The sequence below is a fragment of the Bos indicus genome, chromosome 20, assembly GCF_029378745.1.
Source record: "Bos indicus isolate NIAB-ARS_2022 breed Sahiwal x Tharparkar chromosome 20, NIAB-ARS_B.indTharparkar_mat_pri_1.0, whole genome shotgun sequence".
Classification (NCBI taxonomy): domain Eukaryota; kingdom Metazoa; phylum Chordata; class Mammalia; order Artiodactyla; family Bovidae; genus Bos; species Bos indicus.
The window spans coordinates 17726797-18015154 of NC_091779.1; the positions used below are offsets into that span (position 1 = coordinate 17726797).

The 288358-nt window shown below is 40.1% G+C and overlaps 1 protein-coding gene across 1 annotated transcript; it reads right to left on the minus strand.

Moving 5' to 3' along the window:
* Nucleotides 1–8845: 8845 nt before the first annotated feature.
* Nucleotides 8846–220594, minus strand: ZSWIM6 (zinc finger SWIM-type containing 6). The gene is made up of 14 exons (XM_070774642.1): nt 219922–220594; nt 91727–92083; nt 74826–74974; nt 71118–71268; nt 35318–35497; nt 30347–30523; nt 29933–30079; nt 24663–24809; nt 23362–23622; nt 19394–19529; nt 15724–15881; nt 14970–15133; nt 13213–13294; nt 8846–11554 (listed from the first exon to the last, which is right to left on the minus strand). Exons 1-14 carry the CDS (start codon nt 220583–220585, stop codon nt 10692–10694), a joined length of 3636 nt encoding a protein of 1211 aa, XP_070630743.1. The 5' UTR covers nt 220586–220594; the 3' UTR covers nt 8846–10691.
* Between the last annotated feature and the right edge of the window lie 67764 nt (nt 220595–288358).

Sequence of the window (288358 nt, forward strand, 5' to 3'; positions counted from 1 at the left end):
AAAAAACATCTGAGAGCGTGTCTGGTTTCCTCTTTACTGCACTTGAGCAGGGTCAGGCAGGGACTCCTGAGTCACCAAGTCAGCGAGGCAGACGTCATGTGTGACCTGGCCTGAGAACAGCTGGTTGGAAACACCTTGCAAATAAAGGAAGCCACTTTCTCCGCAGACGTTCTTGTGCACAGCGTGACCAAGTCCCACCAGGAAGGCCTCAGAGGAGACAAACCGCTGCCTCAAAGACCCAGTTTTTATAAAGCGTGTGGTGGAACTTCAGAGCTGTCAGACCAGTGACTCAGAGAAAGAGACCCTTGAGAAGGTCATCAAGATAAAGAGAAACTCCCCTGCCCCCGCTTGAGCTCCACCTGAACCGCTGGCAGGACCGGCATGAAGACCCAGGGGACCTGAAGGGCCAGCAGACCTTGTGCATGAATTCTCTGCTCAGCCGTTTAGAGTTTTCACACAGCGTCATCGGTTCCAAGTCTTCCAAGTCTCCTGAAGTGACAGCAGTCAAAGTTGATTTGGTGAATTTCATCCACAAGTGCAATTGACTGGTTCCCAATATGAAAACTCAGTGGCTTTGTCTCATGGCCATGGAGGGGGTCTGAGGGTTTGAGGTATGACATGTAAAAGACAAAAAGCATCCGATCATCTGGCACAAGTGAATGTTTAAACGCAGACGCGGCTGCTCTTTCAGCTCTGGGAACCACAGTTGGCAGGACCCACGGAAACCGTTTGGGCCACTCAGGGTGATGTTAGGAAGGGCTCATGTCTGCCAGGTTTACTGCCTGATTTTCTTCAGGCTCACTTTTTCGTTTGTTTGTTTTTAAGTGCTGTACGTATGGGTTAATGTATTGATTGTCATAGGAAGCAGTATCCCTAATTTTGTCCAAGAGAGCCCTTTGGTTGAATGTTTTCTGTCTCTATTGGTTCTCACCCAGAGAGAGCTCACCCAGCCTCGAGCCCATAGGTATTCTCTAACTGCTGTGTGTCACATCTGTGTGTGACAGCTCTTCCCTGACTGTGATGAAAAAGGCATTTTTCCTGGTGCTACACGGGAATCACAGAGAAGTGATCCTGCAAAGAGAAAGAGGCAGGGTTCTGATGGCTGGGACATGTCCGGCTTAGCCGGCAGCCCATCCTCCAAACCTGCTCCCAGTCCATCTTGCTTCCTAATCAACCCTCCATGGAGACCTGAGAATGTAGGATGTGAAGGCAAAATAAAAATGATCTTTAAAACTGGGCTTCCTTATCCATATTCCTGTGTCCCCTCCCATGCTCAGTCCTGTCTGACTGTTTGTGATCCTGTGGACTGTAGCCTGCCAGGCTCCTCTGTCCATGGGATTCTCCAGGAAAGAATACTGGATAGGTAGCCACATCCTCCTCCAGGGGATCTTTCCAACCCAGGGACTGAACCTGGGTCTCTGGTGTTGCAGGCAGATTCTTTACTATCTGAGCCACCAGGGCCTCTACTGGTGAGATTTTTTCATTCTGCAGTTTTCTTGTTTCTAGTTGCGGCCTTTTCTCTTTTGCCTAGACAGGTTCCTTCTTATATGTAAAGCTAATTTGGTGGTGCTGGGTTCTTTTAGCTTTTGCTTGTCTGTAAAGCTTCTGAGTTCTCCATAAAATTTGAATCAGAGGCTGGCTGAGTAGATTATTCTTGGTTGTAGGTTTTCCCTTTTATGATTTTAAAGGTATCATGCCACTCCCTTCTGGCCGGAAGAAAATCTGCTGAAAAATCAGTTGCCAGCCTTGTGGGAATTCCCTTGTGTGTTACTTGTTGCTTTCCCCTTGCTGCTTTTAGTATTCTCTCTTTATCTTTAATTTTGGTCATTTTGATTACAATGTGTCTTGGTGTTTTCCTCTTTGAGTCAATCCTGTTTTGGACTCTGTGCTTTCTGGACTTGGACAACTCTTTTCTTTCCCAGGTTAGGGAAGTTTTCAGCTATTATCTCTTCAAATACTTTCTCTGTCTCTTCTCATTCTGGCACCCCTGACTTTGAATATTAGTATCCTTGATGTTGTCCCAGAGGTCTCTTAAACTGTTTTCATTCTTTGTTCTGTTTAGTGGCAGTGATTTCCACTATTCTTTCTTCCAGCTCACTGATCCAGTCTTCTGAATCATTTAGTTTCTAGTATTGATTCCTTCTTGGAGAAGGCAATGGCACCCCACTCCAGTACTCTTGCTTGGAAAATCCCATGGTCGGAGGAGCCTGGAAGGCTGCAATCCATGGCGTCGCTAGGAGTCGGACACGACTGAGCAACTTCACTTTCACTTTTCACTTTCATGCATCGGAGAAGGAAATGGCAACCCACTCCAGTGTTCTTGCCTGGAGAATCCCAGGGACGGGGGAGCCTGGTGGGCTGCCGTCTATGGGGTTGCACAGAGTCGGACACGACTGAAGTGACTTAGCATAGCATAGCATAGCATTGATTCCTTCTAGTGTATTTTTTATATGTTATTATATTTTTCATCTGATTGTTCTTCATGCTTTCTCTTTTTAAAAAATCTTGTAACTTCTTCTGTGCATCCATTCTCCTTCTGAGTTCTTTGAACATCTTTATTATCATTACTCTGAGCTCTTTCTTTGGTAGATTGGGTATCTTCATTTAGTTCTTCTTCTGGAAGAAGAACTTTATTTATTTATTTTTTTGGTTTCTTTTTCTGGAGCATGTTCCTCCGCCATCTCCTTTGTCTAAGTTGCTATTTCTATTTTTATGTATGTGGTAGGTTAGTTTTGTTTTTTGACCTTGGAGAACTGACCTTCCATAGGAGGCGTCCTGTGTGTCTCAACAGTGCACTCTCCTCTCATCGCCCAAGCTATATGCTGTAGGGGTTCCCCCTAAGAGTTCTGGGTGGGTCCTTCTGTTGCAGTGAGCTGACTATGTGGATAGGTGCTCTGGTAGATTGGTTGGCCCCTAGTCCAGTAGGTTGCCAGGTCCTGCCTTGTGCAGACGCTGCCAGCTGCTCTCTAGTGGGGTCTGATCATAAGGTGGCTGGTTGTGGACTCCTGGGGGACCCTGGGTCTAGTGCTGGCTTACTGGTGGGTGGAGCCAGGTCCTGAAGATTCTGGGCCCGTTGCTCACATGGTGGCCTGTGAAGCCAGATCCTGGCTGGATTACTCACAGGCAGAGCTGGCTCCTGGAATTGCGGCTTCAGGGCCCAGGAATCCAGAGCTTGTTGCAGATTGTCCGGATAAGGGGGTGGGGAGAGTGGTGATCTCTGGCACACTTTGGATGTTGGGTGTGGGGCCTGGGGTGCCCCAAAGTTTGCATTTTCCTCCTAGTTGTCTGTGGCTGGGGCCCAGCTGGCCCCAGGGTAGGGTCTGGCCTGCATTGTGGGGTCATGGTCTTCTTGTTTCTGGTGTCTGCTCCCTGGTGAGTGAGGCTTGTGCAGTTCTTCTGGTGGGAGGGTCCAGTTTCCATCCACTGCTGGGGGGGCGGGGAACAGGAGCTAGGTCTTGGCCCTCTGGTGGGCAAAGCTGCATCTAGCAGTGGCAGTGGGCTCTTTAGGCAGCGGATGGATGGGGCTGGGGCCCTTCTCGGTTAATTGGCTTGAGGCATCCCCACACTGACACTTACAAGCTGCTGGGTGGGGCTGGGCCTTGGTGCCAAAGAGCCAAGATGGCAGCCCTTGTGTTCACATGGTTGAACGCTGCCCAGTGTGTGCAACACCAGTGTCTGCGTCCCCCAGGTGAGCCACAGTCACCCCACACGTCTCCAGGAGACTCTCCAAGACCAACAGGTTGGTCTGACCCGGGATCCTGTCAAATTACTGCCTTTGCCCTGAGTTCCCACGTGCAGGAGACTGTGTGTGTGCCCTAAGAGTGAAGCCTGTATTGCCCCAGTCCTGTGGAGCTCCTACAACTAATAAGCTCTGCTGGCCTTCACAGCCAAGTGCTCTGGAGGTTCCTCTTCACTGTTCTGGACCCCTTGGCTGGAGAGCATGATGTGGGGCTCAGAACTGTAGCTCCTGTGGGAGAAGCCCTGCAGTATAACTAGCTTCTGGTTTGTGGGTATCCCACCCCAGGAGGGCATGGGATTTGAGTGTATATCGCAAGTCTGCACCTCCTACCCATCTTGTTGTGGTTCCTTTTTTGTGTTTTCAGTGTTTTCAGAAGATCTCTTCTGGTCACCATCATTACTGCAGTTACGGTGCTGGTAACCGAAACTATATAAGAGGACCAAAGTGTCTTTGCACTGTGTAATATGCACATTGCCCTATTCTAAAATGCAGTGTTCAAACCGTCCTGAAATATATTTCATCTTCTCTTACATTTTGTATTACTTAAAGGATCACATTTATAAGGCAGCAACCCTTTTACAACCATCCAAGGAAGAAAAACTAAATTCTTTAGTATATACTTATGTTAGAATGTTCCACATGCTTTAAATTAGGATTTATCAGTAGAGCTGGCGGAGAAGGCAATGGCACCCCACTCCAGTACTCTTGCCTGGAAAATCCCATGGACGGAGGAGCCTGGTACGCTGCAGTCCATGGGATCGCTAGGAGTCGGACACGACTGAGCGACTTCACTTTCACTTTTCACTTTCATGCATTGGAGAAGGAAATGGCAGCCCACTCCAGTGTTCTTGCCTGGAGAATCCCAGGGATGGGGGAGCCTGGTGGGCTGCTGTCTATGGGGTCGCACAGAGTCGGACACAACTGAAGTGACTTAGCAGCAGCAGCAGCAGCAGCAGAGCTGGAGGTGTATCCTAACTGTTCACACAGTTTGAAATTAGGCAGTTTGTTTTGAAAAGCAAATTTGTTTTCTTCTTCATATGTTTCCCTGCGTACAATAGGAAGCTGTTTCCAGTTTGGCTCTGATGTGAAGAGAAGAGGAACGAGGCTCTTTTCTTCCTTTTCTATTTAGAAATGGATTCCCTGCATGGGAGCAATTCATATCATACCATATCATGCTGAGTCACAAAATCTACAAACACAAAACATGCTTCAAGTTTTACAGCTCATGCGGACATTTAGGAAGTAACATTTTTCACTGTTCTTTCAACTTTTCTGTATGTTTGAGAATTTCAGAATAAAAAGTTGAGGGGGGGAAAAAAAAGGGGGAGGAATAGGGACCATAAATCCCTTATCTACTTTTAAGCAACTCAAGATTCTCTAAAATGTTGGAAGCATCATATTCTTACGAAGGACAGCACAGGGCAGGAGAAAGTCAAAATGTTCATAAGGCAGTCATACTCATACGGCTGCCCGTCAATGGGCTATCGTGGTTCCTAACATGTGCTTAGTCGCTCAGTCATGTCTGACTCTCTGCGACCCCATGAACTGCGGCCCACCAGGCTCCTCTGTCCACGGGATTCTCCAGACCAGAATACTGGACTGGAGTGCGTTGCCATGCTTTCCTCCAGGGAATCTTCCTGACCCAGGGATAGAACCCAGGTCTCCCTCATTGCAGGCAGATTCTTTACTATCTGAGCCACCAGGGAAGCCCAGTTCCTAACATAGAAAACACCAAAGTTAATGCTTACAGAGTTGAAAATAAATGTCCCTTCTGTGGAATCCCACACCCCAGTAAACAGGACCCCCTCCTTGGCCACATCTGTGCCTTTGAGCTTCCCCATTATGTCAGGGGCTGTGTCCTGAGGGGGTCCTCCTCAGGATTTTCCAGACTGGAACTAAGAGAAGACAGTCCTCCTCTAATGGAGAGCTGTGAGTTGTGAGAACCAGAAGCCCGTGTCCTAGCTGTGATGAAAGTATTTTAAGAGCATGAAATCAATATAGAGAACAAAAATAAGACATACTCAAAGGACTGAGGGCTAAAGAAAAGCCATCAGTTAGAGACCAGGAAGATAAGAAAGGCTGGGCAAAGGCCTGAGTCACAGTCACAATCAGAGAGATGAGCACTGTTAGGACTCTCTGTTTGGGGTCAAATTATCTTCATTTACTCCCCAATCTTTCTAGTGAACTAACTCCTACTTGAAAGCTCCACTTAGATGTCTTGAGTTCTGAGAAGCATCTTGAATTTAATGTGTTCAAAACTATACTCCTGGTCCTCCTCTCAAAAACTTGTTCCCTGGCATATTCTCCATTTGTTACTGGCAACTTCTTTCCAGTTACTCAAGTTCAAACATTTGAAGTCATTTTTGCTGCCTCTCTTTCTCACACGCCATATCAAGTGATGGCTGATCCCTGCCAGATGTGGAGACTCTAACCACTTGTCACCATGTCCACTGATGACACAGGGCCCAGGCTCCACTGTTTCTTGCCTGGATTTACTCGAGTAAGCATCCTGATTGGTCTCCTTGCTTCCCTCTTGCCCTCCTAACTACATGGCGTCTCATCTCACAAGTCAGGTCATAAGATTCCTCTACTTTGGATCCTTGAAACAGAGTAAAAATCTTCATGACGACCTGTAAGTCCTCATACCAATAAAAATGAAAAAAAAAATTCTTATTCAATCTAACTTAGTCTTTAGCCTTATCTCCTCTCTCTGCCTACCTCACAGTCTCCCCACCCCATTCTACCTCAGCCAAGGTCCCTTTTCTTTGCTGATCTCAGACACGGATTGGCACTTGCTGTTCCTTCTGCCTCAAACACACGTCTGCCAGATGTTAGCATGGTCAGCTCCCTCCCTCACTTCCTTCAGGTACGTCTCTGCATATTTCACCACACTGGAATCTCCTCTGATCACTCCACCTAAAGTACCCCTTCCTCTGCTTTTCCTTATAATACATATCACTAACACATTATGTACGTCTTCCTTCAACTTAGAATATATGCTCCACAAGAATGGACATTTTTTGGTCCATGACTTGTCTTAGCACCTGGAACCAAGCCTATCACATGGTAGGAACACAAAAGAGGCTTTCTGAGTGAACCATTCAGAATCCTTCTAATACATTTCCTATTTCAATCTCTTACCCCCGCTAGCTTGAATCCATCCTCATAGTGGTGTCTAACAGTTCATCTTAAATTTTACCTCACTCTTATTTCCTTCACTAAGATGTATCAGATTACATGATAGTTTTTCCCCTGTATCGTCCCATCTTGTTACTGACCATTCATTAAGTCCTGAAATAGCTGCCATCTACCAATTTTTTTCAGCAATTTGGAAAAAGCTTAGTTCTCCTTTGCTACTATATTGAAAAAATATTGTGACAATAATTTTTTATCCAACTTAGTATTTGAAAGTCATGAAACATTTATTTCCCCCTGAAACTGTAGCCTCTGTTCTTAAATGAAAGCAGAAATTGAGAGCAGTGAAATGCAGAATTCTACAGCCCAGACTTCAATTAGGAACACATTCTGCCACCTTTACATTGTCTAAGCTTGTCACTTCTTCCATTCTTCCTTCCTGCTATTCAAGTTTTAACAATACTAAAATTTTTTAAGATTTTTTTTCCAGCACTGGCCCACTGGAAGGTAGGAAAACACGTACATATGACATCAAGTTTGTCTGCTGGACCACAGTCCTCATCGAGGACTTGAACTCATGGCGGTTCAAGAATGTTGGCCAAGTCACCTTTACTACAAGTCACTTTTATTCTTCCTGATGCCACTCTCGACTTTAATTAGTCCACTTTATTATGAAATGTCCCAGTGTTTTAATAGACACATGAATTTACATTGACCCTTAGGCAAAATCAACTTTCAAAAAACTAAGAATAAACTTACAAAAAAGAACCAATCCTCATACCACTTTATAGTTTATATTTTTATTCCTACTTAGCACTAATGTGATTTATGTCATCATGGGCTTATCTAACTTCCACCTATTGACTTATTCACATTTAAGACTGGATGTCAAAGAGTCTCAAAGAGAAACTTAAAATCAAGGGATTGAATAATTGACTAATTGTAGCTTTAAAAAGCATATCTGTCAGTATAACTTCTGGGTATATATCCACAAGAATTGAAAGCAGAGTATCAGTGACATATTTGTACATCTGTGTTCACAGCAACACTATTCACAACAGCCTACAGGTGGAAGCAACACAAATGTCCACAGACAGATGAATAAACTGTGGTATATATACAGTGGAATACTCTACAGCTTTTGAAAGGAAGAAAATCCTCTCATATACGACAATATGCATGAACCTTGAGGACACCACACTAAGTGAAATACACAGCCAGTCATAAGAGGTCAAGTACTGTAATAATGCCATTTATGTCTCTAAGGCAATCAAATTCATAGAAGTGGAAAGCAGAATGGTAGTTACCAGTCGGGGGAAAGCTGTTCAATGAGTATTGAGTGGAGTTGGGGGGTGGGAAAGCCGTTGTTCAGTGGGTATAGAGTTTAGTTGTGTAAGATGGCTAAGTTCTGATCTGTTTCAAACAAATACACTCAACACTACTGAACTGTACACTTAAAAATGGTTAAGGAGGTACATTTTATGATGCAGTTTTACCACATACACACACACAAAATGCATTTTCACCATTTTACATATAGGTTTTTGATGGAGATGGGGCGGGGCAGGTGTTTATAATGTATATGTAGTACGTAACCTTTATGTTGTAATTTCCTTTAAACCACACATGCAAAAAAACCTCTCACAACTTAGCATTTATTAAATATATTAAGTACTGAGCATCTTAAATAATAGTTTATTAGGGAGAAATACCGAGTGTACAGACTGAAGAAAACTGACTAGTCTGTCTCTCTGTGATTATCTCATTTATGTCTGTCTTTTCCGCTAAGCAGAAAGTAAGCTCCAGTGTCTAGCTTTATTCACCATTGTATCTCCAGGGCCTAGAAAACAGTATACAAATATTTATTCAATGAGCAAATATGGTATTAAACACTTGAGAGATGTGGTAACACCCAGGTCCATAATCACGAAATTCAAGTGTAATTAGAGATATACCATAAAGGAGGCAGAATCAACTTTCAAAAAACTAATTTTAATCAAAACAAAAATTGTTGATCATTAACAAGTTTATAAAACAGTGATTTAGTTACATAAATAAATTGATATCAGTGTATCAAATCTTAATTACTTTCAACTTCATGAGCATGTTTACATGGGTGATGAAGTACAACCTTTTTTTTTTCTTTTTACCTATTATAATAAATAAAATGGAGCGCATGAAATAGTTCCTCTAAACAAAAATACCTACAAACATACCTCTAGCATGTTCTCTAATGAAGGGAACAAGAGACACTGGACAACTTTTGCACCAAAACATAAAAATTGCTTTAAAAAGCACAAGGTTACAGAACCATCAGCTAAAGTAAAGACACTATACTGTAACCAAAGTTGGTATTTAATAATATAATGAACAGTTTGGTAGTTAGATCTCCAGTTTGGTTATTTTAAAGCATTAAGACAAGGCAAGATAGAAGGCTGCTTTCGTTTTGAGTAATTCTAGAGAAAATAAAATATATTTAAAAAAAAAAGAAAGAAAACGGAAAAGTAGAACAGTCATACCTACACAACTTTCTGTCCTGCACAAAGTCAAAATACCTATGCAGAATAGATATATAATATATATAATGTTATTTGTGCACAAAGGTTAGCTTATTATTAGCTCACTGCAAAGGCGTAATGTATCATATGTCAATTGTTTTGGAAAACATTTTGCGTTTTGTGTCAAAAGGGTATTTCTTTTGAGTTTCCTAGGCTAGGAGGCACGAAGCCCAGTTCCGGCATACTGTATATTCTTAATGCTAAGGCTTGCTGCTCTGGCTGTGTATCTTGTCCCTCTTCGTTCTAGTGCCTGTTACAAGCATGTGTGGTGTAGTGGTTGGTGGTGTGTGTCTTGTGTCTGTGTGTATACATATATATATGTATACATAAGTTGTATAAATATATATACATATATAATTTCTCCCAGTAGATCTCAGTCCAACCATGCAATCCAAAAGGTGGCTCTGCACAGATGCCCAGCATGAAGCTCACCGCCTGAGCCAACCCTGAAGCAAGGCGCACTTTTAGTCCTTCTGATAGGTTTTCTCTCAGTTTTTTTTGTTGTTTTTGTTTAAAACCAAGCTACTGCAGCTTCAAGTATTTTGCATTACATAGAATATTTTTTATAAATTAGTTAATGTTATATTTTCAATATTCAGACATATACTATAATATATATACAGTACAATAAATGCTCTCATTCTTTTTTTAATTTTTTTTTGATAAATCCCTGAGAATGTATGTTGACAGTCGCTAAGTTTCCACATGCACAAGCATCGTGTGCCATGCTTCTGGACGAACAGCACTGCAAAGCCACGTGGGTCAGCCTTTTAACTATTAATATTTCGTTTTGTTGGTTTGTTTAAATATGCTGCAAATGTAAAGATGAGTTACAAAGGAGTAAAGCTGAATCCATTCGAGGTACTTATCACAGGATGGAGGTGTTCTGTTTGGTTTTAAAGCCATTTCAATTATTTTTTTTGAGGCTGTGAACGTATACAGAAAACAGGAGAGCTATGTGGACTTTGCCACTTGACAACATATACTCAGTGTAAACCCAACCTTTTCAACCTCTCTCTCATACAAAAAAAAGGAAGAGTTAAAAAAAAATAAAACAAAAGAGAAAGAAAAAGGGAAAAAAATTAAAAACACACGAACTTTCACAACATGACAATTTAGTCTGCAAACGCAATATAACTATACACATATAATACCGGTGTGGCTCTGTTCTTTAAGTTAAAAAGGGTACAAAGGCAGGCTCAAGTAAAAACAAACCATCCCTCCCAACCCCACCCCCACCCTCATTCATACAAGTTCTATCAACCAAACCTCTCCCGAACCAACATCATCAGTTTCTTTTTGCCTTTGTAGATTTGTTTCAGGTTGTCGATAAACTGTGTAAACTGAATGTGTCCATCATGCGCCATTAAGAAGGTCTCTCGGGCCTTGCTGAGGAACTCTATGAACTCACTATAGTGCCGAGGACTGATGTGTGTGAGCCGTGAGTGTGTTGTGTTGATGTAGGCCCCAATCGTGGCATCCAAGAGTTGCCTCAGGGGGGCTTTGTCCAGCGACATGAGCTTACCCGAGTTCCTCCTCCCGTGAAGCCCCACCACGCCAGGAGTGGTCAGAGTGCACCTGCGCAAAATGTCTGACAGTACCGTTGCACACTTGACACTCTTGACCACCAGAGGTATTATAGCTGCAAGCTCGTTTTTACCAAGGGAGTGGCTGAGCGCACAGGCCCACAAAACGTCGTTAATGGCAGGGTGCGTGTCCTGATTGTAGCTCAGGTTGAGATGGGTCATGGCCAGGGTGGCCAGCTTGTAGGCCCTCATGGGGTACCCGCGGTGCTCCATGTACCGTGCTATTGTGAAGAGCTGGGTGTAGCTCATGCCGGTTGTAGCAGCGTCAAGAACGATTTGGTACGCCGTCTCAAAAGCTATGTGATCCTTTTCACACAGGGTCAGCGCGGAGAGGGCACAGTTCTGAGGGTCCTTCATGGCGCACTGCAGTGCGAGTGTCCGGGCGCTGCTGGCCAGCTTTTCCTGCTGGTGGCAGTCCAGGTGGAGGCGGACGATGGTGCTGTTGGACATCACAGTGGTGGCAACAATACTTGTGGCTTCGGTGGGAGTAAAGAGTGTAAACCAGCTCTGCATGATGCTGTCCAGGGCATAAACACCTGCCAAGAACACAGAGAAGCCGCATTACTGACTGGCTGCCCAGGGGTCTTGCCGTACTTCCACTCTTTAATCAATGCTTACACTGTTAACTAGCACAGAACATGAGCCCGGCCAGAAAATCCTGCAAGGTAATGTGCCTGGGAGCAACCTTTTACAATAAGGTTATGATAGACTGTTATTCAGTGAAATGCCTAATGAACATGAACTTCCTGTAATAAAGAGCAAATCCTCTCGGTAGCTGGTATTTGCGCTGTGCTGCTGCCTGCCTGCCGTTTCAGACAACGGCTTCTTGCTAATGAGTTCCAGTTCACTGGGGCCTCCTGTCAGTTACCGACTGCAGAATGGGAGTCAGAAAAAGTACAACCCTCACCAGAATAGGGAGTCTTTATGTGATGTGTGTGTGTATGTGCCCAAGTTTAAAGTACACACAATACAAAATGATTAAACACACAAAGAAGCAAGGAAATGTGACCTGTAATCAGAGAGAAAAAAGTCAACAGAAGCAGACATACAGATGACTTGAATGTTTGAAATGGATGACAAGGTTTGACTGTCATTCTAAGTACACAGATCAATGTGCCTCAGCTGCAGGAAAATCCTAAACATGAGCCATTAAAAAGCAGGCACTAAATCGAAGAGAAATGAGGCCTCTGTCTTGGTGCAGGGTAGGGTAGTGGTGTGGCAGTTTTTGAACTGGTATTATCTTTGTATCGATGTACTAACGCATCACGTCGATAATATAACTTTTATATTGAGACCAATTTCCTGCTTTCCAAGATAACATACCATTGTAGATTAACAAAAGAAAAACAACAAGGAAAATGCTTTTACGGTATCTGCTGTGTCAGTCTTTAGATACACACTGAGGTGGCTGGTATTCTCAGCAAGAGGTGTGTATTCTTTTCTGATGCAAACGGAAAGAAATGGTGGCTGTTGAAGCACCGTTTATTTTAAACAGCCCTACTCGGTTTGTGTCGGCATTCTCACCAGGCGTGTCTGGGCTTTTGGTTCTGCCTCACTGCTGCAGAGGGGCGCTAGCTGGCTGAAGGGTTTCACAGACGGCGCCTGTATGTGCAGCCCAGGTCTTCTTGTGGCTACTAAAAATTCTCGTCCATCTGAAAGCTCACCTAAACTGCACCCAGTGGTCACTTCTCTGCTGGGTACCTTGAGAAATGCCCTCAGATAATGAAGGAAAAACTCAGAGCAACTAGATAACTGTATATTATTTTCATTAAAGTGCTATGAACCCCTAACCCACAGTCTGAAGGTATTTTCAGATGGTTTCCCTCCTACCAAAGTTTCATATTCATTCCACTTCTGGAATATGAAAACTGTAAATTTGATTATCACAAGAAGCTACTAAAGGCACCTTAAGTGTGACAGAACAACTGAATAAAAAGGGTTTACTCCCTAGCCTATTCCATTTTAGATAAGACACTGGGGCCCCACGAATGTGACAGGAACAATGCAAGTGGGCAGAACTGGAGGTGGAAGGTGAGGGTTGGGGGAAGGGAGCTCCCGTAGGTTGCTGGAAGGGGCAGGAGCCTTGGAGACGTCAAAGTAACAGAGTGAAAATGTTCTTGTGTGTATCTGGAAGTGACAAGTTGAACCTGACCACAAGGCACCTGGGGAAGCCCCCTGTCCTGACTCTACCTACCCACTTCAGTAGCGCACGTCACCAGCCACCTCACCATCTCCCGTCGCCGCCAGTTTAAGGTTGACAGTGTCATTCGCATAACCTGTAAAGACAGGAAAACAGAATGCTTTGGAAGGTTATACCAAGTCAGTGAAAAAGAAAACAGTGCACCCCAAGGTAGAACCTTATTTGGAACAAAACTCTGCAAATGAACTTGGGTTTGTCTACGGCTTCCCTCGCTGGTCTCGTCCCAGCCTGGGAGGCAGGAGGTCTGTGTTCTCCTCCTGGTGCACCGACTGGCTAGATGGAGCATCCTGGGCAAGCCACTCAACCCACCACTTTTCTCCTCTGCAGAACTCAAAGGCGGGACTGGCACATTAAACATGGCCGACGTGCTCTTCTCCTCCCCATCTTTAACATTCCCTGCTTTTAAATCTCTGAGCCACCTCTTGAATCAATTCTGACTGGGAACCCTCCATTTAAAAAAAATAATTGTTTTAGTTATTTCTTCAGCCTCTTTTGTCCCTTCCTGGTGATTAAGAAGATAAGCACAAGTCTACAGAAGGGAATCCTTTGGCACCATTGGCAATCTAATTTTGGTGTTTACTTTCTAATGGATTCCTAGATAAAATCAACCATACCTTCCTGCTTCCCTCATTTTTTAAGATTCAGAACCTCTAGGAACATAATACTCTCTTGGAAAGGTCTATGGGATTCCTTCCTGGGTCCCAGGAAGAATGAGGCAGGGAGCAAGCTCCTATTTACCATTTACCAAAATAATCTGCCAGAATTCCAAATAACCAGAAAACTCATGTTAATGGCTCTTTCTGCATCGTATCTCTGAGGCAAATGATAACAAAAGTAAGCCAAACGATATGAAGTTATTTTTAAAAAGAAACTTCTAAAATGTCATCATATAGCTTTAAGTATAATTTCCCATGCCCTCTACTTGTAGAGTACTATATATATGGCAAGGGCATTTTCCTGTCATCTAATTCTTTAACCTTATTAATCACTGTAAGGAGAAGCTATAACTAGAAAACTGTATGAATCATCTAACTGGGGCATTCTAATCCCCATACTTTAGAAAATTAGAAGGTGGCAATTTCTTTTACTGCTTTTCATGGAGGGAAAAACACAAATGTTAATAGGGATTCTCTGAGAAAAGTAGAAACATAAACTTTTGAGTTCCTGATTTATACAGTAATCTTTGCAGATACTCTTAAGGAAGCCACATCTACTTAAATAACTAACTTGTAGTGTCCTTGATAATATGTCTAAGCATGCGTGCTGAAGCTGAAACCAGACCCAATCCCTCTACCTTTACCTAATTTTCTCAGGGTTATAAAAGGAGACAGAACTGTCCATCTGTTATGAAAATGAAAAAACATCAATAAATATCTATACTTCCTCTAAAAATAGAACCCTAACAACTGAATCTTTATTACACATGAGAGCTTAAGTCATGCACAGGAATAACTCTTCTTCACTCATTAAAGGAGAAACGGTGAGGTTAAGGCTCTAATACAGAAGATGATTTTTTTGTCGAAAGACACCAACAGGGCTTCTGAGCGGCACAGTCCTACACGTGCAGCTGCAGAGCGGCGCAGCTGGGAAGGACTGCATCTGTGAAGCGCAGGGCTCTCCTGAGGTCTAGCAGACCTGTGCACCAAAGAGTCATGGGCCTGCACTGAAACACGCAAAGCAGCAGACACAGTCTGAGGATGATGCTTTTATTAGCAGCCCTTGGCACCCCGGTAAAAACCACAGTCACGTACCTGCAGGCCCAGCTCCAGAGACACTTTCAAGAGAGTGATGTCTGGCAAACTGTCCATGAGAGTTGCTATTTTAAATGCATCCTGGGCAAGCTTGAAGATGTGGGATGAGGAGTGAATGTTTTTCTGGATGGATTCTAATACTGTTTCCAGCCTCCGAACATCACCTGCAATGAACAGGGGGAAACAAAATCAAGGCAGAGCAAAACAAACAAAAAAACCATACACACACACCCAAAGGGAGTTTAAAAAGGAACAAAACACAAAGCACAAGTTAATTTACATGTAATGTTCACAGATGGCCCAACCAAGTGTCTCAAGGTTATTGCAATATCTGTGCATCCCAGCTTCAAAAAAAGGTAACACTGAGACACACCCTCAGTGACTAAAAGCATGTGAACCAGAACCAATAAGAGATAGCAAATAGTTCTCTCAGGTTCCTACTGATGTATTTCTGGTGAGTATTTCAGGGAGAAAAAAAATGGAACCCAACTTTTTAATCTGCTTCTGGAGCTCACCCACCATTTACATGGCATGGTGACTAAACCCGAACTCTGCCAGGAGCCAGTTTAACGATGCAGTTAAATGAGGAAAATGTTGCCTCAAGTGAGTAGCACCTGTTTTGCTTCCTAAGCTAACATCTAAAGAAAAGAATCCTTTACAACATAAGCTCCACCACTGAGAACATGATGGAAAACATGACCCTAAAAGAGTCAAATTCACGAAATAATCACAAGACCTCAGGACGACCCAGTACCTTTGGCTGCAGTTAGCATGGTGGACGCCAGCTCACACTGCTGGGATTCTATGTGGCTTAGAGTGAACCAGCGAGGGTATCGGTTGGGAACAACTGATGCAATGTGGTGTGGGCGGGTGAGGTCTCCCGTTGGAGCAGTAGATTCCAATACTAGCAACCTGTAATGATAAGACAAGGCAGGCAGTGCTCAGTGATCACCTGTCCATCACCTGGGCCACAGGGACTGGCAGAAGCCAGAGGAGAGGGGACACGCTGGGAGAGACTGCTCAGGACCTTGGTGAGGGGAGAGCTGGTACAGCTATGCTCTGCTGTCCGGATGCTAAAGTTACCTCATTAATGGCTCACTACCTAAACCTAAGAGTTTCCTTTCTTTAGCATCATTCAGAAAATGGCAATATTCAAGGAAATGAAGATATGTTACAATAGAGAGCTTTGAAACACAAGTCTTAGTGTTTACCTACTGTAAAATTTCTGAACCTTATAATTCACTAAAAAATAAAAATCGAAAGAAATTGATAGTGAAGTGGATATTTAAGACTGAGATGATAAAGAGTTAGGGATCACTGTATAGTTGAGACGAATAAGCTTAACTTACTAAAATGGGAGGGAAAGCAAAAGAAAAATGACTTCCTTTCCATATATTCACACTTTCTGCAGAATTAGTTCCTTATACTTCAGAAATTTGTAGTTTAAAAATGTTCTATCAGTCACATTACATACAGATGATGAGTGCAAATGATCTGAGTATTTGTCCCTTGACAGTCTTACACAAACTCAGCACCACTTCTTATTTTAATCAGTCTGTCTTTAAGAATGCTGACTTATAAAGAACAACCACTGAAACACAGCACATGCTCAGTGGTCTCTTCCAAATACAAGCACCAACGAGATTAGCAAAGTAGCTGTAACTGCAATAGTTTTTTTTTTACAACCATCAAAAATACTGACCTTCACTCAAGTACACCAGTTCAGGGACTGTGGAGTAAGAGCTGGGGGCCAGGAGAGGTCGGTGGGCTCAGGCTGCGATGCTGGGCTTAGGGCCTCGCCCAACAGCAGTTACTGCTCTGACAGGTCAAATGCCTCCCTCCCTTTTCCTTTTATGTAGGGACACAGAGATGTTAGCATTAGACGGTGGCAATTTAGTAGTAAGAATTTTGGTGAGGTTGCTAGTTAGCTTTTTAAAAATTCAGAATATCCTTATATTCACAGACAGATCTTTCCAGAGTTGCTGTAGAGGAAACTAGTCAACATTCCTGGAAAGATGGTTAAATGATTGTGAAAGCACCTTTCTTCAGGACTTCCCCTCTCTTTCTAGAAAGACTAAGAAGCAAGTAAGCCACATGTCTCTTTTCCTTCCTGTTCCCCTAGCTGTTCCCAGAGGCTGGAAACAGTATCAGAATCCATCGAGAAGAACATTCACTCCTAGCATACTGCTGCTAAGTCACTTCAGTCGTGTCCGACTCTGTGCGACCCCATAGACGGCAGCCCACCAGGCTCCCCTGTCCCTGGGATTCTCCAGGCGAGAACACTGGAGTGGGTTGCCATTTCCTTCTCTAATGCATGCAAGTGAAAAGTGAAAGTGAAGTCGCTCAGTCGTGTCTGACTCTTAGCGACCCCATGGACTGCAGCCTACCAGGCTCCTCCATCCACGGGATTTTCCAGGCAAGAGTACTGGAGTGGGGTGCCACTGCCTTCTCCGGCTAGCATACTAGAGATGCTCTAATAGTTCACACCACCTCCCTCCCATAGCAGCCCTTTGGCTGAGGGCATGTGGCAGGTGGAAAAGAGGTGGTAACAATTCCCCTGTGCCCTGCTGAAATTCCCCATGAACATTCTGCCTTGGCAGCCACCAAGGGCAGACATAGATGAGTTTCTGAATGTTAGAAAAGTAAGCCTTTCCCCTCCTGATAGATACCTTCACATAAGCCAGATACACAGAGAAACCTTAAGCTATTTTACCCTTAAACTTAACAGGATTTGAGGCAATAGCATCTGGTGGCATCACAGCATTAGCATCCTTCCCTTTGCACAGAAGCACAAATCTTAGTACAGAGCAGAGCGCCTGTCTTCATCTGACAACTTCCATTTCAGCTTCCAAAAATGGGAATAGGAACGTACTTATAAAATTGTTCTCTAAAATACAAACCAAGTGGTGTAAAGTAATTTGGTGGGGGACTTTTGCTCATGTTAGTTATTTTTTTTTTTGATATTTAAAAAATAGACGAGAGAACTTTTAAAGTTTTCCTGATATGTTAATGAGATTTCATGTTGCCAAGGAAAGCATGTCAAATTAAAAGATGTCAGCCTCCATACACAATGACACACAGGTACATATAAACACATACATGAATACACACTCTGCTGCTGCTACTAAGTCGCTTCAGTCGTGTCCGACTCTGTGTGACCCCATAGACGGCAGCCCACCAGGCTACCCCGTCCGTGGGATTCTCCAGGCAAGAACACTGGAGTGGGTTGCCATTTCCTCCTCCAATGCATGAAAGTGAAAAGTGAAAGTGAAGTTGCTCAGTCGTGTCTGCCTCTGAGCGACCCCATGGACTGCAGCCTACCAGGCTCCTCCATCCATGGGATTTTCCAGGCAAGAGTACTAGAGTGGGTTGCCATTGCCTTCTCCGGAATACACACTCTATTGCTGCATAAAAAAGAGGCCTCCTGTGATTTATGAGTTATACTCATACAGGAAAGGCATTGTTTTTGAATCCACTACACGGGCTAACTGTGGAATCAAACTATTTTCCAACATCTCAAGTTGGAGGTGTGTCTTTACATGGCAATAACAGGGTCTAATCTGCACTTTAACAAGTGTGTTGATTTAAAAAAAAAAAAAAAAAGACAAAAGGAAAAAGCTCACATTTTAAGAAAGTAGATTATTTCTTTCAGGTCCTTAAAGTTTAAAAGGCTATATATAAGATTGAAAAATGTAATCTTGAATGCATTAAAAAATATTCAGCTACCACAAATTCATGATGAAAATAATTCCTTTGTGAACTGACTTTATAAAGGAGGAGAAAACAGAAAAGTCAGCGGCAGAAGACAACGTGTTCCAATTATTATTACTGAAAGAGGGACTGAGGGTGGCGGGAGCAGAGCGGAGGCAGGAAAATCCTGGGCGACCCCTGGACCGCGATGCCGTCCACGCCGGACAGAGTCCCACCTTCTCTCACTCTCCAGTTGAGAGCAAACGTGCTTCCTCGCCAGGACGGCTCTCCTGCACTACTGACGGGGACGCGTAACTGCAGCAGGTGTGAAGGGCTCCCTCAATTATATTCAGCCAAGTGTATGTATTATTTACCACTGTTTCAAAATCTAATTTTTTCAAAATAATGAGTTATTTAGGAAGGTTTCAACTGTTGCTGCCTTGTGACTAAACCCAACCTGAAACTGTTCTCTAGTCTCAAATTCTAGCTTCAAGACAGAGTAGGATAAAGCCACCATGAACGTGAGTGTGACAGCCGACAAGAATACCCTCTTTCCCTTACTTTAAATAAAACAAAAGCCAAACGAGGCAACAAACTACCACCACCACAACTGCAGAAGCACGATAGCTTCTTCAGATTCCTGCTGCCTACAAGAAACACGGATGAGCGAGAAGTCAGTTACGTTTCCCCGGTGGGGATTTGGATCGCCACTGCGCACGGGGCGGAATACGTACCGCATTGCTCTCAGTGCAATTTTGTATGCCAGTTCAGCATCGTGAGGTAGGAGAGAGGTGAAGAGATACTTGGCAAATGTGTGCATTGGAACACTCTCCCGATGGATTATTTCGCCTAAACCACTATATGGGCCGGCTGTAGGAAGAGAGCATATACATTTTACATTCTTAAACAAGGAACTAAGACTTCTTGTAAAGTATAAATTTCTTATGTAAAGTTATAAACAGCGTTAATCTAGTGAAGAATGTAATCTAAGTGACATGATTGAAATGAATACAATTCTTAAGTCAGAAATGATGCGACAGGGTAGAGTAGACAACATCAAATTCACTTCAGGAACAACTCCCTGCAGCACAGCTGAAAGTGAATCACACAACTAGGGGGCGGAGCTTGTTCACACTACAACTGCTTCAGGAAACAAGGAAGCAGGAAACCTCACTCAGCTCAGGACAGGCCCTCTCTCAATGTGTGATATCTATGCGCCCAGATTTTCAAATACACAGATGACTCTCAGCTTCACTTTGGAACCTGCCCCAGACTCAGCTGGAGGGGCACACATAAGCCAGGCTTCCAGAAAAGAGTGCTCTGCTTCAGGGGGAGGGATGGAGATTCTGAACCACAAATTCCAATACAAAGACTTTTAAGTATTGCTGCTTTTAATAAGGAGAAAGAGATGTTAATTCTCAGAAAGTGATTAATAATAAAAAATAGAATAATACTCACCATACGCAAAAGAAAAAAAGTAACTGAGTCTGCCACCATTTGGGCTTCAAAAGATCAATTTCAAAAGCAAATTTATATTGAAGCTATCAAAATTCATTTCTCAGAAGTTATGATAGGCATCGTGGCAGAGCTGACTCCCCCTTTGTCTTCTCTAAATGCTACCTTACGAAGGGCAATACCAACTTTTAAAACAAATTTTGAAAGGAAACCACAGTGGTTAGTTCAACTACTTTCCGCTTAGGTACTTTGAGGTCTAGTTACTGTAAAGTGTTTTGTAAATTAGTTTCCATGTCACCTTTGGGTAACATTGGTTTCATGACTCTAGAATTATGAACCATCACATTACTGGTCAAAGGACATAATACACTTGATTTCCATGAGAAAACTAAGTCTGGTGAAGGGTTTAGAATGCAAGAAATGCAGTTTAGAGGAAACGGTGAGAGGAGTTATTGAACTGGGCACTCTGGTAAGAACATGATATATTTTAGATCATTTTAAACTAACAGAAGTTGTTTTTAAATGTCATTGTTTCATTCTTTGGTTAGCAGTTTTGAACTGTTCCTTATTTAAGTACTTTAAAAGTCATGTAGACTACTTTTTTACCAAGACAAACTGAAGATATTTTAAAATGTTTTAGTGATCTGGTATTAGTAAAAAGTTGATATAGCATTACAGTTTTTACCCTTAGTTCATATGAGGCCAAATTATTTGTTACTATGATAGACTGAATGCTTGCCCTCCTCTCAAATTCCTATGTTAAAGCCCTATCTCCCAACGTGAGTGTAGTTGAAGACAGGGCCTTTATGGAAGTAATTAAGGCTAAGTGAGGTCACAGGGGCCCTGACCTGGTCCAACAGAAGTAGCGTCCCGTAAGAAGAGACAAGAGTGAATGCTGTCTCTGCCTTGTGAGAACTCAGAGAAGGCAGCCCTGTGCGAGGCAGCAGGAGGGCCCTCACCAGAGAGTGAAATAGCGAGCGCCTCGGCCTTGGGCTTCTCGGCCTCCAGAACTGTGAGAAATAAACTTCTGTTGTTTAAGCATCTAACCTGTAGTATTTTTTTTATGGCAGCTTGAGCAGAGTAAGACATTAACTCTACTTTATTAAGGACTAATTATAGCAAACATCTATTTTTCTTCTGTATCTCTCCTCCATTTCCTTTCAGCATTTCCCTTAAACCATCAAGTTCCCTTTCTGTACTACGCAAGGAAAGCCAGGATACATAATCAATATAATAGCACTTCCCAACAAGCAAAACATTCAGTCAGGTATCATAGAATTATTTGTCAATGAATAATCAGTGTCCCAGAGCTCCAGTGTACTGAAAAGTGAAAAAATTAAATTTGGAATCTAAGTTCCCCAGAAGTGTTTTTCCAGTATGTCCACAGTATGTCTAGTATGATCCAATATGCCCACAGTATGTCCAGAAGTGACTAACACTCAGCAACAATACAGGGTTACTGCTTCCTCTTTTTCAGATACTTAGGTCAGCTAACTAATTTGCCCCTGAAATTCACAGAGTATAAATGCATGAAGAACTTGGTGCCCAGTGCAGTTGATTCTATCATGGAGCATTTATCTTTTGGAGTTTATAGAAATGGTCCCTTGGCTTCCCCTTGGACTTCTTCCTGTCCTGCACCACCCACTCTTTGTGGGCTGAGCAAGGCTGGGAAAGGAGCGGAGGCTGGGATAAGTCATCAGCACTCCTTATCGGGCATAGTTCTAATTAAAATGTTTAACAAGAAAGTATGGTCTAATCAAAGAGTAAAACAAAGTTTAAAAATATTCGTAAGTAATGAATATGAAGACATAAGATAAGTAAGTGATGAACAGGTATCAGACACTATCAACTTTGAAAAGCACGTATCCTCTTCTATTCCTTCAGAATAATAAAACTCAAAAGGCAGTTTACCAAGAGTTATTAAGAGCCAGTATAAAAATAACTGTACTTCTAAAATATATAAATGTAAAGTGCATTTAATGAAAAAAATTTTTTTCAACTAGATCTTTAGCTTTGGACATATAAGAGAGGTTTTGAAATGCTATTTTCTCTAAATCCCTTCCCTAAGTATAGTCATTCCAAATACAAGACAAAGAAACCATATTCTATGAGCTTATCAATCACAGAGAATCCCACAAAAATAACACACATGTACTTGAGAGATGGAAGCAATTAAAAAGTTCTGACATCTCCCAAATCTGTGTAAAAGACTGCTAATGCTAAGTTGCCTCAGTCTTGTCTGACTCTGTGTGACCCCATGGATTGTAGCCCACCAGGCTGCTCTGTCCGTGGGATTCTCCAGGCAAGAATACTGGAGTGGGTTGCCATTTCCTTCTCCAGTAAAAGAGTAGGCTACCACATTAAGTACACTTATTGTTGACAAGGAAAAAACATTTAAAAAAATATCAGTCAAAATTTGGGGATTTGTCTGTTTGGCTCAGATGGTAAAAAATCTGCTTGCAATGCAGGAGACTGGGGTTCAATCCCCAGTCAGGAAGATCCCAGGAGAAAGGAATGGCTACCCAGTCCAGTATTCTTGCCTGGAGAATTCCATGAACAGAGGAGCCTGGCGGGCTACAGTCCATGGGGTCACAGGAAGTTGGACATGATTGAGCAACTAACATTTTCACTTTTCTCTTGACCTTACAAGAAAGAAAGAAAAAAACTTGCTTTGCCTTATTCTATGAAACTTTTACCTTGATGAATCTACACCTAATGGATTTTCTGAAATAATTAGCACAGTGAAAATTCACTTCTACAGTTGTTGGTCCTTTATCAGGATATGCAAATGACAGGTTCAAAATCCAGAAGTCATGTGACAGCCAATAATTTGGAGGAATGCCAACCAATCTCCATTTTATTACTTAATAGATCCAAGGAATATGGCTACCAGTCATAAAGGAATATGGCTACCAGCAATAATTCACTAAATATAAAATTTACATTTATCTCAAGAACAACAGTTTAAAAATAAACAGTCCTTTTTAAAGCTTGTGACATTCAAATAGGGCTCATTTTTAGCAGCCTCATTGCTTACATGACCACCTAATAAATAGTAAACATCTAAACATCTGTACTTTTTTATTAAGTGATACTACTTTTTGGAAAATGAACATGCCTGTGACACTCAGCGACCATACCAATCAGGATAACTACTGTATTAAATGTACTCAAACAGTATTCCCAACATAAGAAAGCGGAATGCCTAAATAAAATGGGCTAAACAAGTGGAGAAGTTATCAGTTACCTTCTAACAGGAAGACTGCTTGCTTGCGAAAAATTTTCACCAGTGTGTCGTCCAATTCAATCTCCTGAAGCTTGGAGATGAGCTGTTCCTCGTTGCGGCAAACCTTCTCCTGGGTGTACAGCCCGTCAGGCATGACCCGCTGCTGTCCCAGCCCTATTAGGGCTACTTCCACGGCCAGCGTTAGGTAGGATTCCCCTTCTTCTAGGAATTTGTGTGCAGGTAGATGCTGGTATTCCAGAGACTTGCACTGTCCCATATTCTCTGTCACAGAAGAAATCAGAGTTCAGAAACTACTTTTGCAGATGTTCTGACAGGCACAATCTATTAATATTTTACCCGGAACTCTTATTAAACGAATTATTGACTTAGCTCCAAGAAAGCTGGAAAACCATGTTAAAGTATATAGTTTTCCAATATCTTTAAAAAAAATGACCATCAATTGACTAAATGTGTATGTTCTGGAGGAAAGCATAGAACAAATATTTTTCTCTCATTAAAAAGGAATCACCAAAGAAAACCATAAATCTAAGAAGAGATACTAAGAATACTTAACAGTAAACAAAATTTTAATTAACCAAGAGTAAAATTACATGATGACTGTAATAGTTACCAATTTTTTAAAGTCTAGAATTGAAAATTTTTCATACTTTTACCAGTGTTGTAATTTATAATAAAAACAGTAGAGAACACAACATATATGTAACTCAATTTCATGGTCCTTTTTGTTATCAGAGTCATCAGTTGTCAAAAGAGAATGATTCTCTGAACATCGTCTTATCACTGTTAAGGTGCTTCTATTTACAAATTCTTAACAAACTTCAACTGTCAAACTCCCAAGGAAAGTGGATTCAGAGTCATACCCTCACCCTCCTGATAAGAGTTTGGGTCACCAAAATCCATGAGGGCAACCACCACAGGCTAGATAATTAACTCTCCAAGCTAATCCAGTCATGGGAGCAGCAAAGGTACAAACCTTCTTCCCTGCCATATGATATATATCCTTATTTTATATCTTTATGCTGGAAAATAGTAAGAAACACAGATAAATTCTTAGATACACAATCACTGTTTTAGGTTCTTGATACATGCTGCCAACTGTCAACGCCAAGACTTTTCCCAGTTTGAGAAGCCTGCCTAAAAAGTGGGAGTACCATTTCCTGCTAACCGCTAGTCCTGTTAACTATATGGAATGGATTCATAGAAGGAACAGTGAAGAACCATGACCAGTGACGAACGCCATTCAGGGTTTAGGCGGGAAGCACACGAGACAAACGTCAACGTTTTTATTGTTTTATTTTTACCTGTAAAATCTGAGAACACAGGGAAGCCTTCGTCGTCAGTGCGGCAGGCTTCCATAAGGCTGCTGAAAAGTGTGCCCACGGGATCCAGGGGGTGTCCAACCCAGCCCTCCAGATTGGTTATTGAGGTTATGCTTTTATGGGGTAGCTCTGTGTAAGAAAAGAGAATTGAGATATGAAGAGAAGTAGAGGAAAGAAAGGCTTTACCATTTAATAGCAGCATCCTCACAAATTAATACTACATTCAATTCAAAATTCCTCTTTAATTAAAAAACAAGGTTTCGTAAAACCCGAACTTGTGAACTATTTTAAGTTCTAAAGGGTCATCTGTGAATCAATGTAAATGGTGTTAACTGCCCAAGAAAACTCTCAAACATCTATTTAATTCATGTGTCCAGAGTACTAGGTTGACATTATTGTTTACACTATTAAATTATAATGTATGAGGAAAAATGAATTCCAACTTTTCACCTGAGAAGCTAAGGACAACTCTGCTTACCTCCTAGGAGTGGCTTTAAAGAGAACTAAAAATTCTCCCTGGAATTATCATTGGCTAACTAACTACAACTTTATTAAGAAGATATTCTTCTCACTGAGTCACCTAAAATAGAGTCTAAAGAGCAGCTACACTCTGGGTCAGACCTGAACTCCCCTATCACCTTACAAGAGTCTTCCTTACATGGATATGTAAACCATTTAAGAGAGAAACTTTTCCACAAAGGGGAACTACAACAGAAGATAACATAATTTGGATGGCATGTATCCCTTTTCATTGTCTTCACGGAACGTTAGAACTTTAAAATTCTCAAGTTAGAGTGCTGAGAAAAAACTGCAAATACTTTAGGATATACTCCATTATTGTAAACAATGCAGTACTTTACATGTAAGTGTTTACTAAAATAATAAATAGTAGTAGTTCCTTCTTGAAGGAAAGTACAATAAAAACTACAAATAATATAAAATAAACAAGAAAAATATTGGCTTGTAAATAGCTAAAGAGCTATTCCACCAAGTTCAATGTTCCTTTAGAAGTCTTCTGTTTTGGACTACCAACTCTTAGTACATAGAAAGCATGGCCTGGCACAATGTACTACAATCTATGGAAACTGAGCGCTAGATTCCTTGGAAGGCTCTTTCCCTGCAATTTCTGTCAATGATTTTTAATATACACAACCAGGATAAAAACAGAAACATGAGTATTACTCTTAGCAACATGTCTGTCTGTCTGTCTCTCTATATATACATATATATATACACACACACGCATACATATATGTATGTGCATCAGATCAGATCAGATCAGTCGCTCAGTCGTGTCCGACTCCTTGCGACCCCATGAATCGCAGCACGCCAGGCCTCCCTGTCCATCACCAACTCCCGGAGTTCACCCAGACTCACGTCCATCGAGTCAGTGATGCCATCCAGCCATCTCATCCTCTGTCGTCCCCTTCGCCTCCTGCCCCCAATCCCTCCCAGCATCAGAGTCTTTTCCAATGAGTCAACTTTTCGCATGAGGTGCCCAAAGTACTGGAGTTTCAGCTTTAGCACCATTCCTTCCAAAGAAATCCCAGGGCTGATCTCCTTCAGAATGGACTGGTTGGATCTCCTTGCAGTCCAAGGGACTCTCAAGAGTCTTCTCCAACACCACAGTTCAAAAGCATCAATTCTTCAGCGCTCAGCCTTCTTCACAGTCCAACTCTCACATCCACACATGACCACAGGAAAAACCATAGCCTTGACTAGACGGACCTTTGTTGGCAAAGTAATGTCTCTGCTTTTGAATATGCTATCTAGGTAGGTCATAACTTTCCTTCCAAGGAGTAAGCGTCTTTTAATTTCATGGCTGCAGTCACCATCTGCAGTGATTTTGGAGCCCAGAAAAATAAAGTCTGACACTGTTTCCACTGTTTCCCCATCTATTTCCCATGAAGTGGTGGGACCGGATGCCATGATCTTCGTTTTCTGAACGTTGAGCTTTAAGCCAACTTTTTCACCCTCCTCTTTCACTGTCATCAAGAGGCTTTTGAATTCCTCTTCACTTTCTGCCATAAGGGTGGTGTCATCTGCATATCTGAGGTTGTTGATATTTCTCCCAGCAATCTTGATTCCAGCTTGTGTTTCTTCCAGTCCAGCGTTTCTCATGATGTACTCTGCATATAAGTTAAATAAACAGAGTGACAATATACAGCCTTGATGAACTCCTTTTCCTATTTGGAACCAGTCTGTTGTTCCATGTCCAGTTCTAACTGTTGCTTCCTGACCTGCATACAAATTTCTCAAGAGGCGGATCAGGTGGTCTGGTATTCCCATCTCTTTCAGAATCTTCCACAGTTTATTGTGATCCACACAGTCAAAGGCTTTGGCATAGTCAATAAAGCAGAAATAGATGTTTTTCTGGAACTCTCTTGCTTTTTCCATGATTCAGCGGATGTTGGCAATTTGATCTCTGGTTCCTCTGCCTTTTCTAAAACCAGCTTGAACATCAGGAAGTTCACGGTTCACATATTGCTGAAGCCTGGCTTGGAGAATTTTGAGCATTACTTTACTAGCGTGTGAGATGAGTGCACTTGTGCGGTAGTTTGAGCATTCTTTGGCATTGCCTTTCTTTGGGATTGGAATGAAAACTGACTTTTTGCAGTCCTGTGGCCACTGCTGAGTTTTCCAAATTTGCCGGCATATTGAGTGCAGCACTTTCACGGCATCGTCTTTCAGGATTTGGAATAGCTCAACTGGAATTCCATCACCTCCACTAGCTTTGATCGTAGTGATGCTTTCTAAGGCCCACTTGACTTCACATTCCAGGATGTCTGGCTCTAGGTCAGTGATCACTGACCTAGATTATCTGGGTCGTGAAGATCTTTTTTGTACAGTTCTTCTGTGTATTCTTGCCATCTCTTCTTAATATTTTCTGCTTCTGTTAGGTCCATACCATTTCTGTCCTTTATCGAGCTCATCTTTGCATGAAATGTTCCTTTGGTATCTCTGATTTGCTTGAAGAGATCCCTAGTCTTTCCCATTCTGTTGTTTTCCTCTATTTCTTTGTATGTGTGCGTGTGTGTGTATTAGACTTACTGTGGCAATCATTTAAAAACATATATAAATATGGGATCATTATGTTGTATACCTGAAACCAATGTTGTATGTCAATTATATCAATTTTTTTTAAAGTTGACATATGCCAAATATTTTATTTACTAATCTTGGCCCCATAAGAAATAACTGCTACAGCAATTTGGAATTGTAACAGTACAAAAACACCTATTATTTGAATATGGGCAAACAAAAATAAAGTAGGGAAAGATATACAGATATGATATGTAGTACTAGTAAAGAATAGTCTGAATTTAAAAATTTTATTATGTAAAGGCTAAAAGAGAACTGAGTCTGAGACCTCAAAGGCAGCTATTAATACCTTAACATGTTTCAACTTAATCTACATGAACTAACATTTTTACATTTTGTATTTCTTAGATATTGTAACATTTAAATTAAATTCATTTTAAAAACATTTTTTAGTAAAGAGCAATAAAGTAAAGTTTCAAAACTCCAATGATGATCAAGAACAAGCTGTCCTGTTGCAGTATAAAAAATACTTCATTCTCTCTTAGCCTATTTTCATCCTTTCTACTTTTCAGAAGTAAACGCCTCTTGGCCATATATTGTATGTGTTTAGGTGAAGGGAGAGACTTAAGAAAAATTTTGCTAAGGGCCAAACAACATATTCTGCAAATATATCTGGTAACCAGTGATGCTTTGATGAACATGAAGAAGTGGACAAAGTAATGACTTTCAGGGATATGACATTCCAGTCCTATCTGACCTCCCCCTTTTTTGGTTCATGTGGTCACTTTGGAACTTTCTTTCATCAAAACATGTTAGTTAACATTTTTAATACTTGTAATATAGAGGATATAAAATATTACAACAATCTAATAATCTCCAGCCCATTTTAACTTTCGATAATTTTCAGCTATACCCTAGATGTGTGTGTAACTGCCCAAGGAATAAAATAAAAATACAAGCCAAAAAAATCACAACTAAAACTACTTCTCTCTGAATAAGATATAAAATTCCAGAGTAAAAACAAAACAATCATACCAGAGAAAAATAAAAAAGATCTACATGTACAGAAGAAAAAGAAGCACATGGATTAATCAGAGAAAGCATCGTATTTCTTTCTTTTGATCAGGGCCTTATGCATGTAATACAACTCTGTTGCAATTATTATGGAGAAGGCAATGGCACCCCACTCCAGTACTCTTGCCTGGAAAATCCTATGGACAGAGGGGCCTGGTAGGTTGCAGTCCATGGGGTTGCTAAGAGTCGGACACGACTGAGCAACTTCACTTTCACTTTTCACTTTCCTGCATTGGAGAAGGAAATGGCAACCCACTCCGGTGTTCTTGCCTGGAGAATCCCAGGGACAGGGGAGCCTGGTGGGCTGCCGTCTATGGGATCGCACAGAGTCGGACACGACTGAAGCAACTTAGCAGCAGCAATGCTTATTTAAAATTTAAAAGATTAATAAACTGAGACAAAGAGGAGTTAAATATGTTCTGCCAGTTGACAGCTCATCAAAGGTTATTTACAGAATCTAAAAAATCCAGGAGTTCTCTTTGGTCACTTTAAATACACCATCATGTCCTGATATACAAGTTATTACAATTAAAATGTTTTACAGTGCTTCTATATTATGTGAGGCCTGCTTTCAGCACTTTATAGGAAATAACTAGTTTAATCTTTCAACTCCAGGAGACAAGTCCTCAGTTGAGCCCCAGTCCACAGATAAGGTCAAGTCAATGCCTAAGGTCTCCAGCCGGGACCTCTTGCCAGAATTCAAACATAGGCAGTCTACCACTGGAGCCCTTACTGTCACAATTAAAGTGTTTCTTCACAGAATGAAATATATCTGGTTAACTTGCATTTTAGGTAATTTAGATATACTACATAACTCAAACAGTTAAAAAAAAACAAACAAAACCCAAAAAACAACAACTGTCCCCTTAAAAAAAATTAACTTAGGAAACTAAGAAACATTAAAAAACAAACAAACAAAAAAACAACCTATGTTTCACAACATTCAACCAGAGAGGGAAAATGCCTAAAATTTGTCACAGATTAGCTAGCTATTAAACATTTCAAAAGAGTGGTGAGTGAAGCCATCTCCATGGCTCTAATTTTAAAAGCTCTCTCCCCGCCAAAGAACATGAAACCTAGTGACATTATCACCAAGAATCCCATTCCAATGGAAACAAACTCCTTCACACATTCACCTTTTTTCTGAGTTCGGAACATTTCCAACTGCTTCTGTTGCTGTCGTCTTAATGTGTTAACAATAGCTATTGCTAGTCTCAGTGCTTCTCTGGGGTACCCATGAGAACGTAATGCATCCACTCGTGCACAGGCTGTAGGAACATGTTCTAAAACACAAAGTGAAGGGAGGAAAGTTGCCATTATCAGATATATCTATAAAAACAGGATTTAATAGTAAGATGTTTCCCCCAAAATACTATTAAAAGACACAAGAAACCATTTCTGAACTTGGATTTGAATGAAAAACTCCTACTGCCAAGCATTCATCCATCTCCCATTGAATCCCTCAACTCTCCACCTCCCACTCCAGTAATGCTATAGAAACTAAACAAAGAAGTAAGTCATGGAAATGTCTTTCCGGTTTGGCCACTTACCATGCCAGAGGGGCCACCCGCGGGAGTCAAAGAGGGAGTTTTCAGTGTCGTCATGGTAACAGTAGTTGGTGTATAGGTCACTGCTGATAATGTGCTGCAAGTGGCTATCCTGCCAGTGGAGATCGCATGCCTCAATGGCTCGGGTGAACACTGTCCGATGTGGCCTGTTCGATGAATCTGTTTTTTCCACAATTCAGAAAGCTGTGTCAGCTATGATTCACACGTCAATAAATCAGTTTCATACCATAGCATTCTGTGGCCAGATGTTCATGAACACACCCACACAGACTGCCCTGCACCCCCTAAGCAGAAGGATGGAGGGTGAATAGTCTCATGTCCTAAGTACTAGGAGGCAAATCAGCCCAAAGAGCCACCATTCATTCTCTTGTTTTATCAAACACACACACTCTGCAGCCACCAAAGCTAAGGTTAAAGGCGTCCTGCAAAAAGAATTGTCACGTCTAGTTTCCATGCCAAATACACTCGGAGGAGGCACTCAGCACAAAAATCACAGGAAAACTCACTGCTCCCCATTTCTGAGGTGCTGTGGTGGGCTACCCTGATGGGATCAACAAACACTATGCAAGAGATGAGACACCAGCCATGGAACCTTTCAGGAAGATGCAATCAGCCTTTAAAAATATGCAGAAGGGTTGTGCTTTTGGTTGTATTTTTTAACTATATTGTGCGGTTTTGCACAATTAAAATTATTATGCTTCTTGGGATATAATGATGAAATGGTACTTTATATCCCAAAGGGCATAAATGCATATATTTAACATTTCACAAAGCCACACAACATAGCTACAAAACAAACCAGCGCACTTACCTTGCCCTACAGGCTGCCTCCTGACTCCCGTGCAGGTTCCATGACTGGTGTGATGTCCCCAGCATAGTGTATGCTGGGGCATCACAAAAGAGCAGAAGCACACACTCCGAAGAGGGTTCAAGTTTCAGGACCTGACGGAGAAAAGAAATGTTTGCGAAATAAAGGATATTCTTACCCCAACTTCTGGGATTATTCAGTTCTTCTGGAAAACATGGTTCGAATTCTACCTGCCCTCCCAGCCCTTGGGTCCCGAACTCCAGACTTACCTTCAACTATGGCACAAACCTTAGAAAGAGCCTCAACTGACAATTAGGGTAACAAACTATTTTTATTTATGGGTACTTTATTTAACTCAAGTATCACCCCTCACTGTTCTGAGACTTAACTAAATGAGAAGTAAAATCTGGAGCTTCCTTAGTTGGTAAAGTTTCATCTTCCTGTCCTTGGAGCTTTGGCTAAGCACAGACATAAAGGAAATCATAAAAATCAAAACACACCTGAATCAAGAAAAGCTCTGAAAACTTATCCAGACCAAACCCTCTATTCTGCTGATGGAACCGAAAATCGAGAGACGTAAAGTGACTTGCCAAGGTCACACACCCAGGCAATGGCAGTCAAGATCAAAACACAGATAACCTCACTCCAAATTCAGCTATGTCAGCTGTTCTGAAAGGCTTTTGAATGGTCTTTAACAGAAAGAGACATTACTTCAGCTTGGTCTCAGGTGGACTTAGACAGCTGTACTTGAATGGCAGACATATCAAAATGCATGGATGACAGACAATTTGAGAGGCATAAACATTGATGTATCTGTTCTGGCCCCTGCCCAGACTGCCTGTTAGGAGCAGACAGTGTACACTTTGCAGATGGGGAACGAGGACCTTGTATTTCATAGCCTTTGGAACCTACCAGGGCTTTTTTGCAGAGCAGAATAAATATAAAGAAACTGATTCCATGACTTCTTACAGTCAGTCAATCAAATAGTCCAAAATCCAAATCACACATAAGTGTTAAGTGGCTGTGCAATTTCATTTAACTCAAATCACAGAAACAGAATTTAAAATTAAAAGACTTTAAAAGAGCAACTTAGTATTATGCACGCACTAAGAGAATGAAAGTCCTATCTGTCTACTTAATCCACTGGGGTATCAATTTCATTAAAAAAATTAAAATCTTAACTTTTCATGTTTTTATGTGACTGTAAGATCATAGACATACATAGAAGACACACACCAGACTTTTTACAGTGGTTGGCTCTTAAGAGATCAATAATACCAATTGTAACAACAACAACAAAAAAAACCTAAATACTGTTTAAAAGAAAATATAAAATATAAAGCTTTGAATAGCACAGAAACAAAAAAAATGTACAGAGACAATGACTTAAAAAAGTTGACTTGATTAAGTATCAAAATTATGGTCAATTTTTTTTTTTTTTTTTTTGGCCACACAGCACGTGGGATCTTCGTTTCCCCAGCCAAGGATAGAAACTGCACCCTCTGCAGTGGGAATGTGGAGTCATAACCACTGGACCACCAGGGAAGTCCTGGTCAGTTTCTTTTTTTTTTCTTTTCTTCTGGTCAATTTTTATCTTAGATATCTTATGTTTAAAAATTTTTTGTAGTAGCACAGAAAATAGAGAAACATGATCTTAAATGGTTAGAATGATAAACACACAAATTTGTGGTAGCTCAGGTGGCAAAGTAGGAGAAGTAAAGGGCAACCCACTCTAGTATTCTTGCCTGGAAAATCCCATGGACAGAGGAGCCTGGCAAGCTACAGTCCATGGGGTCGCAAGAGTCGGAAACGACTTAGTGACGAAATCATCATCATCAGCTGGTAAAGAATCCACCTGCAATGCAGGAGACCCCAGTTCGATTCCTGGGTCAGGAAGTTCCCCTGGAGGCTACCCACTCTAGTATTCTCAGGCTTCCCTGGTGGCTCATAGGGTAAAGAATCCACCTGCAATGTGGGAGACCTGGGTTCAATCCCTGGGTTGGGAAGATCCCCTGGAGAAGAGAAAGGCTACCCACTCCAGTAATTCTGGCCTGGAGAATCCCATTGACAGAGGAGCCTGGTGGGTTACAGTCCATGGGGCTGCAAAGAGTTGGACACAACTAAGCAACTAAGCACACACACATATAAAATAATAGTTTTTTCAATCAAAAAAGATAAAAAAGGCTCTCATTCAGGTATATTTAAAAAATAAACACTACTCTAAGGGTACAGATTCTAATGTTGTCAATTAATTCTAACAAATAATCTCAGCAAAGACATGGCCTGACTTGTGCTTCACATTCATTCTGATGTGCAAACACATGCAATTCTGCCTGTGGTCTGACCATGTGTGCCCTTCACCCACCTGCATGGCTGCTAGGCTCTGTGGGCCACCAAAGGCTCTCCGCTAGCCAGTCTGCTCAGCCCTCCAGCAGAAGCACTGCAGGCTGAGCACCAGACCCCTCTGTAGGGTTGTCTCTTCTGCCAGCCCCTCTGGAGAATATGGATGTTCTAAAAGGAGGAGCCCCAGCAGCCATAAATACTGCCCTTAGAAACTAGTTCTGACTGCATATCCCTGGGTCAAACCATAAATGAAACTGTTTTATCTGGAGGTTGGACCACTTCCTAAGAAGTTTTCTAAAGCCTATGGAATAGTCAAGTTTAACCAAGGGGAAAGTAACCAAATGGAAAGTAAAAGTACACTGTAAAATGTTAGGACAGCAGCCACAAAGAAGCCTCTAAATATAATAAAGTCAAGAAGAGATCAATGATATATTGCCTATGTAGATGTAAGCATCCTTTTCCTAGCAATGGAAGACAATAAATGTTGAATTGTTAAACTTGAAAATTCTGAGCCTCTGCAAAAAAACTTGGGGTATAAGAGGAAGATTTATTTTCTTTGAAATTATTAAATAAAATCATCATGAGCAATAAAGATGTGACAGATTTCAAATACTGAATTCCCAAGGCAAATATCTCTAGACAAAGGAGAGCCAGACAATCATCCTTCCCAAGGCCTGAAACCTCTTTTTGATTGGACAAGTCCCTATGGAATAATACATATTATTTTCTCTCTCTGTAGAGACAGAAAACACTGTGCTAACATCACATTTCATACTCAGCACTGTCCAGCTCTTTCTAGGAGTACCAACTACAGATGGAACCCGCACACACTGAAAGACAGTCTTGATTCCTGAATCCTCCTGATGTCATTTAACTCCCATCTTGCATATATCATAAATTTAAAGTCTTTCACATTTTCTAAAAAAAGGGGGAGCAGCAGCACAAAATTACACAAAAACAGTGACAGTGAATGACATTTTTATTTGCAAGAATTAATTAAATATTGGATGTGAAAGGAGAAAAATCTGTCAGTGGCTAGCAGGACAATGAGGGCAAGACAGACTTTTTTTAAGATTAGAAAGACTTGTCCTGAATGGGTGGGTCCAACAGAGAAAGAGAAACTTAAAAAAAAACATACACACACACACGAAACAGTAGAGAAATGAGAGATAGAGGTACTTAAGAGGATATTTGGAAATGCCTGGGAGCATTAGCTGCCAAAGACTAGAGAGTACTATTGCCTACAGTAGGTGGGAGCAAGTATGCTAGACAGTCCTTTCACAATAAAGAATTTTCCTGGTCTGAATGCCAGCAGCACCCCACTCCCCTGTAGTCCCAGGAGTTAAATGTAAATACTACATTCTAAAACTAAGAATTTTTAACTGATTACATAGCATAGTATCCCAAATAAGAACTGACCAACACACAGAATAACAGTTCCTCAGGTCTCTCAATAATTTTGTTTTACACAGTAATTCACTACCACCCATAACATGAACTTTTTTAAAAATTCAAACTAAATAATTAGTATGCAATTTTAACACATACTAGTACATGTTAATTATTACATCCATCTGTATTCTGAGAATATGAAAAAAAAAATCACAGATCTTGATTAAAAATTAAAACACACACACACACACACACACACACACACTCACGTTAAAACATTAAGTCCATGAGTTATAGTAAGTTCTTAAGTGAGTAAAATAATGTTTCCAAATTTATTTTAAGTTACTGTTATAACCGCAGATGCACAATTAAGTAGGTACAAAATGAGCAGATTATCACTGTGGACTCACCTTGGTTGGCGTTTGCACCCTGAGGCAGAGCATTGGTTAAGTTGGGTAATTCACTGCCATGATTTCCATCTTCCCATGGACAGACATCAACACCATTCCACTTTTTTAGCTGTTTTAGCCAACTGGCCTTCTGCTCCAACTTGCAGTGGGGATTTAAAACTATACACATCCACAGAGCACCTAATTTAAAGGGAGAGAGGAAAGTAAATTTTTAAAAATTTACAAATGTCCAATCCTAATAGTTAATGATAAGTCATTTCAAAATGGACCCAAGTCTGTGTTTTTATAACGCAATTTTACCTTAGTCCAAGCAACATATCTCATAGAGAGGTCAATGTAAAGAGGACAACAGAGCCCAAATTTGAACCAAAGAAGCCAAATACTGTTACACATAAAGATGAGAGAGATTTCAAAGGTGATTTTAATCACCTTCCTACTTGTGTGACATTTTGGATGAAAGTCAATTCAGAATACAAACTTAAGGACCAATTTCTTACTTTCATTTACAAGCAGAGTTTATTCATGGGTGCTTTAATAAACTACTTTAAACGGTTCTTCTGTACAAGAAGTACATTTATTCCTAAGATTACCTTTTTACAATAAAATCATAAAGGTTTAACAATGGACACCAATAAACTATTTCCTAGTCTCCTTATAAGCATTTCCAGCTTTATTATGCCTGTTCATTAGTATGAATATCTATATATCAACAGATCTTTCAAAAATAAAATTTACTTAAATATACTTCCCTAAATGATTTAAGTAGTAACTAATCTTTATATAAATGAAATCACTAAATTTGTCTTTTTGTGAATGAAACCATTCAACATTTATCAAAAGTTCACTTGCTTTAAAATGAAAAGACAACCTATGGCCTCAGATAAAATATTTGCAAACAATGCGATGAAGGGCTTAATTTCCAAAATACATAAATTATCTCATAGAGCTCAATATTTTAAAAAATCTCAATCAAAAAATGGGCAAAAGACCTAAGTAAACATTTCCTCAAAGAGAACATACAGATGGCCAGCAGGCACGTGAAGAGATTCCAGCACTGCTAATCCTCGGAGAAATGCAAATCAGAGTTATAACGAAGCACCACTTCACATGGGTCAGCATGGCTGTCATCTAAAGGTCTACAAAAAAACACTTGCTAGAGAGGGTGTGGAGAAAAGGGAACCCTCCTACTCTGTTGGTGAGAATGTTCCCTGGAGGCTCAAGTAAAGCATCCACTTGCAGTGGAGGAGACCTGGGTTTGATTGCCGGGATGGGAAGATCTCCTGGAGAAGGGAATGGCTACTCACTCCAGTATTCCTGCCTGGAGAATTCCAGACAGAGGAGCCTGGTGGGCTACACTCCATGGGGTCACAAAGCATCAGACACGACTGAGTGACTAACTATGGAGAACAGTATGGAGGTTCCCTAAAATAGGGTTAACATATATGATCCAGCAATCCCATTCCTGGGCATATATCTGGAAAAGACAAAATTCCTAATTGAAAAAGATACAAAGAATAGACAAGACATGGAAGTAACCTAAGTAACCATCAACAGATGAGTGGATAAAGAGGATGTGATACACACACACACACACACACACACACGTATATATACATACTTACATAATACATACATACATGCACACAAAAGAATATTGAAAAACAATGAAATAATTGCTGTTGTTTGTAGCAACATGGATGGACCTAGAGTCTATCATACTAAGTGAAGTAAGTCAGACAAAGACAAGTGCTATATGGTAACACTTAAACGTGGGATCTAAAAAGTATTACAAAGAAACTTAACTTACAAAATAGAAACAGATTCACAGACATAGAAAACTTAATTACCAAACGGAAGAGGAGGGAGGGACAGATTAGGAGTATGGGACTAACACATTAGAGCAGAGCAGATCAGTCGCTCAGTCGTGTCCGACTCCTTGCGACCCCATGAATCGCAGCACACCAGGCCTCCCTGTCCATCACCAACTCCCGGAGTTCACCCAGACTCATGTCCATCAAGTCAGTGATGCCATCCAGCCATCTCATCCTCTGTCGTCCCCTTCGCCTCCTGCCCCCAATCCCTCTCAGCATCAGAGTCTTTTCCAATGAGTCAACTCTTTGCATGAGGTGCCCAAAGTACTGGAGTTTCAGCTTTAGCATCATTCCTTCCAAAGAAATCCCAGAGCTGATCTCCTTCAGAATGGACTGGTTGGATCTCCTTGCAGTCCAAGGGACTCTCAACAGTCTTCTCCAACACCACAGTTCAAAAGCATCAATTCTTCGGCGCTCAGCCTTCTTCACAGTCCAACTCTCACATCCATACATGACCACAGGAAAAACCATATAGCCTTGACTAGACGAACCTTTGTTGGCAAAGTAATGTGTCTGCTTTTGAATATGCTATGTAGGTTGGTCATAACTTTCCTTCCAAGGAGTGAGCGTCTTTTAATTTCATGGCTGCAGTCACCATCTGCAGTGATTTTAGAGCCCAGAAAAATAAAGTCTGACACTGTTTCCACTATTTCCCCATCTATTTCCCATGAAGTGATGGGACCAGATGCCATGATCTTTGTTTTCTGAATGTTGAGCTTTAAGCCAACTTTTTCACTCTCCACTTTCACTTTCATCAAAAGGCTTTTTAGTTCCTCTTCACTTTCTGCCATAAGGGTGGCATATCTGCATATCTGAGGTTATTGATATTTATACACTACCATATATAAAACAGATACACAATATGAATTTAACTGTATAGCACAGGGAACTACAGTCAAATATCTTATAAATACCTTAATGGAAAATAATGGAATATGAATATTTTTGATTACATATATAAATATATAAAACCAAATCACTTTGCTATACACCTGAAAGTAACACAATATTTTAAAGCAACTATATTTCAATAAAAATGTTCACTTGTTTTTCAAAGGAAAAGCCATAATGAATTTAGAAGGCATATCTCATAATTTGAATAAGTGATAAATTTGTCACTGCTTTCTACATTCTTCAAAAAGGTAGCTAATTCAAGCAAATATTTCAGTTTTAAAAGCTTTAAAAGTTTAAGTTTTGTGAATTCCCTGGTGGTCCAATGGTTAGGTCTCCACACTTCCAGTGCAGGGGGAAAGGGCAAGATCCTACAAGCCATACCGTGCAGCCAAAAAAAAAAACAAATTCAAATTTTACTTTATTAATTTCAAAACAAGACAGATACCAGTACTTCAATACCATTCATAACACTTTTTCTTTGAAAAAGTGAATCTGTGTTAATTTTAATCAGTTGTGTTAACCAAGTGAATGATAAAGGTAACAATGATCTGTTTGTTTTTTGCTTGTCCAAAAGAGATACTTTACATTCTTTCATACTTAAAAACTAGCAAGTTCTTCATTTAGAGAATCTGATATTTTAAGTATCAAATAATGTCTGATATTTATATCAAAATGTTTGATATTTATATCAGAAAATAAACATGGCTACAACCTAAGCCACAGGTGTTTACAGTTTACATTTCTATATTTTAAAATGCCAATCAGAAACAAAATGTGATAGGATCAAGATGAAGTAAAGCCCATTATGGCTTATCTCTTCCCATAATTACAACTAAAAACTGGATGAAGTTTAAAAAACAGTAATAAAAAAAGTACAAAAAGCTGAAAAATAAACAACAGCAAGTGGTTTATGGAAATAAAACTTGATTGCGAAAAGGGAAACCCCCCTGCCACTCAGAAACTAGACAGGGAGACCCTTGGATATCTGGTACAAAAATAGGCACAAGTATTCTCATACCTCATGTGCCTGAGACTGAACCAATGCAGCAGAACATCACCCCAAGAAGGTGAAACTCATGGTCTTAATATATCTAACTGATTGTATGCTTAAAAAAAAATTTCTCTGGAGGATTATAATAGGACCTTGACTCTTATAATATTTAAAATATTCAGGATCCAAAATTACTTGGTTTAAAAGAAAAAAGGGAAATGTGATCAATTCCAAAGGGAAAAACAATGAACCAGATGTTAGAATTATCAGAGACTTTATGCAACCATTATAATTATGCTCCATCAGATGAAAAGAAAGAAAGAAAGTGAAATGGCTCAGTCATGTCCGACTCTTTGCAACCCCATGGACTGCAGCCTGCCAGGCTCCTCCACCCATGGGATCTCCAGGCAAGAATACTGGAGTGGGTTGCCACTTCCTTCTCCAGGTGATCTTCCGGACCCAGGGATTGAACATGAGTCTCCAGAGCGGCAGGCAGACTTTACTATCTGAGCCACCAAGGAAGGTAAACACTATTGACAGAAGTGAATATGCCATCCAGCCATTTCATCCTCTGTCGTCCCCTTCTCCTCCTTCCCCCAATCCCTCCCAGCATCAGTATTTTCCAATGAGTCAACTCTTTGCATGAGGTGGCCAAAGTATTGGAGTTTCAGCTTCAGCATCAGTCCTTCCAATGAACACCCAGGACTGATCTCCTTTATAATGGACTGGTTGGATCTCTTTGCAGTCCAAGGGACTCTCAAGAGTCTTCTCCAACACCACCGTTCAAAAGCATTTGAATACATTTGTATTACTGGAGAGCCAAAGAAGATGAGACATAGATACAGAAAAACTTAAAAGAAATAATTACTGAAAATGTCCCAAAACTGAAGTTAGGAATTTACAGATCAAAGAAGCTGAGCTAACCAAAAAAATGCATAAACTCAAATCCATGCCCAGTGATAATTAAAATCACCGAAAACCAAAGATAAAACACTGAAAGCAGTCACAGAAAAATGAAATACTGTATAAAGCAGAATGACTCAAATAATTAGTGATTTCTCATTGGAAATTATACAGGACAGAAGACAGTGGAACAATATCTTTAAAGTGTTAAAAGAAATATAAATATCAACCCAGACTTGGCAAAATATCATTCATGTATGGTGGTGAAGTGAAGGCACTGTCAGATCAGGAAAAACTAACAACATATATTGTTTATGAGACTTGATGCTAACGCAAGTTCTTCAGGCTGAAGAGAAATAACACTAAAGGGAAACTTGGAACTATAGGAATAAAGGGATCACAACAGAAACATAAAACCTGAGTAAATAAATGGAGTATTTTTGCCTTTTTAAGTTCTTTAAGATAAGTAGGACTATTGAAAGCAAAAACATGAACATTATCTTGCAGTGTTTTAAATGTACGTAGATGTATGGTGGAGCTATGCATGGTAAAGAATCTGCCTGACAATGCAAGAGATACAAGAGATGCAGGGGTTTGATCCCTGAGTCAGGAAGATCCTCTGGAGTAGGAAGTGGCAACCCACTCTAGCATTTTTGCCTGGAAATTTCCATGAGCAGAGGAGCCTGGATGGCTACAGTTCACAGGGCCATAAAGAGTCGGACACCACTGAAGTGACTGAGCACAGACGTAAAATACATGAAACCTGTAACATGAAGGAGGCAAGCAAAGGGACCTATGTGAGTGTTAGATTCTACATTCTACTCTGAGTGGCAAAATAGAAACTCAAAATAAACAGTTTAAGGTTAGGTATTTTTCTTGTAATACTAAATAAATCATTTTAAAAAATACAAAGAAATAAAAAAAAAAGGTGATAGATAAATTTAAATGAAATAATAATAAAAAACTTTAAAAAATAATCCAAAGGAGAGAAGGAAGGAGAAAGGGAACAAAGGAACACACAGAGGCTACAGCAAATAAATGATTAAATGATAGACCTAAATTCAGCCACATAAATAATTATACTAAACGTAAATCATCTAAGCATACCAATTAAACAGATGATAAAATCATATTAAAAAAACAAGACCTAAAACAAACAAACAAAAAACATATAAGACCTAACTCTATGCTGTGTACTAGAAAACCCACTTCAAATAAAATGACATAGATAAATTAGATGGAAAAGGATGGGAAAAGATACACTATGTAAACACTTGCAAAATAAAGTTGGAGTGCCATATTATTATCAGACAAAGTAGACTCTGGAACAAGAAGTACTACACCAGATAAAGTGAAACACAGCATGATAGAAGGGTCAGTTCCCCTAAAACCATAACAATCCTAAATGAGGATGCTGCACCTAACATTAAGACTTCCAAGTATATGAAGCAAAAACCGACAGAGCTGAAAGGAGAAATAAATAAATCCACAAATGTATTTGGAGATCTCAATACTTCTTTCCCAATAACTAATAGAATTAGTAGACAGAAAATTAGCAAGAATAAAGAACACTTAAAATAACACTATCAACAACAATCTAATTGACATTTACAGACATGCCACTTAACATCAGTAGAGAAAAAACAAAACTAAATCCTATATTTTCTAAAATGCACAGAGAATATTTACAACATTTATGCACAGAACATTCATAGTCCATACTTTGGGCCATAAAACAAATGTTGACAAATATTCAAGAAATGAAACTATACAAAGTATAATTCAGTAACAGGAAGATATTCAGAAAAATCCCCAAGTATCTGGGAATTAACACACTTCTAAATAATTATTGAGTAAAAGAAATCACTGAAGAAAACAGAAAATACATTGTTCTGAATGAAAATGCAAACAAAATATTTCAAAATTTGTGATGTATGGCTATAAAGAGTTTAGAAAGACAATTACAGTATTAAATGCTTATATTGGAAAAGGAAAGAAGATTCAAACCAATAATCTAAATATCCAACTTAAGAAACTAGAAATAGAATAAGAAATCAAAGCCAAAGCAAGCAGAAGGAAGAAAACAGCAGATTAGAAATCAATAAATGGAAAACCACCCCCTAAATTTTGTTTAATGAAACCAAAAGCTAGTTCTTTAAAAAGATTAATGAAGTCAGACTGTAATCAGTCTGACTAAAAAACAGAGAAGACAAACTATGAGTATCAGGAATAAAAAAAGGGTACATCATTGAAGATCCTAGAGACCTTAAAAAGGTTCATAGAGGAATACTATGAACAACTTTATGACCATAAATTCTATTAGATGAAATGGACAAATTCCTTGAAAAATCACAAACTATCACAGTTCTCTCAAGAAAAATAATAATCACAATAGCTTTAAATTAAAAACTCCAACAATGCAGGTCTAGATGTTTCCCTGGAAAATTCTACCAAACAGTAAAGAAAGAAATAACACCAATTCTATAAAATATCTTCTAGAAAACAGAAGAAAGGGAATGGTTTTCAATTTATATTATGAGGCCAGCATTGCCCTGATATTACCAGGCCCCCCCCAAAAAAACACCAATATGATTACATAAATAAAATAAAACACTGCAACAAAATATTAGTAAATCTAATTAAGAAATACATGGAAAAGAAAATTGATCTATATGTTCAACATAACCCTACTCAAAACCCCAGCAGGCATCTGTGTACATACAAAAACAGATAGAGAATAACCAAACAATTTAAAGAATAAAAAATGTGGAGGTCTCCCCAGCACCTGATTCTGAGACCTTCTAAAAAATTAAGAGTAATCAAGAGAGTACATGACTGTGAAATAACAAGTACATATATCATTGTAAACATCAATTCAAGGTTCAAAGCCAATTCAATGAAGAAGAGATAATTCTTTTTATAACTAGTGCTACAACAAGTGGATATTCACATAAAATGTACTTAAATCTATAATGTGCAACTATGAGGTACCATTTCACGCCAGTCAGAATGGCTGCGATCCAAAAGTCTACAAGCAATAAATGCTGGAGAGGGTGTGGAGAAAAGGGAACTCTCTTACACTGTTGGTGGGAATGCAAACTAGTACAGCCACTATGGAGAACAGTGTGGAGATTCCTTAAAAAACTGGAAATAGAACTGCCTTATGATCCAGCAATCCCACTGCTGGGCATACACACTGAGGAAACCAGAAGGGAAAGAGACACGTGTACCCCAGTGTTCATCGCAGCACTGTTTATAATAGCCAGGATATGGAAGCAACCTAGATGCCCATCAGCAGATGAATGGATAAGAAAGCTGTGGTACATATACACAATGGAGTATTACTCAGCCATTAAAAAGAATACATTTGAATCAGTTCTAATGAGATGGATGAAACTGGAACCTATTATACAGAGTGAAGTAAGCCAGAAAGAAAAACACCAATAAGGTATACTAATACATATATATGGAATTTAGAAAGATGGTAACAATAATCCTGTGTACGAGACAGCAAAAGAGACACTGATGTATAGATCAGTCTTATGGTCTCTGTGGGAGAGGGAGAGAGTGGGGAGATTTGGGAGAATGGCATTGAAACATGTATAATATCATGTATGAAACGAGTCACCAGTTCAGGTTCGATGCATGATACTGGATGCTTGGGGCTGGTACACTGGGATGACCCAGAGGGAGGGTATGGGGAGGGAGGAGGGTTCAGGATGGGGAACACAGGTATACCTGTGGCGGATTCATTTCGATATTTGGCAAAACTAATACAATATTGTAAAGTTTAAAAATAAAATAAAAATTTAAAAAAAATCTATAATACACAGTTTGTTAAAAAATTAACTCAATTAACTTACTAAAAATTAACTCAAAATGGATCATGGACTGCAGTCCATCAGGCTTCTCTGTCCATGGAGTTTTCCAGGCAAGAATACTAGAGTGGGCTGCCATTTCCTATTCCAGGGGAATCTTCCTGACCAGGGATTGAACCTGCATCTTTTGTGTCTTCTGCACGGCAGGTGGATTCTTTACCCCTAGCACCACCTGGGAAGCACAACCATAAAACTTCTGGAAAACACTGTTGTGACCTTAGGACTAGGCAGAGATAATCTTACATAAATATCAAGCATACTTATGAAAGATAAAATTTATCAAGTGGATTTCAACAACATTAAAACTTTTTGTGTTACAAAAAAACAATACAAAGAGAATGAAAAGACAAGCCACAGATGGGGAGAAATATGTGCAAATCATATATCTGACAAAGAACTTATATCTAGAGTATGTAAAATCTGCTCAAAACTCATCAAGAAAATAAGTAATTCTAGTACAAATGGGCAAAAAAAATTGGAAAAAAACACTTCACTAAAGAAGATGTTTGAGGACTTCCCTGGTGGTCCAGTGGTTAGGAACCCACCTGCTAATGCAAGGGATATGGGTTCAATCCCTGGTCCAGGAAGATTCCACATGCTGTGGGGCAACTATGCCCGCGTGCCACAACTACTAAGCTTGCTCTGGAGCTCACATGCCACATCTACCGAAGCTCATGTGCCCTGGAGCCCCACTCTAGAACAGAAGTCACCACAATGAGAAACCCGCACACTGCAACTAGAGAGCAGTCTCTACTCGCTGCAACTAGAAAAAGCCCGCACGCAGCTATGAAGACCCAGCAAAAATACATATGTAAATTTTTTTTAAAGATACACAGATGGAAAACTGCTGATGAAAACATGCTAAACATCATTAATCATTATGAGAACGGAAACTGTTGCAGATGACAGGATACTATACATAAAAAATCCTAAGGATATCACCAGAAAACTACTAGAGCTCAACAATGAATTCAGAAAAGCTGCAGCATACAGAATTATTATACAGACCTGCTACATTTCTATACACTAGCAATGAACTATCAGAAAGAGAAATGAAGGAAGCAGTCTCATTTACTGTCACATCAAAAAGAATAAAATATCTAGGAATAAATCTACCTAAAGATGTAAAAAGGACTTCCCTCACGGCTCAGATGGTAAAGAATCAACATAACCCTACTCAAAACCCCAGCAGGCGTCTGTGTACATAACTGACAAAAACAGATAGAGAATAACCAAGCAATTTAAAGAAAAAAAAAATTGGAGGTCTCCCCAGCCCTGGGTCGAGAAGCTCCCCTGGAGAAGGGAATGGCTACCCACTTCAGTATTCTTGCTTGGAGAATTCCATGGACAGACGAGTCTAGCAGGCTATAGTCTGTGGGGCTGCAAAGAGCCGGACGAGATTGAGCGACTACCACTTTCACTAAAGAGGGAAAAGACATGTACTTGGAAAACTGTAAGAGACTAGTAAAAGTAACTGAAGATGATACAAACTGATGAAAAGACAGAACATGTTTTTGGATTGGAAGAATTAATATTGTTAAAATGACTATACTCCCAAAGGCAATCTACAGATTTAATGCAATCCCTATCACAATTCCAATGGCTTTAGTATAAAAACACAAAAGACCCCAAATAGCCAACATAATCCCTGACTTCAGACTATACTATGAAGCTACAGTAATCAAAACAGCATGGTACTGATATAAAAACCAGACACACAGATCAATGGTACAGAGTAGAGAGTCCAGAAATAAAACCTATGCACTTATGGGCAATCACTCTACAACAGAGGAGGCAAGAATATAAAACGTAGAGAAGACAGTCTCTTCAGTTACTGGTGCTTGGAAAACTAGACAGCTATATGTAAAAGAATGAAATCAGAACATTCTCTAACACCATATACAAAAATAAACTCAAAATGGATTAAAAACCTAAATGTAAGACTGGAAACCATGAAACTTCTAGAGGAAAATACAGGCAGAACATTCTTTGACATAAATCATAGCAGTATTTTTAGGGGGATCTTTCTCCTAAAGCAAAGGATATAAAAGCAAAAATAAACAAATGGGACCTAACTGAACTTCAAAGTTTTTGCACAGCAAAGGAAACCACTGACAAAACAAGAAGACAACCTACTGAATGCAACAGGATATTTACGAATGATAAGATCAATAAGGGGTTAATAGGTAGCATATATAAACAGCTCATACAACTCAACATAAATATAACAAACAACTTGATTAAAAAATGGGTAGAAGAACTGACTAGGTATTTCTCCAAAGAAGACATGCAGATGGCCAACAATGCTCATAATTGCTGCTGTGAGTGCAAAATGATATAGGTGTCCTGGAATATGGTTCAGTAGTTTCTCATTAAATTAAACATTTAGCATACGACCCAGCAATCCTACCTCTCAGGATTTGCCCAAGAGAAACGAAAACTTAGGTTCACATAAAAACTTTACAAGAATGTCTACAGCAGTTCTATTTGTAAATGCAAAAGACTGTCAACAACCTGAATGTCCTTCAACTGGTGAATGGAAGAACAAACTTGGTATATTCATATAACATAATACTACTTAGCAACAAGAAACAGACCATTGAAAAACACATAACAACTCAAATGCACTATACTAAATGAAGGAAGCCAGAATCAAAAGTGTATATAAGTGCACACACAAGTACACACACTTTATTATTCCATTTATATGACACTTTGGAGAAGGCAAAACTAAAGGAACAGAGTAGACTACCAATGCTAAGGACAGGGGGCAGGTGATGAATTGATTATAAAAAAAAATGGTGTGAGGGAATTTTGGGAGGCGATATAAGCATTCCACATCTTCACTGATCATATGACTCTATGCTTTTGTCTAAACTCAAAATTGCACACTAAAAATGTCAGGTGTAATACGTGCTCCAGTTAAAGCATCTATTTTACAATATAGTTAAGAATTTTACTGTATGTAACAAAAAATATTTTAAAATTGCTAATTAATATACAGATCAAACAATTTTATCTCTTGGTATGCAAAGTCCTAGTTATGAGTGTCCTCTCTGCAGGATTTCTCTACAAGTCAATGGACATCGGTATCTTATTAACTGTATGCATTTCCCGTGCTAAGAACCAGAAAAATCAGCTTCAAATGAAACATGACTACATAAAACATGACCACACACTGTCACAAAGCAAGGGACAAATCAAAATGGTATCTAAAGAACCTGTAAGTGACAGCTTTCCCTATGGCACCCCACTGGAAAATGAGATACAACTTTACCAGGCTTTAGATTTTGAACTGATGGACAACATAACAATACAAACACAAAAAGATACATGGTAATAATTAAATCTAATGAATGCTATATACTGGATCAAAACTTAGCATTTCTATCTCTAAAGCTATACTGAATTCATTTTCTAAATCATAAAATTTTCTTTAAAAATGAAATTAATGTTTCAGAATTAAGAACTTTTCATATCTTTCTGCCAAGATGTGTTTTAATATTATAATTCTACTACTCTTAAATGAACATCAGATAAAACTAAAATAAAAAAGTTGCTCTAAAATAGATAGCAGTGGGAAGTTGTTGTTTAACACAGGAAGCTCAACCTGGTGCTCCGTGACAACCTTGAGGGGTAGGACGGGGAGGGTGGGAAGGAGGTCCAAATGGGTGGGGACATAGGTATCCTTATGGCTGATTCACACTGTTGTATAGTGAAACCAACAGAACATTGTAAAGCAATTATCCTCCAATCAAAAAAAGAAGAAATTAAAGCAAACAAACAAAAAAAACTGCTCTGAAAGATGTGTTGTAAGACTAGAAATTTCATTATCAGGTTGTTAGTAAAGAATCAAGGTCATGTGTAAAAGGGCAACCAAGTAAATTAATACTGACAAATAACATGATGTAAATGTCTATCCAAAATGAGTTTATTTATTTTTAATGTGCCTATTTTGTAATTTTAGAATTCTGTATTTCTTTCCACCTGTGTGAACTGTAATTTATTTTGGAAATCGGCTTAAAAGCACCCACATGCCAAATAAAAGTAGAAGATAGAGTTAATTTTGAATTAAATCCAAAAGTTATATGTCTTAACATATATATGTATCTCAAATCTACTATTTTTCACACTCAATTTCTTTTTCTTTTTAAAGATATAAGTACAATACAAAGTTTTAAAAATAGAATCAAAAACCAAATTTATCCTAAGCACTGTGTGGTTTTTCTGAAGTAACGCAAAGATAAAATTAAGAAAGTACTAATCAATGTGTACAATGCTGAAGGACTGATTGACTTGCCTATGAACAATGTGACAAGGTGATAAGGATCCAATGAGCTTCACTTTCATTTGGTGAAAACTCAGAGTTTATAGAAGCTAGCACAATACTGACAAAGCATACAGTTCCGCTTTGAAAAAAGTTCCTTTGAGGCAATAAATGTAGGAATACCAATTACAACTTTAATTAAATAATCATCATTATCACTAATAGTCACCAATTCTTGGGTGCCTATCATGTGCTATAGGCCCTATATTAAGGGCTTTACAAATGTTTTTCATTAACTTACTACAATAATCCTTTATGATCAGAAATAATACACCTACATTAAAGATGAGAAAACTAAAATGCAAACGGACTACAAGATCTTAAAAACAAAATGTTAAATACTCTTGAAAACTTTCAACAATGATTTCTATGATTCGAGGAAAAGTTATAGCTATAAAACTAGATTTTCATGCTTACAGTTCTCTAATAAGAAAATTTCCATTGCAGAATGAGAAAAAAAATTTTAAAGCCAAGCCTTTATTAAATTGCCAGTTACATTCTTTTATTGTTCACTTCCCTAAAGAGAGGTTTCATCTTGAAAGAATGTTCTTAATGTTAGATTCAGGTTCAGAGCTATAATAGATATGGTCTTTTATCTAAACAGTCACCACTACAAAAGCTGTAATTAGCCTTAATAACCAAGTTAACCAAATTGAGTAAGTCATCCGCCAAATTTTATTAATTTAGGGTCCCACTTTGAGCATTTATCTCCTTCCCTTCCAACACACTCCTGAAACAGTTGTAGCTTTAAAAATAAAGCTCTTTGATGATTAAACACTTCATTCTGCTGTCCCTCAGAAATATAAAGCCTCTTTAAAGGACTCAACCAAAACAGGACAGAGTACTCAGCAAAACTTAGCATTTTCAGCACCTAGCAGACAACCCAGCATCTAGAAAGTATTGCTGGTTCTTTCACAAAGGACACTTAATTATTTGCTATGAATTACAATGAAAACAAATTCAATACTTTTAAATTGCCTTCCTAGCTTCAATGCCTCAAAGTATATAAAAGCAATTATCAAATCACTGGTGTGTGCATCATTCAGTTTCTGAATTATCCATGGCACATTTCAGCTCTAGTTCAGTATCTTCTCCACCACCCAGCATGCTTTTACTCTCCTTTCCACTACTCCACCTAATCTGCACTCAGTGATCTCAGCAAAAAGATGCACTGTAATCTACAAGCCAAAGTAAAGCACAGTGAGGAAAGGCAGCTCCCTTGAGATGAAGGAAAACAAAACCTTTTTTTTTGCACAAGGTGAATGGTTCCAAACCATTCGGTGGTCTTAAATCTGTTTACATCCTATACTGACCCAAACAGGCAAATAACAAAGACAGAAACACAGCGGCAGATGACAAATCCTCACAAAGGCCTTTTTAGTCGCTTTTGTATTTCATCAGTCACACTGTCAATGGACAAGCACACATGCTTCCAGCAAAAGAGGGTAACAAGAATTAATGAATTCTAAATGACCTGAAGGCCAGTTTTGTCTATCAAATTTTCGATGTACAACCATCATTTTGTCCCACATATCCAGTGTTTTACATTTCCAACCAGAAGAAATGTTTGATCAACAAACTTTGATCTGGAGAGGACAAGATATGGATTACCAGCCACCAGACCTTGGGCAAGACCACTCTGTCTCTCTGTGGTGGCAGTCCCTGATTAAACAACAGGGTAATAATTTCTACCTACTTGTAGAGCTATTTATACTAATATGTGCAGAAATGTTCTGAAAATGCAGAGCTCTACTCAGCACCAAAAGGTGCACTCCAGCAAACCTCAGTGTAGACGACTTTGATGTTGTGGAAATTGAGACTCAAAAGATGAAAACAGGATTGAAGGACTCCACTTGTGATTCTCTGAACACCCTTAAATATTTCTACATTTAGTAAAATAAAACAATTAAGAGCATATTAGACAAACAAGGTGCCAGTGACATTAAACATTTAGGCTAATCATAACAGGTTCTTGTGCAGAGTCACTTAGAGATCTGAGATGCTTTGGTAATTTTATCCTTGACTTCATGAACAGAGGAGGCCTTTTTTAAACCGATTCCCAACGCTACAGGGTTCTATAACATTTTCTCTGCCCGTGACAACATCATGCCAAAGGACGGGCATGGAGTGCAGTCTGGGCATTCTTCCCTCAGCCACCCTTCCCCTCCCCATCTTTCCTTAGCATCTTGGCCCATACTTGCAGCTCACCCTGCCTCCTTTACAGTGTCAGTGCTAGGGCTCCAGTCTTTTACGGGAACTCAAACGTTATCAGAACCCAGATTCTTATTTTTGGAGAGGGAAAACCTGGAAGCCAAACCAAGTGAAATTTGGTGTAAGAAGAACATGAAGGTGAGGGAAAAATACCTTAAAAGTATTAAAAATGGAGATGTACAATACTCTAGGATTGTTTCACACTATTTACTAGTAACACAGATTCAATTTTGACAAACACCTGACTTACTCCAACGCAAGGGATGAAGTTAACTGAAATAACAGAACTTTGTTTTTACACATTATTTTACTCTACACTGCTAGAGATATTTGGTATTTGGAGGATAACCAAAAGAAGCAGGGTGAAGTATCGTAAGATACAGAATCACGTTCTGGTTATCTAATACTATGTAAAAAAACTACCCTAAACTTAATGGCTTAATATAACAATGTATCATTATATCTCATGGTTCTGTAGGTCAGAAATCCTCTTACTTTTCCTGTGTCCCAACACTGCCTCTCTATGTGGACAGTGTGGGATTTCTCATAGCATGGCAGCCTCATGATAGCCAGATTTTTTTTTTTTAATTTTTATTATTATTATTATTTTTTACTTTACAATATTGTATTTGTTTCTCAGGGCTTTAGGATAGAACCTTTTAAGAGACAGTAAGTAGATACTGCCAGACACTTCAGGACTGGGCCCAGAAACCGCCCCAAACATCTAATGTCATATTTTGTTGATCAAACATCTACAAAAATGAGAAAACACAGAACCCATATCTCAATGAGAGAGTAGCAAAGCATCTGTGGCCACTGTAATCTATCACAATTACCAGGAAATAACTCTGCTAGATTACAAAATGGAAAAGTATTACCAGTGGGTATGAGAATGTTGTTAGTTACAATTATCAAATCCAAACAAACCACTCAACATAAGAAAAGAGCTGCGAATTAAGCAAAAACAAAAAAGTCACTATGCATAAAAGGTATCCCAACACACAATATTAAGTGCTGATTTGTATGTTAATTTCTATCCCTTCAAGAAAAATCCTAACAATATCATGTTACACGTGTTAAGTTTCTAAACAGAGTCTACATTTATTAATGTAAATGTATTTATTAATGTAAAACTACATTTAGTTTTACAATGTCTGTCTTTAGGGTACAAAGATCACTTCATCTAGTTCAGCTAACATATTTCTAAAAGTGAACGGCATCTTTACTGATCCACTTGCTGCTGCCATGTATTGAAAACACTTCACACGAACCCTGTGAGAACTATTTTACATACATTATCACATTTCACCCTCACAGAAAGACTCACTTTGCAAATAACTAAATGGAGGTTCAGAGACAAGTAGAAATGGAGTGCTACTATTAAAGACAGGAGCCAGGGTTTATAACTAGGGCCCACATGCCCCTAAAACTAACATTCTTAAATACTATGGTGTTTAGCCTTCTGCCCAGACACATGGTCAAAAAGCACCTCTGTAAGCGAGGCTTGCTATGTGCAATTAGCATATATGAATTCTAAGATTAATGATTTTAGTCTTTTGACAGAATCATTGATCCACTCCTAATATTTTAGCAGTATAATACAAATGGTATACCATTGTTGAAAGTTATGAGGTAGTCTTAAATGTACAACTAATAAACCCTGTACTTTATTTAACTATATTCTTACAAACTTACAACATGTTGCACATACAGAATCATACCCAATGAAAACTTACACAGGTCCGTCTAAAAAGGTCTAATTAAACAAATGAAAACTCTGCATTTTTCAGGACTGACAGGCATAGCAAATAAGTAATTTCACTGCAGATTAAAACAGCAGATAAACAATCAAGAGTTCAACTTACAATTCAAGATTGATTATTCAAGTCATATCTCTGAAAATATGATGATGTACTATTCGAGGCCTCTCAGAGTGGACTCACATCAGCATTTCTGGGAGAATGCACTTGTGACTTGAGTGTGCTCTTTGCCTGCTGGTGTATTGCTGGGTGGAGCACTATGATATGTGACTGAATAAGTCAGCTGGCCATTCTCTATCTCCTGCTATTTCCCACAGACAATAAAACTTGTTTTTAAAGTTCTACTTCATGAGTTTTTGTTAATATGCAAATCAAGTTAGTAATTAATGTGAAAGCTAGACATTTTCTATAAAAGACATTTTGGAATTCCAGATATTTTCCAGAAGATATTATGCATAATGGTATTAGAGAGAACACAGGGGCAGCAGCGGTAAGAAGCAGGGGACAAAGCGGCAGGGCAATCAACACCACTTCTCTAAAGATGAGAAGAAAGGCCAGGAAGGAAGATTCCCTTCTTCCTCTGTCTCAAAGGTGGAAAATGAAGACTTTCATATGGAAAATTTAATTTCTACTTTTTAATATGTTTATTCTTATGAAATACTAGTAGACAAAGTAAGACAATCACTTTTAGTATTTCCCAGGGTTCCATAGTTATAAAACAATTCATAATATTTATCATATTTATTTTTGTTCTCAAGGCTATTACAAGAGGATAGAATTTCATGCATGATCCAATTAACTAATTATACTTATTTAGGGGCCATGAAATGCCTAATTGCAGTCACAAATAGAAGATCACTGGCATAATTAGTTGTGCTAGCAAAACTGTAGTCACAAAATTTCTTTGGTCAGACCACACAAAAATTGTTGACCCTAATTATGGTATCGTTCTCAGTACACTTCAGGCTTAATATGTTAGTAACCCATGTTTGGAAAATAAATTTAACTGGTAAAAACATTCTCTTGAAATGCAGTATGCTAGTTCCCAACTCACTAAAATACTTCTGGGGAAATTTCAAAATAAAGCCTCAGAGACATTGTAAAGAGTTTTTGAGATTACTTAGGTCAAACAGCATAAGGGCATACAACTAGTTATCATTTAACCAGGCTCTGAGAAAAGACTGAAGTAGAATAACCACTTCTTCTGTGGTCAAGAAAGAACATAAAACACAGATATTTCAAATCAGCTAACTGGTATCCTGGATAAGGTTCCTGGATAACCCGGGGCCCTCATCTAATTACAATGTAGCATTCCCATTCCCTCTGACTTGTCAGCGCTCAGTTCAGTTCAGTCGCTCAGTCATGTCCGCCTCTTTGTGACCCAACAGACGGCAACACGCCAGGCTTCCCTGTCCATCACCAACTCCCAGAGTCCACCCAAACCCATGTCCTTTGAGTCGGTGATGCCATCCAACCATCTTATCCTCTGTCATTCCCTTCTCCTCTCACCTTCAATCTTTCCCAGCATCAGGGTCTTTTCATATGAGTCAGCTCTTCGCGTCAGGTGGCCAAAGTATTGGAGTTTCAGCTTCAACACTAGCCCTTCCAATGAACATTCAGGACTGATTTCCTTGAGGATGGATTGGTTGGATCTCCCTACCGTCCAAGGAACTCTCAAGAGTCTTCTCCAACACCACAGTTCAAAAGTATCAATTCTTCAGTGCTCAGCTTTCTTTATAGTCCAACTCTCATATCCATACATGACTAATGGAAAAACCATAGCCTTGACTAGACAGACCTTTGTTGGCAAAGTAATGTCTATGCTTTTTAATATGCTGTCTAGGTTGCTCCTAACTTTTCTTCCAAGGAGTAAGCGTCTTTTAATTTCATGTCTGCAGCCACCATCTGCAGTCATTCTGGAGCCCCTAAAAATAAAGTCAGCCACTGTTTCCACTGTTTCTCCATCTATTTGCTATGAAGGGATGGGACCAGATGCCATGATCATAGTTTTCTGAATGTTGAGCTTTAAGCCAATTTTTTCACTCTCCTCTTTCACTTTCATCAAGAGGCTCTTTAGTTCTTCACTTTCTGCCATAAGGGTGGAGTCATCTGCATATCTGAGGTGATTGATATTTCTCCCGGCAATCTTGATTCCAGCTTGTGCTTCTTCCTGCCCAGTGTTTCTCATGATGTACTCTGCATATAAGTTAAATAAGCAGGGTGACAATATACAGCCTTGACGTACGCCTTTTCCTATTTGGAACCAGTCTGTTGTTCCACGTCCAGTTCTAACTGTTGCTTCCTGACCTGCATATAGGTTTCTCAAGAGGCAGATCAGGTGGTCTGATATTCCCATCTCTTTCAGAATTTTCCAGTTTATTGTGATCCACACAGTCAAAGGATTCGGCATAGTCAACAAAGCAGAAGTAGATGTTTTCCTGGAATTCTCTTGCTTTTTTGATGATCCAGCAGATGTTGGCAATTTGATCTCTGCCTTTTCTAAAACCAGCTTGAACATCTGGAAGTTCATGGTACAAATACTGTTGAAGCTTGGCTTGGAGAATTTTGATCATTACTTTGCTAGCATGTGAGATGACTGCAAGTGTACAGTAGTTGGAGCATTCTTTGGCATTGCCTTTCTTTGGCATTGGAATGAAAAATGACCTTTTCCAGTCCTGTGGGCCACTGCTGAGTTTTCCAAATTTACTGGCATATTGAGTACAGCACTTTCACAGCATCATCTTTTAGGATGTGAAAAAGCTCAATTGGAATTCCATCACCTCCACTAACTTTGTTCATAGTGATGCTTCCTAAGGCCCACTTGACTTCACATTCCAGGACGTCTGGCTCTAGGTGAGTGATCACACCATCGTGATTATCTGGGTCGTGAAGATCTTTTTTGTACACTTCTTCTGTGTATTATGTGTCAGTGCTACTGGGCCAATATTCACAACTCGTCAAATACCATCTGACCTCAGTAGGACCTGGTTCTATAGGAAATGACCAGACCAGCTCCTCCACCACTCACCACCCTTCTCCTTTTTCAGGGAGAAAAGGAAAGCCAGAAAAAAATAGAAAGAAAAGGGCACAATGACAAATTATCTTAGTTTGATATGAAAGGGCAGTCAATAGTGAGGAGAAGGAATGTGAAGCGTGGGAACCTGCAAGAACATTTGACATGTGCTCTGCATTGGCTGCTTAACTGAACTGTCTTCATCAACAGTGGCATGGTTCGTTCAACAGCCATGCTTCCAAGTCTATACAAATCGAGTGCTGAAAATACTCTGTAGGTCTTCAGGATGCCTCTCTCCCAAGCTTCCCACTGGGCCCACTTTCTCAACATAGACAAAAGCCTTTTGGAATGAGAATGAAAGTGTTGTGTATTATCTAAACTATCTTATCTTAGGCTTCAAAAATCTGCATTATGCCATTTTACATAGAAGGAAACTGAGGTTCTATCTAAGATAAGGAACCTGTCCAGGACTACACAATTAATAAATACGAGGATCAGAATCCATACTTAAAGAGCATCTGGCTCCAAGAACCCTTTTCTTTATATTCTAGTTGTAGGCTCTAAAAATGGAAACAATCCTGATTGTAGACAGAAATCATCTCAATTTGCCCCTTTGAAAAAGCATGCCTTGTTAAATGTGGTGAAAATTTTACATTGAATTTTTATTGAACTTTTGAATATATATTACAAATTAATATGGATCATGACTTATATGAAATATATTACATCTAACCTCAAAATTTTCTGAAACACATCCTACATTATATAACCTCACTTCTGTTGTCTTACCTGGGCTCCTTTCTGTTTTTTACTTCCTCATTCTAACTAAGCTCCGACATGGCAGTGCCTACCACAGGAAACTATAAAAAGGAGGTTCACGTTGATCTGCCTGCTGTACCGGTAAGGCACTGTCTTACCAGTCCACCACATTTACCGACAAGTGCGTCCCTGAGCCACTGGTACAACAACCTTCCTTCCACTTACCGTGGAGAACCAATTTAGGACAAGGGATAATCAGAAGCCCTATCAAAAATAATCAATGGCTTTGATTATAGAATACTGATGATGGGTAAACACTTCAGCACTATAGCTGTGTAAAAACCCTAAGGAAATGAATTTATGGTATTGTATTCTGTCATACTGGAACTGCAATTTTACTTATAAAAACAAGTTTTTAATACACTGACTTTTCTATAGAGTTCAGAAAGAGTCTGTGATGTGTACTGAGTTTCTGGAAGAACAGAATGTTTCATTTTTCTCTAATTCATTCTATTACCGAATTACAGTTTGATGTATTGGTCTTGACAAGTGCTTCATGCTGATTGTATTGTGCATGATAGTATAATCACTTCCCATGCATTTCCCACTGGCTGGCTGATTAATGCAATAGATTACCTGTAGCACTGATGGCAAGGGGAAATCATTGCCCTTCTATACCCTAAACTGTGTTTATATTTCAGTGTGCATGCGTGTGTGTTCCTCAGTACACAGGTGCCCGGGAAGATTCCTCTGTATATGGGCAGGAAGGCAAGAAAAACCAGAAGGGCAGGAAAGGAAACCTGAGGGCACAGTGAAGATCAATGCCTTTCAGTCACTGTTTTCAGTACATCAGAAATGCTTACCTCTTACTGCTTCCAAACAGATGCCTAGCATTAAATTTAATTATTCATTTGCTTTTTATTCACAAATATTGACTGAGCACTAACTCTAGGTATATTTTTCTTCTCACTTTTACTGGGTAACAAAAAAAAGGAATCATTTTCAGTGTTCTATTACTAGACAAGAAGGAAAAACGTAGCATGACATTATTAAATGGATGCTAATACAAGGATTTACAAGGATGGCCATGAAATTAGTTTAAATGGCCCAAAATAAAAATAGCAACTGATCTTGGACTACTAATATTAAATATAGATGGTAGTTTAATAGCTTCAAAACAAACAAAATATCTCTCAGATTATTTGGTCTATACAGGATCCTAACATTTAGCAAAGAGCATTTTCTGTGTATGATCAACATGTATGGTTAATAGGTGGCTGGATATAGTAATCTCATCTTTAAATGTGTGCGTATTGGGAGCAGAGTAGGGAAGAAATGAAGTAAGACTTCTGTGCTCTTGGCATCATTTTGAAAGCATTCCTTGTAACAGAATTTTCTCTCAGTTTCAAGCTTATATTTGATTTAGGTGTCCTATTTACAACCCCCTCAGCCCTTGCTCTCCAAAAAGGAAGACTGCAGCTTCCTAAGCCTAAGTCATTTCAAGACTGTTTTTCATTGAAGTCTGATTCCTAATTTATGAATGATTCTCACACTCTCCTCCAGGTTTGCTGAAGCAAATTCTGAAATTTACTAAGTTATCCAAAATGGGGCTGGGGAGCACAACATGAGGACAACAAGGTCTAGCTGGTCATAGCTCTAAAACCACAGATATGTGGATTTCCATAGCAAAGGTTATCTTTGCTCACAGAGTTGAGTGAGTTAGCCACAATGTGCACAACCACTACTATCACTACTACTGGATATTCGTCTCTAGATCAGAGCCTGAGGAAATACCCTAAGATTTCAAGCAACTAAATGTCAGACGGCACCTGTACTTTAGAGTCCTATCTTTATTTCAATTTGGAATTTTTAACTTAAGCACTAAAAACAATGTTACAAAATTATCAGACAAGCTTACAGCAGCCTCACAAAAATTCACCTACTGCAAATCATTGGCCAGTCTGCCTTCCACCTAAATTATATAAGGGGAAGTTAATGGCAAACCATTCAACTCCACAATAATCCAAGTCTATGCCCCAACCACTAATGTTGAACAAGCTTAAGTTGAACGATTCTATGAATACCTACAAGACCTCCTAGAACTAACACCCAAAAAAGATGTCCTTTTCATCACAGGGGACTGGAATGCAAAAGTAGGAAGTCAAGAGATATCTGGAGTAACAGGCAAGTTTGGCCTTGGAGTACAAAATGAAGCAGGGCAAAGGCTAATGAGTTTTGCCAAGAGAAAGCACTGGTCATAACAAACACCCTCCTCCAACAACACAAGAGACAGCTCAACACATGGACATCACCAGATGGTCAATACCGAGATCACACTGATTATATTCTTTGCAGCCGAAGATGAAGAAGATCTATACAGTCAGCAAAAACAAAACCAGGAGCTGACTGTGGCTCAGATCATGAACTCCTTATTGCCAAATTCAGACTTAAATTGAAGAAAGTAGGCAAATCCACTAGACCATTCAGGTATGACTTAAGTCAAATCCCTTATGATTGTACAGTGGAAGTAACAAACAGATTCAAGGGATAAGATTTGATAGAGTGTCTGAAGAACTACGGACAGAGGTTCTAACGCTGCACAGAAGGTGGTGATCAAAACCATCAAGAAGAAGAAATGCAAAAAGGCAAAATGGTTGTCTGAGGAGGCCTTACAAACAGTTGAGAAAAGAAGAGAAGCAAAAGGCAAAGGAGAAAAGGAAAGATATATTCACCTGAATGCAGAGTTCCAAAGAATAGCAAGGAGAGATAAGAAAGCCTTCCTAAGTGAACAATGCAAAGAAATCAGTTCAGTGCAGTCACTCAGTCTTGTCCACCTCTTTGTGACCCCATGAACCACAGCACACCAGGCCTCCCTGTCCATTACCAACACCCAGAGTTCACCCAAACTCATGTCCATTGAGTCAGTGATGCCATCCAACCATCTTATCCTCTGTCGTCCCCTTCTTCTCCTGCCTTCAATCTTTCCCAGCATCAGGGTCTTTTCAAATGAGTCAGCACTTCGCAACCGGTGGCCAAAGTATTGGAGTTTCAGCTTCAACATCAGTCCTTCTGATGAACACCCAGGAGTAATCTCCTTTAGGATGGACCAGTCGGATCTCCTTGCAGTCCAAGGGACTCTCAAGTCTTCTCCAACACCATAGTTCAAAAGCATCAATTCTTTGGTGCTCAGCTTTCTTTACAGTCCAACTCTCACATCCATATATGACTACTGGAAAAACCATAGCCTTAACTAGATGGACCTCTGTTGACAAAGTAATGTCTCTGCTTTTGAATATGCCATCTAGGTTGGTCATAACTTTCCTTCCAAGGAGTAAGCATCTTTTAATCTCAAAGAAATTACTGCAAAGAAATAGAGGAAAACAATAGAATGGGAAAGACTAGGGATCTCTTCAAGAAAATTAGAGATACCAAGGGAATATTTCATGTTAAAGATGGGCACAATAAAGGACAGAAATGGTATGGACCTAACAGAAGGAGAAGATATTAAGAAGAGGTGGCAAGAGTACACAGAATTATATAAAACAGATCTTCATGAATCAGATAACCACGATGGTATAATCACTCACCTAGAACCAGAGGTACTGGAGTGTGACGTCAAGTGGGCCTCAGGAAGCATCACTACAAACAAAACCAGTGGAGGTGATGGAATTCCAGTTGAGCTATTTCAAATCCTGAAAGATGATGCTGTGAAAGTGCTGCACTCATTATGCCAGCAAATTTGGTAAACTCAACAGTGGCCTCAAGACTGCAAAAGGCCAGTTTTCATTCCAATCCCAAAGAAAGGCAATGCCAATGAATGTTCAAATTACCATACAACTGCACTCGTTTCACATGCCAGCAAGATTATGCTCAAAATCCTTCAAGCTAGGCTTCAGCAGTCCACGAACCAAGAACTTTCAGATGTACAAGCTGGATTTAGAAAAGGCAGAGGAATGAGAGATCAAATTGTCAACATTTGCTGGATCACAGAAAAAGTAAGGGAAACCCTCAAAAAATCTACTTCTGCTTCACTGACTACACTAAAGCCTTTGACTTTGTGGATCACAACAAACTGTGGAATATTCTTAATGAGATGGGAATACCAGACCACATTACTTGCCGCCTGAGAAACCTGCATGCAAGACAAGAAGCAACAGTTAGAACCAGACATAGAACAAATGACTGGTTCAAAATTGTGAAAGGAGTACGGCAAGGATGTATATTATCACCCTCCTTACTTAACTTATATGCAGAGTACCTCATGCAAAATGCCGGTCTGGATGAATCACAAGCTGGAATCAAGATTTCCGGGAGACATATCAACAACCTCAGATATGCAGATGATACCACTTTAATGGCAGAAAGTGAAGAGGAACTAAAGAGCCTCTTGATGAACTTAAAACTGTTGGCTTAAAACAGCTTAAAAAATTTCACTTAAATCTCAATATTCAAAAAATCATGGCATCTGGTCCCATCACTTCATGGCAAATAAATGGGGAAACAATGGAAACAGTGCAAGACTTTATTTTCTTGGGCTCCAAAATAAGAGGATGGTGAGTGCAACCATGAAATTAAAAGACACTCGCCTTTTGGAAGAAAACCTATGACAAACCTAGATAGCGTGTTAAAAAGCAGAGACAACATTTTGCAAGCAAAGGTCCGTCTAGTCAAAGCTATGGTTCTTTACAGGAGTCATGTACAAATGTGAGAGTTGGACCATAAAGAAGGCTGAGTTCTGAGAACTGACACTTTCCAACTATGGTGCTGAAGACTCTTGAGAGTCCCTTGGACAGCAAGGAGATCAAACCAGTCAATCCTAAAGGAACTTAACCCTGAATATTCATTGGAAGGACTGATGCTGAAGCTGAAGCTCCAATACTTTGGCCACCTGATGTGAACAGCCAAGTCACTGGAAAAGACCCTGACGCTGGCAAAGAGGGCAACAGAGGACGAGATGGTTGGGTGGCATCACTGGCTCAATGGACATGAGTTTGAGCAAATTCAGGGAGACAGTGAAGGACAGAGAAGCCTGGCGTGCTGCAGTTCATGGGGTCGCAAAGAGTCAGACATGACTTAGTGACCGAACAACAAAATTGATATAAATAAGTCATTCTTAGGTACACATCTAAAATGAGTGGCTATTTAAAAACCTATTGAAGATAATCACTAACAAGCATGTATTTTAAATCTGAGAATCCTCTGTTCTGGAGTAATCTTAGTGGAAAGGCTAGCGTATGGAGAGGTGAAAGTAACTGTATGGGGATTGAGAAGGACCTGCCTTCTCCCATCACACTCTTCTCCCTCCCATCTCACCCTGGGGGCTCTGTGAGGCAATGTCTGAAACATCTTTCTAAGGGACCACCTTTCCCTGGGTTCTCCCCAATCCCATTAGGCCATCTAAGTTTAAATGAACTATGAAAAGATTTGCAAAGCACCTTGCGAGGTGCCAGCAGACACAGAAAACAGCCTAAGTGTCGGATTCAGTCTTCCCTTGGCTTCCACTTCTTTCATTCTAGCTCCTGGCAGCATTGACTTCCCGTGAAGCCCCTGAGAATCACAGATGTCTTAATATAAGGCTCCTCAGACCTCATTAATTTTTGTATGCTGCCACTTCATGGTAAGAAATGTTGAAAGGAACTGATCCCCAGCCTGTTTCTCTTGGTTTTCACTCCCTCACTCCTCCTGTGTTCTATCGGATGGTACTCTCTAGAGATCCACATTCTAGCAAAGAGACTCCCCCAGTCAGATTTCCCTTTAGCGGCAGTTTCCTGAGGACAAACACAATACTAACTTTTAGGGAGTGACAAAACTAAGGAGAGAATTTTTCTGAAATTGTTGCTCTGACGTTCCTATTAGCCATGAATGAGAGAAAAAAATCTACTATCAATGGACTCCTGTTATAAACGGAAAGACAGCCTAAACGAATGTAACTGGAACTTATTCTTGGTCCCAACAATGCTACTAGCACACTACATGTACAACACAGAACACTAAAAGGTAAACAGAGACAGACTTCAGTTTCTTGGGCTCCAAATTCACTGTAGACAGTGACTGCAGCCATGAAATTAAAAGATGCCTTGCCTCCTGGAAGAAAAGCTAGGACAAACACAGACAGCATATTAAAAAGCACAGATATTTTGCCAACAAAGGTCTGTCTAGTCAAAGCTATGGTTTTTCCAGTAGTCATGTACGAGAGAGCTGAACCATGAAGAAGGCTGAGTGCCAGAGAACTGATGCTTTCTAATTGTGATGCTGGAGAAGCCTCTTGACAGTTCCTTGGACAGTAAGGAGATCAAACCAGTCAATCTTACAGGAAACTAACCCTGAATATTCATTGGAAGGACTACTGCTAAAGCTGAAGTTCCAATACTTTGGCCACCTGATGCGAAAAGCCAACTCACTGGAAGAGACCCCAGTGCTGGGAAAGATTAAGGGCAGGAGAAGAAGGGGGCGACAGAGGATGAGATAGTTGGGTGGCATCATCGACTCAGTGAACTTGAGTTTGAGCAAACTCTGGGAAACAGTGAAGGACAGGGGAGCCCGGTGTGCTGCAGTCCATGGGTTCACAAACAGACAAGACTGGGGACTGAACAACAAAAGCGTACTACACCTAACTCCGAATAAAAGCTCTGCAGTCTATATTTAGAAGAGTTTTACAAAAATACACAAGGGGGTGATCCCTAACAGTTGTTAAAACCATCCAACTGTACACCTAAATAATTTAGACAATGAATATCATTAATAGTCTCTAACTGGTTAAATAGAATCAAGTCATCTGTAAAGATCTCTTCTAATGCCGAGAATCTACTACTTTCTATTAGTATACACTTTTACATTTTTCTCTCTATTTGTACTCTTTCTCATACAGGGTACTGAATGGATAATTAAGCCCTAGCAGCTGCCATCAAGAGAAGGATGGTTGATAGTATTACACAGGAGCTACTTATCAGAGATTTGCCCACTGTATAGAAATATGCATTCTCTTTTTGGGTTAACTTCTGACCCAAACTAGAAATTACTCTGCCTACTTAAAGCAGAAAATAAACCCCTTTTCCTGTCCCCACAGCAGAAGAGAACCCAGAGGCCTCTGACCCGAAAACACAGAGGTCTCAGTTTTAAGGGACAGAAAGCAGGAGAACCACACAACGGAGAAAGAAACCAGGCCCCAGTAATGAGGACTCAGTAGCAGACAGACGTTCTGAGAACAGTGCTGGAGGGAAGCAAAGCCTCCTGAGCAATACAATGGACAAAGCCTCTGTATTTAGAGGGAGCTCTGAATAATGAGGGGAAAAACAGAGGCTGAGACAGGAGCACAAACCCCATTTCAGAGCAGGACAGCCCAGCCCATGGGCAGGAGGGTCTGCAGAGCCTGTGGACCACATGAGGTAAGGACAGGCCAAGACAGAGACAGTGACCTAAGGGTTTTCACCGGCTCCATAACAAGAGGGACTGGAAAAGAAGAGCAAAGGTTCCATTTATTCCATCTGCAGTAAGCAGTTTCTGTATGATTGCTGTTGTTGTTGTTCAGTCACTAAGTCATATTCAACTCCTTGCAACCCCATGGACTGCAGAACGCCAGGCCGCCCTGTCGATATGCTTATTATATACTACAGTTCTTAATCAACAGCATATATTTGGCTATTCTGCATTAATGGGTTGTTGTTGTTTTTTTTTTTTTCAGAGGTTGAACTTAGCCTCTGAGAACACAGGTGGGTAACTAGACTAGGTAAGATCTGCTAACAACTGCAAACAGGACTGTGGGGCCATGGGTGGGCAGACCAGGCCAGGCAGCTTTCAAAGTGTTTGCTGCCACCGAGGTAAGCTTCACTTTGCCCCTATTCTCTAAGCAGAAAGACTGCCAGGCAGAGAGGAATATTGGTCTTTTAAAATAAGCTGAGGATGGTGTGTAGTTTAGGGTTTAAGTCTTTGAAGTCACTGACACCTAGGATCAAATTCCTGTTCTGCTGTTGTGACGTTAGGCAAGTTATCTGGTCTTCTTATAGTTCAGTTTTCTTGGCTATAAAATTGGGGCTAATAACTGTCCCTGGGTTTCCCCAGTAGCTCAGCTGGTAAAGAATCCGCCTGCAATGCAGGAGACTCCGGTTCAATTACTGAGTCAGGAAGATCTGCTAGAGAAGGGATAGGTTACCCACTCCAGTATTCTTGGGCTTCCCTGGTGGCTCAGCTGGTAAAGAACCTGCCCGCAATGCAGGAGACCTGGTTTCGATCCCTGGGTCAGGAAGATCCCTGGAGGAGGGAATGGCCACCCACTCCAGTATTCTGGCCTGGAAAATTGCATGGACTGTATAGTCCATGGGGTCACAGAGAATGACTTTCATTTCCAGTAACTGTTCCTACCTCACAGGGTTGTTTTAAGAATTAAATAAAATAATGTATGCATTATGTGCTTAGCATAGAGCCCGATAAATAAGTGCTGACATCTGTGTTGAGTGTAGTAGCTGGACCACAATGGGGAGAAAAGCAAAAACTTGGATCCTGTAATGTCTACTCTCTCCTCCTCCCCCCCACCCCTTGAATTTAAGCAACAATGAAGATCAACAAAGCCTGGACTGAAAATCTTAAAAGACAGCATTTTGGATAATGAGATCCTCCATTGAGTTCTCCTTGTGTTTGCTCATGTTATTCCTTTTTTCTGTAGTACTCTCATTGAAAATTAAAGTGTTAGTCGCTCAGTCGTGCCCGACTCAGCAATCCCATGTACTATAGCCCACCAGGCTTCTCTGTCCATGGGATTGCAAGAATAATGGAGTTGGTTGCCATGTGGGTTGCCGTGCCCTCCTCCAGGGGATCTTCCAAACCCAGGGATCAAACCTGGGTCTCCTGCATTGCAGACAGATTCTTTACCATCTGTGCCACCAGGGAAGCATTGCTTCTTTCCTATAACTCTCCTTCATGAACATCCTGTAAAACCATGCTAAGTTCAGTCTATTTATTTACTAATATGTGAATAAATTACTCTATAAAAAGTGCTCTACAGTTCATTCAAGCCTATTCTAATTTCTCATGTCTCCCGGTGGTTGCATCTCTGCTGCTGCTGCTGCTAAGTCACTTCAGTTGTGTCCAACTCTGTGTGACCCCATAGACGGCAGCCCACCAGGCTCCACCATCCCTGGGATTCTCCAGGCAAGAACACTGGAGTGGGTTGCCATTTCCTTCTCCAATGCATGAAAGTGAAAAGTGAAAGTGAAGTCGCTCAGTCGTGTCCGACTCTTAGCAATCCCGTGGGCTGCAGCCTACCAGGCTCCTCCGTCCATAGGATTTTCCAGGCAAGAGTACTGGAGTGGGCTGCCACTGCCTTCTCCGGTTGCATCTCTACTCCCTCTATACTCCCAGTACCATCATCAGCAGTAAAATCAAATACTTAATACATCTATTCTTTCTGATCAGGAAACACAAAAGACTCTGAAAAGAAGGGTTAACAGGAAGGCATAGAAATGGTGTTAAGTGGTAAAATTATATTCTCCTGTGCCCAGGAAGACAAGCTGGCAGGTGATGAGCAATCCCTGATATGTGGTTCATTAGGATTACACACTACACTTAGAGCTACATGGAAGTTTCCAAGGCTGTACTGACATCTTTTTGCTGCACAGGGACTCTGGGAATTGCTGTTTTCTCCACGGCACTAGCAAAAGCATATCAACTTATATGATGGCAAGCTATACTGGAATGCTTTCCAGTTTTCAATGAGAACCCGTTACTCCTCAGCCTGTTTACTAGCCACTGCTTTCCTGGTGGCTCAGCTGATAAAGAATCCGCCTGCAATGCCGGAGACCTGGGTTCAATCCCTGGGTTGGGAAGAACCCCCAGAGAAGGGAAAGGCTACCCACTCCAGTATTCTGGCCTGGAGAATTCCATGAACTGTACAGTCCCATGGGACTGCAAAGAATCGGACACGACTCAGAGATTTTCACTTTCTTTTGATCAACTTTAAAATGTAGAAAGCCTGAGTCTGCCTTTACCATAAAAACTAAGTATTGAGCTCAAAACAGTGGGGGAATTACTAAGACTTTTGCTTCTGGAGACATAAGATAGCATAAAATTTCTCCACAATTACCTTCAAAGCTAAACCTTTAGAATCTTACTTCTGGCTCTGCACAAGGCCCTCCAGTTACTTAGAGCACTGTTCTGAATATGTGACTAAAGCATAAGTTTTCTTCTGTATTCAAGAATAATGTGGGTAGGTGCAGAAGAGGCTGACAGAAGTGACTATTTATATCTGGGATGATAGCTTGAACAGGGTTCTAGGTCCATGGAGTAGGTGCATGTGTGTATGCTAAGCTGCTTCAGTCATGTTTGACTCTTTGCGACCCTATGGACCGTAGGCCACCAGGCTCCTCTGTCCATGTGGTTCTCTAGGCAAGAATACTGGAGTGGGTTGCCATGCCCTCCTCCAAGGGATCTTCCTGACCCAGGGATCAAAGCCACATCTCTTACATATCCTGCAATGGCAGGTGGGTTCTTTACCACTAGCTTCACCTGGGAAGCCCCATGGAGTAGGTAATATTTAGTATTTTGCAATATATGTAGTCCCAATGGTTGGGCTAAGTTCTCTACTACTCAATGTAGATTTACCCTGATTTCAAAGTCCACTGAATCTTTATACCCACTCAATCTATCCAGCACCCTACCAAGGAATATTATTATAACTACTGCTCAATAACAGTATGGGGCTTCACAGGTGGCCCAGTAGTAAAGAATCTGCCTGCCAATGCAGGAGATACAAGAAATGTGGGTTTGATCCCTGGGTTGGGAAAATCCCCTGGAGTAGGAAATGGCAAGCCACTTCAGAATTCTTGCCTGGAAAATTCCATGGACAGAGAGGAGCTTGGTAGGCTATAGTCCTTGGGGTAGCAAAGAATCGGGCACAACTGAGCAACCGAGCACACACAAACACAATAACAGTATACAAGGAAATGCAAACTAAAAAATCTAACTATGGCTATTTCTACCCACACACAGTTAGGTGTCTCTATCAAAAGCTTTGGAGAAAACTCAGAGATACCACCTTGTTCTTATGAACCACATGAGCAAACTCAGAGCAGTAAGACCCTTGTGATGGCAGCCCAGCCTCTCCCAAAGAAACAAGGCTACATGCCAGAGAGCAAAACAGATGACTCAGCCCAGAGGAAAAGTGTTTAAAATCTGGAGGAAAAGTATTACATACAACATATTATGAAAATGAAAATTTAAGGATTTTTCCCTGTGATAAAACTGTAATTAAATCTTATTTAACTGTTTCCTCTAATGACATCCAGTTCAATTAAGTTTTAATAGACTGGCAGCCATAACCTATAGTTTTATGAAGCAAAGTAAACTTGTGGCCTAAGAAGACATTTAAGGCAAGAGACCCATCAACACAGACAAGAGGTTACAATATATTCCCTCATCCCTAAAGACCTCCACAATAATTAAGTGTGCTAAACAGTCAGCCATTAGGGCTAACAGTAGGTGTGCTCACCACCAATCCGCACTGGGCTGTTCCTTGAAAGCCAAGGGTTATTTCTGTGATCTGCTTTCCAGAAAATGTGCCTGGAGTAAAGAACACAACTGAAAAGGTATGTGTTCTATAGCTCTACCAGACATGTGTCATGTCTATCAAACATGCAGCTTCTCCCGCTGCACTGGGCTTTCTGTCTCCAAATTTTAATATATACATGTTCTCACAGCTGATCATGATACAACACTCATCTTGAGAAGACTGTCAGATGTGTAAGAAAACATCAAGTAGAGAAAAGTAAAATTAATATAGGAAAAACTGATTCACGGGATCTTAATAGTATGCATCTGAATCTATTTCATACTACATTATGAAAATCACAGCATAAATCAAAAAAATTAACTCAGACCAAATGAATATCATAGGCATTTATTTTAGACAAGAACTGAGCATAATCATCCCTTTGTTAGCCAGAGAATGGGGCAAAGAAATTGGGCCTATTGATACCTCAAATAAGATTGCATGCATTTATTTGAATGAAAGAAAGAACTAAATGAATAGGTTATTTTTTAAAACTAACTTTGAAACATCAGCACTTGCATTTTAATAAATCACATATACTCAAAAAAACTGTAAATCTTGGGGAGGGGGGTATCTGATCCTATGAAAGAAAAATAAAATTCTGTAATGTGGCTGACAATCTGATGCCTCTGAATCTCTCTGCCAAGAAGCAGTTACTTGGCTGAGATACTCTTACTTGTACACTTTCATCAGATTAAGGCTTTCATGCCAGGAATTTTTTTCCTCCTGGTGTATTGGCCATTGCCAGAAATGGACCCATCGAATCCACCGGTGCTAAGGAGTTAAGCATCTGAGATTTAATTTAACAGTTTCAGCTTTATTAAGCTGTCACAGAGCGGCCCTACTTTGATAACAGTAGCTGCTCCAATTATGGCTTGGTTTAGGGTTGACAAGTATAATGATTCATTCGTGGCACATGAGAAGCAATAAAAGGTTGTTTTGCATTACAGCTTTAAAAATGTGGGCACTTTTTTCATTTAATTTGTCACTTAGCTTTTGCTAAGAGGACATTTAAATTGCAGTAAAAGGCAAATGGGGCTTTTAGTTTAAATGTAATCCCCATATTTAAATGATCTGTAATGGTGCAGTGTTGGAGTGGGAACACTATTGTCTCACAGTGGGTCCTGATGGTGACATGTGACATTTGTATTCAGGTCCTGTATTATCCATGTGGCTAAAGGGCTTCCAATTTCATTTCACAGCCAGAAGCCTGCAGAAAACACCAATTAACTTGCAGATCCCATTTGCCGACAAAACTCAGCCTCTTCTCAATGTCTGGCATCTGGCAGTGCTCAGCATTTAATTCCAAAGCAGAGCCTTGAAGCAATGTGAGCCCTGTGCAGGGGCACAAAGTCAAATTCCCCCATTTTCTTAAGAAGCAAAATCCTTTTCTTTTGTAGTCCAGAAGCAACTTTTACTTAATTTTTTTGGTGAATGAATATTAAGATTTGAGAGCTACTGTTAGGCCCACGTGAGCTTCTTCACAGAACTTAGACTTCATTAAAATGGCAAGTGACCTCTGCTCACCATCACGGTATGCAGGAGAATTTACAGCAGTCTAGTAATGACTGGATGGCAGGACGGGGGGCATGATTTGTGAAAAAAGAAAACACAGGCCAAGAATATGTATTCTTCATCCTGGGCTGAAATCAAAGAACTTGGATAAAGCCTGGTCCATAATTAGAAATGTAGTCCATCAGAGAGTATAATAAGAATCAGCTAGTGAAAACTTCTGCCTAATGAGAATTAATACTTTTGATTGGGAGTTGAAGTACATAATTTTCAAGGCCAACTTGCAAAAGTGAAATACAACTAATGGATTAAATGTAAACACTGAAAATCTTATTTAACTGTATCACTTGTACTTTTTTTTGGTAACCAAAATATTTAGTTGATATTTTCTAATTAGTTATTTGTAATTTTAAGCTTCTTTAAGTACCAAAGCTCTTTAAATTTTATTCATCTGATATCAATCCAATAATTTTTCCTGAAATGATTCCCTTCATTATAGTTTTTTTTTAAATGTTATTCCTTTTTACTGCCATAAACCAACTAGTCAATTCAACACTTACTGTAGAGTTACAAAACTGAGGAGTCTTTACTTACAAACCACTCAGTATTCTATAAAAATTTTTGTTTAAACCACACATTACACTTGTGTTCTCCAACTACCACACTGAGCTCCCAAACATTTCCTGCCAGGACACCAAAAGGATCTACTACAGTTACAGACTGATTTAAATTCTGATTGAGGGGAAGGCCACTAACACTACTCCCGGTGACCCAAGGAAAGTACTAAGATTAAATTATTATAAGACACTGAATAAAAAATACTTTGGGAAAAGGTCAACAAGTATCTTAACGTTGGGGAATAGCAGACACATGTTAAAAAACAAACAGGAGCTGTCATCCACAAACCAGTTCCTGAACACACATCCTATTAATGGGAAAAAGGAAACTTTGATGTCCAACTGTTTACCATCTTGCTGTATAACCTTAAAGGGTCACACTATGTCATTTTGTGGAAGTTTCCTAACCTCCTCAGACTTTAGTTTCCTTATCTGTAAGCAGTTCATCTCAAAGGTCCCTTCCAAACATTATAACTGGTATCTTCACAGACAAGTCTTTCTTGGTCGAGGCATGGGATCAATAGCATGATGTGGTCCATCAATAGCCAAGAGGAAGACAGAAGGTGAAGGTATGAAGACTTCTACTATTCAACTTCACTGAAACTAGAAAGTGAAAGTGAAAGTGCTCAGTCATGTCTGACTCTTTGAGACTCCATGGACTATACAGTTCATGGAATTCTCCAGGCCAGAACACTGGAATGAGTAGCCTTTCCCTTCTCTAGGGAAAGTTCCCAACCCAGAGATCAAACCCAAGTCTCCTGCATTGCAGGCGGATTCTTTACCAGTTGAGCCACAAGGGAAGCCAAACCTTCTAATAAATATCCAGAACATAAAATTAAAACAGGCACTGACAAAATATTTGCCCAAAATTCCATTTGTCACATACAGATTTCTTAATAGACAACAAATTAATTATTAATTTCTCTAGCAATGAGTATTGAGTAACAAGAGTCATCTCTGCAAATTTCTCAGTAAACACAAGTAGTGCATTTCTCATTTTTTTCAACCACCTGCTGTATTTACATCTTTACCACCATGGATTTGGAAAGCAATAAAAATTATAGAGTTTGCTGTGACTTTTCCATTCTGACAATCAGTAGTTCATCTAAGTTGAGAATAATTTTTAAAAATGACGACTCAAGTTACTTTTAATAACTTTAATGTAGGTAAAAGGGGAAAATGGCCAAATTCCAGCTGAAGTGATTACAATATTAGTCTGGAAATGAATAATCAGTGCTATTGTACCGAATACCTATCTGGAAATACACATTCCCCACCCCCCCAAATACTTAAAAGCAGAGTCTGTGCTTACTTTCCTCGACATCAGACAATTCCCCCAAACGCTGCCAAGACTGATTCCTGCAAATGTTTCATTCTCCCTGTCCTAGCCAGGATACACTGGCGTCAAGTTCATGTAAGAGCAGCTCTCTCTTCTGCAATATTCTGACCATGCTTTTTCCACTTTCCATCCCAGGCTTCAGCCACACACAACTCACTGGCAATCCATCAGAAGATTCACACTTACCCAGCTCATCCCAGAGCTGCCTGTACTTGTCAGTCATTGCAGTGCCTTGTTGCCTCCAAAGTGACAGACGAGGGTCAGCCATGAACTGCTCTGTTATCAAAGTCAACATTCGGGCCCCATTTGAGTCCCTCATCTTCAACATCTCCCGCACCTAGTGGGGGGAAAAAAATACCTTCAGAAAAATGTTAAAAAATGAATAGTAATACAGAGACGGTACACCTTACTTCTCTGGGGAGGGAAGTTAGGGCGGTGGTGGTGGTGGATTCTTTTAACACCATCCTTTTTAAGCAAACAAAAGTTGTTAAAAATAAGCCTTTGTCCTCAATGGCAATTTAATCAAAGAATGACCAATAATTGTTTTAAAATTGTGTTTTTGAATCCACAAAAGAAAAAATAAATTGCCTAACTTCCTAACTCCCCCCTAAAAATGTTTCTGCCAGACTGCAAAGCAACACCAAAACAAACAAGACAAATCATTCGGTACCTTCTTAACTCCCTGACCGACTGCACTACCACCAGAGTAATGGAGTCTAAAGAAGTGTACCAAAAACTTTTTAGAGATCTTCTAAACTGATCTAATGATGTTTATAGTAATAGCATCTATCCTTCATTTTTTTAAAAACTTTATTCACATACATACAATTCACCAATTTAAACTGTACAATTCAGTGGTTTTTAGTATATTCAAGCACAAGCTGTACAAGTCCTTCGTTTTTGAGGTAAATTAGTAATTACACTAGATTCTTTCTCACCAAGGGTTTCAACATAAAGAGCAACACATACTTCTATTCATTCAGATGGGACTGTTTTTGCAATGGTAAGAGGAAATGTTCAGGGCTGTGTAAGTTCAAGAACTTTTTTGCTCCAAATAAGCAATCCTTATAGCAGAATCGTAAGTGACTTCATAAATTAACTCTGCTTCTCTGTTTTGGAACATCAAGCTCTGTCCATTATTCTTCTGTTAATAGTTCCCAGATAAATGAGAAAGCAAAGAAGGAAATATAAGGCTAAGTTGCTCTACAGGAAATCCTAATGAATCCATCCATTCCTAAAGCGTGAAATGTTATATGTTCAACAAGAGCAATCTAAGCTGAACGTCAGTTCTCTGAATAGGAAATTAGTAGACCAAGGTCATAAGTAGTAGTTGAGAGGGGAAGAGTCCTTTTATTCAAAATTCTTTCTATGTGAAAGCCAAATGGAGGAGGAAATAGTAGATCTTTAATAAAGCAGCCTAAAGCTCTAGGTCAATATATTCTGCCTCAGGCCTGTACCCTGAGAAGTAATGGAACCACCTCTCCACAGGCTTCAGAATTTGAGTCTTGTAGAGAACTCAAATGCACTTCTACACTGAATCACAAGAGTGTGCTTCCAGGAGGGCTGTTTCAATAATCTTAAGAAGTACTAAAAAACAGAAAGAAATGGAGTTGCTATTTGTTGGACATCTCACTAAAGAGTTTTACATTTATACTTCTCCTTTCAATCTTCACAACATCCATAATAAGTAGGGCAGATTATAACACTGATTTTACAAATTATAAAGCCATGCCTCAGAAGTGAAGTAACTTGTCCAAAGGACAAGAGGAACAACTGGAATCAGAATCCAGATCTGTCTTAACTCTGGAAATTATGCCATTTTTAAAATTAGATGTTGCTGTTACTTCATGTAACATATATAATGTGTACACCATATATACATAGATAAAAATAGCAATTGCAGGCCCATCTAATTCCTCTTTTACATTGCTTCCACTAGGCCGCAGTGTACTTTCTACTGATAGGAGAATCTAAGAAATACTTACTGTGTGTCTAAATACACCAAACCTTTAATATTACCTCTTCACGTTATAGATTTAATTTAGTATTTATTTCCCTGATGAATTTCTAACCTACTACTCAGTTAGCAACAGCAATGAAAATAAATGCTTTACTACTAAGCATATAAACCCAGAACTATTAACCAACACTCAAGTACATCTATATAGCCTAAAGGTAATTAATTTCAGACTGTTGACTCTGACGCATTATAAGAGTTTGAAGTGCTATGAATTACCAAAGATTCATTAAGTCATGTGAAATAATTTTAGAGTTAGACGTATTCTTGAAAGTGAAAAATGAAAGTCGCTCAGTCGTGTCTGACTCTTTGCCATCCTGTGGACTGTAGCCCACCAGCCTCCTCTGTCCATGGGATTCTCCAGGCAAGAGTACTGGAGTGAATAGCCACTTCCTTCTCTAGGGGATCTTCCTGACCCAGGAATTAAACTGGGTCTCTTGAATTGCAGGCAGATTCTTTACTGTTTGAGCCACTACTATAATTCTTGAAAAACTGGCAATCTATATATGGTATATGAGATAAAAGTTTTTTTAAAGGCTGCACTGCATGGCATGTGGGATCTTAGCTTCCTGACCAGGGATGGAACCTGTGCTCATCAAAGTGGGAGCTCGGAGTCTTAACCACTGGACTGCCAGGAAAATCCCGGGCTAAATCTTTATTCAAAGGGTTTTCATTAATCACATACACTAGTTTTTGGCCATAAGCAGTAACAGTTTACTTTAATTCTTCTGATAAATGGCAATCCACTCCAGTATTCTTGCCTACGAAATCCTATTGGACAGAGGAGCCTGGTGGGCTATAGTCCATGGAATTGCAAAGAGTCAGACATGACTGAGTGACTAAACTTACCCACAAAAGGTTTTAATTACTATGAATATGAGAGAAATTGTTTAACAAAAGTATCAATGAACATAGTTATCTGTTCCTTTAAAACCAATCTGAATTCATTATCTATAATGATGGCTGCACCCCCAATGAAAAGACATTGCCTTAACATTATTTAAAAAGCATTTTATCCAGTATTTAGAAATGTGTTCATGGTACTAAAGTTCTGTGTAAAGCAACAGACACAGCTTCTGTTCACAATGAACTTACACTGAAGATAACTTTGTCTCTTAGGTGATCAAATGTTTGTGATGAAAATTAACATTTACCAACACCCAACGACTGTTAAGACACAATTATCATATAACATCATAATCACAACAACTAGAAGGGATATGCTATTATTTACCTAAATTTATACATGAGGAAACTGACTTAAATAACTTGCAAAGATATACACACTCAAGATTTTAGAACTGAGATTTAAACCCAGGTTTCTATTTCTCCAAAGTTAACGTTCTTGAAACTAATTTTAAAATATTAACATTAAACTAATTATACAAAGCATATCTTAAGGACTATATTCAAATTTATGCTCTATTTGGGAAAATTAACCAGAAAAGTTTTTTAAAAACTGAAAAAAATGGCATTTCAATTAATATCAAGCTATTTTTAGTATTGAACAGTTTTTCAAAATTGTATAAGAACTAAAAAAAGACAAAAATGGCCCATATCTTACCTAAAGACATCTAAGTAAATTAATGCTTACATTACAACACAGAAGTCTCTAATGGTTGATTATAACTTTATTTTTTTTCCCTTGGGCCATGCCACTCAGCTGACAGGATCTTAGTCACCCATGACCAGGGACTGAACTGGAGCCCCAGCAATAAACATGTGGAGTCCTATACCACTGGACTGCCAGGTAATTCCCATTAAAAAAAAAAAAAAAAAATTTACAAAGAAGCCTTTATCTTTTTCTATACATGGTTGTATATACTTTCTATAAATGTATATATTTAGAATGTTTCTTTAAAAATAAAAAGTCATACCTTTGCAAAGAGCAAATTAAGCTGCTTCCCTGATCCGTGGTACCCGCCCTGGGAAAGGAACAGTTTAACCTGTTCTTGAACCTGCTCTTCATCTAAGTGCCAGCAGTTTTCATCATCTATACTAGCACCTGCTGTTGGATCAGGAGCACCTAGAAATAGAAAGAAAAAATAACACATATGCTAGATAAAAACTCTGTGCTAACAGGACTCTGACAATAAACTTGAAAAGAATTAAGATTCTATACTTTTTGCCTAAATACTTTTTAATCCAATCTCAATATACATACATATGTATGACCGAAAATAAGTGTGAAATTATTCTTTTATATGCAGAACTTTGCTGCTCTGTGCTAAGCTGAAAGGTAATGACTTAAGAGCTGAGACGTTTCCTTTTTTTAACATCAGAGACTGTACATGAGGAGATGAATTTACAGGTTCTCTAAAAAACAAAAAAATTCACAAAAAAGTCTCATTGTGAATATACTGTGTTTATAAAACTCTGCTGTGTAGACTTATTAGTAAAATGTTTTTCAAAGACACTAGAAAAATATGAAACCAAGTAAACTCAGCAGAGTATTTCTCTTTACTACGTTAATTCAAGAAGCTTTCACCATTATTTGCTGCTGTATAAACTGCATGCTGACATAAGTCTTTAGTTGCAGAAAACCAAAGATTAAAAAGGGAAATCAAGCCACTTGGGAACAGGCACTGCAGCTGTTGTACTAAACCAGGTTATAGTATCACCTTGCCAAACTGCGTAAATATTTTATTGCTGAAGTAAACACAAAAGATAACATCTATGTAACAGTCTGCAGACTACCTTAGAAATTAAAATTACCCAGATATTTAGGCAAGTGAAAACTGTTTTGTATTTATTAATAAAATAAAATGGTATTAAAGGCCTAAGATTCATTAAGTAATACAAAAACAAATCTAAAACCTCTCATTAACAGTGTTTCATCTGCTTATTAAGTCCTAAAAAAAATCTGTAGATATGGTTCCACACTTCTTTTCTTTTAATAATCTTACACAGACTCATTTGGCCAAGGAAATAATCACTAACATGTGCTTGGGACCAGGTTCCATTAGTCTCTAGGAGCATGAATTGGTCTGTGAACCTCCCTGAAAAAGTGTGCATTCATTCATTCAGAAAACATATTTACTGAGAGCCCTCTGCTAGACTCAGGGATGGAATGGGGTACAAAATAGAATTCCTGTCCTCACAGAATGTATTATCTAGTTCAATGGCTTTCAAACTTTTTTGACTAAGAGCCACAATAAGAAACATAATTAATACCATACCCAATACACCTGTGTATCTGGACACTTATATGAACACATCTATTTATTAATCTGAAGCAAAAGTAAGATCAAAAAATATCCTTTCTGTAAAAGTGAGAAAGTCTGATATTTTCTGTACTATTTCACTTTTTAAAGGCTCATCATAATTTTTAAGAACTGATTTCATAATGAATAATGGGTTGCAATCTACTATTATTGAAACACTGCTTTAAGTGTGTGAAACAAATACCAATGTAATCACCCATACAAATATATAAGAATAAATGAATTGTTCATAGAAAAGCACAAAGAGCCAGGAGACTGTATCAGAGAGCTCTGACCTGGCCTTGGATTGGCAGAATAAGCATATGGAGCTGAGATCTGCCTTAAGTAGATTAGAAGATAACTGAAGGCAGGAAAAGGAAGCACTGAATCTACATGTGAGACTAAGAGCTTAGGCAGAGGTCTCAAGCAGAAAGGAACATGGTATGTAGATGAAACAAAAGATACTGTCCACACAACTCAACAGTAGAGGATGAGGGCAAAGAGCAACACAAGACAACTCAAGAACAGAAGAAGGGCCAGAGAGCACTGACAAGGGAGGAACTTGTTTTTTCTCCCTAAAAGTAACAAATGGTAATTCACAACAAGGTCATGCAAAGTAGAAAAGAACACTCTAGAAAGTAAAAAATGTTCTGCTCTGATACACATCAATTTCAACAGTCCTACGGAGTCCCTTGGACTGCAAGGAGATCCAACCAGTCCATCCTGAAGGAGATCAGTCCTGGGATTTCTCTGGAAGGAATGATGCTAAAGATGAAACTCCAGTACTTTGGCCACCTCATGCAAAGAGTTGACTCATTGGAAAAGATTCTGATGCTGGGAGGAATTGGGGGCAAGAGCAGAAGGGGACGACAGAGGATGAGATGGCTGGATGGCATCACTGACTCGATGGACGTGAGTCTCAGTGAACTCCAGGAGTTGGTGATGGACAGGGAGGCCTGGCGTGCTGTGATTCATGGGGTCGCAAAGAGTCGGACACGACTGAGCGACTAATCTGATCTGACCATGGAGTATTAAGCAGCCATAAAAATGAATGTAAAGATTCTTTATGTACTGCAATGGAAAGATATACCTGAGATATGGGTGATCAGGGAACTGAGAGAGAGATGGTTTTCTGGATTATACAACTAGATAAAACACTGGACAACTCACTCCCTGATACACAGACCACCAGAGCAGGATCAGGTTTCGGGGAGGGGCAGTGTTTGCATCATGAATACGGAATTTATTATTATTATTTTTAGTATTTTGGCCATACCTCTCAGTATGCAGGATCTTAGTTCCCCGACCAGGTATAGAACTTACACCCCCTGCAGTAGAAGCTCTGAGTCTTAACCACCGGACCGCCAGGGAAAATCCATGAGTTCAGTTTTAGATGTGGTGAATTTGAAGTACCTCTGAGATACTCAGCCAAGAAGAGGGGAAAGGATTTAAAGTACAGAGCTAGATATACTATGGGATGCGGTACAGGGTAAAAAATTGTCTAGGATGGAACCATAGGGAAGGCCAACATTTAAAGGCTGGGCAAGAGCCACTATGAGCCAATCAAGTAGGGAGGGATGGGAGGAAAATAAGGAGGGAGAAAGATATAAATACATTCCACTCCTACCAAGGAAGGAAATCCTATCAAAAGCAAACTACTGCTCAAGTATCCTCACATGAATTAAATTTCATTTTCTTCTTACAATGTCCCCTGGAGGTGAGTATAGCTCATGATCCCCTTTCTATAGAAGGAGAAACACAGGTTCAGAGTGATTATGACCTGTCTGTCCACAGCACACACTGCCAAATGCAGTCTCCCAGTTCTCTCCCCTGCTGAAGAATATATTCCAGAACCTCGGAGCTCAAGTTGAACCCTGAAAGCATCAAGGCAGCAGTTGTCAACCATAAATCAAAAAAAAATTTAAGGAAGAATACCGGGATCTGTTATCATGTTTCTTCTTTACAGGAAAATTTAAGAATACACAATATTGTGAAGAGCTAATTAACTACTGGGGTTATATCTGTATCCCATTGGGATACACAACCCGTAATCCAGCTCACTTCTTTGATTCTAGAGTAAGATGACACAGACACACACCTGCACAAAGAGAGGCCTCTGTTTCCTCAGCCCTCATCTTCTATTATGTAGGAATAAAAAATTAAGTAATAAAAATTAGAAATTTTCCGTGACTATGCAGAAAACAATTCAGTCATAAGAATGCACACAAAGGTAATTAGTTGATAAATAAAACATAAATTTACTCTAAACACAACTCAACATTTTAGGAAAAAAGACACGTACACTTTACATTATATACCAGGAAATTCATGTTTACAACAACCCTCCCAAAAGAGGAAATTTATTTATTAAACTTTAATGCTAAAGTCTAAATGCTTAAATCCTAACATGTCATGATTATATGCATTAAAGTATTGCCTAAGCCTTGCATAAAATGTAGATGTGCAAGATTTATTTCTACTCGCTAATGGCTGTCTATAATCAAAGACAAACCTCTCAGAATTTAGCTTTGAGAAAGGCAGGCAAAGAGAAACATAATTCAAGCTTTTATACATTTGCTATTAGATATAACCCACATTGGGCAGGAACCAGAATCTAGGTATATAAATTAAATGGTCCTTTAAAGTGTTTTAAAACTATCATATTTTTTACCCTTATTTATATTTATAATTACAAACTCTGTAACTTTTACAACTGTGTAATTAATCTTTGTGAGCATTTTATGACTAAAGCTTAATTTTACAAAGTTTCAAGCCTTCAGGGAAAGTGAAATTATCTGTTGAACACAGTGCAACGGTTTTATTGGCTTTTGCTCCCAGCCAGAGTGTATGAATTTGATTCACTCTCCTACCTTGGTTACATAATGCCATTGGAGGAGAGCAAAGGAGAGTTCATGAACATGCAGGACTACTGTCCATCTCTGGCCTTCCCTGTCTGCTACTTGATTTGGTTCTGTTTTAGCTTTGATTTACTCCAGTATCAAAACTCTTACCCCAGCAGTTCTCAAGATCAGGAATGTATCAAGACTCCTGAGGCACACTGTGAAAAGTAGATGCTTAGGCACCACTTCAGACCTACTGAACCAGAATCCTTGCCACAGATAACAAGGCAGGGGCCGTGGAGATGGGAAGTACAGCTGGGAAACACAATTCTGTATTTGGAGGGAATCTCAAACATGGTGGCATATTCTGGATCTTCGGATTGAAAAGTATTCAGGGTCCAGTGTACTCACTAAAGTACACTAAATTTAAGACCTACTGACTAAGGTATCTGTCTCTTATCACAAAAACAGTCATTTCCAAGCACTGGACACTACCAAATCACACTGCAAATTTTAAACTGAGATATTAAGACATATTCAATAACTGGTTTATGCTATGTTTGGTATGTGGAATTATTCACAGCTTAGTATTCTAATGGAGAATTTAATTATTTCTCTTTTCTTAAAACTGCTGGAAAACAAATTCAAACAAAAAATGAAAGGCTTTATTTAGTTTACATCTTCATCTTAACTGTGACCTAACTGCCTCAATACCATGGTTGTCCAAATAAAGCTTTAAGCATTTATATTTAAGTAGCAGTGCTCTTTTTTGTTGTTGTTAAAATTAAATTGTCAAATTCAGTCTACAGAGGAAGAATGCAGGAAGCAGATGTTTACACTGCAGAGGTGATTAATTCAGCCTCTTTTGCAGGACCTATAAAGGAATGCCATCTCCTACAGTTTTAGTGCCTGCTATTAAAGATATGAAACATTAAGTCTGTGGCTTACAAAGACACTGGTACACCTGTCTTACAAGCTGAAGGCAAAAGTCCTGATATCAAACATTGGCACTGAGAGAGAAAAGGCAATGCAGCAAACTTCAGTGACACAGGTTCAGAAAAAAAAAAAAAAAATCTTTCTTTAGCAAGGATAAGAACTAGAAGACCACTGAAAAATAATGTAATAATGTGTACTGAATAAATACACACTTGAGAAAAGCTTTAAATTTTATTCTGACTGAAATCCTCATTTCAAGGCAGTTAACTAATGTCTTCATTTCCAAATACAATTTTGTGGTGGCTGAAACAGCCAGATCCTTCATCACCTGTTCTCAGTGGTCAGTCCATGTAATTCTACTGCCATGATGCAGTGTGGTGTCCTCTCTAAGAGCTGTTAGAGGACAATCTGTTTAGCCTGGAAGCTAATGACAAAGGGAGTCCTGGCATGCGCCAGCCTCTGCTCCCTCAACAAGCCACCTTCCCTTTAGCTAAATGCCAAAGAAATAAATAAGTAGCACTGTAATCAGGATATAGCTCAGGGAACTCAAATAGGCCTGTCAAGGTTTATAGCTCCTCTACTCTTTTCCTCTCACCTGACTTTATTACTCATCTCTTGTTATCTTTTAATTTACTTCAGAAGTTTCAGTGATATACTTATTCATGTACAGAAATAATCATGTATTTTATATGGATAAAGAGCAATAAAACACTTGTACATTCACTAATGCTCATTAAAAAATGAAGAATATAAGCATAGAGTGCTTAAGAGTTAGGTCATTTTCCATAACCTAACTAACAGATATATTAATATATTAGCAATTACTTGGTACACAAATAATTAAATGCAAAGTTCTCAGAAAGTCTCATTTTTACGTAACCTGACTCTTCTGATTTATTAAAAGAGATCTACTATGATTGCAAGGTTCAAGAATGATTTGCTCAGATTATTTTCAAAGATTTTTTTAAAAAACTTCACAATTATTTTCCTCAACGATACCACCGCCAGCTGAAGACTCAGGTCAACTGCCACATCACAATGATGGATAATCGCAACTTAACTTGACTCCTTTATACCTCTCCTGACCTTATGAAATAGGCACTCTTTACACACAATGTTTTACACGTAAGAAAACTAAGCCCTGAGGAGATTTAGTTCCTTCCCTCCACTAAAAGTGCTGGAAAGCAAGGGACTAGAATTCTTACGCAGGCTGTCGAACTTCTAAGCTCTTCAACACCCTGAGTACTCTTACAGCGCGAGGGGTGAAAAGCCTACAGTGAGGGACACGGGGACAAAAGCTCACAGAGCCAACATGGAGACTTGTTCTTGTCAGTCGCCAAGTGCTGTTGGACAACTTGCGACCCATGGACTACAGCACACCAGGCTTCCCTGTCCTTCACCATCTGCCGGAGGTGTCTCAAACTCATATCCACTGAGTTGGCAATGCCAGCCAACCAGCTCATCCTCTGTTGTTCCCTTCTCCTCCATTCAGGAGAGGGATGGTGAGCAAACTGACCACAGCTGGTAACAAGCCACTGACAATTATGAGAGTCGGGTAGTGTCAGAGATGACTGTAGGGTATGAGAGAAGGCACGACTTGGAGGTAAAAACAGAAAGGATAAAGGATATCGAGCTAAAAGTAACTTGGCTGCTTCTGTACTACCGTATCATGTATACCTGCTGGGTCAGAGACGTGATGCCTCCCAAAAGATTACTTCTCTTCTGCTAAAACGAGATGTTTTTCCATATGAAGATGATCATGTGTGCATGACTGTATATTTCAACAACTTTTTAGAAGAAATTTAAATCATATTATGAAAACACCAAGTTCTAATTAAAACTTAATGGTAAAACTGGTCATTTTTGAAGGGAGATTTGGCAGTAATTACAAAACTTAAAATGCCCATACCAATTGTTCTGGCATTTCTACTATTAACAAAGAATCTATTACTCAAAAGCACTTGCACAAATTCACACATACAAAAAGAATGGTCACAGTAGAATTGCACATAGAAAAAAATGAAAACAATTTTGAAATCATTTGGTATGTTAATGATTAAACAGACCCATAATATGTAATACTACACAGCACTTAACACAGTAACAGACCTTTTTGTACTAGTAAGATAAAGTATTCATGATGTATGGAAAAATAAAAAAAAAGAAACTACAAAAAAACTTTTAAAACTGTTTTTAAAAAACTACATACTTGTGTGTGCACCAAAAAACGGCCTCAAACACTATAAACCACACTATCAGCAGCGGCTGCCTTGGGGGAATAAGGGAGTTACTGGAGACCAAGAGAGCCAACGAGTACTTGGCTTTTTATCTTCATTTACTTCTATACGTTTTTCCACATGTATTCTTTTTTTTTTTTTACTTTTACGTTTCACATTACTGCACTTTGCGATAGCACATTTAAAGCAACTTTAATTCTCTCCTATAGATTTGCTAATTAAATTGACCACCACTAGTAGGTCATACCTTTGTTTCACCAACTGTCAATGCCAGAACATTCTACAATAGAAAGGATAATGCTTGTAATAACCAAATTATCTCCCTGGGATAACTGAAAAACTGGTTGCTAACGCAAGCCCAATTACATGAATATGACCATCCACAGGGAAACAAAATGAAGAGAGATGTGACATGAAGCCTCCGTCAAACGACTCCAACTGTCTGTCACTCATATTTGGAACATATGTACAAGAATACATCTCCAAATTCTAAGAAAATGGAATTTAAAAATGATATGGTTACTTTTTTTAAAGTATCATTGATTTACAACATTAGTTTTAGGGTTTCAGTATTTTTATAGACAACACTCCATCAAAAGTAACTACATGATAATGGTTATAATTCCCTATACTATACAATATATCCTTGTTGTTTATCTATTTTTTATTTTTAGGTTATGCATTTTGGTTTTTTTAATTAATTTTAATTGGAGGCTAATTACTTTACAATATTGTATTGGTTTTGTCATACATCAACAGGAATCCGCCACAGGTGTACACGTGTTTTTTTTAATATACAGTGCTTTGTATCTCTTAATCTCATAACCCTAATTTGACCCTCCTCCCTCTCCTCTCCTCTCTGGTAACACTTAATTTGTTTTCTATATCTTTAAGTCTCCTTCTACTTTGCTGTATACATTTGTTATTATTATATTTTAGATTCCACATATCATTGATATCATAGAGCATTTGTCTTTCCCTGTCTTGAATTATTTCGCTAAGCATAATGGCCTCTAGGTCCATCCTTGTTCCTACAAATGGCAAGCTTTCATTATTTTCCTATGACAGAGTAGTATTCCACTTGTATTCATACATCCCTTCTTCTTTATCCAATTATCTACTGATGGACACTTTAAAGTGAAAGTGAAAGTCGCTCAGTTGTGTCTGACTCTTTGCAATCCCACGGACTATGTAGTCTATGGAATTCTCCAAGCCAGAATACTGACGTGGGTAGCCATTCCCCTCCAGGGGATCTTTCCAACCCAGGGTTCGAACCTAGGTCTTCTGCATTGCAGGAGGATTCTTTAGCAGCTGAGCCACCAGGGAAGCTGGGTTGTTTCCAAATCTCAGCTATTCTAAATAAACAGTGCTGCTATGAGCACTGGGGTGCATGTACCTTCTCTAATTACTCTCTATTTTTTTTGCTGCATATATATCCAGGAGTGACTCCATTGTTAAATCTATTTGTAGTTTTTCATTTTTTTTTTAGGAACCTCTGTACTGTTTGTAATGTAATGCCTCTAATATAAGTGGCTGCACCAATTTACATTCCCACCAACAGAGTGTAAGTGTTCCCTTTTCTGCACATCCTCTCCAACATTTGTTATTTGTAAACTTTTTTAAAAAATTATGTATTTACTTATGGCTGTACTGGGTCTTTGTTGCTGCACAGGCTTTTCTCTAGCTGCAGTGAGCAGGGGCTACTCTCTAGTTGCGATGTGCAGACTTTTCACTGTGGTGGCTTCTTTTGTTGCAGAGCAGACTCTAGGGCTTGGGCTTCAGTACTTGTGGCATGTAGGCTCAGGAGTTGTGGCTCTTGAGCTCTAGAGCAGTCTCAGCAGTTGTGGCCACAGGCTTAGCTGCTCCACAGCATGTGGGATCTCCCCAGATCAAGGATCGAACCCATATCTCCTGCACTGGCAGGCAAACTCCTAACCACTAAGCTACCAGGGACCTGTTATTGCAGACTTTTTGATGATGGCCACCCTGATAGGTATGAGGTAATATCTTACTGCTATTTTAATTTGCATTTCTCTAACAATTAGTGGTGTTGATTATCTTTTCATGTGTCTGTTAGCCATCTATATTTCTCTTTTGGAAAAATGTCTATTCAGGTCTTCATCCATTTTTTTGAATGGGTTATTTTTTTTTTGATATTGAGTTATATGAACTATTTGTATATTTTAGATATTAATCCCATGTCAGTTATATCATTTGCAGGTATTTTCTCCCATTCTATAGGCTTATTGTTTTGCCAATGGTTTCCTTTACTGTGTAAAAGCTTTAAAGTTTAATTAGGTTCTATTTATTTTTGCTTTTTTTTTTTGCCTTGGGAGACAGATACAAAAAAATATTGCTACAATGTACATCATAAGTGTTCTGCCTATGTTCTCTTCTAGAAGTTTTATGGTTTCAGGTCTTACATTTAAGTCATTAATCCATTTTGATTTTTTTTTTAATGTTGGAAGAAAATGTTCTAATCTCTGTTTCACATGTAGCTGTGCAGCTTTGCAAGAACCACATGTTGAAGAGACTGCCTTCTCTTCATTGTATATTCTTGTTGTAGATTAATTGACCACAGGTGTGTGAATTTACTTCTGGGCTCTTTATTCTGTTCATTAATCTCTGTGTCTGGTTTCTGTACCAGTACCGTGCTGTTTTGATTACTGTAGCTTTGTAGCATAGTTTGATGAGTGGGAGGGTGACAGCTCCAACTTCGTTCTTTTCTCTCAAGATTGCTTTGGTAATTCTCTGTCTTTTGTGGTTGCGTATCAATTTTACGCTAAAGCCTCTGACTGTGTGGATCATAACAAACAGTGGAAAATTCTTAAAGAGAAGGGAATATCAGAATATCTTACCTTTCTCCTGAGAAATCTGTATGTGGGTCAAGAAGCAACAGCAGGAATCTTATATTGAACAAGTGACTGGTTCAAAATTGAAAAAGAAGTACAACAAGGCTGTTTACTGTCACCTTGTTTATTTAACTTATATGCAGAACACATCATGTGAAATGTCAGGCTGGATAAGTTACAGGCTAGAATCAAGACTGCCAGGAGAAATATCAACCACCTTAGATATGTAGATGATACCACTTTAATGGCAGAAAGTAAAGAGGAACTGAAGAGCCTCTTGATGCAGGTGATAGAGGAAAGTGAAAAAGCTGGCCTAAAACTCAATATTAAAAAAACTAAGATCATGGCATCCAGTCCCATCACTTCTTGGTAAACAGAAGGGGCAAAGGTGGAAGCAGTAACAGATTTCCTCTTCTTGGGCTCTAAGATTACTGTGGATGGTGACTGCAGCCATGAAAGTAGAAGAAAACTGCTTCTTGGCAGGAAAGCTACAACAAACCTAGACAGTGTATTAAAAAGCAAAGACATCACTTTGCCAACAAAGGTCCATATAGTCAAGACCATGGTCTTTCTAATAGTCATGTACGGATGTGAGGGTTGGACCATAAAGAAGGCAGAGCACCAAAGCATTCATGCTTCTGAACTGTGGTGCTGGAGAAGACTCTTGAGGGTCCCTTGGACAGCAAGGAGATCAAACCAGTCAATCCTAAAGGAAATCAGTCCTGAATATTCACTGGAAGGACTGATGCTGAAGTTGAAGCTCCAACACTTTGGCCACCTGATGTGAAGAGCCAACTCACTGGAAAAGATCCTGAAGCTGGGAAGGATTGAAGGCAGAAGAGGGCAACAGAGGATGGAATGATTGGAAGGCAGCATTAATTCAATAGACATAAACTTAAGCAAATTCCAGGACATGGTGAGGGACATGGAAGCCCCGCATACTGCAATCCATGGAGTTACACAGAGTCGGACATAACTTGGCAACTCAACAACAACAACAATAAATTTTAGGATTTTCTGTCCTAATTTTGTGGAAAATATCATTGTTATTTGATAGGGCTTATATCAAATCTGTAGGCTGTTTGGGGTAGTATATCCATTTTAACAATATTAATCACTCCAATTCAAGAGCATGAATATCTTTTCATTTCTGTGTATCATCTTCATTTTCCTTCATCAATGTTTTATTGTTTTCAAAGTACAGGCCTTTCACCTACTCAGTTAAATTTATTCCTATGTATTTTATTCTTTTCCATTTAATTTTTAATGACATTATTATTTTTAACTTTCTTTTTCTGATATTTCATTATTAGTGTACAGAAATGTAACGGATTTCTGTATATTAACCTGCAGCCTGCAACTTTGCTGAATTCATTTATTAGCTTTTGGGTGGAAATTTTAGGGTTTTCTATGTGAATAGTAACAATTTAACTTCTCTTTCAATTTGAATGGCTTTTACTTCTTTTTTCTGTCCGATTGCTGTGCTGAGATCTTCCAATGCTACGTTAAATAGAAGTGGTGGGAGTGGAAATCCTTGTCTTATTCCTGAATTTGGAGGAAAGGCTTTAGCTTTTCACCACCGAGTATGATTTTTAACTATGCATGGGTGTGTCATAAATGACCTTTATTACATAATAAAGGACACTGTTACTTAATTTTGAGTGTCCATTACTTCTTAAATACTGTCCTTAGGGAAGCTGCCAAAAGATACAGGTCATAGTTCTCGCCCTGATGGAGCTTACAATCAAGTAAAAATAAGCTACACAACAAACATGGGATGGCTGAATAGATTCGGTTGTTTGGTGATATCTGGGAGAGACTGAATGGATTGATATATATAACGGCTGGGACATGGAAGTATTTGAAGGCTAAATTTAGCAAGACAGGCAGGCATGAATGGAATTTATACTGCTAGTTTTATACAAAACCATGCTGAAACAAAACTAAATGTCTGATGGAAGAACAACACACAAATGCACACTAGAGTAGAAGAGGTACATTGGTCCTTCTGTGTGTGTCTGTATAAAAATACTACCACCAGTCACAGAATTAGGGGTGGAAAAGATCTTACATGTCATATGTCAACCCTTACCTGACATGTAAATAGAACTGACTCAAACAACTGAATTTGAATTGCACAGGTCCACTTGCAGAGGATTTTTTTTCAACAGTATTAATAAATATTAAATACTACACAATCCCCAGTTGAATCCACAGACACAGAACTGCAGATACAGAAGAACTGTGGATATGAGGAACCACGAGTGCAGAGGAACTGCAGGCACCCAAGACTAACTATGTAAGTTACGTGTGGATTTTCAACTGCACAGATGGTTGATGTCTCTAACACCCAAACTGTTCAAAGGTCAACTGTACACGCCTTCTACATTTGGCTGACTGAGATGGTACCTCTGGACACTCGACAGTGAAATGAGGGATCAATCTAGCCTACTTTGGGGACTGACTCAAGCACTGGGGGTAAAAGGGCCACAGAAATGACATCCTTTCCCTCTGGTCCAAGAAGAGACCAATGCCACAGGTGACACTCCATCTGTCCCTTTTTGTCGTAGTCTGCCTAGTACACACTATCCCATAGGGAAGTCCCCAAAAGGAAGAGCAAAAGAGGAAAAAGTAGAAGAGGAAATATATGCCAGAGAGTCAGAGGACAGCAAGCTGACCTCCAACTCTGTTATCATCCATCCCCCAACAGGTTTCTTTTCTCTTCTTTTTAACTATGACTACTTATGGGTACCCCAACATGACGTAAACTCTTATCTTTTCTTTAATATTTTACATATGTAAGTATGACCAAGATTTTTCCAATGCTGCTAGTGAAGATTATGAGCATTTTAAAGATGAGAGAAATGAGTCTTACCCAGGGTCAAACAGGTAATATACAGCAGAGATAATAATGTACTCTAGGTCTCCAGATTTCAATGTTCTGTCCAGATACCACAATTCACTAATTTATAATACATTAATAAGAAGCATAAAAGACCAAAAAACGGCTGGGATGAATTAACCAAGAGAGCAGGTTAGCATTTAGAAATCAGTAAATTTCTAAACACTGAGAAAAAACAATAGCTTTTCTTTTTTTGGAGGATATGGAAGCTAGAAAGTTTTATTATAATATAAAACCATGGTAAACAATTTTGCTTATCAATGCAAAACGGCAACTGCCAATCTCCCTGGAGGGCCATTAACATCAATTAACTAACTTACAGCCACTTTTTAGCACACAATAATTGATTTAATCTAATCAAAATTATGTGAAAAATTTTATGAAACCAAAATGAAATGTAAAAAACTGACAAGGACTGAACAATTACAATAACTAAGTCTGTATTTCAAGTACTTTTACTCAATCTGTGATCCTGGATAAGTCACTAACCCATTCTCCTTGGTTTCTTCATCTACAATCTATTACAATTATAAATTTGCAATATGTAGCTTACAAGGAAATTATCAGGAACAATATGCCTGGAATACACTTGAAAAAACTTTTAATTCCTTAGCATAAAGTTCTTTAAAAAATATTTCAAAATAGTAAGTAAAGCAACTAATAGAATTTTAAGAAGCTTTAGGACAAGTTCATAAGAAAAAGGAAAAACCTACTGTTAGCAGCATAGTTTGCATTTACTTAAAAATTGTATTATGGCTTTCTTTTAAAAAGTATTTAGATAAGATAAACCTCATTCTCTTTAAGATACCTATCAACAAAATCTAATCTAAATCCTATCCTAACTCTATTTATCTAGTTAGGTAAAAGTGATGCTTTTCCTTACAGAAAAATGAACTCTTCCTAATATTCATGTTCAAGACATTTTTCTCAAAGAAAAAAACACATTCTCAAAACCATGCAAGAAAATACTGCTTAAAAAATGAGTCAGAGGATGCTTAACATGCAGATGTCTGGAGGCAGGTGGGACCATGTAGTCAAATAACTGCAAAACATTTAAAAATCCCACCCCCTACTAAGTCATCAATCTAACAGTTAAAATAAGACCCTCCAGGGAGCAGATTTCCCATTTCATCACTTAAGGTCACGGCCTGCTTTCTAACTCTCTTCTTTTTTGCCACTTGTCACACTAGAATGGAAAGCAGGAAGGCAGCTTGTGTAATTGGCCCATTTCCAGGCTAGGAGCAAATGTGATGATAAATTAAGTGGAGAAAGCTGGCAGGAGAAACTGCTCAAGTTCACTGCTCTCGTGGAGCTGTTCTCATACAACGGTTATCTGAAAATCACATTCAGTCTAAAGCTAACCTGAATTCTGTCCTTGATATTTCCTTAGTTTTTTCTTCTAATTTTAGAAAATCTGAAAGAAATATAATGTCTTGTGAATACTTTCTTACATCCAACCTTAGATTGTTTCATTAGTCTCACTATTTTGACGCAGAAATGGATTTTAAAAGCTTTTAGATAAGAAATTTGGGGGTCTGCTATCCTTTAAAACAAGGAAGACAGACGCAGAACAAACAACTGACTTGGTATGGACCTCTGGTTAAACTAAAACTTTGAGAACTAAATGACCAAATGGATTATATGAATTTTAAAGAAAGGAAAAAAAGGGAGTGCATGAAAGTTTGAAGAAATGGTATATGCTATTCTTCTGCCTTCAGTCAATGTTTTAATAAGAAGCCACAAACAGGCTCCTGAGAAATCTCTGAGATGACTGTTAGCTGGCCTGAATTTTCACACAGTAACACAATGGAGACAGATGGTATGACAGAGCAGAAGCCTACTTAAACTTAAAGAGTCCTTGAGTGCATGTGCTTTTGGTGGGTCCAGGGTACTTCTGTGGCAGAGTTGTTTACCATCCTGTTACTCAACACTGGCAGATTCTACCAAGTAAAATGCTTTATACACCTTGTAATAGCTACTTTAATAAAGCTGAGACTGATATGCAGAGCGCTAGAAGAAATATGGTTATGTGGATTTTCCGCTGACATAAAAGACATATTAAAAGTATCATAAGACACCAGGAGACTTACAAAATAATGTTCACAGCTTTATTCAAAACAAGGTTCATCAACAGTGAAATGGACATATAAATCATGGTGTCCTCATACCCAGAATACTTTCTAGAGAGCTACTGTTCCAATAAGGTCGCTACTAACCATGTGGCTACTGAACACCTGCAATGTGGCTAGAGTTTGATCTGAGATGTGCTTGTGGTTAACTGTAAAACAGATTTTCAAAGAATAATGTGAATAAGAAGTGAAATATATAAATATTTTTGTTGAATTTATGAATGTTAGACTAATATGAATATGAACTGATTTTTCAAGTATATTGAGATAAACATTATTAAAATCAACTTTACTTGTTTCTTTTTGAATATTTTAAATTATACATGTGGTTCACACTGCACTTCTATTGGTATTTCTAGTGCTGCTTAAGAGCAATGAAAATGAATGAACTAAAAGGTACATGAAACAATGTAAATAAATCTCATAAACATGAGATAATGTTTATGATTATCCAAATCATTCATGATTTTGAATGAAAGAAGTCAGATAGGGGCTTCCCTCGTGGCTCAATGGTAAAGAATCTGCCTGCCAATGCAGGGAATATGGGTTCGATCCTCTGATCTGGGAAGATCCCACATGTTGCGGAGCAACTAAGCCCGTGCGCCACAACTACTGAGCCCTAGAGGCTGTGTTCCACAAGAGAAGACACTGCAATGAGAAGCCTGCATGCAGCAATGAAGACCCAGCACAGCCAAAAATTAATAAATAAATAAAATTCAAAAAAAAAAAAAAAGTCAGATACCTAAAGTTTAAAATCAGGTAAGACTAAACCAGTGTTTAGTGATGTTAACATTAAAACACAAAGCACCAAGGAAGTGATTACCGTAAAAACATCAGGCAATGGTTACCATGAGGAACAGAAAGGAGCTGGTGACTCAAAGTAAGGGGGCACACGTGGAACCCTCTCAAGTGCCAAATGTGGTCTATTTCGTGGCCTGGGTGTTGGTTCACTTTGTTAATATGCACATATATATTTTATGCACTTTTCTGTGTTACGTCTCACAATTTTAAAAGTTTTTAGGAAGTGAGCTCAAATTGCTTTCCTTAAACATTTACACTTTCTATGTCAAGGATTGAGTGAACTGGTCTCATATCTCAACTATATGTAGACAGCTGATACACATGCTAACAAATAAGTCAGATAAGTTCAGTGTATAAAATACTTAAAAGAAACTTTTTGAGATTTCTTATACACAATAATAGTCATATCCTAAACTCTGTCTAAACAAATTTTAGTATTTTTCTAAAAATAAATTATTTCTTAACATGCAGTATCATATTAGAAACTTAATGCCTTGGAAAATACACTTTTAAAAAAATGAAAAAAATTCTGAATACATGCAAGTCAGTTTACTGACAACACCTGACAAGGGTGAATTTGTGTTTACCATAGCCAATATCTAATATTTGATAAAACTGTATTAATATAAAACATAAATGTTTAAGAGCCAAGCTTTAACAAATGAGAGATCTTTCTGAGCATAAAAGGCTTGGTATCTCCAGAATGAACACTTCAGAAGAAATGTTTTAAGATGCAAAATTGAATTTAAACCCTCAGCTACCTAAGGGCAATGCTGATGATCTAATTCATATTTAACTTACTTTTATATAGAAGAATTAAACTTATAAATGAACAATAATCCCAAGAAGCAAGCTATAGAATGGCTGTCTATACTCACCATGTACTTGGTTGATTTCTGAATTCTGGGAAAGAATTTCATCTGCTAATTTTTGAGCAGTTGGCAAAACTTCTGTGTGGTGCACTGTGATCAAATACTGTACAAACTTTTGTAGTTGGTCTCTATTCATTTGAAAGAGAGTCTCTGAAATGGGAAGATGCAATTTGACCTGATCTGGCTTGCGGATGCGGTATAAAGACAGTGCCACAACATGCGCACAATAAAATATGTCCTTGTTTCCACAGCTGCAGGTCACTGAGGTAATCTTGCAACGATCAAAGCTGATGGCCACGTTGCAAACAGTTTCTGGCTCCGATTGTATTGCAGGTTCTGTCACTGTGCCACTCAAGTGGAAACCTATGTGAAAGAAAGGGAGGAGAGAGTTCAGCTTCTGCATTCAGATGCTACAAAATATTTTAATTCTTTGAAATGTGTAGTACTTGACAGCAGTAAGAAAAACATATGACAGCTTTTATTTTCAAGTAAAGACATTCAGGTCACTCAAACCTCCCTCCCCCAGCACCTTACAAGTTAAAAAAAAAAAAAAAAAAAAGCTATTTAACAGACATGCTCAAGTATTTTACCCAGCCATATGAAAACACTTACTGCAGTATACCACCATCACACCTATATATATGTATATACATATACCACATCAAAACTATACCTAGATCACAGCTTCAATAAGCCATCATTACACTATTTTAAATCTGTGGTATAGTGGCTCAGACGGTAAAGAATCTGCGTGCAATGCAGGAGATCCCGGTTCAATCCCTTAGTTAGGAAGAGCCTCTGGAGAAGGGGATGGCTACCCACTCCAATAGTTTTGCCTGGGAAATCCCATGGACAGAGGAGCCTGGAGGGCTACAGTCCATGGGGTTGTAAAGAGTCAGCCACGACTGAGTGACTAACACTTTCACTTTCCTACTTGACCAAAATCAAGTAGTTTTCTCCCTCACCATCCCACCGTTTTTTAAACAATTTTTAAAAATAGAGTAGGTCATTTCAGCTTTCTTCTCAACAAACTCCTCCCCTTCCTTCCACCTTTATTCCAGGCAGCCCCAATATAGCAGTGTCTCTGGGGAACGGCAAAGCCCACCAAAACCTGAAACCAACACCATCGCTGAAGTAGCTCACAATGATGGTTCTCTTTCCTATCACAGAGCAAGTGAAGGTGAAAGTCGCTCAGTTGTGTCCAACTCTTTGTGACCCCATGGACTATAGAGTCCATGGAATTCTCCAGCCAAGAATACCAGAGTGAGTAGCCTTTCCCTTCTCCAGGAGATCTTCCCAACCTAGGGATCAAACCCAGGTCTCCTGCATTGCAGGCAAATCCTTTACCAACTGAGCTATCAGGAAAGCTCATCACACAGAGTAAAGCTGGTACAAACATGCTCATTTGCACATACGGGTGCACAAAATCACAAAGCGGCAAGGGACCCACGCTGTATAGCTTCAACTTAGAACCACAAAGGAATTCTCTACAACCTCATGACCAACGGCTTCAGAGCACTGATTCGAAGGATCCAGCAATGAGACACTCAAGCCACACGAGCAGCAATTCCTCATGGATAGCTTTATCTGCAGCTCACAGCCAACTGGAAACTGTCTCCCGCTGCCACTGGCTGCAGTCAGTCAGTCCTGTCCTGTTTGGTTAGGGTATAAATTGCCCTCACTCCTTTCCCCTAAATATGGGGAGCTATCCTGAATTCCTTTTGGCACACCATTCAGTTCCATCTACCCTCTCTGAAAGTCACGATAAACTTTAAGGGGAATCCCTTTAGAAACACAGGCCACACATTTACCTCAGGATTAAGTACTTGACAGAAACCTGAATGTTACAAATGTAATGAAGCTTCTCTCAGCCTTCCACTATCTATGCTACTTGAATTAAACTTATCTAGCAGGCCACTATTTCTTCATTCTCTCCCAGTGGGAACTCTGGGAGGGGGGGCTGCATTTGGAGCTGCAGAGACGTGACAGGGCAATGACAGTCTGATGATGCCTAAAGTGCACATGTGGGGCATCTGAACCCTACTTATTATCACCTTCAAGGGAGGGCTTCCTTTAGGCCAGGGAGTTGGGAAAAACATTATTCAACTTATAAGAAATCTTTCAGAGTCGTATAACTTCATCTTGATAATTCATATTCAGCAACAAAGTGGAGAGAGAAAAGTGCTGTAATTTTTTTAACCAAATTGTCAATTTAAAAGGTGTATTTCCAAAAATCAAATCACTATCATTGCTTTGTAATAAGGAAATCTGATAACTGTAATATGGTAATCCTTGGTTTTCTTCCCACAAAGCTCATCCCTGTTTCCAAACGGATATTCCAGTTTCCTGTTATAACTCTTTTGGTCAAGAAGTTTTTGTGGGGGCTTCCCTGGTGGCTCAGTGGTAAAGAATCCGCCTGCCAATGCGGGAGACACAGGTTTGATCCCTGATCTGGGAAGATTCCACATACCTCGAAGAAAGCCCGAGAGCCCCAACTACTGAGCCCATGCTCTAGAGCCTGGGAGCCGTAACTACTGAGCCCACATGCCTAGTCTGTGCTCCGCAACGAGAAGCCATCACAACGAGAAGCCTGGGCACCATAATGGAAGAGTAACCCCTGCTTGCCGCAACCAGAGAAAGCCCGTGCAAAACAAAGGCCCTGCACAGGCAAAAAAAGATTTAAGTTTTTTTTGAAAACCACAAAGTAAAGCTACATAGCATATGTGATCATATTTTTAAAAAATTTTAATGTATTTTCCCATGAGAAAAAATAATCAACACAAAAAAGTAAACACCGAGGAAAATTTCAGAAATAATAATAAGAGCAGTCTTGCTTTTTTATGTTATCAGTGCACTAAGAATTTACAATAATTAGAAGATCATGCATGGCACAGGCATAGATTAAGACAAAATAGAAAAAAACCCAAAAACAACAGATTATAAGAGAGTCTAGAAAGTTTCCAAGTATATTCTGTATATCTAGTGCAAAGGATCTCTGTTTTCCACCTATCACATATATATGTGTACAAAAGAAACTAGTTGTCACTACAGAAAGATAGTTTTCATAAACTAACCATTTATAAAGTCAAACTCTCTCAGTTTGCTACTGCTGCTGCTAAGTTGCTTCAGTCATGTCCGACTCTGTGCAACCCCATAGACAGCAGCCCACCAAGCTCCCCCGTCCCAAGGATTCTCCAGGCAAGAACAATGGAGTGGGTTGCCAGTTCCTTCTCCAATGCAGGAAAGTGAAAAGTGAAAGTGAAGTCACTCAGTCGTGTCCGACTCTTAGCGAACCCATGGACTGCAGCCCAACAGGCTCCTCCGTCCTTGGGATTTTCCAGGCAAGAGTACTGGAGAAGGGTGCCATTGCCTTCTCCGCTCTCTCAGTTTAACACTCCTTTATTTCTCCTTATCCACCAAGTCAGCGCTTTAGTCCCTCTGCAAAAGTGATCCTGAAGAATTTCTCCTACCACAGGCAAAGCCAAGACAACTGAGGATCCAAATGAGTTATACTAGTTAGTATTTAAACAGTCTGAAAGGCTATAGTTTGACAGGTGCTTCAGAATAGATTAATTTAACTATCAAAGAAGAGGCCCTTAGCAAAACTGATGAAGCTCTCAAATAGTTTTGCAAAACCAACTTTTCTTTACTCATGTAGCTGTATAAGTCAGAGGTACAGCGAACCCTGATATTGTACAATTATGCTAGGAGAAAAACCCCACGTATTATCCAATTTCATTACGTCAAATATTTACTACTCTCATAAAATATTTTAAAAAGCAAACTATAAAATATTGCGACCTCCAAAACAATTCAAGAGATGTGTGAGGACACAAATAAACACATTCATGTCTTATAAAGTACACTTCATTAATGTAGTATCATCAGGATTGAGGTGCTTCATGAATGTTCACTTTCTAAGTAATTCTAGATTATCTTTCAAGTATCCAAACTCCTTTTCAAAATTCTAACCATTTTTTTTTTAAGTATTTCTACATGGTACAGGTTTTACCTTGCCACCCCAGTCAGCTGACCATTTGGGGTGTTACCACGTGAAAGGGACAGCACCGCCTGGACAGACAACTGCAGGTGGCAGGACTTTTAAGTGAGCTCTCATTTTTTCCTCTACTATCAGCTATCACAATGACTCCTCTCTCCTACAGCTATTCTCTTTCAAAGAAAATTCATTCCCCTCAGGTCAGCTGCACCTCTAATTTGACTTGCTTTGTGGCAATTATTTAATGCTCAGAGGCCTATTTGGGGTTTCCCCTCCTCACTTTGAGGCTGGGATGGATACATGAAAATTACACAGGGGACAGCAGGTATAATACTGAACCAATATGTAGGAGGTTCCATCAAGCCTTACTTCAGGGCTCGAGAAAACTTGGGAATTCTACCAACACACTTTCTCCAAGTGCTAAATCATACCAGAGCTCCCACAGGAGAAGCAAGGAGAATATTCCTCCCTCAGAGATTCTTAGAGATGTCCCTATAAGACATTCTCCCCCACCCTCTCCACCCCACCCCACAGTGGTCTTATCCATTAGGTACTGGGTAACTTGAAACAAAGCAATGTTCTTGAGAACGGATTTTGCCTTTCTGGAATTCTGACAATCCCAGATAACAAGCTGCCTCAAGACTGTAGATGTGAAAATCTCCTACTGGGATAGTCAGCTGTTCTATATGCCAGAACTGAGGATACAAAAGGGGGTAATCCTGTGCTCTATAGTAAACCATGGATAATTAACTTTTATTTTCAAATAACTATAACTGAAGAAATTATGCAAATCTTTTTTAATAAATATATTTGACTTTATAAAATATAATCTGTCAAAGACAGCTAATCCCATTAACAGCAAACCTCACAGGCAGCCAAACTGTCTGGTCATCATGCCACCACAGAGCCCAATCTAACTTTAGTATTCACATCCTCAATCTGCAGGAACTAAACCAAAGCGCAGTGCTGTGTGTGTGTGCGCTAAGTTGCTTCAGTCGTATCTGACTCTTTGTGACCCCAAGGACTGTAGCCCACCAAGCTCTTCTGTCCGTGGGAGTCTCCAGGCAAGAATATTGGAGTGGGTTGCGACGGCCTCCTTAAGGGAATCTTCCCAACCCAGGGATCGAACCTACACGTCTTATGTCTCCTGCATTGGCAGGTGGGTTCTTTACCACTAGCTCTACCTGGGAAGCCCACAGTGATGTACAGGCCTTGGTAAAACTCTGATTTGGATCAGGTTCTGTCCACTTAAAAGCTGTGTGATCTGAGCATGCTGTTTAACCTTTCTGAGACTTGCTCTATTTTGAACAAAATGTGGCTAGAAATACCTCCTAGGGTTGTTTGGGGGATTAAAATGAAACAACATATGTAAAGCACCTGGCACACAGTAAAAGTGCTCATTAAATTTTACTTCCCTTTCCTTCTCTTCCCAGCTGGAGAAAAAAAGGGGAGGGGTGCTGGATACATTCCCTTCATCCATAACACTTTTTTCCCTCCACAGCTACTGGAATCTTTGGGGAAGGTGGAGTCTCACTCTTGAAGTAACTTGGAAAATAAGCATGAAAGAGTCTTACTTTCATACACAGAGAACTAGAGAATTTTAGGGGAGAGACTTCTTTCAAGTAACCATAGATAGATACTTCAAAAATATTACAATGCAATGATTCTTAAAACACAGTCCAGGGATACCCACAAGTACCCGAGAGGCCTTCAGGGGAGTCCACTACGCCAAAACTTCATTTTTGCACTTGACCTTTCTGTAGGTCAATGGTTTATATGACAACATAAAAATCCTTAAGGGGCAAATTTCTCACATATGAACACACGAACTGCCTGCATTAATTTCACGTTAATGAGCATTAACATTTCTAGAAAGTAAATACTAAATTCTTCATTGATACTCTAAAAATATCCTTCCCTGAAAGCTGATTTTCTGTATCTAAGTCAATATTTTAGTTGCATTTTAAAAGGGACAAGGAGAGGCCCCTGATATCACAGACTGGAGAGACAACTGGTTTAAAATACAAAAATAATTTCTAAAGGTTGGCCATTTTGTGCATATATGTGTATGCTCTTGGTTAACTGAAAAATGGTTACAGACTGAAAGCATTAGAAAATATCTAAGCTAAAATAAACTGGTAGACATGAAATAAATATATACTAAAAACTGCTGCTTTCAGGGCACATTCTTTTCAGAAAAATATGCACTCTGTGCATGAGGTGCTCAAGTAACAAATTCTTTGTTGAAAAAGAATTTAACAGAAGCACTGGTGTAGTACTTACACAAATACATCTTTCACCCTTTTCCTAAATAAAAAGAACCCCTGGGGAAATTAAAGCCAGAAACCAAAGCAAGTTAATGTTATGGCTGAAAGGATGGCAAGGGTTGTACGAGGTTTCTTCTAAGTTTTTCAAGCTAAATCTAAAAATGCAAGTGTTAACATTTAACACTCCCATAACAAAGTATTCATTGGTTAACTAAAACCCAGTGCATTGGCTAAATGTATAGTAAATAATACCTGATTATGTGTCCCTAGTAAAATATATGAGTTAATCATTGCCCCCACAAAACCCAATTTTTACTTTCCTAACTCCGAGAAGTACTGCACACAATCCAACATGCCATGCTGCAGTTATCAATTTTAGAAACAAAAAGTTTCAATTCACATGAAGCATAATTTCCAGATCACAATATAGACACATTAAGGGCCCAAAACCAACTTGTCTAAAATATGATATCCTTTCTTAACTACATAATTTTCTCAAAGGGAAATCCTAAATTAAAGAGACTGCATCCTGTGAGCTGGCTAATTAAATCCTCTAGCCTTAATTTCTAATACTAAAGCTTAAACAGCTTATGGAAAGACATTAGGAGATTTTGCTGGCAATTGCTAATGAAGTGATTTCCGTCTTTCAGAAAAAAATATTTTTTAAAGGAAAAGCTTTATTTTGAAGTCCATCTTAAAAATGCCTATTTGGAATAGAATCGCTCCTACACTTCATTAATATTTGAGAAAGACAATGGCAAATTAATGCAAAGACCAGACTGTAAACCACAGCACACCATATAAACAACATAAAAATTTACGGAGCATGCACTAGATGGGCCCAATCAAGAGTTCCCAGAGGCATTCTGCTCAATATTGGTTTTGTTTTCTCGTTAACGTAGAGTCTTGCAACACTTCATACAAGGATCCATATGATCAGAATAACTGTATTAGATATGAATGGCATTACACAGTTATTTAATATTTTTCCTGAAAAAAAGACACTTATCCACTAATTTAGCCATCTGTCATGAGCACTCCGTGTCACCCCCAAACTTGAAGTACACAAAGGCCCCACATTACCATCAAGTGATAATTCTGTATTTTAACATGCATACTTGAGGGAACCAACCACTGCCCAGCCCCGCATTCTGGGTGGGCAACCAGGGGAGGGGGGTGATAAATGAATTAGGTAGAATGTGAGATATACATACAACTATAAAGCCACAAAGTACTTAGGAATTTAAATCATCTGCCCCAAGTTTTAAATTCTACTTTCTCTAATGCCTGTCTTCTCTAATACAAGCAAAGCAGCTCCAGACTTGCAGCTTTCTTCAAGGCCAGATCATTCAGGCCCCATCAGTACAGCCGCCAATGCTGCCCCTACAACTCAGTGCCCCCTGCCCTCTTCCTCCTCCTCCCATGGCCTCTCACGTGGGTCCCCCACCTCTAAAGTGCACATTAAGTTTGTAGAGTCCTTTGGTGTCCAAACACCTACTCCAAGCACTTTTACACAATTTTGTCTTACTTCCCCCTAAAGGGGGAAAGGGACAGAAGATCGTTTAACCTGTTTCCTGTTGTATTTTACAGCAAAACAACCTTTAGAAATGCTTGGCTACTTGGTTTAGGAGCTGAGGTGAAGTACAAACTCTGGAAATGAACTGTTTAACAGAGCCAAGAGTAAGGAGAAAAGTGTGCTCAGGCCCCAGAAGGGAGAATGCAGGCCTCTGTAGTCAATTCCTCTACCCACAACCTAGAACTCTGGCTTGACCCTTCGACTTTTAATGAAAGCCTGTTTCTAAGAGTTCACCTCTCTCTCATACTGAATTAAGCTGGAAGCAGAGTGACGTCATCTGAGGCAGCAGAGTTCTGCAGCACCCTTGTCACAGAGGACTGTCCTGGACAAAACACTCAAGAAGCATCTCTTAGGTGAAAGAAAGCACAAACTCTCTTACACTCTTGGTAGATGCAACATATTGTCTGGTGGGTCTCAAACTGGCATGTGCGTCAGAGTCACCTACAAGACTTGTTATAACACAGATGCTGGGCCCCACCCATCATCCTAGGTGGTGCTGAAGCTGCTCATCCAGGGATCACTGACCTAAGATGATTACAATTCAGCCTAAACAAGACTTTCTTAGTAAAAATATATTTAAGTAAACACAGTAAACATAATAGTAAGTAATATATAATTCGTGATTTAAAAATGTATACAATCTCTAGCCTATCATGTAACCTAAATGTTTCCAATTCCAAATGTGATTTATTAAACTGGCCTGAGCATTACCAAAATAAATAAATGAATAAATAATAAATGAAAAAAAAATTTTTTAATGTTATCAGTATCATAATTGTTAACATTTACAGTTACATCATCCTGTTTGAAGTAAAACCTTCATTAAAAATCTAAATAAAAATATAAAAATTTTAAAATGGTCAATCAGAGAGTATATACTTTTACAAAGAGATTGTTTTACAATGTCCCATGGGATTCCTCATAATTGAAGGGTCTTTGTGTATTCAAAACAATCCAATTAATGGGAAAAAAATTTTTGGCTATTTAAGTAACACATTTTTTGCCTAAGGCAAAATGTACCCAATGTGAGAAAGCCAGAGGCAATAGAATATGCAGGGTAACACAAGCAGAATTTTAGGGTTAGACCTTTCTAAAATAAGATGTTCTATTAAATAACCTTAGGCAAGTAACAGTCTTGATTTTCTCGTCTATGTTACTGCTTAGTTGCTTAGTCATGTCTGACTCCACAACCCCATGGACTGTAACAGCCCACCAAGCTCCTCTCTGTCCATGGTATTTCCCAGGCAAGAATAATGAAGTAGGTTGTCATTTCCTCCTCCAAGGGGATCTTCTTGACCCAGGGATCAAACCCATGTCTCCTGCACTGCAGGTGAATTCTTTACCCCTGAGCCACCAGGGAAGCCCTTTCTCACCTTTAAAAAGGGATTCACCTATCCTGCAGGACTGCTGACAATGTGTGTAAACTACCACAAGGATTTTTTCTACGGAATGCCTATTATCATTATTGTAATAGAAATGTCACATGCTCATGCATGCACCTGCTGTTGGAAATGTCAAGCTCTCAAGAGCATGCTAGCATTTCTATTACAATAATGGACAAGGGTTTGCTGTTGCTGCAGTGATTCTACTCATACATTCATACTTCCAAATTAATATAACTGCTATGACTTCTAAAATTTCTTGCTATTTTATATAACACAGTCTTAAAATGTGATTTGACGCCAAACGGAAGAAAAAAGCAGGGGACTGAAAAGACTTAATTTTGTCTCAAATAACTTCCAGTTACCCTAAGTAACAGTAACGTTTCTCTCCTCACTTCAACGAGCTCTCTACTAAAGCATTTTTTTAATCCCTAATATTTACCTTCCATGTCAAGGTAAGTAAATTATTTTTACAGCTCAAGTCCATCTTTTCACTTAGTTGGAGACTAAAAACTGGATGCAATAATAAGCAACTTGCAGTTCTTGTTGTGGAAGAAAAAGGGACCACAGCACAGCTTTTGGTCTTGGTAATTTATGGCCTGACAAGCAAAGTGAAGTCAGAGCTCCTGCTCTCCACAAAGAATCCCAAGGAACACTACTAGCCCTACCCGGGCGGTAAGTATTGTTATCTTCCTGTCCAGAGAGATTCAGCTGAAAAAAATCCTCTGTTCCATGTTTATGTCTTTAATAACAGTAAAACATATCCACACAGCTATATATAAAATAGGGGCTTCCCTGGTGGCTCAGATGGCAAAGAATCTGCTTGCAATGCAGGAGACCTGGGTTGGGAAGATCCTCTGGAAAAGGGAATGGCTACCCAATCCAGTATTCTTACCTGGAGAATTCCATGAACAGAGGGCTGTCCCTAGAGGGCTACAACCGTTGGGGTTGCAAAGAGTCAGAACTGAGTGACTAGGCCTGTGTGCACTCACACACACCCACAGCCAACAAGGACTTACTATATAACACAGGGAACTACATAGTTTGTAACAACCTATAAGGGAAAGAATCTGAAAAAGAACAGAGATATATATATGTGTGTATATATATATTCCTGAATCACTATGTTGTATACCTGAAACTAACACAATATTGTAAATCAACTACACTTCAATAAAAAAGTATTACCAAAAAATATAAACAAACAAACATGTCTTTAATAAGGAAAAAAGAGAATGGCAAGGTAGATGTACTCATAGAGATACATTTTTTTCTTAAATATACAGTGATAAAAGAGAAGCAGAGAGACTTTGGTTCAAAATGTGGGTGAAACATTAATCTTAAGACATTTCCACTCATGCCTCAGAGCACTGTGATTACAGATGATTTTTTTATTTAACTTGTTTTTGTTGACGTAGAGATAGTGTTTTTCTAAGATTTCTACAACAAACACAAATTACTTATAAGAAAAAAAAAGTGTTTTAGCTAAAATTGGAAAAGTGCTCAAAGTCCTCTTGAGTAAAGAATCTGCTACATAAATGATGTCCAGCACACATTCTGGGAGCCTGGCAATGACCACATACCAAGTTCAAACACTGAGGGTCATTAATGCCATCAGAGCAGCTCTGCCTACTGGCTGGCCCAGCCTACTTTCATAACAGGACACTCCCAGGCTCTCCTTAACCGGTGGATGCTTGGCTCCCTTTCAGGTCAGCCACACTTCAGAGAAGATGGATTATGCACTCAAATAAGATGAGGAGAAAGAGGCTGGGCTCCTGGTTCTACTTTCAGCCATTATCCAGTGTTAGCCTCATGCGCAAGTTACTTATCAACATCTACTTCTTGTCCCCTCTTCTTTCCTCATGTATTAAATAAAGGAAATAGATTACATTAGATGATTTTTAAGAATTGTGTATAGGTAGGCAGCAGTAATGGAGAGCTACCCAAGACAAGAGGAAGGATGGTAGTTACCAAAGTCACTCACACAAGACCTCTGACCTGCCTTGACTGCTATAGAATTGAAGCAGTGGTCACCTCAAAGGACTTGGAAGCTATGGCTCAGGGAAGGGGAGAGAAAAACGATAGACACTGCTATAGGTGCAGTCACAGACATGTCATTGGCATGTGGGGAGAATTTTTTTAAAGTTCTGAAATTCAATATAAAAGTAAATATTTAATTTTTATCTACATAATCTTCAGCCATCTGTCTATAACTGAGATGCTTACATATTTTCTGTTGTTTTTTTAATATCTGAATCTAAACCTATCTTTATAGTCTCAGACTGCATAAATATAGGTGAAGTTTTGTATAAATTACCAAAAAATATAAAACATAAAAGAAAGCTCATTAAAAATGAAATGAAAAGACTGGATCATATTATCGGGCCTGCCTTCACCACCTAAATATTAGCATTCTTTCCTTTAATATCCATTAAATATTATGAGATATTAAACATTATAAACAACCACTTTCATAATCTTTTAACTTGGTAACAGGTAATATACAAGTCTCTGTGGGAAGCATCCATGAATAACACAAGGATTTCAGTTCTGAGGAGTCACTGGATTACTGGGCAACTAACAGCTAGGAAGTCATATCAGAGGTGGGTTCCAGAAAGAGAACCAGTACAAACCTTTATTTCCCAAATTGTGTTCTATGCATTATATAAGTCTGGATTAAGTTGCATCCAGGGCCACCCATCTGGAAGTTCCAGATACGTATCAGAATGGTAACAGCTCTAAGAACTCATATAGTAAATAGACTTCTGTGGAACTTTATTTACTAAAACTTTGAAGAATAACAGTAGTAAACAGTCTAGAATACCTATAGGAAATGAAAAAGAAAACGTACTGTTCAAGATAAGCAGTAGGGTTGGTAAACAGAATGAAAAGCTCAACTGAGAGTTTAGAAATCATTAAGCAGAATGGATAAATTGATTAAGCTTGTTGGAACTTCTCTCCAGGAGTTTAAGCCCACCTGGACATGTATGACTTAAAAGCTGGAGATGTCTCATCATCACTATCCCCCATCTAACATTAAATAACCAATCATTTATTGCAAAATATATATTTGATAATCCAGAGTGCCATACATTCTTTACCCACAATAGTCAGGTAAAGTACTTACAATATTTTATCTTCAAATACTGAAAATATGAATGGCAAAGCTCACATCTCTCTTTAACAGAGGACTTGAGAGTGTCTAACATGCAAATCTTGCATTAGAGTTTATTTCATAGTACAAACAGAGAAACAGTACTTGATGTCCTATGAAAGAAGGACTGCTAAGATTCTGGTAATACTTATAAGTACCTAAGACAGTGCCTGGCATGTGACACATGCTCAATATTTACTGAGTGAATAAATGAATGAAAAAGTAAAAATTTTATGTAGTAGAGAGGTTGAATAAAATCTGAATACTCTACCAAACTGCTCTAGCATGAATTTGAAGCTACAAGATAGAAAAGTCTGAAAACAAATGATCTACATACCTGACCCAGGAAGCATATGTTTAAGAGAGCTTCCCAGGTGGTGCTAGTAGTAAAAAAAATCCACCTGCTAATGCAGGAGACCCAAGAGACATGGGTTAAATCCCTGAGTGGAGATCCCCTGGAGAAGAAAATGGCTACCCACGCCAGTATTTCTGCCTGGAAAACTGCATGGACAGAGGAGCCTGATGGGCTACAGTTCATGGAGTTGCAAAGAGTTGGACACAACTGAGCGCGCGCGCGCGCACACACACACACACACACACACACACACACAGGTTTAAGTAGTATTAATTAAATTTTTATTGTAGGTAACAACGTTAAGTGTGATATTTTCAAAATCTCACAAAAGTACCACTAATAATAGGTAAGTATATTTTATACACACACACACAATTACATACACTACCTTAAGTGGCAATTTGTTTCATTTCTTCAGAAAGCAAAGCAATATAAATGAACAGGCTTATTCTATTTTAGCTTAGGAGAGCATTTCTATTAGATGTAGTGATGTTAACATTACAGAAAGAATCAGAAAAATGCAGGTATTGGTCTACGACTCTAACCAAAATTTTCCTTTCAATATCAAGTTATTATTAAAGCTGTTTATGAACAATGATGATCTGATGTTACCAAACTTAAGGGTTTAAAAAAATATTTTGAATAAAATAGACAACTCCTATACGAATTTTGAGGCTATTGTTTATTTTAAACTAGAAATATAAACCCAAATGACTTCAAATATGAAAAAATGCTAATTAAGTAGCAATTACATATACAGTGGCTTAGCATGTGTTGCAGAATAATGTGGCCAAGGATTGTCAATATAATAGGATGAGAACTGACCTGGGAGAGAGACTTGTGTTTTAATCCTAGCTCTGCTACTAATTAACTGTTTGACCTTCAGCCTTGGGCTTCATTTTCATATCTGCAAAAGGAGGCTAAAGGACTAATCAGTACTCCCTTACCTTCTTTTTTTTTTTTTTTTAAGAGGAGGTAGGTAGGCATAGATCTCCTGATGACCTGAAAAAAAAAGGCAATAAAAGCTCCCCCCAAATACTCACAAAATTATGCAGAATATTTCACAGTTCAGCATCTGTTATCTATTCACTTATTTGGGTTAAGGGCATCCTTGTAGATCCCTCCACACTTGAAAACTTCAGATTCTAAACAAGTCAAAAGCAAGCAAAATATATACACTCACATTCAAATAAATGATGAAACCTAGAGTATTTTTTTCCTTCTGCTTATAATGAACTTTCAAGGGCTTTTCAGAAAAGAATACTTAATGTTTTAGGGGTCTTCCCTGGTGGTCCAGTGGTTAAGATTCCACACTTTCAATGTAGGGGGTGCAGGTTTAATCCCTGGTCAGGGAACTAAGATCCCTCATGCTGTGCAGCATGGGGGAAAAAAATTAAAATTTTTAAAAGGTATATTCACTTTACTTCTAAGATGCTTAAAGGCACCTGCAATGCCTATGCAAGTACTCACCTATTTGGTGGCAACATACTTATCTAAGTTCAAGAGACTTTATTATCCATTCTTAGAAACAGAGGACTTAAAGCCCACAGAATAACGAGCATGAAATGATAAAACAAGGATAATTCGACAACAAGTTTATAATGGCCATTAAAGGAAAATGGAATGATGATAAATAACTGGCATCATGTTGATGAGTCAATGACTGATTACTATATTTCATCATAAAACATATATATTAAACACAGATAAAAATATAATAATTCAATGACATATAAGACCAGTCAAAAGATATATAGTCAACTTCTTTAATCAATCAAAATCATTATGTTTATAAAAAGCTATTTTAGTTGCCTAAAACATAAAATATTACAGTCAAGGAAAATTTCACAGTTTAAAGTAAAAACAAAACACCTGAAAAACCAACTATGTGGCTAGTTTTCAGGCTTTGGAATTTTGAAGAAAAAAGCATATGGCCACACACAGTAAATCCAGTACATTAGCTTAACAAACATTTCATATTGTTCATACTAATTTCTCTGGCTGTGAAATTGAACCCTGCTACCTGAAAATGTAATAAATTTGCCTCTTCTCTTTTACTTAGAAGGATAGTCAAGAAATTGGAAATGGCCTCATTTCTAACAGAAAGTTGTTTCCCTGCTTCAGAAACCTATAAATGTTAGGACTGTAAAATACGGTAGAGAGAGAAGAGAAAAGACGAGATGAAGGACAGCTACCACGGTATCTTTTACCTGGTCTAACTGGTCCTTCTCTTTCATTTCTCGCCCTCCCTCTGCTCCTTCAAATTCCTTCCACACTTTCCACCTTGATTAAACAAACACATTTGTGTTAATACCTTGCCTCACTTTTCCTTATTTTTCACTCCTCTATCAAAATTACCTTTAAATACATATGCACAGCAGGAGAGAAAGACAAAGGAAATCTTTTTCTGTGGCAGCTATATTCTCCAGGAACTCCAAACTCTACCCTGACCATTTATTAACTAACTACTGGGGACATCTCAGCTATTCTGAGCCAAGAATAAAGTTTCTTCTTTTGGGGACAACTTAACAGGTCTACTAAAAACACATGTCTAAGTTTATAAGTTTAAAAAAAAATACCAAAGTTCAACATTTTATTAAACAAGAGGGTAAAAACATCTCAAGCCAAAGAAATAACAGCCTTAAAATAATTTCTAAAAAAGCTAAGGAATTCTACTTCATTCTCTCTGATGATTCTTCCTCAAACATTTGGGTTTTGTTTTTTCCTAAATAAATACAGGAAAATTACTGTTACACGTTCTTTTTGAGAAGGCCTCTGATACATCAAATCTTTCTGCAGAACTGAATTCTCCTGGTATAACAATGACAGCCATACTAATGATATAATTTTTAAGGGAGAAAATCAGAAGTGAAAGGTTGATACCCTAAGGGAACACTAAGCTGGTATAATCAGATTAAATGAGGATCTGATTTCATGATCATGACTTTACTAAAACAGTAGAGCTGTACGCTCAAAAAATTTGCCTCTTAATAATTCTTAAGAACAAAAGGTTCAGACTGAAAAACCGAGAGATTTATTCTTGGAAGGAGCATGTTCATTTTAACAGATTCATGAAAATCTTTCAAAAACATATCAACACTTTAACTTCCTAAACAGTATTCAAAAAACCTAATTTAACACTTGCTTGTGATGACTCAAGGTTATCATAATGAACACTTACTATATTACTATATTGTCCTTCCAGCAATGCTATCAACAGCATTACTCAGCCAGGTCTTTTAGCTGAAGAGCTCCTGCACTGCTCTCATGGTCAAGTATCAGTCTGTTATTTTTCCCTCTCCTTTCTTGCAGAAGTCAAATGCCTCCTTTTCAAGCTGACATTTTGCTTAATAATAGCTGGATCCCCTCTAGTTATTCTAAAATGTTGGCTTACATCTTTTAGGACTTTGGAAACTAGACAACCATCATTTTTAGAGCTGTATAAAAATAAGACTAAATGAGATCTAAGCACAGGTCTGAGGTTTTCCTTTACTGAGTTGGGGTAGATATTGGTGGATTTAGCTTGGCAGTTTCAGTGGTTCTTTTGACTTACTGTTCTCAATTACATCCTAAGCAGAAAGTAATAATTAGAGAAAAATAAACTTTTCAAGTTTTGTGGCCTGAACTTGAAAAGGTAAAGTCTAACTAGAAACATGTGATGTGGTAACATATTTGATTAATCACTACTGATTAGATAACCAATATTAACAAGAGTTAACTTTTCTACCTGTCACCATATGTATCTCCGTTTTCTTTCAGACATAAAAAAAAATACTTTTAGCATAAACACACCTAATGTAAGAAGTCTAACATAAGAAGGCTCTATGTTTTCTCAAGAAGAACATTATTTTAAAAAATAAGATGTGCCCAGGTCTTCCTTTCTAAATACCATTCTCCAATAAGAGAAACCAAAGCTTCTTGGAAAAATGGCTGATTCTAGGGCTGAGATGAAGAAAATACTGATGCCAGAAAGAAAGTGCTTTCAAAAAAAATAGAGGGAACTGTCCCATCCTGAAGAGTCCCCTTGGCCAGGATGCAACTATTTGAGCAGCAAAATAACATTAGTACTGGATTATAACTCAAGAATAAAATAAACATGTGAGTCCATATGGATACAAACTATTGAATGAATAAACAAATAAATGGAGAAGGGACACATTTTCCTTACAGAAGAATTTCAATTAAAAAATGTAGAGAGGATGAGAAAAATGAAAATCATTAGAACACCACAGTAATATCTGCTGCAGGCCAAGATACACTGATGAATGATAAAATTAGCAGGCAAAGCTTTAAAGAGAGACAGAATATTTGCACAGCCTCAAAGAATTTCCCCTCTAGATATGTAACGTAAAGTCTTTGATGCTCATCATTCCAGTAGATGGAGCTTAATTCTCCTCCCCTTGAGTGTGGACTGGACTTTAGCAACCCCTATCTAATGAAAAGTAAAAGTTTTATCGAAATCTGTCACTTAAGCAGGTGAACATGGTTAGCATAACCAATAGTAAGTCAAGTTGATATTAAGGTACCCTCTGAAGTGATGCAATGAGAATGTTGAACATTACTGCTTCTGTGATATTCGAGCAAAATAATGCACAACCTCAATCTAATCATGAGAAGTTCAGTTCAGTTGCTCAGTTGCGTCCGACTCTTTGCGATGCCATGAACCAGAGCATGCCAGGCCTCCCTGTCCATCACCAACTCCCAGAGTTTATCCAAACTCATGTCCATTGAGTTGGTGATGTTATCCAACCATCTCATCCTATATCATCCCCTTCTCCTCCTGTGAATTGTGAATCTCCACCACAATTCAAAAGCATCAATTCTTCCACGCTCAGCTTTCTTTATAGTCCAACTCTCACATCCATACATGACTGCTGGAAAAACCATAGCCTTGACTAGACAGACCTTGGTTGACAAAGTAATGTCTCTGCTTTTTAATATGATGTCTAGGTTGCTTATCGGAGAAGGCAATGGCAACCCACTCCAATACTCTTGCCTGGAAAATCCCATGGCCGGAGGAGCCTGGTTGGCTACAGTCCATGGGGTCGCAGAGGGGCAACCATGACTGAGCACCTAACACACACACACACTACAAAAATACCTGCCCAGTATTCTTCAAAAGTGTCAAGGTCATAAGAGATAAACACCACTACACTGTCACAAATTAGAAGAGCTAGGAAACATAATGACTAAATACAATAGAGTATCCTGGATTGGATGCTCAAAAAGGACAGTAGGAGACACTAGGGAAATCTGAATAAAGCCTGCAGCTAATAGTACTGCACCATTGGCTAATTTCTTTAGTTCTGATAAAAGTACCAAGGTTGTGTAACATGTTAACATTAGGGGAGGCTGTGTCAAGGGTTGATGAAAATTCCGTACATCTTTCAACTCTTCTGTAAATCTGAAATTATTTCAAAATAAAAAGTTGTTTAAAAAAGAATATGGTATGGTTACTTAGGGCTTCCCTGGTGGCTCAGATGATAAAGAATCCGCCTGCAATGCAGAAGACCTGGGTTCGATCCCTGGGTTGGGAAGACCGCCTGGAGGAGGGCATGGCAACCCAGTCCAGTGTTCTTGCCTGGAGAATCCCTTGGACAGAGGAGCCTGGCGGGCAGCAGTCCATGGGATCACAAAAAGTCAGACATGACTGAGCAACTAAGCACAGCACATGGTTACTTAGTATGGTTACTTAGATCTTAGCAAACAGATCATAAATACCTAAACCACAAAGATCCTTTCAGCTGCTTTAAGGTAAATTTCTAAAGTTCCAATTTAAAGATTAAGAGGGGGAGAGGGGTTGAGGATGGGGAACACAGGTACACCTGTGGCAGATTCATGTCAATGTATGGCAAAACCAATACAATATTGTAAAGTAATTAGCCTCCAATTAAAATAAATAAATTTATATTAAAAAATAAAATAAAAAATAAAGATTAAGAGGATATTTCATAGCAAAAGGAAGTACAGGAGGATTTTGGAGAAATACTTGCATGTACGTACCAGCAGACATAAAAAATAATTCAACTTCATAAGAATTCAGCAGCTTTGTAATATAAAACGGGTAACCCAAATATCTATCAGCAGCAGACGTTAAGTTGTGACATATTCATATGGTAAAACACTTAGAGCTGTGAAAATCCATCACATTTGGTTTCTTTTTCTTTTCTGATGTATAAGTGACACATAAAAGTGCATCGGTTTCAGTGTACAACGTGATTATTCCCTACTTGTACACACTGAGAAATGATCACCGCAAGTCTACTTCATAACATGTATCACCACACATAGTTCCAATTTTCTTTCTTGTGATGAGAAATCTTAACATCCACTCTCCCAGCAACTCTCAAATGTGCAATACAGCATTACTAACCACAGTTATCATGCTGTATACTACATCCCAATGACTAGTTTATTTTTAGAAGTTTGTAGTTTTTAATCACTATTTCAGCAAACACCAATCTGTTGTCTGTATCTATGAACTTGGTTTTTGGTTTATTTACCACATACAAGTGAGATCATATACTATTTGTCTTTCTCTGACTTACTTCACTTAGCATAAATGCCTTCAAGGTCCATCATGTTGGTGCAAATGAAAAGATTTCATTCGATTTTGTGGCTGAATAACATTCTGTTATATACCACGTTTTCTTAATCCATTCATCCATTGATGGACACTTAGGTCATTTCCATATCCTGACTGTTGTAGACAATGCTGCAAAGAACATAGGAGTATGCAAGTCTTTTAAAGTTAGTGTTTTCATTTTATTTGGATAAATATCCAGAAATGGACTTGCTGAACCATATGGCAGTTCTATTTTTAATTTTTTGATGAATCTCCACACTTTTTTCCATAGTTGCTGCAGCAATTCCCATCAACAATGCATAAAGGTCTCCATTTCTCCACATCCTTACAAACATTTGTTATTTCTTGTCTTTTTGATAACTACTATATGAGGTGTGAGGAGGCACTGTGGTTCTGATTTACATTTCCCTAATGACACTGAGCATCTTTTCATGTGCCTGTTGGTCATCTATATGTCTTATCTGAAAAAATTTCTATTCAGATTTTCTGCCTCCTTTTCATTCAACTTTTTATTTTATAATGAAGTACAGCCAATTAACAATGTAGTAGTTTCAGATGGACAGTAAAGTAACTCAGCCATACATGTTTCTGCTCATCGTTTTTAAATTGGTTTACTTGTTTGTTTGTTTTTTGCTATTGAGATGAATGAGTTCTTCCTATATTGTGCACACTAATCCCTATCAGCAATGTGATCTGCAAATATTCTCTCCCATTCAATAGCTTGCTTTTTCATTTTGCTGATAATTTCTTTGCTATGCAGCTTTTCAGTTAATGCTGTCTTACTTGTTTACTTTTGCTTTTCTTGCTGTTGCTTTTAGAGTCAGATCCAAAAAACAAACCATTGCCAAGACTGATGTCAAGGAACTAACGACATGAATGCATGAATGAATGGTCCAGTTTCATTCTTTCACATGCGGCTGTCCAGTTTTTCTAACACCAATTATTACAGAGACGTTCTTTCCTCATTACATATTCTTGATTCCTTTGTCATAAGTTAACTGACCATACATACATGGATTTATTTCTGGGCTCTCTATGCTGTTCCATTGATCTGTCTGTCTATTCTTGAGCCAGTATCATACTGCATTGATTACTATAGCTTTGTAATATAGTTAAAAACCAGGGACCATGATAGCTACAGTTTTTTATTTCTCAAGATTGCTTTGGCAATTTTTTTTTTCTTTTAATTTTTTACTGTGGTGGGTCTTTGTTTTGCTATGCCTAACCTTTCTCTAGTTGTGGCAAGCAGGGGCTACTCTGTAGTTGAGGTGCACAGGATTCTCGCTGCGGTGGCCTCTCTTATTGCACAGCATGGGCTCTAGGGCCTGCAGTCTTTGGCAGTTGTGGCACGTGGGCTTAACTGCCCCACAGCATGCGGAATCTTCCTGAACCAGGGACCAAACCCATGTCCCCTGTGGCAGGCAGATTCTTAACCACTGTACCACCAGGGAAGTCCTGGCTATTTGGTTTTTTGTGGTTCCACACAAATCTTGAAACTGTAATCACATCTGTTTTGGGGGGTTTTGTGTGGTTTTGTTTTTTTGTTTTGGCTATGCTGAACAGCATGTGGGATCTTAATTCCCTGACCAGGAGTCAAACTTGAGTCCTCTGCGTTAAAAGTGCAGAGTCTTAACCACTGGACCATCAAGGAAGTCCTATCACATCTGTTTTAATGAATCTCAAATACAACACTGAAAAAAGCAAGTTATACCTTGTATTTTTTGCTTTGCAACTCACAAATGTATGGTAAGTATTCTTTTATATCTACTATATACTTAATTTATAAAAAGTGTGAGGAGGAAGTTTACCTTTTAACAGATACCATGTCCTGCCAATTGAACACAATTTATTAGGTGCTGAAATCTTTTCAATTTCTATAAAATTCCAAACTTCGTATTTTTTTAATGTAAAAAACAGCCATTTTTAAAAACACTGAGAAAGTATGTCACTCTTTCAGGGACTACAATGTAAAATAAAGCAAGTTTAGCTAATGAAGTCCAATGTTACTCTGGGATGTCTACCTCCTTCCGTTTAAAAGGAAAGAACCTTCTTCTTCTGCCATCGTGGGATAAAGTATTTTCCTTTAACAAACAAGAAACCTTTGTATGCTGGGAAGATAACAAGGAGAAATCACTTGAACTGTTATTATATAACTCTCAACACTTGTCATCCTTAAGGCAAGATCTAAGTTAACTCAGTACTCTGATTAAAATGTCTTCAGATTTTGAAGTACTTTATGCATCTCATTTTTTAAAACCTACAAATTATTAAAGGCCTTCAAAATAAATTTGGAGTTAAATAATAAGTTTTTTTTTTTTAAAAGATTCCTAGACTGACGTAGATTAGTTATCACATTTGGGTATAAAATACAGTATAAAAAATCAAGATAAAGGTACTAGATTTAACTCTGTGAATCATATCTGTGGTACATAATAATAAAAACAGCAGGTCTATTCTAAATACAGAACACTAAAGTGGCCCTAAGCGCAATACCCCCATCTAAATATAGTGCTCTCAAGGGAGGAAATTGGCCAAAATCCATCATTATGACAAGACTGAGCTATAAGACATCAAAAGTATACTTATAAGGAGCTTACTTTGGTCGTTATTAATGGATTTTTTAAATGTAAGCTAATTCTAAGTTTACTATATCTTTATTCAATAAGAACTACTTGATTCCACATGAAAATAATCTTTTACCTAACACTACTTTCCAGTCAAGTTTTGATTTCAAAGACAGAAAACAAAAATTCCCAAACACCCAGATAGTATAAAAGTAACCAATGTAAAGCTGAAAAACTGCATTTCCTTTCATAGGAGGATTTTATTGCAATGTGAAATTTTGCTTTTGAAAAACTATAAAGTTGAAAAATTAAGATCACTGGAGAAATTAAAATAAAAACAAATTATAGGAAATTTCACTGCTTCCTACAGGTCTCCTGATATAGGAATAAAAAACTTTAAATAATGTATTTAATAGGATTATCACTCAAAGCACAATTTGAATTAAAAAAAAATAACAACCTAGTTACTCTGTCCATCTAAATTACTCTGACATTTGTACCTTGATTTCCTGAATCTAACTAAAACATTCCTGCCATGATGCCAGATTCCTAGTCAGGCTTTTTGAAAGGACTAAGGTAGCTTAAGTTTCCCCAGCTGAACAAAGGCCAAAACTCGAACTACTGCCTCTTCTGTGCAGTGGTAAGCAGTTAACACTCAGGATAAATCACTCCTGAATTAAAGCAGTCTTCATGGATCACAATGACAACAACCACACTAGCCAGTCAGTCAGTCTTCAGGAATCAGGACATACTTTTTAAGGTAACAGGAGCTTCAAACTATAGTCCCTGGAAACAGACTTCTTGGAACCACATTATCTTTAGATAAATAACCCTCAATTGAACAAAGTAAAACTACAGATAGCCCTAAAAAAGAAACTTGACTATTTAAGTGTTCCCAAAATGACCAATGGCAAATGTTCCTGAGGTTCCTCCTCACTGCTCTTCTTTATTTCTCCCTCAAGTGCAGGCTTTTTCCAAGCTCCAAGCTTCACCTTCATGAATCATTTGCTTAGTTCATGGGTAAAGGCAGTATTTTCTTTGTTTACTATTTACTACTTTGGAGTCCTGTAAGTATCTAGTAACAACAATAATAAACTGATCGTGCAGATCAAGCATTCATAGTTCACAGAAGTATAACCGTTTCGGCACCAAAAAGTGAAAAAAAAATCTTCAACAGTAACCTATATTTGTCAGAGGGATTTATTAACCCACTTAAAGGATATGTTAAAGCACAAGCTGGAATCAACATTGCCAGGAGAAATATCAATAACCTCAGATATGCAGATGACACCACCCTTATGGCAAAAAGTGAAGAGGAACTAAAGAGCCTCTTGATGAAAGTGAAAGAGGAGAGTGAAAAAGTTGGCTTAAAGCTCAACATTCAGAAAACTAAGATCATGGCATCCAGTCCCATCACTTGATGGCAAATAGATGGGGAAACAGTGGAAACACTGGCATAATTTTTATTTTTAGGGGCTCCATACTGCAGATGGTGACTGCAGCCATGAAATTAAAAGACGCTCACTCCTTGGAAGGAAAGTTATGACCAACCTAGACAGCATATTAAAAAGTAGAGACATTACTTTGCCAACAAAGGTCCACCTAGTCAAGGTTATGGTTTTTCCAGTGGTCATGAATGGATGTGAGAGTTAGACTATAAAGAAAGCTGAGCACCAAAGAACTGATGCTTTTGAACTGTGGTGTTGGAGAAGACTCTTGAGAGTCCCTTGGACTGCAAGGAGATCCAACCAGTCCATTCTAAACGAGAGCAGTACTGGGTGTTCATTGGAAGGACTGACGTTGAAGTTGAAACTCCACTACTTTGGACACCTGATGCGGAGAGCTGACTTATCTGAAAAGACCCTGATGCTGGGAAAGATTGAAGGTGGGAGGAGAAGGGACTGGATGGCATCACCGACTCAATGAACATGAGTTTGAGTAAACTCTGGGAGTTGGTGATGGGCAGGGAGGCCTGGCATGCTGCAGTCCAAGGGGTCACAAAGAGTCGGACACAACTGAGTGACTGAACTAAACCAAGCTGAAAGGATATGTGCTAATGTGGCAATTCAGTAGAGTGCATACTTTTTAGCGGCCCTTATTTAATTTGTCAATTATTTTTTTTAATCACACAAATGAGTCACTTAAAACAAGAGTATATGAGTCTTGGGGATATGTTTCCATTTTGTCCCACCTCATCCTCTTCCCAGAAGAATGGGTGGGCTGATGGATTAAAATCAAACTATAGCCATCCATTTTCACTGCTTTCAGCAATAACCATTTCACACTTGGGGCAAAGAAGAATTTGAACAAATCACAATTTCCCCCTCACCTTTCTGCTGCTACCAGATTGTCTGGAGGGAAAAGGTGAGTAAATAGAGAGGAGAGAAGCAGAAAGAAAGAAGGGAGAGAAAGAAGTGGTTAAGGATGTTAGAAGACAGGAGGCTTTTGAGTTGCTACTAGGTTCAGAATTTCTAGGAAGCAATAGGAGTTTATTAATTTGGAACACAAAATGTTTCTAAAAAATAAGCTGGTCTTTCATTTCATTGAAGCCCTTAGCAGAATTAGTCCAAACTGCTCGGCACCCCAGCCCAACTCTGGGCTGGTTAAGCTGGCAGTGAGGTGACTAATTATTTATATTTCCAGTCAACCTTCTTTTTTAGTTACTGCCTGAATCACACCTGGACATCAATCAGGGGACAGGCGTTTCACTGACTGCCTTCCCACCTGCTTCACAACTGTTACTGTCCTAAAACGTGCACACTGACAGAGAGAAGAGCATGAGAAGGATGGAGTGGGTCCCCCACAAGGTTTGTACAGCCCGCATCACCATCCATCCCAGCTATGTTGGGAATGAGACTCTTGGGGTTATGACAACACACTCTCATGAAAACTACTGCCACTGCTGTACTTCTATAAGCCAAACTGCTAAGGACTCTGGAGTGCGGACGGGCATAATTTAACGAGAGGAGGGTTATGGGATGGTATAAACGGACTTATTCAAACCTAGGCTGCTAAAAACAATCGAACAAGAAAGTAAATGTTAAACTTCTAGAGGATTAAAAATAAATTAAAAATCATCTTGGGTGAACCAAAATGAGAAACCAATGTGACTGAAACGCAACAGTGGGCCTAATACCAATATAGGTATTGGTGCTGTCCGTTTTCTAATTTAATGATCTACTATAATATTAGGATGGAGCTAAGACTTTATAAAACAACATTCTTAGATATAAATGCTAAAGAGAAATTTTACAGATTCAAAAGGGGAATAAAGATGTTCTGATTACAAAGACTACCCACCAGGCTCCTCTGTCCATGGAATTCTCCAGGCAAGAATACTGGAGGGGGTTGCCATTTCCTTCTCCACAAAGACTGCCAGGGTGACAGTGTTGCCATTTTATGAGGCTTCCCAACATATTCCCCTAGTAGGTGGCATTTCAAGTAAATAACCATGCCCTACTCCAGGGGATCTTCCTGACCCAGGGATCAAACCCACGACTCTCACCGTATCCAGGCTTGGCCAGCAGGAAGCCCCAAACTACACCTGTTACTCTCTGTTCCTCCTGGCACGGTGGTTTTCTCAGACTTCTTGAAAATATCGAGTCAAGGTCAGTCTCGGTCCACTTCCACTTCCAACTACATATGGCCTTATTCTTTCTCTATTTCCAAACACACTTATGTTTTACTTCCACACGACAGACCTGCTCACCACACTCTCATGCACTTCCTGGTTCAGTGTTGCTGTTCTGTTTACTGTCTCCAAGGGCATCAGATCGGAGCCAGGGGGACTCTGTGAGACACTCCATGAACACAATTTCACAGTGCCTACCAACACCTCTACCATCTCTCCTCCCCCAAACAGAAGCTTTTTGTTTTTTGTTTGTTCACATATACTATCTCATTTACTAGAGAATCATGGAATTTACTAAAATAAACGCTAAGTTCTGTAATCACTTTAATGAAGTCATATTACCATTAAACAAACTAGTTATGGAGCAGAGAATGAAACAGTGAATGAGGAAGAAAACTAATTTATTTTTTAACCTTTTATTGAAGCTAATTAATTTACAATGCTGTGTTAGTTTCAGGTGGACAGTAAAGTGATTCAGTTTTACCTAACTATATATTCTAAGGAAACTAATTTAACAGGCCTATGTTCATTTGTAAAGAACATGATACTATCATGTGGGTTTTCTACTGAAGTATAGTTGATTTACAATTTTATACAAGTATAGTCATCCATAGTTTGTACTTCTTAATCCTCAACCAGTCCATCCTAAAGATCAGTCCTGGGTGTTCACTGGAAGGACTGATGTTGAAGCTGAATATTTTGGCCACCTGATGCAAACAACTGACTCATTTGAAAAGACCCTGATGCTGGGAAAGATTGAAGATGGGAGGAGAGGGGGACGATAGAGGATGAGATGGTTGAATGGCATCACCAAACTCAATGAACATGAGTTTGTGTAGGTTCCAGGAGTTGGATGATGGACAGGGAGGCCTGGCGTGCTGCAGTCCATGGGGTCACAAAGAATTGGACACGACTGAGCAACTGAACTGAACTGAATCCCCAACCCCATCCTGCCCTTCCCCCTTCAGAATACTATACTTCGAAAAGTAATTTCTATGATCTTATATGATCACACACACACACAAACACTGGTAGCAATTAATAGCCAAGCACGATTAGAAACTTTTATATTTAAAAGTTTCACAACTCAGTAAAATACATATTATCTCTGCCCTTGTTATAGATAAAGAAAAGGAAACTAAGAGTTGATGTTGATGATACACACAAAGTTGATGTGCTAAGTGGCGATTCATCTGACTCTGCCATACCATGGTGCCTCCAATCTAGCTTAATCAGATAAACTTTTAAACCATACCCGCAGTAAATATGAGAAGACTGATGTGTGACATATATTCAAATCCTGGCAGACAGAAACTATGAAAAAGCCCGGGCCGAGGCAGTCAAGAGAACCTTATCCTAACGTATCCCAATGTCCTCACTGAGCCCCAGGATATGGACGGGCTGTGTTGTACATTCCCAGATGAGTCATTTACCCAATTAGGCCTTAGTTCCCCACATATAAAATGTGGGAGGAAAACTAGACAATTTTAAGGTTATGACCACCACTATTTTTATTCCTTTCTGAAAGGAATATTCATTGTATGGATTAATTTTTCTTTTTTACAAGTATATGAAACATATGGGGCAGGGTTGGAAATCACCACACTATAAAGCAAGGACTGAGTTTAAGCAAGGACTAAGCTTTTCTCTTTATTTGGGCTTTCCAGGTGGCTCAGTGGTAAATAATCAGCCTGCAATGCAGGAGACACGGGTTTGATTCCTGGGTCAGGAAGACCTCCTGCAGAAGGAAATGGCAACCCACTCCAGCATTCTTGCCTGGAAAATCCCAGGGACACAGGAGCCTGGTGGGCTACAGTCCATAGGGTCACAAAGAGTTGGACACGACTCAGCGACTGAGCACACCTATACTAGTTTTTCTTATATTCTCCTGAACACAGATGACTTGCATTTAAGCATTTAATAAGTAGCTCTGGACGATGAAAGATGAACTGACTAGTCTATCCATGAAACTATCTTACATCCAGGAAGTGTTTTCAAGGTAACTCTGCCTAATTACTAAAGTCTGACTGAAAGGAAAAAAATATTAGGAGTATGTCAATTTTAGTGATCAAAAAAACAAAACAGGAAAAGCAAACAATTTCAAATTTGGGATCACAGACTAAACTGCCACAAAATTTTAACTTTTATATATATAATATAATCTCATGTAGAGTACCCATAATCTAAATTAATGACATAAACCCTTTAGCTCACGTGATTTCCTCTGTGAAACATGCCTCTTCTCTCTCTAGAAATCCCAGTCACCTGTATGACCTATTTCAAATCCATTCATCCCCGCTGTGAAAGGCCACCACTACCTAGAACCTCACAGCTCATCGTACACGCACAGAAGTGTCTGTCATCGCTTCTGTGCACTAAAGCACTTTCTGCAGATTGTTATTAGAGCCCCTTATCACATGTAACACTAAGCTGGATTGTTTATATGCCCGTCTGTCTTTGTGGAGTGTAAGCTGCTTTATTCATCTTTGTGTCCTCAGTACCTACCAGGACCAGGCACATGGCTGGCATGCATTAGAGAGTCACTGAACTGAATACAACAGAAAATTTCCCATTCACTCAATGTAGCTTGGGGTCTGAACATCCCAATCACTCATGCTCCAACATGTTTTGCTGCACTAGATGGCAAAAGCAAGCTCTAAGCACTCTGTAAATTCGGTTCTCAGAGAAGCCTATGGGGAAAAGATATTTTAAAAAGCAGTTTTTAAAAAGCCTTCCTATTTCTTATGGATTTGGAGGCTAAGAAAAAGTAACCTGTATGTTCCCTATCTCTAAAGCAATGCTTTGCTAATTGTTCTAATATTCATGACATTCTTTCTCCTGTATGGGAAGATAAGAGAGATTGATTATGTGAAATATCCACTACTCCCGGTTATCTGCTCTCCTGCTAGGTCAAAAATTACTGCTTTCTCCCTACCCACATCCCTTGCCCCCACAACCAATGGCACCTAAAAAACTGCCATTTTCCTATTTCACACAAAATCTGAAAAGAAATCTGGGCCTCATGCCAAAGAATTGTCAATTTTTCAAAAATTACCCTACCAAATCAGTCATCTTTCTTCTTTCCCAAGAGAAGAGATTAAAATAGAATTACACTTTAAAATGTGAGCTCAAATTTTAAAGTCACTAAACTTCTCTTACCATTAATATATATCTAGCTTCCACCACCCCTTTTCTTCCTAGCATTAATCAAAACAGTGGCATGCTTTATAGTCTCTAAGATTTTCCCCATGTTCCCCAATTCATTCAAGACTTTTCCAGTTACCAGAGTAAATACTAAGTCATGATTTGGCATTTCAAGCATATTCCTGCAATTCAGGTTAGACTGAAAGGTCTTCTGAACTACATGTTAGCTACATATAACTATCCTCACCACATTTCCATGAGAAAACCAAATCCTGTAATATTTGACTTTTTAAAAATCAACAATGCCAAAAATCCTTCAAGTCTTTATACATTGGAGCAAATCATTTAGAAATAACAGTTTAGCCTTATCTAGTAAATCTGAAGCTACATATACTCTATGACCCAACAATTTCACTGTTAAGTTCAGTTCAGTTCACTCAGTCGTGTCCAACTCTTTGCGACCCCATGAACCGCAGCACGCCAGGCCTCCCTGTCCATCACCAACTCCCAGAGTTCACCTAAACCCATGTCCATTGTGTCGGTGATGTCATCCAACCATCTCATCCTCTGTCGTCCCCTTCTCTTCCTGCCCTCAATCTTTCCCAGCATCAGGGTCTTTTCAAATGAGTCAGCTCTTCTCATCAGGTGGCCAAAGTATTGGAGTTTCAGCTTCAACATCAGTCCCTCCAAATGAACACCCAGGACTAATCTCCTTTAGGATGGACTGGTTGGATCTCCTTGCAGTCCAAGGGACTCTCAAGAGTCTTCTCCAACACCACAGCTCAAAAGCATCAATTCTTCTGTGCTCAGCTTTCTTTATAGTTCAACTTTCACATCCATACATGACCACTGGAAAAACCATAGCCTTGACTAGACAGACCTTTGTTGGCAAAGTAATGTCTCTGCTTTTGAATATGCTATCTAGGTTGGTCGTAACGTTCCTTCCAAGGAGTAAGCGTCTTTTAATTTCATGGCTGCAATCACCATCTGCAGTGATTTTGGAGCCCAGAAAAATAAAGTCAGCCACTGTTTCCCCATCTATTTGCCATGAAGTGACGGAACCGGATGCCATGATCTTAGTTTTCTGAATGTTGAGCTTTAAGCCAACTTTTTCACTCTCTTCTTTCACTTTCATCAAGAGGCTCTTTAGTTCTTCTTCACTTTCTGCCATAAGGGTGGTGCCATTTGCATATCTGAGGTTATTGATATTTCTCCTGGCAATCTTGATTCTGGCTTGTGCTTCCTCCAGCCCAGAGTTTCTCATGATGTTCTCTGCATATAAGTTAAATAAGCAGGGTGACAATGTACAGCCTTGACCTATTTGGAACCAGTCTGTTGTTCACTGTTAGGCAAATATAAACTAAAGAAGTACATGAGCATATGTACCAAGATGCATAATCAAGAACACTCTTAATATTATTGTTAATAATATCCCCAAACCGGAAGCAATCCAAATGTCCACCAACAAAAGAAAGACTAAACAAAGTATGGTACAGATACAAAACAGTTTAGTACACAGCAGTGAGAACACTACAATCACACAAAGGAATTACATAATGTTGAATAAAAGAAGCAAGCACAAAGAATACATAAAGTAGAATTCCTTAACACTCTGTTCAACTGTAGGCATATGCTTTATACACTGTTCAATATGTATTTTATACTTCACAGTTTAAAAAAAGCAGACTTTTAGCTTCAAAACTCTAGCCTCCATATATAAAATCCTTATTCTTATTTTAGTTACAGCATTTATAAGTCTGTCTTTCCACCAGACTATAAACCGTTTGAGGGTAAAGACTGATTTTATTCATTTCGGGGCTCCCAGAACATCACGGTGCACAGCAGATGCTCAACAAATACTGACAGGATAGATGGATGGAAAAATTATGAACAGAAGAAAGTCTCAAATGACAAAGAAGTCTCCATAAGGCAGAGGAATAAAAGTCACTTCCCTTTTTCTGTATGCATGCAAAGACTAGCTTTAAAAGTCAGCTCCATATTTCAATGAGTTAAAATAAGTTCTTAAATGCCCATTTTATAATAAATGGCTCCACTGGACACAGTTTTATCAAAAGTGCAAGTTACTGTTGAGCTTAGTTCGTAGCCAGATTCTGGTTTTCCTCTTTTGCAGTACAGCTGCCAGACTCCTGGTTGCCTAACTATATTAATAATTCCTTAATTTAAACACAAAAACACATGCACAACCCTCTTTATGAATTTACTCCCAAGAGTTCTAAAATGTTTCTCCATTAAAAAGCACATCTCAGCACATCCTGCTGTTCTCAGAGCTGCAATGCTTTTCTCCTCCCAGTTCCCCAGTCAAGTCTCCTATGGACCATAGGACTGAAATTAGCTATTCATTACATGCGAAGGAGCGCTGGCTGGAGTGGAGCCCTGCAGAGACAGACTACTACTTAACATGTCAATTTCTGAACTAAAGCATCCGCTACCTTACTAATATGTATATTTAATGTCTCTGAATAATGTGTAGAATTATATGCTGTTCATTGCCTGTTTGTTCTGATATTAGATACTCTTCAATAGCATTATTCTAAATTATTCTCTGAAAAATGTGGGACTTTTTATTAGGTCTCTTCCCTACTGTTGTCTATAACACAGGGTGCAGATGAACAGCATACAGAATACTGACGACAAAAAACAAAACAAAAAAAAATCATGAATCAGAGTAAGGTAACAAAATATAAGTTTCTTGTCAAAAAAAAAAAAAGAAAATGAATCAGAGTAAGGTAACCAAATATGATAAGGCTGGCAATTACCAATAATTTACTTCATCTCCTAGGTGCTGACTCCTTGATGCAGTTTTATATGCAGGCTGTGAGGTTGGGGTGAGGGAGTGTTAAATTATTAACAGCTATTGGTAAACCTAGAATATTAGAATTGTTCTTTGGGACTATCTGTACACTTAGTTAAAAGTCGTATTTCTAGCATGTCTCTCTCTCATCAGCAATTAATTCTGTGTTAAAGACACAACTTTGTAGATTGTGGTGATGCATGTTACTGAATAAACCTCTGAATGGGGTTGGGGTGGGGGAAAACTTGAAGCTATACATTTCTCATACCATAAATTACAATTGCTTTTGTTCATTAACCTTCATACTCAGCAGGAAGCTTAGAATGTTTAATATTTAAGAACCACAGTGAATGACAGTATTATACTAATCAAACCTAAGTGTTGCTAGATGCACAATAATGAACTAATGCATGTGTCAGCAGAACTACAAGTATCACACTGGCACGATAATCTGGACTGCTTTACACCATTAGTACTGCTGTGATTAATGACTTGCTCAGACTAATAAAGACTTTCTAGCTTTATAAATCATTCACATTTGTTGGTGAATACTCCTTTTAGTAACCAAAGGTGACTAGTGGATTTCACTTTTATATGTAGTTGGATGCTAGATGTAAGCTTGCGAGTGTGATGTAGATACAGTGGCTGTGTGAGGTGCCCATAGTAAATGACAGGCATTATAATTTAGCCTTTACTCACAAGTCCAAATCATGAAACCTAAAAAGTGGTAATAAACTTTAAAGGATTATCTATTTTTCTCTCAGATGCATAAGTTTAGATTCCAATACTCCAAGAAAACAAACTTGCAGGTGTGTGTACGTGACTAGCCACCCCACACACTATCTTTTACCAGCTCTCAAGCATGCTCCAGAGAACCAGTGTTACCTATCTGTTCTAGCACAATGCCTAAAGCACAATGCCTAATACCTAAAGATGATGATTTAGCAAATATTTGTTGTGAATACAAGCACACATAAATGCTAGAAATAGTGGGAACTATCAAATACAAACCCACTGAAGTCGACAGAACCTATCACAAGACCAAAATAAAGTTGGCAGTGACCAGGCCTTCTGTGAACTAGTTAGCTCACAGTCTAATATCCGAATCTGAAATTACAGAAACTTTATATATTCAATAAATAGTATAACACCTACCTAGCAAAGATCTTAAGTAACCATAACAATACCATACATATATGTAGGAGAAAAAAAAACTAAAACTGGAGGAAATATTCTCCAATACTACCAACCTGTATATTTTAAGATAAAACAAGACTGCTACTACTACTTGTTTATGTAAAACACAGGTCAGCTGATGTTCAAATTGGCACTAACACCTTATTTGTTGATAAAGTGACTAAAATTTTTTAATATAATAATCAACTGCTCATCTTATATACACATGCCGAACTGCAGACCAGAAAAAAAATTTTAACTGATGATATCCCATCTTTAATCAGCATTTCAAAACACAAAATTAAGTTCTTTGTCACTGAAAATAACCACCAAACCAACAACCTTACAAAATATAATAAATCAGTTTATTTAATCAACAATGATTTTATAATGTAATCCTTAACAGTTGTTTAAAATTTGCATAACTAAGTTTGCAATAGTTATCCTGTTAAAGCAAAAGCACATCTGTTTATGAGTAAGTAAATATCGTCTGACAGCAATTTGGAACATCTATCAGAAGGAATCAACTATAAGCTTAATAAGCATTATTTGTATTCCACATAATACTCTATTTGTTCCTTCTAGCCACTTCAGTAATAAAACATACTTAAACTCATTTAGTGTGCACTAAATCCAATGTACCTAGGCAAAACACTTAAAATTCCAGTTGGATGGTTCCCAGCCGATATAGTCCAACTTTTTAAAGTATTACTACCATCTGGTTACTAGTCTGTGTTTACCAAAACAGTAGCTATGCACACATTTCTGTAGCAGCTGTGGTCAAAAACTTTAAATCAATCCATTTGGCTAAATGAAAACTCTTCAAGGAAAACAACAAATACAGTATTTTGAATATATATACTTAAACTTCATTACTGGTTTTAATAACATTCCCCAAGGACAAAAACAGTAAAAATGTAAATGGCATTTAAGACACTAAATTATTTATATTTCCAATCATTTATCATATGAAAAAAGGTCCATGGAAGTCAAGTGAAGCACCCAAGGTTAAACAAGTTGGGCTCTGTCTGGAACATAGGTATCCCTTGGTTTCCAATACAAGAATCTTTTCACAAAATTATTCCAACCAAATCCCAAGGCCCTAAAAACAGAATTTTATCAAGGGACTATACCATTTAATAAATTCAAGTTAAAATTATTTTAATCATTTTTTAAAAATATAACTGGTCATCATAAATTATGAAACTTGACATATTTGTTTCAGAACTGTGGTAAGAACTTAAAGCATCCTGTGAAATTTATAAGAATTTTAATTTTACAAACTCTTCCTTTTTTTTTTTTTCACATCCTCCTTCAACCTCTCCCATTAAAACCTATGTCTACAAACCAATCATATTACCCTGGTCAAGAGACTAAGCTATTACTTTATATCCAAGATAACATCTTAGCTCTCCTAATGTTCCCCTTTCTATTAAAATGTAACTATTAATATATGCCACACTGCATGCTTTCCTAAAAACAGAAAGCCTTTCCTAATTAGAACTATCAAACTTCCAAATGATCCTTTTCCCCCTAAGAAACAAACCTAATTCCCAATATAAATTAATATAGAAATCTCCTCTGCATTGCTTAGAGGAGGAAAAAAAGGCAATAAGCCAGTACTCTATATAAGTCTTTTGTTGTTATAGTACTAGCAATCTCTTTAAATAATACTTAAGACAAACAAATTTTCAGGACATAACAGTGACTATTTTAAGCTTATTTGGGTTAATGAGTCACTATCTTGCTTTGACAAAAATGAATTGTTTCCTTCTTTCTTCCTTTTTCATGACAGCTAAGAAGAAAAAATAAACTAACAATTCCCCAAAACAAAGCACATATTCTGCTCTTTTACATGAAATATTAAACTCTCAAGGGAAAAAAGTGGACATTAAATTATTTGGGGCTAAGGTTACAGAAGGAGTGACTTGTAGTATTTATAGGCAGACTTTGTGTTCCTGGCTTCCCAATTCCTGGTCATTTATTTTAGAACATAAAAACCCAACCCAAACTTAAAACTTTCATCTACTTCTTTACATCATATCCAGGAAAAGAAGAGCTGGTGTCAGAGGACAGTATCTAGAACAAATTGGCAATATTGACATCATCATTACTAAGACACACACAATAGGGTTTTTATACTCGTACATCCATCATTCATTGGTGCCTCTCAAACGTCCTCATATAGAGCTGGTAATGGAGTAGGACAAGCAATACTATTCCCATCTGACAAACTCATGGACACAGCAGGCAGGGCCCCTCCTGGGCAGGGCCCAAGGCTAGTAAGCGAGCTGTGAAGCGGTAAAGCTGTGAGAAAACCCAAATCCTTAGACGCCAAGACCAGCAATCATTCCAAAACACTGCCTCAGTTCACTTCACTAGTTTCAACTAATCTGCAACAAAAGTAATATGAAGCTCTCTGCACAACACCTCACCCAGCTCATCTACTTCTTGGTCTTCCTCCTTCTCTTTCCTCTAACACTCTATGAACTCACGGGATCAGCTCTGAGCCCCGATATGGGCCTGAAGAGCCAGGAGTGCACTACACACTCTTGACAACTCTACAAGCTTGAAGCCGACAGTTTATTTTGCACAGATGGTTGTGATTTCGCTTAACCACTTTTGTGTACACAATTCTTCCTAAATTCAAACCTAGCACAGGCTGACGTTTAATGTTTCAGAGAAGAGGGAAGCAAAATTGTTTTGAAATTCTCTGTGAAAAACAGCCTGTTGTATTAGAACAAACAGCAGCTTGTTCCTATCATTCCTTTGTTTGACAAGTCTGGGCTGGCTAGAAAGGTCATTTATGCCTCAAAGCATCAAATTAACATTTGAAGACATGAATTTTAAAAATGGCTATTATCTTCTGTTATGTGAATGGCTAATGTAGTTCAGAAAAACAGAAAGGAGAAAAAAAACCACTACAGTCTTAGCCTACTCCCCCTAAAAGACTAAAAAGCAATAACAAAAACAGAAACAGGAAACACAAAACTTTCCTTAAAAAAAGATAATTAATATTATGTCCACGTCAACACATGCAGACTATGTCTTAATGAAGCTTCATTCTTTAACAGAATTAAGAAGGTAGTTAAAACAGTCAAACTTTCAAATAATAAGAAAGAAAAATCACTAATTATCATAAGATGGCTTTTTGGAAAACCATAAGGTTCTTCCCTCTCATCCGTAACCTTCTGTCCAAATACTAGCAATGACTATATAGACTAAGTGAAAGGGAAAGTTGCTTAGTCGTGCCTGACTCTGTGACCTCATGAACTCTAAGTCTGCCAGGCTCCTCTGTCCATGGAATTCTTCAGGCAAGAATACTGGAGTGGGTAGCCATTCCCTTCTCCAGGAGATTGTCCCGAACGAGGGATCAAACCTGGTCCTCTGCATTGCAGGCAGATTCTTTATCATGTGAGCCACCAGGGAAGCCCATACAGACTAAAATGTGTTAGCAGCTCAGTTGTATTCGACTCTGAGACCCCATGGACTATAACCTGTTGGCTTCTCTGTCCATGGGATTCTCCAGGCAAGAACACTGGAATGGATTGCCATTTCCTTCTCCAGAGGATCTTCCCAACCCAGGGATCAAACCCAGGTCCCCTGCACTGCAGGCAGATTCTTTATCATTTGAGCTACTGGGTCAAAGGGTCATACAGACTAAACTCCCAATTTATTTACTATCTTGGTTCAAGCATAACATCTCTTTTCCTAGGTTCCTATATTATTTTCCCAAAGCAAGTCTCTGTTACTATACATTTGAAATACAAGCTTATCACTACTAACTACAATCTTCAACTATGTAAATATTCATTCAAGATCAGAAAATATACCAGATTCAGTGGAAAAACTGAGGGACGTGAAGCCTGAAATTCCCTGTACAGGCTTACAAGCGATTCATTTTCATCACAGCTTGTTTTCTACAGATGTATACTGGGAATACCACAAACCAGCTTCCATAATATTATGAGAAATATAATATTTAATATAACATTTAAAATTAGTATGCATTTAATAATGTTGTTGTTGCTTAGTTGCTCTGTCCTGTTAGACTCTTTGCAACCCCATGAACTGCAGCACACCAAGCTTCCCGGTCCTTCACCATCTCCTGGAGCTTGCTCACTCATGTCCATTGAGTCAGTCAATCTATCTAAATAATCATCTCATCCTCTATCACCCCCTTTCTCCCTTTGCCCTCAATCTTTCCCAGCATCAGGGCCTTTTCCAATGAGCTGGCTCTTTGCATCAGGTGGCCAAAGTATTGAAGCTTCAGCTTCAGCATCAGTCCTTCAATGAATACTTAGGGTTGATTTCCTTTAGTATTGACTAGTTTGATTTTCTTGCAGTCCAAGGACTCTCAAGAATCTTCTCCAGCATCGCAATTCGAACGCATCAATGCTTTGACGCTCAGCCTTCTTTATGGTCCAACTGTCACATCCGTACAGGACCACTGGAAAAACCATAGCTTTGACTATACGGACCTTTCTTGGCAAAGTGATGTCATCTGCTCTTCAATATGCTGTCTAGGTTTGTCACAGCTTTTCTTCCAAGGAGCAAGCGTCTTTTAATTTCATGGCTGCAGTCACTATCCATAGTAGTTTTGGAGCCCAAGAAAATAAAATCTGTCACTGTTTCCACTTTTTTCCCATCTATTTGCCATGAAGTGATGGAGCTGGATGCCATGATCTAAGTTTTTTGAATGTTGCATTTTAAGCCATCTTTTTCACTCTCTTGCCCTCATCAAGAGGCTCTTTAGTTCCTCTTCACTTTCTGCCATTAGAGTGGTATCATCAGCATATCTGAGGTTGCTGATATTTCTCCATCAAGATTCCAGCTTGTGATATGTCCAGCATGGCATGTGACATGATGTACTCTGCATGTAAGTTAAATAAGCAGGGTGACAATATACAGCCTTGACGTACTGCTTTCCCAATTCTGAACCAGTCCATTGGGTCCATGTCTGGTTCTAAATGCTGTTTCCTGACCTGCATACAGGTTTCTCAAGAGACAGGTAAGGTGGTCTGGTAGTCCCATCTCTAAGAATTTTCCAGTGTCTTGTGATCCACACAGTAAAGGGTTTAGCGTAGTCAATGAAGTAGCAGTAGGTGTTTTTCTGGAATTCCCATAGATCTCCGATCTAATGAACAATGGCAATCTGATCTCTGGTTCCTCTGCTTTTTCTAAATTCAGCCTGCACACCTGTAAGTTTTTGGTCCACATACTGCTGGAACCCAGCTTGAAGGACTTTGAGCATTACCCTGCTGGCATGTGAAATGAGCACAACTGTACAGTAGTTTGAACATTCCTTGGCGCTGACCTTCTTTGGGATCAGAATGAAAACTGACCTTGTTGAGTCTTTATGGCCACTGCTAAATTTTCCAAATTTGCTGGCACACTGAGTGCAGTCCTTTAACAGCATCATCTTTTAGGATATGAAATAGCTCGGCTGGAATTCCGTCACCTCTACTAGCTTTGTTCATAGTAAAGCTTCCTAAGGTCCATTTAACTTTACATTCCAGGATGTCTGGCTTTAGGTGAGTAACCACACCATCATGGTTATCTGGGTCATTAAGACCTTTTTTATACAGTTCTTCTGTGTATTTTTGCCACCTCTTCTTAATCTCTCCTGCTTTTGTTTGGTCCTTACCGTTTCTGTCCTTTATCATGCCCATCCTTGAATGAAATGTTCCCTTGATACCTCCAATTTTCTTGAAGAGATCTGTAGTCTCTCCACATCTTTATAGATCTCTGATGTATACTGTTAATTAATCATGTAATTGGAAATTACACATTTCCAATTAAAATTAGCTGATTAGTTGAACTGTTGATTTTTAGCTTTTGAAACCTAAAATGTTGAAATAACTTTCAATTAAAAGAGCAAGACAACTATGCCATTTGATCAAGACAAAAAGTACATCATTAATCTCTCTGTAACAAACCCTACCCCCTTGCATGAACAGAGCTTCATGTGAAGCAGGTATTCTTAAAGGTCTCAGAATCTGAACTTCAAACTGCAGCAACACTTGACTACCCCTCTCACTTACAAACAGGGGTTGTTTTTAACTGTTTCTAAGTTGTCTTAAAACATGAATGATAAAGATGTAACAAACTCAAGAAACAAAAGTAACTTTTTCTTTAAATTTGAGAATTAGTTTTATCATGGTAGCAAGGGGCCTGTTATTAAGTCATTCACAATCTTGCCTCTTCTCCTCATGACCAAGAGTAACACAGTCAGCCAAATGAGAAGCACAGGTCACAGTCTTTGAAAAGCACAAAGCTACCCAGAAAATAACTAGGTGAAGACCTTCACTAAGAGCAGATCAGAAAGAAAGATTTTTTTAAAAATCAGAAAACCTACAAGCCAGAGCAATGGAGGTTACAACAGTATGAAGACATCTAATGAAATTGAACAACGTTCTCCATCCCTTCAAACGTTAATATTTCTGGTATCTCTGTAATTTTGAAAAATAAAATAGGCTAATGCCTTTAAAAACTCAGGAAGATGACCAAAGTTCTAATTTCAGTTAGGAAAATCAAACCAGGCCAAGAGCTTTAGTTCACAGTAGCACTTGTGGTTGTCTTACTCTTTTTTTTTTTTTGCAAAAAAAAAGGTGTGACATTTTTAATACTTAACTCAGAACAAATGTCTTTTTTAAGTTCCTTGCCAGAAATTAGAAGTTCTAATTTTAAGGCTCCCGTAGATACTGCCCATTGAAGATGTAAAGACTTCCTGTGACATCCTCTCCACCAATATAATCTAACAGGCTCCTATTTAGCCTTCCAAGAGCACTGTCAATATACAAAGGAACTAATAAGGAAGTCATCTTCAGTAGCTGGAAAAGGAACTCTCAACATGGCTAGGTGGTGTGTGTGTTAGTCACCTAGTCGTGTCCGGCTCTTCGCAACCCCATGAACTATATAGCTCACCAGCCTCCCCAGTCTATGGGATTCTCCAGACAAGAACACTGGAGTGGGTTGCCATTCCCTTTTTCAGGGATCTTCCCAACCCAGGGATCAAACCTGGGTCTCCTGCGTTGCAAGCAGATTCCTTACCATCTGAGCCTTAGCTAGGTGGTATGAACAATAAAAAGTCATTTTTATGAACCAAGTCAGAAAGAGTCATTGAAATATTTTAACAATTTAATAATTTTATAAAAAGCTGTTTGCTTATTATTAGAAAAAAACATATACATTAGAATGCAAACATCAGACTTTAAAAAACAGTAAAAATATTTTGTAACCCTTCCAAGTAAAGATTAACTCAAGCATGTATCATCAATAGATGCCAAGTCTACTAGAATATTTTCATGGCCTTCAAGTGCCTCCCCAAAGATTGCTTACTAGTTTTTGGAGGAGAATTACTAATAAATATAATGAAGTAACTGGAGAACACTTTGACCAAGTCATGGTCAAAATTAAAATTACCAATGAGGGGCAGATAGGTAACTTCAGATGTGACATCTCTAGGACCCATTACTTGTGTAGTATTCTGGCAGGGACTATAACCTGAATATAATCAGGAGAAAACATAGGAAAAACACTAGAATAAGGTATATTCCATAAGAAAAGTGGGGGGCTGTAGTCTCTAAAACTGACAATTATCACAAAAGATAAAATCCTTGTAAACATTACAAATTAAAGGAGGTTCCAACCAGTCCATTCTAAAGGAGATTAGTCCTGGGTATTCTTTGGAAGGAATGATGCTAAAGCTGAAACTCCAGTACTTTGGCCACCTCATGCGAAGAGTTGACTCATTGGAAAAGACTCTGATGCTGGGAGGGATTGGAGGCAGGAGGAGAAGGGGACGACAGAGGATGAGATGGCTGGATGGCATCACTGACTCGATGGACATGAGTCTGAGTGAACTCCGGGAGTTGGTGATGGACAGGGAGGCCTGGCGTGCTGCAATTCATGGGGTCGCAAAGAGTCAGACACAACTGAGCGACTGAGCTCAACTGAAAGAGACAAGAGAATTAAATACAACACCTGAACTAGATGAATCGCATTACTAAGGGGGAAAAAATCCTGTAAAGAATATTATTGAATCAATTTACAAAACTGGAATATAGACAGTAAATTAAAGTTCTTATCTGCATTAAGGCTATAATGTCTCTACTGTGTGTGTTTTTTTCCCCAGAGAATATCCCCATGAAATCCACTCTCATATGGTTCAGAAAAAAAATACTGTGTGTTAGAGAGAGAGGAGGCAGGCAGTGGGAGAGACAGAGAATGGAATGGAAGAAGGGAAAGGGATGAAAGGAGAGAGAGAGAGAAAGCACTAAAATGATAAAGCAAGCTGGCTCAACTGTTAACAAATGAATAGAGGCAAAAGTTTACAGATATTCTTTGATTATCATTATTTGCACAATTTTTCTCTAAGTTTGAAACATAAAATTTTAAGAAAATTTTAATATGAAAAGTTTATATGCATCACTCCAGTATTCTGCCATTTAATTTGGTAAATGCAGTGTTTATATTAATATTTAAATAGCCATGTGAAACCAAGACTTCATGTTATCATCTAACAACTTTACAAATTACACAATGGCCTGAAGGGCCTCACTGTGTCAAAGAGAAGGGGTACCTGTGTCAAAAAAGGTTTTACCAGCAGCCTCCACATTTCCACAGCTAAATGTAAAAAAGCAAATCTATAAGGCCTAAATATATAAACAAACTAGAAAGAAAAGAAGCGCTATTCTGCTCACATCATCTCCCCGTTAAAAACCCCTGGTTATCTACCCATTTCCTACTGGACAGAACACCCCACCAAGCTCAACATACAAAACTCTTCAAAATCTGGGGAAGCTTACCTCTTCAGATTTACCATCTGCTGCCATCACACCCTCATACACACACCCCCTCAACATTCCAGTCCTGCTGACTGTCAGAAGCCCTGTGCCTTTGCACCTGCTGTTCCCTCTGCCTGCAAGTCCTTCTCTGATGGCCTTGTCTTTTCAGTGAGCCCTTCCTCACACTTTCTGATTAAGCTCAGATGCCACTGCCTCTGGAAACCCTTTCCTGACTCTCCCAACAAAAGTCAATCTTACTTTGCTCTCCCAAATTTGTGTCCCTACTCCTGCATTGTATGAGGATGTCTCTCTTTTCCCTGAGTTTCTCCACAACTAGAACATGAGGTCTCTCAGAGAAGGGACGGCAGTGTTATCCAAGCATGGTGCTCCATAAACGCTGACTAGATGACTAAATTAACTTCTCTAAACTAGGACAGGTTTAACATTAAACAAGAGCTAACACTCGGAATGCTTATTTACCAGATACTGTAAGAAAAAGTGCTTTACAAATATCAATTTACTCCTCACAACAATCCTAAGAGGAAGGCTGAACCTCTATGTAACTAGGATCTATCAATAATACAATGTATACTGTTAAATGGACAGTATATTCTTCTTTCTCAGTGGTAAAGCAATGGTGCATCTTATGATCAATGGTTTTAGTTTTGATAAAATATGGTACTATTCCCAGACATCCCCTCATACTTACAGATGAGGAAACTGAGGCACCAATGAGAATTTCATTAACTTGCTAAAAAGTTGCTCAGAACAGTCAAGATTCAATCCCAGGCAAATAACACCAGAATCTATACTCTTAATCCACTTCTCCCCAATCAGGGTGATTCTGTAGCATGGATGGGCTACTGGCATCAGGGCTAGGACAAATCTAAAAGTAAAGCTTGCTCTTTGAGGGTACCAGGATGCTGGAAAGTGGCTAGGATGAAGCTCAAGATTAGAGGCGGTGCATTAAAGTGGATCTTGAAGAGCCTGGGGAAAGAGCCAAGAATCCTTATCAGCATCTATTCTCTCTCAGGGAGGCCTGGGTCTAAGTCCAGTTCTTTCTCTATCCCCAGCGCAGCAGAAAGTCTCCACATCTTTATTTTCTCCCTGAAGTTCCCAATGAATATAATCACAATTCTCTCAGTAACTACCAAAATGACCTAATCAAGCCCTCTGCCTTATATCTTAATCCCTGTAACATCATCTCTGGTAAGTAGTTATCTAGCCTCAGCTCAAACACTTAAGCAGTTCCTTTTATTTTTAGAAAGATGGAAAAAGATACTCCTATAAACTTCATCTCCTAATTTCCACCCCCAGTCCTACATCTGCCCTCAGAACCTGCACTGCAAATTTTAACTCCTCTTCTTCATGACAGTTCTTGTCTTCATTTGAAAACTATAGTCTTGAGATTGCAATTCATAGGCACCCTGCCTGCTTCAAAAACTTGCCATCGCCGGAAGTAACGGAGGCAGAAACAGCTAGAACTCGTGGAAACACAAGCATAGCGCTAAGAAAACACAGAGAACGGCAGCTCCTTTGTGGAGGGCAGAGGATGGCAGAGAGGGAAGGCGTACAAGTCCACAGAGGAGGCAGCTTTTGAGGGGTAAAATGCTGTCAGCCAGTGTCAAAATTCAGTGTTACAGAGGGAAATTTTTTTATAAAAACAAAAAGCTGAACTTTTAAACATATGAAATGTTTCTGGTTTCTAACATTCTTGCTTTCATTTTATGATTCTGGGCAGAAGGCTCATTGGCTTGTACAATTTGCGCAGTGCCGAATGCATAGATAACCATCCTACTGACAGAGGAATGTAGGGTTGGAATAAACAAAGTGAAACATACCATCTGTGTGGTACCATCTGATTTGAAGCAGTATCTCTTGCTGAAGATTTTACATGTATTCTTCACTAACAATAGGTTGCCTCAAGTACTTCGTTTCTATTCACTAAGGTAAGAAATTAGTACAACTGCAATCTCTGTGGCTGCTTTTCAATCATCAGAGGCCAAGTTATTCTGCTCTAATACACATCTCCCCATACTACCCACCCCACTCCCCCAGCAGCCTCTTTTTCACTGCAACTTATTTGACCCACTATTAACAACATGGATAGTGCCTAATGCCACAACTCTTTGTAAGACCAGGAAAAAAAAAATTGTATTTTCATAAAGTAGAAGAAGCTGCCTTTTAAAGAATATTTAATAACTTATTTATAAGTGATCTTTCTTTCAATCTGATGTTACGTAAGTCACTTACTGGTCCAGGAATAAACAAAATGTCTATAACACTGTAGGAACTTTTAGATATACAGACTATTAGAAGCTGAGATACCAGTATAATTTTGTAGGTCTTTAGCATTGTTTTATAACTTAATCCTATATTGTCATTAGATAATCTGGAGATCTCTAGAACACATGTTGGCTTCCTTGTATGGACCAGTTCTCTCTCAGTCAGTTCTGTGTGATTCCTTCTGAGCAAGGATAACAGAACGATTACTATTATAAATTAACACTACCACTACATGTAGTTCCTACAGACCATAAAAATATTTATATAGACTTCACAATTACACAGTACTTTCCAATTCATTTGACACTCACAACAGTCTTGTGAGATACGATCTTCATTTCACAAATGAAGAAAGTAAAGTTCAAAGACATCAAATGAGTAGCCTGCAACTCTATAGCCAATAAGCAGAAGGGTCTGCTTGGGTCTCAACTCATATCCTCCGACTGCAATTTCTAGAATCTATTAATGAAACCGTGACTACCTGAGCTGCACACCTAACTCTAGCCCAGATTAACTCACTGTCTGTTCCATGTTCTCTTCTGTAATGAACCCAACCCGACAGCAGCGGCTATACATCAGAGGGGCTTTCAGACAGGCTTGTATAAGTGGACGCAGAATGATATCCTAGACCAGTGCTGAACCTTCTACAATAACAGAATGTTCTACATGTGAGCTGCTTAATACAGTAGCCACTAGCTACATGCAGTTAAAGAGCACTTGAAATGCATAACTGAGAAACTGAACTTTTAATGTAATTAATTTAAAAGCTATGTGTGGCTAATGGCAACCTTAAAGGGGAGCACAGTTTGATCCTGGCAACTGAGCTTACTGTTTAATGTTGTAGCCTTAAGCACAAATGGAAAAGAGTATCAACTAAATTGTGAGCCCAGAGGACAGCACTAGTTTATGGGAACTAGAATGGATCCGATACCATCAAAAGTAATACAACCAAAAGATAACCGTAGAATAATCTTTCAATCTGTGTAAACTCTCTGGTCAGTCAAATCTAATGAAAGACTAATATAAGTCCAGGCCTACCAACAGTATAAACTATGCACGGCAAAGAATTCAACATTATTCTATAGGTCACAATGGCTTTCCTGGGAAAAAAAGAGTCATGACTGTACATGAAAACTAATTCAACTAAATTATAAATAGGAGAAGATGGATATGAAAAGCAAGGCATCTGAGTACATCAGGCATTATTTCTCTAATTATAACACTTCATTCACTTACCGAAGAACTCAAAGGAACATGTCAAAGGCCATATCCTTGCCTCTGTCCCTACAGTAAAGTATCACATCCACACCACTTAGCTAGGCACTAGAAGACTTCATTTAAATAAAAGTGATAGACTTGTTTGGTATCATCAAATCCTTCTTTGTGTTAAAATTATCAAGACTTTCAAAACCCCTGCTGCTGCTAAGTCGCTTCAGCAGTGTCCGACTCTGTGCAACCCCAGAGACGGCAGCCCACCAGGCTCCTCTGTCCCTGGGATTCTCCAGGCAAGAACACTGGAGTGGGTTGCCATTTCCTTCTCCAGTGCATGAAAGTGAAAAGTGAAAGTGAAGTCGCTCAGTAGAGTCTGACTCTTCGCGACCCCATGGACTGCAGCCTACCAGACTCCTCCGCCCATGAGATTTTTCCAGGCAAGAGTACTGGACTGGGTTGCCATTGCCTTCTCCTAGATAGGTTTTATAAGTCCCATGAACAACAGCAACTGTCATTTCTTTTTCTTTTAGCTCTACCTTGCTGGGCTGATAAGAGAACTGAACCGCAAGTCAAGAGCCTAGGGTCTTGGTTCTGACTTTTTGACCAGTAGATGTTTAGCCCTACACAAACCACTTCATTTCTTACTGCCTCAGTTGCCTCACTTGTAAACTGATGGGATAATTAGATCAACCACTAAAGTAATTTCCAGCTGTAAAACTCCACCATTCTGCGATATCCTCAATGGTCTTCAGTTGGGTTCAAGGTCTTTCTTAGAGCCTATTATTACTGTGATATGTACAATCTACTTCAAAAATTCACAGATCAACAATTCATCCATTTCCAAAATTATAAGTATACCAATTCTTTACTTATAGAAAAAGATTCATTTCTAGTATTTCAAAACACAAACCATTCCTAACTGTGCAAACAAAAAAGTACACTCAAGAAGTAAAGATCTAATTAGTTCTACTATTAACAACCTGGAGCATTAGGAAAAAGCACATGCTAACATGGACCTTTTGGATTAATTTTTGATTTTCACTTATTTCTCTCCAACTGTACTCACTCAAACTGAAGTCACAATTCTCTCAGAGAGTCTTTCAGCTCGTGTTCTACAGTTCTGAACCTGTCTCCTCTAGCAGTACCTGGAAAAGATATTCATAAGAAAAGAACAAATTGCTTTTCTAACTATGTGAAGGCTTCATTGGGAATTGGATTTATTTATGCCCCAAAAGTTCACTTTGAAACTGAACTTCAGTAATCTTAGGTGGCATTTATTTGGCACAATTGAGTAATCTTAGTTTAATAATCTTCTAAACCTGTTCAATGTAGATAATTTGTACTAAGGCAGGACTCTCTAGCAGAGATAAGCAGTGAACTCCTTGTGAACTGAGTCCTGTTCATTTCTACAACTGTGTTCCAACATAATTTCACTTAATCCACAGGCTCATGCTAACAAAGGTAAGCACTATCTCTGTGGCTCCTCCTGCCCATCCTTGTCATTCATTCTCTTCACATGTATTCACTTCCCTCAGCTTCTGTTCTTTCACATGGGCTTTGTGTTCTTCTAGTCTCCGTAATTTATTTTTCACAATTCATCATTTCAATTCATTCTGTCTTATGATCTAAGAGTGGAAGCAGGCAAGGTAGCAGGCTAGTGCTCGAGGGCTATGTGAGGCCAAAGGAGGTCGCAAAGATAAACTAAATCACCCGCACAGAGACGGAAGTACAGGGATTCAGTCTCACTGGCATGAGGTCCTAACCACCTACCTAAAAGGCCTACCTGCTGGTCATTCAGCACTTCTGAGAGAATCAAGAAACAGGATGCTATCACACCTGTGAGAGGAATCAGAGGTATACAAGCTCTGACATATCTATCATCAGCCAGGAAGAAGATGAAAAGTGGCATGATAATCAGAGGTTGAGGCTCCAAAATAACTAAAATTCTTATTAAAATTTTCAAGAAGTCTCAGAATTTCTGGGCTGGGGGCTGAGGGAGTGGGGTGGGAGAGATGATGAGGCTACATGAAGAGAGGTTTCACTAGCAGGGAAATTTCAAGGGCAGCCAGGATTGGCTCATCTTAAGAAGGCCTCCACCAGACATCAACAGGTAGGACAGCAAGGCTGTGAGAATCAAGCCTGTCCGCTTCCTCCTCAGCATTTGGACTCACTGAGCAACACAGGAAGGCTTTTTGTTCTGCAAGCTCACGTGCAGACAGCTCACTTCTACCTGCCCTTTTTGTCCCCAATGATTCCTAGGATCTGCATTCTTCTCTACCCAGCCCACATGTAAGAAGGTTAGACATAGATTATGATCTGTGCTTTTGGTTTTACAGCAAAATCAGACTTCTGGTATTCCAAGCCCCGATAAGCTTATCTTGAATAACTTAAGCTTCTATTACCTGTCAACTGGTAAATTTTTTATGAAGGTTTTTGTCCTTAAAGTTCCCAGTTGTTCAAAACAAATCAAAACAAGGAAAGAAAAGAGAAAGAAAGGAAGAAAGAAAAAGAAAAAAGGAAAAGGAACAAAAATTCTAAAGAGGTAACTACTCCTTCTGAGGTAGAAAGCAGAATATACTGCTTTCTTCACACACACACACACACACACACACATATACAGACATATATATATACATATACACACACCTGCATATAAGCTTAATTGACTTGAGCTCATCCAGCAACATATACTGAAAGATGGCTTTTAGGTGAGTAGTGAAGCTGTCTTCTAACTGTGACCTTTGTGAGTTGTAGAGAAATGGGGCCCAGAACCTTTATGTTGCCAATTCTAGTTCTCACCTCATATCCAACCCAACACACAAACATACCCTTACCTGGGAAACAGTAAGTATTTCTATCTTAAGTATTCCTGTGCCGTTCATTAAAAAGAGAGCATGGGCTTTGGAGCCAGTCAAACCTGGGTTCAAGTCCCAGCTTTGGAATTTGTTAGCAGTTCTATATCCCTTAAGCAAGAAATGACCTGCCGACAACCCAGTTTTCTCATCTATAAAGTGAAGATTCATAAATCATCCACTTTACAACCTTCTATCTAACACATAAATGTGCTAAGACTGGAACAATGTCCTAATTTTTAACACTATTCCAGAAACAAACCTGTACACTATTTTTAATTTTCTTAAACTAGTCAGATGGCAAATCTCTACACTTTCTATTTTCTATTTCCATTTTATTATTCTGTTGTGCTATGTCATTTCCTTTGAATCACCCAAAATCCCTTAGTGAAAAATAATATAAAAATAAGCAAAAAATACTTTAAGACCAATTAAGCACAAGAGATACTGAGGGCTCACTCCTCTGAAACACTTGATTTACCTCCCAATCATATTTAATAAGCACAGCAGAGTTCCTTCATGCTGAGTGCTTCAGTTTGGGGCTCTGATGCATTTTGTAACTACCACAGGACATTTCCTTTTCCACAGAGGAAACAAACATGCAGTATGACTTAATCAGACATCCTACAAGTAGAAGTCAAAATCCTGTATCTTCATATTTGAAAAGCATACTAATTCTATAGCACAAAGAAAAAAAGGATTTCAACCACTCTGCCTATCTGACCTCTCTGTTTGAACAGTTCATCCAAATTTGATTCTTTCCCTCTCCTCACCCACCCCATCCAATCCCATCATTAAATGCTGCTCAAGTGTCCCCTGCTCTCCACCTCCACTGCCCCCACTAGTCCAAGCTAATAGTACCAGAGCTGCAGAAACTATGCACGTTCCTGGAAACCGTGCTTCCACTCTTGCCCTTACCAACCTATTCTCCACACAGCAACTGGTGGGTGGCCCGCCACTACACTCAGAATAAAAGCCAGTTCTAGAAACACCTTACAGGATCTTGCCCATTTCTCCTACTCCATCAGGCATCACTCTCCCCTCATGTTCCTCTAGGTTCATCACTCATGCCGGGCTCCTTTCAATTCCCTTCATCAATTCCCTTTACATATATTCAGGTCCTTCTGCCCTCAGGAACTTGCTTCAGCCGCACTTGACTATCTCCAATTTCCATTAGACTGCAAGCTGATGCTAATTTCCATTAGACTGTGAGAGAACTGTTTTTTCCAGCAATATGTACCCAGTACCTGAAATAAAGTTTGGGACACAGTATATGTTCACAGGATATCTGAGAAAAGAATAAATGAATGGGAACAGAAAATAAATTTTAATGTCAAACCCCTTCAATGAGAAGTCATATGAGAAGCCAGCGTCAGTAAGAAGAAATTCACAATAAACCATTTTAAATTTAATATTCAAGATGGACACTCCTAAGAAAACAGATTCTTCAGCAATGCTCTTAGAAACCAAAACAGAGACTAACAGAAGAGTTCTGAAAACTGAGCACAATGTGCCTCTTTTCTGGTTTTGACAATCTGTTTTCACTGCTGAACTTACTCTCTTCAATTCTATCTCAAAAGAAGCCAAGAAGTAGCCCATAAAAGGAATATGCAAATAGTTAAAACACTAACCACAGCTAAAAGACAAATGCACTGCCAACTACTCCAAATAACATAAACAATAAATGCCTTCACATTACTAATTCCTGATAGGCAAGGAAACAGGAGGGGAAAATTCTAAATTCAAGCTCTCAAACATCAGTTCAGTCACTCAGTTGTGTCTGCCTCTTTGTGATCCCATGGACTGCAGCACGCCAGGCTTCCCTCTCCATCACCAATGCCCAGGGCCTACTCAAACTCATGTCCATCGCATCAGTGATGCCATCCAACAATCTCATCCTCTGTCATCCCCTTCTCCTCCCGCCTTCAATCTTTCTCAGCATCAGGGCCTTTTCCAGTGAGTCGGTTCTTCCCATCAGGTGGCCAAAGTATTGAGTTTTAGCTTCAGCATCAGTCCTTCCAGTGAATATTCAGGACTGACTTCCTTTATAATGGACAGGCTGGATCTCCCTGCAGTCCAAGGGATTCTTCTAGCATCTTCTCCAACACCCAGTTCAAAAGCATCAATTCTTCAGCACTCAGCTTTCCTTATAGTCCAAGTCTCACATCCATACGTGACTGCTGGAAAAACCATGGCTTTGACTAGACGGACCTTTGCTGGTAATGTCTCTGCTTTTTAACATGCTGCCTAGGTTTGTCATAGTTTTTCTTCCAAGAAGCAAGCATCTTTTAATTTCATGTCTGCAGTCACCATCTGCAGTGATTTTGGAGCCCAAAAAATTAGTCTCTCACTGTTTCCATTTTTTCCCCATCTATTTGCCATGAAGTAATGAGACCGGATGCTATGATCTTAGCATGAATGTTGAGCTTTAAGGCAGCTTTTTCACTCTCCTCTTTCACTTTCATCAAAAGGCTCTTTAGTTTCTCACTTTCTGCCATAAGGGTGGTATCATCTGCATCTGAGGTTATTGATATTTCTCCCAGCAATCTTGATTCCAGCTTGTGCTTCATCCAGCCCAGCATTTTGCATGATGTACTCTGCAAATAAGTTAAATACTGAAACATACTGAAACCATTATATTCTGCCTGAGCCATCAGCACTCACAGGATCAACTCAAGGATGCTGCTTTTCCCCAGCTCCATTCCAAATAAAGATGCTAGATCTAATGTACGGCAGTTGAAATTCTGACTGCCCAGTAGCTCTATTCCTGCATACTGAGGTAGCTCAACTACCTCCTGTGAGGTCTTCTCCTTTTAATCATAAGGTTTCAAGTGGAGGAGCCCCAGTCTCAATCCATTTAAGACTCAATCCCCAGGCTCAATTCCAGTTCACTGGAAATGATAATAAAGTATCTACATGTTTTGCCCAAATTTTCAAACCATCTACTAGAAATTAAATGTTGACTAAGGGTATGCTACAAGGCTAATAAACATCCTTTTTTTTTTTTTTTTCCATGTGAGCTGGAATTAAATCAACTCGGTGTGGGTTATATTACTCTCAGTTTTCTGATATTCCCTGCTATAATGTATTTTACTTGAGTAACATAATGAGTACAAATTCAAGTGTATTTGTAGATAATACTTTTTAGAAAATAGGTTAACTAGACAAAAGTAATTTTAAAGAGTTCTTATTAAAGACAAGGTTGAAGCTTTCTGAAATATATCATAGTATTTGGGTAGCAAAAACATTGTTGTTTTGGGTAAACACTTCCAATTAAGAAGCTCCTTCTTCACTAACATCAAGATTGCTGGGCAAAAATTTTGCCATGTTCCCATTCTTTATAAGCTAAAATGTTCTCACCTCAGTTGAGATTAAAAGAGTTTAAAAAGCAGATGATTCATTAAGTCATACTTTCCTTCTACATAGTCCAAATATAGACTCAAATAACAAGACCTAAGCATTTACTACAGATGGTGACTGCAGCCATGAAATTAAAAGGCGCTTACTCCTTGGAAGGAAAGTTATGGCCAACCTAGATAGCATACTCAAAAGCAGAGACATTACTTTGCCAACAAAGGTTCATCTAGTCAAGGCTATGGTTTTTCCAGTGGTCATGTATGGATGTGAGAGTTGGACTGTGAAGGCTGAGCACCGAAGAATTGATGCTTTTGAACTGTGGTGTTGGAGAAGACTCTTGAGAGTCCCTTGGACTGCAAGGAGATCCAACTAGTCCATTCTGAAGGAGATCAGCCCTGGGATTTCTTTGGAAGGAATGATGCTAAAGCTGAAACTCCAGTACTTTGGCCACCTCATGCGAAGAATTGACTCATTGGAAAAGACTCTGATGCTGGGAGGGATTGGGGGCAAGAGGAGAAGGGGATGCCAGAGGATGAGATGGCTGGATGGCATCACTGACTTGATGGACTTGAGTCTGAGTGAACTCCGGGGGTTGGTGATGGACAGGGAGGCCTGGCGTGCTGCGATCCATGGGGTCGCAAAGAGTGGGACACGACTGAGCAACTGATCTGATCTGATCTGAAGCATTTACTCTGTATTTGAAGAGGTTTTATCTTATAAGAAAAGACAACTATTTTTGCAAAAACAAGGAAAGGAAACTCTAATTTTAAATCCATGCTCAAATCACTTATAGCTTTACTCCCAGAGCACAACGGAGAGCCCACGAGGACTTCACATCGGTGGTGCTGGGTTGCTCCACACAAGCAGGTAGGTGAAGAGACCAGTGAGTACACCAGGTGGTGTTTTCTTCGCCTGCATTACTCCCCCTAGGGAGCCCAATCACGCTGGATCATTACTCAGAATATTTTCATGTTTTGTGGGAGAACTAATTAAAAGCATTTCTCCCTGGAGAAACCAAGATACAGTGAGGTCAAAAGTGAGTGGACAGTCACATAATTGCTGACTAAGCTAAGCAGGAATTCATAACCTCTTTCCTAATTCAATGTTTAATATACTAAATACTTCTGTTGGATATTTCATATGTTAAATGAAATAACCTTAATATCTGGATCCAATATAACAGAATAACTCATAGTTCTTTATACTTTTATTACTATTCTGCATGAAATGTATTATCACCAGTTATCTAAGTAGAAAATTCAAGTTCTTAAAGTCTAGCCTAATGCTTTAAAAAGAAAATATATCAATTATGATGTTTTGTGTTAGTCTCTCAGTCATGTCTGACTCTGCGACCCCATGACTGTAGCCTGCCAGGCTCCTCTGTCCATAGGATTCTCCAGACAAGAATACTGGATTGGGCTGCCATTCCCTTACTATTTATAAACTTGGAACATTCTTAAATTCTATAGGATTGACAATTTAGGGCTGAATCTGTCATCTTTTGCCAAAGAACGCCCTTATTTTTTGTTGCTTTGTTTCTTCCTGTAGGTTAACTTCACCTTAGCTGGGCTGCTCCACATAGGTGTGATTTCAGTGACTGACTCCAGAAGGTGAGTGCTACCAATGTCTAAAAAAATGATCAAGACCAGGCAGAAACAATTTTTTAAGAAGATGGAAAAATAAGTAGAAGGCTTCCTTTCATGAAAGACTAAAACCTCCTCTATCAAAAGTCGTAATAGCATATTCTTATAAATTTGAGGTCCCTGAAACAGCTACTCAAATCCAGTCAATTAACTATAACAGATAACTTCAGTAGGCACACCAAATAGTCTTCCTTTACTGGCCTGGCCAAGTAAAAAAGTTTTCCAAGAAGCTTAACAGCTTTTTTTAGACGCTTGTTTATAAACTTGCATTGCACTCCATGTTCACTACCCACACCCCTCATGCCCCACAGACTCCCCCCACACACACACAAAAAGCTAATAAGCTTGCATTTCTGACTATGACTCACATCAACTAAGAACCAGAAGATTAACAAAACTCTTGGATATGACTAAGCAAAATGTTCTAATTAATAAATAGTTAAGAAAAACACAAATTTTAAAAAATAAAAGAAAACATATGAAAACAGGAGATTAGGGAGGGAAGGCAACTTTAAATCCTTGTAAGATGTCCCCAGGGAGGAGGGGGGAAAAAAAGCCCACATTTTTCTTTAAGGGCTGAAGAATCAGCAGCAATAACTCAAACCTATCATGCCCATAGGTGGTTTTAAGAGAGTTGTATTCAATACAACTGGCAGTTTTCCACATAATATTTCTTCTTTTTGATTTTCTGTTTTACAGAATTCCACTTGAGAGTTTTTACAATTTATTTCTCTTACCAAATCTGAAATAAACTAGGTTATGACAAATCAAGAACCTCATATTCAGCAAAAATCATCTCTCTGGCCCCTTCTCTACTAAAAATCACCATATTTTTTTTACTGTTTCTTTCCAAAACAAAAGCAAAGGCCCATGAAATTTGACAGTCTGATATGTTATAAATATTTAATTTCATGCTTATACTTACTATTTAAACTGAAGCAATACAGAACCCTGACGATGGGAAAAGGAAACTCTTTCGCCTTACAAGGAAAAATCTGTCACCAGAATTTAATAATATTCATTAAGGAACCGCACACTTTCATGCGGCCTCGGCTGTGTCAGTCACACACACGCCGCCCCGCCCCCTGCGCTGTCAGTCACGTGCAAGCCCCGCCCCCGGGCTGTCAGTCCCGGCGCTGGCCCGCGGCTGAACTGGCGGCGCTGACGTCAGCTGGCGACCGCGGCCGCATTCCTAAACAGTTCAGACAAACCCACTGGTGGGAAGCTTCGAAAGCCCTCAGCTGTAGTGAAGAAAGCAAAGGCTTGGCTGGCAGCCAGACTCCTGAGCTCAGCATTTTGTAATGCACTTCCTTTTTACTTAACAGCTTGCATAATGCCTTTAACCCTTCCTTTACCTGCTTCACACCTTTAACCCCTTCTCCTCCTGGTCGAAATTCAAAGCGAACTCGGAAACTTGCTCTTCCACTGGATTTTAATGTATTCTGTCCCAAATCACAACTGACTGATTTTTTATATTGCTGAAGAGGCAATTTAATTAAACATGCACTCTCTGAACAGTTCACTTTTCACCGCTTAGAGCAATGTTATTTTTCAAGCAAGGAAACAAAAACATTTTGTTAAAATAATATATTTAAATGTTCAATTTTTTTCAAGATCCTTCCTTCATAATTTGTCTCTTAGAATTTATTTTTTCAAGAGATGATACTTTCAAGAATCCAAACAAAATGAACAAACTGGTATTTGCAGTGACAAAACTCTCCCTCCAACCCTGTGACCCTCTGCCATCCAGGTCTCATAAAAACAAATGTGATTTATTACCCTGGTATTTTTACACAGGAGTAGTTTAGTTACATATAAGGAAATACAAATATATTCTATTTTTTCCCTTTTTAACTAAATGGTAAACCCAACAGCTTTCTCCATTGCTTCTTTTTTAGAACTGCAAGGAATTCCACCACAATTTACAGTATTTATCGATACCAGTACCCTGTATATAAGCATTTAGACAATTTACAATTTTTCTACTATTAGAAATACAGGTATACGTTTAGAAAAACAGTCTTGTGTCTATGATGAGTTTGAAGGAACTTTTATATATTAAGGAAATTAGCCATTTGTCTGTGATGAGTTGCAAAAATGTTTTTTTCCAGCTAGGTGAATTTGGTGGTTTGTCATACAGGAATTTAGGGATTTTATGTAGCGGAATGGCTATAAATCTATTCTTTCATGGCTCCTGGTTATTGTATCAGATATAGACTGTCATTCCCCCAAGTAGTTTATAAAAGAATTATCCTATGGTTTCTAATACTGTATGTTTTGTTTTACATTACAATATTTGGAGTTTGTACTTTGTTTTTTCCTAGATGGATATCCACTAGTCCCAACATTATCCACTGAATATCTATCTTTCCTCACTGTTTTGAAATGTTACCCTTATGCTTTTGAGCTGTGGTGTTGCGCTGCTGCTGCTGCTAAGTCACTTCAGTCATGTCTGACTCTGTGCGACCCCATAGACAGCAGCCCACCAGGCTCCCCCGTCCCTGGGATTCTCCAGGCAAGAACACTGCGGTGGGTTGCCATTTCCTTCTCCAATGCATGAAAGTGAAGTCGCTCAGTCGTGTCCAACTCTTTGCGATCCCATGGACTGCAGCCTACCAGGCTCCCCCATCCATGGGATTTTCCAGGCAAGAGTACTGGAGTGGGGTGCTATCGCCTTCCCTTGGACTGCAAGGAGACCCAACCAGTCCATCCTAAAGGAAATCAGTCCTGAATATTCATTGGAAGGACTGATGCTCAAGTTGAAATTCAAATACTTTGGCCACCTGATGCGAAGAACTGACTCACTGGAAAAGACCCTGATGCTGGGAAAGACTGAAGGCAGGAGGAGAGGGGGATGACAGATGGTTGGATGGCATGACGGACTCAATGGACATGAGTTTGAGTAAGCTCTGGGAGTTGGTGATGGACAAGGAAGCCTGGAGTGCTACAGTCCATGGGGTCCCAAAGAGTTGGACATGACTGAGTGGCTGAACTGACTGACCCTTATATATTAAATTTACTAAATTACTTTATGTCAGTTAGGTTCACAGTATTTTTATGCTGTCTTTATCATCAGTAATCATTTTTAAATCTAAAGAAGTAAGGTATGTTTTGTATAGACAACAAGATCCAGTTTCAATAAATACATTTCAGATTTGAGTTTTATTTATTTTTAAACCAAACTAAATCCTTTTCTGGGATTCTGGGGTAAATTAAAGCATAACATTATTAAGTTATATGTAAAGACTTATACTGAAATTCTATCTAATGTTATTTCAAGTAACTGACATTTTGAGAATAAATATCCATTCAGAAACATTACTCTTGACTAATTATGGCAAGTACTTTTACTCTTCATAAAGACATCAAATAATAACCAGAAAGATTCAAAACGTTGAAAACATTATTAAAACAAAATCCTGACACTGACTGTAGACAATCTTTTTTTAACTGTTCATGCAGTTGTTTTATTATTTCACTTTATTTTGACCTTGTGGCACAGCATGCAGGATCTTCCCCAACCAGGGATCGAACTCGTGCCCCCTGCAGTGGAAGCACAGAGTCTTAACCACTGAACCGCCAGGGAAGTCCAACTTTGAGTTTTAATGTTCCCTTTGAAGAACAATCCTTAAAGAAAAATGAGTAACAAATGAAGATGAACTAGTCCTTTGGTTTGTGCCCTTCTTTCCATATCTGTTAATGATTATTACACCATATATCTATGAAATTTCTATATTTTATATTTATATAATCATATTGATAAACAATTGCTTATTGCTTAGTAAACATATTATTAAGAACACACATGGTTTGAACTTTAAGGAGATGTTAAAAGACAGTAATATGCAATAATCATCAATTGCTGAAAATGCAGCAGAATCCACTATTTTGAAAAGAACCTCAACATGTTGGGCATGTGCTTCTCTAAAGGGACAGCAAGATGACAGATGATAGAGACCTGCAGACCTAAGGTTCAAAGTACCAGTACATTAATGGAGGAAGAGAGGGCAGGAGGCAGGGGGTAGTGAGGAGGCGGAAAATAAAGATCTGCCAAAGCAGGGAGAAGTCCCCCAGTTCTGAGACAATGATCCTAATGCAACTCAGGCTGTCCTCTATATAATGAGGCCATCATTTACTCTACAGTTGTCAGAGGTTCCAGTCCTCTCAGGACAGGTCTGCCACTGAGTCACTACATCACAAACCGTGTATCAAGAAAAAAAAATTTTTTTTTTCTAATTTTATTTTATTTTTAAACTTTACATAATTGTATTAGTTTTGCCAAATATCAAAATGAATCCGCCACAGGTATACATGTGTTCCCCATCCCGAACCCTCCTCCCTCCTCCCTCCCCATACCATCCCTCTGGGCCGTCCCAGTGCACCAGCCCCAAGCATCCAGCATCGTACATCGAACCTGGACTGGCAACTCGTTTCCTACATGATATTTTACATGTTTCATTGCCATTCTCCCAAATCTTCCCACCCTCTCCCTCTCCCACAGAGTCCATAAGACTGTTCTATACATCAGTGTCTCTTTTGCTGTCTCGTACACCGGGTTATTGTTACCATCTTTCTAAATTCCATATATATGCGTTAGTATACTGTATTTATGTTTTTCTCCCAGAATATTGGAAATAAAAGCAAAAATAAACAAATGGGACCTGATTAACCTTAAAAGCTTCTGCACATCAAAGGAAACTATTAGCAAGGTGAAAAGACAGCCTTCAGAATGGGAGAAAATAATAGCAAATGAAGCAACTGACAAACAACTAATCTCAAAAATATACAAGCAACTCCTACAGCTCAACTCCAGAAAAATAAACAACCCAATCAAAAAATGGGCCAAAGAACTAAATAGACATTTCTCCAAAGAAGACATCCAGATGGCTAACAAACACATGAAAAGATGCTCAACATCACTCATTATCAGAGAAATGCAAATCAAAACCACTATGAGGTACCATTTCACGCCAGTCAGAATGGCTGCGATCCAAAAATCTACAAATAATAAATGCTGGAGAGGGTGTGGAGAAAAGGGAACCCTCTTACACTGTTGGTGGGAATGCAAACTAGTACAGCCACTATGGAGAACAGTGTGGAGATTCCTTAAAAAACTGGAAATAGAACTGCCTTATGATCCAGCAACCCCACTGCTGGGCATACACACTGAGGAAACCAGAAGGGAAAGAGACACGTGTACCCCAATGTTCATCGCAGCACTGTTTATAATAGCCAAGACATGGAAGCAACCTAGATGTCCATCAGCAGACGAATGGATAAGAAAGCTGTGGTACATATATACAATGGAGTATTACTCAGCCATTAAAAAGAATACATTTGAATCAGTTCTAATGAGGTGGATGAAACTGGAGCCTATTATACAGAGTGAAGAAAAAATTTTTTAAAGGTATTTTCCCTGTGTGGTATAGACATACTGCTCATAATATATAGTTTTTAAAGTTCTGAAATCTAACTCAAGTAAAAGATTTTATATAGCCTTCTAAGATGTGGTGCTACAATTTTATTTATGAAGTTACTATTTTAAACTCTGAGCCCACTTCTCTCTAAAAAATGACACACAGAATAAAGTCCAAACAGAAATTACTTTAAAGCTCCTGACACTATGTCCCTAATCTACTCTTCCACTCACTTCTTTCAAGGAGCCTACCCTTTGGCCCCAAGCAAGCAGGGTCTACTGTTCCTCAAACACATCTACGGACTCTGCTCATATTTTCCTGTACCTGGAATATCCTTCCAACAAGTGAGAATGCCAGTAAGATGATAATGGTGATGAAGGATGTTAAAGATAAATATCATTAAAATACATGTTTACAATTCTCATATTAATATGAAGATGAAAGAAACTAAGGAAATACTATATTCCACTAAAAAGATGGACCATTAGGAAGAAAAACAGTGTGGATGCTTTTTATAAAAAATCTACTTAGATATATCATTTATATGTACAAAGTATATGTTTTTAATTAGTCTCATCTTGTTGGGGAAGGGGCAGGGAGTCAGCTTACTCATTACATCCTCAAGTACAGCTTTCCATCAACCTTCAAATTAAATGGAATATAAAAAAGGACAAAACTATTTTTTTTCTTGTAAGATATACAAAGACATTTGGATTTTTTTAATGTTTATTTTATATTTGGCATATAGTTGATTCACAGTGTTGTGCTAGTTTCAGGTATAAAGCAAAGTGATTTAGTTATACAGAGTCGTGCATCTATGTGTTATCTTTGTGGTATCTTTGACTAGTTTTAGTATGGGTTTATGGTGGCCTCATAGAATGAGCTTTAGAGTGTTTCTTTCACTGCAATTTTTTGGAAGAATTTCAGAAGAACAGGTGTTTGCTTTTCTCTAAATATTTGATAGAATTCACCTGTGAAGGCATCTGGTCCTGGACTTTCATTTATTGGAAGCTTTTAATCATATATTCAATTTCAGTACTTGTGTCTGGTCTGTTCATATTTTCTATTTCTTCCTGGCTTATCCTTGGAAGGCTGTACCCTTCTAAAAATTTGTTTAGTCCTTCTTTGTTCATTTTATTGCATATATAGTTCCTTGTAGTAGTCTCATTATCTTTTGTATTTCTGTGGTGTCAGTTTTAATGTCTCCCATGCATCTCATAGGTTTTGGATTGTTAATGCTTTTGCTGTCATCTATCTCCAGATATATTTTTAAACTTTAACATTTTCAGTGATCCATTTGTTATTTAGTAACATATTATTTAACCATCATATGTTTGTGGGGTTTTTTTTTTTTACAGTTTTCTTCTTATAATTGATTTCTAAGCTCATGGCATTATGGTGGGAAAAGATGCATGGTATGATTTCAATTTTTTTAAATTTACCAAGGCTTGTTTTGTGGCCCAGCATGTGATCTATCCTGCAGAACGTTCCATGCACACTTGAAAAGGACACGTACTCTTCTTTTGGATGGAATGCTCTATAAATATCAATTAGATCCATCTGGTCTAATGTGTCATTTAAAGCTTGTATTTCCTTATTGACTTTGTCTGGATGATCTGTCCATTGCTGTAAGTGGTTGTTAAAAGTCCCATTTTTGTGTTACTGTCGATTTCTCCTTTTATGGGTGGTAGGATTTTTCTGATATATTGGGGTGCTTCTATGTTGGATGCATATATATTTGCTGTTGTTCAGTTGCTAAGTCATGTCCAACTCTTTACGACCCCATGACTATAACACACCAGGCTCCCCTTTCCTTCACTATCTCCTGGAGTTTGCTCAAATTCATGTCCATTGAGTCAGTGATGCTATCTAATCATCTCACCCTCTGTTGTCCACTTCTCCTTTTGCCTTCAATCTTACCCAGCCATCAGTGTCTTTTCCAATGAGTTAGCTCTTTGCAGCAGGTGGCCAAAGTATCGGAGCTTCAGCTTTAGCATCAGTCCTTCCAATGAATATTCAGGGTTGATGTCCTTTAGGACTGACTGGTTTGATCTCCTTGCTGTCCAAGAGACTCTCAAGAGCTTCTCCAGCATCACAATTCAAAAGCATCAATTCTTCAGCACTCAGCCTCCATTATGGTCCAACTCTCACATCCGTACATGATTACTGGAAAAACCACTGCTTTGACTATATGGGAAAGTCAGCTGATGGCCTTGTGGGGATTCCCTTGTGTGTTACTTGTTGCTTTTCCCTTGTTGCTTTACTCTGTCTTTAATTTTTGTCAGTTCAATTAACGTGTGTCTCAGCATGTTCCTCCTTGGGCTTATCCTGTATGGGACTCTCTGCATACCCTGGACTTGAGTGAGTTTCTTCTTTTCCAAGTTAGGGCAATTTTCGTCTATAATCTCTTCAAATATTTTCTCAGGCCCTTTCTCTCTTCTTCTTCTGGGACCAGCTATAATGGAAATGCTGCTGCATTTAATGCTGTCCGAGAGGTCTCTGTGACTGTCCTCATCTCTTTTCAACTTTTCTCTTTATTCTATTCTGCAGCAGAGATTTCTACCACTCTGTCTTCCAGCTAACTTATTTGTTCTTTGGCCTCATTTATTCTATTTATTCCTTCTAGTGTATTTTTCACTTGTTACTGTACGGTTCACCTCTGTTCATTTGATCTTTAAATCCTTCACTTCTTTGTTTAACATTTCTTGTATCTTCTCAGTCTGTGCCTCCATTACTTTTCCAAAATCTTGGATTATCTTACTCTCATTACTCTGAATTCTTTTTCAGGTAGGTTACCTATCTCCACTTAGTTGCTCTTCTGGGCTTTTGTCTTGTTCCTTCATCTAGACCATATTTCTCTGCCATCTCACTTTATCTAACTTTCTGTGTTTGTGGTCTCCTTTCCACAGATTACAGGGGTTAGTTCCTCTTGGTCCAGCTAAGGTTGGTCCAGGGGCTCATGTAGGCTTTCTGGGGGGAGGGACTGGTGCCTGCGCACCAGTGGGTGGAGCTGGGTCTTGTCCTGGTGGGCAAAGGCAGCTCAACACCTGTGTTTAGAGGTGGCTGTGAGCTCATTAAGACTTCAGGCAGCCTATCTGATGATGGGGCAGCACCCTCCTGGTTCTTTGGCCTGTGTCATCCCAACAATGGAGCCTGAAGGCCACTGGATTCAGCCAGGTCTCTATGCCAAAATGGTGACCTCCAGAAGCACTTGTGCCGATCAATATTCCCTGGGGCCTTCCCTACCAGTGTCCTTGCTCCCACTGTGAGCCACAGCCAACCCATCTCCCTAGGAGACCCTTGAAGATCCACCAGAAGGTCTGGCCCAGGCTCCTAGGGAGTCACTGCTTTTGCTAGGTTCCTAGTGCACACAAAACCTTGTGAGCACCTTCCAAGAATAGAGTCTTTGTTTCCCTGCTCCTGAAGAGCACCTGCCCTCAAGCTCCACTGGCCTTAAAAGTCAAATGCTCTGGGGGCTCCTTCCCCTAATTCCACCCCTCAGGCTGGGGAGACTGACATAGGCTCAGAACTCTCACTCCATTGGGAGACCTTTGAATTATATTTTCCAGTTTGTAGGTCACCTACCTGGTGTATATGGGATTTGTTTATAACATAAAACCCCCTCTCTTATCATCTTGTGTTCTTTTGTCTTTGAATGTAAAATATCTTTTCTAGTAGGTTCCATTCTTTATTGTCAATGGTTGTTCAACAGTTAGTTTTGACTTTGATTTTTTTCTGAGAAGAGTTGAGCTCAAGTCTTCCTGCTCCACCATCTTGTCTAGAGTCAAGGGGCTGCTTTTAGTTTGGATGCTTGCTGTCTCTTTCCTCAGCATGAGCTGGCCATTATTCCCTTGATATATGGTGTACAGGTGCAACGGCCTGTGCATGCTCCCGGGACGATGGAGGCACCGACTAGCACCTGTTCACGTGATGTCCCTGTGCTCTCCTCGGATGGTAGGAGCAGCGATTGATGCCCACTCATGGGTCATGCAGCAGCAGTGATAGCCCACGTACTCCTGGGACAGTGTGGGCAGTGAGTAAAGCCTGCTCCTGGGTCTCTTGATGGTTACTGCCCATGCCTGCCTCTGGAGCCCAAGATGGCAGTGGCAGCTCACACATGCCCCAGGAGTTTGTGCAGGTGCTGTTTTGTTGCCTGTGAGTACACAGAGGGAAAGACACTCCTATGTTGCTGCCATTGCTTTCCTTGCACCCTCCTCTCAAACAGTGGTGCCTTGCCTCTCTGGTGGGCCTAGGCATCTTCCAAGTACACCGTAAGATGTCACACTCTAGCCTCTTCAATCTCACACAGCCAACCCCAGTCCTCTCCCTGGGTCTGACCTCCAAATCCCAAACTTCAGCATCCAGTCCCCACCCACACCAGTGGACAAGTGCTGGGGTGGGGAGCTGAGGAGCACAAGGCGGTGGTCCTGACCATCTGTACAGGTCATTCTCCACTTTGCCCACCACAAACCAGTTGCTGTGCTCTCCTCCAAGGCTCCAAAGCTCCCCCTCTCCAGGCTGATCTTTCTGTCCATGAGGGGACTTCCTAGGTGTAGAACCTTTCCTCCTTTACAGCTCTCTTCCTGGGCACAGGTCCAGTCGTGATTTCTTTCCCTCCTTTTCTTCCCTTTTTTTCTTTTTTTCCACCCATTACATGGAGAGTTCCTTGCCCTTTCAGAAATCTGAGCTCTTCTGCCAGTATTCAGTGTATGGTCTGTGTGAAATGTTTCATTTATAGATATTTTTTTATATAATTGTGGAAGGAGGTGTGCTCCACATCCTACTTCTCTGCCATCATGATAGCTCTCCCAATGTACTTTAAATATGGCAGTATAAAAACCAAACTCCATAACAGGATGGTTTTGGTTAAGTTCAACTACACTCTCATTCCTTGAAGCACTGGCTGTCAGCCCAGGAACCCCTGGTACCTGTGAACCTATCTGCCATGTTGTAAGCCCCATTGGTATTGATTTCTATGACTTAGGGCCCAGAACTCCTAAAGTATCTATGGTATACATGTATCCAACAGTTGTAAAATCTAATTGTGCATCAAAAGAACCTGCATAATTCAAGAAACATAAAGATTCTTAGGACTCAAGCCCCAAACTTCCTGAAGTACAGTAACTGATAGCAGAATCTGTTTTGTGAAAGAAAAAAAAAGAAAACTCCCTAGATCTGATTTGTAAAGAAGTAGTTTGGAAAAGGAAAAGATGGGTAGGGCTATGAAGGCAGATAAAAGAGGAGATGAGAATCCCTCCGCTCTCTTGGATATAGTATCTCTCTCCCATGTCTCCCTCAAAAAAAAGAAGAGATAGAAAATAACAGCAAAAGCAAGAATTTCAGGAATGGTGACTTCCTCTTAAAACAGAAGTGTAAATGGGAATTTCCTCTTTAAATCCCATTTGCCCTTGTCTACCATAAGGTCTGCTGCACCACAACAAACATGAGCAAAAGACAGCAAAACAGGAGTGGGAGTTTCCCTTATGCGGTGGCACAGAGGTCACGGGCACAATATCAACTTCAGGAGAGTGCAGGAAGCTCTTTGAGGTTTTCCACCTGCTCTTGCTCTTATTTATGCCATTCTTTGCCTCAGGACTGCAAAATAAATAAAATTTAATCACAGGGAACAAGGAAAAATGTAAACTGATAGAGAAAACGAGGAGGTAGAGATCCTGCAGTATAAAAATAATTTTTAAAAAAACTCTCTCAGGATTTTTATGACTTTATGAGGTCACTTAATTCATCTCTTAGTAGACAAGACTACAGCTAACAGTATCCAGGAAAAGATACTGGAAAATATATTTTAGTGGCTAAATTTCAACATAATTTGTTCTCATGGTCAAAAATATTATTCAAATACCAGGAAGCTCACAAGATTGGAAACTAAAACTAAACCTTTTATGACAAAACTCTTACACTGGCCAAAAAACATTTTCAACTCCCATGCATAGAGTTTGAGTGTGCATTATTTTGTGGGATTCCAGAATCTTGCTTGCATGCGTGTTTTCCCTTCTGATTTTATTCAAAAGATTCTCTTTTCTTTTCCAAGCATACTTTCTAAGTCTGAAGACAAAGTGTTCCTTTTCCCTGGCTCCTCCTCCCTGGCGTCCATGTGATGAAGCACCCATGCGAGAACTAAAGGAGCTATAGGGCTCACAGTGGTCTTACTTGTTAGTCTGTGAAAGACGGAAGCTGCCAGCTGCATATGGATTAGAATGGTCCTGTTTACAATGGTTCCTTGCTCTACATCAAGAAAAACGAAATTGACCACATGGCACATGGTTTAGAAACCCCAGGCCATTTCTTATTTCAGTTTCTAATTTTTATGAACAATACCATAGCTTTAGCAGCCCCAAAAGAGGTCTGAACCTTTAAACTTTTATTAGATTTTTGGTAATATGAAAACCATGCCCCTGTGAATAATTACACAGTCTTAACTTACTACCTCAATGGGAGGTTTTTTAAAGTCCTGCTGATGGATTCATGGTAGTTTTCAAGGACTAGATAAGAGTTACCACAAGAAAATCGAAGACATGTGTCCTCAATTAAATCTAAAAACTTTGTTTCCTCTAAATCAGATGTGCAAACTTGGCAAGTGACATCATTTGTAAGCAGCCCATTACTCCTAGTGCAATGCACAATTACCCCCTTAATTTTGTCAAAGGATCACAGAGCTCCTGCATTCCCCCCAATTATCTAAGCATACAACACAAGATCAGGGGTTTTTTGTTTGATTTCTTCATTTCTATATCCCAGGGCCTATCACACAGTATGTGTCCAAATCGTTACAGATCAGGGAATATTGTCAAATGAAGTTAATTTCTCCCACTCATTAAATGTAAGACTCAAAAACTATACATTACACCCAGCAATGCAAATTCTAAATCTGCCCATGGAGACAACGTAACAGTTATTGTGAAAACCATAACTTTGAATTTCCTAAGTTAGATGCAACTGGATACTTAACCTTTAAGGTACAAAACATTATGTGTTTAATAAAAGTGAATCCTATTAGAGTTCCAATTTCCACATGCACCCTCTAGAGCACACTGTAATCTAGAGACCACACAGTATCTTGTTCTGTGCAGAAAGTTAATCATTAAAAACACCTTCATTTGGAGAGCTGCTGGACATAGTATTTCCTGTAATAAAAAACAATCACTGGAGATTCATCTGTATCCTACTCCTAAAATTCATATTACAAAAGTTTAAGTTTATACTTCAAATGATAAAAGCTTTATATAAATTGGGATCCAAATACAACCATGGCAAAATTCCAGTAAGTGATATAATGGCAAATCCACTGTAGTTTTAAAAGTTCTACTTTTAATAATTATATTAAAATTTCAAGCATTAATAGATACATCTTCAAAATCATTCTCAGTGACTCCTCCATTTCCCCAAGAGTACTTAAAATTGATATAGTCATCTTCTAACTTTACAAAGATCCTTTACCTCATAGTATGTGTTCTATTACTGTTAATACTTTATACTAAAGAGCATATCAAACACAGAAATAGCTACTAATTACTACTATAACTTGGGATGTACATGTTCCATAAAAGAATATTTTTTAAGTGACAGAATAACAGGATATTACTTAAATTTTCTCCCATCTTTATAAGACCTTTGAGAAGTTTTTCCAATCTCTCTTTTTACCCCTGGAGCTGGGATTAGAAAAAGGACAGTGGGTATCAGTGTGGATACATAACTAAGTGTATCATATATATACAAATATGCGCTCTCTTAGGGGAGAAAGAAAGGGAGAAGGACAAAAAGAAGATGGCAAGGAGAGATGAGATTGGTCTTGTTAATTCATAAAATGCCTGGTTTATAGAAATATTTGGGCAGTGGTATTATTTTGGAAACATATACACTAAACTTTCTTTTGTAATATATCAAACTAAGACAATGTCATAATACATTGATTCAACAAAGGAAATTCTATTATGAAGTGTAAGTCACAAAATAGAAAATGCAGATCTATGTATTTGTAATAATCTATGTAACTATCTCCATGTCAAACTCCAATACTTCTCTTTATACAAATTAAAAGAGAGAACTTACATGGCATTTTTGACACAGTAATATCCCATTACATACTCATAACTAATGTTTTTACCAATTATTTGCCAGATAAATTTCATTTACATTTTTAACTTATTATAACATCTTTTATTTCCTACAAAAGTTCCTTTCAACATACAGTAACATTCAAGATGTCTAGAATAAGATTTCAATATATTTCTCCTTGTCACTGCATTTTAAACCTTATCTCCCCGCAGAATATATTTAAACTGTCTTATGTTATAGTCTTTCAAAACACTGTGGTGTGTACTTATAGTGGTACCTCCAGAAGAGCAACAGAAACCCTAACATATGAGATTTTCTCCTTCCGTTGTTGTACCAGCCTTCCTTGTTCAGCATTCAGTACTGAGCACTCCAGAGGTCAGGAAACCATGGAGAGACTGAGTGAAAAGAATGAATGGGGGCTGGGAAGCAATTATTAGAAATCACTAAAATAAAAGCTAACTCGAACACAACTGAAAAAAAGCTAGCACTTGGGAGTCCAAATGTATAAAAAAATTAAAACAAAATACATAATTTCTAAGATAGATGATAAATTAAAGAGAAAGCTGTTTTAATTCAAGCCTTCAAACCAAGACAAATTACATCTAACCATGACTTAAAAATATACTATGTATTGGAGCCAGAACCACAGAGTTCCCCGCAAGTCAAGTGTAGAAAGTATAAAAACCCTAGCAGGAAGCCTTAAGAGACTGTATTTGACTTTACCTGGTCAGCATTTTCATCAACAAACAGACTTGGGATGGACTCAGAGGCAGGATCAGTGAGAACAAGGAGACAACGATCTGTGGGGCTCCCTAATACCCAAGGTAGATAGAAAATTCAGAAGGATCTACCAGGCCAGAACAAGAGACAGGTATTAAATAACTCATAAGAAGAAAGATAAATATAAAATACTACCCTGGATATAAAAACAAAAGTTGCTCATCTATAATATAAGGCCTTACTATGAACAATTCATGTGAAAAACAACACATCAAGGATGACAGTTACATACATGTTCAAAACAGGACATGCCTGTCTAAAATAAACGAAGAAAAAAAAAACCCACATCAACTTGGGCGAAACTAATGAAATCACAATTTTTAAACCTTAGCATGCTGCCTGTGTTCATGATCCGTCATGTCCAATGATGCACCCCCCTGGATTATAGTCCACCAGGCTTGTCTGTCCACGAGATTTCCCAGGCAAGAAGAGTGGGTTGCCATTTCCTTCGCCAGGGGATCTTCCTGACCTAGGAATTGAATCTGCGTCTCTTGGATCTCCTGAACTGGCAGGCAGATTCTTTAACACTGAGCAACAAGGGCATGCAGGTCATATCCTACTTGAAGTACTCTAAGGGTTATATTTTAAAGTGGCAATGAAAAACGAACATTCCAGGAAAGCTAGCATGATTACAAAGGGTCTAAAACTACATCAAAGAGGGATGGTAGAAACAGCTTTGGCAGCATAACCTGGCAAAGAACCAACATAACTCGAAAACACCTGAAGATCTGTCATGTGGAAGATGGAGACAAGATAGAGCTAGGACTACTGGAGGGCTAGGAATCCATACAACATGAAAAGCTACCTAATTAAGTTGTTCAAAACTGCCTTGAAAATCAAGAATGCTGCATCTCTAGGAGAGAAGCCAAGCCAGTGAATGAAATAGCCAAATAGAGACAGAATGACAAGCTGCCAAGGATGGTTCAAGGATGTCTATCAATTCTCTTAAGGAAGGATACACAAAGCTACTTCTGACCCATAACCCTGGAGATCTGCAGCCCCTGACTATACAGGTGAAAAAACTGAAGCCAGACAAGGGAACCACCTTGCTCAGGGTATCACAATCATAAAATAGCAAGGCCAGGAGCCAGTATTCTGGACTCCCTGACCCATGCTCTTCATTCTGTTCCATCTTCTCACTTTAAGTATCAGGCCACTTTGACTCTCACTCACAGAAAACATTCTCAAGAGTTCATACAGACTTGGGAAGGAGGGGTTTGAAAAACCAACCATTTTGTTTGGGATGAGTGATTCTGCTTGTTTTTCACTTCTTTCTATAAAATTCAAAGTTATTCAAACAGTTCGGAAAGCATCAATTCTTTATTGGTACGGATCGATCCTGTATCTGTTTTCCCGCTAAGAATTCGGCTCTCAGGGCACAGAAACAAGAAGATTCAGGTGATTCCCCAAAGAGGGGCCTCACTGCGCAAACTTTCACCCAATTCAAAAAGGGATGACTAATACAATTATGTAAAGTTTAAAAATAAAATAAAATTTAAAAAAAAAAAGGGATGACAGATTCTAGAAAATGCAAAAAAAAGATCTTATTTTTTCCCTCAGTTGAAAAGAGAGAGATGGAATCTGAATTTTCAGAGAAAAGAGTAAATTTCAGTGTATAAGAGAAACTGGGATACCAATATTAGTAATTTTCTCAATCCAGTCACATATAAGGATTTAATCCACAAACTCAGTGTTTTCAATCAAAACGTATTTGCAAATAATAGGTGTTGACTGTCTTTTTAGAAGGCCAAACAATTCACACTCCTTCAGCCTCCCAAACTGCCATTCAGCCTTACAACCTAAGGTCATTCTTTCTTTTCTCACAAACAAGCAGGCTAATGACACCAGTTCACAAACTCAGTTTTGCTCACTAACTCAGAGAAATTATTCTCAAGATTAAAATCACACAATATGCAGTTTACTCACAAAAAAAATCACACTCTTAACACATCTCTACTGGGACTGACCAAGTGCCAGATGCTGTGCTAAGTACATTACAGTATGTTGATAAGGTAAATATTATTATCCTCATATTACAAATGAAGAAAACAAGACTCCAGGAGATTAACTGCCCAAGGTCAAGAGATACTAAGCATTACAACCAGGTTTCAAACTCAGAACTTCAGGTCCCCACAGTCTTAACCAATACAATGCTGCCTGCCTGCTTGCTCATGAGAGTGACTCTCTGGGCTCTGAGCAACTAGAACCATGCAAAGGGAGTGGGCCCAAGTCTGCTCAAGAGTATCACATGAACCAGATGGCACTGTGCATTCCATGAAATACTGCAGAGGTGCTATTTTGTAACCAGAGGCTTATACTGCATCAAGAGGGACCAAGTGTAGATACGAAAATGAACTTCTTCTATTGGAAGGTAAACTGAAGGTAAAGTAGTCACATTAAGAACGGCTGGATTTTTTTACTGCTTTCTAGAAATGCTAGGCATGCAGATCAAATTCCTTCTCTTTTCCCTCTCAATGTAGACTAAGTGGGTTTGGACCATAGAGCCCCATTCTCCACACTTGAAGTCAAGGAGCTGAACAGGGAGCAAGGACTGTGTCTCCTTTAGAAGTCACCTCGCAGCAGTGTGGCTGTCACCAAGCATCTGCGCATGCCACAGTCCCTGGGGGGCCCTGCTGCAAGGTTGAGGATTCACAGCACGTATAGACCAACAAAACAAACTGCCATTTCTCTCCTGAAATGTGGGTTTAGTCACAATCGCCACCCCTCAGAGCTTTCACTGATTCCCCTATATAACACTCAAGATGAATTTGATTAAGGTCAAATTTTTCAGTGGTGTATTCAATACATCTAAATATGTTTAAGTTAAAGAAAAGTTTGATTACTGCTGCATATAAACACATTTTTGTAGGGTATTTTAAGATATATATTACACATAAGAAGATACTATTTCACTGGAAAAGAATACATTCTAACTACTTTAATGTTTTTTAGTTTAAGTCTAAACCAATCTCCAAAACTGAATAACTTATTTTGGACCATAAGCTCAGATATTGACAATAAGGCAATAAATCAAAAAACCTGGGTTTAAATTCCAGGTCTCCTCTTACTACTTACTATTGGGGCAATCATGAGTAAGATTAACCACTCTGAGAAGAAGTCCCCAAACCAGTAAACAGTAATTTTTTTAAACTCTAAAGGACAAATTTATGGATATTTGTAGTGTGTCTAGGAGGTTAACAATCTCTAGTTCAAAAACTTAATAAGCAATCTTTGGAAGACATTAGAAGGATAATTTATTTAAGCCCAGCCCTCTCTACCCCCACTGCTGCTAAGTCACTTCAGTCATGTCTGACTCTGTGCGACCCCATAGACGGCAGCCCACCAGGCTCCCCCGTCCCTGGGATTCTCCAGGCAAGAACACTGGAGTGGGTTGCCATTTCCTTCTCCAATACATGAAAGTGAAAAGTGAAAGTGAAGTCACTCAGTCGTGTCTGACTCTTAGCGACCCCATGGACTGCAGCCTACCAGGCTCCTCCATCCATGGGATTTCCCAGGCAAGAGTACTGGAGTGGGGTGCCATTGCCTTCTCCCTCTACCCCCACACACAAACACAAAAAATCCTGTTTTCTGATTTTTATTCATCAAGTAAAAAATTTTAACCCAAAACTTAAAATGTTTAAATATCTAGTTAGTTTTTGTGAATGCAGATCTTTTCTTTTTCCTTATTTAAATGAAATCACTTAAACCTTTTCTTTAGTGGTGGTGGTTTGGTCACTGAGTTGTGTTTGATTCTTACAACCCCATGAACTGTAGCCCACCAGACTCCTCTATCGATAGGATTTCCCGGGCAAGAATACTGGAGTGAGTTGCCATGCCCTCCTCGGGGTCCTCCCAACCATGGGATTGAACCCACGACTCTTGAGTCTCCTGCACCACAGGTGGATTCCTTACCACTGAGCCACCAGGGAAGCCTAAACCTTTTCTTTAAACTTCTTCACACTAATCTGACTGCAATTAAAGAATGTGAGCAAATTCCAAAAGATAGTGGAGGGCAGAGAAGCCTGTTGTGCTGCAATCCATGGGGTCGCAAAGAGCTGGAAATGATTCAGCAACTGAACAACAACAAATGCTAACTCACTAAAACAGACTAAAAAATCTGCCTTCTTACATGTGCGCAGCCTTTTGCAAGCTAAATAAAACTTCATTCACATTTGAACAAAAACATCCAGTTCTCATAATAAACCTATGAGGTCAGTACTATTAAGTGGTATCAGGATAATTTTGCAAAAGAAGATAAAGTGACAAATAAGACATCCAGGGCACACAGAAGTGGCAGCGGCGCAGGAGGGTTTGGCCTTCTGGTCCACGTTGCCCAAGATCATGGCTACCTTCCAGTACCAGACAACACCTTTTGATCTCAGTGGATTTAGTAGACTTGCAAACACAAACTTTCCTGAGTTTCTTCTTTTCCAAGCAATCCACTGATTTAGAATGCCTAAACCAACAACTACCCCTGAAAAAAAAAAACATGTAAAGCTTAAAAGATATTCAAGTTGACAGCCCCTGAGCGACCCCCCCCCATTAAGTAAAGCCATTTTCTTTACTTTATTGAATAATTTATACAGAAATAAATTCTGAGAACACTTTAATATCAGATTACTAATGTAGTCCATGGCCTATTGTGTCTTACTTATAAAACTTTGCTTAAAAGGTCAAGTGAATAAAATGTCTTAACTTATAAATTAGAAGTTTTAAATCTTCATCTCTCCAGATACAAAAAAAAAAGAATATTTTTAACCAAGTGTTTTTCAATTTTTGAAATCCATTTTGTTTTAAAGTAAGATGTTTTAAAAAATCAATTTTTACTGAGTTATAACCATGTGTCTAGCCCTATACTCATTAAATCAATTAGACCATTGATTTTCATCTTAACTCTGATATTGCTTAACTCAGTATTCAAAGATGACATGCTGACAGATCCATATCTGTATGCAGGTATGAAGGAGGGGGGCGACCAACACACAGCAAATGGATTTTTCTGCACTGCCCAGCTGTCCATCTGTCCTGCAGTGGGTTGTCAGTCAGGACTGTGCAAGGACATCCTTGGTGTCTACCCTATACCTATATTCTCTCAGCAGGTAGGATTGCCAGGATGGTTTCCTCAGCACTGAGCAGTTACACCACCTCTCTGAAATGGTGTCCCCTTCATTAGAGATGTCTGTCCGGTCACCTTATAGGCCACGATGGCCTTGCGAAAGGATGAGTCACATTATAAATGTACTCCCTCTGGTACTAACGTTTAGCACATCCCCAACTCATAAACGGGATTTTATGACTACATGAAATGAACATGACAGGCTTTCTCATTGGCTTCTCATGACTGCGCCCATGAATCAAGGCTAATTAAAGCCTTGTGATGGCACCCGACTATCACTAGAAGATCAAGTCCAACTCTTCATCAGGGCATATAAGGTGCTCCATAGTCTGACCTGCTTCTACCATCTCTTCTCCTATCACCACCACCACCAGACTCTTCCAACACTAGCTGTCAGTCACAGAAGCAGTGTGGACTCTGAATCACAAAAGGGAGATAACTGATTTCTACCTCCATACTTTTGCATGGGCTTTATCTACTGCCTAGAAAGTATTTCCATTCCTTCCTCCTCTGACCAACCACTGCTCCCTCCTCTTCTAACTGTATTTGCCTGGCCACTTCCTCTGACTTCCCACCACTGGTTCCAAGTTTCCCCCCTTTTTCTGGAAGCCTTCACAAATACCCAAGAAGAAAGGATAACTTCTGCTCATACACACTACTCAGAGGGTACTTCGTGTGTTGTCAATCAAGTTACTTGCCTCGAGGTCATCTTACTTCCACCAGTGAACTCCAAGAAGACAGGGAAGAAGTCTGACTCAGCTTTGCATGCCCAGTACTCAACCAAACAGAGTTGGGCACAAAACAAACAGAATTGAGGGAGGACCAGTATCACTCAACAGTCCAAGGCTCAGACAGGAACTAATCCCATGCAGGGGCTTCCAGGGCCCAAGCAGTCAGGCCCTGGCTGACTCCCTCACCACCAGCCCTGGAGAAGACAATGAGGAGGCAGGCAGCCCAGGGAGTACACCCAGAGGCAAGGACACACTTCCCTCAAGGAAGAGTGCTACAAGTGGGTTGTGTCCGGCAGCCGTGAGTGATAGGGCCGTCACTCCACCGGCACTTCCACCAATTGAAGGAGGGGAATCTTATCGTATAAGCTTGCCTTTTATCTCACTTTATATAGCCTTGTCTCCTACAGTCAGCAGTAAACTGCTGCTTTGTCACAGAAATAAATTAATCCAGCAGGAAGTGGACATAGAGTAACAGCCTCAAACTAAAAAAAAAAATAAAAATTTCTTTACCTATCAACAACTTCTCTATCCTCTCTCTGTAACTGGAACACTCCATAGTAACTGACTCTGCTTGCTTTTATTTTATACATCATATAAGGTTGCTTATCTTGTTTTCAAGCTCCCTATAGATTAAAAGCATCACATTTGAGAGAAGAGTTTTTAATAAAGAAGTTCAGTTTAGTTCAGTTGCTCAGTCGTGTCCAACTCTTTGCAACCCCATGGACTGCACAATGCCAGGGCTCCCTGTCCATCGCCAACTCCCGGAACTTGCTCAAACTTCTGTCCATTGAGTCGGTGATACCATCCAACCATCTCATCCTCTGTCATTCCCTTCTCCTCCCACCTTCAATCTTTCCCAGCATCAGGGTCTTTTCAAATGAGTCAGTTCTTCACATCAGGTGGCCAAAGTATTGGAGCTTCAGCTTCAGCATCAGTCCTTCCAGTGAATATTCAAGACTGATTTCCTTTAGGAGGGACTGGTTGGATCTCCTTGCTGTCCAAGGGACTCTCAAGAGTCTTCTCCAACACCACAGTTCAAAAGCAGACAAAAAAGCTATTAAAAGAACGAAGACCAGGAACCCCAAAGCCCAACAATCTGGAGCATTTGGCCCTATATTTCTGGATGCTCAATGCAGGAGACATAAGTGACGTGGGTTCGATCCCTGGGTCGAGAAGATCCCCTGGAGGAGGGCATGGCAACCCATTCCAGTACTCTTGCCTGGAAAATCCCATGGACAGAGGAGCCTGGTGGGCTACAGTCCATAAGGCCGCAAAGAGTTGGACACAACTGAAGTGACTTTACACGTTTGTATGGCCAAAGTATAATTATATTTTAAATGAAATATTAGCAATTCCACTTAAAGAAATCTGCTCCCAAAATATAACTTTGCAAGATAAACACACCAGTCAGTATGCTTACTGTAGCACTGTTCACAACAGCGAAAAACTGAAAACTAAATACCTATTAAAACAGTAACTATATGATCTATACTTAACACAGTTTAGTCACTTTAAAAGATCATATTCATTAATATGGAAAGATGCCAAAACAAAGGATTTTTTAAAAGGCTGGCAAATAGCATGTGTGATATAACTTCACTCACATTACACAAGAGTGTACATGTATGAATGTTTGCATATATATGCACATGGGCATACATACATGCCAATTACTGAACTGTTAATGGTGATTCTTACTTCTTCACAATTTTCTATATTCTCTACAGAAACACAGACTTTGTATATGAGACAAAAGTTATTTTTGAAAAACATACTCCAGCATATACACATACATCTCAAGTACTGTTTTACAGGATAAAAGAAAAGGGAGGAAAAGGCAAGTAAGTACATGTATACAGCTAGCCTGGATGCAGCCACCATGCTCTCCATCCATCTGCTACAACAGAGAAATCAGCAAATGGCTATAGATTCATCATTGCAAATTCATCAATACTACTTACTAGAAGACACAAGCGCTTCCCTGGTGGCTCAGATGGCAAAGCATCTGCCTGTTAATGCACGAGACGTGGGTTTGATCCCTGGGTTGGAAATATCCCCTGGAGGAGGGCATGGCAACCCACTCCAGTATTCTCGCCTAGAGAATTCCATGGACAGAGCCTGGTGGGCTACAGTCCATGGGGTCCCAAAGAATCAGACACGAATGAGTGGCTAACACTTCACAGAAAACACAATTTTGAAAGCTAGAATACTTATTCCCAAGGATATCTTACATATAGCTCCAATTACCCAATCAATTTCAAACAGCTTCTTAGTTCTATGGTAAAACAGTGGCATAAATCAATTATACATGGATTAAAAGAAAATGAAAATAAAAAGTGGCATGTCAACCATGGAGGAAAATAACATATATTCTGAAGAAAAATATATGCAAAATGGAGGTGGCCCTAGAAAAGCCTGCTGGATGGCATAAAAAAAGTTGTTGTTTTGAAAATACAGTTTCTGAGGTTGTCCCAACTGACAACGCTCATTCACAAAACTTTTATCACATGTGGGCTCTCCAAAGCACCAGGCAAAGATAGAGGGAGGAAAAGAAACACAGGGCATAAAATTTTACACTGCTACTTAGAAAAAATTTTGAAAAACACAAAAGATATTACTTTGTCATAAGCTCAGATTTAATGAGGAGGAACAAGTATATGAAAATATTTGAGCTAAAAAAACTGTGACTTTGGCACAATGCTGGTCACAGTATTTCTGAATTCCAGTAATTTTCCTCCTTATAAAAGGCATAAGGATAAAGAAATATTTAATTATAGTAAACTTCTTAGTCTAAATATATAGCCCTAGAGAAAAAAAAAACTTTAAAAAAATAAATATGGTGAAGAATTCTGAACTGTCATACTCTCTAGCTGAACTGGAATTCTTTAGGGAAGGCAGGACACGCCATATGTGGAAAGATAGGCTGGCAGGCTGGCAAGCATAGTCTAGGAAAGGAGATAAGAAATGAAGGTGAAGAAGAAATGGAGCTCTGGAGCAAATAAGACGGAAGAAAAAGAAAACTTCAATTCTGCCTCATGTTGCAGATGCCATCAGGAAAGGTCATTAATGGCTCATTCTCATTACAGAAGCTCTCCAGATTGGCCAAACACTTGCTTTTTTTGTTTCCAGATCAAAAACTACAAACACCTTTTGCACATCAAGACTAATGCATGTATGGCACATGCTGCTGCTGCTGCTAAGAAGCTTCAGTCATGTCTGACTCTGTGCGACCCCACAGACGGCAGCCTACCAGGCTCCTCTGTCCATGGGATTTTCCAGGCAAGAGTACTGGAGTGAGGTGCCATTGCCTTTTCCAGTATGGCACATGGCTAAGAAAGTATTCTCAGTCCATCATGTCCGCATCAAAATACATCTGTGGCTTCCTATAACCTCGAATGACAACACTGACAAGTTGCACAGAAGATCAACACAGACACAAAGCAGACACACAGAACTGTGTTCTGAGGCTCTTTGACTAGGTTTTTTTTTTCCTCCACAAGATGGTTTCCAAATATGTTTTGTCTTTAAATCACTGCATTAAATCACTATCTTTAAATCACTTTTTCATTTCCCTAACTTCTGTCAAGTTGCAGAGAAGCATACTTCCACTTCAGTATCCAAGTGTGATACAACAACAAATCTCAGGAGAGGAGGGCCTTCCTCAAGGCAGGAGCCCAACGAGGTGGGAAGAGTTCTTCCACCACAGAGACAGCCTCAAGGGCAGGAAAACAGACCAAGTTTCACTGACAGATGCTGACTTTGATGCCGACTTTGATGCCTATTGTCTCTTCTCTCATTTCTTCTCCTGACATGAGTTTGGAACAAGTGTCCCAGTATTTCAAGATGCATTTACAGATCTTCAAGTGACAAAGACTAAACACTGATCTAGAATGATTCAAAAAGATAAGTTAAAAGCAGTCTTTTACTGACTGCAGAACCAAATTCAGAATTTCCCAATTTCAATTCACAATTATTCCTGCTGCTGCTGCTGCTGCTGTTAAGTCACTTCAGTTGTGTCCGACGCTGTGTGACCCCATAGACGGCAGCCCATCAGGCTCCCCTGTCCCTGGGATTCTCCAGGCAAGAACACTGGAGTGGGTTGCCATTTCCTTCTCCAGTGCAAGAAACTGAAAAGTGAAAGTGAAGTCGCTGAGTCTTGTCCGACTCTTAGCGACCCCATGGACTGCGGCCCACCAGGCTCCTCCATCCATGGGATTTTCCAGGCAAGAGTACTGGAGTGGGGTGCCATTGCCTTCTCCGACAATTATTCCTACTTCTGTGTAAAACAGTATTGGATTCCATTTTAAGGTTTACTAATAGCAAAATACCCTAAGTCACAATTCTAACTTAAAATTTAAAGCCTCTCAGTCACTACACAGGCAAGTGGTGAGGGCATACATTTGTAAGCTACTGAGCGGGCTCAAATCCCAACTCTTTCATTTACCAGGTATATAACAGTAGGCAAGTTACCTAATGTCTGCACCTCATTTCCTTATGTATCTTTAATTTAAATAAATTAATATATGAAGCACGTCCTGTAATGAGTCCTACTATTATTACTGCCATTATCACCATCATCCAGAAGGTTTGCCATAAGCACCTCAACTGAACCTCTCCCAGAACAAGACTGTCACTTCTAAAGTATTCCAAGTATGTCCCAATTTGAAAAACTACATAAATGCAAAATGTTTTCTACAGCTGAAAAAAAATTTTAGTATGTGGGGAACTTTTCAGCTCAGAGTGGTTTTTCAAGGAGTTATACTCCCCCAGCAAAGGTGTGAAATGTGAACTATTCCATCTTCCATCTTTCAAGAAGAAAAAGAAAAGGATGAGATGGTTTGGAAGGTGCTTTGTTTTGTTTTTCCAAGAATAACTTTGACAGGCCATTAATTCAAACTAACCTTAAATACATCTGTAGAGTACTCAACACATGAAGCACTTCTACATTACAGTCCCAGAGTACAGACTGTTACAAGCACCCAACTAACTAAAAAAGGACTTTCCAACACATAACTTTTTACATTTGAATCTCACAAGTGCTGTTTTACCCTTTTCCTTTATCTCCTACATTTAAAATATTTCATTATTTTGAATACTGCAGTGATGAGAAGTAAAATAATCCTAAATTTCTCCAGCATAAGGAATGGAAGAGAATATGGAATGGACACAATCCTGAATTTCAGAGAATTTATGTAAATACGCTATTTTGAGGGGTAGCAGATTCACTGTGATTACTGTTGATATTAACCCACTTGCTGATTTGGAGGAAAGTGTAGATTTCTCCCTAAAGCAGATGGCCTATCTACTGGAGAAAGCTGTTTCAGATACAAGCAACTATCAGCAAAGAAAGACATTCTTAATAATCAGAACAAGCCCCTTTGAACTCTATGGAGTGCTCATTATCAGTATCATAAATAAAATAATAAAAGCAAATGCTTCCTTAAAGAGACTTAGCAACTAGAGATAAAGGGATCTGCCATAATTGGGTCGAACAGAGAGCATTTGGCAAGAGCAAATGGGTACAGAGCCTCAAAAGTAAATCCTAAGTTTTTTGTGACACAGAAATATAAGAAAATGAGAACTAGTAATGTCCTTTGAGAGAGTAAGATATTCATAGGTATGAAAAACATTTTTTAAATCCACATAAAGGGATTCTGAAACAGGAAAATCTATGAGCCCACAAGTCATTGGATTACTTTTCTAAAGTACACACATGTTTTGGAAACTTCAGGATCATGGAATATATTCCTGATTAGCAACACTCAAGTTTTCAGCTGCCTTTACATTTGTTCACTTTGTCAAAGCCCTCATTCTGTAGCAAAGTTCTTTGTCTTACTCAAACGCTGGCTCAGCTCACCTTACTAGAAAGGCTCTCCTGGTTTTGTCAGCTGTGCCCACAATAAGCAGCTGGGAAGTATGGAAAAACTATTAACTATTGACTGAAAGAGCATGGACATGGAGTTTCACCATTTGTTGCAGAAGAGGTTATAAAAAATGTAAATCCAAAAAAATGAAATTAAAAAGACTATTCATTGTACCACACCTGCTCAGAAAAAGCTTTATAATCACCAATCCATGTAAAACAGCCCAGCTCAACTAAAGGAAGTATTAATCTTTGTTTAAACAGAGGGAGGGAAAAAAACTTACCAAGGCACAAAGACAAAGGCAAAATCACTCAGAAGCAGGAAGAGAAATGTCCACTACTGGGAATAAACCAAAGGTCTCTCAGAGGTCTGTGTTTCCCTGATGTAGTACTTGAAAACAAATGGCAAACTCAAGGCAGATAGACATCAATCTAGAATGTAGGCAGGAGAGCTTTTACAACTTCAAAGCACAAGAACGTGTTCTCAATTAATATGTAATACATGAAAGCCAAATGCAAACTAGGCCTGAAATATTCCCCATCCTTAGCAACGTTCAACTGCTGGGTCACAGTGTCACTGTTACCATAATCTCCATGACTTGTGCCCACCACTCTACTGTGCTATCCAAAAGACAGAGAGCCAGGTTGGCTGCTCCATAAAACCCCAGTGAAGTGGGCATGGTCACCATTACCAGCAGGGTTATATACAGCCCTCTGCCCCTGGGGTACAGGGACTAAGAGCAGGCTCCTGAAAGAACTGCGATCTGGGTGGACTGTCGATGGCAGAGCAAAGTACACTACTGGGCCTGGTTATGTGAGATAGTACGTGCCATACAGAATATGTGCATTCATCATGACACAATGAAGCAGGAAAAGAGCACTAACCCTAATAAAGCACCTATGTACTGGCCTAAATACTAGATATATATCATGCAAACGAGGACTAGACAAGTAAAGTAACTTGCCCAGGTCATAAAGGTGGTAAGGTAAGGGTTAGAATCAGAATCCAAACCCAGATCTGCCTAGCTACAAAACAAGTGTTATATCAAATCATAATGCCTTTTATTATTTTTCCCATCATCACATTTCCCTGAATAGTTAGGACTCTGCTGTTACTACCTACGAAGGTGGTTTAAAACTCAAAAGAGAACTAAGCATTTTCCTGACAACCCAGCCGTATAAACTGGCTTGGGCAAACTCCTTTAAATACTAAAATTTTTCTATTTTTACCATATTTGATGAAAAATTTTCTCAAAATATGTAACTGCATTCTTGAAGAGAACATGCCAACCACCACTAAGCAGTAAATGTGTGTGCGATGTCCGTGGCATTCTACCACTTGGGGTGAGAGACTGCACTCATCTTAGAGATGCAGGGGGCCACACAGCCCACCTAGTCAAACCCCAAGACTACAGGATGTTCCCCACAACGTTTGTCCAAGGCTGAAGTGTTAAAAATATGAAAACAAAGCTATTTGCATGTGCCTCAATGGATGGACATTTTAAGCAGCTCTTGGAACACAAAGTTTCCAACATCCCATCTAAATTCACAGTCATTCCACCAATACTTGAGATTCATATCCACCATAGCCACACTGGTCGCCTACCAATCTTAACGTTTTCTAAATCCTATAATCTTTGGAATTCAGATTCAACTGTACTATATGAAAGCAACTGTTCATAAGGTTTTGTGAGGGTGGTAGTATTCTTTCATACCATCTGAATTTTCTTTCCTCCCTGCCTAGACTCACAAAGCTATATACACTTTTCACTACAAAATTGGTTCTAAAAAATTATCATCAGAATGTGGAAGACTTTTATCAATAAAGATCAGATATTCTCTGGTTTAGCAAGGAGAACAACATTTTACCACTGAAAATCTGATCCTTAAAATGAGAAAAAAAAGTTTGTCACTGAAGTAGTCATTTTCCTCAGAAATATTACTGACTTCAGCGATTTTTTTTTTGCTTTTCTAAATATGATGATGTATTACTTAAACCAACCACAAATGCATTAGCATGAATGAGAAAAAGTTCTTATACATCATTAGGTACCAGATCAAATTAAGAAATGGTAAAATAGTATTGTTATGTGCCAGTTATCAACCTTTCCAGACTTGATTGTCTCAAAACAAGATCAAGCTTTCAATTATGACTAGAGCCAGCCGGTAGAGTGAAAAGAAAGCCTGTCACACACTGCCCTCTACTCTTATCCTCGGCCTCTCACTGTTCTCCCACCATCCTGAAGCTAAGGCGCATGCTCAAGCTGCCCAGAAGATCTTGACCCTGATGGGAGGCGACTGTCAGTTGCCTAGTGTGTCTGTTTACTGGACAATTGTTTTAGTACTATGCCTGAAACCTCAAAGGAAAAGAAATCCTAAACAGAAAATATACAGTGTGTTTATCTCAATAAATTAAACGGTATGTAAGCTACATTTTCCAATACATTCAATCAGTAGGCACACTATTTTCCCTACGTGTCCAGACTTTGTGGAAACACTGTATTCACTATATTTCTTTTAGATTAAGAACTGGATCTATTCCTTTGAATTTAGAGAACCTTCACCTGGAAAGGTGCTTGAAAGTTAAAGAAAATTACACCGAGCATGTTATTTGAAAGTAAAACATACTATTTGAAAATAAGTCTAGCTCACATTTCCTGTTTGGACACCTTGTATTTCAAGTGCAAATTAGCTCCCTTAATTTCCCCACTCACCCCAAATACCAAACTTCTCTATTGAAGGCATCATGACTTTACTGCTGCAAGTGTAGCATTTTGGGGAAACTGGAAAAAACTGTCAGAGAGAGAACTGTTGACTCCTTTGCAGTCCAGTTAATTCTGTCACTGACTGCTATGTAACTAAAGACCAAGTACCTAATCATAAACAAAAATACACCTCTTGAGATTAGGAATGTTGATAAGAATGCCAAAGCCAAGGGCAGCAGGGTACTCATGATTTCTTTGCAAAAATATCAGAGAAAAGTTGAAATGAAAGGATTATCTCTTTCTGCTCTAAAATATAAAAGATGTGTATTCTGGTTATTTTTATCACCAAATGACTGACAGCTATGAGTAGGGAAGAGAATGTGCCATAAGAAAGCATGCAAGACCAAGCACCACCAGCCACGCTTGTCTGTCAGATGAACACGATGCCACTTAAGTCTTGGGAGCATACATTTGGAACAGACCAGCTTTTGGCCTGCATTCCAGCTCTCACAGGCTTATCTATATTACTCTACTTCCCATCCCTCAACAAAGAACCAAAAGTTTAGCAGGTGGACCTTTGCTAATGTAACAGTTAACTACAACCAACTTCATCAGTTATATCAACACCTACATCCCACTTCTACAGGAAAAGCCCTAGTATATTTTACATTTGTTTTGAATAGATTGCATTACATTTATCCACACAGTAAACTACATAATACACTATGATGGAGGGATCTATTCACTCCACACCGCGGGAATACCTCAATTACTAAAGAAGGAAAAAAAGCCTTTCTCATGGCATTCAGAAAGTTAACTAGAGTCCCAGTTGAACAACAGGGGAAAATATATCAGTCCAATGATTAAAGAAGCCATATACTGTACTTAGGTTTTCCACAGCCAAGAGGCCACATGTCACACACACTAGAACAAAATAAACTACAGACAACTGCTCACCACTTTTGAACAGCAATAAGGCATGTGCATGCTTTCCTTCGTACTTTAAGATAAAGGCATGACATGCATCACAACGTTAGTTACTTTGAGTCTCTGTCCAGGACAGACATACCCTTACTTTAACAGTAAATTCAATATCATCATTTGCAAAAGAAAAATTGGAGATGATTTTCAATGTAAAAAAAGAACTGTCAATGGTCTTCTTTAAAAATAAAACGTAAGTCTTAGAATGATCCATTCTACAAATATATCCTGTTCAGGATATATTTAGAAACAATAAGTTTTTACAAACACATGAAGGAGTTTATGATAGCAATACTAATTCTAAACTAGAGGTTGGTAATCACTGAGACAAAATCCAAAGACAGCAAAAGTCATCACCAAAGACAACTCAATGGTCAGTGCCCAGCAATATAATCTCCCTGGGTTCCAGTCAATGTTTTCCAATAAACAAACATTTCTCAAATGTGTGCCAGGCCCCAGACAATCCCACCAGGTCCACATTCCCTGCTCTTTCCACCGCCTGACTTGACACCTCGTAAGGACTCTCAGAGGCTACAGAGAGGATGCTGTCCCTGGTGCAATCACTCAATCCTCTCAGTTTTGTCAAGCTCTGAAGTCCTAAGAACTGTGACTGTATACTATGGAACTAGTATTTTCAAAACCTAAATTTAAATACGTGGGTGTGTGTGTGCATCTGTGTGCATGCCCAAGCTCATCCAATTCTTTGAGACTCCAGGGACTGTAGCCCACCAGGTTCCTCTGTCCATGAAACTTTCCAGGCAAGAATATTGGAGTGGGCTGTCATTTCCTAGTGGGAAAAATAAATATTCTACAGACACTAACTGTTAAGAACATTCTCTGGAGCACTATTAAAGTACTAAAAGGAGTACTTAACTATTGCTGATGGTCCAAATTCTGAGAATAAAATTATATCAAATATTATTTAAATAAATACCTTAAAGCTATATAAAATCTCGTGTGAGAAGTGTGAGAAGTGATAAACAGAACAAAATAGGTCTGAGGCTATTCAAAGTCAGCAAAGCCATTTTCTCATCGTAAATATCACACACACACATTTTGTTTACTGTCTATCAGATGTAGCTTGGCATCTGCATTGCTAACGATCCTTTTTCAAAATGTACTCACACTTTTAGTTCCTTGTGAATAGCAGCAAGTGATCTCCTACGTACCCTAGGGGCTTCCCAAGTGCCTTAGTGGTAAAGAATCCACCTGCCAATGCAGGAGAGGTGGGTTCAATCCCTGGGCCGGGAAGATCTCCTGGAGGAGGAAATGGCAACCCACTCCAGCGTTCTTGCCTGGGAAATCCCATGGACAGAGGAGCCTGGCAGGCCACAGTCTACTGGGGCACAAAGAGTTGGACACGAATGACAGACTGAACAGCAACAGTAACAGCACCTATCCTAGGACGTGGAGATGTTAATAATGTCAAGCTGCACATAAGCATACCTTCATGTGCAGAATATTACCACAGTAGAAAAAATTTTAGAGGAGAGTATTTATTTTCTTCAGAAGATATCATATATAGGAAGGTTCATCCTGCTTTGTTTCAGTTATCAGTTGATATTCTATCAATACAAAGGGTAGATCCAAATATAATTTATTCCTTGTGAAAAACATCTCTTAGAAGGCATAAACTTAAAAGAGCCATTTCTCCAATATGCACTAGAAAAAAAAGGGGGGGTGTTTTAGTTTCTTGTGGTATCAAATTCTTTGTCTCCATCCTGTTATCAACTCAGAACTAGTCAAAGGACCCTCTGGAAAAATGAAACTGTAAAAGGCAATGGACTGCTCGACCACAAGTAAATCCCTACAATTTTAAGATGACAGTCTACTTTTGTGCAGTCATTTAGACAATAAAGATTTACAAGAAAAGAGGGGCAATAAAACACACTTCACAAATCAAAAAGATGGTTCCCAGGATAGAAAAGGAATTCCCCTCACAGGGTCTAGCCCAAGAAATTGCAGTAAGGAATAAAAAGCATTTCTGAATGATAAACTGAGACAGAGACTTAATGTTAATTTCCAAACTGTTCTTTACTTACCGCTCTATTTTTAATTTTCATTGACTCAAAAATGAAAAAAATTTGAAAGAATATGCTTGCCCCAGCCTCTCTCAAGGCAGTTTAAGATTATGACTTTCTTGTGAATCCTTCCAAAGATGTTATATGCATATACAAACAACTTACAAATGCTTGTATGTTTATTCTCAAATGGCAAAATAACACACACTACTCTACATCCTCTTTTTTTTTCCATTTAACCAGTATCTATAGTATTCCCTATTGATACAGTTTCCTCATTCTTTTTTAAAACTGCACTGTATTCTGTTATGTGAATGGACCATAATATAACCAGTCTTCTGCAGTGAACATTGAGGTCGTTTCCAGAGTTATGCTACTATAAACAATGCTTCAATAAACTACTGTATTTCAACTTAGCATAATAAACATTCCTGGATGAGGACTCTTGGGGAGGTCTGTGCATTTTTAATTCTAGTGTATGCTGATAAACCATCCTCCGTAAAGACTGTCTCAACTTATATTCCCACCAGCAATGTAAGAATAGGAACTTATGTCCACAGTCAGGCTACTAATGTGCTAAATTTTTATTTTATCAGTGTGGCAGTTTTTTTTTTAATTGGCACCTAGTGCAATTTTACCTTTTCATTCTCATTGGAATAAGACCCTGATGCTGGGCAAGATTGAGGGCAGGAGGAGAAGAGGGTGACAGATGAGGTGGTTAGATGGCATCACCAACTCAATGGACATGAGTTTGAGCAAATTCTAGGAGACAGTGAAGGATAGGGAAGCCTAGTGTGCTGCAGTCCGTGGGGTTGCAAAGAGTCAGACACGACTAAATGACTCAACAACAACAAGTGCAATTTTAATTTGTATTTCTCTCACAAACTGGGAATCTTTAATTTTTTATTAAGGTACAGTTGATGTAAAATACTATATATGCAACTCAGCACCTTTGGATTTAGATTTAATGAATTGTTGGTCTTTTTCTTACTGATTTGTAAAATTTTTTTACACATGAAGGAAATTTGCCCAGAATCTTTGATGAGCTCTAAATGTTTTTCAACTTGTCTTGAGTTTGCTTGTGTTAGTTTCTGATATGCAGAAACTTTTACTTTTTTTAAGTCTAATTTATAAATATTTTTCTTTTTTTTTGCTTCACATATTTATGTCAAAGTTAGAAAAACCTTCTTCATTCTAAATTATAAAATTTTTCTTCCCTATTTAGTTCTTTTGTGACTTTGCTTTTTAAAGTTAAAATCAGATCCACATATAATTCAGTCTTGTGGAAGTATAAATTATAGATTCAACTTTTCTTTCCAGATGGCTCCCAGGTTATCCCAACACCATTTACTGAATAAATTTCATCACTGATTTGAAATGCCAATTTTATCAAGGCCTGTGTGTTTTGGGGGTCCCTTTCCAGGCTTCATATTTTATTTCATTGATCTGTAGATCTATGCATTTGCCTTCATCACAGTTTTAATTAATGTGGCTTAAAGATATCTTTTAATATCTTTTAGGGCTGTTCTCAAGTCTCATTAATTTTCTTTTCCAGAATGTTTCTATTATTGTATGCATGTTTCTATATTAATTTTAGCATTGGTTTGTCAAGCCAAAAGAAAAAAATCCTGTCAGTATTTTTATTGGGATCATTTCCAATTTACAGATAAACTTAGGGAGTTTATTTATCTTTAAGAAATAACCCTAATACGTGGTAACTATGTTCACTGACTATGAATATGATTCATGACTTAGCTAGAGCACTCATATTTCATATTAGTATGTCTCCAATCATAAGATGATGATCTTCCTGAGAGCTAATAGTTGCATTTGGCATTAACTTTCCTCCTACAGCCAGAAGGGATGTATGAAAAATGTATGAATGCCATAAGTACTGTTAAAATAGCATATTCACTGAGTTTATTCATAAATATAAGTAAAAAATAATTCCACAGTCACCATATGCTTTCTTAAAATGAAAGCTAAAGACACAGGGGTAAAGAACTGAAAAAGACCTCTGCAGATGATCCAGACCAGAATCGAAGCAACCTTTTTTTCTGAGCACATCATTTCTATCATAATAGTTTATTTTATGGACTGTTTCCTAATTTCCCATTCAAAGGACACTCTAAATTGAAAAATCATGTCTATTCTACCCCCAGCATTCCTATAGAATTGTTACCACATGTACAATATCTTGTATCATCATGCAGATGGAAGCAAAAGGAATGATGAATGGGAGTAGAAAGTACAGATAAATAATATTTTACATTAATATTTACAATTGACAACACCTTAACATGTACTACATTCATAAATTGGTCTACATATATATTAATAAGTAATATATAACAATGAAGAACAATTATTTTTATAAGTGGTATTTTAAAACAAAAACATTCATGTCTACTACATCCTATAATGTTAATGCTACAAATCTTAGGTATCAAGAGAGAAACATGTTCTCTCTGTTGAAGGGCAGGGGGAGTAAGATTTGAGATTAAAGATGGAGGCAAGGCCAGATCATGAGCAACAAGAGAAAAAATTATAGGCTTTGGCCTTAAAGGGCTTTAAAACAGGAAAATAACAAGATCATAACTGATTTTTAAAAATCATCTATGTACAGTACAGAGGCTGGGTTCATTGTAATGTGGCAAAAGTACAGAGAAAAAGTTAACTGCAGTGAACCAGACCAATGATGGTTAGACTTAGGGTAGTAGCAGCAGAGAAGAATAAAGGATTCATTTAAGACATGTCCGAGAGGTAGATAGGGTAAGACATTGATGATTTCCTGGCTTAAACAGGATGCTGGTGCCACTTACAGAACTAGCAGACATAAAGGAAAGGCAGATTTAGAAGGAAAAGAACAAGTTAGAAGCGTAAGTGTGACAAGCAAGTAAAGACATCTAGTTAACAGACAACAGGAGTTTAGAGCTCAGAAGTTAATGAAGTAAAGATTTAGAGCTGATATGTGGAGTTTTAAGAGCAAATAAGCGTAGAAAAATGGCCCAGAAAAACAGGTAGAGGAAAGTGACTCTACAAAGTAGACTGAACTTACAAGAGAGGTAAGAAAAAAACCAGGAGAGCTTGGATTTATGAAAGTCAAGGCTGTGTTACTAGAAAAAATGGTCTTTGTTGAGTTGAGCTGTCAAATAAGATAAAGAATGAGAAGAGCCCACTGCATTTAACACTAGTATCCTTAATAGTTGAAAGCCTCAATGGAGTGATGGGACTAAGACTAGAGTGCCAGAGGTTGAAGAGGGAAGTGAAGAAACAGGGCGTGGTCACTCTTTCAAGAAATTTGAATATGAGAAAAAGAATGCAATAGGAAAGCTCTGTGTCAAAGGAGAAATTTCTCTTTAAGGTGTAAAAGATTTCTCCATGTTTAAATGGTATTTGTACACACTCGCAGTATGGAAAACGAATAATTCCTTCCTTTCAATAATGACCTCAAAATACAGGAAACAAACTGGAAAACTGCTCATTTCTGAGAATTTTCTTTTTCTTTTTTTTTTTTTTTGCTGCACTGCCAGTATGTGGGATCTTAGTTCCCTGACCAGAGATTGAATCTGTGCCCTCTGAATTGGAAGTTTAGAGTCTGAACCACTGGACCGCCAGGGAAGTCCTTCTGAGGATGGACTTAATGGCAGTGAGAAAACTCAACCATCCATAAATGGAATTTATTTGCTCCTCAAGATAATCTCTAATAAATCAGCAACGAGAAGGTTAACAATAAATCTCTTAAAAAAAAAAAAAAATCCCTCATGCAGGCATAAATGATTTCAGAAAAGTGATCTGCTTACATTTAAATCATAACAGAACATTAGGATGCTCACATCAAAATGGAAAATGGAATTCAAAGTTCATATGCCTACTGTTCAATGGTATTTTATAAATCCTGAAGTACACTTTCTCAAAATAATCAGGAGAGGGCAAATAATCCATGGATTCAATAATGTTGTTCAGTCGCTCAGTGGTGTCGGACTCTTTGGGACCCCATGGATAGCGTACGCCAGGCTTCCCTGGCGTACACTATCTCCCGGAGTTTGCTCAAACTCATGTCCATTGAGTCAGTGATGTCATTCAACCATCTCACCCTCTGTCACCCCCTCTCCTCCTGCACCCAATCTTCCCCAGCATTAGGGTCTTTCCCAGTGAGTCAGCTCTTCACATCAGGTGGCCAAAGTATTGGAGCTTCAGCATCAGTCCTTCCAATGAATATTCAGGATTGATTTCCTTTAGGATTGACTGGTTTGATTTCCATGCTGTCCAAGGGACTCTCAAGAGTCTTCTCTCCAGCACCACAGTTCGAAAGCATCAATTCTTTGGTGCTCAGCCTTCCGAACTACTGGAAAAACCATAGCTTTGACTATACGGACATTTGTTGGCAAAGTAATGTCTCTGCTTTTTAATACACTGTCTAGATTTGTCATAGCTTTTCTTCCAAGGAGCAAGCATCTTTTAATTTTATGGCTGCAGTCACTGTCCACAGTGATTTTGGAGCCCAAGAAAATAGTTTGTCACTGTTTACATTGTTTCCCCATCTATGTGCCATGAAGTGATGGGACCGGATGCCATGACCTTCGCTTTCTGAATGTTGAGTTTTAAGACAGCTCTTTTACTTTCCTCTTTCACTTTCATCAAGAGGCTCTTCACCTTCTACCATTAGGGTGGTGTCATCTGCATATCTGAGGTTATTGATATAACCTGATCATATTAACAATCTTGATTCCAGCTTCAGCTTCATCCAGCCCAGAATTTTGCGTGATGTACTCTGCATATAAGTTAAATAAGCAGGGTGACAATATACAGCCTTGACATACTCCTTTTCCTATTTTGAACCAGTTTGTTGTTCCATGTCCGGTTCTTACTGTTGCTTCTTGACGTGCATACAGGTTTCTCAGGAGGCAGGTAAGTTGGTCTGGAATTCCCATCTCTTTAAGAACTGGATCCGACAGATCAGCTTCCTCTGATTCTTCCATAGATTAAAGGTTCTATGGATGCCTTGAAATGAAAGGAAACTATTACATGAATGGTTTGGTTATTTACACCCCTGAGGTTCATACACAGCACACCTAATGGTTTTGCCTTGAGGCAAAGATTTAACAGATTGCCCTCCTAATTGCTCCCTGGACACACAAAACCATGTGATTGTGAGGTGCAGATTCCTATATAAAACTCACTTTAAAAAAAAAAAATCAAAGATAAAGATCTCACCAGCTATTTCTAAACAAAGTTGTTTATAATATCCAAAATCTGAAAAAATCACCATGTTAAACACTAGACAATATACCTAATACATTCGGACCTAGTTCTCTCTAAAATAAAAGCAATTTAAGTAAAGCCATGAACATACTATTTAGCAACATCAATATGCCAGTAAACGGTTAGACATTTAGTTGTACTACAATTAAATGCTGTAATTTTAAAATCTCAGTCATGAGAAATTTCATTCCTGAACAATACGTGTTTTGTCTTCATAATAAGCACAGACTTGGAAAAGTCATCATTTTTTTAAAAGCTTAAAATATAAAATAAAATCTAGGCAGAGTAAAGAGATAAAAGAATTTTTTTAACTAGAAGGAAAAAATGAAAAAATTGAGTATTAAATTTCTAGAAAGATGAGGAAAGTCGATTAAATTTGCAAATCAGAATGAAAAAACAAAGTTTGAATTTCTAAAAATTAAAAAAAAAAAAAAAAAAAATTCCAAATGTCCCAAAACAGCAGTTAAAGTCTCAGCTAGGTGCCAGCAGCTGCCCACATTCTGCATTCCTGGGGCAGATGTAAGGTGTGGACTGGGCCCTCTTGTCTCCAGGGCATGCTTTCCACCACTGTGCTCCTTTGTCTGCTCTTCCCCAACAGGTGAAGAGGAGGACAGGAATAAAATCCGTAAAATAGAAAATGTGACACACAAGCAAACATAAGGGAAAATATTTAATTTATTGAGTAACCCAAGTTTTTCACATTAAAATAGGTAATCTGTTTATGGCAAACTTTTGGTAACTCAATAAATTGGCAAAAATATAAAACTATGGTAATATCTAGAGCTGGCAAGGGGTATTTGAAACTGGTAGACAGTTTGACAATTTGTGAACAAGCCATGAAAACATCCACATGCCCTCTGGCCCACAGTTTCCTTTTCTGGAAGTTCTATATTAACGGGGAAAATTAAAATACGACAGAGAAGAGGGGGGTGCTCACTGCACATGCATAAAGTTCCTTATCAGACAATTACTTATAAAGTGAAAACCTGAAAACAACCTGCATGTCCAAAAACAGAAAAATCATGTAAAATAGGATAAATCCACTGTACGTTATAAATAATAAAATGTTTAGGACATGAAAAATACTTTGCATACAGTGTCAAGCCAAAAGGGCTAGATATAAAAATGTACAGATTTGGAAAGCCCTTTTTGAACGTAAAGAAAAATTACAAAAAGAAAAAAAAAATGTGACTATGACTGGTTAACGTGATGGTACAGAATGAGTTCTTTTCCCACTAACTTACAAATGTTTTCATAATGTGGTTTAAGTATTCCTAATATTTTAATAAAGCTTTGAAAACTGGGTGGTTCACAAAGCATCTGCAAATTTAAAACATAAGAACAAAAACTTGAGCGTTGACATTTTTTTCCAAAAGTGAAAAATAACGTCCAACAATAAGGACATCTCAGGTAATTTCTTCTATATGATCCAAGTTCCACTGGGTAAAAGTCCTCCCCCCCAAAAAAAGAAACTGTCAACTTATTTACGGCCTTAGAAGTTATTTCATTATTATTTCATTTTAAACACAATTGGAAAGCCATTTGAGTTTTAAATTTAAGCTGGAGTGTTTTATTACCTCATTTATGCTAGAGCCTCCATTTTCTAGTCTTTTGGTAAAATTTAGCCATCCTAAATGCTTAGCAAAATCTTTGATGGAAAAAGAAGAAACACTTATACCATTTGACTCATGCATAATCTAAAAAATAACTTTATTAAGTAAAATTCATACTTAATAATATTTTAAATCTTAATAATGTCTCCCTTACTAGAGTAATAGTTTCTGAAAGAAGAACTGCATCCTATTTAGCAAGGTGGCTGGCTGGTTCTTATACAAGCATATAGATCTGTGCTTGAGGAGGTATACAAGGGAAAAAACTAACGTCCCATAAGTCAGGAAAATCACAAACCTCCACTCAAGTAAGCAGACATACACAGGGCTGTGCAAGTCCAAAGGTGTCTTTATAAGATCTTAAAATGTTTCTAAAAGAACTGGGTGCCCAAAAGACCAAAACGAAAAAGTTATGCCAAACCTCCCAATCACCTAAGTGTGATGCCAGATAAACTTAATTTTAGCCAAATAAAGCACACATTTATTACAACAGAGCTTGAGAATTTTTTTTTTAGTGATTATTTAAAATGATATTAACACAAAATGCTCAGTTATTAGCACACGTTAAAAGAATGTACTTGAGTTTAATTCAATGAAGAAATTGCTTCATTCTGCAACAGTAACTTGGACTTGCACTTACCTATGATCTAAGATCCTTTTGGTTGTTATATAAGATTATAATAGGGACTAAGAGATTTAACTCACCAGGGCTGCCACATTAGTTACTAAAACCACTGGGTCTTCAGATCTTAGAACAATACAGGAATCTATATCCAGAACCAAAGGAAGTAATACTACATCATTAAAACCACCAACAAACATTTGTATATAGTACTTTATGGTTTTTAAAAGGACATGATATATAAAATATTTTCTGATGGCTAAAATATAACTAGACCTTTATAGCTCTCAAGGTGCTTCCTTCACATATTCAAACCAATCTTTTAAATAAGCAAAGCAGACATTAATTATACCATCAAAGAGATGAAAATAAGGCTCAGAGAGAGTAAAAGATTTGCCAAATTAACACAGCTGTTATATGGCAAAGCAGAAACTACACTTTGGGCAAAAGGCCTCTCTTCCCCATGCCAGATCTCCATTAGAGAGCTGACCAACTTACATTCTGTGCAGGCAATGAGATCAAAGGGAAATTATACGATGACATCCAAGACATACGTCCTTTCTTGGTAGCCAGCCAACAGTTAACAGTTGTTTCATCTACTGACACACATAATAGAAAACCCACAGTTCTCTACCCAAAAGGCAAACTGATAATTAAAAAGGTAAGCTTCTCACTGAGCCAAAGCCCAGACTTTTATTTTCTAGGAATTTATTTGAAAGTTCAAGGGCAAACACCATAAAGGAATATCAAAGGCAGACTTCTCAAGGGTTTTGTTTCCCCTTCTTTTCTGCTGTTCACATCAAATAAGACAAGGCGATATCTAAAATAACAATGCCAATCGTGTGTGTGTGTGTGTGTGCACGCGCACATGTGTGAGAGTATGTGTGCACATGTTTAAGTCACTCAGTGATGTCCAACTCTTTGCCACTTCGTGGACTGTAATCCACCAAGTTCCTCTGCCCATGGATTTTCCAGGCAAGAATACTAAAGTGGGTGCTATTTCCTACTCCAGGGGATCTTCCTGACCCAGGGAGTCTCTTTAGTCTCCTGCATTGGTAGGTGGATTCTTGACCACTGGCACCACCTGGGGAGCCCAACAATACCAATCATCTTACTTTAAATGATGACCACTCAGCATTAGTGGGGCTTCCCAGGTGGCTCAGTGGTAAAGAATCCACTTGCCAATGCAGGAGACCGCAGGAGACTTTGGTTCAATCCCTGGGTCCAGAAGATGCCCGAGAGGAGAACATGGCAAACCACTTCAGTATTCTTGCCTGGAAAATCTCATCGACAGGAGAGCCTGGCGAGCTCCAGTCCATGGAATGGCAGAGTCAGACACAAATGAGCATGAGCACTTAAGCATTAATACTTCTCAAATATTTTGAGTAAAATGTTTCTAGAATTTATTAAACACCTATCTTCTTAAATATATAGAATTACTGGTGTGTCTACTATGAATCATTAACATCATACTTTACATGTAATATAGTAGCTAACGTGTGCTTAACCATGAGCTGTGCACTGGGCAATTTTCATACAGTCTCACTGAATCCTGACAACAACCCTATGATGTAAAATACAAACAACTTTAAAATCTATTTTATAAATGTGGAAATGGAACCACTCAGTATTAGTTAACAGATCAGATAGTAACAGGCTTGGGATCTGAAGCCAGTGAGTTTAATCCCCACACTGCCTCTGTGTTCTCTTGTAGGGCTTAGAGATGGAAGGAAAAGACATGGACTCTGAAATCTGATTCTGAGTTCAAAGCCTAGCTCCTGTGCTGACTGATGAGTCTTGGAGGAACTGGAGAAAATCTGTTACTTTTCTCAGCTACAAAAGGAATGGAAGACGTGATATAATAATTTTTGCATCATGGAACTCTTACAGGGAGAAAATTTAATGCCTAGTAGACTGGCTCACAATGAGGACTCAAAAACGTCAGCAAGCAATAACACAGTGTTCCTTCAAAGAAAAGTAAGGTGTTTATTAGGGCTTTGGTCCCACATCAAATGGCTTCAAACTGCTCTTATTGAGTTGCCAAACCTCTTTTTCTTAAGGTTTTATTTTCTCAAGCGTTATTAACTTTCTCAAGCTGGCATTCCTGGCTGCTGATGTATCTGTATGAGGCATCCCCTCTCTTTCCGCCTCTTCTACACTTCTTTCAAATATGCTGTAAGTTCTTAAAGCTAACTCCCTAGACTTTCCAAAATTATTTCTAAGTAACAATATCCAGATTGTGGAGGAGGAGCCAGGGTCTCTCTAGTTAAGAGGAAAACTTCACTGAATGGACTCTGTAACATCTGGGCTTAGCTTCTCAGAGTTCTTTATGCTTATTCAGCTTCTTTGTGGCTTTTCGAGAGTGTTGAGGATACCATACATTTCAGACCTATAGATAAATGTGGTCTTGCTGAAGCATACTAGGCACTACTACTACTCTGTCAAATCAGATAAACAAAGTTAGGGACAGTGGCTGCAGGCTAATACACCAAATTGCTCAAACAGTCCATAAAAGCATAAACAACCTTTTTCTTCTGGCTCACTACCTAAGGGCTAGTAGAGGTTAAGAAGTAACAGCTAAAACAAGATAGCGTTTATGGTTAGAGACACTGGACAGAGGAGAAACTAAGGTATCACCACTCAAAGGTCCTCAGTTTAGTAACAGTCGCCTAAAGTACTGTCCAATGTGGTGATTCAGTAAGAACAACTTTATTCCACATGCTGCCAACTCAATGTTATCCATACATGCGCTCCAGCTCTCCAGCAAGGCAGCAAAGAGAAGTGACTCCAACGTTCAGTGATGAGCCTATCAGACAAACAAGTAGCAAAAACCACTGAAGTGTTAGAACATAATCACACTATTTACTGTGTGACAAGTCACCACTAAATTAAAATAAAAGGATAAGAGGCAGAGTGAAATGAAGGTGATCATACAAAAGCTATTTGAGATGCCTCAAAAACAAAAGAAAAGCTGTCAAATCTGAAACAAAGTTTAAACTATTCCACTCTTACTGCAGCAACTGTATAAAGCACTGCTGCATTTCTACCATTTCCAAACATTCAGCTAGTCATTCATTCCCTAACCAAGAAGCTGGTATATGAACTGCATATAAATAGGAACAAAGTCATGCTTTTAACTTCCAAACTGTTTTTATTACCAATGTTTATGAACAAGATATTCCACATTGGAACTTCTTAAAATAATCAAATTCAGTGATATAATTGATGAAATATGTTACACTCAAAAGGGCTACAAAACATATGGGCCAGGGGTGAGCAAATTTTTTCTGTTAAGGGCTTTTTCTGCTGTAGGCTTTGCAGACCATAAACTCTCTCCCAGCTACTCAACTCCGCCTTTGTACCACAAAAGCAGCCACAGACAATATGTAAACTAATGAGCATGGATGTATTCCAATGAAATTTTATTTCTGGACTCTGAAATCTTAATTTCATATCATTTTCACATGTCACAAAACATAATTCCCTTGATTTTTTTCCCATAATAGAAATGTAAATTTCTATAGCATCTATTAAAATAATGTATGAACCTTTCTTACTGTGGGCTATACAAAACCTGGTGGCAGGCCAGATTTGGCTGATGGGTCATAATTTTCTGATCCCTCATAAAGGTTACTCTAATTATTTTCTTAAAAGGAAATACAAAAAACCCCACAAACTACAATTCTGAGATTCGGTTCTCTTCAAATCTGGAGGGGGCTGTGGGATAGTCCGTAAGTTAAACAATGTGCTACTGTAATTCTGAAGAGAAAATGTGCTATATACAGACTATTTAAAAATACTAATTTCTAAAGTTAATACCAAAATGTTAATAAATAAGTGGGTATCTTATTAATAACCTTTAAACATACTGTAGCTTCCCTTGGGAATGACTTAAACCTCTAGTGCTCATATTATTAGCACAGTACTTTTAGGTCCATCCTAGGGCCTACCGCACTCCCCACATGTCAACTAATGATTTAAGTTACAGTGCCAAATGTAAATTTCTATAGCATCAAAACTATTTCCTGAAGCTTCAAGAGAATACATGATGTGTTGGGTCTATAATATGAGAATACTTTGAGATCGGAGATGAGACTGAGAACGGATTAGTCAGCCTCCTATAGGCTTATAGCAGAAGTCTGCGTGCAAGGTTAAGTACCTATAAAATCTTATTACATGGGAGTTCTGTTAATCCAACAATTTCCACATGTCAGATGACTGAGAGCATCCTTACCAACTCTAAATAATAAATTAAAAAATAATCCTGAATAACCAAAAGTTGGGTTTGATTCCATGGTGACTCATGCAGGACAGCCTTTTCAACCAGTGCTATTGTCTGTAATGAACCTCTGCCACTTGGTCAGCCTCAGAGAGCTCTAATCAGCCACTTTCTCTATGCACGGTGTCCCTGTGGGTGTGGGGACTTGAGGACACCGTTGAAAATGGAGAAAATACTTTTCCTCATTTTAGCAACTTTGCTCAAGCAGGTTTAAGAGATGTACTAACTGGACAGGTAGTAAAAACAACAACAGCTTTTCATTTTGAACCTCAGGATAAAGAAGCATTTTGAACCTCAGGAAAAAGCAGCAAACTGAAACCAGACTGACTTACCTCAGTTCTTTGAAAACTAGGGATTCACTCAGAACATACATGTTTTGTTTAGGACTACCAAAATCTCATTTCGGGGAGGAGGGGGGGCAGGCGTGGAAGGGCCAGACATTTGTTTTGGACTTGGGAATTCTAACTGGTTTCATTTTAAGATTTTTTAAAGTAATTAGGAATTCGATTTATCCAGCTCTCACTCAGAAAAAAGGCAAAAATGCAATTTCTTCAGAAGGTCATCTAGCTAGTAGTTGGATTAATCACTGACCTAGATAAGAGCAGAAACAGCCCAAGAAATTTTGGCTTCCTGATATAGAGAAAAGCAAGAAATCAGTCCATGCCTTCTTTCATTTTATAATTATTTATTGCACTCTAAATATTTATGGTCTCCAAATATGTGGTAGGCTCCCCATAACATTAAATCTCTCAAATATCTACTGTGGCTCAAGAACATGTTTTTCAAAGAGTGATTGGCAATCAACTAACATGCTGGGAAAGACTGAAGGTGGCAGGGAAAGGGGATGACAGAGGATGAGATGGTTGGATGGCATCACTGACTCCTTGGACATGAGCTGGAGTAAACTCTGGGAGCTGGTGATGGACAGGGAGGCCTGGCGCACTGCAGTCCATGGGGTCGCAAAGAGACACGACTGAGCGACTGAATTGAACTGAACAAGGGCAGAGACCAATGTCGTGGGTCACATACAACATTTTTCAATAAAAAGAATGAATACTTTTGAAAACATCACAAACGTGGTATGTTTTAAGGGTAACTACTGTTTTGAAAACTTGTTTCTTTTATAGTAATATTTGTGTGTACTGGGTTGTGATGTAAATATCTTACTTTGGGGAGTGGGTAGTGTGATCTAAAAAATAGCTTGAAATACCTTCCAAACCTAAGTAGGCATATGAGTTAAATAAGCAATCAGGTCAGTAATCAGACATGAGAACAAAGATTAGGAAGTTTTGGGTTAACTTGACCTTATTGAGCAAAAAGGCGTGAGGGAGGAGAAAAGAGCCCAACCTCAAACCCTGGGGCTTCAACAGTTAACAGCTTGGATAGAGGGAGTACCTGCATGTTCATCAGTGTCCAACTCTTTGCTACCCTGTGGACTGCAGCCCTCCAGGTTCCCCATACATGGAATTTTCCAGACAAGAATATTGGAATGGACTGCCATTTCCTTCTCCAGAGGATCTTTCCAACCCAGGGATCAAACCTGTGTCTCCTGCACTGGCAGATGGATTCTTTACCACTGAGGCACAACAGAGGAAGAAATTACCTAAACCAAATGAAGGCATGGCCAGAGAGGAAGTAGGAAAACCAAGAAGCTGAGGGTTCTTCTGCAGAGAAAGCCAGTAAAACTAAAAGTTAAAAAAGAGACATCTCCCTTTCAATTTTCAAAAATAAGGTATGAATGAGGAAAAGTTGCAAGATGGTTATGAGTAAAGAAAGTTAACGGATGCTACCGAGCTTGGCAATGCTTTTATGTTGCTGATATACACATATTTAGGAACACTTGCTCAAGTATTCTGTGGTGGGTACTGTATACCGAGAGAGGATGTTGGTAACCATTTAAATCACCTCTTTGCATGTCTGAAGACAACACGTGGACAAATCACATGATAGTTAATCATTTTAGGGCTGTCCGTTGGCTTTCTAAAGATGTCAAGCCACATTACAATAAATCTTATCCTAAAAATATATTTGCACTATCCTCTTGCAAATCTCACACTAAATTCAAGGAGAAAAGGGGATTCTTAATAATCTGGAAGCAAATGCTCTCAACAACAAGTAAAATGGAATAACAGGGTTACCCTTTGTTTAGACTAGAATTGTTCCAACACTATTATCCTGAGCCCCTGTCAATAACAGCCACAACCTCTAATGTTCTGAGCAGCAGCCTCATTTGGAGGTTAAGGTGGCTCTCTTGAAACTTACACAAAGATCTATCATTGTGACTACTTGAAGTGCCTTTGCCCTACTTCAAAACATTTATGAATCACATTAGCATTCTTGGTTTTAATAAAACAGGACATTTCCTAGAGTAGGATGGCAACTTCCCTTTTTAATATTAGAAGCAACTACTGCCTAGGACAAGGAGTTTGTGACAGAATCAGAATGATGGTACTGGAGCTTCCCTGGTGGTCCAGTGGTTAAGAGTCCACCTTGCAATGCAGGGGACACCAGTTCAGTCTAGTCTGGGAAGATTCCACATACCACGGAGCAACTAAGCCCATGCACCACAACTACTGCGTCAGCATGCTGCGACTACTGAAGCCGGTGGGCCTAGAGCCTGTGTTCCGCAAGAGCAGCTCAAGCATCGCAACAGAGTAGTCCCTGCTTGCCACGACTAGAGAAAGCCCAAGTGCAGCAGTGAAGACCCAGCAAAGCCAAATAGGAATAGATAAAATTGTTTAAAAAAAAAAATGACAGTACTGAAATGGACCTTATCAATTACCTTGTCCAATTCCTTCGCTGAGCAGATAGAGTCAGGGTGTGTCCCAGGTGGTCCAGAGGAAAGTACATCAGAGCAAGCCAGATGAAGGTTTCAACTCCAGTTCTATTACTGGTTCATCACAAGGAGTCAGTCTTCTTTTGTAAAATAAGGGTAACAACAACCCATCTAACACAGGTGAATTGAAATGAAACAAGCGTATTTAAATCACTTAGCACAGTGCTGGCACACAGTATGTATTCAAAATGAGTCCCTCTCCCTCACTCCCCATTCTCTTTTCCTCTGTGTTCAAAGCAGACAAATTGGGATGATGCTCAGACTCCTCTCTGAGTTCACAACACAAAGAAAAAAGCCATAGAATTGGGTACCTGAAGCCTCTACTGATTCTGGTTTAAATATGACATTAACATTAAGTAGCTTCTTATAAAACACTGAAATCATACTCAAGCCAAGAGATGGCACTGGTTTAAGGAAAGGGAAGAGAAAAAAGAAAAGAAAACCGAGCAGCCTTAGAGAGGTAAAACAAGGCAAGTTAGCACCACAGAGGTCAAAGTTGGAAATCCACACAAATGGGTATCAGGACTGAAAGCCAGAAACAGGTTAAGGAGAAATAAAAACTGAAATAATACATGGCTTTGGCTATAAATCCTGAAAATTGATGCTGTTAAAGTGCTGCACTCAATATGCCAGCAAATTTGGAAAACTCAGCAGTGGCCACAGGACTGGAAAAGATCAGTTTTCATTCCAATCCCAAAGAAAGGCAATGCCAAAGAATGCTCAAACTACCGCACAATTGCACTCATCTTACACACTAGTAAAGTAATGCTCAAAATTCTCCAAGCTAGGCTTCAGTAATACGTGAACGATGAACTTCCAGATGCTCAAGATGGTTTTAGAAAAGGCAGAGGAACCAGAGATAAAATTGCCAACATCCGCTGGATCATAGAAAAAAGGAAGAGAATTCCAGAAAAACATCTGTTTCTGCTTTACTGACTATGCCAAAGCCTTTGACTGTGTGGATCACAATAAACTGTGGAAAATTCTGAAAGACATGGGAATACCAGACCACCTGACCTTCCTCTTGAAAAATTTGTATGCAGGTCAGGAAGCAACAGTCAGAACTGGACATGGAACAACAGACTGGTTCCAAACAGGAAAAGGAGTTCGTCAAGGCTGTATATTGTCACCCTGCTTATTTAACTTCTATGCAGAGTACATCATGAGAAACACTGGACTGGAAGAAGCACAAGCTGGAATCAAGATTGCCGGGAGAAATATCAATAACCTCAGATATGCAGATGACACCACCCTTATGGCAGAAAGTGAAGAGGAACTCAAAAGCCTCTTGATGAAAGTGAAAGTGGAGAGTGAAAAAGTTGGCTTAAAGCTCTACATTCAGAAAACGAAGATCATGGCATCTGGTCCCATCACTTCATGGGAAATAGATGGGGAAATAGTGGAAACAGTGTCAGACTTTATTTTTCTGGGCTCCAAAATCACTGCAGATGGTGACTGCAGCCATGAAATTAAAAGACACTTACTCCTTGGAAGGAAAGTTATGACCAACCTAGATAGCATATTCAAAAGCAGAGACATTACTTTGCCAACTAAGGTCTGTCTAGTCAAGGCTATGGTTTTTCCAGTGGTCATGTATGGATGTGAGAGTTGGACTGTGAAGAAGGCTGAGCGCCGAAGAATTGATGCTTTTGAACTGTGGTGTTGAGGAAGACTCTTGAGAGTCCCTTGGACTGCAAGGAGATCCAACCAGTCCATTCTGAAGGAGATCAGCCCTGGGATTTCTTTGGAAGGAATGATGCTAAAGCTGAAACTCCAGTACTTTGGCCACCTCGTGCGAAGAGTTGACTCATTGGAAAAGACTCTGATTCTGGGAGGGATTGGGGGCAGGAGGAGAAGGGGACAACGGAGGATGAGATGGCTGGACGGCGTCACTGACTCGATGGACGTGAGTCTGAGTGAACTCCAGGAGCTGGTGATGGACAGGGACGCCTGGTGTGCTGCGATCCATGGGGTCGCAAAGAGTTGGACACGACTGAGCGACTGAACTGAACTTGGCTATAAAATCAGTGGTGATCATGAGGAGAGGCTCCAGAAAGGGAAAACAAAAACCTAAAACTAGTAAAGATACCAAAAGAAAATAAGTGCAGGATAAGCAAAATCAATGGAGACACCTACTCATTTGAAATGCTCACCAATTAAGAGAAAAACCAAACAATACCCATGTGTGAAGGGAAGATCAAAGAGTAGCAGCTAAGAACACAGATTCTGAAACCAGCCTACCTACAGTCACATCTCAATTCTGCCAAGTTGTAGCTGTGTGACCTTAGGAGAATGACTTACCCTCGCCGAGCCTCAGTTTCCACACCAAGGATGGTAAGGAGAAAACAGTACCCACTGGGCTGGTTTTTCTGTTGGGTCTCACCTCCTCTCTTCATTAAAAAGGGCTAGAAGTCTGTACACACTACATCTTCTAAACTCCCTTGCCAACTAGATTCCCACTGGGTATTGCCCATGGGAAACAATGAAAGAAGACTGCAAGGTGAGAGAAAGAAAAAGGTCTTCTTTTGTTTTCTATTTCTAGTGGTAACCCCATTCCAGTGCAGCAGACAACCGCAGCTTCTGTGGTGGCTCCAAAGCAACAGAACCAACGAGCATCTCCAGCAAATCTGCAAAGCAGGCAGTTTCTGCAGCAGCTTTTGTCTGAGTACCATCCCCTCCCCATTTTGCTCCTTCAACACTCACAGACACAACATCCACGCACACATACACACACACACACTCTTCCTTTTGCTCCAATACCCACCCCTACAACACAGCCCTTCCAATTAACATGTAACTAATTACCTGCATTAAATCCTAAAACATCAAGTGATTTTTATTTTCCTAATTGGACACTAACTGATAACATCTATAGATTCTTACTGTTATTGTGAGAATAAAATGAGGTATTTTTGTTTTCTTTTGTTTTACAGTAAAGGCTTGAATCAGTAACTGGCCCCTAGAAGGCATTTTATAAATGTTAACAACTATTACTCTGCAAGGATCTTTAAACGCACATGTGAAATCAAGTTCCTTATCGTGCATACAGACGATTTCTGAAAATGGTCCCAATAAGCCTTTTCTTCAACCATGCTCCAAATCAGAGTCGCCCATCTTCACGTCAGTAAACACAATCTGCCAGTTCTCCCTTCAGGGAGTCCTGTGAGTCTCCATTCCCCAGGTACAAGCCTTTATTATTCCTTATTGTGCCTGGATCAATGTCTTTCCCTCCCCAAGGATTTATCTGCTTGCAGGCTCCAGTTCATTCTACACAGGACCAGGAGGATTTTCCTAAAGGGAGGAGAGGAGGTGTCAGATCTTGTCACTACCACCAGTGGTGCCCAAGGTCACAAGCCCATTCAATCACACACAGGCCCTCCTGAAGTCAACCCCTGCCTATTTACTTAACAGTAGCTCTCAATTAACTGTTTCCTATTCACATTCCCAAATCTCACACCCCAAGCACATCAGAAATCCCAGGCATTCCTCCAAACTCTCTCTGCTCTTTGGTCCCACCATGCTGCTGCTAAGTCACTTCAGTCGTGTCTGACTCTGTGCGACCCCAGAGACAGCAGCCCACCAGGCTTCCCCGTCCCTGGGATTCTCCAGGGAAGAACATTGGAGTGGGTTGCCATTTCCTTCTCCAATGCATGAAAGTGAAAGTGAAGTCGCTCAGTCGAGTCCGACTCTTAGCGACCCCATGGACTGCAGCCCACCAGGCTCCTCCGCCCATGGGATTTTCCAGGCAAGAGTACTGGAGTGGGGTGCCACTGCTTTCTCCGTTGGTCCCGCCATACCTTGGCACAAAATAACTCCTCCAGGTAGGACGCCTTTGCTAGAGCCCTTCCACCTCAAACAGAATTACCTCTCCTAAGTTTCTCTAGCATTGCACCCACCCAATACTACATGCTTGTGTTATAAGCGGCAAGCACTGAGCTCCTCAGGAGACTAAAACTCATGACCCGTTTGCATATTCTCCATATAACAGAGTTTCCCAGTATGAAAGGTGAAAACTGTGAGATATTGTTGTCTCAGCTCTTGGGGCAAGCGGGTAGAGCTGGCCAGCCTTCAGGCCAGTGGTCTTCATCCACCAACCCTCTAGAGCAGCTTCTATACTGTTAGAAATCTCCCACCCTGGTGTACTGTACAGAGTATTTTCCTCTGAGTGGTATGGGGTGAAAGAAGTTGGAAGCACTGCTCTGTAGCATCCAGCTCAGCACCTTGCACACAAAACAGTAACTCTGGTCTCCCATCAAACCTCATGAAACAGAACTCCTCTATTTCCAAGTGTTCACTGGCAGCATTCCCTATTATAAAATCTTACAAGTGAAATGAAAACTATACCACTTTCTCACTTATTTACAACTTTTTTCTTAATTTTCGGAATGTGAAGACAAAGAAATCAGTGAATGATAGCACATATCTTTCAAATATAAGAAAATACATATTCCAGACCCATTTGATTTCATAAATATTAAATTTTATTTTGGACCATTAAACACATCATTGAATTCTAAGACAGTCAATTGGAATTCAGAACACAGTCCCCCTCAAGGGGGAAAACGATGGTTAGCTTCATAGCTTCCATTTGTTACAAATACTACAAAACAACACTGTTTCAAATGACAGCAGTTAAATGCTAGTGTCTGGGAAAAAATTAATTCAAAAGGATGAGGAAATGCATGACTTTCTGTAGACAATCTGAGGGGATCTTCAGGATTCTTTCAAAAGCTCAAAATGTTCAAGAAACTATTTTTAACTATACTAAAAAAATCTACAACGTGCATTTCCTTGTTAGACACCTATCACTGTAACTACCCTTCTCTTAGCAGCCACAGTTTAATCACAACCAAAACAAGGAAGAAAGGGAAAAGAAAGAACACTGGAAAACTAAGGAGCGGGGGACTTAAACACTGGAGGCAAAGAGGAGATGTAAAAAGGTAGAACTCAGCTTTAGGCAACAAATGAAAGGGAAAAATATGAAAATAAAAACATACAAAGTGTTCCTGGAAAAGCTGGCAGAGAAACTGAGGAATCAAACTTCCCATACCTGCCACAAGGGGGCACTAACAATCGAGGACAGCTCTGTAACTCCTCCACTAGGAAGTGAGAGGGTTAAAACTGATCCCGGGAAGTGTTCTAAAGTGTTCTAGAAAAACAATGTGGAGATTCCTTTAAAAACTGGAAATAGAACTGCCATACAACCCAGAAATCCCACTGCTAGGCATACACACTGAGGAAACCAGAATTGAAAGAGACACGTGTACCCCAATGTTCATCGCAGCACTGTTTATAATAGCCAGGACATGGAAGCAACCTAGATGTCCATCAGCAGATGAATGGATAAGAAAGCTGTGGTACATATACACAATGGAGCATTACTCAGCCATTAAAAAGAGTACATTTGAATCAGTTCTGATGAGGTGGATGAAACTGGAGCCAAATTATACAGACTGAAGTAAGCCAGAAAGAAAAATACCAATACAGTATACTAATGCATATATATGGAATTTAGAAAGATGGTAACAGTGACCCTATATGAGAGACAGCAAAAGAGACACAGATGTATAGAACAGTGTTTTGGACTCTGTGGGAGAAGGCGAGGGTAGGATGATTTGAGAGAATAGCATTGAAACATGTATATTACCATATGTGAAACAGATCGCCAGTCCAGGTTCGATGCATGAGACAGGGTGCTCAGGGCTGGTGCACTGGGATGACCCTGAGGGATGGGATGGGGAAGGAGGTGGGAGGGGGTTCAAGATGGGGAACACATGTACACCCATGGCTGATTCATGTCAATGTACGGCAAAAACCACTACAATATTGTAAAGTAATTAGCCTCCAATTAAAATTAATTAATTAAAAAAAAATGATCCCAGAGTAAACAAATAAGAAGTCTTTTAAAGGTAGCATTTCCCAAACCCATGAAAAGTGAGTCCCTGGTCCAAGAAAAGATTTGCCTGGCCAACACTGAAACTATAAAAGGACAGTTTAGTTTTTATAAAGCTAAATTCATTCCATTAAGATTATCCCCTATCCTGAGATTATTTTTTGGTATTAAAATGCCTGTAAATTTTTAAAATTATATCAAAGCATTATTTTGTTTTAAAGTGTAAATACTAGATGTGTCAATCATGGGCCTATCTCCACATATCTATGACAGCTCTTCACCTCAGGAGACTTGATCACTCCAGACATCATTTCTCAGGCTCCCACTTCAGCTGGCTTTTCTCTGGGTTCAGCCTTTGGGAAATCATGGTGGAGAATGGGCAAGTAAGAGGCACCATGGAGCTAGGATATTTCTCTCCCTCCTTCTCTACTTTAGGAAGTGTTTCCAGCAGTGGCTGCTATTTCTTTCATGGCTCTAGTTCCTTACCAGGAGATTCCAATCTCCTCAGAGGAACTCTGGCTCCTGATCACCCACAGCCCTACCATTAGAGACACTGTTCTCTCACCCTTGCTGTTAATCTCTAGGCTGCTACACCATCCTAACCTGCTGTCTCAGCTCCTCCATCACCTGTACAACCAAGCCCTTCACCTGAATTCCCATTTATTTTTATGCGAACTCAGTCACATCCGACTCTTTGAGACCATGGACTGCAGCTGGCCAGGCTCCTCTGTCCACGGAGATTTTCAGACAAGAATAGTGGAATGGGTTGCCATTTCCTCCTCAAGGGAATCTTCTTGAACCAAGGATCGAACCCACATCTCCCGGATCTCCTGCACTGACAGGCAGATTCTTTACCACTGAGCCGCCTCGGAAGCCTGTATCAGCTATATGTGTACCTATATCCCCTCCCTTTTGAACCTCCCTCCCACATCCCTCATCCTACACCCCTCTAGGTCATCACAGTGAATTCCTAGTAAAACTTAAAGAGTGGTTTTCTTTTTCCTGGGTGAACTCTTAACCAATGTATTAAGCCAGCGGTTCTGCATGTACTAACATCAGAATCACCTGAAGAGCTTACTAAAGCGCAGATGGTAAGTCCCACCTCAGTTCCTAGTCAGTGTATCTGAAGCGGAGCCCAAGAATGTGCATTTTGAAGAAATTCCCAGGTGATGCTGATACTTCTGAACCACGCTTTGGAAAATTCTACAGCAGACAAAACACAAAGAACTGGCCATCTTGCATTGGTCTGCCTTTTCTTTTTTAGCTATTTTAGTTTTTTTAACACCTTTATTGAGATATAATTCACATACCATACAATTCAGCCATTTAAAGTTTACAATTCAATGGTTTTTATTATATTCACAGATATGTGCAACCATCACTGCCTTTTTTATTGGACAATAAAATCCAAAAGACACTGAAATTCAAGGAAATCGCAACCTCCTGCCTTCAAATGAAAAAAACAAACCCTTAAGACAGTTTCCTTACATTATTACAGAGGCCAACAGGTTTCTAAGGAATGGTTTTTAAAAGTTAACATAATTTTAGCACTTACTTTATACCTTACCAAGAAATAAAAATCTCAATTTCAAATATCAGAAACAAGTCATTGAAGTTTTCTATAAAGATAACACTGACTTAGAATCAGATTATTGCAAATAACTTAGCCAATGAAATCTCAAACCTAGAAAACAGTTGACAGATAGTTTTTCTACCTTAGAAATTTAAGACTGAACAACAGAACTGTGTGCACAAACACAGTTATGAGACCAAAGGGTCTACAGACCAGCACTAAAAATGTGAGCCACATACGTAATTTTAAATTTTCTAGTAACCACATTAGAAAAAGTTAAAAGAAACAAGTGAAATTGGTTTTAATACATTCCATGTAATCCAAAATGCCCAAAGTATTATCATTTCAACAAATTATTAATGATATATTTTACATTCTTTTTACTGCACGAAGTCTTCAAATTCTGTTGCAGGTGTTATACTTCCTGCACACGGCAGTTCAGGGGAGCCACATTTCAAACACTACCATGTCAGACAGCACAGATACAGACGAACAGAAACTCACCAGTCTCTTTTTTGGACACATTGATACTTAGCATAGTAGTAATATTCTACTATAGTGTTTTCACAAATTACTGTTGAATTATATTTTTAAGAATTTAAAGCTTTAAACTCTTTATAAACATTTGTACTGATTTCAGACAGTTACAAAACTATGTTAACATTTCGCTCTTGCCACGTAATACTGTATTAAAAAAAAAGAAGCCTCTCAAGAGAATCACATTGTAAACAGGTAAGCTACCATCACTGCTGTTTTACCTGGAGTCCCAGAGCCAGCAGTATCTCAACTCGCCTTTCTCTGGCCCAAGGGAAGCCCAAGCAGCCACTATGGGCCTCTACCAGTCCCAGAGCTAAGGAATTCTCATCTCCTGGGACTGTGAACAGGCAGCTTTAACCATAACTAACAACCACATCACCAAACTGAAGTATCTGGTCCTCTGAAAGCAGAAACTGTTATAACCTCATCACTTTGTTCGCAAGTCTTTATTCATATTAGACTTGTGATAAACAAAAAATATCAGTCGCATTTTTAATGTATTAAAACATTATTTTGATACTGAATTAAAAATAGAAAGAATAAATGAGCTGGAGACATTACCTTTAATCTTCATGATCTATATAGAATGAGACCAGACAGACAACCTGTGTACAAAGTTAAAAATTTTAAGTAAACTACAAAAGAGTTTTTATTTTCAATAGGAAGCCACAGTATAACATTTACTGCCTTTAATTAAAACAACTGATGGTCAAAACAAGAGTCTAAGAATGGCGTATACAACAAGTCTCTGAGTACAGAGGCAGACTATAAATCATAAACATGCTTCTTTGAGAAAAGTCCCTAAACTATCCTTAATATCTGAAATTTACAGTTTGATACCAGTTTACTCTAGAATCCAGTGATGTATGACTTTAAATAATATCCTAAAGAAATACAGGGAAACTGAAATGGTGCCTCTAATGTAAAACAATCTCTGAGCCCCTCAAAAATAATGAACTGTTCCTTCACTTATCAGAAAGTGTTTTCTCTTGAACATAAAACTCTTGCCATACGCATAAATATACTTGTGGGTATGTGCGAGAGACTAAGATAATTACATACCTTTGGGGCTTAAATACAACTGGTGTCACATCACACTTTAGGCACACAGTTATTTCATTTTGAACTATTCACTGTGAAGAGTAATTACTCATCCTATAACTTGGTCATAAAAAGCAGGGCTACTCAATATTTCAGCAATAATATAGCATTTTAGTTAGTGTTAGTTGCTCAGCCGTGTTCTACCCTTTGTGACCCTGTGGACTGTAGCCTGCCAGGCTTCTCTGTCCATGGAATTCTCCAGGCAAGAATACTGGATGAGGCAGCCATTCCCTTCTTCAGGGGCTCTTCCCAAACCAGGGATCGAACCCAGGTCTCCCACACTACAGGCAGATTCTTTACTGTCTGAGCCACCAGGGAAGCCCTTTTTAATATGATATATTCATAAATCAGATCATCAAAACACATACATTAAGTAACTTTAAGTGCTAAAACTATGATAAATTAAGATTTGTTAAACTTTTAACTTGTGACCAGTCTACACAGTAAGCTACGATTGCTACAGACGCATCCAGCTATACAATGAGAGTTGAACCCACATGCAATTCACTAACTCAAGGAGGGGTATGGGGTCAGCAGGAATGAGATCAGAAGAAGGCAAACCTAATAATCCAGGTCTTACAAGGAAGGGTAGTGTCCTGACTTTATCACTAATCTTCTATTAGCCAGTCAGGTTGCATACCCTTACAACTGCCTACTCTCAACTGAAAAAATAAAGGTCTTGGCATCTCAGGCAAGTGGATTAAATAGCCTCCAGAAATGTTCCTTTATATAGCCTCATGGTTACACACAGGAGGGAATAGGAGAAGGGAAGACCCCGGATGTTGCCTGGAAAGACATATCTAGTCTTTCCTCGCCTGCAAACAGAGGTGCTTCTTAAAAACCAAAGGAAAGAAAAATTTAAGATCTGCCCTAAGAGTTACACAGGTATTAAGGCTATAATTTAGTAATAAGAAGAGAATGTCCCCAGTACTTCAGCAAACCACTGCATCTCTCCATCAACAGGGTTGCTAACATAACCCACCAGCACCCGAAACTGCCCACCAGTAAGAGCTGTGTGCACCTCAGCAGCCTCACACAGCTTCTATTATACTAATGTTCTCTTTGAAGTATCGCCTATATCCATCACTCCCAAGTCTCCCACTAAAATCAATGAACTGATGAAAAAGAAAACAGTACCTCTTTCAGGCCAAACTATTAATGTCACCAAATACTGTGACTGAATTTTTTTTTAAATCTCAGCAAAGAAGAAAGTCATATTTATATTTAACTCAGTATAGTAACAGCTCCAAGAAGCAAGAAGATACTATGGATCAGACATACATTACTACTATCCAGGAGGAAAAAATAAAACAGCACATCCCTGAAATCATGGAACACTTTTTATAAGTTGGATTTTGAGTGGTGTTACAGGCCAAGGAGGTCTCTGGATGGTTTCCTTTATGCACCTGCAGGCAGAGAAGCTGCCCCTAGCAAAGCTTAGAAAGAAAGTGGGACACTGAAAAAAATCCCACAAGAGAAGACATCTAGCAGAGACCCACTGGGTGCTCCTGGACCAGTGACTTAGCATCTCAAGTCTCAGTTTCTTCAGCCACAGAACGTACCAAAGTCATTCTGAGGGCTGGAGATCATGCTTGTGAAGCACAGAACTGGGGGCCAAAAGTGGAAGGCAGTAAGGGCTTCAGCTACATAAAAGAGCAAACGAACGGAAGTTTCAAATTAGAAATGATTCCCAACTCAACCCTAAACAAGATAAATAGTTCAAGTTCTGTCCAACATCACTTTAATGGAATAGAAATAACTTCATGTGGCAGATACCTGGTACTTCTTACATGTATCATTCTAGTCTGCACCTTTTGAGTTCAACTAACATGTGAGTCAAAGATTAACATCACCCAAAAAAAAAAAAAAAAGTGAGAGAAAAGCTCAAGAGTAGGCAAGAATGCATAGAGTAGGCAAGAATGCATAGAGTAACAAACAGAAAAAGATGTTGCATGCAGACCTGTCATGTAGCCCATGGCAACCCTAAACGGGAGCTTAGTTCAAGGCTGTGCTTTGCCTACCACGATGGAACATGGCTGATTGCGCAAGAGAACTGCGAAAAAGACTGAAGACGAGAACTAACCTACACACGTGGGTGAGTCTCCTGCTCTAACTGCACGTCCTACCATCCTCTCAAAACACTTGGCTAATTTGTTTTTTTACCAGGTAACACCTAACAAGCTCAATTTCTCAATCCTTGTCATATACACCCACATACCAATACAACTGACCTTGATAAGGGAGCTTCTCAAACTCTTCTAAGGAAGTTCCTCTAACAGGAGAACCAATGAAAAAGTACCTTTAGGTAGTCTGCTGCTGCCAAGTCGTGTCCGACTCTGTGCGACCCCAGAGACGGCAGCCCACCAGGCTCCCCCGTCCCTGGGATTCTCCAGGCAAGAACACTGGAGCGGGTTGCCATTTCCTTCTCCAATGCATGAAAGTGAAAAGTGAAAGTCAAGTCCCTCAGTCGTGTCTGACTCTTAGCGACCCCACAGACTGCAGCCTACCAGGCTCCTCTGTCCATGGGATTTTCCAGGCAAGAGTACTGGAGTCGGGTGCCACTGTCTCCCAAAAAGGCCATGAGCTACATTTTCAAACTGACGTATTGGGCTTTCCTGGTGGCTCAGTGGTAAAGAATCCACCAATGTTCGATCCCTGGTCCAGGAAGATCCCACATGCTACAGTGCAACCAAATCCATGAGTCACAACTATTTAGCCTGTGCTCTAGAGCCTGGGAGTCACAACTTCTGAAGCCTGAGTGCCTAGAGCCCATGCAGACAACAAGAGAAGCCAGCACAATGAAGCCTGTGCGCTGCAACTACAGAGTAGCCCCCACTCGCTGCAACTAGAGAAAAGCCCACATAGCAACGAAGACCCAGCACAGCCAAAAGTAAATAAATAAATAAATATCACAAACTGCCACGTTCTTTGTGGGATAGATGTGAGACAGGCAGTGGAGACAGCCACTGAGTAAAAGTACTGCTTTTACTTCTTTCTCAAGTATAACACCACTGCCTTCATCCATTTATTCAACAAACATTTTCTGAGTCAATTATGTGCAAAAGTTTTTACCTGGACTGTGAATACAAAATTACACATATATAGACATACACACATACAATCTAACGGGGAAGACAATAAAAAAACTCACACAGAAAACCATGATTAGGGTTACAAAGAAGAGAACTCTTGGCCAGGAGCTTTCTCTAAGCCAAGCTGGCAATTAAGGCATGAATCAGGCAAAGAAGAACATTTCAAACAGAAAAAAGCACACAGGAAAAGGAAGTGAAGGGTAAGCGAGAACAGTGTGCAAAAGGCAGCTGAGGGTCCAGGCTGGACCACGCGAGGCCTTGCACACCCCTGAGTGCCTTTGGTCCTCTGAACAAAGGGAAGCCACTGAAGGTCCTGCACAGGGACAGGACAGGCGGCATCATCCTGGGGCAACACGCATCAGAGGAGCTGATCCCTGCCTGCCCGAAGTTTAAAGCTGGTCTAACACTCTTAACAAATGCATAGCGTTTACTCTTACTCATGCGTGTACACACGTAAGAGCGTATACAAGAAAAAGAAAAGCTCTGTGGTACATATTCAAAGTACACAAAGGCCATTAACAGGTCTTTCACTGGGTAGTTAGAAAAGAGTGTGGAGTAGGTAGGTCTTCCAGGGCACATCAGCACAGCTTCAAGGGCAACAATTTTTGAGATCACCCAAAAAAAAAAAAAAAGAATTGGAAAAAATACACAACCAAGATTTTAGTTCACAGTAAGCTCTTAAAATTTCACTTGAAACTATTTTTCTCAACACTTTACTTGTAAATCTTTAAATCAGGATATTAATCAACTCTTTTCACTGATTCACGTCTCCAAAACATGGGAATGTAGATCTTTTATATACAGTCCTATGACGAGAAACTCAGAAATGCGTCTGAACCTGAGTGTCCTTTATCTTCCATCCTCTGCTTATCCATTGCAAATATTCAGGGAAGCCTAAAAACTAAATCACAAGTGATTAGGTTAATCCATAAACTGTCCATTATCCTCAAGAATAGAACTGAACAGATCTTACTCATGCCCCTCTACACTTTCAGGAGAGTAATCCTGGTGTTCCAGTGAAGACAAAATTCATCAATCATTGGGGTCAAAAACAAGAGAGGCATTAAGACATTAAGGCCAAGGCATACTTTGTTGAATAACATATGTTCTGCTTAGTTGTACTAGATCAGGCAAAATGATAATATAATAAAATATTAAGACATTAATCTGTGGATAGTGAATTTTGGTGTTTCAATGGTGACAAAAGTTTAAAAAATATATTTCCTTTCTCTGATTACAAAATCAAGATATGATGATTGCAGATTTGCGGGAAGATACAGAAAACTTGAGGAAAATAACAATAAATAGAGAAAATCAGGGGGAAACTGAGCACAAAAATAATACATTTCCCTTCTGTGTAAATACTCAGAATTCAAGTACTTTCATATATTCCCACGTAGGTCTCTTAACAGTCTCATGACAGAGGTGACAGAGGTACGGTTATTTTCATTTTATAAGGGCTCAAGGGAATTCAGAGCCAGTATGTGATCTGCTTAAGGTTATATCGATAGTAAGACAAGACCCAACAAAGATGATTCTGGTCTTCTGATGGGTCAGGCATCTTCTCCAGCTCACAGCAAATGATACAGCAGTAGCTAACTGCAAGTACCTAAAATGAGTACTACCTGCAAACATCAAACACAAGTAAGAAAATGTGCAAAATAGAATTATACCATTAATACAAACATATGCTAGAGCCCTACAACATCAAATAAGAAAATTTATGAATCTTTAAGTTACTAAAAGCAGGGGAGGGGAGAATATGTATCAAACCCATGGAGATGGAAAGTCTCTTCATTAACTGCTTCTTTTTGGTGAATGCCACCACTCTTATGGCAGAAAGTGAAGAAGAACTAAAGAGCCTCTTGATGAAAGTGAAAGTGGAGAGTGAAAAAGTTGGCTTAAAGCTCTACATTCAGAAAACGAAGATCATGGCATCCGGTCCCATCACTTCATGGCAAATAGATGGGGAAATAGTGGAAACAGTGTCAGACTTTACTTTTCTGGGCTCCAAAATCACTGCAGATGGTGACTGCAGCCATGAAATTAAAAGACGCTTACTCCTTGGAAGGAAAGTTATGACCAACCTAGATAGCATATTCAAAAGCAGAGACATTACTTTGCCAACAAAGGTCCGTCTAGTCAAGGCTATGGTTTTTCCAGTGGTCATGTATGGATGTGAGAGTTGGACTGTGAAGAAGGCTGAGCGCCGAAGAATTGATGCTTTTGAACTGTGGTGTTGAGGAAGACTCTTGAGAGTCCCTTGGACTGCAAGGAGATCCAACCAGTCCATTCTGAAGGAGATCAGCCCTGGGTGTTCATTGAAGGGACTGATGTTGAAGCTGAAACTCCAATACTTTGGTCACCTGATGCACCTGATGAGAAGAGCTGACTCATTTTAAAAGACCCTGATGCTGGGAAAAATTGAAGGCAGGAGGAGAAGGCAACGACAGAGGATGAGACGGCTGGATGGCATCACCAACTCGATGGACGTGAGTCTGAGTGAACTCCAGGAGTTGGTGATGGACAGGGAGGCCTAGTGTGCTGCAATTCATGGGGTCGCAAAGAGTTGGACTCGACTGAGCGACTGAACTGGACTGAATGCAAAAAGAAAGCATCTGTGTCCTGTCTGACAAACAGTGAGTGGAACCCACTGATAAAGACCAAAGATAAGCCAGAGGTTTCCCTTCTGTCCTGAACAACTCGCCCTTCCCTCCCTTCCTGTCTCTACACACACGCTCTAGCACGTGCATGCACAGAATGTAATTCTAAACTGATTTATTAATTGTCCCCTTCTTTCTGAAAAACAAGATATATGGCTAGAGTAATCATGTATGTTATCAGCTGAACCGGAAAATGTGTAAAAGAGGTCACTGTTCCTGATTATGCTAGCCAAAGAGGCACAAGAATGACTGGGCAAATGGGAACAAGTGGTCTCTCACCATCCGGATCCCCCTTTCACAAGCCAAGCACTGGGAATACACCCTTACTGCTCCAAAAACTGCCTGGTGTGTCCCATCTTCTGCAATATTGAATCTTAAGAAAATTCTATGTCAAGAGAAAGTCATCAGCATTTTGTAGACTAGTTTAATAAACACTCCTACTAATTAATGAATGTCTTTTTACAATGTGTAAGATCTTATGGCATGTTTTGAAGTTGTATGTGCTTTACAAGTCTTCTGAAAAAAAGTTTTAAGAAACCAGTTAAATTTATTTTTGCCAACTTCTTTAATAAGTGAGACATCAAATAAAAGGAAAAAGCAATCTCTTAATCATTCAAAGGTATTTAAAATTCAAAGGTATTTTCTTTGGTAACCCAAAAGTACTGCTCTACATAGGAATGCCCAAATCATCTTCTGTTTGGAAGCTGGAATCATCTAATAAATAAGCTGCTTTCAGAATAGGTTTTTGGCTGATGCTGTTAAGTTAACAAGCTGGGAGAAAAAAATCCCCTCAAATTAGAAAAGGAAGAAAGAAACCTTACATGGTCTTTGTAGAAATGTACTGATGATAATACATCAAGTTTTTAAAACCAACTTTCCTATCTTATGGTCCTATTCCTATTCAAAATACCTCATAAAAGACTAATAACTCTGATTCAGAAAGTCAAACAAAAACTGGAGCTTGGAAATATTTCTTTAAGAGAACTTCATACAGGTGCACACAAAAATACTGGCATATAATCTAAGCTTACCATTCATTTAAGGGACATTTCGACGTCTACTATATACACAGCACTGGCACTATTAATAGTTGGCTGTCCTGGATTCAAAATTTGCCAGGGTTTTTTTCACTCAAGCAGATTTATCTTTCAACTCTAAAAGGGGACTTTGTATTTAAATACTCTATAATTCTCACCCCAAAAAACATGACTAGAAATATATATTAAACAACAGCAAACTCAAAATGCTCCTGTAACAATATATGGCAGAGTGCTTTTACATTTAGCACTTCATGTTCTTTAACAACCTAACTAGTACCCCCCTCTGTAAAAGATGCTTAGAGATCTCGAATTCTACACACAGTCATTTCTCATAAGAATCTATCCCTCATTTTTTCCAACTTTTACATTAGAGCTGAGTCCCACAGCTGTGTTCTCAAGTTTGGAAAAGATCATGAATCAGACAAGCCAGTGTCAGTCTCCAAAATAACCCCTTTGATTTACTATTACATCTTTTTTTAAAACAGTACAACAGTTCTGGATTTCCTGGGTAAGGGTTATTAAAGGCAAGACATAGAATCTTGAAAGTTAAGTCACAGAATTTTCTAGGTTTACTAATAAATAAGACTTCTTGAAAGAGCCGGATTCAAAGCTCAATTCTAAATGATAAAAAGGCAAATCAAAAATAAAGAGAAAACGAGTTACTCCACAACTGTAAAGAGAAGAACCTCAACTCAAGGAGTAAATTTTAAAAAGCAGCCTTTTAGAGATGCAATAGCCAATCCATCCATAAAACCACCATAAGACAGCCATTATACACTGCACATATTACATTCTGAATAAAGTTTTTAACAGGAAGAATATGGGAGGGAGGGTGGAGAAGTAAGTAAAAAATACATTTTTTATAACATTACATAAGCAGACCAGTGCTTTTCCAGAAACCAGAGGAGGAAAGGGACCCTCTATATTTGAACATGGCTTCTTGAATTTTTCGTGCCTCTCTGGCCTTAACCCATCGCCACATAAATTATCTTTATCACTACTCCTTCCCAAAACCCCAACACACACCCACGCACACAAACAGGCATGCACACACAACATATACACAAAGAATTTTTAAAAATACAAACCATATTCTTCTATTCAAAAAATAAAATTCATACAAGAGTACAAAAACTCTGATGTCTCAAGACTTATCAAAATCAAAAGACAAAGCCACTGCTAAGCTATGCTGTGGTGGTCTTTGGTTGCTTAGTTGTATCTGACTCTTTGTGACTCCATGACCTGTAGCCCTGCAGGCTCCTCTGTCCATGGGATTTCCCAGGCAAAAATACTGAAATCTGCCACCATCTCCTTCTCCAGGGGATCTTTCCAAGTCAAGCATCAAACCTGGGTCTCCTGCACTACAGGAGGTCTCCTGCATTGCAGGTGGATTCTTTACTGACAGAGCCCTCATAATGCAAATTCAGACCTAATACATCGCACTGAATCTTGAATAAATTCAGTCACTGGCTCTTATATCACCAATTTCTTTCTAACACATCTAAAATCATAAACTTTGAAAACAAACTAAGGAAAACAGATGAGCATGAGACATGGATGAAACTTAAATTACTGTTGAAATAGAGTTTTTAAAGTCAATTTTAAAATAAAAATTTCCACAAATTTTTAAAGTTTTCAAAAAAAATTTTTCCCCACTGCAATAGCTCTCATTGAAAGCAAAAATGCAGTACTATCCAATACTTTGGAATTTCCTGCTGTTTAATCAAACAGCTTAGACAAAATGCCTTTTTAATAAATTGCTAAGAGAGATCCACAAAAACTGCAAAGAAACTGCTCTGACAAGTTCCAGTAAAGAACGTCATTTACGCACTCTGCTTCTAAGACTTTAAACAGCACTAGTCAAACTACCATCTGGGCTTTGGTTTTAATCAAGCTTCTTAGTTAAACTGGAGCTGACATCATTTACATGACTCACCTAAATAAAATCTAAATTACATTAAGGATCTATAAGATAATCACTTACCTACGACCATCCAGTAGATTACAGTGTTCTAAGCATTGTATTAAATTATAAATATGTACATATAAATGTGTGCATATATACAAGCACGCACACACACCCCTATCTTTAGACACATACACAGATGGATCAATGGATCTATCGCCAATCCACTTTTGGAAAATACACCTACCATAACCTCTTACTGCAGAAAGACATCATGTGGCATAACTAATACACTGTGATACAGTTCAATGTACTCGGTACTGTATCCCCAAGACATTCTGATTATATCCCCTAATGAAACTTTTTTCACTCAAAGTAGCAAGTCATCTTTTACTAAATCTCTTGCCTTAAGCTTTATTTCAAAACAGTGAATTCAGCAAAATTCATCCAATAAACTACCTTAAAGACAAAGTGAAGAAAATATCCATTTGATTCTATTTCTAGCTATTTTGGTGAATTATTTTGTTACCTTAAGAAGGGCATCAGATCAATGCACTAAATGTTATCCTGCCATCCAACAAATCTAAGTACATTATACCAGGAGTCATTGAATGAGTGAGTAATCATCACCCTATTTGTACTCATATTCAGTGCAGTCCACAGTACACTGAAAATCAGCCCTAACATAACCTCAAGTTTTCTACGTACCACTATGGAAAGAATATACTCTTCTTCCCACCAAAGTCCCCTCCAAAGATACAGGTTCACACTGTGGTATTCTTTTCACTTCTTTCCAAAATTATACAAGAACAAATACAACGTATTTTTCATTTTGAGTACAAGTGATAATCAAATAAATTTTAAATTCACATTAACATACAAAAGTTAAAACTCACTTTGCAAATATAATCCACATGATACTGGCTCTAGGGTATATAGAATCTAGACCCAGACACTGGCATTTCAATCAAAACCCACCTACACTTCCTACTAGAATAAATAGTAAGCTTTTTTATTTGCTACACATGTTCTTACAGCATTAACCAAACCTAAACACACACAACTGTGTCAGCAGAGAACACTGACAACTGTAGAAAAAAACAGTACATGTGTTTTTTTTTTAAGTGTCTGATGACATCTATAATTATATAAACCAATTCAGACTCTACAACTTTAACAGGAATGGCAATTTTAAAGATGCCCAAGGCATTTTAAATTAGGCTAATTTCATACCCTTTGGTGACACCACAAAACCGTAATTATTGGACAAGACAGAAGTCTGACCTGATAAGGCAATCCTTAAATCTTTCTCCTATCTAAAGTAATTATCATAGTAGTATCGACTACTATCCAAAATCAATCTTAAAAAACATGCATGTCCCATTTCAAAAAAGTAGAGGTAAGTAGAATATCATAGCACAGGACAGATACGAAAATTGGTTCAGTTTGATAACTGAAAAGCTAAGTTTCTGAGGTTTGTTAAGCAGTCTCACAATCTGCTGGCCCTATGCCACCATGGCCCAGTGCCAGCCTGATGTAGGGTCAGGCTAAAAATAGCAGCCAAGCAGCTGGAACACATAGGTCTTTGTGACCTCAACTTTTATTTCCCTAAATCAAGGGAGGTTGAAGGGGAGAGGACAACGGCTGGCAAAGAAAGGAATGGAATACACTCTCTCGGTTGGTATGTCCCACCTCTTTGGATTTCTTGTCTTTTTCCCTACCACGCTCTCCTGTTCCTCACTCCCCGACTCCATTTCCCACGCCCAGCAAAGGAAGAGAATGAGGACTGGCAACAGGTAAGGAGCAAAATGAAGAAAGAAACTGGAACTCTGAGGCAGGCTGAGTGCAGAGGTTCCCCCATCTCCTACCCTCAAGTCTCACCTCATCATCACAAAGCAGCCATTGGTCATTTCAGTCCTCAGCTTTTTACCATGGTCCATAGAAAAGATAAGACAAAAACTACACAGGTGATAATCATGGGGAAGAAGGAAGAAAGAATGAGAATATGGTATCTACAGTTCAAAATCCTAAATGTTAAAGGAAGCTTGAAGAATGCTTTAAAAAAAAAAACAAAGTCTAGGACTTCTCTCGAAATCTGGTGGTTGGGACTCAGCAATTTCACTGCTGAGGGCCTGGGTTCAATCTCACTGCATGATCCAAGAAATAAAAAATTTAAATTAAAAAATAAAGCCATAAAGAAATAAGGTAAACTTCTTAAAAAAAAAAAGTCCTCTCTCACATACATCTGACTACAAATTTATGATATTTGCATTTTAGGTATTTATTTTATTTAGAAAAACCATGACCATCTTCTTTGTAGAAATAAGTTAATAAGAAGCTGTCAACTTCTGCTAGCCTTTACCAATCAATAGCGACACCAGAAGAGGCTCCACGCTTTGCCCTTTACACTGATATAATAAAATACCTATTCATTTATAAAAATGCTAATCACAGTCAGCAAATATTTAACAGCTATAAGGTGGCCCATATAGCATTCTAAATTGTATTAATGTAATTAAAAGAACTTAAATCTTGTTTCTGTGGATTCATTCAACATACTATCTTCTTATGCACAGTTTCTGTATAATACCTTCTAACATTAGAGATCTGACATCAACTAACAATGAAAAATGCTTTAACAGACAGACTGTTAAATACGGTAGGACCAGGTAGTGAGTCACTTGAATTTTAAGGACATTAATTCACTAAATGAGCTTCCAATTTATTTGATCAGCTTTTTCAGTTAGTAAGAGTTTAAATGTACTGACAGGTTATCCTGCATCCTTCCAATTAACATCCTTTCAATTTTCAAAGAAAATTAAATCTTTTTATTAGCATAAGAAATAGTATAAGTTTTAATCATAACATTCAAAAAATTATAAAAGATACATATATATGTGGCATATATATTGCAATTAGATCTAACACGGAAGATATTCCTTTTTCAAAAGTTAGAGAAGTGTCTGGTGAGTGACAGTCAAAACCACCCCACACAACCATCTTCCAAAGCTAAAATTAACTCACAAAAGGCCTTTTTAAAATGCAGTTTTTCAAATCTTAAAATCACATTTTAAAAATACATGTTAAAAATCATAGCTCTGATCACAATTTAAAATTCTGGCTACTGTGAAAAATCACTCTAGAAAGTAGCAAGAGATTATTATAAACATAAAGATGAACTTTCTAGAATAGTTAATGATGATGCATCGTGAGTGAAATTACTCAGAGAGTAAGAGTACCAGCCAGAGAGGCTGTGTCTGGCTCCATAATTTACCAGCCTGTGTGACCTTGGGCAAAAGTCACTTGCGCTTTTTTCCTGTGCTTCAGTTTTCTCATCTGTAAAATGAGGATAATAAAAGCACCTAACTCCACAGGGCTGTTAAGAAATATAATGTACTTGGAGCAGTAACTTGGAGCAGTAACTGGCACATGGTTAAATGTGCTGAAAGTGACTGCTATTATTATTATTACTATTAGTAAATGTTACAGGAATATTCAGAGGCTCAACATAAACTATGTGCAGTTAAATAAAGAAAAGCCCCAAATCACACAAGGTCTTTAAGAGAGATGTTGATAAAGTTTTGAGGCCGCATCAATTACATGAAAGAAGTGCATCTAGGGGTGATGGATACAGTGCTGTTTACTGATGCTGAGGGCGGGGCGCCACTGACAGAGACACTGAAAAATGCACAGAAACAGGCCAAACACAAAGTCTGTTTTCATAAGCACATTAAGTTCAGAGCAAACGAATTTCCTACAAGGTACTGACTTCTACTGTTCTGTGTATTTTCAACTCTCAGTAAATTCTGTATTACAAGGAGGTATGCATACAATGATGTAGATCACACCAACTGTAATAGAGTTTCATACAGTCAGCAATCATAATAACCAACTTTTTCTGAACTTTAATCTCATCACAGAACATCTCTACGATGTCCAAGTGTCTACAAATGTTTTACACTAGCATGCACTAGAAGGCTAGAATCACTGCTTAATTGAAGCCATCAGAATCTGGTCTGAAACTAAAATGCTATCTAGAAAAAAAAATACTTTTATAACACTAGATGAAATGTTAACCAAATAATCTCTCTAACATCTAAGACAATTTACATTCAAGATATGCTTGTCCTGATTTTGGAGATTTTCTGAAATTTACCAAATGTTCCCAGCAAACTGAGGCAGTCTGTGAGTAGAAAAACAGAGATTCCACGTTTAACTTTGCAATTTACTATACCTATCAGGACAAATTACTCAACGTGTCTGTGCCATGGTTTTCTCATCAGCAAAACAGGAGAGGCTGGAACTGATCTTTACAAATCTCCAGAGCTCTGCTGCTGCTGCTGCTGCTGCTTCTAAGTCGCTTCAGTTGTGTCCAACTCTGTGCGACCCCATAGACGGCAGCCCACCAGGCTCCCCCGTCCCTGGGATTCTCCCAGCAAGAACACTGCACTGGGTTGCCATTTCCTTCTCCCCTCCAGAGCTCTACAGGTATATAATAACTATCGCACAACAGTTTTGTATAAAAACAACATCTCACCTGTTCGTATATTTAAGAAGAAACAGAAGAATGCACCTGTACACAGGGGTCACTGAAATATGCTTAGGGTAACGATACTCAAACGACACCTACTTTTCATTTGTCTTTTCGCTCACTTGGGAACATCAAATTAGCTATAAACACATAAATATATTTATTTATTGCAAAGAGTCAGACACGACTTAGCAGCTGAACAATAACAAAATAAATACTTGTAATATATGCTGACAGAAAACTAGTTATCACTTAAGAATTCAGTTAGCATACCCTTAGCAACAGAGTTTACTTACTATCAGCTGAAAGTCAACATTTAAGTTCAAAATGAAAAGCAGATTTTGCACTGCATTCTCTCCAAAGCTTGTTTTGGCCTCCTTTTCTAGATCAAAAAAATTAAGGAAGCATCCTATTTTTAAAGAACTGAAAACTATGTACAAAGCATATTCTCAGCAGAATACCTGGCACTGAAAGCAGAAAAGTGGAAAGATACTCAGATCTTTCCAAGCAAATCTAACTAATACACTTTATTTTTGAGACTCTGGCTAGGATTGAGAAACAAGAGTCTCTTCTTATGGGACTAAACTATGTAACATATTTCTCCAAATTATCATTCGATACTGATTTCTCGGCAAGAGATGAGTCTTTCCACTCACTTAAAGCAAGAAACAGCTCATGTTTTCTAGTTTACAGTAATGTTCAAATATTTACATATATCAAAAATTAATAAACCAAGAAAATTAAATTAGGTTTTTGTTGGGAAAAATCACCATTCTTCAAACTATGTGATAGTAATTTGAAAGGTAACTAAAAATGCTTTTATGGGCTCTATGTAATTTACTACCATTTAAAAAATAGTTTCCTATAATCTGCTTTGTTCATAGAAGTTTATACTTACCTATAATCTGACTTCTTTTGTAGGATATTTGTTCTCTTAAATATATAACAGTTGAAGGTCAACAGCAGATCAAGTTTAATGATTGCCCCTATAAAAATTTCTAACACAACATGAGTTTGTTTTATCATACACATAGGTAAGTTTCTTAAAATAAAGGTACCAAATTCACTTTCCATCACTGAAGAAAACTGATTTTCTAACACAAAAATATAAAACACATCAGTATCTGGAATTAGTACAGACCCATTCGTATAATTTTTAAAAGGGACAACTTTCTTTAAAAAAAGCATCATTCCCTCACTGCCATCCTGTTCACTAAAGATATTACTAGTTGAAATCATGCATTCTTAAGTAAACCCTTAATATGATTTTGAGTAGAGAAGACATGCTAGCTTGTTATTTTTCCAGATGAAACATTTAAAGTTTGAATTGATAGTTATTGACTACCCATTGTGAAAAGAAGCCAATGATAAAGGAAAACGGATAAACATCTTAACAACTGGCCAGGACATACTTAAAGACAATACTGACTTCGTCTGCTCAAAAAATCCTGATGTTTTTAAAAGGAAAGGTATCCAAGTTTCACATCTGAAGAAAGGATGAAACTCAATGCACAGTTGAAATAAAATAAGAGATGGTCTATTCCTCAATTCCAGGGTGTACTCAGAATGGGGAGATGGGAGATGGCAAGAAATTAAAGACTGCAGTAAGAGTAGAAGTATTTACTTAACTCAAATCTGCAGTTCCCACCTTCCAGTACTATTGAAATTTTCTGGCTATGAAAAGTAGTCTGTCTCCCAAATGAACACTTCAGATTTCTTCATTGGACCAGTACTAACCATCAGAAAACTAAGTATTACAAAAATTCAAAGCTTTCTTCACTTAAAATTGAAAACTGAAACTCCCTCAGACCAATGCTGAGCACATGCGATGCTCAAATACTTTCGAAAAATCAATTATAAGCAAATGAAACAACTCAGAGAGGAAGACAATAAAAGAAAAATACATATATGCATTAGTTTCAAATTTTCTTTTGTGTAATTCTTCATTAACCAAAAGACTTAACAAGTATAGGCTCTGATTCAAATTTGTTCTATATCATTACTTTAAACTTGGGAATACATTCAATAAGCTATACCATCATCAATAAACAAAATATCTATCTCTGAAAGTGCATTCAAAATCGCATCTTTATACAATAATCTCTGGTCTGTAAAGAAAATCAAAATACTCAAAGGCCAACTAATTAGCCTCAAGTAAGTCAGCTGATTAAAATTTTAACCATCCTAAATCTAGTATCTAATACTGATCCCCTTTTACTGCCTTACTACTCCCTAAATCATGAAATTTAAATAACAAATCTGAAAAGACCATGAGAATGCTTACCATTGTTAACATAACTTTTCTCCCAAAAGCAACCAGCAAAAAAAAAAAACCTCCTTTTAAAACTCAGCTCCCTCCTTCTACAAAAGACTAGTTTCTAGTTTTGTTTAGACATTCCTTGCTTTTAAATGATTGTTCAATCACAAATAAGGAAATGGTGTTTCAAAACAAAAAAAGAAAACTAAGTATACACAAGGTCTTCAGAAAGGAGACACACACACACAAACACATACTCCAAAACAAAAAATATGCATTCATTAAAAACACAAGGATAATTTTTCTAAGATTACAAAAATATATGCTTCTAATTTTAAGAAAAATCCAATCATAAGTTAATACAATGAAAAGTAAAATTCTCCCCAAAACTGTGCCCCCTTCTCCAAAGATAATCACTATTCAATGGTTGCTTGTATAGCCTTTCCAGACATCTTTATAACACCAATACGCGAGCCTGTCTTTGCTTTCAACAGATACTGCAGTGTACTATATGAACAGTTGATCTGCTTTCAAAAGAAACATGGTGGTCACCCTTACATGTCAGCATATAAAAATTTACTTTGTTTTTTCATGGTTGCATAGTATTCCAGTGAGTACTTCTTAGTTCCCCTCTGATAGAAATTTAGATTGAGTCCAGCTTTTCAGTTACAAACCATACTACAAGGAGCATCACCCACCGAACTGAACATCTCTGCGCACTGATATTAATAAATCTATTGAATAAATTCCTAGAAATGACACAAAAAGACTGCGCCCAGCATCCGGGGAGGCAGCATCCCATTCTCCCAACTCCTCACTCAATTCTGGGTAATATCTACCCGTGAGTCAGTGTGGTAGATGAAAACAGCTTTCCATTTTTGTCTCTTGAAGATGAATACATTTATTAATAATTTGCATTTCTTTGTGAAATGTCTATTTTTCCTACCAAGTTCTTCATCTTTTTCCCCAAATTTCAGGAATTATCTGCTAGCCTTTGGTCAAACATGTTGCAAACAACTACACCAGTTAGTTGCTTAACTTGGTCCCTTATGTTTTCAATCCTACAGAAACTTTGAGATTTTTTTAAATCAAGTAACTTGTATCTGTCTTTTCCTTTACATTTCAAGTTTCAGACCCCATTAGGGATGCTCTTTTCCACGCTTCCCTTGTAGCTCAGTCGATAAAGAATCTGCCTGCAATGCAGGAGACTTGGGTTCAATCCTTGGGTTAGGAAGATCCCCTGGAGAAGCAAATGGCAACCCACTCTAGTACCCTTGCCCGGAAAATCTCATGGCAGACGAGCCTGGTAGGCTGCAGTCCATGGGGTCGCAAAGAGTCGGGCATGACTGAGCGACTAACACTTACTCACTTTTCAGGCCGAAATTTTTGTGGAAAATTCGTATGTGACCTATAAATCATTACTCAAGTACTGTCAATTATATTTACATTCAAGCACCTTCAGCATTAGCTCCCTTCCAATATATTGTTAGTTAACAATAATAAGCCAACAATGCTTTCTCTAAAACTTCCCATAATCAACTGATGAACAGCTCTGCACCAATTAAATACTGCTTACAACTACTACTCAAATATTTAATTTTTTTCCTTTAAACTTCTTAAAATCTAGGGGCTGAAAAATAACCAAGAAAGTATGTTTAAATACTGGGAAGTCCCAGTTCTCTGCCCCTCAATTCTTAAGTAATCTTCAACACTGTAAGTGCAAAATAAAGTCCAGCAACTAGACTGTCTGTCTTGTAGTTATAATTTAGTCATCTCTACAAAAGTCAATGGATATTTCCTGTACAAACAAACTTGTAATTTTGCAATACCAGAAAACTGCTTATGATGCTATCAACACATATTTTGTTCTTTTCCATTTCAGGTTATAAAGCAAAAAAGACTTCTATCTCAAATCACAAAATTATAAAATAAGCTTCATGTTAGTTCCAATGCAAACCACCACTTAGAGCTAAATTAGATGGTTAATCTAGCCACTCTCTCTGTTCTCCATCAAGGGAAAAAAAATAAAATCCTGGTCATAAGTTTTCTATCTCACAGTGCCAGCTGCCAGGCATTTAACAGCCTTCCATCTCTACACCGACTGGCACAACAAGTAATACAACTTGGAAGTTAAGGAAATTGGCAGAACACAGAGGGGAAAAAAGAATTTTTCCCACCATTTGTACAGCACTTGTTTAGCACGCATGTAAGTGTTTCCAAAGGGGTGGTCAACTCTTCAAGCTATATGAGAAGCATCATCCTGCTTCACATCAACCACTGCCAACTCCATTCAGTGGCCTCCTTCCCCTCTGGGGACTATTCAGAAAGTTACTATTTTCTTTTACAACTCACCCAGGCCTCTTCACCAATGAAAGCAGGCAAGGCCCACGCTGTGTGTCTGTCTCCTAGAGAAGATTGCATCTTTTATTTATCGTCCCTTGGCTTTATTTTCACAGTGAATTCCTGGCTTAAATGCAATCAGCCAAGAAACCCTCCCTGTGCGCTCTCCTGTCATTCCTCATTGCTTGCAAGCAGAGTCAAGCACAGAAGGGGGAAAAAAAAAAACTCAGCATTGCCAGCCAAGCCATAAAAACTCACAAACTAGTTTGTTATACTGAGATACCATGGATGTGCTTCAATCCATTTCAACCAGGCAGGAAACAAGGGGAGGAGGGGTATAACTTGAAAGAATGTTAATTAGATTTTTTTTTAAAGGATAGATGGATAGCCTCAGAAGTTAAACCCCACTCCAGACATAAGGAAAGGGTGTCTAACCTAGAAAAGGCAACACTGGGGACGGCCTTTAGAAATAAATGACCATGCAGAAAAATCACGTTCCCAGATTGCATTAGAATTCAAATTAACCAGACAGGATTAAAACAAATCTTAATTCTCTCTTGGGGCCCCACCCAGACCCCTACCCGACTCCCAAAGAGAAGGATAAAAGGAACTGACTACGGAGAGAGAAGATTAAATTAAAAATCAGAGACAGTGATGCTGCCAAATCTCTCCCCATTCATTAGGAACCGCGTTCACCACCACAATTTAAATAGACAGCACTATAAGAGGGGGGTAGAAAAATACGCCCGTTTTGCAATCAAGAGAAAAATACGAGGAAAGGCGAGTTTCACTACAGCATTGTTCTTTTCCGTCTAGCTCAAACATCCCCAGCACTACAGCTGGGGGGAAAAAAAATATCTGACCAGAAAGACACATTGGAGGGTGGGGGGTGAGGGGAGCACAGAGAAAGCTTTTAAAACTCGGTATTTGAGAAAACTCTCATGGTCTGTCAGAGAAAGAAGGGCTGTGCAGCTTTAAGTCCTTCTCTCGCCTTTGTCAAATATCTTCTACTTTACAAGCCCTGAAAAGAAATAAAGAGACTCTTTTGTTTGGTTTCTCCTTTTCGGAGGGTGACAGAAAACTGAAAGGGGCACAAATAAACCTGAAAACGAGAACAAAGTGCGGGGTCGTGCCCGACTGCCAGGCGGTCGCGCCGGGAGGGACGCGGGAGCTGACGCGAAGCCCCTCCGCCTCGCGCTCCGGCCGCCGCCGGCCGCGAGCGCCCAGCCTGTCGCAGCTCCCCGCGGCTCGCACGAGCCCGATCCCCGGCCCCCTCCCCGGTGCAAACCGAACTCCGCCGGCGGGAGCCCCGGGGACGCCGCGGTCCCCCGGTAAGGGGGACAGCCAGCTGCCACGGGCCCGGCTCGCCCCCTTTGATTCGCGGGCGTCCTCGGGAGGGGAGGTCCCTCAGGAAAGGGGTCCAGCCTGACGCCCGCGCACCCCGAGACGGAGAGGCGCGGAGGGAAGGACATTTAAATCCCGGGGCGGCCGGCGGAGCTCGCCCTGGCCAGCCCAGACGCCGCAGCGACTCCCCCGCCCCCCGGCACGCCGCGGCCGCCAGCCCGTCGAAGCCCTGAGAGGAGCGGCCGCCGAGTGGCATTAAAATGTATTTCCCTCCCCTCAAATGGAGGGGGCGGGGAGGGGGGTGCAGAGGAGAAAGACCGGCGAGTGACAGACAAGGGGAGAGACGAGGCATAGCGCAGAGCGCGGCCCGGCCGCCGGCTCGGCCCCGGCCGGCATTGTCTGTGCGGCCCGCGCCCCCTCCCCCGCCCCGCACGGCCCCACCACAGACACCCTCCGCCGGAGCCCGGCCGGCCGCCCGCGCCTTTGTCCACATTCACCCCCCAAAACGTGTCAGCAGCTCTCCAGGACGTGCTCCCCGGGAGAAGGGTGGGGAACGGAGCGGGCCGGGGGCACCCGACACCCACCCGGCGGACCCCGCGGAGGGGCGCGTCCTGCTGATTCATTTCCCACTCGCGCTGGCCCGTCCGGGGAGACAGGGGGCGGGGAGGGGCGGAGAGGAAATGGGCGCTTCGCTCAGGACGACTGTCCCGGCCAGTGAGGGCATCGGGCGGGGTGCGGGCGCGCGCTGCGCTGAGGGGCTGCCCAGAGGGGAGGGGGCGGGCTCCCCCCACCCGAGGGACTGACGGACAGACAGACGACCCCGCGACTGCCCCGTGACTCACCGACTTGCAGGACGTTGTCTACGCAGCCGCTCTCCAGCAGCGCGATGCCCCGGCGGAAGGGCAGCCGTGTCTCGTCGCCGCCGTCCGCCGGCCCGGCGGCCCCCACCGACGGGGCCCCGGCCCCGGAGGCGGCGGCAGCGGCGGCGGCGGCAGCGGCGGCGGCGGCCGAGGTGGCGGCCGGCGAGGACGAGGAGCCGCCGCCGCCCGCGCCGCCCGCGCCGCCGCCCGCGCCGCCGGGGCCGCCGCTGTCGTCGCCGGGGCCGCCCGCGGCGCCGCCGCCGGTGTTGAAGGACGAGTACATGCAGATCTCCCGCTCGCTGCGGGGGAAGGACCAGTAGACGATGCGGCGCTGCACCGGCTCCGGGATGCGCTCGAAGCGCTCCTCCACGCGCTGGAACGGCCACTTCTCAGCCACCTTGCGCGCCGCGATGTCCAGCAGCGACTCGGGGCTCTGGGTCTTGCCCGGCGGCAGCAGCCCCAGCGCTGCGCCGCCTCCGCACGCCGCTGCCGCCGCGCCGCCCGCCCGCGGGCCCGGCCGACAGGCAGAGCTATAACCGCCACCCGCTCCTCCGCCGCCGCTGCTGGCCCCGCCGCCGCCGCCGCCGCCGCCCGGCCGGCAGCAGAGCCGTTTCGCCGGAGGAGGCTGCTGTCCGCGCTCCGCCATGACCGCGCCGCTTCTAACCCGACAGCGGAAGTGCCGGGACCCTATAAACGGCACAAGGAAGCGCGACACGCACACGCCGCCGCGACGCCACGCTGCCATCTAGGGCCCGCCGCTCCTTGTACGGGCACAAGAGGTGGGGCCTTCGCCGTGACGTCGCGGCCGAGGCGGGGCACCGATAGGGGGACCTAGGGCCAAGGGCGGGGCCTATGCAAATCGCTGGGCTGAAACATAAATAGAGCACTCCGCGGACACGGGGGTAGCGGGGGCGGTGGGGTTGGGTGCCCGATGGGTTGTGAGAATGTCAGGCTGCTGTGACGCGGGGGGCGGGGCTCAGGCGGGGTTCCCGTGGGAGGGGGCGGGCCGCCCGGCATGGTCTAGGGTGCATGGGTCTCTGCGCCCCCTGCCTGCTCAACTTCCCCCTCCAATTCCCTGCTTACCTTTGATGTCCCGCAAGTGAGGACGCGCCTCGTGGGTCGCTGCGGGGAGGGAAGAGTAGATGGGAGGTGAGCACGGGAGAGGGGTCCGGGTAACTGGGGGGCGGGACCCTGAGTCGAGGCCCCACCCCCACCCCGCCAGAGCCAGCCCGCCGGGGGAAAAGCCTCTGGGCGGAGGAGGTGCTTTCAAAACAAAGAAATGCGGCGTGGAACCCGGGGGACTGGGGTGGTGAGGAAGGCGGAGGAGGTGCGGCTGAGGCCGCCTGCTTCCCCTCCAGTCAGCCCAGAGGAACTCCCCCCACCCCCAGCCCGGGCTGCGGCGCCGGAGAAGAGGGAGGAGGCTGCGGTAGTCGGCTGTTTTCCATTTCACTTTTGCAGACCAAGGCGGAGAAGAGCACCAGTTCCGCTGCTTCTCCTGTCTGCAGCACGCTCAACCCCGAGCGAGTCTCAGCTTCCGCTCAGTCTCGGCTTCCAAGCTTGCCAAAGTGTCCGAAAACGCGCAGAGCGCTCGGAACCTGTCCCGCAGCTGTGCGACGCGTGTCTCGAGCTGGCCGCAGCCGCCCCGCCCTCGCGCGCCTTCAGCCCCGCGGGCGGGGATGCCGGCTCCGCGGCCTCTTTACCGGGACCCCGCTCCAGGCCCGGGCGTGCTCCGGCTCGAGGTGGAAGGCACACCCGGGTAGTGGATTTAGCAAACACACCTTTGTGAGTACACACGACACGGGCGCGCGCGCACACACCCTGCAGGCGCGCGCGCACAGTCCAGCCGGCTGCAGACGGCGCGCCCCGGCCGCTCGGCGGCGGATGGTGGCTGGGAGCGCACTCGGTGCACCGTTGAGTTCACGGCCAGCCTCGACCCCGGGCTGCGGGGAGCCCTGGCGCTCGGGACGCACGCCGGGCTCTCTGCCGCCCTGGCGGCGCCCGAACGCCCCATCCTCCCGGGGCAAGGCTGCGTGGGGGCGGGCCGGCGGAGAGCGCAGCTTGCTGGGGCCGGGGCGCCGGAGAAGGCAAAGAAGCGAGTCCCCTGTGAACCAGGAACGCTGCAGACATTGTTCTTCGTACTCTCCAGGGCTCGGTCGAATGTGGGTCCAAAACACGGCCTTAATTACCACGTTAGAGACATCCCTACTCTTTGCCCTGCCTTCTGTTTCTCCTGTAAACCATGTCACTGATAGATACTGTGGCTATTTTAGAACATAAACCGTGTCTCCTTTGACACGTTCGCATCTTTTAAGGTTATTGGCTGATACCCACATGCCTGCCTTGTTGCCTGGATTTAAAGAGAGAAGAACGCTCCCGAGTTTTTAAGAAAATCGCCCACTCAGGGCCGAGGCCCGGGAAACCTCGAGTTCCAGGTCTTGGCTCTTCCCCTCTTCAGGCCCCACCAAGCCCCAGGCTGCAGGTCCCTAGGGGACCTGATGCTGGCCGACTTTCCGCAGCTGCCTTACTTGTTAGGAAAATTTTGGTGACAGTATGTTTTTGTATATCCATCTGGTATTTTTCTGGGCACCTCCTCAATGCTTAGGAAAAGGCCTGGGTAGAAAACTGGAAGACTATCTTACGGGCAAAAGGAAGGCGGAAAGGTTTTTCCTTCAGTTTTTCTTATTTTCTAGATTTCTTTTTTAAAAAATAAAAAATTTAATTTAAATATATATGATAGAGAAAAGTAAGTTGAAAGTAAAATGTGGTTTCCGTTCTGTCTTCAAACACAGCCATGATAGAACTTAGGCTTGTGTAATATTGTATAGATTACTAAGGATTTTCATACACATACACACAGAATCTTGGAACTGGAAAGTCAAAGATGACAAAACTTATATCCCCAGACAGGGTAAACTCATTCAGGCACCTACCAGGTGTTAATGGAAGAAATTAACTCATACTGAGTGAGAAAGTGGACTGCTTTGGAAGTGCCTACCGTTTAGAGATCTTGATTTTGTATTGAACCAACGAGCCTGGATTTAAGGCGTTGTCCTACATGGGAGGAATTTCATTTAACTCTGTTCAAAGGTGAGTCCAGAGCCACCAGCTCAGCTTTCCCCCTTTGTAGTCTCTTAACTGAGACCAACTCTCTTGAACTGTTCTCCTTCCTCTGGTTCCCTGACACTCTCCTGATCCTACAATATCTCCAACTTGTCTTTCTCTGCCTTGTTTTGGGGTTTCTCTTCCTCCAAACTTTAATGTTAACCCTGCCCTACAGCCTAGGAGGGTCCTCTTCTCTATTTTTAGAGGCCCACACCTTGGAGAGCTTCCACTGTTTGTAACTCCCAACCATGGTCTCTGCTTCAGCTCACTTCTTGCTGGTGGTCAACTCTCTTTTCCATTGCCACCTCAAACCCAAAGTACCACATTTCCCTGGAAACCAGGCTCTCTTCCCCTAGACTGTTATTACAGTTGCCACCTGTTCATAGGCCGCCAAGATTTTTTCCTCTTTGCCTGAAACTCTCATATAGGTTTATTTGCTGAGTTATCTCTCCCGGCCCTCTCACTTAGTCACTTATTCCTCCTCTTCACTCCACACAGCCTCCTCACTGGTGTGTCTGTATAACCTTTCCTCATGCAAATCCTCCTCCACCCAGCTGTTATGCTTCCTAAAGTATAATTCTGATGGTGTCACCCTCCTGCTCAAGTCCCTTTGAATGACTGCCTGCCATGTACTAGGGAAAGTCCAAATTCAGATTTGATCTTGCCCAAACCCAATTTTCCAGCCTCATCTTTCACTAAAATCTAACAGAACTTCCAGGTCCCAGACAGGAACGGTGTTAAATCCCATCAGGACTTCTCCCAGTTCCCTAGACGACATCCCAGCTTCCCCAGTCTGCACATTTGCTCAAGATGTTGCTGTTGCCGGTAACAGAAAGATTCTTTCTCCCCATGGAACTTGTCAAATTCCTACCCTTCGTTCCAGGACTGGCTCAAATGCCACTTCCTCTGGGAAAACCCACCTGGATCTGTGATCTCTCCTCAAGCTCCTCTGACACTTTGGATCTTTCTCGTGACATTTATACCATTCTGCCAAGGGTCACAGCTATGTTTCCACTTGCTAGAGCCATTCATCTCTCTCTTCCCTGGTTAGAAGGTCTCTGAGGGTTGGGATTATGCCTCAGCCATCTCTGTCTCTATAGTCCCAGGTGCCCAGCACTGCACTGCAAGGTTTCCATCTCCCCAGAGGCCAGCTACTCTCATGAGTCAAGAAAGAAGTGCCAACATGTCATCTTTGGCTAGTTCTTATGCCGCTCTCATATTTGAGGTATTTACAATGTTTTTTTCCTGGTGTTCATAGAAATCATTACTAAATTACTGTTAATTGCCCTTTTCAAACAGGCCCCAACCCTAGGGACCAAATCAGGGCTAAAGGCCTCTGGTTATGCTGAAATGTTTAACATTAGGCAATGGTAGGAAATCAAAGTACAGAAAGTCTTCAGCTTCCCAAATGCAGTGATTCATCACATCACACCACAGTGCATCGGCCAGTGTGGTCAGGAGCTAGGCTTTTAGGCTGACTTCATAAATAGAACTCCCTGTAGCTAAACTGATAGACACCCTCTCCCCCAGCACCATACCAAGCACCTGGCCTGTAGCACTTGGCTGCATCAATAGATGAATAGCTAAGGATTTATTTGAAAGGAGCAGTGGCAGCCTATCTAGACATCTGTTATGACTTCTCTACCTGTCTTTAAGAATGAAAATTTGAATTAAGTTCAGTAGAGATGTATAAAATTCCCGGAGCAGTGGTTTTCAAAGAGAGATCCTTAGAGTACCCCCAGAGCATTGCACACAGTTTTGGAGCTGGGAACCAGAAATTGACACTCGCTTACTCCCCTTATGAGTCTTCTTCACATTCAAGTTTGAAAACTACCCTTTGGTGGCAAGAACTTCACACAGCTCCAATGCTTAGAAGAAGGTCTGCGGAAGGAAAAAATGGCTTTGCCTCATCATTATTGCTAGTCTCAGATATTTAAGAGATTAATTTTCCAATAATAGGAAGATTTGAAGATGTGAGAATTAGATCTAAGGAATTTTAAGTCATTTGAAGCTGGACAAAGCTATTCCCACTTCCATGCTTTTCCTTGTACTGGGATAGACTTTTTATATTATAACCAAAACCAATTATTAATATGTTCCCTGCTGCTGCTAAGTCGCCTCAGTCGTGTCCGACTCTGTGCGACCCCATAGACGGCAGCCCACCAGGCTCCCCCGTCCCTGGGATTCTCCAGGCAAGAACACTGGAGTGGGTTGCCATTTCCTTCTCCAGTGCATGAAAGTGAAAAGTGAAAGTGAAGTCGCTCAGTCATGTCCAACTCTTCGCAACCCCATGGACTGCAGCCCACCAGGCTCCTCCATCCATAGGATTTTCCAGGCAAGAGTACTGGAGTGGGGTGCCATTGCCTTCTCCTATGTTCCCTGGGATATAATTAAATTGTTTAGAAAGAAAGAAAAGCCTAAAATAGTATAGTTAGCCTGTGAATTGGGATTATTCTCCTGTTCAGTAGAATGACAGAGAATTCTAGGTGGCTAAAAAAGAGTAAAGAGTGAGATATTAGAGATGCCACTTCATTAGGACACAATGTTCAAAACCAAGGAAGAGTGCCAAAAAGAATCTCCCTGATCAATCATTTCCACCAAATACATTCTCGGGCAAAATAAGAAGTGGGCAGGAAATGATCAACCCAGAACTGATCAATTTAAAACAGTTGTTCTGTCTCTGAAGACAGGAAAAATTTGATCTATTTCAACGGTTAAATTCCAGAAAATCAAACCACTGGTATTTCACTATTATTATTGTTTGAAGAGTGGGTGCAATACAGCACTAGAGGTTTTATAAACAGTAACTCCTTTGGTGCCCCAGTCCCCCTTGCTCCCCATGTTGTGCCCACCCCTGTCTCAACACAAGCAATGAATGAAGAAACTGAAGCTCAGAGAAATTAACCAAATGTTATTCAGCTCCAGCCTGGCCAAGCAGGGATTCAAGTTCAGTCTGTCTGATGATAAAGTCAGACCTTTCCCCATTATCTACTACTTCTCAGACTTGCCAGATGGTAAGAGCAGCCCTGCATACCTGTTTAAAATACAGATTTCTTTTAGGTCTCCCCTAGAGAGGGCTAGGGTGGGACCTGGAATCTGTTTTGTTTGTTTTGCTGTTGTCATTGTTGTTTTTTAATGTATGCCCTAGATAATTCTCCAGAATAGGCAAGTTGGGAAACTTCATAATTCCATGGCCACATTATCACTTACTAACCCACAGTTTCTTTCTTTAAGAAGTACCCTTCTAGAATTTGCTACAATTACAAGAAAGTGTATACAACCACTGATCAACCAACCAACCTTTTCCATCCTATTTCTAAGAACAGTATATTCTGTTAAGACAAAAGTCTTTAAAGTTACAATCTGGGTTTTTGAAAACTAAATTGTTACATCTCAACATATACAAAAAATCAGGTTGGAAATTTGCTTATAAATTAATTTGCTTCAACTTTTAATTTTGACAATAATTCCCACCCCGCAGAGGTAAAAGTGTTTGCTTTTGTTGAATATTAGATAATCTACTCTTGTTAATTTTTAGCAAAAATACGTTAGTATAAAGATAGTCTGTGTACCATTTTAGTATTGTGAAAACTGACAAGAGTGTTACCATTCTGCTATTCATTCCAATCCAAAGTGCAGTGGTGAAGATCTCATCAGATGAAGCCATTTCTGAACATTTAAGAGGCCTCCAACATGACTTGGAACCTAGTGACAGCCAAAAGAAATAGGAAATGCCACGTTTAATTATAGCTCTTAATCTTTCCCTTTTTTTAAATAACTGTAACTTAAAAAATATTTTATTGGAATCTAGTTGATCATCATGCAAAATGCCAGGTTGGATGAATCACAAGTTGGAATCCAGATTGCCAGGAGAAATATCAACAACCTTGTATATGCGGATAATAACACTCTAATGACAGAAAGCAAAGAGGAACCAAAGAGCCTCTTATTGAGGGTGAAAGAGGTGTGTGGAAAAGCTGACTTAAAACTCAACATTCAAAAACTAAGATCATGGCATCTGATCCCATCACTTCATGGCAAATAGAAGGGGGAAACTTGGGAACAGTGACAGATTTTATTTTCTTGGGCTCCAAAATCTCAGTGGATGTTGACTGCAGCCATGAAATTAAGAGATACTTGCTTCTTGAAAGAAAAGCTATGACAAACCTAGACAGTGTATTAAAAAGCAAAGGCATCACTTTGCCAACAAAGGTCCATCTAAGTCAAAGTTATGATTTTACTAGTACTCATGTACAAATGTGAGTTGGACCGTAAGGAAGGCTGAATGCCAAAGAATTAATGCTTTCGAATTGCTGTGCTGGGGAAGACTCTTGAGAGTCCCTTGAACTGCAAGGAAATCAAACCCATCAATCCTAAAAGAAATCACCCTGAGTATTCATTGGAAGGTCTGATGCTGAAGCTCCAATATTCTGACCACCTAATGTGAAGGGCTGACTCATTGGAAAAGCCCCTGATGCTGGGAAAGATTGAAGGAGAAGAGGACAACAGAGGATGAGATCGTTGGATAGCATCTCAGACTCAATGGACATGTTTGAGCAAGCTTCAGCAGATAGTAAAGGACAGGGAAGCCTGTCATGCTGCAGTCCATGGGGTCCCAAAGAGTCAGACACAACTTAGTGACTGAACAACAACAATAATTGATTTGCAATGTTATGTTTCAGATGTACTGCAAAGTAAGTCAGCTATACATACACATATATCCATTCCTTTTTTCTTTTTTAGATTCTTTTTCCATATAGGCCATTACAGAGTACTGAATAGAGTTCCCTATTCTGTATACAGTTCTATTCTGTATAGAACTGTATAGAACTGCAGTTCTATACAGAACTGTGTATATATATGTCAATCCCAATCTCCCAATTTATCCTTCCCCACCCCTTATCCCCTGGTAACATTAAATTTGTTTTCTTCACCCATGACTCTACTTCTGTTTTATAAATGAGTTCACTTCTGCCCTTTTTTTTCTTTTAGGATTCCACATGTAAGTGATATCAAATGACATTTGTCTTTCTGTGTCTGACTTACTTCACTCAGTATGACAATCTCTAGTTCCATCCATGTTGCTGTAAATGGCATTTTTTTTTCTTTTTATAATGGCTGAGTAATATTCCATTGTATATTTACACCACATTTCTTCATCCATTTCTCTGTTGATGGACATTTAGGTTGCTATTGTTACTAAATGATGCAATGAACATTGGTGCACATGTATCTTTGAATTATGGTTTTCTCTGGGTATATGTCCAGGAGTGGGATTTCTGGGTCATGTGGTAGTTCTATTTTTAGTTTTGTAAGGATTCTCCATACCATTCTCCATAGTAGCCGTGTAGGAGGGTTCCATTTTCTCTACACCCTCTCCAGCATTTATTGTTTGTAGATTTTTTGATGATAGCCATTCTAACTAGTGTGAGGTGGTATTTCATTGTAGTTTTGATTTGCATTTCTCTAATAATTAGTGATGTTGAGCATCTTTTCATGTGCCTTTCAGCTATCTGTATGTCTTCTTTGGAGAAATGTCTGTTTAGATCTTCTGCCCATTTACTGATTGGTTTATTTGTAACTGTAACTTTTTAGTAAGTATTTTATTAAATTTATCATAAAATAGAAGAATACTATTCAATTGAATAATGTAAAAATATTTAAATTTTCCATATTTATCTATGTCAACTGGAAAAAGAACTCCCAATTTTAAACATTGAGAAGTAGCACTATAAAAAAAAATCTTAGAAAATTAATGATTTCCTCAAAATTGCATCAATCTACAAATTCACTCTTCATAGATACCTCTGATAGGTGAGATAGCAGGAGAAACACACACATAAGACATTAAATGCTATGGTATGAACATATTCCCTAGGGAGACAAAAGATGCTCTGAACATACATGAAGGATGTATTTGCAGAAAATAATGTCACCCCTCAAATCATTTCATAAACACATAGCAGGAGGATTTTCCAAAGTGATCAAACAGTATTTTATTCATTTTCATTCCCATCTGGAGGAAGTGAAGACATACAATTCAGACAACCAAGTAACTTTAGGGGGCACCTTATGCCTAGATAAAGATTATTTGCATTTAAGAGACAAGCATGAAAATTAAAGTTAAAAATGTGAAAACCAAACTTTATAATGTATTTATTAAGGGCATTTTATCACCTACAATATTTTTAAATATTCAAGAACTCATTCCTTGTCAAGAATAGCATCATGACAATTCCAATATGAAAAGTGTCACTTCCAATGACTTCGTTCAAACCCAGAATTAAATATCTCGTGAAATGAAGCAGTCTCAGCAAAAGCTGGTATGTCAGATATTTTTGCAACGTGAAATCTGTATTAACTAACACCTCCACAGAACTCCACAGACTTCCCTGGTGGCTCAGATGGTAAAGCGTCTGCCTACAGTGCGGGAGACCCGGCTTCCATCCCTGGGTTGGGAAGATCCTCTGGAGAAGGAAATGGCAACCCACTCCAGTACTCTTGCCTGGAAAATCCCATGAACGGAGGACCCTGGTAGGCTACAGTCCACGGGGTTGCAAAGAGTTGGAGACCACTGAGCGACTTTACTTACCACAGAACCACACTACAGTAAAAACTATGGTTATGCAGAGCGTCTTTCTTTGTTATTTCTGGCTGCACCGGGTCTTCCTTGCTGCTTTGTTTCTCTAGTTTGGGGAGTGAGGGCTTCTCACTGTGGTGGCTTCTCTCGTGGTGGTGCATGGGCTCTAGGGTGAGAGGGCTCAGCAGCTGTGCATGCCGAATTAGTTGCCCCACCTCATGTGGAATCTTCCCGGACCAGGGTTGAGCATGTGTCCCATGCATTGGCAGGCAGATTCCTCACCACTGGTCGGTGAGGGAAGTCCTTGAAGATTTATTTCTCAAGTACCAAAGCTTTTTAAAAAATCTTAACCCTGTAGGCTAGAAATTGTCTAATGTGACATACATCCTTGACTTCTTAGGCATAAGGTCTCCCTATAAACACAGTGATGCCCTCAAGAGCTACTAAGGCATGCAAGACCATTGTCCACAACTAAAAGCTGAGACTACTTTTATTCTTTCTTTCCTTTTTTCCTTCCTTTTATTAATTTTTTTAGCTTTTATGTCTTTTTTTCCCCCTCAGTTTTTTTTTTTTTTTGGTCTCTACAGTTATGCTGTCCCCTGTTACTTTTAATTATTGTCATATAACCTGTCCCTCCTCCATTTCTGAGTTTTTGCTTCACATTTGGTGTGGCTTTGGAACCCAGAAAACACACTTGTTAGGATTGTGAATAAAGTAAAAATCAATTACTTTCTTAATGAGGACATCCCCTCTGGTTAAAATATGTACAGTCTATGTCACATTTATTTTGGTTTCTTGCAGACTTTCTGGATCGCAGGTAGGTGACACAAAGAGAAGGTTATTAGATGGTCAGACTCTGGTTTCTGAGGGGTTAATACATGGTGATACTTGAAATTCTCAGTGATGGCTCTGAGGTGCCTATTGAATGATACCATATAAAATAATATATCTTGAGTATGATTTAGGTTTAAAGTCTTCATAAAATTATAATCCTTTGAAACTTGGTGGTTCACATCTGGAATTTATGACAATATCCTGCCGGATTTCAGATGAAGCAGAAGCTGCCATTCCCAGATCACATAGAAGAAGGGCCTGTCATGCATTCGTGTTACAGCTTGAGTTCCCCCTGGAGTGAGGAGGGAGAGAGAATAAAATCTTCAACAAGCCCACCCCACAAGACCCGAGGCTGTGCAGGACCCAGTTCCTGCTCATCCCTCCAGCTGGCCTCACCCCAAGTTCATTCCCCTCACTCTCTGGGGTCCTGCCAACGCAGGCTGCTCAGGCCTGCTTTCGGTTCCTTGAACACTTGAGGCTCACTTCCCCCAGAGGCTCTTTGCCCAAGAGTTCCCACTGCCTGGAATGCTCTCCCTCCCCAGGCCTGGCAGTCACAGCCGAGTTTCCTCCTACTCAGCTTAATCATACTTCCTTAGGAAGGCCTGGCCACTCTGACAGGTCAACTCTGCCTATTACACACTCTTGTAGCTAGTGTACTTCCCCCTTGGAGCCCTTCGAGAGTTGTAATTTTTCATTTAGTTGTGTATAGGACAGATTACCTAGAAAATAGTAGGTGCTCAGTATTTGTTCATTCCGTAGAAAGGAGGGAGCAAGGGCACTCCAGCCAGACTGGCCTCCTCATGTGGTTAACATCCTGACATGCCAGGAGAGCAGTTTCCAACCTCTTCCTTTTACTTGATTACTGCCAAGGGCCATGGGTCTCTCCTTCTCTTTCAAGAAAAGAATAAAACCTACTCTGTGAACGTGCAGCCGCATGCCGTGAGTCTGTTACTACAAGGACATCATGGCATTATTCCAAGCAAAGAAATAAGAAGCAAATCTTCCCAACAAATTTCAAAACATTTGCCACACAGTCATACGTGCCCCCTTTAACATTTGTCTCTTGTTAATTCTATTTGTCTGGCTTTTGTCTCAAGTTTTGGCAATTTCAAGTGTTCTGGTTGCTGTGGGATGAAGAAACAATGATCTCTTAGAGACTGAGGGGGAAAATATCCACTTTGGGGGAGTTTCAGAGTTTCTCCCCTTTGATAGTATTCATGAATTGAGAGAATGTTGACTTGGAGGCAATGCTTCTGTGACATCAACCAATATTTATTTTTGTGCCTATAATGTGCCAGGCATTGTTCTCTGCCAGGAACACCTCTACTTCCAAATTGTTACATTAAAGATAACTGTGCCCTCTCCCAGGCTTCTTAGGATTATTTTTAAGAAAAGTTCAAATTGCTGAGTGAGAACTATTAGCTCTGAGTGAGAACCTTTACCATCTTTCCTCTAAACATCTTTATAACACTTCAGATCAACCAAATTTTAAAACGTATTTTATAAGTCTTTCTGACACATGGGAAGCTACACTATACATACATTGTCGATTTTATTTTTTCCTTTGCTATTTCACAGGCAGATAAAAATTTCTTAACTTTCAGAGCAAGAAATAAACATTAGATGTTGCCTCTTTTTTGTTGTTGTTCTGTAGTCTTAATAGTTTTGATAATTAAGTCTTCCACAGAAAGCTTGACCCATAATAACTGAAAAGTTTGAAAAATCTGGAAAATGAAGAAAATAGTTTACTTGTCTCCTGAAGAGGCAACTATACCAACAATTTTACATCTTCTAAGAAGGGCTTCATTTCCTTTAGACTTTGAACTTAGAACCTATGTATGTGTGTTTAGTTCTATATGACGTGGTTTTTAACACATTATATAATACCCTGTGTTGTAATTTTCTACATCTCATGTCCCCAGAAAGTTTCCAAGTTCCCTGAAGGACAGGTGATTCTAACATATCTCCTGCCTCATTTCTGTATGGAAGCTGACCGGTTGCCTCTCCCTCTCCATCTAAGGTGTCTTCCTCCTGTAAAGACTGCTCCCCACTGCACTTACCTACCCCATCCCGACTGCTTTTTCTTGCCTATAATTCTGGCTTCATTAATATCCAAAGAAGGCTTCTACCTTAAATGTGTGTTTGAGCAAGGCCACATCTCCAGACTAAACTTAGTCCTCTCAATTTACAGTTCAAACGTTAGAGATTTAGTTCATTTGGACCTTCATGAACCCCCTTTGAAAAATATCCAGGGACTTCCCCAGCAGTCCAGAGGTTAAGACTTCACACTTCCAGTGCAGGCGGCCCAGGTATCCATCCCCTGTTGGGGAACTAAGCTCCCCCATGCTGTGCAATGCAGCCAAAAAGAAGAAGAAGAATAAATACCAATATCCCCTGAAGGGCTAAGACTTGAAGCCATTATCAATTTATAATCCCAAGGGACTAGTTAAACTGAGTGCCAACCTCTCTGCCACTTCCCATGGAAAACTAAATCGAGGATGGGCCCTACAGGGTGGTGCCAACAGGGAGAGGGTTACTGGGGTGTGGGTTGCTGAATGAACTTCACTAATTTCACAGTGTTACCTTGGATTTCACACTCTTCAATGCATGGCTCTCTTTGACATTTCCTTTTTCTTTTTTTTCCCACCTTGTTTCACCTTTGCTCCTCTTGCCTAGGTTTATCTGTGTGTGCAAAAGTCTGTGTATATCCCCAGGCCTGTCTTTGTCAGGACATCCACTTGTCTAGCAATGTAACCATAAAAAATTAGTTCAGATTCCTTGTTGGATGATTTAGGTATTTTCAGCTTCATTAACAGCTAATCACCACACAATGGATTACTCAAGCAGGGTTTGAAATATGCCTTCAAGGTGGCTAGACTAACTGGAATGATCGTGGAAAGGGACTTCAGGAGGATATCACATACACACAGCTATTATGTCTTTGTGGGAACACGCGTTTGCCTATGAATTGTCTGTGCATGTTCTTGGCAGGTCCCCTTTCTTATCCTCTGTTCCACACTCCCACCCCCACCCCAGCCTCTGCCAGGTCTGCCTACAGATCCTCAGCCTTGGAGGCTTCCAGAGAAAAGTGAGCACTCATTTAGGTCCAGCGGCGTCCTGAGGAGTATCCCATCATACCCTCGGGTGAGGCAGCGGGCCTTCTGTACCCCAGCAGGGTTCGGGGTCAGGCTGGGAGGTAAAAACGCATAGCCAGGAAGCTTGGAGAAGAGCCACTAGGGACACAGCCAGGTGTCTTGCCAGCCTCCTGTTGCCTTGCCCTCAGGGACCAATTAGCATGAGAGTCAGATGTGTGACCCTGGAGCCCAAGTTTTTTGTGGGCTCTTTCTGCAGCCGCTGAAGAGACTCTGGTGGGTATGGTCAGCGTGTGGGTTAGGTTAATATGAGAGACGATGAGACCCTCCCCACCCCACAGATTCCCCAGCTCCAGGGCTGCTTTGACCAACTGAAGTCGGGTTGGCCAGAGTGGCAGCAAATTGGGGTAGGGTGCTGGGTGCAAGCCTGTCTTCCCACATGCAGGTTCTGTTTTTGCAGGTCTGGCACAGACCGTTAACTCTGGCCACACAAAGTGCTCTGTGGGCAGGACTAGCCCTATCTGCCCTGGACGGGGGACTGTTGTCAATGGCTGGTTGGATCAGTCGGGTTTGCTCTCAACATTTGTCAATGACCATTGTCAAGTGTTGCTAGGGTTTCTGGAGAAAGGCTTCACTTGATTGGCTGAGCAACTGTATTCCGTAACCAATCCGAATGCTGAGTCTGTGGGCAGGGGACTCAACATGATGGAGCAGTATCAAGCACAGCCAGACACGTTCTGGATACTAATAAGGCGTCTGGAAACAAGGAATTATAGTGTTCAGGAGTCCCATGCACCTCGACAGTTCCAGCCATGGCATGGCTGCTGTTCAAAATGTTACAGCTTAAGTTAAAGTCATTCCCACTGATTGGAGCATATCGAGATTTCAAAACAGGGGAGTAGCCATTGTAAGGAGGAAGTAAAACTCCTTGCTCATTGTGTTTTACAGCCTTCCTTAGTAAAACTGCTGAATTGTAATTTAAAATATTCCACCCTTTCAAATACGTTAAGTACAGCCCTTAAAAACAGGAAATGAGAGAGGTGCACACATATTGTCAATTAAACATTCACAGACATAGTACCACAAGGCAAAGCTGAAAATCACCGTCGTATGAATTCACTTTAGGAGGATGACAACAAGGGTCACCACCAATGGAGATGTTGTACCTCTGGCAGTGTATTCTTGGGCTGGAACCTGAATGCTAGTTAGGGAACAAATGAAAGACAAACATCAGCTTGAAGGGAAATTTGGATCTTGCCTGATCACAGATTCTCTGAGATTCAGATAAACCTTATGTTACTAGGGAAAGTTAGCTTGTACTTGACAGTAGCAATGACTGAACCCACCCTTCAGAAAACATAACTGCGAGTCAGCCAGATGTTCCTGCAGAACTCTAACAATATATCAAAAGCAAACAGAATTATCTCACCTGCAAAATAAGTTAAGCTTCTGTACAGTACTGATTTTCCATTCAGTTGTCAATATGATCACCAAACTTAAGCATTGAACAGTTTTTGTTCAATCACAAGAAAAGTTGTTTTAGTCTCTTTGTATTCCATGCCATGCCTCTCCCTTTGCACTTAGATCTGTTCCTTAGAAAGATGGAGCAGTCGTGCAAGAATACTAATGGAAGAAAGGAAGGAAGGGAGAGAAGGAGGAAGGAATGGAGGAAAGAAGAAGAGAAAAGAAGATACACCAGTGTATGTTTCCCATGGGTCCCCTCCTCTAGTATGTCCCCTCTTCTAGTATTCATTTCCTCTCTCCAACCTAGACCCTTCTGCTCTTAGAGGACCCTCCATTCAAGCCAAGGAGCTTGGTTTCAGACTAAAACAGTGTTTCAGGATTCTGCATTTTACTTTGTATACATTTTGAAGTAGCTCAAAATGATTTAAAAAAAAAAAAAGAATAAGTTTCCAAGACTGAGTTTGGGACAATGTCACCTTCCACCTCCACTGGTAAAAAGAAGAATATGCCAGAGGAAGAAATGATCTCAAGAGGGATTGGCAGCAGGACCACCTTCCTGAAAGTACAGCTTCACAAACCTCCCCACCAAATTCCCTATTCAACTCTGCCCACACAGGCCAGTGGAACCCATGTAATGTAACTCACTCTGCCCAAGAGCCTCCTGTGTCCTAATGGAGACACTCTAATAGCAGGGATCATTGTTCCAAAGGGAAGGAAACAGTATTTGGGGTTCACTTTGTGCTGTTGTTGCATGCAAAGCTAAATGCAGATATCTGTGCTATTGGCAGCATCTGAGGACGTGATTTAACCCACTTGTATAGCCAGGCATAATGATTTCTCATGTGGCTCTGTGGCTGTAACCCTACTTGTTTCTCCCTTCTGATTATTTCAATCATGTTTGCATATTAATTACTTAAGGCATAGCTTTATTATTTCAGAGGCTCTGAAGTCCTGCTTGATTCTTCTGACTCAGAACCTAGCTTTCTCTGCTGACCTTATTTGCTCTCTTCAGAAACAGATCCAGGAGGCCAGAAAAACTTAACCACCCACACAGACTCTTCATAATCAAGTCGTTGGATGAGGACAGGTAAGTTAGAAAAGTTAGCCTAGGTTCTGTCCTGGCCTGGCAGGCACACCCACACAGTCATCACTGAGTATTCTCCAGGGTTAGTACTGCCCAGGGCTTTGCAAACTGGTGTTCTCTCTCCAGAGTTTATATTTCAAGATAACTTCCAATGAGAATCATATAGTCAGAAACCAAAATGGTAGGTTATAAAAAGCTACTGGTTCAGTGAAAAACAAAAATTTGACTACTAATTTCAACCTATAATCAAACAGTAAAAATCATCCATTTAACTTCCATCCCTTTCTTTTTCTGATTCGCAGTCTCTAATAAAGGGGAAATTTTGCTTAATGATAAAAAAGTAGAAGCAAAAGGCCTGGGATAACCCACAACTAAATAAGCAGTTGTAGAGCATTAGTGATTGTTGGGAGAAGATGAAATAAGAAAGAGAGAGACAGGCAAGGGAGTTGACATGAAGTCTGAAAGACCACATTCAGCCTGCACCCTCAAGAAAGTGTGTAAGAGAAAGTAGGCCGGAACAACAATGAAGGTAGGGTAAAAAAGATGTGACTTTAGTTTTCAAAATGTCATGCCCGTATTGAGTGTCCCTTTGGTCCAAACAAGAAACAAAGGGAGAAATCCAACAGCTTCACTCACAAGCAGAGCAGTTGGCAAAGGGTCAAGGGCAAAATCTTGGAGAAAGCTTCGGCATGCAGCCTACAAACAGGTGGCAAGAATCCTTTCAGCTGGTCTCTGTTTTTCCAAGTCCTGCTTTTCTCATTGTCCCCTATTCCAGGGGCTCCCAATCTCTGGGATCTAAGGCCTGATGATTTGAGGGGGAGCTCATGTAATAATAATAGAAATAAAGTGCACAATAAATGTAACGCACTAGAATCATCCCCAAGCCACGCCCCTCACGGGCCCCATGGAAAAATTGTCTTCCATGAAAGCCATCCCTGGTGCCAAAAAGTTTGGGAACCACCGTCCTATTCTGTCTTTCAATCTACCGTTCATTTTACTTCATGCCATCGCTCATACCTGGCTCTCTCTGTGGATTTCTTATTTTAAAGCCTTCCGGGAAAGTTTTTCATTCATTCATGGCCATACATGCAAACCATTTAAGATGTTGTTTTTCAATAACATGATTAATTTAAAAAGCTACTTATGATGCTCATAAGCAGAAGGGGTGACTTCATTCCACAGCAAGACCATGACCATGTAGTTCTATTGGTGATAACTCTTTCTAGCTGGCAAAACAGAAGACTTGTTATTATAAAGCACAAGTGGAAAGGGAGTTCTAGACTTTGCTTCATTCTCTGGGATGTTCTTGAGAGAGTGTTGACAGACCGCCAGGTTTCCCTTAGTTGTTCCCAATATGTACATAGTAGATGTTTCTTCAGACAAATAGAGCTATTACAATGAACCCAGTGAAGCTTTGAATTTCCTTGAGGCTACAATAGATTTTAGGAACACCATTTATTAAGATCAATGTGCTCTGTTTAGGTCACTGAAAGCCATAACCATAAAAGAAAAAAATTGATAGATTGGACTTCATTGAAATTAAAAATTTCTCATCAAAAGAGACCATTAAGAAAAGGAATAGGCAAGATATTACTGGAAGAAAATATTTGTGAAACATAAACTTGACAGAGGACTGATAGCCACAATGTACAGAGAACTCCTACTCAGTAATAAAAACAACACAACTGCTTGAACGGGTAGAAGATTTGCAAAGACATTTCACAAAAAGAAGATGTGTGACCGGCAAAGAAGCACATGGTGATGTGATACCACCCGCACTCACCAGGATGACAACACTAAGTACAAGCAAGGATGTAGAGCAACTGGAACTCTCATGCATTATTGGTGGGAATATTAAAGGCTACATCTGTTTTAAAAAGGAATAGCAGTTTCTTTTAAAAAAAGGAAAAAAGCATACACCAAATGCCATGTGATGTCACTTATATGTGGAATCTAAAAATAATTTTGTAGATCTTATTTACAAAGCAGAAGCAGACTCACAGACTTAGAGAACAAACTAATGGTTTCCAGCAGAGAAGGTGGAGGGGAAGGATCGACTGGAAGTTTGGGACTGATGTGTACACACTGCTGTATTTAACACAGATAACCAGCAAGGACCTAGTGAATATCACAGGGAATCTGCTCAATATTCTGTAATAACCTAAATGGAGAAAGAAGTTTTTTAAAAAGATACATGTATATGTGTAACTGAGTCACTTTGCTGTACACCTGAAACTAGTATAATATTGTTATTCAATTATGTGCTTAGTCATACAGTCGAGTCCGACTCTTTGGGACCCTGTGGGCTGTAGCCCACCAGGCTCTGTTGTCCATGGGGATTCTCCAGGCAAGTATACTGGAGTGGTTTGCCATTCCCTTCTCCAGGGGATCTTCCCAACCCAGGGATTGAACCCAGGTCTCCCATCTTACAGGCTAATTCTTTACCATCTGAGCCACTGGAGAAGCCCGTTATTCAATTATACTCCAATATAAAATAAAGACTTCTTAAAAATTAAACATACCTCTACTCTGTGATTAGCTATTAGGCAAGTACGTTCTTCCCAGTGGAAATGAAAGCATATGTCTATAAAAAGGCTTGCATAAGAATGTTCCCAACAGCTTTATTACCAATAGCCCAAAACTGGATACATCCCAGGTGTCCATGAACAGATGAATGACCATACAAACTGTCGCACAGTGGCATACTCAGCAATAGAAGGGAATGAACTGCTGTCACACAGAATACCGGGACTTAGTCTCAAAGACAGCATGCTCAGTGGAAAAGTCTTACGTGAAAGAGTCTATCCTGCTTGATTCCATCTTTATATGAAATTCTAGAATAGGCAAAATAATCTGTAGCAAAAAAAATCCAAACAGTGGTTGCTTCTGGAGGGGTGAGGATTGATAGCGAAGTGGGGGGAGACTTTCTGGTGTTATAGTGACATTCTGTGTCTTGTTAGGGCTTTGGATACACAGGTATGTGTTTGTCAAAACTCTGAAAGTGTACATTAAGGTTTTATAATTCATTATGTATAAAATGTACATCAAAAGAAAAAAGTAAATATCGAACTGAAGTTTTTAGGTAGAAGTCGGTTCGTGCCTGCCATCTATGTATGTATTTATTTGGCGCATGAGGTCTTAGTTGTGACACAGCATCTTCCTTGCATCGTATGGGATCTTTCGTTGCCGTGCGTGGACTCTCTAGTTGTGGAGAAAGGGCCCAGTAGTTGCAGCACACAGCCTGTCTAGTTGTGGCCCACAGGTTCCAGAGCACGCAGATTCAGTAGTCACCACTCCCGTGTTTAGTTGCTCTTATTTCCCAGACTAGGGATCAAACCCGCATCCCTGCATTGGAAGATGGATTCTTAATCACTGGACTGCCAGGGAAGTCCTGCCTGTTATTTACTTTCAAGGGCATGAGAAAGGTAAGAAGGGTGAATGGAGGAGGGATATACAGACGTGACAAAGGGGTGTTAGTCACTCAGTCGTGTCCGACTCTTCGAGACACCACATGCTGTAGCCTGCCAGGATCCTCTGTCCATGGGATTCTCCAGGCAAGAATACTGGAGTGGGTTGCCATTTCCTTCTCCAGGGGATCTTCCGGACCCAGGAATCAAATCCAAGCTCCTGCATTGCAGGCAGAGTCTTTACTGTCTGAGCTACAGGAAGCCCAAACAACAGCAGTAAAATGTTAATGGTAGACTCTACAATTAAATGGTGGGTATATGGGTATTCACTGTAAAATGCTGTGTAAAATTCTCTGTATATTTGGAAGCATTCAGAGTAAACTGTTGGTGGAAAAAAATCCATATGCTAGTTTTACTCATGGACCCTCTCCAGTTGTTGGTTAGATCTAAATGTTCTATCTTTTAATATTAGATGATAATCACAGAAGATGAAGGCTTGGGTTCATCTTCTCGTATCTGACTTTTTTTTCTTTTCAAATCTGGTCTTTCATACCTTTTATTTTAGCAGACAAAACAAGCCAGCAAATAGTTATTATGAGGGGGAAGAGAACTGTGACCCTAAAAAAAAAACACAAAAAAACGCCAAAAAATTCCTACCCTAAAATATTGAATATCAAGAGCAGGCAAGCACTTCAGACTTGTAGAATCAAGAAATTAATGAAAGCACCAAGATTGTATCCTCAGAACCACTGGGGAATGATAATTACAGACAGTATTTCTGGAGCAGACACATAACCTTGATTCCCAGGACATCCCCTAAAGCACTCTAATAGTATGCTATTTGTGGAAGGTTTTTCCACCTTTAATAACAGAGAAATAATGTTAGAAGGAAAGAAATCCTTTATTTAGCCACTAGGGTGTCATTATTGAGCCCCAGCTGAAGGCCCCTTTAAAAGCGTCCATATGGTAAAAGAACATGTTTCCCCACGAAATCAAAACTGAGTACATCTGAGACTTCTGAACATCTTTTTTTCTTGGATCTTAAAATGGTTTTGTGCATATTTGTGAAAAAAAAATTTATGATGTGCTATCTTCCAAAGTGAATGGTTATTTATAATTCATAAAAGACCCGCACACAGGAAAATTCTTCCCTTTTATTAGCCCTGTAAAGTTAGACCAGCTGATCTTTTAGTACATATCACAGACATCAAATTCTCCATATGGCTGAAGTTTCTCTCCTCGAACTAAATGCAAAGAGGCAGGGCCACTGAAGCTGTTGTTCAAAAGCTAGTGGGGTCCATGTCTCTTTTGATAAAATGTTAAATAAACAAAAAATCACTCTCAGAGTCTCTAAAGACACAGGAGGGAAAATACTTGGAATGCTAAACATGCTTTTTAAATTTTGCACAGCCTTTGTAAAATACAAAGACATTTTTTTAATAGTTTTTTTTAATTATTATTATTATTTTACTTTTTGACCACACCAAGGGGTATGTGGGAATCTTAGTTCCCCAACCCGGGATCGAACCAGCAACCCCCTGCATTAGAGGCATGGACCACCAGGGAAGTCCCACAGTGGCATATTTTTAAGTGGATTTTTTTTCTGTTTCCAACAATTGACCATCGTCTTCAGACACAGTTGACACATCATTTCCTTTCAGCTGCCGCTGGCTGCTTGTGAGTCATGGTGTGAGTTCACAGGCAGAAGTGACGTGGGCCCAGCAGCATGAGCACAGGGTGCCTGGATCTATTACAGGGGGTCCTGGTGCCAAATGCTCCCACGCAGCTGCACCTGCACCTCCCTGTCATGGTATCACAGAAAGTGGCTTCCTTCAAAATATCCAGCTTTCTTAGCTCGCCCTGCCAGGGTCACGTCTACCTTGGTTAGTGGTGTGCCTTGGACCCACATAAGGGAGTTGCACAGAATTTTTAGAGATCTAAGTTCAATTGGAAATTAACACATGGCTTTGTTTTCTTTGAAGTTCCTGCCGTCTGATATTGCAGATGAGCCTTTTAAGCTCTAGAACTGTCTGGAGATAGAAACTCTTTCTGTGACCTGACTTTTAAATACCTTGACTTAAAATACAGATTGCTAACTGCCAAACACGAAAAGCCAGCTCATGTATAGGACAGGATCCTTGGTCAGAATGCGTTACCTCACCTTGCAGGGATGTGGGATGATGGATTCAAATGCTTTCTGAGCAGGATTTTCACCACCTTATGCTGCCTGATTCAGAAGACAAGAATGAGGAGATCATAGCCTCTTGACGATATGCCAGCTGCACTGTGCAATGCTAGCAGTGGGGATGCAAAAGGCAATATTTATTCTGAGGGCCCTGACAACATCATCATGAAGTCACTCGTCCACTCCTAAGTGGTTTGCATTTTCCAAGATCCAGAGAGAGAGAGAGAGAGGCTCATGAGCTATAATTCTAGGCATTTTTCCCCTTTCTACCCACACTCTTATTCAACATGTCTAAGGCACCCCACTCCGGTGCTCTTGCCTGGAGAATCCCATGGACAGAGGAGCCTGGTGGGCTGCAGTCCATGGGGTCGCTAAGAGTCGGACACGACTGAGAGACTCCACTTTCACTTAGCACTGTTTGGAAAAGCTAGATAGTTGACAAAACCAAATATGCAATGTGCTATCGTATGTTTTAGTTTAACACTTTTAGAATTTATTTCCCTATCACATAAATGAAATCTTCAAGTTCTTCCCCATCATCCATGATTCAAAACACTAAATCATTATAGAACAGAAATGTTAATCAATTATCCACTGTGTCATATCCCCCCTTCCTCCTTCCATCCATCCAACTATCCAGGCTACAAATATTTCTTGGGTATTTACCTCTTGCCAGCTCCTATGGTGGAGATGTGGACGTGAATTAACCCTGCCCTTTAGGAGCTTCCAGTCACACAGAAGATACTCTCCAGGATGTCCCCCATGCCTTCATTGGACAATTAACTCTTCTGCTGTTACTTCATCAGAGCTGGAAAACAGGAATTCCTCCTCTTCCCAAATAATACTCCTAGGTTCACGAACTTTGTCTACCCTGTTTTGTCTGATGGCCACCCACCGTACCCTCTGAAACCCAAAACACAGTCATGAGAGAAACGAACGCTTATTGCAGTGGGAGCAAATTTCAGGACATTGCTTGGATAAGACCAGGGATAATGGCAAAGCCTTACTTTGCAATTTTAAAATATAAACAGCCACTGCCGAGTACTGTGTATTTAATTTTCTCTCTCCCTTCTACAGAACCAGACCTCTGGTTCTGCATCTGCATGATTCACTCCAATCTGCCCTTCAGTCCAATCATCTTTCTGGTTTTCAGAGATAAGTCATGGGATCCTTCCTTTCGGAATGCCCTAAGTACAGCTTCCTTATCCATCATCCACTGAGCCGTGTCCTTTGAAATACTGTTGTGCTTTTTTTTTTTTTTTTTTTTTGAGGGAGAGGGGAACTGAATTGGAAAGAAACCAGGTTGAGGAGAGGATGCCAAGAAGGCACCTAAGGATTCCCTTTATGCTTCATCCAGCCAAGCCTCTGACCACCTCTACAGATTATGACATTTCGTAAGCACACCTAAAAGTCCCTTTGGCAATACTCGTTGAAGAAGTTTCCATATCCCAGGACAAGACCACAGCTTCCCAGTCTCCCTGTCATAGCTCACCAAGGTTCCATGTATGCAAATGCATTACTGCTGGGTCAGGACGTGGACCCACTCAGCTCAGGAGGCTGCTGGGGCAAAGAGAGCTGGGCAACCACTTAGGAAATGCAGGGCTGGGCTGATAAAGAGTTCTCGAGAAGAGCCCAAACACAGCGCCCCCTGTTTGCCCAGGCTCTAGAAATTGAGTCGGCCCTCAGTCCTACGCTGGCACTTGGTGCAGAGGCCTGCTCCAGTCCTGGAGTTATATTCTTATCCTCAAGCCCCCAACCTTCCAGCAAGTTCCTCCCTCACCCCTCATTCCTCCTTGCCCTGCACCAAAAGTGACCACTTCTGGCTGCTCTTCTATATACATTTGGAAGTTATGCTTTTCCTTCCATTCTTTGGGTCTGTGCGTGCTAAGTCGCTTCAGTTGTATCCAACTCTTTGTGACCCCATGGACTATAGCCCACCAGGCTCCTCTGTCCATGGCATTCTCCAAGCAAGAATACTGGAGTGGGTTGCCATTTCCTTCTCTAGGGGATCTTTCCAACCCAGGCATTGAACCTGTATCTCTTACATCTCCTACATTAACAGGTGGGTTCTTTACCACTAGCGCCACCTGGGAAGCCTTTGGCTCCTCTTCGGCCTGATGTTTTTGACCATCTGTTTGGGGACCAATAGCCTGGGTTTTCCCAGCTTCTTCACTCTCACACCCCCTTAGCCCAAAAGGTTCAACAGAATCTCATGCCAGCCACTTATGTAATTTCAAATTTTCTACATAGTTAGATTTTTTTAAGTTTGAAAGAAAGTGAAAGTGAAAGTTGCTCAGTCATGTCTGACTCTTTGCGATCCCATGGACTAGTCTATGAAATTCTCCAGGCCAGGATACTGCAGTGGTTAGCCTTTCCTTTCTCCAGGGGATCTTCCCAACCCAGAGATTGAACCCAGGTCTCCCGCATTGCAGGCGGATTCTTTACCAGCTGAGCCACAAGGGAAGCCCTTTTTAAGTTTAAACAGGTAAAAAATTGCATCCAATTTTTGAAACTTTAAACAGCTTTATTGAGATATAATTCACATACCATACAATTACCCATTTAAAATATACCACTGAGTATATTCACAGAGTTGTTTAACTAGCGCCATGATCAATTTTAGAACGTTTTCATGACCCCTTTAAAGAAATTCCTTACCCATCGGCAATCAGTTCCCGTTTCCCTTCAAAACCCCCAGTCCTAAGCAACCAGCCATCCACCTTCTATCTCTGCGGATTTGCTCCTTGGCCATCTCATATGAGTGGAATCATACAACGTGTGGCCTTTTACGTCTGGCTTCTGGGGCTTCCTTTGTGGCTCGGCAGATAAAGAAGCCGCCTGCAATGCGGGAGACCTGGGTTCTATCCCTGGGTTGGGAAGATCCCCTGGAGAAGGAAAAGGCTACCCACTCCAGTATTCTGACCTAGAGAATTCCATGGATGGTATAGTCCATGGGGTCGCAAAGAGTCGGACACGACTGAGCGACTTTCACTTCACTTGTCACATAGTATTGTGTTTTCAAGGTTTGCTCATGCGGTAGCTTTCACTTTACTGTATTTTACTTAATCCAATCTATCCGAAATATTTCAACATGTAGTCGATTTTAAAAGTGATAAGTGATATATTTTGCATTTTTCCCCATACGTAGTCTTTGAGCTCTGGTGTGTAAAATACACTCAGCACGTCTCAACAAGACCAGCCTCACTGCAAATACCCAGCAGCCACATGGGGCTCATGGGCATTGTGTTGGAAAGCACAACCCTAACCAGAGCCTTTTCCATTATCTTTAAAAGCAATAGCTTTCTCTGTTCACATTCACACTCCTGCAGACCCTCCCCACCCAACACGCACCTACACTATGGTTCCCGGGTGGCTTCAGCATTTTAAGGCAGCACCATGCTTCTCTCTGCCAGTAGACAGCCCTGAACTCGTGTTTCTGTCTGGGCGGTGCGTGCTCCGGTCAGAATCTACATGCAGATAACTGGAGCTTACTCTGCCAGGTCGCTTTCCTTGCCCAGGGGCCTTGGCTACATGATATACCTTGCTAAAGTGAAACCTTTTGCTTAAAACTTAACAAAACATAAAAGAAGTTTTTTCTCTGGTGTTTCAGAAGCAGGTCTGTCATTTCTTAATTTTCTCCCTGGTACTTTTTTTTTTCCCAGCCATTGTTTTGCTAATAATAGCTCTAAGCACACAAATAAAGCTCACTGGTAGTGGTAGATTTGGGAAATTGCTACCAGCTTCCTCACAGCTTTATCCTGCTCCTGTCAGCCATTTCCCCAAGAAAATGGACGTTTAATCAGTGTGAGGCTGCATCTTATTAGTCTGGCTCATCAGCTATCACCTCCTTCCAGGCATGGGACAGAAGACAGAAACGCTGCCATCAACTGCCTGGGATGCTGGGATTTCAACAGGAAGTGGGACCTTTATGAATGAAGAACATTATTTATCTCAGTGTGGCTATGTCTATACGGTCATATGTAAGTTGTTTCTAAACATCTGCAGTTAAGATGGGCACATGGCAGTGTTCCTAAAATTGTGTTTTCAATGGAAAAGCTTACCAAACTGGTGTTATTTAGGAGAAGGCAATGGCACCCCACTCCAGTACTCTTGCCTGGAAAATCCCATGGATGGAGGAGCCTGGTGGGCTACAGTCCATGGGGTCGCTAAGAGTCAGACACGACTGAGCGACTTCACTTTCACTTTCCTGCATTGGAGAAGGAAATGGCAACCCACTCCAGTGTTCTTGCCTGGAGAATCCCAGGGACGGGGGAGCCTGGTGGGCTGCGGTCTATGGGGTCGCACGGCATCGAACACGACTGAAGCGACTTAGCAGCAGCAGCAGCAGCAGCAGGGGAACAAAGATCCTACCTGCCATGGAGCAACTAAACCCACAAACCACAACTACTGAGCTGGTGTGCCACAACTAGAGAGCCCAAGCCCTGCAACAAAAGATCCCACAGGACGCAACTAAGGCCTGAGGCAGGCAAATAAATAAATAAATAAACACATAGACCTGAAATTCACCAAAAAATTGTTTTAGAAAAGAATTATTCTAAGAGAAAATCTGACTCACTACACCAGTCAAGATTTCAGCCTCTTGATCAAACAGACACTCCTAAGGCAATAGCATGCTAAGAAAAGCAGACAGCAATGGTAGCCAGCTCCGAGGTGTGGGGACTTGCTGTGAACGGCTGATATTACCTGCCTCCTTTTACTCAGCAGAAACTTTGTTTTCTACAGAAAATGGCAGCACCACTACCATTCTAGGATTCCTTGTGTTAGGCCTCACCCAGCAACTGCTTGGCTGTCTATCCATAGTTAAAACAACAAGTGCCCCAGGGAATGTCATAAAATGTCACTGTACTCAGTGACGCCCTGTTCAGTGAATTGCAGAGAACTGAGTCTTCGTATGCACACCTGGCTGTGAATCACTGACTCAGTGACCTCCATGTGGAATCTGCTCTCTTGATATAATTAATTTAGCCTCCATGAGATGGAAGTTCCTAACCTTTCTTAGGGATGCATACCTAATTTTACATAACTCTGCAATTACTTCAGTTGTTTACATGGCAATCTTGTGTGATCCAAGCAACCCTAGTGCTGTCATTTTAAGACCGTTTGAAACGCCTTAATAGTCGCCCTTTTTTTTTTCTTTCCCTCTTGCCCATTTCCAAATGGAAAGAATTCTTATGAAGTAATAGGGTGGTGGAGAGAGACATAGTTTGGTTTAGCTCCTACTAGTCTTTCCATGTTATGCTTGAGTGGATTATTTGCATCTGGTCTCTATTTGTTAACATCAATGGGTTATGTTTGCATAACTAGATTGAATTATAAAAGGGCTTCCATTTTGAATGATTGACTCTCACACACACACAAAAGAAAGCAAAAAGAAACCATGCCCTAAGCTAGAGATACCAGCCTTGGGAAACCTGTATTGGAGGGGGAAAAAAACGAATCTCTTAAAGTCCATCACAAAGACTTTCTGGTTTCAATTTCCTCTCTTCTTTTGAAATAAGATCCAGTACCCCAGCCCTCTACCTCGAATAAAGTAGCTGAGACTTGGCAGGAAGTGGTGTGGCAGACCACCCAAGAATTAGGGGTGTCTGATGTGGAAGGGAAAAGTTAAATGAAAAGCTGAAGATGATGTCAAGTAGATGAGAATGACTCATCAATACTGAGCTCCTGTTTCTCTCCAGTGAAGATTCCTGTGCTGGAGTGTCCAGTTAATCACCCATCTAGGATGAGCTGGGCTAAGCCACTTTCCAGGCCATACCTCAGCCTCCAGGCAGTGTACAACTAACCCTTTCGAAAGACCTCCAATGCATTCAAGTTCTTGGGAAATGTTCCTGTTGTATAAACTCCTCAGGCTGTCATCTGTCAACATGCCTCTTTTCCTTTTATTCACACACATTTCCTTATTGCCATCTGATGTGTTTTGCCCCTTCCAATAAACTGTGAAGTTCTTAAAACCAAACAACTTGCACTCCACCTGAGTGTCACCCCCACCTCCCAGCCCATACCTGGTCAGGGGGATGACTTACTTAGTCTATTAGCACTCTGGATCAAAGTTCTCTTAGATTGCAAGATTTGGAAGAACAGGACCTCAATTAGTGAAAAGTACAAGTGATTTCCTGCCAGAGTCAGCTTCCCTGGTAGACAAATGAAGCAATCACATCTGGGGTGTGATTGGAGGGGTTTTAGAAACATCCTTCCGCTATCGTCTTCTAAAATTCCACCTAGTGACGCCTTTTCACTTAAGGTTTTGATCTTTGTTAAAATACAGATTCCCTCCCGAGCAGTAACTTGATAAGTTATCTATGATTAGAGTAGATAAAGGAAGTTGCTGAACCTGGGGAGAGGAGAGGAGATAGCGCTGGAGAGGAAGTTCGAGTGTCAATTGGTCCCGTTCACACCAAATTCTTTTCAATAATGTGTGATGGTGGTGTTGATATGAAGACTTATTCTCCTGCCAAAGGCCCAGCTCCAATACCTTATTATTGACTGGAGTATAAATAAGGATGGAGGACATTTAGAGAATGCTTATAATGTGCTAGACAGTGCTCTAAACACTTAAATAGTAACTTGTTACACCTCACAATTCCCTGAGGTTGGCCTTGTTATTATCCCAGTTTTACTGATGAGGAAACGGAGGAAGAGAGGGTCCAAACTCACATAGACAGAAGGTGGCAGATCCAGGAAAAGAGTAAGGATGACTGACACTTTTAAATATCCATGCTTCCCTTTCTCATCCCTTTCCCACCCCCACCCCACCCCCAGCTTGATCTTCATCCCCTTCCCACCCTTGTCAATAGACTTACCTTACATAATCCTAATGAATCCTAAATGTGGGAAACAAAACAAAAAGGCATCTAAGAAAAAAGAAACACTGTTCCAGGCATGGATGAGTCTTTCCACCAAGAAATGTTTTCAAAAAATGGCAACCAAGATGCTTAACACTTAAAAAAATGTATATTGCAATCCAAAGCTTTAAAAAGTACCTGGGAGCAGGGGAAGGTACCCAGGGAATTGTCTAAATTGCAATACACCCATTTGGGGTGCTTTTCACCCCACACCATGAATGAAATGGAGATACTAACCATGCAATGTTTATATCACTTGATACATGTGAAAGGAACAAAGCCTTCCTGAGAGAGGAGGCCCTGCAATCTGTGTATGTATATGCTGTTTCTAAGATGTGTATAAACACACACAGCACTCACCCAACAGGTTGTTTTCCTTGAGGAGGATGAGTTGAGAAAGTTCAACTTATGCATCATACTAGAGAAGATAGACTCCTTATTTATCTTCAGATTAGAAAAATAAAATAAGCATGGGTTCCCTGGAATTGGAGGTGATAGCTCAATAATTAGAAGGAGATCAAGTAAAAGGGGAAAGTGAAGTGAAAGTCACTCAGTCATGTCCTACACTTTGCGACCCCATGGACTGTACAGTCCATGGAATTCTCCAGGCCAGAATACTGGAGTGGGTAACCTTTCCCTTCTCCAGGGGATCTTCCCAACCCAGAGATCAAACCCAGGTCTCCCACATTGCAAGCAGCTTCTTTACCGGGGTTAAAAAAGCAGATAAACTGCAGAGTTGGGGGTAGAATGGCATCACACTTTGCTCCCCATTGGTGCTCATGTTTGCAAGGTTCAGTGGAAGCGTATGGGATTGGAAAGCGGATTACTATGAGGATGTCATCACAGTACAGCTCAGGGGATAACATGATTGGAACACTTATGTCCCTACCGACCTCAGAGAAGGAACCCCAGGGACAGCTCTGCCTGTAATTGAAGCCAGGCCTTCAGTCGGTGTGGCAAAGCTGAGATTTGCCTGTGAGGGCAGCACGGCTCCAAGGTGCTGCTGGGTTCTTCCTGGGAATGGCTCCTTCCCCACCAGCATCAGAAATCAGCAGCAGAGTATCGATTAGAGAAACGCAAATCAAAATCACAATGAGGTATCACCTCACACCGGTCAGAAAGGCTGTAATCAAAAAGTCTACAAACAACAAATGCTGGAGAGGGTGTGGAGGAAAGGGAACCCTCCCACACTGTTGGTGGGAATATAAAATGGTACAGCCACCATGGAGAACAGTATGGAGTTTCCTTAAAAAACTAAAAAATAGAGCTACCATATGATCCAGCAATCCCACTTGTGGATGTATATCCGGAGAAAACCACAATTCAAAAAGATACATGCACTGCAGTGTTCATTGCAGCACTAGTTACAATAGCGGAAGACATGGAAGCAATCTAAAGAAGATGTCATACATATATATAATGGAATATTACTCCGCTGCAAAAAAAGAACAAAATAATGCCATTTGCATGGCATGGACATGGATGGACATAGAGACTATCATACTAAGTGAAGTAAATCAGACAAAGACAAATTCCATGTGATATCACTTATATGTGGAATCTAAAAACATAATACAAATGAACTTATTTACAAAACAAGACTCACAGACTTCAAAAACAAACTTATGGCTACCAAAGGGGAGAGGTCAGGGATGGGGTATAAATTAGCAGTTTGGCATTAACATATACACACTAATGTTTATAAAATAGATAACTAATGAGAACCTACTATATAGCACAGGGAACTCTACCCAATACTCTGTAATAGCTTATATGGGAAAATAATCCGAAAAAGAGTAGATACATGTATATGTATAACAGAATCACTTTGTTGTACACCTGAGACTAACACAACATTGTAAATCAATTATACTCCCAATATAAAATAAAAATTGAATTTAAAAAAAGAAAGAAACCAGCAACAGAGGCTTTCAGCCTAAGCTCCACACCATTCCTTGCGAGCCTGCAGTGTTCTTACATATTGTATGACTTTAAATTTTTAAATTATCTTCACCAAGTTCATATTAAAGAAACAGCTATTTGAAGCACACCGCTTAACCCTTCAAAAATTGTCTTTATAATTGGAGGTATTTGGATTGATTAATTTCTATGACAAACCATGGAAAGAATTTCCAAAATTCATTCTTTCCTTGTATTATTATCACCGGAGACCACACTGCATGTTCCTATACATAGGTGGTGTAGGTTCAGTGAAGGTGGTGTAGGTTGAGCCTTTTAGAGGCTTATAACTACCAATCAAATGCTGAAAATGACTCTGCTTTACTCTTGGACTGCTGCTGCTAAGTCGCTTCAGTCGTGTCCGACTCTGTGCGACCCCATAGACAGCAGCCCACCAGGCTCCCCCGTCCCTGGGATTCTCCAGGCAAGAACACTGGAATGGGTTGCCATTTCCTTTTCCAATGCAGGAAAGTGAAAAGTGAAAGTGAAGTCGCTCAGTCATGTCCGACTTTTAGCGACCCCATGGACTGCAGACTACCAGGCTCCTCCATCCATGGGATTTTCCAGGCAAGAGTACTGGAGTGGGGTGCCATTGCCTTCTCTGGCTCTTGGACTACTAAAAGACAAATAGAATACTTTTTACTTTGAAATTTTGAAAAAAGTTTTGAAATAAATTTTACTTTCTTTATGACCTTGACTTGAAGGTATGTCCAGTGCTACAAAAAAGTTGCCTAGGTTGGGTGTCTTTTGCTTTCAGCATCCATGCTTAGAATTAGAGACACAGTAAGGATACTACCAGCCCCAGTATATCTATAGTACACGGAAGTTAGAGGGGTTCTCTTTCATTCTGAAAGACAAGGGAATTTTTTTTTTTTTGAGAATGAGTGAACCTATATTTGGTAATAAGCCCATTATATAGTGGGTTCAGGGATCAACCTTCAGCTTTTCCTAATTAAAAAACAGAGGCAGGAAACCTTAACTGAAGAGCCAAGGGAAATCTAACTGTTCACACCTACCCTGGAGAACTTTTGAACATCCCATGGGGTCTTATTGTTAGGTCTGTGTCAGAATGTCAGCTTCTTTCTTCAGGATCTTTAATTACTGATTCATTTCTTTTTCTTTTTTTTTTTTTTTTTTTTGATTCATTTCTTTTTCAAAGTGCTGTGTTTAGATATTCAGTCCTTATCAACATATTCCTGGGGGAGGCTAGGTGTCTCTAATATAGCTGAGGCTGAGTGACGCTCTCTCTCACCTGGGCACGCTAGTCACAACCACATTCTCCTGGTGAGATCAGAGTTCTCTCTCTGAGAGCACCGTGGCCACGGCAGGAGGAATTTTAAAAGCCTAATTTCATGGAAACAGTTTTTTTCTTGCTTCAAGTTTGAAGTAAGTGCTTCCTTCATTGGGAGAATGATAGAAGATTGTTGAGCAGCTTTTGCCTCTCATTCAAGGTACGGCTGTTTGAACACTTCATGTCCAATATCATCTTGAATACGTGAACTTGAGGAAACTCGTGGCCTTGAAACTCTGACATACGTGGAGGCATACTGATGAGATGGGTAGGCCAGCCAGGTCATCTGTCTCTGGCCTCTGGCTCAAGGGGATCCCAGATGGTGCTGGCCATGCTGTAGCAAACTCATGCAGAAAAACAGAGAGCATCTCACCACCACGTGGATACTAAGTTAAATCCATCAAACTCTTAGCTCTCGCGATATCTGCAGGAGAAAGGCCAGATCCAGGAGTGAGGTGCCTTAGAAACTGTAAGCTTCTTTGTCCTTGCAGAGGCCCTCAGACAGCCCAAATACTTGATGCAGTTATTACTTTGCCAATTCCTACAGCCAGAACTGAACAGAATTCTGTGATATCAGCAGTTGTCAGTCAACAAACCTCTCTCTTGTCGGTGAGGTGCATCCAAAGGCCATGACAATACCTGGAATGACTATTAAGTCATTCCAACAGTCTTCCCAACAGAAAGAGGAGGCTTCGTCACCCACATTGCTGGCCGATTGGTAAGAACCAGGGTATATGGAGAAGCGGTGCCGGCCGGAATGAGGAGTGTGACATACGAGAGACAGCTGATCCTGGCAGGGCTGTGCATTACCTCGAGGGGACAGCCAAGCTCTGACTCTTGGAGGAACTGCTCTCTGCGCTTGCAAGCAGAGGCAAGGCACACAGGAGGGGCCCTGGGAGTGTGCTCAGGAGGACATGAAACTCAAGCCCTGAAAGCTAAGCTCCAAATCCAAATATGCTGTTACGCAAAGCACTCGCAGATTGGCCTCGCATTTGATTATCGTATGAGGTTACTTGTTGGCATGTGCTGAGTAATTCCCTGGCATGCCCACGGCTTGTCAGTGGCATTCCTTCCTGAGTCACAACTGGACTGACAGCCTGGCTCAGGAAGCAGGGGCCAGCGCTGTCCAAGAGGCTGTCTTTTCGATGAAACCTACAGCCCATGGTCCTGAGTTGCTGATGTCACCATGCCTGCTTTTCCATCCTCAAGGATGAGCTGGTAGGCATTTCCAGTGAGTGTTTGACAGGCTTGAGGAAACATTTTGGGGGGCTGCACGTAACTGCTGAAGTGAGGAATATTTGTCTGTCATCAGTTGGATGAGAAAAGTTAAAATTCCTGCCAGAACTTTGGAGGCCTAGGGAGATGGCATCTCTCATGGGAGCAACATTAGGCCAATTACAATGCTCAGCATTTTCCCAACGCCCTAGGTTCAGAGCTCTTTGCGAGCAGTTTGTTTCTTTAGCTGAGTTTCTTAAACACACACCACCCCTTGTGGAGCTCTCTGGGCCTCCACCCAAAAGCCGAAGGATACAAAGAGGAGGAAGAAAAGAGAGAGCAGCCGGCTTTACCCAAAGAGAGAAACCAAGCCAAATATTTCAGCAATTCATTATTCTCTAAAAGCCTGTCAGTAGTTACAATGCGGGGAACCGGAGAAGAGCCAACACGTGCAACATAGGAGACTGGCCACGTACAATATGGAAAAATAAGCAGTCATTAAAATCATGCTATAGATTGTAGAGGAAACCTTAATGACGTGGAAATCTATAAACAACACATGGTTAAGTGAAGCTAATTGTAAGACATCATGCACAATATGATTACATTTTGTAAATATATACATATATATATATTTCTAGGTGAAGTATACATATAGAAAAAAGACTGAGAGAATATAAATTAAAATGTTAATAACAATCTTTTGAGGTTGGGTGGATTATAAGAGATTTTTTTTTTCCCTCCAAACTGTCTACAATAAACATGTTTTAATTTTGTTTACATTTTTGTTATTATTTTTACTTTGTTATCAAATAAAACATGCTCACAGTGTAAGGTTCAAGTAATACAGACATGTTTAAAATCTAAAGTAAAATTTCTCTTAATCCTTGTACAATCCAGTGTACAAGTCTATATTTTAATATTATTCTAGAATATTTACGCAATAGAATTACGTATAGGTCTTCAATTTGCCTTTTATCACTTAGAGTATCTGGCACATCTTCCCAGATATGTATGAGCACTTTTTCTGGTTTTCTTTTTTTAAGTCAATCAAGACCCTGGCAGGCCACAGGGAATGGAAATTAAAGAGTGAGGGTCTCCACTTACGGGCAGGGAATGAATGGGCACTGAAGTCCCAAGATGTCAGAGTTAAGAAGGACTTATTTAAACCCATTCCTTAAATGATAAAGAGATGAAGATCCGGAGACCAGAATCTTTAATTACTCGTCTTCTAACTCTGTGTCCAATATTGCCTTTGCTGTATACCACACCATGTAGTGTAAAACAGAAAATAACAAGTCCTTTTTAAAGAACTCTTGTCTTGCCAACCTTTTGTTTCAGCCTTAACATCCTTTACGGGAACTGGGGAAGTTACCTCTCCCCAGTACAGATGATAATACTAGTTAACCTTTGCTGGGCACCGTGGGCCAAGTTCTCAGCTAAGCTATTTGCCTGTATTACCCTCGTACAGTTCTTACAAGAGCTCTCCAAGGCTGGTCCTATTATTTTATCCATTTTACAACTGAAAAAAATTGAGGCTCAGAGAGGTTGAGTAACTTGTCAAATGTCCTGCAGCTAAGACAGAATGGAGCCAAGACTTGAAACTGTGTCTGGCCCCAGAGTCCCTACTTTTAAACGTTACACTCTATTTCTTGCGGACTTAGCTCATAAAGTTTTCACAAAACACACTTTAATTACTCGCTCCCTTTCCCCTTTGTTATTATCCAGTCTTTATCAAACAAAGCAAAACAGGAATGACATTAGAGAATGCAATTTGGTGTCAGGCAGGGTTCAGGGGCCCCACTTGGTGTTCAGGACTCTGTGCCAAACACTGGGATAAAAACAAAACAAAACACCCAGTCCAACCACAGCTATTCTTGCAGTTGGCAAAAAAGTCACCTGGCACTTTTCCTCTAAGGATTCTGCATGTCCCATACAAGGTGGTAAACTGCTTGCTCCCCAGGTATTTTCATTTCTTATGTAATACTGCACTCGTTTCAACTTGGCCAACACGTTAGCACTTGTAGGTAAAGCCAATCTTTTTTTCAATCAGACACACAATACACCCTGAGTCATGTGTTGAAGGCCCGTACAATGTTTTTATTGTGAGCAGAGCCCCAAGGGCTTCGTCTTACAATCCTCACGTGTGTGTCAACCCTGCAGAGAAAGAACCTGCCTGACGCTGCTGCGTGTGGCTGTCGCCCAGAGCTGCCGGAGGCTAGGGTATGCCATGAGCAGTCACTTCACCCACTGGGCACTGGCCCCCCATAAGCAGGTGGTCAGGACTTTCCCAGGTATTTATACTAGAGTCTTCTCATGCTGCTGTTCAGTTTCTCTGCCTTTTGTATTTTCTGCTTACTTTCCTCTTCTTGTGTCCTAAGAGGCCACACAAGCTCGACTACTGTCCCATAAAGCACAGAGCTAGTCCCCGCTCTCTTTCTTCCATTCTCCCCAGCACCTCTTCTGTTCTCTCCCCCCACCCAAGTGACATTTCATCTTCTTTCTCTGTTCACTAGCCTCTTTTTGTCACTCTTATAGCCATTGTCTATGAACAGGCTGGAGGCGCTGTCCTCAACATGGAGACGCAGAATCAGAAAGATTCAGTGCATTGGCTCTGGAGCCCCAGCAGCTTGGGTAAAAGTCTCAGCATTGCTACCTACTAACTAGGTTAGTTAGTTAGAACATTCTCAGCACCCCTTGGAAGACATTCTGAGCATCAGTGTCCTTAGTGTTGATATTTCCCAAGAGAGAAAGTGATGAGATTCGTTTACATCAATTAACTCAGAGGATGGAATATAGCACCAGATCATCTCAGAAATACTTGAGTTCACTTTTCTAAGAGATAAGCTATGGGTCTGGGGTGCTGATAATACATATATGAAGACTAAAGCCTCATGGATCCCTCTTTTGGAAAAATAACAGTCACTCTGGCTTACCTTCTGTGGGAGCTTAGCTTTCCATGCCCTGGGTTCACGTTCAGTGTGGTGTAGTGGTAGCTCTTTGATTGGTGGGGCCTTTTTATTGTGTGCATTCACGTCCCCCCTCCATCTACACAAAAAGACCTTCATATAAGGCCACTTAAAGATTTTATTCCACTAATAATTCAGTTCAGTTCAGTTCAGTTGCTCAGTCGTGTCCGACTCTGCGAGCCCATGAATCGCAGCACACCAGGCCACCCTGTCCATCACCAACTTCAGGAGTTCACCCAGACTCATGTCCATTGAGTCAGTGATGCCATCCAGCCATCTCATCCTCTGTCGTCCCCTTCTCCTCCTGCCCCCAATCCGTCCCAGAATCAGAGTCTTTTCCAATGAGTCAACTCTTCACATGAGGTGGCCAAAGTACTGGAGTTTCAGCTTTAGCATCATTCCTTCTAAAGAAATCCCAGGGCTGATCTCCTTCAGAATGGACTGGTTGGATCTCCTTGCAGTCCAAGGGACTCTGAAGAGTCTTCTCCAACACTACACTTCAAAAGCATCAATTCTTTGGTGCTCAGCCTTCTTCACAGTCCAACTCTCACATCCATACATGACCACTGGAAAAACCATAGCCTTGACTAGACGAACCTTTGTTGGCAAAGTAATGTCTCTGCTTTTGAATATGCTATGTAGGTTGGTCATAACTTTCCTTCCAAGGAGTAAGCGTCTTTTAATTTCATGGCTGCAGTCACCATCTGTGGTGATTTTGGAGCCCCCAAAAATAAAGTCTGACTGTTTCCACTGTTTCCCCATCTATTTGCCATGAAGTGGTGGGACTGGATGCCATGATCTTTGTTTTCTGAATGTTGAGCTTTAAGCCAACTTTTTCACTCTCCACTTTCACTTTCATCAAGAGGCTTTTGAGTTCCTCTTCACTTTCTGCCATAAGGGTGTGTCATCTGCATATCTGAGGTTATTGATATTTCTCCCGGCAATCTTGATTCCAGCTTGTGCTTCTTCCAGTCCAGCGTTTCTCGTGATGTACTCTGCATATAAGTTAAATAAGCAGGGTGACAATATACAGCCTTGATGTACTCCTTTTCCTGTTTGGAACCAGTCTGTTGTTCCATGTCCAGTTCTAACTGTTGCTTCCTGACCTGCATACAAATTTCTCAAGAGGCAGGTCAGGTGGTCTGGTATTCCCATCTCTTTCAGAATTTTCCACAGTTTATTGTGATCCACACAGTCAAAGGCTTTGACATAGTCAATAAAGCAGAAATAGATGTTTTTCTGGAACTCTCTTGCTTTTTCCATGATCCAGCGGATTTGGCAATTTGATCTCTGGTTCCTCTGCCTTTTCTAAAACCAGCTTGAACATCAGGAACTTCATGGTTCACATATTGCTGAAGCCTGGCTTGGAGAATTTTGAGCATTACTTTACTATCGTGTGAGATGAGTGCAATTGTGCGGTAGTTTGAGCATTCTTTGGCATTGCCTTTCTTTGGGATTGGAATGAAAACTGACCTTTTCCAGTCCTGTGGCCACTGCTGAGTTTTCCAAATTTGCTGGCATATTGAGTGCAGCTTTCACAGCATCATCTTCCAGGATTTGGAATAGCTCAACTGGAATTCCATCACCTCCACTAGCTTTGATCGTAGTGATGCTTTCTAAGGCCCACTTGACTTCACATTCCAGGATGTCTGGCTCTAGGTCAGTGATCACATCATCGTGATTATCTGGGTCGTGAAGATCTTTTTTGTACAGTTCTTCTGTGTATTCTTGCCATCTCTTCTTCATATCTTCTGCTTCTGTTAGGTCCATACCATTTCTGTCCTTTATCGAGCCCATCTTTGCATGAAATGTTCCTTTGGTATCTCTAATTTTCTTGAAGAGATCTCTAGTCTTTCCCAGTCTGTTGTTTTCCTCTATTTCTTTGCACTGATTGCTGAAGAAGGCTTTCTTATCTCTTCTTGCTATTCTTTGGAACTCTGCATTCAGATGCTTATATCTTTCCTTTTCTCCTTTGCTTTTTGCTTCTCTTCTTTTCACAGCTATTTGTAAGGCCTTCCCAGACAGCCATTTTGCTTTTTTGCATTTCTTTTCCATGGGTATGGTCTTGATCCCTGTCTCCTGTACAATGTCATGAACCTCAGTCCATAGTTCATCAGGCACTCTATCTATCAGATCTAGGCCCTTAAATCTATTTCTCACTTCCACTGTATAATCATAATGGATTTGATTTAGGTCATACCTGAATGGTCTAGTGGTTTTCCCTCCTTTCTTCAATTTCAGTCTGAATTTGGCAATAAGGAGTTCATGGTCTGAGCCACAGTCAGCTCCTGGTCTTGTTTTTGCTGACTGTATAGAGCTTCTCCATCTTTGGCTGCAAAGAATATAATCAATCTGATTTCGGTGTTGACCATCTGGTGATGTCCATGTATAGAGTCTTCTCTTGTGTTGTTGGAAGAGGGTGTTTGTTATGACCAGTGCATTTTCTTGGCAAAACTCTATTAGTCTTTGCCCTGCTTCATTCCGTATTCCAAGGCCAAATTTGCCTGTTACTCCAGGTGTTTCTTGACTTCCTACTTTTGCATTCCAGTCCTCTATAATGAAAAGGACATCTTTTTTGGGTGTTAGTTCTAAAAGGTCTTGTAGGTCTTCATAAAACCGTTCAACTTCAGCTTCTTCGGCGTTACTTGTTGGGGCGTAGACTTGGATTACTGTAATATTGAATGGTTTGCCTTGGAAATGAACAGAGACAGAAACATTCTGTCGTTTTTGAGATATCACTTCATTGAGATACCACCTCAAGCCAGTCAGAAAAAAATCTACAAGCAACAAATGCCAGAGAGGGTTAGGAGAAAAGGGAAACCTTCTATTGGTGGGAATGTAAGTTGCTGCAGCCACTACGGAGAACAGTATGGAGGTTCCTCAAAACAACTAAATATACAATTATCATGGGATCCAGCAATCCCATTCCTGGGCATATATCTGGACAAAACTATAATTCAGAAAGCTTCATGCATCCCTATGTTCATAGCAGCACTATTCACTGCAGTCAAGACATGGAAACAATCTGAATGTCCATCAGCAGAAGAGGGGATTAAGACGACGTGGTACAAGGCCTTCCCTGGTGGCCCAGCAGCTAAGACTCCACACTCCCAGCACAGGGGGGCCGGGTTCCATCCCTGGTCAGAGAACTGGATCCCACACGCCAAACTAAGACCCAGCACAGCCAAAGAAATATCTTTTAAAAAGAAATGTGGTACATAAATACAAAGGAACACTAATTAGCCATAAAAGAACAAAATAATGCCATTTGCAGCAACATGGATGCATCTAGAGAGTATCACACCAAGTGAAGTAAGTCAGAAGGAGAAGGACAAATACCACGTGGTGTCACTTACACGTGGAATCTAAAATATGGCACAAATGCACCAATCTGTGAAACAGAAGCAAAATGAAGAACAAAGACAATAGACTGACGGTTGCAAGGAGGAGGTGAGGTGGGGGAGGGTAGGACCGGGAGTTTTGAGTTAGCATGTGCAAACTACGCATATATAGAACGGATAAAGAGCAAGTTTCTACTGTGTAGCACGGAGAACTATATTCAATACCTGTAATAAACCATAATGGAAAAGAATATGAAAAAGAATATATAGAAATGTATAACTGAGTCACTTTGCTATGCAGCAGTAAATAACACAACAGTGTAATTCATCTATACTTCAATAAAAAATTGACTAAAAATTTTTTTCTCCCATAGGAAGAAAATATGAATATGACTAAGAAAAGCTTCAATTTGGAAAAATAATTGAAACTCTTTAGAGCATCATGTTCTAAAGGGCAGGGGAACTCTATAACAGCAATAAAATTGTCAGCCTTTAATAATAAGCTACATATTCATGGTATTTTGTCATTTGCAAAGCATTTTTTAACAATATCTACATATTTAGTCATTCATTTGCTTATTCTTTCAACACCAGGATCACATTATGACTTTGGTGGGTTCTAGGCACTTTCACCTTCTTGGGTCCCTTCCTCCATTAAAAAAGTTAAAATAGTTCAGTATGTTTTTATGGGCCATTAAAAAGTTTAAGGTTTCAGGTATGACCTAAATAAAATCCCTTACGACTGTACAGTGGAAGTGACAAATAGATTCAAGGGATTAGATTTGATAGACCCTGATGCTGGGAAAGATTGAAGGCAAGAGGAGAAAGGGACGACAGAGGATAAGATGGTTGGATGGCACCACCGACTCAATGGACATGGGTGTGGGTGAACTCCGGGAGCTGCTGATGGACAGGGAGGCCTGGCGTGCTGCGGTCCATGGGGTCGCAAAGAGTCAGACACGACTGAGTGTCTGACTGAACTGACTGAAAAAGTTTTTACTGATATGAGGAAAATTTAAAGCATCTTTTCCACTCTAACAGCTCCTTTTTGTTTTTTCTTCTGATTTTAAGAGAAACTGAAGCATTTTCATGGGCCCTCAAAAGTATTGTGGGCTCTGGGCATGATGCATACTGAGCCTACTGGATAAATCAGCCTGCACCAGGAGTGGGCTGGGGATTAGATGCCCACAGATGAACACAGGTGCCTCCCACACCCTAAGGAGCTCCACAGCCTCAAGGAAACAGACCAGCAAACAAGCCATTCTGATGCTGCTGCTCTGCAGGCTCAGCTATCCGCCCTCGTAAGAGCATGCCGGAGGCAGCATCTAACTCTAAGGATAGTGGGAAGGTTTGTCATTCAGCACTGCCTGAATGACTCTTTAAACCAACATTTTTCAGCAATTCTGGGTTTGAGTTTGGGTTCAAATTTTAGAATTTCTGGCAGGCCACTTGAAAAATTGAGAAATGAACATTAGGCAAAGAAGCAAGTTTCAGGGAATTTAAGGACTGTGCTATTAATTTCAATATATGGAGATAGACACAATTTTATATTTTGATTAATACACAAGATTTATTTTTGCTGCAAGCACGGGGACTTAGGCTACCTCTGAGTCAGAAGACAGTACCAAGCTGAGCAGCTGCTGTAGTCCTGGATGAAGAGTATACTAAGGGCTGGGAGAAAGGGTGGGGAGCTCAGGGTATCTAGCTGGTTCCACAGGGAGAATGCAGTTCAATGGGGTGTGAAAAACCTTTCCTTCCTGATCATATAAAAGAACACGGTTGGGGCAGAAAATAATTCTCGGTGCCGAAGAACAACCGAATGAGCCAAATGAACCAAATGGTAACAGTTAACCTCGAATATTTTAGACGTTGATTAAAATTTGACAACACAGTTAGTTGCAGGGCATTCAAGATAGTCCAGCTGCCAAGCTCCAGTCGTTAAACCTACCAATCTCAGGATAACAAGAGCAAACATTTAGGATGTCCCAAGAGCCATGGCGAGAGCTTTATATCTGCTTTTAATCTTCATAGCAAATCTACTGTGTGAGTATTATTATTACCCCCATTTTATAAATGAGGCAAGTGAAGCAAGGAAACTTTAGACGACCTGCCTTAGGGAGGATAGAGCTGAGATTTGAACGCCGCTCTGAGACTTGTTCTCTGAGTCCCCACACGTCCACATCTGTGCGACGCGTCTGACATGCCCTCCGATGCCTCGTGTCTGACCACTGCCCTCCCTGCTCGGCTTCACACAGGAACCACCCCACATCTGTGTGACGCGTCTGACATGCCCTCCGATGCCTCGTGTCTGACCACTGCCCTCCCTGCTCGGCTTCACACAGGAGCCACCTGACACTCCCTCAGCATAGGCTTCTGACCTGGCACAGTGGAACGTGATGGAGACCCTCTCAGCTTCACAGGAGCAACGCAGAAGGGCTGTGAGAACTCACAACCTATGGGGAACACTGACACTGACCAACAGGCGATGGGGAATAATGATGCTCAATCCCAAGACAGATTTCATGTGACTTCTCAGTCCCATGGGGTCCAGCAACCGGTAGCAGAGTCAGAGTTGTCAGATACAATGTAGAATGCCCAGTTCACTTTGAATTTCAGATCAACAACGAAGAAATGTTTACTAGAAGTATGTCCCAAATACTGCATGCCTGCTAAGTTGTTTTATTTGTGTCTGCCTCTTTGTGACCCTATGGACTATAACCTGCCAGCCTCCTCTATCCATGGGATTCTTCATCAAGAATACTGGAATAGGTTGCGATTTCCTTCTCCAGGGTATTTTTCCAACCCAGGGATCGAACCTGAGTCTCTTATATCTCCTGCTTTGGCAGGTGGGCTCTTTACCACTAGTGCCACTCGGTATGCCAAATATTGCATGGAACATACTTAGAGCAAATAAGTATTCATTGTTATTTATTTGAAATTCAAAGTTCACTGGGCATTTTATTTTACCTTTTTTTTTTTTTGGCTCAAAACGACAACCCTAAGCGGTAGCCGCCTTGGTGATGCACATTCTTACAGGCCTGCTTCCTTTCCTGCCTGGCTCCCCTGTCTCTCATCCAGCTCCTGGGATCACAGGCACAGTGGAGAACTCAGATGGAAGCTCTCGAAGGTCCATCCATCAGCCAGGACTCCCTCGGCCACTCTAGCTTCACTGGTTTCTTACTATAAAGCAGTGTTCCAGGCCATTCTTGAGAGATAGTGAAGCATTATTGGAATGAGCAGTAATTGGTTCAGATAATCATTTATTCATTTAATAATTAGCCCCATTTGTTGAAAGAAACTCTTGTCCTTGCATAGAGGAATATAGTGACATACGCACTCAGAGAACCCATCTCTTAGCAGCCGGAACAGCAAGATGCCCAATTTCCCCAGTTTTACGTCAGTTGGAAGGAATGCAGTTAAAGCATGAAGTTTTCAAGGTCAATTCTTCACAAATAAAGCCAGTAGCACATTATTATTTCTTTATATAACTAAATATAATGTATTAATTCTAAAAGCAGTGACTGATTGCAAAGAGACAAATTCAGAAAGCCTTGAAATTATATTTGTATTTGACCCACATCAGAAACTTGGTTTCCTTTCCATAAATTATCAATTGGGACAATTAGAGAAAAATAGCAGACATGAGAGAAAACCTAGGCCAAAGCACTTGCACCCAATGGGTTTACACAGGAATCAGACCTCCTTGCAAACTTGCAAAAACAAAGCCAAACCTTGGCTGCATATAAGCCTAAAATGAGAAAGAAGGTGCTCTTTTTTTCATAAACCCGATGAAATGAAACCTTCTGCTCCTTTTTGTCTGCTGGATCTTCATTATGAAGGAAGGAAGCTATAATCTTGTAGCTGCAAGAAAATCTTTCCCCAAGGTGTTGCTGGAGGGGCTCCTGGAATCAACTAGCTCTGCAGATCTGTCCAGAGAGGTTTTTTCTCATAGCCGCCCAGGGAAGCAAACGGATTGGATGGCTGGCTCTGGTTACTTATGGCTGCATTCCCCTGGGCATTCCAAGACACCCCCCCACACACACACCTTCCACCTGGCCTGTGACCTCTGACCTTGGCCCTGTGGCTAACACGGGCGTGGGGGAGGTGGGAGTGGCGTAGGTGTCAGGCTGCCTGAGCCCAGGCCACAGATGAAAGAGTCAGTTGTTTCCACTCCTCACGCTCACTTGTGAGGTCCTGGATGCTGCCGAACTGATATGTCTCCAAATCCCGGCTGCTCACAGGGTTGTGTAGACAAGCTGTAACTCCAGTTGTACCCGTGTATGTGTGTCGGATGGGAGGCGGCAGCCTGGCTTCCAATCCCAGCTCTGCCACGGACTTGCTCCAGGGCCTCGCCCCTCAGGACCATGGGCTTTCTCTTCTGTAAACAGGGCAGTTGGCTCACCACAGGTGCTTGGGCAGGGGTTGCTGAGGAGGCAGATCATAGCCATTCCCTAACATCCTCCTCATCATGTCCACCGAGTCAACGAAAATTATTCCACATTTATCTGTCTTATGTTGGGTTCCTTCACAGAAGATTTTCTTTGAAAAAAGATTTCTGTTGCTTCTATAAACCAATGGAGTAGGCTATCTCTAAATGACCTTCCAAACTCATGATTCTCTAATTTCATGATCCCAAAACAAAAGTTCAGACTTGGCCTTTTTAAAGGATTGCATACTGCTTGGGGGGCTCCACTGGTGGCTCAGATGGTAAAGAATCTGCCTGTAATGCAGGAGACCTGGATGCCATCCCTGGTCCGGAAGATCCCCTGGAGAAGGAAATGGCTACCCACTCCAGTATTTTTGCCTGGGGAATTCCATGGACAGAGGAGTCTGGCGAGCTACAGTCCATGAGGTTGCAAAGAGTCAGACACAACTGAGAGACTAATATACACATATGCTGCTTGGGAGAATGAGAAAGTTATGAGATATATGATGATATGTTTCTGATCCTGAAAATTCTCTTATGTAACCTACCCTTGGAGACATATTAATTTCCAGGGCCCAAGCCCCCTCCTTTGTTACACTGGATAAAGGCTCACATGTTAATTATTTAGCCACTGGTGCTAACTGGAACTGCCTTGAAAACATTTCCGTGTGTGACATAAGGCTCTGGCAATTTGAACGTACCTTTTTTTTCTTTCATATCAGCAGTTATTTTATGGACTGGGCTTAGACAGTTTAGGCTTAGCAACAATGGGTACTGGATTGGTGAATTATTCATGTAATCTACATTTCCTGGCTGCTATGGATAATTGACAGGTGTCGTGTCACCTCTTACAAACGTCCCACAATTAGAGACTATATATCAGTGTTTGACTTCATTGTAATGCTTCCTTTCCAAGCTAGTTTCATATTTTATTTACAGCTGGGTGGCATTTTTTGACTTGGCTGCCTATTTCTCTCACTTTCAATTCCAAGCCTTTTGCTCTACTTAATATAACCAGGAACATTTAAATAATAAGACTCCCTCTCCATTTGCTAAAGGCAGTCAGTCATTGTGGATGTGTTTTATTCATTCAGCCATTATGTTAGTCAATTTCTTGATTTAAGAAACCTAGGATGAAATGCAGCTGTAAGGAAACCATGATATAAATCTGTTTTTATGACTTGTTTGGTTCACAGGGGGAAAAAAAAAACCTAAAAGCAAATCTTCCCAGGGCCTGACACAAGTTGTAAACTGTGGGGAAGGTTAGCCAGTTAAACTATGTGACTTAATAGGAGCAACAGAACATTTCAGATCTGCACCGGAGTGGGAAGGTTTCTGGAATTAGAAATGAAGCCAGGGTTCATTTTGGGCCTTGTTCTCTTTGGGCCCAGTGAGGAAAAATGGGTAAGAAAATAAACCTGGAACTGATAACCTAATGCGAGAACCATAAATTAAACACTTTAAGCAAATAGAACCTTTGGAATCCTGCAGTCCCCCCTTTTCCACTCAACTCAACAGGAAACTGAGGCCTGAGGCATGCCAGGGCTTCCTCGCCATCCCAGCTCCAGCTGGTGGAAAAGTGGAAAGCTGGGGTCAGCCGAAGCCTGCTCCAGCACTTCCACTGCTCTGCAGTGAGATGGATTATCCGTGCTACCCCCTACAGTATACTCTCACCTCCTCTGTGGCTGTTACTCACCATCCCTTGGGAGAATTCACTTTTCCTCGTTCTCACTCATGTGCCCTGTGTGGAATTATTTCATGCTGACTCTTGGCGGGAGCATGGTCGACTAAGCCCATCAGTGAATCCATTGGCCCAAATGGTGCTTCAGGAGTGGCCCCATGACCTAACTCAGACCGTGAGTCCCAGCGGTTCCATCAGTGCTGTGGGAAGAGATTTTCTGTCCCGCTAGAGTGGATCGGGCTGCAAGAGTGACAGTTGCTGCAGATATTTTGCTCTCCACATGGAACAGACTGGAGCCACCGGGAGTAGGTGGAAAAAGTGTATCCTGTGATACCTGAGGGTGAAGCATGCAACTCAGAAACACTGAGCAGAGAGAGCAAACCTTGGTTAAGTAAACCTATTATTTATCTTCTAAACTAGGACAACTTTGAGAATGAAACAGGACAAGATGAACGTCAAGCCAGACTGTTTACATAAACAGGACTATCCTGGGCAAACAGGAACATGTGGTCATCGTGCTCCAGGATGGCATCCTCTGAGCTGCTAGATTAAGCTAGCTGAATTAAGCTGGCATTCTCTTTGGCCTTTTTCGTCTAGTGTGTTAGTTGCTCGGTCATGTCTGACTCTTTGCAACCCCATGGACTGTAGTCCGCCAAGCTTATCTGTCCATGGGATTCTCCAGGCAAGAATACTCGAGTGAATTGCCATTTCCTACTCCAGGGGATCTTCCTGACCCATGGATTGAATCTGGGTCTCCTGCATTGCAGGTGGATTCTTTACCCTCTAAGCCACCAGGGAAGCCCACATGACAATGAACTCACTTCATTGTCTAGGGCTGTTTGAGTTAGGCATTTTGTAACTTGCACATGATGGTTTTAACTGACATACATGTGCTGCTTCTTGTGCTTTCTAAAATCTTATCCTATATCATACCTTGAGCTTGCAATTAAAGGTGCTCACTATATGCTTTTCTTTTAATAAATGTTCAAACTTTATATTTAACCTTTTACTTCAAATAATTAAAACCATCACTTGTAGAACGTTTACATTTACAGAGAACTTCCAAGTTAATTGTCTTATAATACCCCTGTGAAATAGGTATCGCCCAAGGTTTGGAGAAGTTAAAAATTTTACCCAGGCCCACAGGGCTGGTGTAGCAGACGTGTGCATCCTCAGTCGTGTCTGACTCTTTGTGACCCCATGGAGTGTAGCCCTCCAGGCTCCTCTGTCTATGGGATTTCCCAGGCAAGAATACTGGAGTGGGTAGCCACTTCCTACTCCAAGGGATTTTCTTGACCTAGGGATCAAACCCAGGTCTCTTGCATTGCAAGCGGATTCTTTACTACTGAGCCACCTGGGAAGCCCGATGTGGCAGATATGCAGTGGTAATTTTCTGTGATGGGGGAAAATCCTACAACACTGAGTTTTATTGTCTTCCAGTTTCTGTGACATAAGTATTCCAACAACAGCTACTTTCAGAGCATCAAGCCTACATCACTGAGGAACCCGCTTTAGCACCCCACTGTGTGAAACGTCTAAGACTTCTGAATCCGTTCCTAAATCCCTCCTTTTTTTCTTCTAGTTGTTGGTGTGAGGCAGTCAGTTCTGAATTGTGCTCTTTCAACAATGTAGCTATTCTCCAGGGCTTCAAGCTTTCAAAAGAGATCTCCCCAGAGCAGAACTGCAATAAGCAGCTTGGTTCAGACCTTGGGTGTCCCGGGTCTGTCTCCAAAGAGGCCACCCTCGGCAGGAACCAGCTCCGGTCCTCAGCATTTACTCGCTCCTCACCTGGATGTGGCTACTTCCCTGGCCCTCTCTTCCCCTGATCTGCTTCTGCTCTTCCTGCAGCTAGTGTTAAGTGACATGTCTGGGCCCTCAACTCCACCTGCAGGGCTGCTGTGTAGAATAGGAGCAATAATACAGAAAGGGGCTGTCACCGCAGAGTGAGAAGTCAAGGCCTTGGTCTAGCTTCTTGTGGGCTGGATTAATGACAGCAAGTGCCTCTACTACTCCGATCACTGCTAGCAGTCCCAAGCCGTCACAGTGAAGGGGACAATTACGAAGCCGGTGTTTGTGCCTCCTTTAGCTGTTCCTACAGAAGAAGGGGTGGTGACTCTGTTTCATGTTGCTTTTCCTCATGTGAAGAGAATAGTGATGAAGTGAATCGACCAAAACACTTTTGTGTGTCAGGGTGAATGTGCTCACGAAAGAAGCATGGAGCATAAAGTCAAAGTAAAGGCCACGTTCCCTCTTGCAAGAGTTCAAAGTTCAAAATTTGTGCTTTTTGACCTGCTAAATAGCAGGAAGCAATCCACTGCAGTTTATAATAAAGAGTTAAGCTGGAATCAATGGCTGAGGCTGTAAAAGTTCAGAGGAACTGTAGATCAGAGAAGAATTTGGACAGAAGGGGAAACTGAAGCTGGGCCTTGAGAGCTGGACAGGAAAGGGAGGACATTCCAGCTAAGCAGAACGTGAGTGTTATGTGAGACACATGGAGGCATGAGTGTCTGGCAGGAGGGGTGTTTTTATGCCCTGTTAGCATTAAGCAGCTAGGGTTCTCCAGAGCAAGTGAGTTGTTTACAAAGCAAACTTCTAGATAGAGGAGGCATTAACAGTTCATAAAGTGAAGAATAAGCAGACCCTGCCATGAAAGATAATACAGCAAATCCAATCACCATTAAGTGGGAATCAACCATAACCAACGTGTTATGGTTATCAGACTATGACTCACAATGATACTTCTTGGAACGTCAGGCATCCATGCATATTCGGACTGAAAAGTCTTTCTGATATTTTCCGCTGATGATTAAATTGGGTTATGCACACTGATTTGCTTTGCTACATGGTCTATGTTGTCATTAAGATGACCACCACTCAAGAAACTAGATATTGATAAATTCATGAATTATTTAAAGTTATGAACTCTATGTGTTTGATATGCTAGGCTCCCCAAAAGTATGAAAGTCATGAAAATGAAGGCGTTACATATTTCTAGGGGCTTTAATGTCTACACATTTCTGAAAGCTTGACACAGCTCCAATAAATGAAGGACAATATCGAGCATGGTGCCTTCATTGTGGCCAAAACCCACAGGAACTGACATTTCCATCATGCTGATTGCTAGTCTTTCGTGGTGGGAAGTGGAGAAGTTCTGGATCTCTCTGTAGCACCGTATGTCAGCCTGACAATATTTAAAAATTGTAAAGATTCAGCTTCCTCACGTATAGAATCAGGCTGATATGCCTCTCCCATTCCCCTCAAACAAATAGGCCCCTCATAGGGAACTGAATCCCCAAAAAGGAAGAAGTTCACCCAAGAAAAGCTTTGAGTAGAGCCTAGAGGTATGTTTCAGGGAGAAGTAGAATAAAAAAGCCAGAAATTCTATCCAAAGTGACTTAAAAAAGAGGATAAATTCCCAGTTTATGCAAATATCAGACAGAGGGGCTTCATGGTGGATGAGTTCTACCATTTGTGAGAAAATTGAGCAAGCCTCAGACAAAGTTTGGGAATCTCCTTCCATAAATATTTAGGAGTTTTTCATACAGTATTTATTTGGAGATAAGAAAATGGCAATAATTAGCCCTTTCTGTTTGGTATCTATTAAACTGCTGCTTCCAAATAGCTTTCCATGAGAAAACAACTTTTAAATCTTAATGGAAAAATGAAAAAGCCCAAAGTGGTCAAGTAAAAACTTTATAATCGAGAGAAAACAGGAAGAAAAGAAACTGCTTTGACATGTGTCAAAAATCCTGGCTCAGACAACAAAGTCTCTGTCCTTGGAAAAATGGGAGGTTTCCCAGGAAAATGTGTGTTGCCTGGAGCAGATGTGGGAGCTTCCAGGAAAAGGAGAAGCCCTGGGCTCTTCTCCCATCTCGGTCTGGTGGCCACCCTGACTTGTCTCTTCTCTCTCCTGACCAGTCTGACGTCATCAAAATTTCTGCTCCCTCATAACCAGCCTTCACATGGCTTCATGGCCTCTCAGTCCCCCTTCAAATCAAGACTCTTCTGTTTCACCTTCCTCATACTGATTAGCACATTCTTGCTGCACTTTAAGTTCTTGGGAGAGGACCTCCCAGGCGGTCCAGTGGTTAAGAATCCACCTGACGATGCAGGGTTCATGGGTTTGATTTCTGGTCTGAAATATCCACATGCCCCAGGGCAACTAAGCCTGTGCACCATGACCACTGAAGCCCGCGCTCTAAAAACAGGGCTCTGCAACAAGAGAAGCCCCCATAACAAGAAGCAAGTAGAGAGTAGTCCCCACTTGCTGCAACTAGACAAAGCCCACAAGCAGCAATGAAGACTCAACATAGCCAAAAAATAAGATTAACTAATTAATTAAAAAATTGTAAACTGTAAGCAAATTAAGTATTGGAAGAATGCTAACAAAAATTATTTTTAAAAAATAAATAAATTCTTGGGAGACTGAATCTGATCGGCCCAGTTCACTTGTTGGTGGCAGGTTGTATTACAGGCCAATGTCTGGCCAGGGCAACAGTTGCCTTCAGGAAGGACGCAATGCTTCCTTTGGACCAGAGATGCACTGGTCCAATTCCTTGGAGCAAATGAGGGGAGGGTAGTAAAAGGGTGTGGTCAGGGCATTTCTCATCAGAAAGGGCTGAGGCATGAGAATGCTCTGATTGCTGTCTCTGTTAAAATGTAGTAGTAACTGGTTCTTCTTCAGGACTGGCAAAGGTGCTAAACTGCAGCTTGAGGGCATGTTTTATTATTTTATCCGTCATTGATCTATTCTAATCCATCTCCTATCATAAAAGATTGGAGGTGGCTTACAAAACTATATACAAGTATCAAATGGTTGAGAAATGTAGGCAAATTCCAGGGGAAAGGATGAGGTAAGGGAAGTTTGGGACGGACATGTACACACTGCTATGTTTAAAATGGATAACTAACAGGGACCTACTGTATAGTACAGGGAACTCTGCTAAGGTTATGTGGCAGTCTGGATGGGGGCGGAATTTGGGGGAGAATGGATACACGTATATGCATGGCTGAGTTCCTTCACCGTTCACCAGAAACGATCACAACATTGTTAATCAGCTGTATCTGGGTTTTCCTGATGGCTCAGCAGGTAAAGAATCCTTCTGCAGTGCAGGAAACCTAGGAGACTTGGGTTCAAGACTGGGTTGGGAAGATTCCCTGGAGAAGGAAAATGGCAACCCACTCCAATATTCTTGCCTGAAAAATGCTATGGACAGAGGAGCCTGGTGGGCTACAATCCAAAGAGTCACAAAGAGTCAGACATGACTGAGCGACTAAGCACCATCTCCCAATATAAAATAAAATGTTAAAAAAAAAAAAAAAAGAAATGTAGGCAAATTCCTATTTTCCTAAGAATAAGAAAATTAAAAACTGGGATAAAATTATCACCACAGAGTCTCTATAACATTGAGTATTGGAAAATTGCTAAAAATTGGCCTTGAATTTGTTTCTAAACCCGAGACCTGCCAAACTTAATAGCAAGTGGCTAAAAACAAGGGAAAAGTCCTGGCAGAAAGTGTTATTTATGCTCTAACAGGTTTTTAGCCACGGCTGTGGAAGCCTGTCTCTCTAAAGAAACAGATTTTCTTCTTCTTCTTTTTTTTTTCAATATAGTTTATGGGCCATCTTAATGGGAAGGAGATTCTAGATTATGTCTCAAGGCTTTTTGTGGTCCTGATTTCATAATAATGGTTGTGATTTCACTGAGCAAGCAAGAAAACAAATAATTAAGAAGGCAAGATTTTATATATATATATATATATATATATATATAAATAGCTAAAACCAACCTCCGACATAACGTTCCACTGAAGCCTTGGGCCCCAGCCTCCTCCATAATTTTGGAGACATAGTTTGAAAGCTGAAGAGGCAGATCATAAAATCCTCATTTCTTTTTTATTGTGCATTGTAAGGCAAAAAGTATAGGAAGCCTGGCTCGGTGATTATTCTACTCTCTGCTTTTTTTTTGCCTGTAGCATTTCTGACATCCTCAGATCTTCTGAAGCTCTTTATTTACTTTATTTTTCTTCTTTTGTTTATGGAATAGCAAAAAGTCCTAGAAAGCTTGCTCCTGATGCATGACAATGGAGGACCTCTACCCTGGAGTACCTGGCTCCCCATACTGAATGAGATGCACTATGGGGGCTCTGGAAAGCTGAATGGGATGTTTCCGCTGAGATTGAAACTGGGAATCATTCTGTTTCAAAGGACAGCTGTCACATAATATTTATTGAGCAGCCACCATATTCTAAGTGCCATATGAAGCATATATGTACCTGACATTTGAAAAGAGGAGACTAGTTTTTTAAGTACCGTACTTAATTTGAATACATGATTTGAAAAGAGGTAGAAGGAATTCTTGGTGCTTTATCTTTTGCTGAGAAAAATGCCACATGGATTGCCAAGATGGTGATCCTGAAAAACCATTTACAATATTCAATTAACAATAATTAAGGCACTCAGTGGGAAGCTCCTAACTGACTTGCTAAATAGCAAAAATTGGTACTTGGAATTCCCGGTGGATGAGAGAAAAGATAATAAGTACCCAAAATATAGAGACAATCGAAATGAAGCCAATTATGATCAAATTATATCACGCAAATAGACACACAAGTTGAATTAGAAATATTTAAGTTTTTGATGAGAAATATTAAAAAGAGATATAATAACATTTAGCCATTAATTGATCATCTAATCTAGTTTAGTTCTGGGAAGGGAGCTGGTTTATAAAGCTTCAAGTTTTACATATGTTGATAAGGGACCACAGTCTTTCATAACAACTTCATATTTCTAGGAGCTAGTAAAGTCTAATTTACTCTTAATATAGTTAATACCAAACTATAATTGATTCTATTACCAATAGTCTTAAAAAAAGACAGTTAGCTAGTCATTTAGTCCATCTTTTCACAATCAGATACTCACAAAATATCAATGCTAATGGTACTAAAAAAAAATTCTTTGTTTTTTCTACTTTATAGTTTTTTTCTCACATACTCTCTTACTATAACTTATTTCTCCATGAGTTTTCCCTCCTTCTTATATTTAAAATGGTATAATCAACTCCAATAATTCTGCAATATGCAATTAAGCTATAAGTCAAGGGTCGCCTGTATATGCTTATAATACAGTAAATCTAAAGCATGGGAATCTTGTTAGGTTTCATTAATCCAACCTCCCCATTAATATGTGTATATTCATACTTTAAATTGACTAGTATTTAAGTCTTAAAACCTAACCCAGTCTTATCTCTGACAAAGAAACAATCAGTGTATTCATCATTAATTATGCAAGCATCAGTACAAGTTCTCTTTCAAATCCATCTAAGTCATCCACCCATTCATATGAAAACAACTCTAAGGAAGGCATAAAGTCATGGCTACATACAGATGTAAATATGTATATTTGTGTGTATATATACATATATATATATATATATATATAGGCTTCTCTGGTGGCTCAGCGATAAAGAGGTTGCCTGCAGTGCAGGAGCCACGGGAGACATGGTTCAGTCCCTGGGTGGGGAAGATCCCCTGGAGGAGGGCATGGCAAGCCACTCCAGTTTTCTTGCCTGGAGAATTCATAGACAGAGGAGCCTGGCAGGCTACAGTCCATAGGGTTGCAAAAAGTTGAACAAGACGGAAGCAACTTAGCAAGCATGAATATATATATATATATTTACATATATATGCTGCTAAGTTGCTTCAGCCGTGTCCGACTCTGTGCGACCCCATAGATCGAGGCCCACCAGGCTCCCCCATCCCTGGGATTCTCCAGGCAAGAACACTGGAGTGGGTTGCCATTTCCTTCTCCAATATGTGAAAGTGAAAAGTGAAAGTGAAGTCGCTCAGTCGTGTCTGACTCTTAGCGACCCCATGGACTGCAGCCTACCAGGCTCCTCCATCCATGGGATTTTCCAGGCAAGAGTACTGGAGTGGGGTGCCATTGCCTTCTCTCTCTCTCTCTCTCTCTATATATATATATATGTAAATGTATATAGAAAATGTTTTTCAAAAAACGGAATCATACCTGGACTTCCCTGGTGGTCCAAGGGCTGAGACTCCATGCTCTGCAGTGCAGGGGGCCTAGGTTCAATCCTTGGTCAGGGAACTATATCCCTCATGCTGTAACTAAGAGTTTGCACAGCAATGAAGAGCAAAGAGCCCACATGGCTCAACTAAGATCCAGCATAGCCAAATAATAAATAAAATAAACAAATATTTTTTAAAAACTGGACTGTATTTTAATACGTTGTAAATATAGTTTTATTCTAATTAATAGATATAAATTATACTAATTAATGATGGCATAGTAGTATGGATGTAGTTTACTTTATTTGATCAATCCTCTATTGTTCAACATTTAGGATCTTTCAGTTTATTTGTACATACATCTTTATACACTTATTTGATAGTTTCCTTGGGATGAATGTCTTCAGGTCAAATGTTTAACATTTCAAATATATATTGACAATTTGTCCTCCAGAAATGCGGTTCGATTTTGCATAGCCATGGGCAGTGCAAATAATGTGTCAAATAACCCACATCCGGGACAACCCTGATTTTTTTCTTATGTGATAGATGAAGAGGTATCTGGCTGTCATGTTTAGTCTTTGGTTACTGTAAGGATGAAAAAGCTTTCATATGTTAAATAGTCATACAATCATTTCTTCTTTTGTAAATTCCCAAATCATGTTCTTTGTCCACTTCTACATAGTAAGAATACTGTCCTCATTGTTAGTTACATCTACAGTTTTGCAAATGCTTTCCATAATTTGCATTTGTCTTTTAAATTTGTTTGCAGTACTTTTTTTTTCTATTTTTGCATGCTAGTTTTTAAACCAATAAATATTCTTAAAAGTCTTTTTCTGTTTTGTTTTCTAATTTTTGGCTGCCCCACGTGGCATGCGGGATCTTAGTTTCCTGACCAGGGATTGAACCCTTGCACCCTGAATTGGAAAGCAGAGTCTTAACTACTAGACCGCCAGGGAAGCTCTCTTAGAAGGAATTTTTAATAAATAAAAAATAAATAAATTCATTTGGAAGAGTGATGGAAATGTTGTCAACTTTTTAAAACAGTTTTTAAATGGCTGTAATTTTCTTTAGTAAGAACTTTGGAATATAGAAGCTCTCTTGCAGTTCTTTGATTCACTGAGTGTCTCTGCATGAAAAGCACTAAGCTAGCCATTGGCAGGTGGGTGGGGTTACTAGGATGTTTACACCTGATCACTGTCTTCAGATCTGTGCAAAACAAACAAATAAAACAATGCCTGAACATGGCTGAATATGGGTGAACCTAAGAGGATAGGCTAGTAGTAGCTTTGGAGTTCAGAGTGTGAAAAAAATGGTTGTTCAGTGGAACCTGTGGGAAGATGGGTGGTTGTTGGTGAGCCAGTTAGTTTGCTTCAGCGGCACGACTGGTTTAACTTGAGGATTAGATGAATGTGCCGCCCTCAATTACATCCTGTGTCTCCTTTAGGGTATGTATCTATTCTGATCCAGCAATGAACTCTCATTTGGAGCAGTCGCAAAGAGTCAGACATGACTGGACAACTGAACAACAACACCCTGATCCTACTAATCCTGGCTATCAGGGTATTTTCTGTACGCCAATAAAAGCAAGGACCTGATCTAACACACTCTACTAGGAAGAATGTCTTCTGACCTCTACGATCTCCATTAAAATCATAGTTTGCCAAGGTGTAAGCTGACCGCATCTTTATAGGCGTGTAGATCAGCCAGCTGGCAAACCCTGGCCTCCACTCTCCCCAGGCAATCAGCCAATGATCCAGCACTCCCAGCAAGATTCATCCCCACTGCAACATTTATTTAATTTTATGTTTGAGGCCTTCTGTTAATTGGGACCTTTTGCAAAATCTTTCAGGCACTTTGAAGTGCCCATTCTCCCATCAATTTCTGGTGAAAATTTATAGTCCTGTCACACATGTCTTCAGCAAGAAATCTATCCAAAGACTGAAGTTGATTTTTTTTTCTTTTACCTAACTCAGTGTAGCAGAAATGAGGCAAAGGAACTGTCAGTCATTTCTAAGGATGGCAATTTTCACTGCTTGACAATCTTAACTATAAAATTCCAGCTATTTGATGATATGCTTGTGTATGGCCCATCCCCCAGATCCGATGATAAGTGTCGAACAGCAGGTTTCGGGCCCTCTGCTTAGGCATGATAATTTAGGGAAATAGTTAGCTCATCAGAATTGGCCGGGTGCCCTGTTTTCATATTATCCAGACAGAAGTCACTGAACCACAACGTTGCTGCTTAGAAACAGACACCGAAAGGGAGGGAAAGGGGAGCTCTGAATAGTTAGCCGGTTACTGTATTCAATCATGAAGTGTACTTTACACTTGAAGATAAAGTGATACATGTTAAATTATGCCTGAAGAAATGTCTAGGAGACAGCTCCAGAGATCTGCTGGCTGGACTCTGGTCCTCCCCAGCCAGGTGACCTTTAGCAAGACCCAAGATTCTTTGAACGAGACCTTCTTTACATGTGAAAGAGTCTGAAGAGCTGACTTCTAGGTCTAAAGCTCCCTGTTTTGAGAACTTGATTGAAAAGCCACATTAATCACTTCTGTGTTCAGGTACACCCTACTATTAAAAAGTCACTTTTTCAGAACTGTCAACTCATAATTCATTAAGCAATTACTCTCTTTTTGTCTACATGGTTGATTCAGCAGACTATACACCCTCTGTCTCATTTTAAAAGTTCACATGCTCAAAACGGGTTCCTGAAGTCAGAGCACAAACACGCACCACATGAGATCACAGAGGACTGTGGGGATGGAAAACCGGATGCAGCATGGCCCTTTCCAGCTCCTTTGTTCTAAGACTGACTCCATGATATCTGTTTGGAGACCGCAAGCTGGGTTTCATGGAGCAGCTGGCATTTAATGAGAACCTTGAAGGAACAGTGAGATTTCCAAAGAGAAACATGAAATGGAGGAAATTCTAGGTGTAGAGAACAGAATAAACACAGATGCAGACCTGAGAAAGTCTGGACGATATTTTAAGAATTCCCAAACTCAAACACCAAGAGACAACAAATCCAATTTGTTTGCAATCCAGGCTAAGGTATTAATTTACCTTTTCCACAAGTATTGATTGAACACCACTCTGTAGGGCACACCATCCTTGGTACTGTAGGACAGTTAAAGATGTCTCCTAAAGTTCAAATACAGGCTTAAACTAGGCTTTTAAGTAATAAGAGAAACATGCACATATTTTGCACAAAATATGGAAGACAGAGGAGGGCAAAGAGCTAAATTAAAAACTACCCACCTTATTTAAGTTTATAGACTTTGGAGGTAATATATCATTTAGCACATGGAATCAAAGATAGAAATTTGGATGAATATAGAAATTTGGATGAATACAGAAACAATCGCTGGTTAGCTCAAAGCAACATTTAAATCGATCTTTCCCATGAAAGGGCATTGGAAAAAGCAATCTAAAGAATATCTGTTTAGACACAGTAGAATCAACAATTAGGTTCTTCAGGGAATGAGGAGTTTCTAGCTGCCTTCGCTCCAGTGAGAGGCAATAGAGCTTAGCATTTTTATTACCTTAATCAAGAACATTTAAGGGGACCTGAAAAAAAACACACACACCCACCTCTTACTCTTGAAGAGGAGGCAAGTCCCTTAAGCCATTCACTCAATTAGCATGGGCTGGGGCTGAGAGAGAGAATACCCTAGGATTCTTTGCTTGACAATTTCTCTGTAAGAAATATGGGCTCTAGACTTTTAATAAAACAGAAGCTAATTTCAGTCTCAACCACGTGACCTGAGAAGACCCAGGGAGTGAATCTGATTGGTGCAGAGTTGAAGGAGGCAGAGTCTCCACATGGTCTCTAGTCTAAAGTGGCTGACACTTCCCCCCAGGGGTCAGTTTAAAGCTACTAAAGTTGGCGCCACACAACTCCAGGGCACATTATTCATAAAGCCTGTGATGGGAATGTCAAGTGAGAAAGCTTGACTTCACTCCTGCTGAACCCTCCCAGTTGTTCAGTCACTCAGTCGTGTCCAACTCTTTGCAACCCCATGGACTGCAGCACACCAGGCTTCCCTGTCCTTCACCATCTCCCTGAGTTTGCTCAAATTCATGTCCACTGAGTTGGTGATGCCATCCAACCATCTCATCCTCTGTTGCCCCCTTCTCCTCTTGATGTCAGTCTTTCCCAGCATCAGAGTCTTTTCCAATGAGCTAGCCTTTCATATTAGGTGGCCAAAGGATTGGAGTTTCTGCTTCAGCATCCCAGATGCCCCCTCCTAGACACCTTCCTAATTATAATAATAACAATAATAGCATCCACTAAGTGCTTACTATGTGCCAGATGCCACGCATTTGAGTTGTAAAATCCCATTAATTCCCATGAGCAGGTAATATTAACAGTAATATCCCCATTTTGTAGACAGTAATCATATAGTAAGTTTATTATCCCACCTGGTACACTTGTGAGAGAGAAAAGAGGTGCTCTTACTAATGACACTGGGACAATAAGTGTAAACAGGACTGACTCAGGTGAACCAGAGCATGTGGATGGATAAGGGGGCTCAGGTGCAGAGTCAAGATCAAGGATGCTTGCAATGTCTACCTCAAAGTGTTTCTATCCAACGGCTTTCATCTTTGTGCCAAGCCATTCTGAGCGTCAATGTTTTTAACCTATCAAATGGACTTAGTGAAGTGAAAGTCGCTTAGTCGTGTCTGACTCTTTGCAACCCCATGGACTATATAGTCCATGGAATTCTCCAGGCTGGAATACTGGAGTGGGTAGCCTATTCCTTCTCCAGTGGATCTTCCTGACCCAGGAATCGAACCAGGGTCTCCTGCATTATAGGCAGATTCTTTACCAACTAAGCTACGAGGGAAGCCCATCAAATGAACTTAATGAAACTAGTTCTATAAGGGTATAGTCAGAACAAAGTATCTATACTGTGGGTAGAGCTCAAGGTGCTAGTCACTTAACCTTAGTTCCCTTCTCCAATCTCCCTCTAAAATCCAGGCCTCTTGGGGACCTCAGGCAAGCCCCCTCCCTTCTCTGGCCCTCAGTTGTCTCGTTCATACAAAAATGGGGTTGGGTTAAAGGCAAAACATCCCTTTTAACTTTGACCTTCTTTCTCATTTGGAGTTCATCTTTGTTCACTCCCAGGAGCAAGAGGAATGCCCCTCTCTACTTTTAGTTCAGAGAAGGGATTCCCTTTGTTTATGCTTACTTTCTTTCTGTAGTGCTTTCTCTAAAAGGTTGAAAATGGTGACTGGGGGAAGACTTTCTGTCCCCATTCTCATCTTTCCGTTGCCTTGCTTGTGCTGGAAAGTCTTATGTACACTGCCCCTCAATCTGGGGCAGAAACGCCAGGGCGAGAGCTGACAAGCTGGATAAGGAATCCCATTTGGATCTTGTCAGATGGAATTTTTTCCTCTGCAGAGTTCTTGTCCTTTCTTGAGACCACCAAATGTCTGGACTAGGAAAGATAGGTCACAAACTGCATTCGGATGTCACAGTATTATGCTAATGCAAGGGCCATTTTTCCTAAAAACAAATGCTGGTACTGAACTGAGAATTAAACGCCTTAACAAATCAAAGGCAGTGGGAGGTGGGAAAAGAACACAGGGCTTGTGGTGTGAGATGATTCCTCGTGCAAATCTTAAAGACATAGCAGCCTCCAGCACAGGCAGGGACACTCAAGATATGTGTTCTCTCCTCCTTCCCTCCTTCCTTATTTAAAAGATGTCAGTTGAGTATCTCTGTGTTACTTTCAGGAACCATGCTGGGCTCTGAGGTTTGGGATAAATGAAAACCAGACATGGCCTTTGCCTTCATAGAACTTCCACTGTAGTGGTGAGAGGGATGGTAATCTAATAACTGCGTGAAAATATGTCAGATTAGGACTCTGAGAAGTGCTGTGGAGGAGACATACAGAGTTCCATGGAGAGGTCTGACCTAGTTAGAGAGGCCGGGCAAGGTCTCCCTGAGGAAGTGATGAGGCTCCGGCCGAGACGGGAAGGATGAGTTGGCGTTCCGGGCAGAGGAAGCAGCTTGTGTAAAAGCCCTGAGGTGAGAGGAAGCTGAGAGGGTTTGAAGAACCGAAAGAGGGTCAGAGTGTCTGGAGCCCTGAGAACAAGGGGAGGGGGTGCAGGATGGGGTTGGACAGGGAGATGGGTCCCTGTAAGCTTTTCCTCAAAGCCACGAGAACTTGTGCAAGTGTTCTTGCAGGAAGGTGAAGGCTCAGAGTTTATTTGAAAATGCTCCAAAAAATGGATTCAAATATGACAAGAAAAGAAGCAAAGAAATAATGAGTAATGGGCTTCCCTGATGGCTCAGACAGTAAAGAATCCACCTGCAGTGCAGACCCCGGTTCCATTCCTGGGTCGAGAAAACCCCCTGAAGAAGGGAATGGCTACCACTCCAGTATTCTTGCCTGGAGAATTCCATGGATAGAGAAGCCTGGTGGGCTATAGTCCATGGGGTCACAAACAGTTGGACGTGACTTAGTGACTGACCCTTTCACACTTTCATGGTAGTTAATGTTTATGAAACCATGTATCAAGTATTATTCTAGGAATGTCATATGTATTATCTCATCTAATCCTCATACAGACCTATGGGCCAGAGGCTAGCATCCCCTCTTTTCACAGAAGCAGAGGTGGAGACATGGAATAACTGGACCAATGTTGGTTAGCAGTAAGTGCTGAAGCCAGGCTATGACCCAGGCAGTCCATCCGTAGAGCCCGCTCCGTGGTGTCTACAGCACAGAGGCTTGTTCCTGACTGTAGGCCATGCAGGAGTCAGAGCAGGTGGGTTTGCACCAGGCTAGTGGCTGTGGACAGACCTTGGAGCTATTAAGTGGTAAGAATTGACAAGACTCAGACCAGCATATGGACTGGGGCTCCAAAGGAAGGTCTGTGCGGGTCAGAAGGTGGGAGGGGATGCAGCTGTGGGTCTAGAGAGCCGGCGAGGGGCCAGGCTTGAAGTGGTAAGCATGATTTGGTTGAAGGTAGTTCTTTACAGCTCTGGATCTAAGGGAGAGAAAACAGCTTTGATACTTCACTGTGAGCGCTCATTATATTTTCTTGCTTTCTCTTCCTCTTACTGGGAATTCCATGCGTTCTGCTAAGAACTAACGACTTTAGTTCTCTTTTAAAAACTAGACCTTTGCCATTTCTCTTCCTGCTTTATTTATTTATTCAACTTGATGTTTAATTCTTTTAGTTTCTAAAAATTTTACTTTCACTCTGACTGTATTCCTAGAAATTCTGTCTGAAGATTACCTGGATTCATATGCTCATTGATTTTATCCCCTGTTTCTCAGAATAAAAGAAAAAAATAGCTATGTTTTCTAGTTTCCAAATACTTTGTCTTTGGCCAACGACTGATATTCTTAATTCTGACACTGGTCAGCCCTGAGCCTTGGAATGTATTAATACGTATCACTTTATTCCAACAATGCACTTTAGGTATCTACATGTTAAAATTTCTTAGACGATAAAAACTGCACTTTTCTACAGCAGCCAGGAAAGTACATTTTAAAATACACAGTTACTTGAGTCTTGCCTCCAGATAATTTTTGGAAAATTTCCTAAAGAACAATCTTTTCACAGATTTCTGGTTCAAACCACTGGACTGCAAAGACCAATTTGGCAAAGTTGTTCTCTCTCTCATACACACAGTGTGAAAAAGGAAGATGAAGGCATGTACTATTGCAAAATTTCTTTAAATTTCTAAAATATATCGCTAAAGGGACAGTTCTAAAAATGAGTCAAAATTGTAATTCTAACTCTGTAGGTCACCTGTGGCTAAGCTATAGTGAATTCGCTCAGTCGTGTCCGACTCTTTGTGACCCCACGGACAGTAGCCAACCAGGCTCCTACGTCCATGGGATTTTCCAGGCAAGAATACTGGAGTGGGGTGCCATTTCCTTCTCCAGGGGATCTACCCAACATAGGGACCAAACCCCGGTCTCCCACATTGTAGGCAGACGCTTTACCCTAATGATTCTGCAAAAGCAGCAAGACTCCATTTACTTTTCCCTGTTAAAATGCGGTGTGAAATGGGGGCTGATCATGCCTTCATTAATTTGTACAATGATTATTTGGCATGTACTATGTGCCAGAGACTGTGGTAGGAGGTAGAGTGATGCTCCAGGTGGGCATAAACTCCATCTTAAATTTCAGTCTTGTGGAGGAATCCGAACTAAAGAAACAGTGACATTACAGAGTTTCCGGAGGAAGAAAGCTTTAAGCTGAGACCTGAAGGATAGGTCGGCATTATCAAGGAGACGAGAAGAGACCTCCAGTAAGAAGGAGCAACATAGTCAAAAGACTTAGAACGAGCAGCAACAGGGTATTAAAAACCTACAATACGTTGAGTAGGGTATCTGAGAATTCATGGGGGTGCTGGGGAATGAGACCCAGTGAATGGTCATGAGGGGTCTTATAACCATGTTAAGGAACTTGGAATTTATCCTCAGGGTAGCAGAAACCCATTATAAAGGTGGAGTGCTATTGTAATAGCGCTGTACCCCAATACAAAATAAAAATTTTTAAATAAATACATAAAAGCAGAATAACAAAAAAAAAAAAAGAAGTTTAATCATAGAAGGGAAAAGAGGGGACAGGGTAGCTGCTTGGTGGTGGTTTAAGATTTAGGGGACTCTGGTGAATGTAAACATCAATGATAAAAATGGGGTGGAGAGAGGGGCTGAGGGTTCAGCATAAAGAGGTTTGTTTGGCCCTGGACGTCCCTCATGGTCCAGTGGCTAAGAATTTGCCTTGTAATGCATTGGATATCAGTTCGATCTCTGGTCCAGGAAGATTCCATACGTCACGAACAACTAAGCCCATGCGCCACAACTACTGAGCTCAAGCGCTGCAGCTACTGAAGCCCACATGCCCCTGAGCCTGTGCTCCACAAGAGGAGCCATGGCAATGAGAAGCCCACGCCGCAGTGAAGGGTAGCCCCGACTCACCACAACGTGGTTCCATGCAGCGACGAAGACCCCCCACGGTCAAAAAATAAATACATCTTTTTAAAAAAAAATTTTTAAAAAGAGGCTTGGTCTTGGGGGAGGCTGGGGAGGGTATCCAGAGACTGGGAAAGGAAAAGAAAATTGAAGAAGTTTGAAGATGCTCTCACCGAGGTTTTTATTTTTGTTAGTTGAGGGCAAGATAATCTGTTAAGCATGAGAGGGACGTTTGCAGGACATAAGGGTAGAAGAGAATGGAAGTTTTCTTTTAAAAAAATAAAAACAAATATTTTTAAAATTAGAAAATAAGCACATGCCATGATTTTGAAAGAACCCAAGCGCATACAGTGAAATGTATATCCGTACTGGACCCCAGCAGCCCAGCCCTCCACCCCTTCTTTCTGCAGGCAACCCTAGTGGCCTGTCTCTTGAACCTCCTCTCAGAGATATTCCATGCCCTGTTCTAAGCCACACTTTTTCACTGAATATTGTATCTTAAAGATGGTTCCACATCTCAGCACAAATAAACCCACCCTATTATGAAACATACTTTCTTTAATCAGTTCCTGTACATCCTTCTTGGCTCACAGTAGGAAACATGTATAGGGACAGAATTGCCCGCTAAAGAGTTACAGGTGAACCTGAGTGGCCTTGAGGTACCCAGATTAAACATCACTTCTGGCTGTCTGTGAGGGTGTTTCCGGGTGAGGTTAGCATTTGAGTCTGTGATAAAGTAGATCAATCTCCCCAGTGTAGGTGGGCCTCACCTAATCCATTGAAGGCCTGAATAGAACATGAGGAAAGAAGAATTCATCTTTTTCTCTTGCCTCATTGTCTGACTTGAGATATCTCATCTCATCTTTTCCTGCTCTGGAGCCGAGATTTACATCTTCAGTTCAGTTCAGTTCAGTTGCTCAGTCATGTCCAACTCTTTGCGACCCCATGCACTGCAGCATGCCAGGCCTCCCTGTCCATCAGCAACTCCCAGAGTTTACCCAACTCATGTCCATTGAGTCGGTGATGCCATCCAACAATCTCATCCTCTGTCATCCCCTTCTCCTCCTGCCCTCAATCTTTCCCAGCATCAGGGTCTTTTCAAATGAGTCAGCTCTTCACATCAGGTGGTCAAAATATTGGAGTTTCAGCTTCAGCATCAGTCCTTTCAATGAACACTCAGGACTGATCTCATTTAGGATGGACTGGTTGGATCTTCTTGCTGTCCAAGGGTCTCTCAAGAGTCTTCTCCAACACCACAGTTCAAAAGCATCAATTCTTTGGCACTCAGCTTTATTTATAGTCCAACTCTTACATCCATAAGTGACTACTGGAAAAACCATAGCCTTGACTAGACGAACCTTTGTTGACTAAGTAATGTCTCTGCTTTTTAATATATTGTCTAGGTTGGTTATAACTTTCCTTCCAAGGAGTAAGTGTCTTTTAATTTCATGGCTGCAGTCACCATCTTCAGTGATTTGGGGGCCCAAAAATATAAAGTCAGCCACTGTTTCCCCATCTATTTGCCATGAAGTGATGGGACCAGAAGCCACGATCTTAGTTTTCTGAATGCTGAGCTTTACATCTTCAGTTCCCCTGATTCTCAGGCCTTCAGATTTGGACTGAATTACACTGTGGGCTTTCCTGGGTGCAGATAGGAACTCCTATCTCCATAATCACGTGAGTCAATTCTGCAGAATAAATCTCTTTCTGTATATCTGTTTCTCTGGAGAACTGTAATACAATGCCCTTGCCTATTTTTCCATTGAATTGTTGGTCTTTTTCCTACAGATCTTTAAGAATGGAGAAGGTTTATAGTAGGCTCCACAGAAGAGAGTAATGTGAGCAAGAGGGCTCTGTTCAGGGCAGCAGCCAGGCTCCTCCTTCTCTGCAGCCCAGCTAAACACAGAGCTCTGCAGGCACTCCTTGATTTGGATAGGTTTTCACTGAACTGCCTGTTTGCAGCCCTGGCTTGTGATTTCTTTCTACAGAAGGATTACAATTCCCTGAGGCCGTTGCTGACCAACAGGCCCGTAGTCCAAGAAGGAAGGAAGGAAGGCCTTCATTCTTTGAGTTCCATTGTTGGCCTGTGAGTGGGAGGGAGGGGAAGAAGCTGTTTGAATCCCCGAGTCAGCCTGGGAAGGGACCTGGGGGTTCCTTGCTGGGCCTTGACGTTTACTCTGGGCACCAGTTTCCTGTACTTGATCCACAGGGTGTGTCTTTGTAGACTCGGAATGAGCCAACCATGAACCATGCCAGCTCTGGTAGATGCTGGTCTCCTGGACTCATCTTGATGCCCCCAGCTGGCTGCCAGCCACGCTCCTTGACCATACACCATCCTAGGCCCAAGGGCCTGAGGGCAGGAGGCTGAGGACACTGAGGATGAGGGTGAGGCTGGGCTCCCCCATCCTCTGCAGATAGCCGGCTCCTCCTACCCTTTTGCACACGGGTGCAAAAGCCCCACAGAGGTTCAGGGCCCGGAGGGTATAAGAGGCCACTCTAACTCCTCAACTCCTCAACAGGAAGCTAAGAAAGTACCGTTTCCCAGGGCAGAACTTGGAGCTTCCTGCCACCCCTGAAACTTCCAAGTGGTGTGAATTGTTTTGTAAACTCTCTTATCACACGTAAGAACCATACAGTTAAAAATGACCGAAGTAATGAAAGGATAGAAACACATTTTAATCCTTTATTAGCGTATGTGATATGCCAGGTGCTAAAAGGCTGTACATATATTTGGCCCTTAGGACAGCTCTGTAAGGTTGTAAGCATTGTTATCTCCATTTTATAGATGACAAAAGTGAGGCTTAGGGCAGTTGAATAACTTTCCCTAAATCACAGGACTGGTGAATGGCATTGCAGGCATTTGAGCTTGGCTCTGTCTAAATGTGGGACACGCAGCGTTAGACTGCCACGTGCAACCTTGTCCCATCAACACGGCAGTAGCCAGGGAGGCCCTGAGTGACAGGCAAGCATTTCATGTTTCTCAATGCTCTGTAGATTCCTCTTTTCCTAAAAAAAGAGGCCTGCCTAGGAATTCTGCCCCAGAATACTTAAACCCCTCATAGGTTTTCAAAAACAGACCCGCCTTATTAAGCAGGAGCTTTATACCAGAGTCTAGCTAAGCCTCTCTGTCTAGTGACCAGATGAAGGTCTTGCAGGGGGTGAATGATTGCTTCTACTACTGAAATAGTTATGAAAAGGGGCATTCACATTACAACTCCCAATATTCAAATGCACTGGGCAGTCTAGCATTTTTCAGCTAAACAACTGTTGCTTTTAGATTTCACTTCTTTAATTAAAAATGATTTCTTAAAGACCATAAACAAAACAAAAAGTCAACCTATGGGATGGGAGAAAATATTTGCAAATGATCTGACCAGCAATGGCTTCATTTCCAAAATAAACAAACAACAGATCAATTAAAAAAAAAAAAACAAAAAAACTAACAACCTAATCAAAAAATGAGCAGAAGACCTGAATAGACATTTCAACAAAGAAGATATAAAAATGACCAGTAGACACAAGAAAAAATGTACATTAATTATTAGAGAAATGCAAATTAAAACTACAATGAAGTACTACCACCAGTCAGAATGGCCATCATTAAAAAGTCTACAAATACTAAATGCTGGAGAGCGTGTGCAAAAAAGGAAAAAAAAAACTCCTAACACTGTTGATATGAGTGTAAATTGGTGCAGCTGCTCTGGAGAACAGTATGGAGGTTCCTTAGAAAATTAAAAATAGAGTTGCCATGTGATCCAGCAATCCCATTCTTGGGCATGTATCTAGCCAAAACAATAATTTGAAAAAATGCATGCACCCCTATGTTCATGGCAGCACTATTTACAGTAGCCAAGACATATAAATAACCTAAAAGTCCATTGACAGATGAATGGATAAAGAAGATGTGGTACATATATACAATGGAATAGCACTCAGTCATAAAAAAGAATGAAATAATGCCATTTGCAGCAACATGAATGCAATTAGTCATTATCATACTAAGCAAAGTAAGTCAGAAAGAGAAAGACAAATGCTATATGATATCACTTATACGTGATATCCAAAATACGACACAAACGAACACATTTACAGAACAGAAACAGACTCACAGGTGTAGAGAACAGACGCGGTTGCCAGGGGAAAGGGAGGGAAGGATTGGGATGCACATCATTATCTGTAGGATGGATAAACAACCAAGTCCTACTGTAGAGCACAGGGAACTATATTTCATATCCTGTGATAAACTGAAATGGAAAAGACTGTATTTTGGGGTAAAACTAAATCACGTTGCTGTACCAGAGAAATTAACACAACATTGTAAATCAACTACAATTCAGTAAAATTTTAAAAAATAATAATTTTTTGTCCATACTTCCTACCCAACCCCTTCTCTGTGAGTGGAAATTTCCGCTCAGAATCCTAGCATTGGTGGAGCTTTGACTTTGAGTTAACAGGTGCTGGGGTACAGACCCATATCTAGAATCCTGAGACATATATTGTTTTCTATTTCAATCCTCTTGACGGCCAAAGGTGCTAAACAAGTAGCTGTGTAACAGCTGAAAAGGAAATTGAACACAAAGAAAATAATGACGCAGCCTTAACCCACTATTTAAAAGGCCAACATTCAAAACACATGGACTGGGGAAGTCTTATTTTTTTTAACTTTTATGTCATAAAAGTTTCTAATGAAAGGCCTCATTGAAAATTTTTTTTAAGTTTTAACTTTTATTGTTTAGGTCAATGTTGATCAGAAAGTGTACTACCTTTCTTTACAACACACACTATTACCAGGGACATTGATAAAGAGTGAACCACACACAGCAATGAGTACATGTTCCTATGGGTAAAAACTACTGCAGTCCATTAACTCCTCCAAAAGACCTGCAATTTTGTAAAATTGTTCCAATATCTGTTTCCTCTTCATCTCTAGAACCCAATGTTTAGATAATTTCTTCGAAATTTCTCAAGCTGCAAGTAGAACATGGCTTCTCAAATGCTAAAAATGCAAACAGAGCAGTTTGATTTTCAATGCTCTGTATCCAGTGAATTTCTAGTTCATTATTGTATCTTTAGGGTAGGGAGAAATGAAGCTTTTTTCCAATGGCAGGGAAGGTGACCCAGTCGTAATTTTTTGTTCCTAGTGAAGTACAGCCAATTGAAATGGCCCCAAATAAATTATTGTCCAAACTAGCATTTTTTAAATTTGGTATGGTTGGAATCTGAAAGGGCTGGTACTAATTTACGAAAAGCAAGTCAGAGTAGAAGCTAAAATAGACCTGACCTTCCAGGTTGGTATCAAGGGGCACAGCTTGGCAACTCCTGCCGGTCCCTCTGAGCAAGATAACAGAGACAGCCCACAGGAGGCTCCTATGTTTTGAGGAATACACTTCCTAAAGTCCAGGATTCTTTGCATATTTTGTTTCTTCTCTTAAGGAGGATAGATGTCTAGGGGGCAAGCTAGGAAAGAGATAGTGAGAGAGGAAAACACATGTCTAAGTTAGAGAAAATCTGTGGCATAATATCCCAATGAATGTGAACTGAATTTCATTGCTGACTGCATCCACAGTCAGAGCAACCAGACAAGGTGACTTCAAGAGGAAAACTCCAATATCTGCAGCGCCGGGATTAGAGATCTATGGCAACTCTCTTGAAGGGCTGAGAGCTGCTCCCTCAACTCTAGTCTCTTCTCCCCCCACCCCACCCCCATCTCTATTACCTCTCACTCTTAGGCTATCCTGTACTGTGGTGTTAAGAAAACCATGTCTAAAGAACAGCTCCTCCCTAAGAAAGGCATTATACTGTCACAGAGGAGCCAGCAAGGTCTTGGGAGACAGGCCCATGTATGAGTTCTGGCTCTCCCCTTTACAGGCTGTGTGTTACAGTCAGGCTACTTAACCTCTCTGAGTTTTAGGGTGCTCATCTATGAAATAAAGACAACAGAATCTACTGTGTG

What these genes read in the sequence shown, in the direction of transcription:
- ZSWIM6 (XM_070774642.1), bottom strand. Translation starts at nt 220,585, where the DNA reads ATGGCGGAGCGCGGACAGCAGCCTCCTCCGGCGAAACGGCTCTGCTGC. An exon ending in GTTCCGAACTCAGAAAAAAG is followed by an intron (nt 24,810 to 29,932) that starts GTGAATGTGTGA and finishes TTTCTTACACAG; the next exon opens with AGCTACCCCATAAAAGCATA. An exon ending in GACGTGCGCTACTGAAGTGG is followed by an intron (nt 11,555 to 13,212) that starts GTAGGTAGAGTC and finishes TGTTCTTGGCAG; the next exon opens with GTGTTTATGCCCTGGACAGC.